The sequence below is a fragment of the Carassius auratus genome, chromosome 15 (assembly GCF_003368295.1).
Source record: "Carassius auratus strain Wakin chromosome 15, ASM336829v1, whole genome shotgun sequence".
In the NCBI taxonomy this organism is placed as follows: domain Eukaryota; kingdom Metazoa; phylum Chordata; class Actinopteri; order Cypriniformes; family Cyprinidae; genus Carassius; species Carassius auratus.
The window spans coordinates 8615256-8883141 of record NC_039257.1 but is presented as its reverse complement, the minus strand read 5'-3'; the positions used below and the strand labels follow the sequence as shown (position 1 = coordinate 8883141).

The following is a 267886-nucleotide window of genomic DNA, read 5'->3' as shown; positions in this document are numbered from 1 at the left end:
CCTTAAACATGCTTGTTTTTAACCAGGAATCGCTAATAATATAAATATTTAGTGCGAATAATCACATCCAAAATAAAGTTTGTTTACATAATATATATGTGTGTGTACTGTATACATTAATTATGTACCGTATTTTTTGGACTATAAGTCGCACCTGAGTATAAGTCGCACCAGTCCAAAAATACGCCATGACGAGGAAAAAAACATATATAAGTCGCACTGGACTATAAGTCGCATTTATTTAGAACCAAGAGAAAACATTTGCAAAAACAAAGAAAACAAAGCTACAGGAGCATAGAGCGCCCTCTCGCGGCTGTAGACGGTAATGTTTTCTCTTAGTTCATTTCTCTTGGTTCATTTCTCTCGGTTTATGTCAAATTAATTTTGATAAATAAGTCGCACCTGACTATAAGTCGCAGGACCAGCCAATCTATGAAACAAAATTATGTCTTATAGTCCGGGAAATTAGGTATACAAAAATACACACACACATGCATGTATATGTTTAAGAAAAAAAAAGGTTTTATATTAAATATACTTGATAAATGATATGGATATAAATATACACATGTTAAATTTTTTTTTTAAATATACATTGTGTGTGCACTTATCTATACATAAAATATACAAAGTACACACACATATATTATGTAAATAAAAACTTATTTTGGATGTGATTAATCATTAATCTTTTGACAGTACTATAAATATAAATATTTATTTATATATCAAATATATGTATTTATTTATATATAAATATCTAATATTTACATCATTATAGTTCTATATATAGTTCTATATATAGTTCTATATATAGTATATATACTATAGTATATCTCTCTCTCTCTCTCTCTCTCTCTCTCTATATATATATATATATATATATGTATATATATATATATGTATATATATATATATATATATATATATATATATATATATATATACCACTTTTTTAGTAAACTAAAAAGCTGTATATAGACACACTTTACATACATTTATATTTAAGTTCTACAACTAAAATTAAAAATCCATATAATTTGATTATCATTTAAATGATCTACACTCTCTCTCGCTAAACATATCTTTAAAAAGTAACAATAATTACATTTAATTAAATAAAAAAAACATTACAAATTCGTTATAGTAACATATTAAACAAACAAACAAAAAAAAATCTAAGGTAGCTTGTGTTAAAACCAAGATGCTGAATTACTTCAGATGTTCAAATACGTTCTCAAAACTAGACGTATGACTCATAAACAAAGATTGAGATGCACAATGTTTGTTTGTAGGCAAGTTATGGAGCAACATAGTCATTGGCGTCATTGCTGACCAAGACATTCAAACCAAAACAGCCTGTCAGTCAACTGAAGTTCATCATGCTCTGAGACCTGACATGCACACAGATATTATCACATCTGACGCCTATACACACATGTGCATGCAGATATCATCTTCTAGAATCATCCTCTGCCCAAATACACATGGGGGCCAGGAAATGGCTTTTGCCCCCTGACCCTGTAACCTTAGCTCTGAGGTCAGGCCACATTTGTAGTAATTGCACTCTATCATATTTCGGGCCTGGAAAAAAGCGGCCATGTAAACAAACCTCGGTGGACATGTGTCATCCATCCATCTGCTGGATAAGATCGCGGATCCGCAGAAGACAAACACTGGAGGATCGCAAATCAGAGCTCAGGACGCGCACGCAACCGTAAATTTAACCCAGGAGCCCTTTTTAGCCATCAAGCCTCTCTTTAAAACAGCATCAAAATCTACCAGTGAGAATGTCTTGAAATATGCACACACACACACACACACACACTGTCTCCTGGAGTAAATGCTTTCCACAGGCCAACAGCATCCTCCACCCACTGAGCACAGACCACTGACAGCAGACTAGAATAGAGCTGCTGACAGACATATGCATATACATACTGTAAATACTGTAAATATGGCTTAGTAAAAAGAAAGAAAGAAAGAAAGAAAGAAAGAAAGAAAGATAAAGCAGAGCGTGGCCATGGCCCTCTACTGGAGCACTTCCGTCCTCAAACAGTGTCTTTTAACTTACGCTACTGTTAAAATCACAATGAAATTAATGTTTTAATGTGACGAGCACATCATTTACTCCTTATTTTGTTGCATTGGTGTTTTTGTGCTTAAGTTTGAAGTAGTGTTCTGCAGTGTGAACCCTCCATGTACTAAATTTGAAAGTCATATATAAAAAACGAATTAATGAATGGAATGCATTTTATTTAATTTTTTTCTTCAACTTTGAATATTTTATAACTGTTAATAAATTAGATCTTAATGTATTTAATTAAACTGCAAAAGATTAAAACAAAAAACCATACAAAATGAATCTGAATGTTAACCAAAAATATTATTTTTGGGGGGGAAAAGTTCAAGGAAACATACCAACTACCCAAATTAGAAATTGCCCAAAGCACCTATTTTGTGGTCACCAACATCACAATTATAACTTCCTAACTCATAAACAGGATTTTCCTAGGATGATTTCCAACTCAAACATCTATCCATATACAGGTGTCTTACAGAGTAAAATGAGTCCAAACCAAATATCAAGCTCTGTCATAACTTAGATAAAGAGGTTAATATTTGTCTCCCTGTAAAGTCAAACTCAGGCCTATACTCTTAAAAATATAAGTCCCAAAGAACAATTTTGGGTTCCCCAAAGAATCTTTACAATTCATAAAATAACAAACAATAGTTTAGTATATTTTCCCACTTTAAAGAACCTTTTGTGCATTGGAAAGGTTCCATGGATATTAAAGGTTCTTCATGGAACCATACTGTAGCTGACTATAAAGAACCTTTAGGTTGAAATGTGTATAAAAAAAATAAATAAAAAAAAACAAAGAGCTAAATGTATTATATTCTTATTGGAAGCTGCAAGCTTTACGTAAGCAAATGAGCCAAAGTACTTAATAAAACAGACACACAAGATGCAACAGATGTGTAAAACTTTGTGAAGGACAAGGATTCCAATTTTGTGGAACATTTTCTGCGGGAGCAGATTCCTGGTCAAATTGCATTGTGTCATAATAATAGTGTGTTATCAAATATGTCTGCATCATTGGTCAGACACAGGCCCGAGCGCCAGTCCAACAGAACAAACCACAAACACCAATCTCTGCTTCCCTTCACTGCTAACATTTCAGATCTTCTGTTTCCACCTTTGTCTTGCATCCTTGTCCTTCATTCTTTTTTTTAACTTTCACTTTTTTCCTCTCACTTTCACTTTGCATATCCGTCCGTGCCTTTTACCGCCCTTCCTCATTTCTCTCTCTCCGTCTCTTCAGTTCACTCTGTCCCTTCTGCATTGCTTGATTTTCCTTTTGTTTTCATATCTCTCTCCAGCTCTTTGTGAATTAGGCAGTAAATATTGACACAGACGTGTGGCGTCTGCTCGGTCAAATCAGTTGGAATTACCACATTAAACCAGGCGAGAGCGCGAGGCAGACGGAGAGAGAAATCACGCTATCCTCCTGGATTTGTCCAAATTCAGCTGATGCAAAACAAGGAATTAATTTGGACTCGGGAGCGGCCTAACGCGGGCCTGCCGGGACCGCGTCCACACTTGACAAAGATGAATGGCACCATTCCAACTGAATAGTAATTTCACTTTTTGTTTGCGTGTATGTGTGTGCGTTCACGTGAATGCGCGCGGCTCTATGGAACCGAAATGAACAGGCACAAAAGCAAAGTCAGCCAATCCCACAGAGGCTCCTACCTGTCTGTCACACACCCAGGCATTGTTTACTAATCATCTGTTCTTGATTGGTTTGAGAGCAGGGCTTGGGGGGCGGAGTCAGGACAGAGGGGAAGGTTAAGTCTTAACCTTGAGGAGATTTGCTATCTATTCACCAGTAGGATTCCTCTCTTCTAAAGCAATAGAGAGATAGGGGGAATGGAGAAAAACTTTTTTTTCCAAGCCGCTCGAGGAGTGTGTGGAGTGACAAAAAACGTCACATTCAGAGAGTGAATCCACTGGAAGAAATTCAGATGAACACCCAATAGCATAATCTTCGGCCCTGGCCGATAGAAATGGTAATTGCGGGCGAGGATGGTTTTTTGAAGGCTGAGCTGTGCACAGACAGAATGTTCATTTAGAGTAAAAGGACCCAACCAAACAGGCCCTTCTCCCCTCTATTGTTCCCCTCAACAGGCCTTCACATGTTTATGGAAAAAGAACCTTCATATCCACTAAGCGTCCACAACACAATGTGCCACCTAACCTTGGCTCACGGGTGAGAGGACAGAAGACTAGAAAAGAGAGGGAAGACTGGTGTTTCTGCTGGTTTATCTTAAACCAGTGGATTCTTAGGCCATAGATCTGACATTGGTAAAAAAAAAAAAAAAAAAAAAATTCCAAAAGAGTCAACTTGAAATGCATATGCTCAACAATTTACAAAGATATTCATTTAAACATGAAAACATTTTTATAAATGTTTCTATGTATACGCACACACACACACACACACACACACACACACACACACACACACACACACACACACACACACACACACACATATATATATATATATATATATATATATATATATATATACATATATACATATTTACATACACACACACATACACACATATATATATATATATATATATATATATATATATATATATATATATATATATATATGCGCGATGATTCAATTTTTTTTTATTGTCCTTAAAGGGATAGTTAACTGTGAAATGTAATTTATCGCCATTAATCGCACTGTTATGAACAAATTCAATAATAAATTCAAAAGTAGTGTATTGTACACTTTTTTCCATTTAAAAGTACTGCTTAATAAATAAGAGTGCAATAAAATTTGGTTTGTGAAAGCTTTAAATAAATAAGGTCCTTTTTTTACAGCAGTATTAATTTTACATAGTAGCAATTTTACATAGTTAAAATATGTTTTGGAAATCTCAACTTATAACATGGGGGACAACACTTGATGGGCGAGTGCGATTGGGTAGACACTCATGTGTGCGGGTTGTGGGAGAATAAGGGTGTACTCACACTAAGCAAGGGATACTAAGGGATACTCCACCCCAAAACGAGAATTTTGTCATTAATCACTTAGCCCCATGTCGTTCCAAACCCTGTAAAAGCGTCGTTCGTCTTCGGAACACAAATTAAAATTATTTGGATGAAAACCGGGAGGCTTGTGACTGTCACAAGGATGCGCTGTTTTCTTTCAAATCAAAGCATAAATACACGTGGGCTATTCTGACAATGCATTTTATACTTTTCTGGACCTTGACAGTGAAACTTACTTGGCAGTCTATGGGACAGTCACAAGCCTCACAGTTTTCATCCAAAATATCTTAAATTGTGTTCTGAAGACGAGCAAAGCTTATACGGGTTTGGAACGACATGTGGGTAAGTGATTAATGACAAAATTCTCATTTTGGGGTGGAGTATCCCTTTAACCGTGCCCGAGCACGTTTGACTCTCAAAGCCCGGTTCGATTGACTAGTGCGAAGCAATGCACACCACTGTGTAGTGTGAGTCTTTTTCTCTTCATGTGCTATCGGAAACTTCCTATTTCCCACTTATGAAGTCGTAAGCATTTCATGTGAGCGCTGCTGCAGTCTTAGGCCCATCCCGAATGCTCTCATTGGTTGAGACGTCAGTACTGATCAACATCCCGCCCCTCCTGTGACCCATGGTTTGTCTGGATGTGTATTCAGAACCAGTGAGCAATGGACTTTCAAAATAATAAAAACTGCGTTAAAATAATTGTCGACGTTAATCAATGAATGCCGAAACACAATAATAAGGCGTTAACTTGCCCAGCCCTAATATATATATATATATATATATATATATATATATATATATATATATATATATATATATATATATATATATATATATATATATGTATGTGTGTGTGTGTGTGTGTGTGTGTGTGTTTGTGTGTGTGTGTGTACATCTATCCATCTAGCTACATGTATACAAAAAAATGAGACACTACATACAACAACAGTATGGAGATATAAAATGTATGCAGATAACATAAAATGGAAAATAGGTCTTTAAAATTTGATTATAAATTTGAGTATATATAGCATTTTGATCAAATAACATTGACATTGTTGAAGAGAAAAATGTGAAATTTTTTCTACATTTTTTCTCTATTTGCTGTCAAAGAGAAAAAAACGAGGTATTAAAGATATCTAATTTGACAAATGGATTTCTTACAGGCTTGTTCTTTTCCCTCCTAAAGACTTTTCCTGTCATCCCTAAAGACACACGACCTATTTCAAACACACACACATATCAATGGACAGTCCAAATGGACCAATGAGTTTTCCAGCACAGCATGATTACATCACTTAAACTGAATCCCTAACACACACACTTACTCTGAACCACTCGACACTCTGACACGGGCCCAAAAGAGACAGGCCATGTACTGACCCATGGGGGTTAAAGGTTAAAGTTGACAGCCACTGAGAAGATGGGTGTCTCAATAATAGTTGGTGACTCAATATATGGTAAAAAATAAATAAATAGACAAACATGTACCATATGTACAAATGTGCTACATGCAAACACACTTTAAAGCTCCTGAGCAATGGTAGATGCACACACACACACTCAGATGGGTCCTGCTGCTTAACCCTGGCGATCTGTTCGTCAGCTCACTCTGAGAACGTGCAGCACTTAAACTTTCCCCTTTTCAATCAGACCGAGACAAAAAGCGCGAGACACCAGCAGGCAGCCCAGGAGCACACAGACGGCTGAACAGGAACAAGAGGCACATCCACAAAAAAGAACCCCCCCACCCCCCCAACACACACACACACAAATGCATGTCCATACACAATGTGCCCCCTCTAGGAAAGTCTATTCCTGCACCCTGCTGATTGACTGTGCACAGATCACTCAGAAAGACCTGATACATGAGACTGCAATCTGACCATTAAAAAAAAAAACCAGTGAACAAGAAAGAAAATGTCTAAGTTAAAATAAAAATTGAATGATACACATATGGAAAGAAACACAGAATGATCGAATGTTGGAATAGAATGAAGGATAGATAGAACTAGATAGTAAAGTTTGTTTTCAAACTTTAAGTTGGCTTGAAAAAGCCTGGCCAGAAAGTTAGAAAAATGTAGAAAGTTTGAAAAGCTTAAAAAGTTTTAAAAATGTAAAAGTTTGAAAAGTTAAGAAGTTTAAAAAAGAAAGTGATTAACATATTACTAGCATTATAAGCAAGTGACTACCATGTCGTTAGCATGATTAGCAAAGTTGTTAACATGTTTCTAGCATGTTGAGAGCATGATTTTTGCATGATTAGCATTTTGCTAGCATGTTTCTAGCATGTGACTAGCATGTTTCTAGCATGATTAGCATGTTGCTAGCATGTCGCTAACATTTTGCTAGCATGATTAGCATGTTGCTAGCATGTTTGTAGCATGATTAGCATGTTGCTAACATGTTTCTGGCATGATTAGCATGTGGCTAGCATGTTGTTAGCATGTTTCGAGCATGATTAGCATGTTGCTAGTATGTCGCTAACATTTTGCTAGCATGATTAGCATGTTGCTAGCATGTTTGTAGCATGATTAGCATGTTGTTAACATTTTAGTAGCATGATTAGCATGTGGCTAACATGTTTCTAGCATGATTTTCATGTTGCTAGCATTTTATTAACATGATTAGCAAGTGACTAGCATGTCGTTAGCATGTTTGTTAGCATGATTAGCATGTTGCTAATATGTTTGTAGCATGATTAGCATGTTGCTAGCATGTCGCTAGCATGTTTGTAGCATTATTAGCATTTTGCTAACATTTTTCTAGTATGATTAGCATGTTGCTAGCATGTTGCTAGCATTTTTGTAGCATGATTAGCATGTTGTTAGCATGTAACTAACATTTTGCTAGCATGATTAGCATGTTGCTAGCATGTTTCTAGCATGATTAGCATGTTGCTAGCATGTTTCTAGCATGATTAGCATGTGGCTAGCATGTTGTTAGCATGTTTCTAGCATGATTAGCATGTTGCTAGCATGTCGCTAACATTTTGCTAGCATGATTAGCATGTTGCTAGCATGTTTGTAGCATGATTAGCATGTTGCTAGCATGTCGCTAACATTTTGCTAGCATGAATAGCATGTTGCTAGCATGTTTGTAGCATGATTAGCATGTTGTTAACATTTTAGTAGCATGATAAGCATGTGGCTAGCATGTCTCTAGCATGATTTTCATGTTGCTAGCATTTTATTAACATGATTAGCAAGTGACTAGCATGTCGTTAGCATGTTTGTAGCATGATTAGCATGTTGCTAGTATGTCTCTAGCATGTTTTTAGAATGATTAGTATACAACTAGCATGTTGCTAGCATGATTAAAATGTGACTAGCATGTGGCTAGCATGGCTAGCAAGTGACTAACATGTTTATATGCTAATTCAGGTAAAACCAGTTGATTCAGTTAGAAACCAGCTAAGACCAGCGTGACAGTGGCCAAAACTACTTTAAAACCATGTTAAAAGCATGTTTTTGACATGATTATCAAGTTACTAACATGTTGTTAACATGTTTCTATGATAATCGAGCTAAAACCAGTTGATTCAGTTAGAAACCAGCTAAGACCAGCTTGACAGTGGCCAAAACCACTTTAAACCATGTTAGAAGTATGTTTCTAGTCTGATTAGCAAGTTACTAGCATGTTATTAACATGTTTCTATGATAATCTAGTTAAAACCAGTTGATTCAGTAAAGAAAACCACCAAAAACCAGCTAAGACCAGCTAAAGCCAGCTTGACAGTGGCCAAAACCACTTTAAACCATGTTAGAAGTATGTTTCTAGTCTGATTATCAAGTTACTAACATGTTGTTAACATGTTTCTATGATAATCTAGCTAAAACCAGTTGATTCAGTAAAGAAAACCACCTAAAACCAGCTAAGACCAGCTAAAGCCAGCTTGACAGTGGCCAAAACCACTTTAAACCATGTTAGAAGTATGTTTCTAGACTGATTAGCAAATTACTAACATGTTGTTAATATGTTTTTATGATAATCTAGCTAAAACCAGTTGATTCATTAAAGAAAACCACCTTAAACCAGCTAAGACCAGCTAAAGCCAGCTTGACAGTGGCCAAAACCACTTTAAACCATGTTAGAAGTATGTTTCTAGTCTGATTAGCAAGTTACTAACATGGTATTAACATGTTTCTATGATAATCTAGCTAAAACCAGTTGATTCAGTAAAGAAAACCACCTAAAACCAGCTAAGACCAGCTAAGGCCAGCGTGACAGTGGCCAAAACCACTTTAAAACTTGTTAGAAGTATGTTTCTAGTCTGATTAGTGAGTAACTAGCATGTTGTTAGCATGTTTCTATGCGAATCTGGCAAAAACCAGCTAAAAACAGTGGATTCAGTAAAAACCAGCTAAAACCCAGCTAAGACCAGCGTGAGAGTGGTCAAAACCACTTAAAAACCAGTTTGGGAGACTAGCCAAAACAACTGATCAGCTTAGGCTGGTTTTAGCTGTATTCTCAGTAGAGAGTTTTTAAGGTTTGCCCTGGTAGTAGACAGCTTAAATATATTATAAGCCTTATTTTTCAAAAGTTTGTACCCCCGCAATGAAAGTCTATGGGATTTAAGGTGGTTTTGGTAGTCTGGTTTACGAAAACCATAAGCAGAATCAGTTAGAAAAGATATAGCAACCCGAGTCAGACCAGTCTGAAGGTCTGACCCGAGTTTGGTGGTTCTAGCTTGAAAGCTCTAGGAGGAGATAGTGTTTAAAATTTGGCTCAGAAGAATAATAATAATAATAATAATAATAAGATTAAATAGTAGATCAGTAAGTTGGCTTTTTCAAGCCAACTTAATAAAAGACAACAATAAAGACAATGAAAGAGAGTAATGGATAGATGAGAGTTATTGATGAATCGAATGAAAGATAGAATGAAGGACAGTTTGAATGATGGATAGAATGAAAAATAGAATCGTGCGTAGACAACAGAAGATAGAATGATGATAGAATGATAGATCAAAAGAACAATTAAAGAATTAAAGAACTAAAGAGAGAATAATAGGTAAACTGAAAGATACAATAAAGAACGCAAGTTAGAACGGTGCGATGGTGAGATAGAACGAAAGATCGAACGATAGATGAATAGAACAAAGAAAGAACAATGGACAGATAGAACAGAACAATAGACAGAACAACAGATAGATAGAATGATGGATGATGATAGAACTGAACAATGAATAGGCCGATGGATAGATAGAATGCAAGAGCATCTGATAGATAGAACGGCGAACTGATAGAACGCAAGATAGAAGGATGGCTAGACAGAATGACTGATAGGTAGAACACAAGAGTGATTGGTAGAATGATGTATATATTGAAAGCAAGATAGAGAAACTGATAGAATGATAGATAAAACGCAAAATAGAAGGACTGAGAACGATGGACTGAACCTAAGATAGTACGATTGATAGAACGATGGATAGACAGAATTCAAGACAGAACGATGGATAGATCAATAGAACACAAGATAGAATGCTGGGCAGACAGGATGAAAGACAGAATTAAAGACAGACAGACAGATAAAAACTTTTTCCAGAACTTTGACAGAGGGGGCAAATGACGGATTGACAGTGGGAGATTAAGAGGAAATAAAGAATGAGTAAAAGAAAGACAGATAGACGGACGAGAGAAAAGCAAGGGGTGTGGGAGGGTGTGCTGCAGCTGTCCTCTGTCCTCCCAGCCCCAGGTTTCTGTCGTTTGCTGAAAAACACGGTTCATTACATTCCCTCTCTCCATTCCCTCTTTCCTTTCAGTGGAGATAAGCTTCTTAGAGAAGAGGCAGAGGGCGGAGCCGGCCTTTGAGTGACAGCAGGAAGAGACCGGCATTCAGCGCACAATAGTGCTTTAGCAGGGGCTAATCTAAGAGGCGTAGAATGACCTCCACTCACTCTCTCATCTACTATCCTTTCCCACAGAGAGAGAGAGAAAGAGAAAGAGAAAGAGAGAGAGAGAGATGGCAGGACAGTGAGGGGCCCCGATGAGTGCAAAGATTGAGAGAGTGACAAAAAGTGTAAAAAGCAGGAGTGTTGGAAAAAAGAGGATTGTCAGACAGTGATGGATGGATGGAGAGATGGTGCAAGTGAGAGAAAATGGCAAGAAGGAAAAGGAGAATGGTAATAAAATAATAGACTGAAGATAATAAATATATGCATGTATATATATTTTTCTATATTTTTATATATCAAATATTATATATATATATATATATATATATATATATATATATATATATATATTATTTTTATATATCAAATATTATATATATATATATATATATATATATATATATATATATAATATTTTTATATATCAAATATTATATATATATATATATATATATATATATATATATATATGTGTGTAATTTTTTTATTTTTTATTTTTACTGAACGAACTATAATATATATATATATATACACACACACACATATATTTATATATATAAAATATATACACATATACATTACATTTAGTCATCATTTTATATAGAATTTAATTATCAATATATTAAATCAATATTACATAATTTTTTTTTATTTCTGTGCAAGAACAAAATGTATTTCTTTTTTATTGTATATATATATATATATATATATATATATATATATATATATATATATATATGATATAAATATGTTATGCACTTTTATCTAATGCTCTGTTTCCATACAAATTGTGTGTGATGGTTGAGTAGTTCTGGGTTGATGGAGGAGCAGGTGGATGTTCTGTTTACATGCTCTTCATCACTCTGTATCACTTCACTGCCACAGCCAATCACATCGCCCATAAAACAGCCAATCAGCCAATCAGCATGTAGTAGCAAGCCCATTTAGAAGTCATTATAATCATAGATCATAATCTCTTTAGAGCTCAAAACTGTCATGTACCCATAACGAGGGAGATAAAGGCGTGTCATCTTTTCTCTGAATTATTCTGGGTAACAAACACAAACTTATGGTGATAGTAAGGCTGGAAACATATTTCAGGTTTTCATTTCATCTCCATTTCAGAATATAATTCACTCATTCATTATTAACACAAACAATGGTAACTCTATCGCCATCTTGAGTTCTGAAGTTTATTATCGCCACAAAACTCAAGAATGCACGTTTGGTCTGTACAATGGGGCCGTGCACTTGAAATATTTTGGCCAAAGTCTGGCCATATCTTTGAAATATGCAGTGTCTTGCTGTGATTATTATTTTCAACAATAATCAGCACTGAAATACTTTTGCCAGTAGCTTAAGGTTTTGGATTATTTGAGAAATGGTTCACACTCCTGTTGAGTTTGTTTAATATGGTTGGAGTGTGTTAAATACGCATACACTACACACATATACTCAAACGAGCACACACAGATTCACACCTGCTTGTGTAATGTAAGTGGACGCAGTATGTAGTTTTAACATGAGTGGTGAAGTAGCTGTCTTTGACTTTCACTGGCTGACTGAAAGAGGGAAAGTTGGATGAGGCTTGAAATCTGAAACTGAAGATGTGGTTCACCTGTATTTCTTTCTTCTAGAAAACACAAAATGACATTTAGTATTTTAATGAATACTGGGGTCCCACAACCATTGTCTGTCATTTTATAGGTGCAAAAACACAAGACATATTTCAAAATATCTTATTTCGTGTTAGATGCAGAAGTAAGAAATTCAGGTTTGGAACGGCATGAGGGTGAGTAAATGATTACAAAATTTTCAGTTTCTCATTTCCATACATAATACATAAATCACAAACAATAGATTTAAAGCAAATCATGATGTGTCTAATTTGAACACTTGCATCTACACTGCTACATAAATTGAGGTGGATTTTGAAATGCCATATAAGCTTATTGAATAGTATACAGTACTGCAGTACAATATATACTGTATGCTGCATATTTTGTTTTAAAAAATGTACAGAAAACAGTCATGATATATCTTTTCAAATGCTACATGATATTACTACATTATATGTTTAATTTAGCAAGTGTCTTCCAGTTGACATCTTTTTTTTTTTCAAAATAACTTTGATTCAATAATGAGTTCTTAAAATAAATAGATAATTAAAATCTAAAAAACTAAACAAAATCTAATAATAATCATATTATTAATTGATCCTATAAATAAAAATAAATAGGAAAGAGTTGTTATATATATATATATATATATATATATATATATATATATATATATATATATATATATATATAAAATCAAATACATTTTAATAATAGATCTAATAAATAATAATAATAATAATAATAATAATATAGCTGTTAAAAAATCTAACTATCATTATTATTATTATTATTATAAATAAATAAATGTTAAAAACAGATGTTAAAAATCTACAAATTATAATAATAGATAGATTAAATAATAAAGATGTTGAATATATATATAAAAAATACATTTAAATAATTCAATAAACACTAATAATAATAATAATAATAAGATAAGAGCTGTTCAAAAAATAAAATTATGATTATTATAATTACAAATGAAGTTAATAAAAAAATAAAGATGTTAAAACTCAGAGTTCATTGCTTCTGGTTCATCTGTCACACTAGAAATGGACGATCAGGCTCGTTGCATTGTGGGGTACAGTATTTTGTGCAGTATGCTCAAAAGCTTAAAACATTATGCACAGCGTAAATACAAAAAATCATGAAACCATTGAGCAGCATGCACATACACACCCACACACACACAGGTAAAGTGGCCTTCTTTGAGCACAGGTCGTGTGTTTATATCCACTGTCAGTTTGGTCTTTCTGTGCCCCTCTAAAGGTTTCCAACATACACACAAATACACAAGCCAGGTCCCGACCACCAAGGTGGCCTTGGAACAGGTACACTTGTTTAATGTCACATGTCAGCCATGTTGTGGCCTACCAAAACGCCTCCTCAAAAGTTAATGTGCCTATGTATGTGTGTGTGTTTAAAGTTACAAATGCATTTGACAGATCAGTTTGTACTTATTTTCAAAAAGTCACACCATTACACACCATTTATAAATGCACATGTATGCCATGAATAAGAGACCTAAAATGCGTTTTGTGTTTTATATGTGGCTGCTGGTGTGTAAAGGTGTGTGTGGACAAGTACATGCTTGAGCATGTGTGTGTGTGTGTGTGTGTGTGTGTGTGTGTGTGTGTGTGTGTGTGTGTGTGTGTTAATCACACCAGTGTGAATGAATAGAGCCCCTGTTCTCTAATGGCTTTATGCAGAGATGTTTAATGTCAGGAAACACCCGTCATGTACACGCCAAACATGCACACACACACACACACATACAACTCAATTCAAACATAACAGAACTCTGACAGATTCTCATCTAAAAGCCACATTCAAATAGAGTTTTAAGGAATTCAGAAAAGATAACTAAACATCTCCCAGAAATGATTTGATGCAGAAGAAGATTGTATCGTTTACAGAGTAAGTGTATAGCATGCAGTTTACAGAGTGTGTGTATGAGTGTGTTCTGTAAAGGGTTTTAAGTGGTATGGGGCCCTGTGTGATTTATACCTGCAAATATGAAGAGACGGAGCATGATGTGTGTGTGTGTGTGTGTAGACAGAGGGGCTTATATCACAGCCCCATATTAAATGCAGGTTTGAAAGTTTTCACTAGAGCTGGGTAATGAGCTTGACCTCTGACACACAGCTGATGACTTCCATACCTGTGTGAGTGTGTGTGTTTGAGCAAACGCTGCTACATCCATGAGTGTTGTGCCCACGACCACATGTGCCGATGTTGGTCGACATGTGTACTCAATGAGGTTTGTGTGTGTGTTGGTGTCTGACATGGACATGAGTAATGAAGTCTAGCGATAGAAATAATTGGACTGAAATTACAAAAAAGACGAGCGAGAGGGAGAACAATATGAAAAAGTAAAAAGTGTAACATAAAACATGGCATGATGAAATATTGCGGGAAAAACAAGAGTTAGTGCAGAACGGAATGAGACGAGGGCAAATTAAAAAGAGAAATGCGAACCAACGCTGGGGTCGGTCCTCTTGAAACGCTTAGAATGAGGAATTCAACCAGCGGTTTGTAAATATATTACAATATTTTAGCACATAAATACACTCTGTTGCTTTAGTATATGCAGGGCTGTCATGTGCTTTACACATATTTTGAGGAGCACTAGTTAAGGCTTAAAAAAAAAGAAAAATATTTAATCATTAATGGCACTGGGGGAATTACAAGACAAAAATCAAACCAATTCACGCTTATTTTTACATTAAAAAAAAACTATGAGAGTGAAAATGCACTCAGCTCTCATAAAAATAATGTGAAAATGCAAAAAATTGACTTTGTGTTTAAAAAATGTTGTGAGATTCTTTGTAAAATTAACCCATTGTAAATTCTGTTTCTTTCTCTCTCTTTCCCATAAACACACTCTCACGTGTGTTCAAGCCAGTACTGAGTCTTCACGTTTTTAAGCGCTAGACATATAAAGAAAAAAAACGCTTTTAGCAATACGGAGTCAAATTGCAAATCTTTGCCAGTGTGTATTCACTGCCAATCCTGAAAAATCAGTGTAATAATTACACTCATGTCGTTCCAAACCTGTAAGACCTTTGTTCATCTTCAGAACACAAATTGAGATATTTTTGATTAAATCTGAGATCATTCTGACCCTGCATACACAGCAACGCAACTACCATGTTTAATGCCCAGAAAGCTGGTAAGGACATTGCTAAAATAGTCCCTTTGACATCAGTGGTTCAATTGTTAAGAAGTTTGTTTTATTTTCTTTGCGCACAAAAAGTATTTTCGTAACTTCATAGAATTAAGGTTGAACCACTGTGGTCACTTGGAATATTTGATATCCTCACTAGCTTTCTGGGCCTTAAATGTGTCAGTTGCGTTTCTCTCAGATTAATAAAAAATCTCATAATTTGAGTGCTGGAGATGAACAAAGTTTTACGGGTTTGGAGCAACATGTTTTAATTAATGACAGAATTTTCTTTTTTGGGTGAACCATTCCTAAATTTCAGTCATTTTTCATTTCATTTTTTTTCACACAAACCTATTGTCTGACATAGGGCTGCACGATTGATCAAATGAGATTGTCATGCACATCTTGTCAGTAAAGCTGGTTCTGTGGTTAGTAGTAAATCTCCATCACCTGCTTTCAGATGGAGCGGCATTTACTACACTGAGCCGGAATTCCGGAATTCCGACAAGCTACGAAAAAAAAAAATATATATATATATATATATATAATTTGCATATTATTATAAAATCGAAGATAACATTTGCGATAATGACAGCTGTTTGCTTGAACTACAGCTCTGTGTAGTAAATGCTGCTCCATCTGAAAACACATGAAAATACCACATTTAATATGTTTTAATCCAAACTCACTTCATAACATCGGTCTGAATGTTTGAGAGTGTTTGAAATAAATCCTTCTGTGGGATGATGTGGCTTCATACACATAATAAGGCACACAACATATTTCAAAGTATACTAAGTAGTGATAAAGGCTATGACGTTTAGCATTGCATTGTAGATATACTTTATTATAATGAAAATCATAAGAAGAAGAAAACAATATATTGCCATAATGAAAGCATTTATATCTTCTGTTTATTCGGCAACCGCTATAGGGATTTCCTGGGTTTCTTCTGCGGGGTCGTATTTGGATTTTCAGCACGAGACGAGAGCTCCCTCTTGGTTCCTTGCCACTGTCGCCTTTGGCTTGCTTAGTTGGGGACGCTGGACTGATTAATCAGACCCTTTTTTTATGAAGAGAGCTGAACTGGATGATGACACCACTGAATCATTTACAAACTGATTTTTATGCTGGAAAAAATGCCTCTTTGTTATCGTCCTCTTACATTACTGAAACTATTTTCCTGTTGACACAGTACAGCTGCTTTGACACAATCGATATTGTATAAAGCACTATATAAATAAAGGTGACTTGACTTGCAGTGTTTAAGTCATATGGACCACTTTTATGTGAATCTCATCCAAGTTTAGAACATGAAGGTGAGTAAATTGACAGAATTTTCATTTTTAGTTGATCTGTCACTTTAAGAACAGTGAAAACCAATCAAGTCATCCATTCTGGGCCGAGGTTAAAACCAGCAGTAGCCATCAACCCCAAAGGTCACAGATCCTTGGCCCCTTTGACCTTTTGAATCCTGCCAGAGTCTGTCAGACACTAAGAAAGAGTGACAGACATCTCTTTCTCTCTCTTCCTTCTCCTTCTGCCTTTTTCTTCACAAATCCGGACGATTAAATATATTAATCCTTTTTCTCACCCACAGCTGACCTCCTCCCACACACACAGACAGACACATCAATGAATGTGCTGCTGAGTCCAGACGAATCAATACGTCCCAGAGTTCTGTGTAGTTTAAGTTGTACACATACATAAATCAAACTATTACAACGACGAAACACACAAACACGCACACACTATTGACCGGAGCTATAATCATGTCATGTCGTGGTTTTGACATTCTGACTCCACGATCAAACAGGATGTACACTTGTATGCATGACACACACACAAACACACATCACTTCTCACCTCGCTGCATGGCGGCCAATCAGCGCAGGTGCTGAAATGAGAATTGCATTAACATCCACAATGCTTTGCGTGCTTCGCCGTGAGCACGGGGAATACCTGTAATAGAATTTCCCCTCCTTTCCCTTCCTCGCCCACTCCCTCTTTAAACATTTACACCCGTCTGCCCGCTCCCTCGCTCCTGATCAAATCAGGGAGACGAGAAATTACATTTCTCCATAGCGCCGCTCTGATCCAAACACTCTCGTTTGCTGGATTAACACTTCGGTCTGGGCGGAATTCTGCTCTGGAGAAATCCGATTAAACACCGACATCAAATGAAATCGCGAGACGTGAGCGAAATATCATTCGATATTGTCTTTTCCTCTTCCTTCTGTCTGACAAGTCCGATAACGCTCAGTTTCGTGCAACTAGTTCGACGAGAAAACATAACTATAATATTTGGAATCGAGTTACGCACCTCTGAGCCAAAATGGTCGTGCTCAATTTGGTTCGACAAAAGAGTCGAAAACTTTAACTTTGGTGAGGAATGTTTTTTTAATGCTCGTAGTTCATCAGTCAACATTGTTCCTAAAAATTAGATTGAGTTATGGTTCAAAAAACTGATTTATGAATGTGGGACCAGCAGAGACGAGGGAGTGCAAGATGAAGAGATAAAAAAAAATGTGGGGAGGGTTTGAAAGAAAGACAGACTGAGGCAGTGGGAACCCTGATGTTCATGGTCAGTTCATCAAACTGAAAAGCTTAAAGGTCAGCGACAAGAAGGCACTGGAGACCGAAAATGTAGTCTTTATCAAGGACAGTGTAGTCATCTTTTTACTAGGTTCTACCAGTCTACCACATCATATATTGCCATTCCAAAATGTGTTTTATGGTTTTTGAATGAAGTCTCTTATGCTCACAAAGGCTGCATTTAACTGAACAAAAGATATAATAAAACAATAATATTGTGAAATATTTGTACAATTTGAAACAACTGTTATGTTTTCATATTTTTTTCAAATGTAACGTCTTTGTGATGCATCGCTGAATTTTCAGCATCATTACTCCTGTCACATGATCCTTCAGAAATCATTCTAATATGGTGATTTGCTGCTCAAGAAACATTTATTTTTATTTTGAAATGTTGAAAACATATATTAAAATACAAATATTTTGTAACGTTATTAGTCTTCTTTACTGTCACTTTTGATCAATGTAGTGCATCCTTACCAAATAAAAATATACATTCCTTAAAAGATTATGTATAAATATATTGCATTACATTAATCAGAAAAAAATATTTCTTGCAATATGACATGTTCCTGACAGTCTTTTACCCAGTACTCTCCATTTATCTCACAGTCTGTGCTTGTCTTTTTCTTTTCTATCTCTCTTCCTCCCTCTCTTTTCTCTGTCTGTGACACAGGATGGAATGCTTGAGCAGAACAGCGGCCAAAACTGTTGTCAGGCCCATCAACGGGCCTGGTTATATTCAGCTAATGTTGAGAGAACGCTGGCAGAGTGACATTCATTGGCATATGAAACATGATAACGCTCATAAAGTGTGAGGAATGTCTTCAGTTAACGGGATTCTGTCTGTCTTTAGGGAGTCATGTAAACATGGGAAGGTCCTGACTACCATGGGTCATTTCCAAAACAGCCTGGACATTCAGGTGGGGGAGGGACCAATTCGTGCCAGGAAGTACATTTTGATGGATACCAATTTTATGACATTTAAAATTATAGCATATATATATCTATATATACACACACAGACGTTAAATCACACAGGCACACAATGAGAGTCTTGTATGGGGAATTTATATTCAAACGTCTATATTAAATTCTCCCAGAGCATTCTCAATCAAATCTGAGTGATAGATTTTATGAGTGTGTGTGTGCAGATGTGTGTGCCTTGTTTTACTGTCTTAAGAAAGTTTGTGCATGCGAGTGTGTGTGCAGGTGCTCAGCTCCTATCTTTGCGCACATGACAGCCTGTTTGTCAACTGGCCAAAGCTGACCTTCACATCCATAACTACGAACATATCCCTGGCAAGCTAAACCTTTTCAGTGCTGCCCTCGCTGGTCTCTCTCTCGCTCTTTGTCATTGATCGCTGATGCGATTGGCTGATCTCGATGCTCAGTAATCACCTACTGAATGCTCAGATTAAACTGTCAGCTGTCAGCGATTGATGGGCAAACTATGGTACCCACACATACAAAAAGACATACACACACACACACACCTGCAGCTGATGTATGAGACCAGACAGGTGTGACGAAAGTGTGTGTGTGTGACGCTACAGACATCTAGTATACTGCTGGCCCCAAACCTGAGGAACCAAACTGAATGAGAAAATTTTTGGTCAAATCTTTCGGCAAGTGTATTTTTGAATTGTCATTCAGAAGCCAATCGCTGCATGCTGATCGTGATTTTGAGTATGGAAACATCTGCCCTTTTTCGGGGAACACAAGAATGCACAGTAATCTTAATTTAACAGACAACTTAATCCAGATATTTTAATCAAATCCACAAATTCGTCTGAATGACCAAATTAGCCAGACATCAGTTATCACGATTAGAAGATCTGGCATCTGTCAAATGATCTAAGCGAGGTATGAAGAACTGGCCCCTGTTATGAGAACGAAACAAACTCATCTATATTTTGGTTGGCCTGAGGTTGAGTACATTTTCAGGAAACTGTAATTTTTGTATGAACTATTCCTTTAAGTCGAAGCACTAAGAACACCCCAAATGTACTCTTGAAATGAGAAGCGGTTGATGAATTCATGTCTTCTTCTGCATGACAACATATTAATACAAGAATAATTTGTATAAATTCCATTAGCCTGAATTAAGTCTGCCAGCTTGTCTTATGGCTACAACCCCAAACCCAACTGTGTGTGTGTGTGTGTGTGTCTGGGTGCAGTTGTGCTTGGCTGACACTTCACTATATGTCAGCGCAGTATCTCTTTTCACTGACGAATGAGATGAGACGTCTCCCTCGTTTTCCCAAACTCTCAGCCGTTTGCTCGGATCTGCACTCCTCCTCTTCAGTCTTCACTCCCCTCATCCGTGTTTCCCAGGAGGCCGGGGCCAGACAGGGAGCTAAATTTAAACGGCAGCCCAGTCCGGGCACCAGCAGAGCTGGGGAGAACTGACAGAAGTGTGAATCTATCGAGAAGTTTGTGTGTGTGTGTGTGTGTGTGTGTGTGTGTGAGAGACGGACAGCGAGATAAAATTCATTAGCTTCTCTGATGACCCGCTAAACACAAAGGTCCAAAGACGCACATGCTCTCTCTCACACACACATTCAAACAGAGATTTACACAGCTTTGCTAGTGACCCAGCAAGCACTAAGGTCCACTGACTTGATGTCTGCCTGACAGAGAGAAACTGGGTTGAGGCCCTAAGGAGTCAAACATCTGCTCTATGGGGCCTAGGCTATAGGGAGCAGTGAACTACAGTAAAACAGTGACTATGTGTCACACACACACACACACACACACATTACAGTGCTCAATGTCTCCATCTCCCTGCTGAAAATACCAGCATGGCTGGTCATCCTTGTGGTAGTCCAAACAGCTGGTAGTTGGTCTTGCATGGTTTTTAGCTAGTTCAAGCTGTTCCACACTGCTCTTGATGGTTTACCAATTTAAGAATCTGGTTTTAATCTGATAAATTTAGTAAGGGTGATTGAATATTAAATTAAGTTCTGTTTGTACAATTTAGTTAATGCATTTATGATGAACAAACAATGAGCAATATAAACAAAAAAACATTAATTTCTACATACAGTATATTAAAACATTTGAACATTTTGAAATTTTTTGTTAAAAGATTTAAATTACATTAGTTGCACTAGCATTAATTGAACCATTTACTTTTTATACATTACATTTACTTACGGTTCAAATATTTTTACACACATGCACACACACACACACACACCTTTCTTGGTTATTGCATCTGTTAAATTTATTTAATGGACCTAACATTCACTGAAAATGAAAACAGTTGCATTATTTTATGCATTATGTGCAAACATTTAATAACAATGAACAATAGTTCATTTATATTTCAAAACGAACATTAACCCAGACAAATTGTCAAGAATTATTCTTTGTTCGTTCATTATGGCCTAATGCAAAACTAATTAACAAATCAACAAATTAAACCGTTAACCAACCTGAAAATTCATGCACATCTAAACTGGTCTTTTCAGTAGGGTCTTTGTGTTCTGCAAAGATAATCACAACATTAGCACGTTCCTCCTTGCTAACCACACAGCTCCTATCCAGTTACGTGCAATTCACAAATTAACAGAAAGAGAATCTGGGCACTCTGAAGGGAAGCGTGTGTTAGAAGACGAGCAGCGTGAAGACAGAGCTCCTGAAACTGTTAGAATAATATTTCTTCAAGGGGAGCGGAGATGCTAACGCTAATCAAAACAGGACATCCTGTGGTCCAGTCTCAGTCTCTCTCTCTCACTCTTTCTCTCCCACCCTGTCCTTCTGTCCTTCTCCATCTCTCACTCAGGTTGTTTTCAGTTTGTTTGTAGATGAGTCACAATCTCAGGAAGCGTCGGGAACAGGGCTCATCAAAGCGCAGAGCGAGGGCCAGATTCCTGGGCTGGGACCAGATTCCGGCCACTGGGAATCTTTGGAATGCCGCTGGGAGAGGAAGGGAATCTCTACTGTCTCTATTGTTCGGCCTCTTCCTCAGTCTGTGTGAGTTTGGACGTGTCCCATCTCCGGGTCGAAATGGAAAAGATCCGACTGCGGTGGATCGTCGCAGGTCCAAATTCCCCTTCATAGGTAACACAACTCTCGCTAATCAGTTACCTTCCTTTACACACACACAAACACAATCTCAATATGGCCCTGTACGACCTGCTATACAGTGGAAGATGACGTCATTCAGAAAAAGCACACAATGTTCTTCCAATCCAAGCCAGTCTGACCTGAGAGGTCAAAGGTCACAGTGTATTAAAACAGGTTCAGGCCATATCAGACCGGTGAGTTGATGGTGAAAACAATGATTGATCACGGTCAAAAATTGTTCATTGATAACTGATGAATTAACAAACTGAACCTAAATCAGCTTACAAAAACATTTAAACCACCTTATGATGTATCTAATAATTAGGATTTTAACAAATATAACTGTATGTGTATATATATATATATATATATATATATATATATATATATATATATATATATATATATTATACCCCAAATCATTAGGATATTAAGTAAAGATCATGCTCTATATAACTAAAAACTTGCAAATTAAAAAATATGCATTACAAAGAACTTCATCTGGAAAACTTTAAAGGCGATTTTCTCGATACAGATTCCAGATAGTTGTATCTCAGCCAAATTCAGCTTTAAGATGACGTATAAATCAAAGCTTCCTTGTTCAATCAGACAAGCTAGGGTGATGATGATGAGCAAAGGAAAGAAGACAGACCATCATTTTTCCACCTCAAAGAGTCACAAGTGCTTAGTTGATGTTTTAGTTAACAATCAAAAAATGGACATTCACTTTAGTGGATTGATGAATCATTACAGGTTGATGGGAGAACTTCCTCACCATTGTTAATGTGCACAGCATCTGCTTATATACAGTATATTAAGGGTTATGATAAATTGGCTTATAGCAAATATTTTCTCTGCAAACTAAAATTCAAAAGTCATTTGTAAAAAAAAAAGTCATTTGTAAAAAATTATTAAACGAGTTTATCTACAGGTCATATTTGCTTTTAGGTCTTAAAAGCAAACAGAAAGGTCATGTATGAAGAGAAAGAAAAGTAGGCTTATAGAGACAAAGAGTTAAGCACTTTTCAAATGGGATTAGTTTTCTAAACAATTTTCAGAAGAGTTATTAATAAAGGATGTCATTTCATGGATTGTGATTGAATTAACCGAAGAAAAAAAACCTGTAGGTTCTATTTGAAAAAAGAATCAAATAAAACAATTTGTGAAACAACTTTACGTGTAAGTGTTTATGTGTAAGTGTGTGTGCGTGTGTATTTGACAGAGATGAAAGGTGTGTTGAAATGTCCTCTTGTCTTTCCTGTTCCTTGACCTTCTTGAACAATATGTGCTTAAACTTCTCACTTGAGTTCATCACAAACACAAAAGAGAGAGAGAGAGAGAGAGAGAGAGAGAGAGAGATACACACACTTTGGTTATCACACCGCGCTGGAACATAAAGATGGGGACTTTCTGAAAAAGAGTGTGTAACAGGCTGTTATCAGGCTGCTTCACAAGGCAATTGTTGATTAATTCCTGTTAATGGCTGGAATCCAAACAGAGGAGACCCTTGCCAATAATTACTAACATTTCTAAGTAAAAGCACAGGCATACACATTTCATAATAGGAATCAATCGTTATGGCTGAATAGTCGACTTCTCACATATACAACTGAAAAGTTTGGGGTTTGTAAGACTTTTTATGTTTATGTTTTTTATTTTAATGTTTTTGAAAGAAGTCTCTTATGCTCAACAATCCTGCATTTACTATATGATTAAAATACAAAAGTTGTGAAATATTTATATTTAAAATAACCATGTTCTAATGTTTTTTTTTTATTATTATCATATATTCATTTATAATATGTTTTCAGCATAATTTCCCCAGTCATCAGTGTTAAACGATCCTTAAGAAATTTTTCTAATGCTGATTTTTGTGCCCAAGAAACATTTCTTATTATTAATCAACACTGAAAGCAGTTGTCCTGCTAAATGTTTCTGAGGAAACAGTAATAGATTTATTTTATGTTTACATTTTTGTAACATTATATTATAAATGTTTTTACGAACACATTTGATCGATTTAATGTGTGCTTGCGGAATGCTCAAAGCATTAACTTCTTACATTTTAAATAAAAAGATTTTATTGACCCCAGACTTTTAAACAACAGTATTTGGGCAGGGAAATAACTAACTCACTGAATGACTGACTGAATGAATGCTGGGACGGTCTCAGAGAATCTAAATTAATTCTTTCTAAAGTAACCATCCCAACCATCATAGCAACGCTTTTTTAACAAACCACTTTTAACAATAAATAAATAAATACCGTGGAACATTTACTATGCATAATCTGTTTTACACATTCTTAATTCAAGCACACGCTTGCATGTAAACCACATGCCAGCAGATTCTTAAATCACCACTATTATCCGACCGACTGTACGACCACACAAAGATCATACTCCTTTCATACTTTAAGCCAGAAAAAATAATAGTATGCCATTCCAAATTCAGCTATTGTTTTGTGGATATTTTTAGTCTATATTAACTTTTGACAACAACAGATTTGTACACTATATTGTTTAATCTTTCTTGCAAATTAGATCTGAATTGTGATACCTCTGTTTATGCCTTTAAACTGTAAAGATGCTCATATTTTCATTCTTGTGCACAGAAAAAGATGTGAATCATATCACCACCACAACTCCTGTAAAGCAACATTTCATTTGTGCTAGCGCAAAGCCCTTACCTAAAACTAACTATTCTATTTCTGCCTCGCAAGAACTTGGGACTTCCTTCAGGAAATGCAAATGCGGTTAGTACCTGCTGGCTGACAAATGCACACTTTGTATCATTAGCTAACGTACATTACTGCTTAATGCCAAACAGTGCTATCCTAATGCTACCTAATTCCTATAAAAAGTGTGTGGTAGAAACACACACACACAAAAAACTACGGTGCGAATCCAAAGAGATCAATAAAAGTGAGCTACGAACTCACGTCCACACCACTAGAAACAAACAAGCTCAAATACACGCAGATATAGAAACACAATGCAGGTAACTCTTAGGAATACTGATTTCATCTAAATACACACAGACAATGGCACAAGGGAGGTGCCCGTCTGACCAACAAGCCGACAAATGAAGTCAACAATATGCACGCCCGTTATTAAAGTGTGATTTACACACATATTCGGAGTACAAAAATATGTTTCGTTTCTTTTGGGACCGTCTGTAGATAATGACCTCAACCTTGGCACACACCCTGGGCAGACTGTCGGCAGCGCACTGGTGAGCCTTTGTGTGTGTGTCCGTGTATGGATATGTGTGTGTGCACGCTCATATCTTTATCAGAGACAGTTTGACCTTTGGACTGAGGGCAGGGAGAGCTTTGCTCATTGTTCTGCGCTGGTACTGGTTTCCCTGTGGTAAACACAACTGAAAGGTTCCCAGGCCTCCCAAACCCGCACACACAAACACACGCCATTCTCACAATGTCCGTACGGCACCCAGGCTGCACATCAGACACATTCGGACTCTTTCACACACCTACATGCACAAACACAAATTAATTCTGTGCAAACATTTAACTCAGGGAACACACCCCTGAGGACCGCCTGGCACCACTGACTGAATCTCCTAATGACCGACCTGCTTCTTCCTGCATAAACCACATTATAGGAACTTGTTCATGCTGGTTGAGACAGATCTCCGCTTAATCTATAGAGCTTTATGGACATAAACTTCACAGTGACCTTCCGCTGGTTCTGTGGGGTGACCTGCAGCTTAAAAGAGAAGGGAGGAGATGAACATTGTGCTCTATACCACTATGCCAAGTTAAAATGTAATTGTCAATCTCTAAAGCCTTTTCTAATTGTAACACTTGCTATACGGCCCATTCTTAGGTTGTGGTACGGACATCAGATTTGGGCTTTTCACACTGCATTTATCCTAGGTTCACTTGTCTTTTGAAACTCTGCATTTCACCCCAAATAATGTTTCACATTTGTCAGTTTGCATTTAAACATTTGAACTTTCGACCCTGGTTACGAAAACCTGCTCTGCAGGTCTAGAACTGCTGTTCCCGGGTTTATACAGTAACAAACAGCCAATCATATTCTAAGTGGTGCTTGTCTCATTACATATTCATGAGCATTGTATGGTCAAAACTTTCATGTGTTTTATTCTTGTCAATGTTTGAGGGAAATCAAAAAGACAATCAGAATGAGTTGCTTGGAGTGAAAAAGGAAAAAGGCTATAGAAGACTGGTAAATAATAAAAAACGAACAAGCTCAACTGATGCAAAAGGTTGGTTTGGTGTTTGTCTAATCAATGACACTTTAACCGTAAATATGCAAAAAAGGATGTTAACTCAGGGTTTACAAATATACAGTGTGAAACATAGAAACCTGAAAATACAATATTAATTCTGGACCATGGTGAAAAGCAACGTTAAAGACAAGCAAGGGTTCTGTTAACATATTTATTCAGAAAAGCAGGACACTTTTTTGCCCTAATGATAAAATAAAAAGCATTGCACTTTAGCTACATAAAATGTTTTACATGTGTATCCACTAGGCATTGACTTGCAGCCACAGAGAATGATGGGAGATGTAGTTTTCTCACACATCCTCGTCTCCTCAAAAACCTTGCATGCTTTAACTTGAACCGCTGTTCTCAAAAAAGTACACAACATGCATAGAAATTAGGTTGTACAGTCAACATTCTCAAACTTGATTAATGACCAATACCTTAATTTTTCTTCCGCCATGAACAAAGGGGCTCAAAGAAAATAAGTTTACTTGCCGGTTATTGACATTGTGGTGACATTCATGTGCACTTGTCTCATAAATATGATCATTCTGATGCGAAGCAGCAATGTTGGTTCTTTGGACTGAGGTTAGAACATATAGAAATCTAATGTTAAAATACTTGGAGAGAAAACGTTTTATACACAAACAAAGCTGATAAACTTGAATTGAAATCTACAGGTTGACTTACAACTCATGCTACATTTTCACTAAAATTTACATTTAGTTTTCAAATTTCAATGAGAATAATTTTTAGTCATAAGTGTAAATCTTATATAAACTAGTGAATGGAGCATTAAGACTTGAATAATGCTTCCTCTCAAAGTAAAGATGAGTCAAGACCAGTCAAACAGTGACATCTGATGGTTTCGGGGGTGTTGGCTTGACATTGACTTATTACTCGACTGGTCTGATGCCTGCGCTCAGTTCACGGTTCCTGCTGACTTCAGTCAAAGCAGAGCTTTTCTTAGACTGATTCAGGACTTGTCGCACAGGGATAAAAAGTGACTGGATATACTGAACAACAACCCCCATAATTCCCTGTGGAAACACAAACGACAGCCATCAGTCACACCAATCAAACCTCCAAATAAACATCCATATGACCTGACCCCTGACCAATCAGAGCACAAGATAAATAAACCGCTGACCCGGCCATTTCAATTCACTCTCGGCAGACGCAGATACTCGTTGAATCATTAGAGAGGGAAAGAGCCAGGAAGAAAGAAAGAGAGAGATGGAGAGAAAGTAGTTTTATTATAAGGGTGTTGATGGATGAGGGTAACTATGTTATTGTCACCTACATCCACTCCTTCCTCTCCTAACATATACAAGGAAATCACTTCTTTCTTTGGCATCTATGGGACACTCTGATGCACGATTCAAAGGATCATATATATATATCATAAACATATCTCCTCCTCCATCTCATCTCCTCTTGTTTTTTTTTTACTTAGATGAAATCTCAGCACAAACAGACAAGAGGATAATTTCCCAGGACATAAGCAGACCTTTTGGCTAAACTCAGCAGCTTCTGGCTAATCAATCAATCCTTTGAGAACATGTGATCAATCATGATCAAAACCCACAGTGGCCTGAAACTCTCTCCATCTTTCGCAGATGCACATGCTCAATGCCTGAGAACACCAGCCTTGTTTCGAACTGACCCCATCACGGCCCACTGTTTTACTCTTAATTAACTCTTCGGTAACTTTGACTTTGTCTCTGAAACAGAAGTCTTCAGTTTTAAATTCACTGATCTTTTCATAGTGGACATGCATGCATGGAAGCTGAAAAGAGGCACAGGAATTCTCCAAGGGAAAGCATTACAATCCCAGGAACTCAACTAGAAACTTTGTAGTATATCATGCCAGGGAAGAGAGAGAGAAGAAAAGTAAATATTTACTCAAGAGGTAAAAAATTGAGACGTTAACATTGTAGATTTCCACTTTTATTTTTTCAAAGTCTGAGAAGTGAAGACAATATAAACATTTTTCTTGCTTTCTTCCATCCCCAGTGAGTCTGAAAAATGTTTTGGCCAGAAACGGTTCACTGTCCATGAAACATGGATATTTTTTTTCCACCCAGCTCTCAGATTCAGCATCAGGCAAACCAACGAGTGTTTAATACGGTTCGCGCTCAGCTTTTTAAATGGCCCGATCCGTTCACCCAGTTCTGAATGGGCTCTGTAATGAGCCAGGGGGCGGCGGACGCGGGACGCGGGACGCAGCAGCACGGCCCATTGCACAATGCAGAATCTAACGCGCGCCCGTGTCCGAGAAGAAGCGGAGAGAATGCTCGCGCGCGGGGCTTATTCTCACGCGCTTCACTCACGCGGAATGTCACATTGTTAAATTTGGAGCCCCGTCTCTTTTTTCCCTTTCTCAGCGTCGAGTTGATTTTCCGTTGTTTGGACACTTTCACGGTGAAGTGAGTCACATCAAAGTCAAAACAAAAGTCGTGGCGTGAAACTGATAGAGCTGTCGAAGACGACAAATGGGACAAAGGGACAATCAAAAGTCTTGCTGAACATGTGCAGCTTATCAAATGCAGTTATCATCAAAAGAGATATCAGATGGTTAAGCATCAGTGAGCGTGGGGGAAATGCTTCTAAATTTATCTTATAGTCTGTAATTTCACAGACACCTATATGATGATAAATAACGGCTGCACTTAGAAAACTAAATCAGACTGAAGATATCACTAAAAGGTTTTAATCTTCAAGGTTTAACGGTTTTATTCTTTAGCAATACAATATTAATAGCCACTTTTGAATGTATTATTGCTGTACACCCTATAATATAGGCTACATACATATTGTTACTTTAATAAATACATATTTTAAATAAATTAATGCACACCTAATATTGTTTGAAAGTACATATGCACGTTATCTTGCACCTAACTGACATTTCTACCTCATTTAATTTGTTTATTTGCACTTCTGTACTCTGCACGATGACAATAAAGTTCTAATCTTATTCATGAAAATGTATATACCTACAATAAGCAATGAACCCATTTTCATCAAGACATTCAGACAAGGTAAATTTGGCAGACTTTAAAGCATATGAAGCTAGGTAATAAAAAGTGGAATTAAACCTGTCAAGATCCGTCACTATGTCAATGGCAGGTTTTCACCTGACAGCAGTCTGATTTCTGGAAGTTCAAGGTTATTATTCCCGTTCATGAGGTGTAATTTTACCCCATTCATAGTAAACCAGCAACATCATGCTGAGGGATATAGGACACTTGGCACGGCGTGTTAAAACATTATAGACAATTTAAGACTGTTGGACCTGCAGGTGAAATGTCCGGCACCGCTGGCCAAATCCACAAAACATGTCGTGCACACACACCAGCTAAACGACCGATTTTTATTACCTTTCCAGCACTCACACACATCAGTGCGAGCGCGTGCAGGCAGAGTGATGTGCGGTGAGCGCGCGCTGCAGAGGCCACACGGAGAGGAGATTACTTTTTCCTTTTTTTTCCCCGTCAAGGAAACTGAGTCCGCAGCTACTCAGACTAACGCGCTTTTACCGGCAGACGGGCCCCGTTATGAGGAGTCTGGGAATTTAAATATTCAATGTTGACATAGTGCAGGGCTGGCGCGAGGCCAGAGAGGCCAGTGTCTCGCGGGACCCGCGCGGTCCAGAACATTCTCTCCCTTTCACTTAATAGGTAGAAATCTTCTTCTTACATCTTGGGTAAATAATATTTTTTAAATACACCCCTCGACAATTATCCCTACTCTCAGATAGTAGCCTAAATAATGACGCCGGAGCTCGGAGAGGGTGGGAAGGTTTGTAACTATCTTGGTGAATATCTTTCGACTTGATTTGTTGACTAACAGTTATTCACAGCAAAAAAGGGTGTAACATCATTCTATTCCCTTTCCATGTTAATAAAAAGGAGTTTATTAGTGTTCATATAGGCTAATTACATTTGTGAAGCTACTAGCCTACTCAGCTTGGCTTTCAGATGTCATTAATAAAAATCTGAAGGCTAAAAACTAGTTTAAAAGAGGAGAAAAGACTTGTTCTAGAGCAAAATGATAATACAGTTATCTATTAAACGACGTTAATATTAAAAGACAGCCTATATAAATGGAAAAACATTGAGATCTCTCTCGAATAATGCAATTTCTTACACTTGTAGCAATCGTACAAAAAGTGATGACAACAGAACACGCAAAAGTGAAATTGCGTTGGTAGTCGCATAGACATGTGTGGAGGAGAGAGCTCGTGTGCACGTGAGCTTGTTTGACAACTTGCTGCTGTGCGCAGAAAAATCCCTCTCACTGTACAATGGCAGGGCATAGGGCTCGAGAGGTAGTTTATTGAACGGATAAGACCCGCACGACCCCTGTCTCTGTCCAGACGGAGCGCGCGCAGTGTCTAGCCCATCACGGTGCTGTCGACAGGAAAGGAAACAATAATTCAAGAGCAAAATGATCCTTTACTTTGTTTTCACTGCCTCTTTTGTTACCTTCACACATAGTCAACAATACTTTTTTGACCAGCTGTCACGGCCTATTATTACAAATAAATAAACACACCATTTCAAGTTTTTATTTTTATTTTAAATTTCTCAAGTTCATTATTGAAAGTAAAGTGGACTTTGAAAAAACTTTTAGCTCTGGCCCGAGAGAATAAAACACTCTTAAACACTCTAAAAAAAATCTGCATGGATTTTCATGGCGAGGACCACAATGAGAGTTTATTGGAAAACAGCAAAAAAGAAAATTGCTCAAATCAGAGAGGCAGCAGCCTACTGCGCACGAGGGGGTCCGAATTATTCACAGACCTGAGCGAAATGCATTCGTTCCGAATAAATCCAGTGAGGAGGGGAACAACTTCCCACTAACTACTTGATGTTGAGTTTCGGCGTTTGAGCTTGTGTTGTGGCGTGGCATTGAACACATGCATTGAACGTCAACTCAAACAAGCGCCTAAGGCAACCCGTAATCAAAAGCTAAGATTACAGTCGGCCGTTTAGAGGGCCATAACAAACAAAAACATTTCTCCAGGCTGTTCATACCGGAACAAAAATTCATAACGGGATTTGATAACTTGTTGCACAAGCAGAATCGACAATTAGCCCACATAGAAAAAAGGGTAAGATATTAATGTCCACGTATTACTTCAAAGCACTTTTTAACCGCAGTCCTATTAATCTAACATATATGCCTTTCATTGGACTGCCTTCCGTAAGATCAGCTGTAAACTACCTGTTTGCATTTAAAAGCGTGCCTCCGCAGCTGCTTTCTGTTGCCGACTATAGGCGAAGCTGTCTTTTCAAAGTCGCGGCTGCAAATTGATGTGACCGGAGCCGTAGAAACATCCACGAACGGGTATGGTTTTATCGAGAGCCGGGGCGCTCGGGGCTTGAATAGAGAACGCGACTACAGCGTGCGAGAGTTAAAAAGTTTGTGAGGCACGCTCAACTTTTATGCCAGTTTCGATGCTAGGTTTGCGATGTCCGACCGCGCGCCGCGGTTCGCGTTTAGCTCGTCTTCAACTCTTACAAGCGACTGAAACCGCTGGGCTCTGCTGACTATAACTGTTTAGTGACTAAAATGTTTCTATGAATCATACACATGGACAAGATGGCAGTTAAAAAGGGCTAAAAAGGAGATGTTGCACCTACCAGTGGTCAGTTTCCTTGCCCTGCCTTTGGACCTCATGATGCCCGTCTCTCGGCGTGGGTTTGTAGGATTTTTTCTCGAATCTTTTCCTCCTTTTTCTATTTTCCTCTGTCCTTTTTCTCTGTGATTCTCAATCCCAGACGCACTATCTCTCCAGCATTGTCAGTTTGGACACCTTCGCACATGCGCACACCCCCGAGCTGCCAGCATCGTCAAAAAAGTTTGGAACGATTCATCACCCAAGTATTACAGATCTTGTCAGATTGCAATAGCCAGCGAGATCCCTCTCGTGTCAGATCTTCAGAGATCAGTGGGCGCGGGACGGAGCTATTCGCGACCTCTGGGTGCACGAGGAACAAGAGACATTAATTATAATGAAGCAGTCTCTAGCGTCCAAGGCGCCCGGTCTTTTGTGTTTTAAATGAAGACGCATTAATCACTGTTAGGGTAAATGCCTATTGTAAAACGGATTCATTAAACGTTTTATGTTGCCTAATTGAGATTTGACAATCGTTATGAATTTATGAAAATTATAAACTTTTACTTCTCTCCCCCTCCCTCAGCCAGACGAGTGGGCAGTCGGTGCGCGGGCAGCCCGCTGAATATTTTTTCCTTGCATGCGGCATTGACAATTATTAATCTGCGGAGTCTTGTTCTCAATTCATGTAGCCCAACTACATTCATATGACTTTTTTTTTTAAGTAGCATATTTATAAAATAATAATAATAATAATAATAATAATAATAATAATAATAATAATTATTATTATTATTATTATTATTAATAATAATAATAATAATAATGTAAAGTGATCTCTGACGCCTTTCAGACACATTTTTTTGGAGATGCCCAGCAATGCTCAAATCAAATATTGGGGAAAACTTTGTTATTATAATGCAAAAATTTGGGGAACTCTTGGGTCATTAAGTTAATTGTCCATTAATTAGAAGCGCGTGACATCATGTTGACCTTGCCCATGAACCTTTAAAAGGGGTCGCTTTCCTCTCACTGGCGGTATTGATTGCTAAGTATTTCTAAAACGGATCCAATTAATCTGACATCACTCTGCATAAAAATGAATGGTGCAGAACAAACCTCAGCTGCCGTCCACGCCTCTCTGAGCTATGAGCTGACCAGCACTTACAAATACAACACTTAGACTAGCCAACAGAAAATAAAGAGGTTCTTAAAATAACAAAAACAGAAACGTCAATATCCAATATTTTGCCAAATTACAACTCGCAATTATCACAAATGTCAGTGCTCATATTTATTTAGGCTATGTTTCATTATTTGTTTAAATGGGCACAGTCTATAATTTAAACTCAGCTAAAATGTCCAAGAATGGATTGATCTTTAACAATTCAAAATACGTTTTATTTACATTTCATGAATTGATTCTTCATTGCATTCTTTCAGTGTATTGTGAGGGAAATTTTTTAATAAAAAGAAGAAACAATCAATACAGTCAGCACAGCGATGCAATGCAACTTCTCTCCATGGCATGGAACAAACAGAAGACAAACAGAGAGAAAGAGTGGAGTGCAGTTGTAGTCCTCCTTTGTTTTGCCCTGCGCTGGCATTAGTTTACATCAACACAGTCCTTATTTTTCACAGTGTATTTTATGATGCTCCTCTGACCCCGCCGGCCAGAGATGGCTATAGCCGGCGCACTGGTGTGAGCATCAGTCAAGACCCCGTGGGCTGTAATTATTGAAAATTAATTGAGGCCAGAACCCTTTTGGAAACGAGATTAATTATTAGCTTGTCGTCGGGTTTAAATTCAACCCCATCAAAAAAGAGATGATACAGTTTACCTTCTGTGATTAATACCCCAAACTAATTAAAGGTTTGCCCTCTTCTGTCGTTTGATGTACAGCACACAGAGGTCGTTGGCGAGCTTCGGCGATGTTAAAGAGGCAAAGGAAGGGTTAAAATAAAAACATAATTTGTAAAGTCGGGGGCTCTCGAGCCAGACTGAAAGCGAAATGGGAGCCGCGGGCACAAGGAAATTACCGCGCGCCCGCGTGACCTTTGCGCGAGGTAATCAATCAAGTGATCAACAGGGATATTTATCAATGCTACATCCTGTCGGCTGCTCCTCAAACTCGAAATCAAAACAGTGCAGATACTAGAGCGTGTGAAATAGGCTGAATTATTTAGGCTAATGTTTGTGATTGTTATAGAGTGGTCAATAGCAGTATCCTTTGATAACTAAAATGCTACTTTAAAACGTTAAAAGTAGTTTCAAACACCACTACCAAAGAAAAACAATAGTAGAATTAATAACATAAAAAAATAAAAAAACCGTGAGCAAAAACTTGCTGGATGTTTAATAGGCCTATTTTCATTACTCAAAAGAGGGAAAAAGAATGATGTTGAGAAATATATGCTGAGGTAAGAATGATATTAATCCAGTTTTTACGACCATAAAACCCGATTAACCCCGGTCATTTAATTAATATAATTACATTGGCATCAGTTAACGGCATTATTTAACTCGGCAAAGTCATAATGCTTGTTGGTTTGTCAGACAATATTACGCGGGGGAAAATAGCAGGCAGGCAGCACAAGGAAGAAAAAGCAGCGGTGCCCCAGCGAGCACTGCCCCTCCGAGGAGACGCGCGTAACGGGAGCCCGAGCGAACACGGGCGCATTCTTCACATCCGCGGAGACTCTGCCAACGACTCCCTCTGCCCAGCCTCTCCGCTTCAAACGAGCGGAAACATCCCGTAACCACAGGCTTCACGGAAGAGAGAGTGGGTAGAACAGGCGGCAGCAAACATCGCTTGTTTTATTTATTTATGTTTTACCTTAGTTTGCACACCGTGCATTGATTGTTTATGATGCATTCTCGATTACGTGTAGCTATTTGACAAGTAGGCCAGCATTTTAAACACTTCGGGTAGACTACCACAAAAGTTAGATCACAAGTTAGTAATCACGAAATCGTACAGCAACACTTGTTCGAATCATCAGTGGACTCGTATATCACATATTAACAAATATATCACAAAATATAAGTGTTTATTTAAAACGTTTGAGTGCCAAAAGGCAATCAGGGTTGCTCGGGACCATAACAGATTGCTACGAAAATCTCCTATTGAAATTCCTTTACAAATGTTGATCCCCTGCAAGTTCCTGCATAATTCGCATACTGTAGAAAATATATAGGTTGAGGCTTTGCTTGGCGAGCAGTGGGCTATTCACACATCCGCGGTGGGGCTCCACGTCCAACAGCAACAACACTGATTACTGTGAAATCAATGGCGATTGAAAATGGCTTTAATAAAACAACGTTAATAATATCGCGTCAGGCTTAAATGGGTTTAAAAGTAGTAGTAAGAGTTAACAATTTTATTCATGAAGATGGCACATAACGGGGGAAACCGATCCAATAGAATGGCATTAGCAAATATCTAACAATGTCAAACAAACGTATTTTAATTTCCTTGAGTACTTTGATCACATCTCTAAAACAGCAACTGGAATATTGGTTTATTAAATATATCCTTTTATTTATTTATTTATTTTGCAGGTAATAGTTGCAAGTGATAGTTAAGACAATTGTCTACAAAGTAGAAAAGTAAAACGCTGCCTAAAACACGCTGGATATGTCGTGCTAGAGGACGTTAAACAAGCACTGAAAAAAAATCTGAGAGTAAAACGAGACCCAAGCCACAAAACTCTCTCATTATACTGCACTGTGGGGAAAGACATTGTGCTGATCTAGCACGCCTGTTCGTCACTCATAAAAATCCATCGCTATCCCATAATAAATCTGATTCATTCATATGTTGTGTATCGCTTCTTTTGAGTGAAAGGGTATTTAGTAATTGAAGTGCTTGTTGCACAGCCAAGACTGGATTTTATGCCTTCGCTACACTAGACCTTGCGCGTGCTCGCGGCAAATCGAAGGCCGAGAGAGCACATGCAGTCAGAAAACTTGAAATCCTTTATGTCTTTTGCAGCCACCAAACAAAAACATGCAATTTTAATGATAATCTATATTATTGCAACCAATAAATATCTAATTATTTAGATGGTAATCTGATTATTTAAATTGTCATTTTAATGTGCATTTTAAAATATGTATGTAGTGTTGTAATTGACCTTACATTAAGCAGGCTGTCAATCTGATGCAACGTTTCAAATTCAAATATTAAAAAAATCACATTTAGGCTATACCGAATTAATGTATAGAGTAGGAGAAAATATCAGAAACGTTCTATAAACAGATAAATCAATACATATTGTTTTAATAATTAACAAATGCAACGACATCAGAATTATAATGCTTAATCATAACGCACAATGACTAGTATAGTTTTCTAAAAAGTTTTAAGACGGCGTGTGATACTATCTAATAAAGTATTTTAATAGAAGCAAGGGTTCAAATGCATCAAGCGTTTGCAGAGAAGTAGACTACATTACATTTTTTTTCCACCAGAAACAATTAAGGAGTGCTTGGGACTAAACGTTTACCACAGAATGAATGAGGTGCATTGTCCCGTTATGCAACGAGCGAGTTTAAACCACACAAACTTTTAGATATGCATGGTGATACATGAATTATTATTGGAGTTTTACCGCCATCTAGTGACAAAAGTAAGCATGGTATAAAACTTCATTTTAGATTAATATGAAACGTTTTTGTTCTTTTTCATTCTTTCATGACTTTTTTAAATCTTCATATTAGGTTATAAGAATGGTACTTCTTTATCAGCGTTGAAAGAGAAATAACTGGAGCAATGTCAGCTTTGGCATCCCAGCAAGCCCGAGCGGCCTTTGTTTGATTGACATCTATTGGAGGAGAATCGTCTGCTTGCAGCTACTCTTCCCGGCAACTGACTATCAACAAAGATTACGATGCGCTCTCGAGACAATCTGTGGATGTATTTATGGCCCTTTATAGGCAGTCGTTTATCCTAAAGCACATAAACACCATGCTCATCCATTCCCACGGGCTCCAGCGTGAAGAGTCTTGACCAGTAATCAATCGGGACAGTCAAACAGAATTATTTATCCCCAATTCCAGTAAAAATGGACAGCTGCGATGCACGGCAATTCCCGGTTGTGTCGTTGTTTCTACAGGAGCAAATAAAGTTAAGACAAATGTAGGAACTTAATTCAAGTCAAAATCGATCAACACTTTCTCAGAGTAGTTACACACTGTGAGCTAATACCCAGCTAACCAAGTGAAAATTGCTGTTCAAAACTTCCAGTTTTTTATTGGTTATACAAATGTGAAAGTTTATGTTAATGGTCCATTTTATTCTGCAAACAAAATGGAAACAAATTTTAAATGTTCTTTTAAAATTGTTTAAATGTTAGATGAACTTCCAACTTAGCATTATAGGAAAATGTATTAATGCATAATGGTTTTTGTGCTTATATTTTGAGCTTGTTTTTCATTTGCTCATAACTTTGAGAAAACCTTACCAGAATGTTAGCCTGAAGTACTTGTCTGAAAAGAAAATGTCTGTTTTTCACTCTGTTTTACATCTAGAAATATCTTGGATGCAATCATTCAGATCAATTGATATTACAATCTTTAAATTCAAAACACAACTCTACTCAAATTTTCCAGCATCAAAATCAAGAATACTATTGAAAACATACATTATGAATAAGGAACATGCCCAAATGCACGTCACAAGTTCATTTTCTGCAATTGTTACACATCGGACATTGTATTTCATGTTTTTCAGTAATTAATCATCCTATTATTTATGGTGTTCTATTTTAATGTCTTTAGTGAATCATACTGAACTGAAATAAAGTCCTGGGGACATTTGCCAAAACACAGCAACTATGTAAAGAATTTCTTAAACACCAATTTCTTAGAATCAGATTAAACCATTCTTTCTTTTTGAAACTGTACTGTAAGTTTAAATTAACAGGTAAAGTTATGTGAATTAAAAAAAAAAAAAAGTTATGACCAGTCTTAAATAAAAAAACAAAAAAACAGTTTATGCAAACAGCCCATGACTTTCAGTTATTTCCTAGTTTCTATAATGACATGTGTTAAGGGCTTTTTCAGAAAGCGTACAACTCACAATGACATCTAAACAGCTTTTTAATTTACACTTTTGAATTCTTTAAAAACTATATAGGCCTACCACCATTAGATCACAATTTTTGCATTATAATAACATAAACACATTGGTGTAATCTTTCATTCACAATTAACAAGTATGCCACATATTCTGTCATGTGGTAAGTGAACGCAAATGTAATATATTCAAGCAAAATGGTCCAACAACCCAGTGCTGATAAGAAGGCAAAAATGACGTCACTTCCTGCCTGCGCAAAGCTCAGTTCCCGTAGTGTAGTGGTTATCACGTTCGCCTAACACGCGAAAGGTCCTCGGTTCGAAACCGGGCGGGAACAAGCACAATTATTTTTGTTTCATATCAAATCACTCTAACAGCATGATTTAAAGCTTCACACTACAACATATTTTTTATATGTACAACGCAGGCTGTAAAAGAAAGTGAGTGTACAACAAATCAACGTAGTGACAAACTAATCTGGTTGATTTCAAGGGTGAAATTTCAAATAGGGAAAACAAATTATGGCCTATTAAACAAACATAAGCTGCAACAAAGTGTTTGTCTTTTTTTTTCAATTTTAAAACTTCTAGTTGCAGTTACTGGCTTTGGCCACTGTGTGGCGACCAAACTTCACAAAACCCGCAGAGTTTATTCAGTTTTGGTGATGGTCTTGGGCTTAAAGAAAGATAACTCACCATATTTTGGAAAAAAAAAAAACTTGAACATCCTTATCCTCTGCATAAACTACACAGTTATGCATGATTAGCAACAGATGATATAATGGCACTGACCTGTAACGTTAGATGGTAACGTTAATACTGGGTCTTGATGAGCTCTGCTGCACAAACCATCTGTTTAAATAAAAATGAATACACCTTGAAACATCACTGTTATTTCAAAGCACATACAGTGACTAAAGCCAAAACATCAAACTAAAACAGAGTTAGCCAACCCTTTGCCTCACCTCAGGTTACGTCAGATGTTGCAACATCGTCAACATAAAGTTAAACTCCCGTTAAACTATTACATTTCATTCAAGCTTACTTTTTAGAACTGTGTATAAGTATAAAGGTTACATTACCTCAGTGAAAATTACTGCAATTGAAACAAGTTTCCGTCGATGAAAACCTCGCTAACCCAGGTCATGACCTATTCATTGCGCATGCGTATTATTCAAAAAGTCCGACTGGCGAATCGGTTCTTTCCAATACTTCGGCTCAGCGAATAAGGAAAACTGAATGAGTGAAGTTCCAACTGATTTTGTGAACCGCGAACCGATTCATTCAAAAGAGTCGACTCAAAATTTGACCTGACAAATTCCATTAATCGAAAACAATATTATTAAGTCATTTTCTTTCTCGTAATGACTGATTGGCTGACTCTATTCACCTCTGTTTTTCCAGCATTCAAGTGTCATCCCATTACCCTTTTTACTGATGGACAAGCTGGGAAATGAGGATTGAGAGAAGTTACGTTTCCACGGCAACCGCAGGTGGAATCAGGCTCTCGTTCCCAGAAGCTGGCGGTTTGCTCGCGGATTTGTAGTTAATCCGGTGACAACGGAAACCGCATCCTCTCATAACAGCATCATAACGGAGTGGCATTAACGTCATAGCGGTACCCTTCTGAGCCACAAAAAGCTGCTCTTAACGCAGTGCCTTTCTAGTCAGGACTCCCTTGCTCGAATTTACCATGATTTTACTCTAGTAGGCTAGCATACAACCAACTGTGTAACGTTGTAGCTGTCGTAGCCTATTTGAAAATGTAGGCTACTTTTATATCAAATAAGGAAAGTGAGGAAACAGAACCTAATTTTATAAACTACAGCTAGTTTTTAGTTTTAAAATGTCTTCAGGGGACAATAGCATAATTCATAAATAAATAGGCATACCATAGTTTGTTTTATACAATTAATTTAACATTAACATTGACCATAATGTGCAAATGATGGGTCATGTTCTTAGTTCAAATACTACTATTTAAATAAGGTTACCATGCCAGAGCATTTTTTTTTTGTCAATTAAACTACTGAATGATTCTCTTTCGATAATGTTTCCCTTTAAGATGCTAGTCAAACTTCAGCAAAAAGTAAGAGTAATGCAGTAATGCACACTACATATAAATTAATTATTTCGGTGGCCATATGGGTTTGAAAGATTTTCCATGCATATTATGCTAAAGTAATGCAAACATCCTTAGGGCCCAATTTCACCCACCATTTACATAATGAGAAAATATCATTCCCATAATAATGACATTTCAAAATATATAAGCTGACAGGGGGATGGGCGAAATAAAAGGGTTGGCTTTGACAGGAGAGGCATATGGAGGTCAAGGATGATTCATGACCTCTGTGTTATGGTACATATAACCAAGGCCAATTCTGTGCCATTAATTCCCTGGAGAAATGCTCTATGGTCTACTCTAACATACTGATATGATAAGAGCATGTGCAGTGTTGTTTGTATAGATAAATAGAGGCTTTTCAAATCATGTCCATCATGTGTGTGTGTCTGTGTGTGTGGGGGTGTCTGTTTAAACAAGATATAGCATAAGTAAAACATCTCCTAATGCTTGTGGAAGCAAACATTATAATGAGCCATTTTGCTCAGGCGTCTCTTGTGGTTTGATTCAGAAAACCAGAGCCCCAGGCCGTGTTAAACAAATGGACATACTGTAGTTTAATGCATCTGTCAGAGTGAAGACACCAGTATTGTACAAACAGAATCAGACTAGGAGACACTAAGCCTGATACTTACACTCCAGTCGTTAGTCTTTAAACTGATTACTTCCTGCTCTTCAGTCTTATCTTATTACCCACATCGACAATTATGCATATTTCTTCTCCTTAAAAGAATAGATTCTGTTACTCAAGAGGATGACTGACCCTTTGACGGACTGTCTGAACAAAGATTAAAAATGTGATACGGTTCGGTTGGAGATAATAAAAGGCTAAAAGGTCATCTGTGAGCAAGTGAAGTGTTTGAATGCATTAGAGTAATCTCTTTCTGTCTCTTTCTCTTCCTCTTTAAATAAAGACTGTCCGTTATTAAAAAGCGGTTGAGAATCCCCTTTGGGATGGTAGATGCATATACCATTAATAGAAAGATGATGCACACATGATTAATTTTTCAGGAAACTTCTCTTCAGCCTTCTCAAGTCCACAGCTGCTCTTCTCCGTGTCTCTTTGATTTAGCCGGTGCAATATTCCTACGTTTTCTAATATTCCCAATCGGCTATTATCTTCTGAGATTTAACAGCAGTGTGAGCAGTATCAGAGACCAGTTTTCACACTAATGAATTATCAAAGTGTTCCCTCCAGTGGTTTGCGGTCGAAATGAAGTTCAGATAAAGTTCTGGAATCGGTAATCACAAAGCTAAAAATATATGCCAAAAAGAAAAAGGAAACCTTTAAAAACAGTGACAGCTGTAGGCTTTTCACACTATGCATGCAATTTTTCTCTAATACTAACTATTCGATATTTTATTCGTTTACTGAAATAAAATAAAATAAGTTTACTTACACTTAGAAAACTCTTATGAAGATTAGAAATGTTGCCTTCGCAACTAACTAAAATAAGTTCAAGTAGTAGTTTGAAGTAACTGAAGCTAAACAGAAATATAAAAACTTCTAATAAAAATGAAAAAGCACATAAAATACATAATGAAAAATATTTCAATTAAAGCCAATTCAAAACATGAATAAATGTTAGAATTGTATGTACATAATGCTAAAAATAACATTGATTCATTATATAATTTTGGTTTTAAACATAAAACCTAAGTTCATAAAACCAAAACAGCAGGATAAGGTACAAATTTTCAGTAAATAACTAATTTTATTAGTATTAACAATTGCAATAAACGTAAATGTATACATTCTATTAATTTTTTTATTTTATTTTAAAGATTTATAAGAGAATGAGCTTTGATTGGATCCTTTCATACAGAGCAAGAACTGAATAAAACGATTGTACTATTCCTTTAAGACAACGGAAGCTCTAAACATTGCCTAAGATTTAAAAAACAAGCAAGGTTTCTATATACCGTCATTTGATAAGACTGTACACATAGGCACATACTGAATATGGGGACTGTTCAGTTAATTTCTATACTTTTATGGTTAAACAGTTAAAACAAGAACATAAAGAAGAGAGGATGTCTCTGGTGTCTTAGGAGGAAGGTAGCATTGATCAAAATGATCAATGCACAATCCAATCACAGTTTATTTCCCACAGTGCAATGGGTGAGTTAAGGTCACCGGCCCATGATTTTATCATCTTAATATGTGAGCTGTGTAATGCCATTATTGTACAGAATCAGTTCGAGGTGCTGTCCAGAAAAGAGGAGAGCTAAATCAATGGTGGAATTCTCTCTCTCTTTAGCACACGAGAGAGTGCGTGTGTGTTAGGATGAACCATGCTGCAGCAGTGAGAGTGCACTGACCATAAACAATTCATTATGAGTGCTGGACGGCTGAGGAACAGATATCTGCCCAGACCAAGACACAGTTCAAAAGTGAGCAAGACGAATGATGGATGACAAAGGATGAGATCATATGTGCAATAGACCCGTATGTGTATGTATCATCAATGTATAATAAACTTTGAAGTTAACCATCTATAATCAGACTGTGACCTTAAGAAGCTCTCCAATGTGAACCAATATTAGGCTACGTGTGCAGCAAATGCAATGAGCTTCTTGCGTGCTTATGTTGCATGCAGAGAAATGACCTTGTAAAGGCTAGCGTGCAGTTTCTGAATAAAAAACACTAATTCAGGTTTTTCAGAAAGATTTAAAGTATGTTGATAAGAGCTGAAAATAGCCTAATCCCTCTCCGTCCTGGAGCTTCACTCCTTCTCCTGCTGTACCAGCCAGAGGAAAAGGCAACACATCCTCCCTGCAGAAGGGATTAACACTCACTGGCTATTTCAAGAGCTAAATAATGTGCGACATACAATCCACATTCCTTCAGTAGTGTAAACATATGAGCTAAGTAACGTGCTGGTCATGCATCTGGAAGAAGAGGACTGATATTACATTTTTATAGTTTTAGTATCTTGGATTTCAGGTCCCTTGACTCATGCATCAAACTGTCTGTTTGTTCCAAGCATCTGTCTATCCGTCCATCTGTCAGTCCATGTGTAGGAAAGCATCTATAAAGTGTTTAAAGACAAACATTTTATTACAATTAAGTAATACCAAGGTGAAGGTGACCATATAATAGTCAAATATTCAGTACAACTGCATGAGATGTAACTGTATATATCTATACATTGCTGGTCAATGTTTTTGAAAGAAGTGTGTTATGTTCACCAAGACTGCATTTATTTAACCAAAAATACAGTAAAAACTGAGAAGAAGCATTTTCTATTGAAATGTATTTTTAAATGGACTGTAATTTATTCCACTTTACTCCAGCCTTCAACGTCCCATGATCCTTCAAAAATTATTGAAATATGCTGATTTGATGCTCAAGAAACATTTCTTCTTATTATTTATTAATGTGAAAAACACTATTTATTATTATTATTATTATTATATATATATTTTTGGGAAACTATACCAAAGTCTGGGGTAAATAATATTAGAAAAAAAGTAAAGTAAAAAATAAAGTAAAAAAGTAAAAAATTGATCAAAGTAACAATACGTACATGTGTAATACATTTTCTATTTCAAATAATAATGAAATGTTTCTTAAACAGCTAATTAAAATATAAAAATGATTTCTAAAGGATCATGTGACACTAAAGAACTGAGTAATGTTTTTGTACGATTGGTATTTGTTTTCTATGTTAAGGCTGAAGTCTTTGGATGAAGGTATGGAGGATGATTTGAAGAAGTGGCAATCCAGCACCAAATGGATGCGGCAGCTTCTTAAACCCCTGCGGGAGGCTCACTGTCTGAGCTTGGCATGACATCTGCTGAGGTATGTGACACAATGAATTATGCAGAATTGTGACCGTTGAGAGGGTATGTGTGTGTGTTCACTCTGCAAGTATTTGGACAATTTTGTTACCTTGGAACATTATGCACTTTTAAGTGGGAGAAAGAGATGTGTATGTATGCTGGAGAAAGAGAGATTTAATAATTCAGCGGAGTTATAATTGGCTTAGCCTCACCTCAGAAAATCAGCTCTGAATCCTGCTATCTGTACAGAATATCTCCTCTCAACACTTTACAGCAACTATATGAAATCTTAAATCCAGTCTTATTAAATATTGTATAAAATTGTGTGTGTGTGTGTGTGTGTGTGGGCATGTTTTTGTGACATATCAGGACACAACTTTGTATAATGACATGGGTATGACACAGGTATTACAAGGAGAGGGTGACTTATGTGGACATAACCCATGTCCCCATTTTTCAAAACACTTATAAATCATACAGAATGAGTTTTTTTGAGAAAGTAAAAATGCACAAAGTTTCCTGTGAGGGTTAGGGTTAGGGGTAGGGTTGGTGAAGGGCCATAGAATATAACGTTTCTACATTATAAAAATCATTACACCTATGGCATGTCCCCACTTTTCACAAAAACAAACATGTGTGTATATATATATATATATATATATATATATATATATATATATATATATATATATATGTATGTATGTATGTATGTATGTATGTATGTATGTATGTATATATATATATATATATATATATATATATATATATATATATATATGTATGTATGTATGTATGTATGTATGTATGTATGTATGTATGTATATATATATATATATATATATATATGATTTAAGATTCTCTCAATTAATGTACGTGTGTGTGTACAAGTTTGGAATGACATGTTAACTTAATAATGTCAGAAATTGTATTTCTTCGACTGTGTGGTGGAAAAAAAGGTAGCCCTCTGCACTCACAGCATTGGAATGTTTTGATTGGCTAACAAGCAGGTAGCAGTCAAGTTTTTTTTGCTGTTTACAGAGCCTGTGTGATTTCTCAGGGCTTTTATTATAGGGGTATCTGACAGCAAGGACATGTCCTGTGTGCTATTCCAAAAAAGTGCTTACAGCAGCTTTAAGATGCAACATTATTTTTATTTTCTGAATAAAAGTGCTGATCTGTGCAGAACTTGCCACCACAATGCTACAGTGTTAGGTTCTGCTTTATGGTTGCCAAGGTGTTCTGAGTGGTTCTGGCCTGTTGCTATGCAATTTCTTAGTGGTTGCTATGGTGTTGCAGAAGTCAAAAGAGCCCATCCTTAAGTCTTAGGCTTTTTGTGATATTTCCTTTACTAAATATGCCTCAGCTCCCTCTTTTTATGTAACTATAATAGAAGGATGTACCTGTAAAAACTGACCAGTGACTGGTCAGTTGTCACAGTTTAGAGAATGGCACAGTTTAGTAAATGGCCACTAGAGGCAGTGTGATCCATTTTATTCAGTTCTTTATATCCAGAGAACCATTCTCTCATATCAGTGATTCCCAGCCAGGAGACAAGTGCGTTTAAAATCAAATCAAATCAAATATACAAAATCAATTACTTAGTTGTTAAAAACAATGTATTTATATATATTAACATGCACGCACACACACACACACACACAGTTATTAGTATGCCTCTGAAAACCTTCTAATAAAATATATTTACAAGGTAGATGTAAGCAAAATCTTGTAAGCAAAATCAATCACTGTGTTTGGAAAGTGAAAAATGTAAAGGAGAGGAAAAAATTTATTAATTTTTTACACAAATTTTGTATGTATGCTAATTGTATAATATCCAATTATACAATTTGCATACATACATAATTTGTGTAAAAAATTAATAATTTTTTCCCCCAATATGTTTTCAGCTCTGAATATATATACTAAGATATTATTTATTATTATATTATTTATTCAATTAATTTAATATTTAACAGACAATTTATATTATTATTATTTTATTATTTTTATCTTATTTTCTGACCACATGCTGTGTCATTGGAGATGTACTTACTTACTAAGTACTAAAATTAAAGTTTCTTTGTTTCATGTAACTTCTATAAAAGTCTATGGTTTTATTTTCCATTTTTATCTCATACATTTCTGTATGTGCCTGTGGCTCTTCAGCGAGTCTCTACAAAGTATTCTTGTGACATGTACAGGAAGTGCATTAAAAAATTCAAAAGAGCTGACGTGAAGTTCAGAACTGTGGAATGTGCTTCTTTGAACAGTTCTCTTGAAGAATTCACAAGCAAGAAGTGTGTGCGTGAATAGTTAACGTGGGTGTCTTGCTCCTCCATTTATCCGTGTGGGGTCTTTGTCTCCTGCCTTTACTCCAGCAGCTAAAGAACGTGATCTGTTATCTCTATTGAGCTCTTAATGTCAGCGAGTTCTGAACACAAAAGATAATCGTATCTACAGGAAAACTGTGAATGTTTGTGTGTGTGTGTGTGTGTGTATGTGACTACAGGCATCAGCATATCTTGACCTCTGTTTATGTGTGTGTGTACAGTGGGCACTGTTCAAGTGAAGAAGGGTTACAAGTGATTGATAGACAAAATCTCCCAGATGGACATTCATCCCATACACAGAAACAAACACACATCCCTACACACGAGAGATAGAAAGTCTTGGAGACAAGAAAGGACAGGAAGATAGAACAGAGGAGACAGAAAACTGAAGGAACGTGAAGTGTAGAGGCCCTACGCAATCCTTACGCAACATATACAAACAACTCTCTAGCACAATGTCTATAAGAGCATGGTCCATAGAAGTCGGCAAGACAAAAAAATGGGTATATTATTAACTAAATGCACCCATTTTGCCCATTAAGCATCTTGCTAGAGAAGGAGTTTACATGTTTTTGTAGAAAGCCTATTTTAGAACTGTACAATTTTGGCTGGAAAATAGAAAGAGATGGAAAACAGTCTTGAATCATAACTGACATATGTATTTATTTAAAGCTACATACAATATTTTAGAAAAAAATATATAACTACACTACTGTTCAAAGTTTGGGTTGGGTAAATTGGTAAATACCTTTATTCAGTAGGAATGCATTAAATAATAACAATAAAAAAAAACAATAAAGAGACACAAAAAATACTTAAAAATATGTAGAATGGTTTCCATAAAAATAATAATAATGATATTATAGAGCACCAAATCAGGATATGAGAATGATTTTTGATGGACTATGTGTCACTAAAGTAAGTAAGTTAGCTTTGCCATCATATGAATAAAACATTAAAATGTAATTAAAAAAACAAAACAAATTGGAATAAAATTTCACAGTGTTACTGTTTTAATGTGTTTTTGATCAAATAAATGCAGCCTTGGTGAGCATAAGAGCTCCTCCTTATTTCAAAAACATTAAAAAAATTTAACCAACCCAAAATTTTTGAACGGTATATATAGTCTATGTATTCCAATTCCTTGGAAACCTGTTTGAAAACAGACATTATTTTTCATGCAGAAATAAAATTTCACTTTTAAATGCCAAAAACACATACACATATCCAACTGTCTCTTGAGTATTTTTGCATCAGCCATTGTAGTTGCCTGGTGATAACATTGTACGAGCAGAGGTCATGCCCTCAGGAGAGGATTGACACACACACAACCTTTCTCACTCACACACTGTCTCGCTCTTTCTTTCAGAACCATGGATAGCTCTAAGCAAACCACATGACTGGTTAAGAGACACGAGGGATGAAGAGAAAGAGAGAGAGAGAGAGAGAGAGAGAGAGAGAGAGAGAGAGAGAGAGAGAGAGAGAGAGAAGATCACCAGGGGACAGAGTGAGTAAGCAGTGAGGGCTGGAGGGAAGGAGATCAGAGAGAAAAAAAGAAGGAAAGAGGAGCTAAGGAAAAGACAGATGCTATAGCTGGTCTTTTTGCCTACTGACGCCTGAGCTGGGCTCATCTCTGCGTGTGTGTGACGTGCATGGGGGTATGTGTGTGTGCTTGTGACGGCAGCCGCGGCAGGAGCAGCAGCAGCAGGGGAGGACGGATCAAAGAGATTGTAGGACACGATGCATTTAGCTGCCTAACGTCTCTGCGCACACACCCCAGCTGGCTAAACGAGAACACATTCATACTACGCGCATCCTCACGCAGCCCACCCCACACACACACCACGCGTGTGTGGGGACAGTACAGATGAGGCAACCACCAAAGGGAGGTGTGGATCTTTCCAGAAGCGTTTGGTAGGGGGAGAAGACAGCCTCGGTGGCCGTAGCCCAGCAGGAGCGGTCGTAGGTGGGGAAGGGTCAAACCGCCGACCATTACCTTCAGTTTTCTTCAGAGCTCTAGAAACGCCAAAAGATGGACACGTCCTTCATCTTTCTCTTCCTCACGCCAGTGTGTGTTTCCTCCGTGCTGCGTTGCTGTCGCCGGGCTTGTCTCTCAGCCGCAGGGGGGTTCGATATCGTGCGGTGTTGAGAAACGCACACACAGAACACACCTGGAGATCAGCTGTTCCGGGAGAGAAGATTCACTGATACCGTAAGTGTAATCGTGTATATGTGTGTCCATCCAGATGTTTTGCTTTGTTTCATTTCCATCTCATCATTTTCCTTATCAGTTCTTCATCATCTGTATGACAGCAAGAGTGTCAGCGGATTGTATGGGATCCAATCAGCATATTACCCACAATTCCAAACCGCGTCTTAAGACTCATTCATGATTCATCTGTACAGAATGGCACACATCTTAACATAACATTTTAATGAAATGATTTTGAATATTCTCATTTCAAATGTAATCCGTTTCCTCGTATACATCAGTTTACATGAACAGTCAAACTGAGAATCAATTGTATCGCTCTGGATCCAAATCAGCATTTTACCCACAATTCCCATCAACATCTTCCGACTCATTCATGATTGAACCTCTTTTGACATTTGTACAGAATGGGATATTTATACAACGTTTCAATGAAATGACTTGGCATGTTCTGTTAAAGGAAAAGCTCATCCATGTCATGCCATTTCAAACCTTTATGACTTTCTTCTCTGGAACATAAATGAAAAATGACCATAGCTTTTGGTTCATACATTGAATTCAATATTTTAGAACCTCAGTGTTCTATGGAACAAATAAAATGAGCAAATGAAACAGAATTTTCATTTTTGGGTGAACTATCCCTTTAAATAAATGTGGGTGCTATGTTAGAATCTCTGCATCCAATTGGTTCTTGGTGTATTACAGTGATTCTCTTGTGTTTCAATGATTCTGGATCAACTCATATTGGGTGTGTTGTGCAGTACTGAAGGCTATTTCTATGCCTCAGTCATGAATTGGCACTATTAATGTAGTGTGGTGCGGAGGAAACCGTGAATTACAGAGTAATGGAACGAATAAGGAAGCTAAACTCCACTCACCGGGATCCTTTAAAGTGGTGCTGTGGTCTCGCTGACCTATTTTGTGTGTGCGAGCGCCAGCAATGGAAATGTGGCATCTTGCCACCTCATCACTCTGAGAAAGAGACTTAGTGTTAGATGTTTTATTAAAATACATACACAAATGGTGATAAAACATAATTGTGAAACATGACCCATATGTGGCAAACAGATATCTACAAAGGAGAAGAATATCTCGTTTCATGCTTTCGGCATTACATGAGACTCTCTCTCTCTCACACACACACATACACACACACATGAGGATATCATGCTTGCCAGTGTAAAGCGGAACTAATGCATCTTCAGCACAGAATTAGGTTCTCAGCTTCCTGCATTATGTCAGCGCACTAGGATACTGTTGCCTGGAAACCCACAGTTCCTTCTCCTCAAATTCCATTTATAGAATACAGCTGTGTGTCCCTGTGTATGTAAGAGTGTGAGGGCATCTATGGGCATGTGCAGGTGTGTGTGCGCATGCTCACACGGGTGTGTACAGAAGTGTGTGAGAGACGTTAAATGGAGGAGAAGCAGATGTGTAGGTGGGATTGTGACTAAGGAAAGAATTGAGAGAGAGAGAGACAATCTGAGATCAGAGTCTATATTAAGACATGCTGAATAATACAACAGAGAACCGCACACTGGATGACATCTACACAAAGTTGTAAAAATAAATTTGACATCCTCTCACACTCACGCAAAACTAGACTGAAGATCATTTCTCTTTATGTACAGTGTAAGCATGTAGAAACAAAGCAGTAGGGTGAAATAAGGCCTGTAAGTGGCACATAATGTTGGACCAGATGTTACCACTGCTTGCATGTAATGCTCAGAAACTGACTGATCTGACTAGTCTCAACTTGTTTATATACTTGTGTTCTTTGTGGACAATATTCTCAACATAAGTTAGATGGACAGATAGAGAAAAGGAAAGAACAACATAGATAGATAGATAGATAGATAGATAGATAGATAGATAGATAGATAGATAGATAGATAGATAGATAGATAGATAGATAGATAGATAGATAGATAGATAGATAGAATTTCAAAACAGAACAATAAAACGATGGATGGATGGATGGATGATGGACAGCTAGACAGGGAAGGATAGAATGTTGGATGGTTGGACAAATGGGCGGATTGATGTGGTCATTATAATAACCTCTATATGTATATTTTTGTGTTCTCATCATAATCTTAGTTAGCTATGTAAATATATTAAACATGCTAGCTCTTGCCCTTTCCCAGCAGTGAATCATGCTCTTCATTGTTAAAGGATAACATATTCCCCCGAGAACATGCCATTGTGTGTGTGTGTGTGTGTTTATACGTCCCACCTGTACCCCACAAGTTCTTTTTTTTTATTTTTTATAAAGAGCAAGCTCTCAAGAGGACGGAATGACAAGTGTATGAGGCACTCAAGTCTCTCTCTCTCTCTGTCTTCCTGGCAGTCTCTCTGCTGTGCTGAAGGATGGATTCAGGGGAGGACGAGTGCACACATTTCCTGCAGTACGTGGAGGACAGCGGTCTGAGGGCGTATGACGAGCTGGTTATCCAGAACGCCTCTGACATCGCCCGAGAGAGCGACCGCGTCCGTAACCACGCACAGTGGACATACCTACAGGAGAAAAACCAGAAGAAGAGACGGCAGGAGGAAGCTATCAAGAGGTACACACACAGACATACTGTACACAACTAGGGATAGACTTATGGGAATACTGCACATAATAATGCTATTGGCTATTAGTATTGTTCATAATTTGGGATTTGAACAAATCCCGGTATCCTTATTTAAAATTCAGCACGCAGCACATCCTGCTCTGTTTTAGACTTGCAAAAAATAAAACAGGCAAAATTATCCCACATATGAACATCTACACTGTTAGAGTACAAAAACTGTCTCTAGGAATCTTTTCAAAAGGTATAACCTTACTGACTTAAAAGCCGCTCATTGTTCAACACAATAATCAGTCCCCACTTTCATATATTCTAAGATTTCTGTTGTAAATATATTAAAGCTGTTTGTTTTCAACTTCTTTGAATTTATATATTTAATGAAGGAACATGGTTCATTTATTTTATTTATTTAAGTTAATTAACCACTATTCATTTTGTGATTCCAAAAGTGATGTTCTGTGTTCCAGAACTGTATGTTCTTAAATACAAACAATAGTTATTGAAGGAATATAAAAAGAATATATGATTGCAGTTCACATCTTGATATTATGTGTAAAATTTCACATTTTTATTTAGATTTCAGTTTGTTTGTTGTAATATATTAAGAACAATTTATTAGTTTAAATACTTCTGAGTAATCCCAGGTCCCCCTATTTGGACAAGCATTTAAAAATGACGATATTACTGCCAAGTAATATATGTATATACAAATTAAAAGTTAACATTACTACCATATTGAAAGTGTGAGTGACATTTATGTTATGGTCTTTAACAATTGTGATTTTATTTGCCTGTGTGTGCAAAGAGAGTGAGAGAAAGTCAGGGAAATAAAGGTCACTGGTCCTGAGCTGTAAAAGTCAATGAGGAAATAGCTGGATATTAGAGAGACAAACACAGAGTCAATGAAAACCTTCAGCCATTATGCTGTCTGTCTGTGTGAGCAGCAAAGAGTCATACACAGACAGTTCTGCCAGTCTAATAAAAGACAGACACAAAAGGATGCTTTGATTAATCTAACAGCAACCCGAGGTGTGCGAGTTTGTGTGCATAATTATATTCCATTGCTTTTGTATTGCCTTTATTGTTATTTTGACTCCCGTTGTAGCTAAATTTGGAACAAAATGCTGTATGCAATGCATTTCATTTCAGTAATGATGTACTTTTGAGGGATGTTATTTATATAATTTCTTATTTTCAAATGCTTTTCAGGGTAGAGTATAATCCAGACATTTCATTGTGAGATCCACCGACCTATTTTAACAGCCCAAGTATTTCTAAGCATATTAAATGTTATTAAAAGTAAATAGGTTCCATTTGAATAAATCTTGGATGGGTGATTGTTCATATAGTCAAAAAAATTAAAACTGCATTATCGCACGTCTCTCTGTATAAAGATGGATATATATCCAATTGTATCCGAATACATACAATATTATCGCAAACATATTGCAAATCTCAAATGCTAATATTTTTTAATTTTGTTTCAGAACATAACATGTTGTCACTCAGCTCTTTATATAAAGTTGGATTTATAAGTACAGTAAACCTGCATTACTTTATAGCAAATCTCGCTTGCTTGCTTATGTCACAAAATGTAAACTATATTATCACTAAATCTAACTAAGGCATGTAAATATTAACATAAAAACTTCAACATAAAAATTTTCTATAAAGCTGCTCTGAAACCATGTGTATTGTGAAGAGACTTATTTTAATAGACTTGCATATAATTTTGTATTTAAAGACATGTCTTGAAAATCTGACTTGTTCCATGTTTAAGTGCTGTAAACATGTCCCTGGTGCATCTACCAACTCAGAAAACATGAAAAAGAGCAACCCAGAAAATTTTTTCTTGCTAAACCTTTCTCTGCAAGCTTGTGAAAAAATGAGCTGCTCAGATTTTGCTCCCCCCATGACGTATCTATGGATCTTATAATAATATTACTGCCCCTTAATCTGCAAGCTTCCAACCAACAATGCCGCCATTCTGTTTTGCAAGCAACAACTGTGTCCTCAAATGTCATGTGACAGCCGCTTTCTGTGCACTTGCATGCAGAAGTGTGCGCTCAGGAAACTGTACGTTGTAAATTTAAACGGATATGGCTTTAAAACACATGATTTCAGTGCGATAGATAGATGTGATAATCATAAACAAACAGATGTTTTTTTCTCTGAGTATCTTAGGTGAGAGCTGTAAAGGCACAGTCCTATTCTGAAAAAGGGGGCGGGGAAAAGCAGCTCATTTGCATTTAAAGGGACATGCACGAAAAACAGCCGGTTTCTGCTTCCACTCAAAATAAGGAGGAATTTTGTGAAATAGTCATATTTTCAAAATGATATAATACATGATCTGTGGGGTATTTTGAGCTGAAACTTCACAGACACATTTTGGGGACACCTGAGACTGCATCTTCTAAAAGGTGCATAATAGCATACATTCTTTTATCCTCTCATGGTTTATTTTCATTCCTCTTTTACCCTTCCTTTTTATCACTTCTCTTTATCAACAACTTGTCCTCTCAACCCCCTCATTTTCTCTTCCGCTGCCCCTTTAACCCTACATTTCCTCCTGTTTGTACCCTGTAATCGAACCTCTGGTTCTTTCCTCCTCTTTAGCATCTCTCTGAGAGGTCTGAGTGGTGGCCCTCTATTCATACAGCTTGAGACACTCTGCCTAAAGTAATGGGGCGTAAGTGGGGTGTTCTTTACACGGAGAGGAGGTCAATGACATACACAGAGTGATCGAGTTCATCTGTGGGTTGTCTCTTTCCCTTGGAGGTGTTTTAGTCAGATTAAACAATCAGGATTACAGAATGCAGATGAAATTTCATTAACATAACACACACGCACATATAAACAGGGCCTAAAGTCACACCTCCTCATCCTGGAGATGGAAAAACAGGGTCTGTCACCATGGAGACAGAGGGGTGAGTTTCTATGGCAACAGTGGGCTTGGTCCTCGTCTCCCTCTCGTCTCTAAATTTAGACTGCTAGCCCCTGAGGACACATGCACACGGTCCCTTAAAACACATACAACAGAAGGCAGGTTTGTATGTGTCATTCAATTGCTGTCACACACATAGATATGCACACTGAGAGAAACCTGCCCAAGGACACACACAATGGAAAATCTGGATCCGATGACCTTACAGGACCTGCATAATACCAGAAATCCTGTTACAACTCCACTCACTCTCATATATGAGTATGTGTGCATGATGAAGAGGCTTAAAATGAATTTGAATATGATTGGATTGGGACATGAATGAGAAATTATAGGCACACACCTACATTTGTTTCTCTGTATGTAGATATATAATGCATAGGGATATAACTGGGTTTTATGAGATGTTTTATAGCATACTTCAGTTAAGACAAACCAACTTTCTTTGTTGTGCTGGTGAAACAGGCTGGCGAAGTTACATTTCACCCTAAAAAAATCGTTTGAAAATAAAAGATTTGTTTTAATATATATATATATATAGCTCCTCTCTCTCTCTCTCTCTCTCTCTCTCTCTCTCTCTCTCTCTCTCTATATATATATATATATATATATATATATATATATTTATATATATATAATTCCAGAAATGATTATTTTCATAACATTGACATTTAGGTCAATACTGTAAAACAGAAATAAAAACAATAAAACATTTATAAAATGTAAAAATATATATATATCAAAATAATAGCAAATACTATTAAAATATAAAAATAATGATAAACATTAAACATTAAAAATTATACTACAATTTACAATTTAACTATTATGTCATTATTTTTTCACATTCAAGTAATGAGAATTGTCTTTGTTACACATAACCTTAGGCTAATGAGAATTCGGGGGAGGGGATGATATGCTTAATTGTCATGACCATTATGTCATAATGAAAACAATCTTGAAATATACAGATTATATTTCACCATGAAAATCACAAGATTATTATTATTATTAAAAAATTTTTGCATAAAGAAAATAAAGTTAATTTTATGATCATTAAGCTTTTTCAGTGCAATTTTTTAGAACATTATAATAATAATTATTATTATTTAATAATAATAATAAATATATATTTATTAATATTTATCTAATAATAAATATTATAAAATGCAAAAATAAAAAAATAAAAAAGTACTCTACAAATGTCATTTTGTTCAATTTACAGTTTAACTGTTATATCATCATTTTTGCAATTTGCACATTAATATTTTGCATTAACCTAATAAGACATTTTTCACATAAACAATAGGCTAATGAGAATAGTGGAAAGGAAGGGAGTCTTGCTTGATTGTCATGAAAATAATAATAACACAAACAGCCTTGCTGGTTAGAATTTATTGTATTTTATTTTATGATAAAAAAATAAAAATTCTTGTCAGTGTTAGAGTGTCTGCGTTTTGTGTACATGTTTGCATGGCAACTATATAGGAGAGAGAGGAGGTGAACTGTCTAACACAGCTTTTCAGATATTAATGATAATTCATGTTCAATAAATTGCCAGGAAATAGTTTTGACGTGGTTGCTATGGCAGCAGCCAGTAGCCCTGAAAGCAATTTGGTTGTCTAACGCAAACCGCAGTCAATGATATCGTCTACGCTGACTTAAACAGTGTCACTATGACCTGATGTAAACACCAACAACAAAAACCAAAGGGAAATGCTACAGAAAGGCAGTGTTTTGAAGAAACAATCTACAGACATGCTCAGATCAATAACATGGACATTGACATATGAGTGAAGGTCAGGGAAAGGTCAATTTGAGGGGTGCATCACTTTGGTAGACGGAGTGCATGAGTTAGACTGATAAAGAGAGAGGAAAACAGTCACTTTAACAAAGAGGCAAGAAAAAAAGACAGAGTAAAAAAGGTGAAAGCGATGGAAAAGGCAGACAGAGACCAATGGAAATATGATTTAAATCATGCATGGAAAAAAAATATTAAAGGATAAAGATTGGAGAAAAGGATGAAAGGATGAGAGGTTGATGTATTAGAGGAGGGCTAAAGGATGTTAACTGCTGGACAAGCAAAGACAGAAGTTTATTTACTGAGCTCTCGATCAATACAGAAAAAAGCATAAGTACAGCACACACACACACACACACACACACACACGTATAGACAACATACAGACCAGCTTCAGGCAAACCTGTATCTCTGCCTCCATTGAGATTAGTTTGTGTTTATAAAACGGATAGATCCGGTCCTTGATTCTGATTGGTTGAGCTGCTTCGCGTCGTGCCTAACAGCGGCCCTTAGCTGTTATAAATTCACTGTAAACCAGCTTCTTGGTGCTTATTGCTTCATTGAAACAGAAAGATTTAGTACAAAACCATCAATACTGCATATGGATGCATTTTGTGTGCGCAGTATTTCACGTTCACAGTAGCGAGCTAAATAATGCATCCTCTGTGTCTAGGCATATATGCAAACAATGCTTACTTAATGCTAGCCACTTTTCTTTCCATTAAAGCAATAGTTCACCCAAACATGAATATTCCCTAAAAATGTTCTCATCCAAGATGTAGATGAGTTTGTCTATCTATCTTATCATCATTAACATGACTTACTCACCAAAGGATACTCTGCAGTGAATGGGTGCCATCAGAGTCCAAACAACTGATAAAAACATCACAACATCACACAAATCTTATCTTGTGAAGCAAAAATTTGTTTGTAAAAAACAAATCTATCACTAAGATGGATGCAAACCATTGCTTCCGGCTAAAATATTGCTTTTTAATATTGCTTTTTCTAGTGAAAAAGTAATCTCGTCTGAATCAGGAGAGAAATGTGCATGGATCAAACACCATTTACAAGCAAAATTTCATTTTCGAATCATTAAATATGCTACTAACCACTATTCCATGACCTTTAACCCTTCATGCAAACATTTGTCAGGGAAGAGACTTTCCATTTAAATCCATCTATTGATTTACACTGAGCTAATGACATTTTATATTCACTTACCCTATTATTAAACCCTCACACAAACCTTTCAGCATTTTAATTAAGACATTATTTATTATGTTTATTAATCTATTGTCCTTGTGAGGACCATTAGCTGCTCTGCACAATGTAAATGGTTTCAAGTTTTACTACCTTTTGGGGACATTTGCTCCATACAACTCAGGCGAAAGTTGCCGCACACACACACACACACAGGCACCACACTAGGCAGCATAAACTAGGCTATGCTGGTCTTGTTAGAGCACTACACTGCTATGCTAATGTAGTCCATCAATGAGGTGATCGAATCACAATAATGATCTAGACTCTTACTGAAATGATGATACATTATTTCCTGAAAATAAAGGAGGGATGTGGAGGCTTTTAAGACAGGGAGTTATTTAATTTTTTTCTTCAGTCTTTCTGAAATACAAAAGAGCGACAAGTGTAGACTACTGTTTAAAATTTTGGGGTCATCAAGATTTTTTTACATTTGTTATAGAAGTCTCTTATGCTCATCAAAACTTATTTGATCAAAAATACAGTTTGGCAAAACCAAATTTCCAGCATTATTACATAGTCTTTAGTACACATGAAAAATGTCTTACAATTATTAAGCCTGATAGATCTTTAATGAGTACTCTTTGATAAATAGAAAGTTCAAAAGAAACTAGAAATCTTTAATGTCACCTTTGATCACTTTAATGAATCCTTAATTGGATAAAAGTTACAATTTCTTAAACAGTATTTTAGAAATCATGGACAAAGTAAAAATGAAAAGACAAAGGTTAAATGACATCAGACTATTTTATTTTTATTTTTTTGTTACATTTTTTGGTGATTTAGTCTTTCAATTGGAGCCTGTAGTTAATACAATAGTTAATACAATAGTTATATTATAGTTTTAATTGTTCGATTAGATTAAACAACATATGAAAAAGTAAAATGAGTGACTGATTGGCCATTTGGTAATATTATTTTCCTCTAAAAATGTCAGATTGAAAAGAGAAAGGAAAGAAAAAAACAATGCCTGGTCACTCAAGACAGTGTGAAGTGTGACCACTGAGAGGGAGGGAAAAATTGCAGACGATACAAGAAAGACAAGACAGATGACAACACACATGGATGAAAGGATGCAAGGAGAGAAGCAGAGAGATGAGGGACGCTGGTGCAGTGAGGCTGGCAGACAGACTCTCAATCACTCTTTATGAAGCACCACAGCACCACACCCTCCCCTCTGATTACACACTCACAATATGTGTGTGTGTGTGTGTGTGTCTGTGTGAGTGAATGGTTACTTAAAGCCAATGCGAGTAAATCCTGTCTGCCCTTTAGTATGATTAGTTTTCGTCCAACAGACAGAGAGAGAGAATTTGAGAGACAGCAATTGAACTGAATGCCCCCTTCTCCCTCCCTCTCTCTCTCTCCTTCCCTCTCTCTCTCTCTCTCTCTCGCACTTTCTCATGAACAGACAGATGAAAGTAACTCGATTTTTATAGGATATTCGGTGCAGAAATCATCTTAAAATCCAGCCAAATTGCTCTGAATTGGATTATGCAGAAATGACTTTTAGGCAAGATAGATTCATGAAGTTATGAGGGAACGGATAGACGGATGGAGGGAATTCGCCTTTTTTCTGTAACATTCTCACATTACAGAGAATATTTTGTCACATTTATATTGCTTAAAGCTGCATACAAAATAAAATATGAAACATGTTCGAAACCACTAATAATGAAATAATATAGAAAACAGAGAACAAAGACGTTAAAAAGATATCTGGTACAAAATTATCATAATCCTGTATTGACAGTTTATTATAAAGTCTAATATAGTATTTTATAAAAGTAGGTACAGGTATACTGTATATGGAATAGATAAAGCATAGGTAATATATATATATATATATATATATATATATATATATATATATATATATATATATATATCTTATGTTCACCAAGTCTGCTTTCATTTGGTTAAAAATACAGTAAAAACTAATATTGTGAAATATTACAAATTAAAATTGTAAAATTATATAATTTTTATGATAGCAATTTCCAAATTGCATTATTTTATTTCCAATTTATTATGAAAATGCTGCTTTGCTGCTTAGTTTTCAAAGCTGAAAATAGTTTTTAGTGTGTGTGTTTTTAAGGTTCTTTAATGAATGGAAAGCTACACATAGCCTTCTTTCTCAATTATATTTGCATGAGGATTTTTCCTCCCCGATCTCTGATCTGTTTGAGCTGAGCTCCCTCTGACCTGTGCTATGTTTGTGTGTTTGCATATTCTTTGTGAATTCAAATGAATGAATGAATGTTGGACTAGAACAGAATATTAATCTGTAATATTGGTCTTAATCTGTGCTGCTCTTCTGTCATGTGCTTGATTTTGCTCTGTTCTGGAACAGGGTCTGATGCTGAAATCCATCTAGCTTTCAGGAAGCATATGGGGTTCATAGATGGGTGCACGTTCAATACTTTGTGAAATGCTTTAATAAACTGCCTTTCTTTCTCTCTTCAGGATTGGCGAGGATGTGGCCCGTGTGACGGAGGGAGGGGGATACGCAGGCAAACACTTTCGTATGGGCTTCATGACGATGCCAGCTCCTCAGGACCGCGGCCCTCCCCCCTGTGGGCCAGGCTTCACCGTCCGCTCACAGTCTCTGCACTCAGTGGGAGGGGGAGAAGAGGAGGGGAGTCCCACCTCGAGAAAACAGCCCCCGCCCAAACCCAGACGAGATCCCAACACCAAACTCAGCACCTCCTCTGAGACCGTCAACACTGGGCTCAGCACGGGGAAGAGCGGGAAGGAAACAGACAAATGTGACGGTAAATATGTGTGTGTGCATGCAATAACACGAATGCTTCTAGCTACTGCATTAAAGCTGGATTTTGTGTTGAAAATATGCCTGAACTTGGAACAGCATTCATAATGCTGAGTTTTTCTATTGTGAAATATCAATTCAAACGACATGCATTCCTTCTAAACACACACACACACACACACACACACACACATGCATCACAAGCCTCTGGAAAAAAAAATGGCATCTCTTATTCTTTCCCACCACTTCACTGTTGTATGCAAATCTCCTCTCTTCTTCCATCTCTTTCGTGCATACCTCTCATGGATCATTACACATGCAGCGCTTCCTCTGAGCTTCACACACACACACACACACACCAAACATACCTTCCTCACTGCAGCCCACAACAGAACCATTACTATATAAACATGCAAGCATCCAAAACAAAGAAATGCACTGTACAGGATGAAACAAAGAAATCCTTCAACTTGGTGACTGAGGGAAAAATAGACTCGCTTTTTGCTTTATGTTAAGGGTTCTTTCAAAATACTATTCGAAATAAAAAAAAAATCTCTAAATATTTTAGAAAATATTTAACTGAATATACCTTAACTCAACTAAGAAAACTGCATTTACCTACGGCCAATTTATTCATAAAATAAGCAGTTAAAAATTTCTCTTAAAACTCCATATTTATTAAGCACTAATCTGAATATATGTTGTTTTAACTCTGAATAAGTGCTCCCTATGTCTTATGACAGTTTGATAGTGACAGTTTGTTATGGCTCTGCCTGAGGCGAGAAATAGCATTACCAAGGTGGCCATCGAGTGGACTGACCTGCTTTGAGAAGAACACTTAACAGCAGCACTGCACACTTGCACACTCTAATGAGTCAGGGTCAGACAGTGCTGTCATTTTTAATAACTGAAAATGTGCACAGATGAAAGGTCACCAGACATATATTGGCTTCCACAGACACCTGTAAATATACTCAAGAATCTTTCTAGGAACAGGTGACATCGACTCTCTGTCCTCCTCTGACTGGTCACCCTGAGCCAGCAAAAGCACTCTGATTGGTCGCCTGCTGGCTGCAGTGTCATTATGAATGGGGCAACTGTTGCCATGGGCAACATTCTCGGCCTAAGTGTTTTACCGGTGGTGACAGCTTCAGACAGAATTAACCGAAACACAGATGATGCCTCTTATGAACAAGTTCAGAGCTACAAGGTCGACGAGCAGGAGACTTGAGTCATGATTCACATTCACAACATGCATAGAAAGATGCAAACACAGTTTGAGTTAAAGCTGAAACAAATACTTTCACACAAAAAAAAAATCACTGGGGAGGAACTCTTGCAAAAGGTATTAATATGTACATTTTATAGGTAAATTAGATGCACCTTTTAGCTTTTCAACCCTCTACATTGCGAGTAAATCACTTGCATATGCGACTAAATCTTTACGTTGTTTTTGTACCTTCAATGGAGGTTTATACCTTGTTTTGTTCTATTGCAAGCCTAAACAGACAAATGTGCTGCTCTAGGCTGTTTTATATTATACAGTGAACAAATGCCTCAGAGACCTTCACTATTCCACACACACACACTCTTTTCCACACACATTAGCCTTCCTTTAACCCTTAACTTGATCTTTACTGATCCCACTCAGAGAGCTGAGCTCATTCAAAGTGCTTTTTTTTTTTTTTCAAATCCAAAGCAGAAGCACACATTACAATATACCTAACCCCACTCCAACACTTGACCTCATTTTTCAATGTTCGCATCCTCATTTAGTGTACATTAACCCTAAAAACATCAACCAGCTCTTTGCAGTGAAATTTGAAACGCAGCCAACTTCTCTGTACTATATACAGCACATCAGACCTTTTAGTATATTCAATCTCAAACACATGCAACCTCATTTACTACCCATTTTCTACTCGAGTCAAAAAAATTCTAATAATTCTAATTGAATTTATATTTTAAAATATCATTTATTCCTGTAATAGCAATGCTGCATTTTCAGCATAATTACTCCATTCTTTAGTGTCACATGATCCTTCAGAAATCATTCTAATATGCTGATATGCTGCTCAAGAAACTTTCTTATAATTATCAATCTTTAAAGCAGTGCTGCTGCTAAATACAGTATTTTTGTGGAAACCATACATTTTCAGGAATATATAATGAATATAAAGTATATATAAAACATAAAACATAATAAATGTTTTTTTTTCTTCCTTTTTAAAAAAATCTATTTAATGCACGCAATTGCCGAATAAGAGTATACATTAAGTAATTTAACTTGGTGCTCAAATAATACCCTACCCCTTCAAACATATATAAACCACTTTCAGATTATAACCAGAGCGTATTCTTTAAATCATGTAGGATCTTGATGTCCGAGTAATGATCTATACTGTTTGACTCACTTAGCCTGAGGCTCTGTGGCATTTTCACCACACCAAGGACCACAGATGATTCCTCCAGAGGAGCCTCAAAGAGCTCAACATCTCTCCTCCTTCTCTTCTGTCTCATTCTCCCTCAGGCTCCGTGCTACATACACTTCCCCCAATCTCTCATCCCTCCTTTACTCTCGTGCCTTCATTTCCCACCCCAGTTTGGCACCCTTTCTTGTTCTCCTCATTACAATCCTGTCTTTTATCTCACTTGTTTATGCACTCCCTTTCTCACAGACTTGCCCACTTTTTCTTCTAGCCTTCTTTATTTTTCAATTCTATAGAAACAATTCTCTTTCTACTCTTACTCTTCGTGGTACAAAAATAGTATCAGATGGTTAAAGGGGTGGTTGATTGCGATTTCACTTTATTAACGTTAGTTAGTTTGTAATGTTGTTGTTTAGAGCATAAATAATATCTGCAAAGTTGCAGCGCTGAAAGTTCAATGCCAACGGAGAAATCATCTTTTAAAATTCTGGCAGTTTAATGCCTACAAAAATGGCTGGTAAGGGACTACAATAAGCTTCTTCCCGGGCCCAGATAAACCCCACCCCCAGGAACACGCAACAAAGTGGGCGAGGCCATGCTGCGCTGCTTCAGAGAAAAGGAAGGGAAAACTAGGGGTGAATGAAAAAATCTGTGCATATATGAATCACGATTCTGTCTTTCATATGGATTCACAAGTTTCAAAACCAATGTTCTAAAGCAGCAGTTCTCAATCCTGTTCCTCGCGTTGCCCTGCTCTGCATCTCTCTCTCTCTCTCTCTCTCTCCCTCTCTGTCTCATTCAGATCGTCAGATCGTCTCCAACAAACTGCTCCACTTATTCTACAAAAAAAGCAATGAGAAGCGTTACACATGGACGCGCGTATGGTTGCTGTGCTGTATTAAAGCTTTTATCAGAATAAAACCTAAGCAGTAGCATTCACAAACTACAGCGTATCTAAAAGTATAAGACAACAAACAACAAACAAACATACTATTAAAAGCCGTGCTTGCACAGGTTCTGCACGATCCTCTCCATTAATATTCTCTGCGTCTCAATCGGGCTCGAATTGATAAGCAATATAGAGGAAGTCACGGTTTACAGTACAACCAGAGCACATTCTGAGCTTGAGAGGGGCGGGATGTTCAGATGCGCTCAAGGAGGTTTAGCGAATCACAACACACTGAGCCAGCTGACCAATCGCAGCCCATCGCGTATTTCTGAGGGAGGAGCTTCGTAATAACAGGAATTAAATCGAGGCATTTGTCAGAGGGATAGATCGGTGTGGAATAAAGGTAATTTATGTGAAAAATTATGCGTTTTTTTTTTTAAAACGAAGCATGAACACATATTAGACTGCACTCCATGAACACAATCAAGCCTAGAAAAAACCCAGTAAACCACCTCTTTACAACATTGTACTGATTGACTGCAATGCTTAGTTACCTTGATATTTACAAGGTACTTCAAAGTATTCTGTGCAGTTAATGTCCAAAACCATGGTAACATCACATTACTCTATGTACTTTTGATTTTCTAATCCATATGAGTCCTCTTACAAAAAAAACTATGGTAGTACCATGACACAGTGATAGTATTATATGATAAAACCATACTTGATATAATACTTTATATATGATACTTTAATAAATGCCATAGTACTTAATGATTTTCATATTCATAAACATGCTATTTTAGCATAAAAGGTTCTTCAATTCAGTAAAAACCATGGCATTACAACAACACGTGCAGAAATCACATTATATAAAATTTCTTCTCCAACGTTTCTTATTCTGCTTTTATTGTGGTGGTACCATGGTACTTTGATATTTACCATACTGCTGATTGACTACCTTGCTCATATACAATGATACGTGGGTACTTCAAAGTATACAATGGAGTTACTATGGTAAATGTGCAAATAATATGTAATAATAACCATGGTACAAAAATATGGTATTACTATGGTACTCTACATACATTTCCTCCATGATTCCTCTTGCCAAAAAGTAAAGGATACTATCAGATGGTAAAACTATAGTATTTTAATCTATCATCGTATTAATTGATTACCATATTTACATGGTACTTCAAAACTATAAATTCCATGGAATTACTATGGCACATGTCCAAAAAAATCTGGAAATGCTCTAGTACTATATTTAGATAACATAGCAACCCTCTTTCTTCCTTCATCCGGTCCTTCTGATCTTTTTAAGCATATGTGACAGCTTGCTTGTGTATGTTAGTGTGCATTATCTTCTGTGCTGACCTGCTGTCAAGAGAACATGTATGTCCTATATATAGAGAGAGAGCTACTGACATACATGCAAACCTCAATAAATCATGAGCAGCGTTCTTTAAACAGCATCATATTAAACTTAATGACATGTGGCGTATATCTGTACTGTATATCTCTTTGGCGGAGACTATTTCACCTCTAATTTAGAGGGAAATCAATATAAATGCATTATCGTACTCATACAAGCACAGATAAACATCTGTATTAAATCAGCAGTGTAATACTAGATAACAGATACAGCATTCGCTACATCGTCTGATGGGAAACAACAATATAAGACTGCTTCTGCTTTAGAGAGAGAGAGAGAGAGAGAGAGAGAGATGGATGTGTTGTGAGAGGAAGGTACATCATGCTAGGGGTGGGCGATATCTCGATATTTAAAATATATCGAGATATTTTTTAAACACGATATGGATTTTGACATATCGTATATATCGATATATTGTTTATATTCTGATTCCGCCACTTTGCTTGTTTGCCTTCCCTGTGCTGTGCTCGCCCCCGCTCGCTCGCCCCCCGCCTCCTTGCTTTTGTCCCCTCTCACCTCGCGTGTAGAGAACTAGTCAAAAAAAAAAAAAAAGACAACTGGCTCCATTATATGGAGATACTTCAGTTTTAAGGCGTAGGGCGAACGGCAGGCAGATGTCTACTGTAGGGCCCAATGAAACGCGGACGGAATCGCGGAATCCAGTCATAAAAATGGAATCTACAGTTTAACGCGGAATGTCACGGAATTGGTCAAATTTTAAATGAATTAATCAAAAGTCGGTCATGCACTTACATCAAATCGCGAAATGGACTAATATCTGCAAATATTAACCCGGAAAAGTCTATTTAAATATGAATCCTGCATGTTCTGCGTGTCTGTGTCAACGAATGGAGCAGAAGCGCGTCTTCATTCATTAAACACGGAAGCTCGCATAACTCTCTCGCTGATTACATTGTCTTTCCTCTCTCTAAATAAAGACGTGAACACATGAGGAACATCTCCAGAACTGCACTGAGAGTCACTTCATGAGCATCTGACCGTTTGATTTGAGTAAGACTAGCTCATATCACATCATAGACTGTGGTATCACATACACAGAACTGTAAAGGTAAACCCGTCAAAATAAAAGTATTTGACAGAAATCTATTACTATTGTACAGCAGAATGTAGATAGCCCACTACTACTACTATTAAAATGAAACGAACATAATTTTATAAGGAATAATCACACAACATTTCTCCCATGTTTTATTTTTAATAGTAAATCCCCTTTGTTTACCAAAAAAATAAAGTTTGCTTAATTTTAAATAATTAAAAGATAAATTAAATGAATGTTTTATGCCTTCATTTGATAATCAGTAAAATGTAAATACACAGAATTTCTGAAGGGAAAAAAAACATTTCACATAAGGCTATTTTAAGAATTTTTTTTAACTAATTAAGTTGTTTTTATGCATTTATGCACACAGAATTAGGTAACAATAAAACATATGGTGAAGAAAAAAATAAAATGTTTCATAGGCCCCTTAACATGTAATATTTGCCATATTTGTTTTTGCAGTAGTTTTTTGGGGGTTATTTTTCCTGTAAAGATATCGAGATATATATCGTATATCGAGATATAGCAAAATATATCGAGATATATTTTTTGCTCCATATCGCCCAGCCCTACATCATGCACCTGCTGTCTTCTAGAACACAGTGCCCTATATTTTCCTGTGTCACAGTCATCAAATTCACTTACAACACACTCACTCACACACACAAACACACACACACACACACACACACTGGCACCAACCATGAAGAGACCTAACTATATGCTAAACAATATGGATTCATATTTCTGTGTTTGGGTTCATATTATATTATATTATATTATATTATATTATATTATATTATATTATATTATATTATATTATATTATATTATATTATATTATATTATATTATATTATATTATATTATATTCGTGGTCATTTAATATTATTTTAGTAAATCATGGTCACCATTCACTTAAAATGAGGGAACAAATGAATAAAGCATGGTAATAAATTTTAGCCTCGGACTAAAAAAATAAAAATAATGCAACTTTATATTTCACAGTATAACTTCATATCTTACAACTGCATATTCATTTCTTTCTTTATTTTTCTTAGCTTACATGCCAAAGTATTTTTCATTTACACACATTTCACAGGTTTTTTTGCCAGACTTTTATTTCATTTTATTTGCTAGTCTTTATATTTTATTATTTAGTGTGAATGCACATTTAGAGTTAGGGTGCAGAAATTATGTTCAACTAAATGTATTAATAACAGAAGTACATAGGTGGTTCTTAGAAGGTGTACAATTTGTGTGTGTGTGTGCGCGCGTGTGTGTGTGTGTGTGTGTAAATTTGCTGAGAAAATCCAAGTCACTGTCCTCGTTCTGTCATTTGTGATCTCTCTGAGTCTTTTTCTGAATGATAAGTGAAATCATTTTGTCATTCTTGCTGACTTTCCATCTGTGTATCACAGAGTTCCAGCACAAAGCTGATATAAACCCCTGTCATGTCCTTTACATAACATGAACACACACACACACATCTATAGTCTCTAGAGAATAACGTAATTATAGCTTCAGCCAGCATTACAGGAGATTAAAAATTAGCATACATCCCATGCTACCCCATTAACTATTACTTGCACTTGTTGTTGGCAAGAGACACACTACAAGACACAAATACAAACACACACACACACTGCTCTGCCGTTGGTCAGGGTCAGTCAAGCTGCCCTTCACTGAGCCAGCTGAGAAATGACGGAAAGATGGAGAATGAGCGAGTGAGTAAACAAGAGGGGGGTGGGGGGAAACTGAAACAGTTGCTTTCCGCTGAGATGATTAGTCAGGATGAAATTCATTCATGAAGTTAAAATGACCTAGTTTTCTCTACTCTAGCTCTTTCTCTCCGCCCTCCAGTGTGTGTAGGAAACTGCCTGTTTGATTATTCCATGAACTCTTCCCACAAAGCTTAGCTCTCTAGCTGACATCACCAGTTACTGGCAGGAGTGCACTCAGGGTGCGTTCCAATTGTCGATAATGCAAAGTGAACTTCACAGGGTATACAGCATAAGAAATAAGTGTATCGGTATGTATCATTGCACAGGAAGTGGAAAGGCAATTTATCAACACCATGTAAATACTACACATATATATCATAAATAAACCACATTTATTTCCATATTAACCTGCAACAGGCATTTACCCATCTAATTTATGTCTATATAGCCTTTATATAGCTTATCAGTGGTAACTCAGTTTATGTAAATATGGCAGAAATGTATGGAAAAATCTATTAAAGATATAATCAAACAGATAACGAACACTATTAACAGCAATTATTATGATGCAATCAAACTCATAGCAAAATGTGGTAGTTCTGTATGTTGTTTCATTATACATGCATTAAGAGGTGGTGGTGGTGTAAACTTTTGAACAGCATGTGTAAATTCTTCTCATTTTGTTTAACCATCAAATTTTTTTATTTAGTACTGGACTTCAGAAGCTAGATAAATACGTACATGTTTCCCAGAAGACAAAATAAGTACAAATTTACCCTGATTATCCAGTTTAAAAAGTTGACACCCACCATCTCTTAACACATTATGTGGCCTTCTTGAGCATCAGTACATGTTTTCACCTTTTGTAAAAGTTATGCATGAGTCACTCAATTGTCCTCAGTGTTAAAAGATGGATTTCGAAATCATACAGTCAATACTGGAAAGGGTTCAGATATATAGAAGATGCTGGAAAACCAAAGAATGTGCTCAGGACCAACAAGGGACTCATGAACAACTATCACAAAATATAAAAACAGTCGTGGATCATCCAGGAAACAACACATATTGTTAAGATTCAAGGGTATGTAAACTTTTGAATGGGGTCATTTTTATAAATTCAGTTATTACCTTGTGGACTGTATGTAAACAACTGTTCTGTGATATAGCCTATTCAGGACAGTACTAAATAATAAATAAAAATTTTGTTTCAATTATTAAAAAATTGCACATTCTGCAATGTAAACTTATGAGTGTGTGTACAACTGTGTGTGTGTGTGTGTGTGTGTGTGTGTGTTTGTTGACATTTCCTTCCAAAATGAGCATTTTTATCAGGCTTCTATATTTATGTTCCATTATGTCACTTTAATTGCATAGAAAAGAACCAACTGTATACATTGCCATTAGAGTACAATTACTGAACCTAAACATAGGAGCCTGATAAAAAAAAGCTCATTTTATATGACAATTTCAGACGATACTAAGAGGCTTTTGCATCTGTGTTATATCCAAAACATACACATATATATCCTATTATACCCCAAAAAGACAACTTCTACAGATATGCCCTACTCAGTGCGTAGAGACCCTGTAAATGAGAACACAGCTGCACACACACACACCGAGCGTGGCCTGCTTTCCTCCTTCCTCAGCACTGGTAGCTCAACTGTGTATAATTAATCCTGTCTCAAGCAGAGTGTTAAACTCCATTCTCTCTAAAAAGTCCTTGGAGAAGCCTATTAACTTACTTCATAACCGCACACATTCAGGATTAGTGACTGTACTGAGAGGGCAATGGTGGGATGTGATGCGAGCAGAACGAATAAAATGTGAGGCATCAAAGACGATCACATGCACAATAGACTAGTAATGGCCCTGTGCAGCCCCATACATTTAGCAATGACATAAAAAATAATAGAAGCTGTTGGAAGACCCTTCTGCCAAGGCTTAGCAGTGCTAATATTTCCTGCTAACGTATGTCATGACACTCTGATAACACCTTGCAATACTGTAATACTTTACTGCTATGCTGTACAACTTGTGGGGGGCAATATAACGGTAGGCCCAATTAACCAGATGAAATTTGTTAACCAGTTGAGATATTCAGCTGTCGTCTCTATCGCAGTAACAAGGTTAGGGAAGTTGCTGTGCTACATGGTCACTAAATTGTATCATTTGCACACGTTTTTAAGCATCGCAGTTTTATAAACACAAACAAATGATTTTATACCGCAATCAGCAGTGAAAGAGAACTAATTTCGCTATATGTTGCATGGTGTCAGAGAGACGTATGAAGACAGTGCTCATAGACTATGGGAGTATTGAACTAAAGTTTTTTAATGCTTTATAGGCCTTGAACGATTTAAACCACACTTGTATGTGTCAAAATGCTCTTAAAGTGACAGCAGTCTTCCTGCTGTCTGTCATTCACATTATACAAACAAAAAAGTAGAGAAAATCTCTCACTGCTCTTGACTTAATCACTTTTTTAATTTAAATAAGAGATTTATTTAATCTTACACAGTGAAGACTATGCAGTGTTTTTATACATTTGATTATTTTATACAAGCTATGTAGAATTTCTCATTTATTTGATCTACTGTATGTTCTGTCCTATTGCTTAGTTAATTCGTTTTTTATTCTTATTGAATCGCTGGCTGTTTACTTGTCTTCAGAGAGATTTTTTTCATTTAGGCTAGTATTAGTTTTTAGATATTGACACTGGTGACAAGAATTATCACATTTCTATGGAATCAAAAATGTTGATGTCATTAAGGCCTTATTTAAAGCAAAAAAAAAAAAAAAAAAACTGAAATATTGTTATTGTAAAAAAAAGTACTCATATCGTAATATAAGATTTTGGTCATATCGCCCACCCCTACTATTTAATTTAAATGAGATGCACTGTTGAATTCCATACAGTGCTGAAAGAAATCCTAAACATTTCTATTCTCTTGCCCACAGCATCTAAATCCCGCCCCTGCAGTGAGGAGTACCGTCGCATGCCTCCACCCAAACCCAAACGTAACCCCAACACCCAACTCAGCACATCCTTTGACGAGTCTTACATCCAAAACCATGGCAGCAAGGCTAAGTCCGCCTCTCTGCCGCGGCAACACAAAAAGAAGTCTGCATCACAAAATCAAAGCCCCGCCCCTGACACCGACGATGAGACGGAGCCTGTTTATATAGAGATGGTGGGGAACATCTTACGAGACTTCAGTCGAATTGCCGGCGCTAATGGCGATGAAGAGGACGACCAAGGTGAAAGTGTGTACGAGGAGATGAAATACCCTGCCTTCGATGATTTACCTTCATCTTTAGACCATGCTCAGTCACGATGGGAGCAGTGTCCCACTTCTATGGTGCCAGAAGTCGAACTTACACGACCCACCACTCCACGTGGTTCGCTGTGTGACATTCCCTCCCCATTCCCGAATCTGCTTTCCCATCGGCCTCCTCTACTAGTATTCCCACCTGCACCAGCCCAATGTTCCCCCAACTCTGACGAATCCCCTCTTACTCCATTGGATGTCACCAAACTTCCCATGTTGGACAAGGTCGGGTATGGGAAACCTGGTGCATCCCCAACTAGCGCCGACCCTGGACCACAGCTGGAGCCGCAGCAGGTGTCTGGTAAACACCACCACCACCATCATCATCATCATCATCATAAGAAGAAATCAGCAGAGACTAAGGAGCAGCAAACAATCACAGCATCAGGACGGTCCTCTGCTCCACCCCTGCCATCTGCGCTGTATAAAAGCGGCGGGTCATCTGCCGCGCATGGCTACCCAAGGAGCCACTCCGCCTGCCCGTCCCCTGTCAGTATGGGTCGTGCATTAACGCCACTCACCCTGAAGCGCCCCCCGCCGTATGACGCTCTCATGACCGGGACGATTCCTCGCAGTGCATCTGGAGTTCAGCATGGATCACGTGAGAGCGGGCGGCTCTCGAATTCCTCCAGTGTGCACGGAGGGTCCATGCAAAACGTCTCCACTGCGTCAGGCTCAAGCTCAGGGTCGGGAGGTCGAGGCAGTCGTACGCCAACCAGTCCTTTGGATGAGCTCAGCAACTTGTTCTCTTCCGGACGGAACATGCTGAAGAAAGGTTCTGGAAGCCGCAAGAGTAAGGAGTCAGCGGATGGTAAGTAAAAATGTTATAGCTGAACTAAACATGTAAACAAATACAAAGTTTGTCAATAAGTCTTGTATGCTCATCAAAGCTACATTTATTTAATCAAAAATACAGTAATAGTAGTATTGATAAATATTACTGCCATTTAAAATAACTGTTATTATTTAAATATATTTTTAAAATGCAATTTATTCCTGTGATGACAGATGCCTTTTTAGCATCTAGACTTCAGAGTCACATGATCCTTCAGAAATCATTTGATTTCAAGGCTGATTTGCTTCTCAAGAAAATTTCTCACTATTATTAATGTTGAAATAAGTTATAGAAGATTGAACATTTTTATATAATATTTTATTAGATAAGATTTAAATTTAGATTAAAATTAAAATATTTTCCTTAAAAAAAAATCTGAACCCAATCTGTTGACAGGTTTTATAAATAATTAAATTACAATTAAATTGTCTCAATTTTTTTAAGTTATATGCATTGGTCACTAAATGGTACATGGTTTAGAAGGATATTTGATTGTGCATTTCTCAAATTTTGAAATTACTTTTCCCATAAGGAGGATTGAAAATCCGTCATTAAAAAAAAACAACAAAAAAAAAACATACAGTATTGTTCAAAATAATAGCAGTACAATGTGACTAACCAGAATAATCAAGGTTTTTCGTATATTTTTTTATTGCTACGTGGCAAACAAGTTACCAGTAGGTTCAGTAGATTCTCAGAAAACAAATGAGACCCAGCATTCATGATATGCACGCTCTTAAGGCTGTGCAATTGGGCAATTAGTTGAATTAGTTGAAAGGGGTGTGTTCAAAAAAATAGCAGTGTGGCATTCAATCACTGAGGTCATCAATTTTGTGAAGAAACAGGTGTGAATCAGGTGGCCCCTATTTAAGGATGAAGCCAACACTTGTTGAACATGCATTTGAAAGCTGAGGAAAATGGGTCGTTCAAGACATTGTTCAGAAGAACAGCGTACTTTGATTAAAAAGTTGATTAGAGAGGGGAAAACCTATAAAGAGGTGCAAAAAATGATAGGCTGTTCAGCTAAAATGATCTCCAATGCCTTAAAATGGAGAGCAAAACCAGAGAGACGTGGAAGAAAACGGAAGACAACCATCAAAATGGATAGAAGAATAACCAGAATGGCAAAGGCTCAGCCAATGATCACCTCCAGGATGATCAAAGACAGTCTGGAGTTACCTGTAAGTACTGTGACAGTTAGAAGACGTCTGTGTGAAGCTAATCTATTTTCAAGAATCCCCCGCAAAGTCCCTCTGTTAAAAAAAAGGCATGTGCAGAAGAGGTTACAATTTGCCAAAGAACACATCAACTGGCCTAAAGAGAAATGGAGGAACATTTTGTGGACTGATGAGAGTAAAATTGTTCTTTTTGGGTCCAAGGGCCACAGGCAGTTTGTGAGACGACCCCCAAACTCTGAATTCAAGCCACAGTACACAGTGAAGACAGTGAAGCATGGAGGTGCAAGCATCATGATATGGGCATGTTTCTCCTACTATGGTGTTGGGCCTATTTATCGCATACCAGGGATCATGGATCAGTTTGCATATGTTAAAATACTTGAAGAGGTCATGTTGCCCTATGCTGAAGAGGACATGCCCTTGAAATGGTTGTTTCAACAAGACAATGACCCAAAACACACTAGTAAACGGGCAAAGTCTTGGTTCCAAACCAACAAAATTAATGTTATGGAGTGGCCAGCCCAATCTCCAGACCTTAATCCAATTGAGAACTTGTGGGGTGATATCAAAAATGCTGTTTCTGAAGCAAAACCAAGAAATGTGAATGAATTGTGGAATGTTGTTAAAGAATCATGGAGTGGAATAACAGCTGAGAGGTGCCACAAGTTGGTTGACTCCATGCCACACAGATGTCAAGCAGTTTTAAAAAACTGTGGTCATACAACTAAATATTAGTTTAGTGATTCACAGGATTGCTAAATCCCAGAAAAAAAAACTGTTTGTACAAAATAGTTTTGAGTTTGTACAGTCAAAGGTAGACACTGCTATTTTTTTGAACACACCCCTTTCAACTAATTGCCCAATTGCACAGCCTTAAGAGCGTGCATATCATGAATGCTGGGTCTTGTTTGTTTTCTGACAATCTACTGAACCTACTGGTAACTTGTTTGCCACGTAGCAATAAAAAATATACTAAAAACCTTGATTATTCTGGTTAGTCACATTGTACTGCTATTATTTTGAACAATACTGTATAGCCTACATAAAAAAAAGGAAATAAAAAACATTATCTGGGCTACAGTGAGACATTTACAGTGGAAGTGAACAAAACCAAGCTGTTAATGTTAAAATACTCAGTTTCAAATGTATATTCACATAATGTTAACAATATGGATGTTCACATGATTTTTCTGACGAAAAAAAAAAAAACACTTACTAACCTTTCTGTATAAAATGATGTCATCACAATGATGTAGTAAAACTGGACAACACACCATGAACCCTAAAATAATTGTACAAATTACGATAAAACCATTACAGCTCAAATAACACACACATTTAACAGAAGAATAATATAATAATATAATAGTTCATTTTAAGCTTTGTGCCTCAGTAACTTTGATTTAATTGAAATTATTTGTATTCAATTGTGATTTTGTTTTTAAGACACAAATACTGTCTGGAATATGTCCATGTCCATGAAACTGTTATATGTGAAATATACAAGAAAATAACAGCCTATTAATATAAGTGCAAGTACAAAATAAGCAATCTAGAAAAGAGTTTAAACTAATTAGATCCAAAAATGTTAAACCCAGCAAATACTGTAATTGAAGGGTTAACTGTGAGATATCTGGGGGCGATTGGTAGCCGTCTCAGTTACAGCTTCAAAGTGAAGGATGTTGTCTCATACAGCAAAGCCTGATTGGGTTTAAAGAGCGTGTGTAATCATCTTGAGAGCTGCAGCTAAGGACTTTTTTCCAGACTATTATTTTTTCTCATGTGTGGAGGAGAGATGGCTTTCATGTCCTATTTCCACGGTCCACTTCCATCACCCCAGGTGTGTCTGTGCGCAAGTGTGTGTTTGAGCCCGTTCACAAATTAAAAATTGAGCGATCAACCTACGCACAGACCGTTCAACATGCTTACAGTGTGTGAGGCCCAGATTCTCCCACCCAAACAGAGCCTCTTCACATCAAATGTGAAGGTTGCCAGATTGTTGCATTGCGAGGGTAGTTGAGTGCCTTCCTCATGAGCCTTTCAAATCTTTATTCAAATTGTGATGGATTCATTCTGAAACACTTCAGATTAGTGAGTCAAGGCTTTAATGATGAACCCCAAATACACACACACACACACACACACACACACACAAACACACACTATTGTTATTTTTTAAGAAACCAGAAGCCTTTATAAGAAGCCAAACCTCAACCCACCTTAATATAATAAAGCACATACACCACACAGATACACACACACACAGAGAAGCAGGTCAGTCTGGCCATCACAGTCAATTTTATGGTACCCAGTTCAGCAGAGACACAAACACACACTGACTCCTCCTGTCAGTATGTCTTCCACGGATCTGTGACTTGGGCTTCGTGGCTGACAGAGTGTGGAGGTGTGTGAGATTAACAGGCTGCTGGCATTAGTATGTGTGTGTGTGTTTGCCTGACACACCAAGAGAAAAGCCAGAGATAGTGAAGAATCTGTCACAGCGATCCAAAACACACCAGTATCTCATTCTTATTTACAGCTCAACATCAGTCTGCTAAGAAACACGGCTTTGGACACATGTGAGATTATGATCAGAACTCGCTCATCCATTTCTGATATTCAGATTTAGTCTTGTGAGTTAAAAAACCTTGCAAATGCTATATTATTACAGAATGTTTTTAATATATTGTAATATATTTTAATAAATTCAAGAATCATTTATTCCTGTGATGGCAAAGCTGAATTTTCAAAAATATTTTTTTTGTAATATTATAAATGTATTTGCTGTCACTTTTAATCAATTTAATGTGTCCTTGCTGAATAAAAGTATTAATTCTTTATATGCATTATGTCTGTATGTATATATATATATATATATATATATATATATATATATATATATATATATATATATATGATGTCCTATTTTACATTATTCAAAAAGCCCTTTGTTTCTATGCCAAAAAAATAAATAAATAAATCGCAACAAGATAAATAATGAAAGTAAAATCTTAATTTTTTTAAAGATTATAAAGATTTAGGATCTTTTGATCATTGTAGATCAATATCAGCTGTTCTATCAGCCATAATATAAAAACAATTACTGATAATATCAGCCTAAATGTCTATGGCAGTGCCTGTTCACTATTAAAATAATCTGATTATTTGATATTACAGATGTTGTATGGCGCGTCATGGATTGAATAAACCACCTTCTCTACACATCCCATATTGAAGGTCACTCTTACTCAAACTTCACGCTTGGGCTTTAAATGGGTATTTTCAGATCCACCCATTTAGGGATAAAACAATCAATGACTGAGCTCTTCAGGCAGTTATCCCTGTCCAAATCCTGTTAGGGAATTCTACTACAACTCAGCATGACACCATTCGGCGCCAGAAAGTCATACAGAGTCTGAATACATGCCAGTGTCAAGTGGCACGCAAAAGTGTTTGTGCATTAATCTGTCTTAAAGATCAGTCTAATTTAAATGTGATATGAGTTTGTTTTTATCATGCCCTACAGTGCCCATAAATAGCTTAATGCCACAGCCACGGTGAATGAAACGCACAAAGAAGACGATGAACAATGCAAATAGTCTTTAATAATCCACAATAGGGCAAACACAGGACGGACAGGCAAGATCACACATAGAGACATAATATACCTGATGAAAAACAGAGAACAGAACACAACTAATATAGTGGAGCAATAGAAAATAATTAACCAGACACACCTGAACCAAGTGACATAATCAAACTGAGACAGAATCTAGGTCAAACAGAGCACGTGAGGGAAGAAAACACAACAAAACAGGTCCATGAGGTGTCACACTTAACAGACAGCAGTCTCCTGCCTTAATGTATGCAGCTGTATTAAATGTAATAGTGCTTTGTCTGAAGCATTGAAAAGCTTAATAGTTTCTAAAATTAAGTGTCTGAGTAACTTCACATATTTTAAGGTTACATTAGCATATACTAATAATGATCCTATGCATTTAATATATTTCCTCATCATTATGGCTCTGAGGAGGGCATATATTAGCATAATTTAGAGGCACAGAAGTGCTTACATTGTGCCCTGCTGTGACACAGAGAGCTGATCTGAGTAACATGACCATAATGGCAGATCAGGTTAGCTGTCAGGCTGAGAACAGAAAATATGATTGAGAAAAAATTCTGATCAGGACCTTCCAAGAATATGCCATTAAACAGAGACAGACTGACTCCAGTGCAACAAAATACTTACATATAGTGTTATAGTTTCCATTATGACAATTTCATTTTGGCAGTTTCAAAGCGCCTCTCTGTTTTCTATTCCATCTAATCTCTAATCTTTATGGCAGCATAGATTTCCATAACTTTTTCTTTGACATCACTATATATATATATATATATATATATATATATATATATATAAAATATATATTTTATCTAGATTAATCTCACTGTAATCTTGGAAATTAATCTAGATTAATCTAGATTAAAATGGCTCATTTGAATTCTGCCAAAGGCATTCAGAATATGTGTGCTACCCAAATAAAATAATGACTAAAATTAACGTTAAGTCTTTGAGAATGGGTTTCTCAAAACAGGTGGTGCATGGGCTCATTTCCTGTTTCCAAAATGCATCACAAAGTGCTTGAGAAAGCTGTAAACGAATTCCACATGGCACAAGGTGCAAACAACCTTATGCCTGTTTCACACATAATCCGTCTGCAGTGCGTATTTTTCCTTTAACCCATGTTAACGGATTCCAGTTGCGTTCCAGTAGCGGTGCGTCTGCAGCAGTGCAGCGATCGTTCATGTACCGAGTACAGACTGCAAATGCGTCCTGTGAGAAAACACAATAATGAGTATTAGTCCGTGCTGCTTCAGCACCACATACGAAACACACACGGACTGCATACGCACTTCAGAAGGAGTATGTGTGAAACAGGCGTGCGTCCTGTCGAGCATCTTGGCTGCATCCATGTTAGCGCGTCACGTTTGATGTGGTAATTTCACAGTAGGCATACACACAGGTTTAAAGACTTGTTCTCGCCCCCTACATTTTCGGCTAGGTATACATCTGCGCTAAAATATCAAGGTGAAAGTCATCATAGCTGGCGTAGTATAGACCCAGATAACGGCCCACCACTGATATATATATATATATATATATATATATATATATATATATATATATATATATATATATATATATATATATACTGTATATATATATATATATATATATATATATATACTGTATATACTGTATATATATATATATATATATATATATATATATATATATATACATAAAAATTTACAAATATATCAATAGAATTATATTAAAATTATTTATAAAAACATTCAAATATAATATATCCATATAAAATGAATCCAACCATTCCAATTTATGTTGATGAACTTCAGATTGCTTCACAAGATCTGTGCCACTGCATGCTGATATACATATTTGAAGAAGTTCTGTGAACGCTTAATTATGCATGCTCTTTGCATAATTATGCATAATTGTGCATGTGCTTTTGCAGATTTTCTGTTTCTTTTAATTCCATATCTCCATCACTTTTTATCACTTGCTACTTGTTCTAACAGCAGTTTAAGTCTCATCTATGGAAGAATTTTTCCACTTCACTATAAAAATTAACTAATACATAAAAAACAAGGGTTATTGTAATTTATTTTTTTAAATAATTGCAAAATAATTCTTGCCAGTAGTAACTTTATGTTTCAAATGCTACTTTGTTTTCTCATAACTGCGCGTTTGTATCTAACAACATGACTTTATATCTTGCAATTGGGCTTTAAAGTTCATTAATGCAACTGTATATCCCACATTGAGACTTTATGCCTTATTTTAACTTTATCACACAATTAGCTTGGATTTTATTTTATTTTTTTTACCCTGTGTTTGAATCTGAATCTGTTTCTCCCCACCTCTGTTCCTGATTGCAACAAATCCCTTAAGCTAAGAAAACTCTTAGTTGCAATTACAAACAAATGATCGCTAAAAGAGGTTGATCTCTAGATCCCTAAACGAGAGCTGACCCTGGAGATAAACTACAACATGTCTCTTGTTTGGCTCCTGCTGTGTCTTTTATTCTTGTTTCAGTGGTGTCGTCTGTGTCCATTACCTCTGAGTGCCAAAGGATATTTGGCATGGCATTTCACTCTAACTGGATGAGGAGCACATGTTTCTACGTTGGCTGCTGTTTGCTGAAAAGCCTAGTAGAACACCCCTACAAGACCCTGACCCTGTGAACACTGACAAGAACACATTCCTGACAACATGCAGCTAAAATTCCCTTTGCTAATGGAATCACATTCACACACACACACAGAGACTATATCCAGGCATTGACTGTGTGCATGTTAATAAGTAAATATGATAAATTTGTCGCAGTCTTAGCATTAGCGGCCAACGCTAATGACAGTGGACACTAATTAAATGTAGACTAATGGAGCAGGACACCACAGACTAATGGGATTTCAACAGACGTGGCCAGACAGTGTGTGTGTGTGTGTGTGTGTGTGTGTGTGTGCTACGAGAGAGATAAAGTATGGTAAATAAGGTTTTCGTGTAGCTAATGTGAAACCAGAATGCAAAATAAGCTAACATTGCCAACGTCAGCAGAGGACTATAAGATATAAGAGACACACTATTTTTATTTCCTTTTTTTAAATAAGAATATTGGTAATTTTTGACAGCAAATATAGCCTATATATATATATATATATATATATATATATAATATTTTATAATATTTTAATATAGACAAAATACATAATATATAATATTTTTACATTTGCATTGTCATAAGAAAAAACTAACTAACAAGGAGTTGTAAGCTGTGTTTAATTTACTAAAAAGTACTGGGTCATAATTTGAATTCATTCAGCAGTCAGACGACACTGGTTGTGCCATGCTGTATGTTTATGATTCATGAAAAAAACTGACTCATAAGAGTAATTAATTCAGGAATCGGACCACACTGGTATACAACATGTATATGGTTCACTTGTGGTTTATGTATTGGTTCACTAAAAAGAACTGATTCATAAGAGTCATTCTTTTGGAAATTGGATAACACTGGTTGTGCCATACTGATTCACTAAAGAATCGGCTCATACAAATGATTCATTCAGGTTTCAGATTACACTGATTGTGCCAATACGGTATGTCTTTGACTTTCTAAAAAGAGCTGGCTCATAAGAATCAGCGTCAGTCGGTTTTCTAGTTTCTTTTTTTTTAACAGATCCAATTCACAGATTTAAAAAGAGGTCCTGTGTGTATGTGGAAAAGATACCTATTCCTGGAGTGAATTAGATGCTAAAATGAATTTAAGATGCAGCCGCTATGGAACAGCATGGCACGATTCTGTTTCGCAACCCTTGCAACTTCATTGCAATGCTGCATGAACTGAAATGAACTGAAGTAGCTCATGCTTTTTATTAGCATAAGGCTTCAGTCGAGACACATACACATACACAATGATGACATATGCTGATGTCACCTTCAATTCCTATGCCCATAAGTGTCAGCTAAGCACACGTCTATATGGAAGATATGGACACGCATTCAGATACTCTTGCCAGTTGAAATAATTGAAAAGCTTTCATCTGTTAGTAAAGCAATTTCCCTAATGTCTTCAGAGCCAGTGAAAGACGTGATGAATGTGAATGCTAATGGATCCCCTGTGAGGGGAGAGAGATTAAGAGAGAGATGGAATGAAAAAATACAAAGATAAAGGGATTGACTGTATGAAAGAGGAAATAATGTAGGGGAAAATCACAGAAATGTCAAGTTTGAGCACAAGTAAACATCTGTTTTTTTATACATATTTATTCAATACTAAGTTTATTACACAAGCAATAAGTTAAACCTTGCATGTTTAATTATATATATATATATATATATATATATATATATATATATATATATATATGTATAGAATGTGAACTAATCTAAATAGTAGCATGCTACAGTACATTGTAGGCATTTATTTCATGTTTAATATAGCAAATGGTGTCCTTTTATTTTATAAACTGAAACTTTTAACTTTTTTTATATATTTAATATATACATTTTTATAAATATTATAGAGTATAAAATGTTTTAGCAGTCTGATCAAATAAATCTAACATAAAACAATAATTACTGTTGATATTATGTCAGGTTTTTCAATTTGAAAATTGAACTGTTGTTGTGCACTGCATATTTTTGAAAAATGTTATTCAGTTATTTCATGCATGCAGACATTCTAAACACACTTTGCACAAAATACATACTGTATACTGCAGAAATAGCAATAAGAGAGGGTCGTATTCTAAGTTATTTTGTCCCCTTTGTGACACCTAGGGATGATATATATGTACTGCAGCACTATTACAAATCAAAGCACTCATACATGAAACTGCAAAATCATTCTCATAATAACATAGAGTTAGAGACTTATACAGCATACTGAAATCTCTACCTCTACCTCTCTTCTAGGTGAAAGTAAAGGGAGAAGTGACAGTAGGGACAGAGCCCTTCGTAGCTCTTCTCCAAAATCACAGGATTGGGAAACGCCCACAGGACAATCAGCCACGCCCACAGCCACGCCCAGTCGGCTTGGCCGCTCCTCCATCAGCCCGACCACCATGCTCGGAGGTGCGTCCTATTTATAAACACAAATTTTTTTATAGTTAATTTTAGATACTTATTCAACATATTCTATTTCATTTTAGAAACAAAAGCGGGGTGTAAACTCGGACGCTCTGCATCCACATCAGGAGTCCCGTCCCCTGTGGGAACGCCCCAAAGACACGCCTCCGACACCTCCGCCCATCCATGCGGGACCCCGTTCCAGGTACAACCCCCTTATTCCTCAGAATGAGCGAGAGATGGCATGCGTGTGGAATTCGGTTCCTATCTTGGTGTCTGTCAGCAATAATATCATGTCTTTGACCTTTGAACCCACGGCTGCGTGTAAATCTTATTCTGTCTGCTGCTCTGCTGCTTTATGTGCTCACAGTGTTCATCGTCTGTCTATGTAGATGCGTATGTGTGTGTTGTTTGTGTTTGGTCCAGATCAAGGCTGCCTTCCCATCATGCTTCTGAAGAGGCTCTCACATTTAATTTGTCCTCAGTCGGTTTATGCCAAGAGATCCACAATCAGGGTTTTATACATCAGACAGTTTAAGCACTTGAGAGAAGGTTCAACTGATCTGAATCTGAACGAGAACCTCTTCAGAGCAACGGCGGACAGCTTTACTCTCGACCCGCAGCATCCTCAATCTGTTCGGTCTCTATCACAATGTTTCAGACGTTGTGGTGGGGTTTCTCAGATGTACAGACATCAAACACAGCTGTTAATGCCATGAAACTGGAAAAAAAAACTGATTCTTAAAAGAGTCTCAATCCAAAGCATACATTATATGATTGAAATTGATTGAAATATTGACATAATGATTGGCAGTTTCCTCAAAATAGCCTCAGGAGCTTAGGAACTGCTTGAAAATTATTATTATTTTCAGTGATGGCAAAGCTGAATTTTCAGCAGTCTTCAGTGTCCCATCATGTTTCAGAAATCCTTTTAATATGCTGAATTTAGGATTCTTTGATAAATAGACAGTTCAAAAGAAATATCAATCTTATCTTTGCGGACATTAAAGTATAAATTAATTAACTTCAAAACAAAAATCGTACTGACCTCAAACGTTTGAGCACTTGTTTACTTTAAAAGAAAAAGATGTAAGTAAAGTGCCACTTTAAATCAAAAGTTCCACATTTTCTATTCAAAACTAAAACTAAAACTAAAAAAACAGCTGTTTGATGTGTGTATATATATATATATATATATATATATATGTATCCAGACATGTCATTTATATCAGTGTCACATGTCAAATGCTCTCTCCTGTTTGTCTGTGTGGCCTTTTTTGAGCAGGTTTTTAGAGCTATTGTATTATGAACAAAAATCCTGTAATAATGATTATGTTTTCCACGTCAAAGTCACTTTCACAGAGACTGGGGAGTCAGTTACACAACTCACTACACAACCTCACCAAAACACACTCTTTATATCACAACTGACGAAAGCTGAGGAGAAAACACCCACTCTTTTATAGGAACACTGTAATATGCCATACAAAACAGACATGACGTACACAATTACCCACTCAGAATATAATAACATAATAAGACATAAAACACATTTAGTATGCTGTCTGATCTACTCTCACTCCCCAGTTGTGTGTTTGATTGTTAGCGCCTGTGATTGAACTAACCCAAATAAACCTAAAAATCAAGGGATAAAACTAACCCCAACAAAACAAAAAATAAAACCTTGTCAAAATCATTTCTTTGTCCTTCTCAGCGTCCACTATACTTTCTGTGTCTGTCTGCTGCTTCCTTTCTGAAAAGCACAAACATGTGTGTACTGTATGTGTATATGTGCGTATGTGTGTGTGTGCATGTCTGCAGTATGTGCTCTGTTACAAAACCTAGTTGGCAAAACCTCATTTTATTAAGGCAACTTTACTATGCTGCCTCCTAAAACCGTGTTTTAGCCACAGTTTAAGGCTGCATTATATGTGTCCTTATAAGTAATTTCAAATCTGTGTTAAAGTATTTTAGTATTATGTATACAAAAATATAGTATTTATTAATTTAGCTATTCTTTTTTTACATTTTTTAAGTTTTAATTATTTTAGTAATTCATTTTTTAAATTTTAATTTTTTATATTAAAAAAACATCATTTTTTTTTTATTTCAGTTTGAATCATTTTATTACTTCAACTGATTTCAGTAAATTGCCAAGCCAAGTTTATCATGTAATAATTTTTTACTCTGTTAAACTAAATGCATATGAGAAAAGTTGAAATAAAATCTGTAAATTGTTTCATTAGACAACATTTATTTTAAGTAATACAATTGTTTTTATAGTTTTAGTAACTATAATAATAATACATATAAATGCTTCACAGAAGTGATATTTGAATGACACAGACTTGCTGCCCATATAGAGAGTTCCCAAATCACTCACTTATTGGTTACATGACATTTAGAATGCTGTCTTAGTAGGCAGCTGCCTATGTAGGCAGCTCACTAGGTATTGAAACAGAGCTATAGTGAATTTGTGTTGCCTATTTGTTTTAATTTGTATTTGTACAGGTGCATGGGCAATTTAATATGTGTGTACATGATTAAGATGATTAAGTGTGTGTGTGTGTGTGTGTGAGAGAGAGAGAGAGAGAGAGAGAGAGAGAGAAAGAGAGAGAGAGAGAGCATTAAACTGAATGGCAATGCATTCAGACTGCTCTGACTCTATTAGAGGACATGAATTATTAAACAAATCGTTTATTATTAAAAGAACACTGTGAATGCCTTCACCCTTAAAAAAATATATAAGGGCTACAAAATTAAAAGCAGCTCTGCATGCACCAACATTGTCTCGCCCTTGCCACCCATTAGATGCCCCCAATGCCCTGGGCATGTGGGGACAGCACCATGATGGAGATGATCGAGAAGAAACGTCACCTGTGCAAGGAGATAAAAGCCAGACAGAGACCTTCAGACAAAGCCCTGTGCAAACAGGACAGCATGCCCATCCTGCCCAGCTGGAAGAAGACCAATGGGGGCAAGAAATACGGGCCCCCTCCGTACTCCACCCAAACCACTGTCTTCTGGGACACTGCTATATAAAGAGTGACCAGTGAACTACAGCCATGGAGACTGAGGGGGGCGTGTCCAAATACTGATTGACAGCTAACAGGAAGCGGGACTGAGTGAAAGGAACAGTGATGGATTCTCGAAACTCCCTGGTTTCCTATCGCTGTTAATATTTGATATTTTTATATTGGAGATAATGGTCTTAATATAAAATATGATTTGCGGTTTTATAAAGAGGAACTCTCGAAATGAGATCTTTCAGTGAAAACAGTACACAGTACACTCGAAATGGTATTTCTATTTATTTTCTATCTTTTTTGGGGGTGTTTCTATATGTGGCACTCATCTGTGTGTCTGGGGAAATAATCTATAATGTGTGGTGAAATATGTGCAGTAATTCCATTGAGAAAACACGTTGTTTTTGATGCCTATGCATATGGTTTTATGGCATGGACGGCGCTTTTGTTCATTGTCTGTTTTTCCTATGGAGAGTTTATTTGAAAATGCTATATTTTTTGGTGGTTGTATTTTTAAATGTTGGATCGTGAGGTGTCAGGTTGTCGTTCCTTTGACTTCTGGGTTGGACTTGAAGGCGATCGGCTGGATTTTGAGACATCAGGTCAGATTGGATTATGAGATAACTGGGTTATTAAAGTAAATCTCGGGCAGTTGGTCAGATATTGAGTGTACGGTCAGATAAACCGCAAGGGCACTTTCTGTTTTGCGAGGTCAGCTGGTGCATTCAATTTGTGAGCAACTCACAAACACACACTAATATCAGCTGCTTGATCGCCTAACATTTGGTGCTTTTCAACTCCTTTATTGAATGTTCAACCTTAATAGCTACATGACAGTCATACGCATAATACAACTGGTACAAAATTATCATGGGCGGTTCAGAAGGATTGCACATGGTCAGGGATTGGATGATGAAAATTCATAAATCTTGTCCTCTGCCATGTCAGATAGTATCTTGAATACTGACACCGTCCTTTTATGAAGCACTATGCAGACATACTGTCAGTTTACATGCTCATATATCACTACGATATCAGTCAAGGGCAGGCAATATCATACTGAAAAGGCTCAGAAAAAAAGACCAGGCCATCATTTACTCTGATCAGATGCTGTTCATCAAGGCTTCATCCATAGCTTTACCATGCACTCAAAGAGCCATGCTGGTGCATTCAAGCACATCTGAATATATGTGAACTAGTTATCATAAGAGTTTGCGCACTAGCAAGTCAAGCACCGTTTTAACATGGCAGGAGATTAAATGCCTTTCTCTGTGTATGTCTGGAATCAGATCAAACAATTTGGGGCAAGAAACATACTAAATGCAAGTACACAAACAAATGCGTTGCTAACACTGGAAGTGATTGGTTTCTTAAAGGGGAAGCTCACCCAAAAATGAAAATTCTGTCATCATTTAGTAACTCTTAAGTTGTTCCGAACCTATATGAGTTTCTTTCATCTGCTGAGCACAAAAAAATTATATTTAGAAGAATGTTGGTAACCAAACAGTTGAAGGTAACCACTGACTTCCACAGTATGGAAAAAAATAGTCAATGGCTATCATCAACTGTTTGGAGGCTGAGTAAATCATGTCAGAATTGTTGGGTGAACTATCCCTTTGAGTGTGGAATTAAGAAATCTCAGTATTTAAGAAGGCAACAAACTCTTGTGAAAAATAAATATAAAATGTGTTTGAAATAAAATAACTAAACCTAACTTTTTTACTAGGGGAGAGCTGCAGGAACTGGCCCTAAACATAAGATTTTTGAATTTCAAATTTTTTTTTAATGGGTTTTTGGTTAAATGCCTGAAATACCGTCTGTGATTAACACAAGCTCAAGAGTTTTGTACTAAGACATTAAATACAGTAATTCCCCACTAGTGATTATTTTTTAAAGATTTTACGTGTCTTGAATAAGGTGATTGCTAACAACTAGCAGGAAAACTCACCTACTCACTTGTCCGTTTCTACAGCCTTGTTGTGTTTTAAACTCTTGCAAACTTTTCCAACCAAAACCTAAACTTAAAAGAGACCTGACCACAGAATAAGACTGCTGAGAACAATGTCTTCTTTCATTATTAATTGTGATGAATTTCACTTCTCAATAATGTGAGAAATCAACCATTGTGTTCATGTACTTGCATTGAGTATGTCTTGGGAACAAAAGAGATTCACACAAAATAGAGAATTGCTGTATGTCATCATTTACTGAAAACTCATGTCATTCCAAACCTGTATGACTTCTTTCTTTTGTCTAAACAATGAAAAACTCAATTAGATTGAATGTTGTTTTGGACTTCCCGGACTTTGACTGCACAGTTGAAGCAATTAATTAAAAAATATTTTTTCTGCATCACCATAGATGGAAGAAAGTCACACACATTTGGAACGAAAAAAAAAAAATGAGAATGTCAGAATTGACATTTTTAGCTCAACTATCCCTTTAACATACCGGAGGGTCTAGAAAACAGAATGTGGATGGTTTGAGAGACGGACTGGATTCACAGTGCCCTTTTAAATTCATTTGATGTGGAAAAGCCAATGAGCAATGATGATGTTGTCATTTAGCAATTGGCTGGCTTTGCCGTCAGTAATTGAAGGACCAATACAGATGTTTATCTGCCAATTAAAAATGGCAATTTTTGCCATGGAGACACTGTGCTCTGTAGTTCTTTGCACTGCTGTGGGCGGGGCTGTGATGTCATGCAGAAGTTCTGATTGATGTCTGTTCAGGTGTGATCAAGCCACACCCCTAAAGATGGGGCCGGTTGTCTGAAGCCCCTCCCCTCACTGCCATCCCCATCACACAATCCAAATCTTCTTATTTAAAACACATGAAACCGACACAGAGACACTCGTCAATGTAAATCATGTACACATGCACATAAAATACAGGCACTTTTCAAAAATTGTATCTGCACATGCTCACATACACATGTACAAAGCTGGCATCCAAGTAAAAAGCATTGCCTTGGAGACCTGGGTTCACTGTGACTTAAAAAAAGACTTTAGGGAGGGGCTTAAAGGTCAGTAGAATGATGTCATATAGGTTTGCAATGAAATGAAGGTAGAACAAATCCTACTAACATAACTAGACATTGCAATGAAAACACACAAAAATGTAGTAGTTAGTGGGGAAAGGTTAAAGACCAAAATCAGAGGGGTGCCTCAGTTCTGCAGACCCCCGGAGATGCAGTACCATAATTTACCAGTAGATGGCAGTAACAGTATAGTGTTCTTCATATGCAGTGCATTCCAGTTTACTGTGTGCTTCAAATAAGTACTTTTGAATTTATTACATTAACACACTGTGTATTACATTAACATTATAGGAACAGTTGACCCAGAAAATGAAAATGTACTCACCCTCAAGTGTATAAGGTGTAGATGTGCTTGTTTCTTCATCAGAACAGATGGACTGATGGACTTTTTCACTGAAAAAACAAAAACAAATCAGGGATTATGGACGAATATTTTGGCTTGAAGTGTCAGTTTCATGTAAAAATGACTATAGATTTGTTTCTTACAAACGCCCAGCTTTTCACCTAACAAGAATTTAATTGATGGGCTGGATTTGTGTGATGCTTTTATCAGCTGTTTGGACTCTCTTTCTGACGGCACCCATTCACAACAGAGGGACCATCGGTGAGCAGGTGACATAATGCTGTATTTATCCAAATCTGTTCTGATGAAGAAACAAACTCTTGGATGGCCTGAGGATCACTAAATCATTTTTTTTTTGGTGAACTTTTAACGTTTAGCTAAATTCATAAAACCTTAAAGCTGACTTGCAAGGGATTGTGGTCGTATTAGAAAAAAAGCATGCATGGATGTGTATTTTGATGTATCACCCGATAACGCTTTCTAGAATACAATGTATAGAACAAATTGAGATGCAGACATAAAATCCAAAATTCCATCATGTTGTTACAGTTAATCTAGCCATGTGTCTTTATAGTTTCTAAAAGCTATAAAGATGAAAAGCCAAAATGGGAATTTTCAGGTTTCTGGGGAAATCTGAAACCATTCAGATCTTTGTATTGCGAGTTTAGAAGAGTTCGATCTCTCAGTACCAGATGTATTTCACTCAACACAATGATTTCCCAGAGTTACATTCATGGAACCTGAAACGCAAATGTTCTTTGATTCATTCTGATTCTAATGTGAAATGTCGTGTAACATCAAATTTTCTAGAATACGGGTTTTTGTGGCATACTTTGAGAATGCTTCGGGGGTTTGTTCTTTTACCACCTACCACAAAAAGAGCCAATTTATCCAGAGTCGTCTGCAGTAATTTTCCAGTGCACATATATTTTACCCATACAAAGGGATCTTCTGATATACGAAATGTTTAGTTTCCTAAAAGTTTGAGAAAAAAGAAATAGTGAAAAAAATGGGTCAGTATGTATACATCATAATTAAATGATGATATGTAAGATAATATTAAAATAAAAAAAGTTTAAATAGTGGTTGACACACAAACACTCTCATTCACACACAATCTTTTTGCAGTTTGGGGTTTTTGCAGTGTGTAAATATTCTCTAGTTTAATCAGTGGACGCATTTGTTGCACTATGGAAGTGTAACATAAGCACAGTGGTGTCCAAGTGTGTGTGTGTGTGTGTGTGTGTGTGTGTCTCTTTTGCACTCAAGAGTGTTGCAGTCTTTACCTTTTCTAGTATTTTTATTTTAGAATGTCAAAAAAAGAGTACAAATGAAAAGAGTATGCTTATTGTATCACTTTTTTTTATTTATTATTATTTACAGAGTATGACAAAAATAAATACATATGTTTTTGCATATCGCTGTTGTATGTCTGGTCATTCAGGTCTTAGACTCTCTAACTAATATTCTTCCCAAAGCTGAATTTAATTGACACAGTAAAACAGTAATATTGTGAAGTATTACGATTCGAAATAACTTTTCTATTTTAATATATTTTGTTTAAATTATCTGTGTGAGCTGAATTTTCACCAGCCATTACTCCGGTCTTCAGTGTCACTGGACCTTCAGAAATCATTTTAATAAGCTGTTTTTAAGATTTGCTATGCAAGAAACATTTCTTGCTATTATTAATATTTAGAACAGCTGTGCTTCTTAATATTTTTTTCATATTTTGAAACTGTGACTCAAAAATTGAGCACCCCCAGTGCTAACAATAGCAGTGAAAACAGGCCTACACACTGTTTGAAAGGATATCCCCAAAACTTAACATTTATACATGTTAGCAACATAAATATGTGAGGATCTAATAACCTTGTCTGGGCAAGAAATATTACATTTTTAATCAGTCATGACCATAACTAGGTGTTGTGTCAAATATATTGAGTTCCTCACTGGTTGACTCAAATTATTTTGGGTAACGTCACTTTATTTAGTGAATAGAAAGTCCACAATATAACTTTCTGTGCTTTCTTAACTAATAAAATGTCAGTGTTTTAGAACAATTCAAACAAGCTACCTAATTTGCCAGTTAGCTTAGCATATACTGTTATGATAGCCTGCTAGTTCAACAAAGAATTCTCCTGATTAACATCACATTAAATTAACTGCCTGATTGCTTAGCTTATTGCCAATGATAACGATAATATCAGCTTTATGTCAGTCAGTAAAAAAATGATATAATGATATAACTACTTTAGGTGATTTATAGCCTTTATAATATAATTTTATCCGCAGAGAAACTGACAATGCTCAATGCACATTTTAAAAGCATAATTAATGTAATGTGTTTTGCTTGTAAATGATCAAAACACGTAACACTTACGTATTTAATCATGCGTTATCTTCATGAATTCAAGGTTAAATGTTTTGGGGCATCAACAACACTGCCAAGGTGGAACACAAGATGGCGGTGTACTTTATCCATCCGCATTATTCTTAAACATTAGACGATATCACCGTAGTAAATGCATGTGAAGTTAAGTGCGCCAGTGAGCGTTCGAGCATGCAGTCTGTGCTGATATGAGCACCAGGTGTAGGTTACACGGAAAATATCCTGTCAGCAATCACATAACCAGCATGCACGTTAACAGCACACACTTATTTCCTGCAGAGACCGAGTGTCCCATCAAATGTGCATAGGTGTGTGTGTGTGTGACCTCAGGGCAAAAGCCTGTTATTCACTTTATAAGGGCATTCCTTCACTTACACCTCCACCAGGAGAACCTATTCATCCATTCTTCCATACATTACCTCTCTTTCTCATTCTCTCTTCCTTTCTTTCTGCTTCTGACCTCTCTTTATCTATTCACAGCATGTCTGTCTCCATCCCTTTCTTCTATTATTTAGCTCTCTTTCATTCATCACTCTCTCCATTTTTTATCCAGCATTCATACCCCCTCCCAAGTCCCCAACAGCAACCCAAAAACCCCATGTGAGTGGAAAAAAAGTGAGAGAGTTTGGGGCAACGTGAGGTAAAGGGACCGTTTCCCCCCGCCTCAAACTTCAGTTCTACCCCTGAACCCACTGACCCCCTCATACCCGCCCCACACACACCCGGCGGACTAATCCAGGCATTTATCAGCCCAAATAGAGGCGCAGATAATCATTCCACCCCCATGAGATCACCTCGCTACCACCCCTGTGAGTGTGTGCGGATGCATTTGTGTGTTTGTCTTCCCCTTGAAACTCAGGGCGCCACACAAAGGACACAGGAAGAGACATGACATCTCCCTAAAACAGAGCGAAGTGCCTCCAAATGAGCCTTAGACTCCTGTATGAGTCTGTAGAGAGAGACTAAAGAACAAAGATGTGGCTTATTCACTGGGAGTTGCAGAATTCTTCTTGGGTGTCTTACTGCACCGAGACAATATGAAGACTCTATTTCGTACTGGGAACAAAATAATCATACTTTTTTTCCTTAATAAAACATATTTATAACAAGCTAAATTGAACTTAAATGCAAAGTTGAAACGTGAGTAAATGCAGAGTAATATGTCTAGTTGAGACTCTGTCTCTATGTATTTAATGTCTTAAATAGAAATAATTTTGTTATTAAGAACAGAGATGAGTGCCGATCATGCTGGAAAATTTCTGTAAAATTATTTATATTTAAATAATTAATATGATGTTTTTAATTACATTTATTTAAAATAAAATGCAAATTTTTATGCGTTTTTGCAATTTATGATTTATTTTATTTGTATTATTTGAAATATTATTACATTATTATTTAATAAATAATCTGAAATATGTATTATGTAGATTGTTCATATTTATTATTTACTTTTATATTTATTAGAATTAATAATGCATCATAAACAGGCTACATTTGTTACACAATAAATCTGGACTTTTAACACTAAAACTGACTTTTGGATTTGAGAAGATGCATGGTTAGCAAAAAAAAAAATCCTTAAATGTTTCAATTTACTATTATTGCTGTCAAAGAGGAAGAATTTAGATATTAAAAAAGTTAGATATGAGACATTTTATAATTTATATATATATATATATATATATATATATATATATATATATATATATATATAAAAATTTTGTTTTGCACTCATGTCATTTCATCAGTTCTTTCTTATTTTCATTCAGTCATAAGATTTGTTGAAAGCATAAACCTTACAGTGTTGCACTGTAACCTCCTTAAATGCATGATTTTGCTTTTTTATATCATGTTATACACATAACAAATTATTATTTATATATTTTGTTATTTATATATTTTGTTGCACTTTTCCCTGTGACATGGGTGCCATTTGTGCCTAAAAAATACTTAATTTTAATTAATTATTATCCATATGATGTCACATATATCTACATATCTTTTTTATTTTAAATATCCATTTGTTTCCATTATTATTTAATATGTATTATTAAATTATAATTATTTTCATTGTTATAACATAATATAAAAATTATCATTTATTTACTTACTTATTTTTTTATTCTACATTTATTTTAATGGTCATCTTTAATCCTAACCATAAAATGCAGTTATTTCAACCTCACTAAAGTAAAATTTACCTTGGGACCACTTGGTTTGCAACAAAATTAAATTTGAAGTGTCTTAAGTGTCTCAGTGCTTTTTAACCCACTGTAGCCACTGGTGTGAACTGCTAGCTGAGGAAGGCCTATAAAACACATTGGACAAAAGTCAGTGAGACAGTGAGCATGTGTGCATGAGTAAAACGATTGAGGGAAACACTAAAGGTTTTACTTCCACACAAACAAGTCTCTCTGTCGCTCATAAACACAGACACTTAAAAACAAAAACACTCAGTGTTGCCAGCCAGAGGACTCAGTCTTTTGTAAGTCCTCTCTGTCATCTGCTGGCGAGCTCCCTGCCTCGACATCACATTTTATTAGACAAAGCTAACCCCCCTCACACACACACACACTCTGTTGAATGGTCTGCCTGCGCTTTGATCTGTTAGGCTGTCAGTGCCACTTGTCCAGGGTTATGGGTGGAAGTAATGACCACAGAGAGTTCACTCCAGGAAGGGCACCCCTCTGCCCCGTCCACACACACTCACATCAGCGGGGTCATACAGGACAATGGGGTCAGCCCTACCACATCCACACACACACACACACACACACACACACACATACACACCGACTTCCAAAACATGGAACTGACTCCCTGTAAAAGAGGCTGCGGGCCTTGATGAGGAAACTCGTCAAACACTTCCAGATCCCACACTGAGACTCTTTCTTTATCTCATTATGACCAATAACTGAGACAATGGATGCTTTTATACAGTCTCAATGTTTCTGGCCTCATAAAAAGCTGCAGTCTAGAATTATCCACACTTTTAGTGAAATAAGGAAAGAAAACAGATTTAGAAAATGCGGATGACTGTTAGTAAATGAAACAAAGTAATGCAATTATATAATAATAATAATAAAAACAGTAATATTGACTAATACAATAATTTAAAGCAATATGCTTTTATGATACAATGATAAAACAAAACTAATGGTGTTCAACTAAAAGACCTCTAATATTAGTAGTATTAACAATAATAATGACAAAAAAAACAATACAATAATAGTGATGAAAAATATTGATATTCATCAATACGATGATTATAAAACACTAATGCTTTAAAAACAATTATTTTGACTGATTTAGTAGCCTGTTTAAAAATATTAATACTGATCAAAGGCAAAAACACTCATTTGGTCCAATGCCAATTATTTTAAAAAGCACTAAAACTGACAGATACTGAATTTTGATAAAAACACATATATTGACTAATATGACATTTAATATACCAGTCATTTTAAAAAGCAATAAAAAAATTATTATAAAAAAATAAAACACTCAAATATTGACCAATACCAAATATTAAAAGAACTAAAAGGGACTGAAAATTAATAATTAAAACATAAATACTGACCAAAATGTTATTTTAAAACTCTAATACTGACAAGTACCAATAATTGTAAAAAGCAGTACTATTTATAAAATACATTCATTAAAAAAAATACTGATATAACTATATTATCATTAAAATATAAAATGCACAAATAATAATTAAAAACAAAATGACAAAGACCATTAATTATTAAGAATATTATTAGATATTAAAAAAGAAATTACACAAAATGACTAATATGATAATTATGATAAATATGATACTTAAAAAAATAATTCTGACAAAATACATCGCTAAAACAAAAATACATTACAAAACTAATCCTAATTCTGAGGAATACATTAAATCTAATATTAAACAATAGAAAAATATGACTCTGAAAAGCATTAATATTGAATACTGATCAATAACTTTTAAAACAAACAAATATTGACCAATAATACCAAAATGAGCGAATGAACGAATGAGTGAATGAATGAATGAAACACTCTTCTCTTTGACTTCTGATAGCAGTGCAGTTTGTCTAGATAAGACACTCTCTCTCAGGAGAAAGATCTAAGCAGGAGACTTCAGCAGCTGCTGTCACAGAGAAACAACTGAGATATCAACCATTTCTTTCCTCTGGGACACTGAGACTTTCTCAACACTCACTCTGACCTTCTTCTGTTGAACAAGGAGTATCTACTATCACAACTAGCGTCCTTTCTTCAGTCCTCTGCTTTTCCCATAGTCAGAACCTTCTTACATCTGTCCTCAAAAGCTCTGTGATTCACCTGCTGAATTACAGATGTTAAAAAACACAGACACACCTTCACAAACCCACACACACATAAATGATGTGTTCCTGGACTTTCTTTTTCGGTCACACATACCCACACCCACCAGTCGGATCCTCTAAAGTGGTGTGCGTTATGTAAGAGCATGAGTGTGTGTGTGTGTGTATGCGTGTGCAGGTCAGTTGTAGCCCGTCTCCACATGGCGTCAGACTGTGTAATGCGTCCTGCCATTCTGTCTGTACTGGCATTACATCATCCCAAGCTAAGCGGCCACACACAAACAGACTTGCTCATGTCTGCTGCCCGATCATACGTCCAGTAAACAGGACACCACTTGTTGTTTTACCTTTACTTTCGGGCCTCGATTTGGCGATTACACCGTGATGCACATTGACACGCAGTCGTACCGCATGGGTTCATGTGTATTTATTAGTATGAATCCATAAATGAAGGTTGTGTTGTGTGTTTGCATGTGCATGTGTATGTGTGTGTGGCTGCTTTGAAGCAAAACACATGAAAATGAATGTCAGAATTAGGGTCAGGGTTCAGAGGTCATAGGTGATGGGGCACGGCAGGTCTTTGATTGGTGTTTCTATTTGAAGCACCATGTGAAAATGCAGAGGAAACACACACACACACACACACACACACACACATTCTTTTCCCATGATTTCATTGTGGAAGAAAATCACTTAATAGACAGTTTCATATAATTGGCAACAAACTCTCTTTTATTTAATTTGCTTGCTTGTTTGTTCATGAAATATTTTCAACGATTTTAAGGTGCTTTATAAATTCTCTAGAGGCGCCAATAGACAAACAATTAATTCAATAAAAAATATGACAGTGCAGTTTGTGGCAAAAGAGGTCCGACACACATCGTGTCTGGTTTTGACCTTTCTAAAAACGTTAATTATAATGTTTTGATAGCAATTTTTGCTGCGTATTCCCTTGCTTGATAATTTTTCAGCACACATAAATTCACAAATTTTGCATAACAAAACATAACAAATACACAATTTACAAGTCAATTAATTTGCTATCTATATCGCACATCTGCTTTCTCAGACTCACATGCTTCAAACAGTATAGATATCAGTATATTAAAGTAAATAATGAAAATTGCTGCAAAAAATATACTCACCCTCAGGTCATGCAAGATATACCGTAGAGGACTTTGTTTCTCCATCAGAACAGATTTGGAGAAATTTAGCATTACATCTGTTGCTTAATGGATCCTCTGCAGTGAATGGGTGCCGTCAGAATGAGAGTCCAAACAACTGATAAAAACATCACAATAATCCACACCACTCCAGTCCATCAGTTAAAGTCTCATGAAGTGACATTATACATATTGCTTTCTCGAGTGAAAAGGTCGTCTCGTCTGAATCAGGAGAGAAAAATGCACTGATCAAGCACCGCTTATCAGCTGAAATATTCTAAAACAGTTTTATACAAACATGTCAGTGGATTTTGACACGGGAGGACAACAGAGGATGGACTTTTTCACTGGAAGAAACTTTATTATGCATTATAGGCTCAAAACGTGTTGATGGATTTGTTTGTTACAAACATGAACCTTTCACTTCAAATTTTCAACTATTTCTTCAAACATTTAAGGGACTTCATAAAATGTATCAATGTTTTAAAATGTACTTTTAAAGAAGAAGGTGAAAAAAAAAGCACACAAGCACTTGTGTGGGCCGACTAATAAGTCATGACAAAAACAGCAGTATTTATTAACAGTACTTAACGTGCCTGAGTAAAGACACATAGTGAAATCATTGTGTTTCTAGTCATTAGCTGACCGTGTCCCTCCATGGGTCACCATGCATGTATTAGCCCATTTATTGAATTCTAACTGTGAGTTTGTTTTTGAGTGGACACGTGAGCGTGTGTGTGTACGTGCTGGAGGAAGTGTCTCCACCAGGAACGTGTTAAAGGGTTAAAGAGCCGGACTGTGTTGTTGGCATGGAGGTTGTCATGGTAACAGGAGTGGAATGTTGAGACCCGCTGTCCCTGTTGGGGCCACACTCAGAGCAGCCGTGTGTGTGTGTGTGTGTGTGTGTGTGTGTGTGTGTGTGTGTGTGTACGTTACTGAAGTGCACAGGCCAGGGGTAACACATGCCTGGCGGTCGTCCTGGAAATCATCCCACCATCCCGAAGGACTCCCGAAGGACTTACACATGCACATTGATTTTGCATTCACAGAACATATACACTTACAGTTTAAGTATTTCCTTTTCAGTATACCTTTCTTGAAAGGATTAAACAGGATTACTTACAAAGTTAAAACATATGCAGAATTCTTGGTAAAGTTCTGCAGATTTATGCCTGAATTTAAAGCACACTACTAAGAATTTTTGCTATGTAATATTTTAGGATCATTCAAATACTGTTATAGTTCTGCTTTTTCAGCTTATTTTTGTTAATTTCTTTATTTTTTGTCATTAAATTTTAATTTTAAATAATATCCATATATATTTTAATTTTAGTATATTTAATTGTAATCATTTTAGTTCTTTAATGTATATATATATATATATATATATATATATATATATATATATATATAATAACGATAATAACCCTAACCACTTATACATTTGCATATGTAATATTTCCGATAATTTAGGTTTAATTATTTTCTCTATAATTCCACATATTTCCCTAGCAAAGAAAATATATGTAAAAAATATTAAACAGTCCACGGTTGCGATTAAAAAAAGAGTTGAAAGCACTTTGCAAAATAAAATTACACAGCACAGTCCCAAAACAGATCCCAAAAAAAAAAAAGATTTACATATTGTGTTTTATGCACAATTATGCACTTTGCTTAATGTGCATTTGTGTTTGTTTCAGAGTGTAGAAATGCACAGATGTTGATCAAATATGAAAACAAACCCAAATTTCATTGCATTGTCTTGACTTAACCCAGAGAATATCATGAAATATAATATTAAATAAATTATTTTACACTAAGTGAAGAGAAATGTTTGCATACTTTATATGACTGATGATTTTCTTTAGATTTTTATATTTAAAATATTATATTTCTATTCACATCTTTAACATATGTTGAACATTATTTTGGAGTTTCCCTCATATCATAAAATGGCAGATATACACAAAGCAAGTATTATGAGTTGTAAAAATGACATCTATTACTATGAAAATGGCATTCAGAAACATGGATAAATGAAAAACAAAAACATCAAAGATACCCTCATACCGAAACAAAAGAATAACTTTGATATATTTACACACAACTATAAAACATTCACCATGTTCAAGTCAACCGCATTACTCTGGCAACATTGTTTGTGCTAACTCCTCCTTTCCCCTAGGGCACCATTAAATGTTTCCCTGTTCCTTCTTGTTCTCATGACACCTTCTTACCTGTCATGAGCGGAAGAGATTAAACTGAGAACTGCTTTAGACACACTGCATGGAGGGGAATGCAGAATACGTTTGATTACAGGGTCTCAAAATAAATCTAAACCTAAACCCAGTGAAATCAAAAATGACCTTGTTTTCGGCGACTTTTAGACCTAGCCGGTTAGCTTAGAGGTCATCTATATGCTAGTCTAGTCTTAAAAAGTTGTCAAAATAAAGGCTTAGCGCATACGTACGCATGTAAAATTGACATACTTTGCTTTCCAAGAAAAATGGACCAAAATATTGATGATTCTTTTTCCCAGAAGTGTACAAATATTTTCCAGTGGAATGTTCTCTAGAACAATAGCATTAGCAAGAATATGCTTGTTTGATTTATCCCACCCCAAAACTTAAACTTAAAATAAATAATATAAATATTACACAATTATGCCGTGGTGAGTTCGTGCTCAGCAAGGCTGCATATATTTGATCAAAATACAGTAAATATAAATAAAGTTTAAAACACGTTTTCTATTTGAGTACATTTAAAAATCGGTTTTAATTTTATTTTATTTCATAATACGTTTTTCATGATTATTTGATGAATAGGAAGTTCAAAACAACATGATTTTGAAATATTCATATTTTTAACAATGCAGCAGTCGCCGTTGTAAGTTTTGATCAGTTTAAAGCATCCTTGCTAAATAAAATGTTTAGAATAGTAGTGCATAAAATGTATTATAAAACTGATCTAAATATTTTCCCTCTAACATTTTACTTACTATTTATATACTGATATATCTCATGAAACTAAACCTAACCAGTGTACGAAACCAAATCTTGCTGAAGTGTTTTTGCGAGAGTGTGATATATAAAAGCATGGCTTATACCCATCAGTGACTCAAATTACCCTCATGCTGTTTGACCACAGCCGTCAATCAAATACACCCACACGCTTATTCTAAAATTCCCATCTCTTTCTCTCTCACATACACACACACACACATACTGAGGTGTGGAATGTAGCTTGTGATCAGATCAAAGACTTTAGACTCGCTCAGCAACACACACTTCAGTGCTGTATGTGTTTGCTCTGTATACTCTCTAACATCATGACCCAGAGAACGCAAAGGTCAGTAGATCACACCACCCCTCAGATCCGTTATACAACACACGGTTACCAGAGAGCGTGTGTATATTAGTTCATCAAATGTCAAAGGCAGTGCAACATGTCCCAAATGTCACTGTGTGTGTATGTTTATCTGTGAAGGCTGAGGCTCAGTGTTAAAGTAATATTTAGCTAATGATATACGGCAACCATAGTGCCAAGAATAACAGTATGCTACATGCGCTCATATACGTATGTTGTGATTTCACTCTCATGCCTTGCTAAATTAAAGCATCTTAATGACCTCTCTAGGGCAGAGGTCAATGACTTACGATGCAGATTTTGTTTTTAGTTCTATTACAGACATTTGGTTTCTCTCGCCCCTCGCTTTCTGTAAACTATTGTGATTAATCGTGTCTTGAGAATTCTTAAGGAGTTACAGTAGCTGCTGTTTGTAACAGTTACCCCTCTTTCTGTCTCTGACCATTCCTCTTTGTTCAGTCTCAGTACAAAAATATTAATTACGCTTATTCAAGTAAATGAAAACAGAGGCATAAAGACATGCATTTCTCAAACAATGGTAAAGTTAGTAAAAATTGTGCTTGCACTTTGCTACATTGTATAGGCAACCTGATTCACCTTCATTCAACTTTAGAACATAAATTAAGATATTTTTGAATAAAGCTAAGACCCTGACCCTGCATGGACAGCAACTCAACTGACACGTTCAAGGCCCAGAAATGTACTAAAGACATTTTTAAAATAGTCCATGTGATGTCAATGGTTCAATCATAATTTTATAAAGCTACAAGCAAAATGCAATAAATATTCCTCAGAAAATGCAAAAATAAATAAATACTGTAAGCTGTTTGGTTTGAAACTGACATCTTCATAGACTGATGATAACAGACAATGGTCCTTCTTGCCCATGAATTCTCACTAATATGATCAGACATTTTTACAGCAAAAGTAGTCGACGTGCATGGATATGTTAGAAATAGAATGGGGCATTGGTTTACTGTAAACAGTATCACTGATTATAAAAAAGATACAAAAGATCTCGTGCCTAAAATTATTAGACACACTGTATATATTCACATCTTAGTCTTTACAGGCTAGCGTTCAGTAATGGAGCCGTGACCGTCGAAGACTTCACTGGCATTTCTACTGCAGCACAAACACATTCACACAGAAGATTTATTGTGCGCATGGCCTACTGACTCGGCACCCTGTGTGCCCGGTAAATCTCAAAAGCTCACAACCGCTGAGGAATCCTTTGGCATTACAGAGCTCAGAGAGGAAGTCCAGGACAGAAGGTCTCGGTATTTCAATGACCCTTAACTAACTAAGAGATAGACGCATAACATACTGCGACCTAGTGTTCTTTTACACATTTCGTATCAAAGGACTGATTTAAAAAAAATAATTGTTCACAGAATAACACAATGACGTCACATAGCATGGTACTACTCTGTTTTTCATTGCACTATGGTACCACCAGTGCTAGTCTTAATCAGCTTACATTTTTGCATGAACCATCAGCAACCATAAAGTAACTAGTTCATCAGTAGCTCACTATAAAAAACAGTTCAAAAGAATGATTCATTTGTGAACTGAACTTCTGTACTGTGTGTTTCTGCATGCATTTGTGCATTCATGCAAATTTGTAGTCAAACCAATGAATAAGCTTAATTATATTTCTTGATCCACATATTAGTATTAATATTAATATTTTATATAGGCTATATTGTGCTGTGATTATGAATGGGAAATGCAGGCCTTTTATGAGTCCAGAGTATAGATTAATTATTATTCCTATACCATATTAGCTGTATTAAACAAATATATAGGCTAGTAAAAAAACAAATAAATAAACACGTTCTATTGCATTCTGTTTTAAAAATAATGAGTTTATACTGTGCAGTACAACATATAATTTTTTCAAAACTTGAAACTTGAATGACTCTTTATGCAAATGCCTTTTCATCCCTCATAACGAAAGAAATTGGCTAATATGTCATACAGCAGGGGTTTGAGGTCAGATGAGTCTTCAGCTACACACAGGATATCTTGGATTAAGCTGGACGGTTTTGTTTCTCTGACCCTGAAAGGTAAAAGAACATCCCGTCTCTAGCAAATAAGCGTCTTCTGTCCTCAGCGCGATACATATCACCAATTCAGACTACGCACTAATCCAGTGTTTACGATTTGAGCTGAATGCTCGCATTCTACAGCGTATCCCTTAGCCTACCTAATCTGAGTCACACACGCTGAAACTGAATTACCCCCCAAATGTCCCGCGTCCTGCTTCAGATGAGGGCCGCGTGACCGCTGCTGTATTTTTGGACTGTTTGTACCCAAAACGCGCCTGATTAGAATCCGAGTTCACCAAGCTATATTTAGAGACAAGCACACAGAAAAGGGAGTTTGAGTCAAAGATCACATACGGGTTGAGGGAAAACAACACTGAGCGAAAGGAACTTCGCGACCCACTCCTCCTCTACCAAAACCACATCTAACGTCCATTCAGAGAAAAGCGGCAGCGAAATTACTGGCGTGTGCATGTGCAGCTGTTTCAACTGTATGTATCAAAATGATTTAAAACGCCTGACAGCGCAAATTGTTTTTGTTCCCGCCATTGAAGTGTGCTTTAAAACTAGCGGAGGCCTGCCTCTAAATACGTCCGATTGTTCTGAAGATTCATGTGGCTGCAAACAGATTCGCTCCAAACATTTGGACTTTTAAAGCTAGCTAGGAAGCTAGCTGTCAGTGCACAGATCGGGCTGCTAACTCAAAGCTTAATGACTGTTTATCAGTGGTTTCGGCCTCACTGTTAATGAAAGGGAGGCCTACCACCTCAAGAGCCTTGTCATCTCTTCTTGGCCACTGATAAAAGCACCCGACTCACTCGGCTTTGATAATTTTACCCTAAAAAGCTAAAATGTAGGACTTGGCAGTCAAAGAAGCAGCACAACAGACTTTGTCAGACCACTTGTTGTGCCTTCAGGCTTGAACGGCATTTTAAGAGGCCAGATACTTGGCTGAATTAATGGTGCGTTTGGTGTCGAGCCTCTGAGGTGACCCGCCGACTTACTGGAACTGGCTTTGCCCCCTTTCACGTTTAATTAGCAATTAGCAGATTGGGAATTCTTTGGAATTTGGATCCGATGTGCAATTATGTGAAGCCCGACCATGAAACGGTCAGTTGGTCGTAGACAGACGCAAGCATGCAAGCCTACGGTATGAACGCTCTCTCCTCCATCTGAGTTCAGTGCTACCCTTCTCAGAGTCAGATAAGGACACATCTGCTGAGTATTATCCCCCAGACTGCCGTGGGGCCCCTTTATTCATCAACCCCTCACAGTCTGCACACACACATACTTGTTCATGCACACACCCCTAGTGGTTTTCTTCCACACTTCCCGTCTTTGTTTTCTCAATTTCTTTGTTGCCTCCAATACATCGTTCATATAAACCTATCTTCTGATCATCAGGTCTTTTGCTAGTTAGCTATGTGTTCTCTGCCTACTTTCCTCATATCTCCTGCCTCCAGGCCTGGAGGCCCAGGATAGTCCTGGCCCACCCAAACTTGAGTTCGACCCACCCTGACAACCAGCTCCTTCTCTTACAGGAGGTACTGGTGATATCATAACAAATCATAACAGAATGGAATAGTATTTGTCTGAAAGAAGAAAGTAATATACATCTAGGATGGCTTGAGGGTGAATAATACACAAGGTCATTTTAATTTTGGGTGAACTATCCTTTTAAGCTGACTAAAATTACTCAAACTAAATCATTTTAATTAAATATAAATTAGGGCTAAATAGAAATAATAATAATAATAATAATAAAAACGAATAAAAATGAACAAAAATGAAAACTGCTGCTTGAAAATATTCTTAAATACTACATGGCATTTAAATAACACATAAATAACACTGATGCACACTAACAGGAAAACACAGACTCTGACTCTTTCAGTTTTTTGAGAGTGTAAACTTACACAGCTGATATCTGATACGAGTTATTTGTGTTTATCTGCTGGATAATATAAAGCTAAACAGAAAGATGATTTTGACCCCATTTAGTTTAACAGCTGGGACACTCTGCTCTCCGAGTGCTTTAAAACCGTCTATATCTGTGGATTCTGCAGAGTAAGTGTGTGTAAGTAAGTGTGTATGCCTGTGATGAAGATGAAACTTTACCACAGCAAAGCAGAGAGATATGATTATAACACCCTACAAAGACACTGAGAACGTGCTTTAAAAAAGCCATTGTGTGTCTGCATGTTCTGGTATTGGACCTCTGTCATTCTCTCTGCCTAATGAGAGACCTCAACGACATGTCTGGCATTCCTGTCAGTCAGCTACCTGGTTACCTATAAACACTTTATACACCAGGTGTGTGTGTGTCTGTGAGGAGGAGGGGGCTTTAAAGACTTTAAAAGCTTGCTTTGTTACTGCATGTCGGCTTGATTGTTTCAATATTGCTCATTGCCCTTTGTCAGATGCTTTTGCCAGAAATGTCTTTGAGCACCAAAGCAGCATATTAGATCCTAGCAACATGACAGTGAGTTTTGTACAAGCGAATACCAAACTTGCATTGAAATACTGAATAAGGTTACGAATGGAAGTAGACTAATAGCTTTTATTTGATTATACTACCAAAATATACATAGACCAAGCAATTGAGAAACAGTTATCAGTTTCGCTTCTATTCACAGTTGCTTTAATATGTCTGAACCTGTCCATCACTAATCTGTAACGGTGAATGGCAGTTTACTGAGGCTAATTGAGTTACAGGGGGGTGTCTGAGGACACCGTCCTTAGTGAGAGCACTCACAATCTGGGCGGATGAAAGTAAGGATACAGCCTTCTCATGAGGGACTTTTTGCCAGGCTGCATGTTCCAATCTCATTAAATACTAAATGCAATCAGGGTAAAATCCCAGCAGCTAGCAGGTTAAGGTCTCGAATGTATATCTACCTAAGTTTCTCCAACATAAATAGATCCTCTACACACACACACAGACGCGCCGTGTAAGGATATCCTTTTGTCTGCTGCTGGCCCGTCACTGAGCTCCTGCTGAAGGAATGTCTGTGAAGAACTCCATTGATGAGGTACAACCTCATGTCATTCTTTCCTTCTCCACATTCTGAAAGACTTTCCATATGTTGCAGGCCTCTAGAGTCCAGTCTATGTGCAGCAAATCCAGACTCTCCCGTTGAGCACCTGACTATGGAAACAAAAAGCCAAGACTAACTATGACAGATGTACAGTATTGTTCAAAATAATAGCAGTACAATGTGACTAACCAGAATAATCAAGGTTTTTCGTATATTTTTTTATTGCTACGTGGCAAACAAGTTACCAGTAGATTCTCAGAAAACAAATGAGACCCAGCATTCATGATATGCACGCTCTTAAAGCTGTGCAATTGGGCAATTAGTTGAATTAGTTGAAAGGGGTGTGTTCAAAAAAAATAGCAGTGTGGCATTCAATCACTGAGGTCATCAATTTTGTGAAGAAACAGGTGTGAATCAGGTGGCCCCTATTTAAGGATGAAGCCAACACTTGTTGAACATGCATTTGAAAGCTGAGGAAAATGGGTCGTTCAAGACATTGTTCAGAAGAACAGCGTACTTTGATTAAAAAGTTGATTAGAGAGGGGAAATCCTATAAAAAGGTGCAAAAAATGATAGGCTGTTCAGCTAAAATGATCTCCAATGCCTTAAAATGGAGAGCAAAACCAGAGAGACGTGGAAGAAAACGGAAGACAACCATCAAAATGGATAGAAGAATAACCAGAATGGCAAAGGCTCAGCCAATGATCACCTCCAGGATGATCAAAGACAGTCTGGAGTTACCTGTAAGTACTGTGACAGTTAGAAGACGTCTGTGTGAAGCTAATCTATTTTCAAGAATCCCCCGCAAAGTCCCTCTGTTAAAAAAAAGGCATGTGCAGAAGAGGTTACAATTTGCCAAAGAACACATCAACATGAACAAGACAATGACCCAAAACACACTAGTAAACGGGCAAAGTCTTGGTTCCAAACCAACAAAATTAATGTTATGGAGTGGCCAGCCCAATCTCCAGACCTTAATCCAATTGAGAACTTGTGGGGTGATATCAAAAATGCTGTTTCTGAAGCAAAACCAAGAAATGTGAATGAATTGTGGAATGTTGTTAAAGAATCATGGAGTGGAATAACAGCTGAGAGGTGCCACAAGTTGGTTGACTCCATGCCACACAGATGTCAAGCAGTTTTAAAAAACTGTGGTCATACAACTAAATATTAGTTTAGTGATTCACAGGATTGCTAAATCCCAGAAAAAAAAAATGTTTGTACAAAATAGTTTTGAGTTTGTACAGTCAAAGGTAGACACTGCTATTTTTTTGAACACACCCCTTTCAACTAATTGCCCAATTGCACAGCTTTAAGAGCGTGCATATCATGAATGCTGGGTCTTGTTTGTTTTCTGACAATCTACTGAACCTACTGGTAACTTGTTTGCCACGTAGCAATAAAAAATATACTAAAAACCTTGATTATTCTGGTTAGTCACATTGTACTGCTATTATTTTGAACAATACTGTATAGGTAAAAACCCACTGTTATGCCACCGCCATTGAAAAGTTTGAGGTCTGTAAGATTGTTTTTGAAAATGCTTATCAAGGCTGCCTTTCTTAGATCAAAAATCCAGAACTGTAATATTGTCAAATTGTTTTACTTTAAAATAACATTTGATATTTTTATAGCAAAATTAAATGTTCAGCATCATTACTATAGCCTTAAGTGTCATATGATTCTTCAGAAATCACTACATTATGTTGATTTGCTGCTCAAGAAACATGCTAAAAATGTTGTGCATGGTAAGAATCACTGATCGGTGCACCGGCATAAAAGTTAACGATGGGATACATCGATTTTGAAAAAACTGTGCTAGGAATTCATCGTTTCTAACATATTTGCATCAGTAAATACAATTTATTTATACATAAATATTAGTAGATGCACTATGCTTTTATTATTTAAAAAGTGAACAACAATTTATATGTAGATTGATTTCTCCTCTCTGTTTCGTGCACATTTTCTCATCATCACTCCTGCTACATGAATATTACGTAACACTATGGAGACGGAAGAAGTCAGAAGTCACTTACAGTAATTTATGATTTGCTGTCTGTCTTAAGCAAATGAATAAAAACAAATTATCTGTACCATACGTATAAATTGCAAAAATAGCATAATACGTTTTTCCATTGCATTTGAATTAAATTGGTAGAGCATTGCGCTATCAAGCACAAGGTTGTGGGTTAGGTAAAAATGTTAGGTAAAAATTGATAGCCTGAATGAACTGTAAGTCGCTTTGGATAAAAGCATCTGCTTAATGCATTAACTTAATTTAATTTAAATAGGGTTGAGCTGTATGGAATCACATCAATAGCAACTTCATATGTATTTTTAATCTATCATTGTTGGCTATGCATCGAGATGTGTATTGTCTCTCTATACACACACACACACACTTACATTAGAAAGAAATTATTTTAAATATAAGGCACTCTGAGCCATGCTATATTGTGAATATGATCATGATGGAATGGGTTACTGCTCTTTAACAACATACCCTGTTTACAATATAGCCTCTCATGTTGCATGCCATAAAGAGCACAGGAAACAAGAAGTTCAGAAAAGATAAGCGCTTCTACTTTATTACACGTCAAGGTTCCAGAAGACACCATTCTTCTAAATAGGGGGTGGGGGTTTACACAGCCCTCTTTACTGCTGGCCATTTCATTCATTGAAAACAAACATATTTGTTTACATGTCCATTCATTTGTACATACACTCATATTGTTTACATGTTTGAATTCATTCATTCATTCAAGAGGACCAATCATTTGCTTGCTTTGAGCATCTATAAAACCAAACATCCCTGGTCAGTCCAGTATCCACCAATCATCGGTTTTCATTTATACAATACATTATTTACAAAGGAGAACAAGTTTGGTTGAGATGTTGAAGGTTGAATGGTGGGAAGAGTGATGCCCCACACCCTGTATCATAACACAACCGCAGGGTGCTAAATCGACAACTGTAACCTATCGAATGACGGGCAACCTTTAGAACAGCCTATCAGGTTTCAGGGACACCACTGTCACAGCCAATCAGAGCTCAGGGAACCACAAGTGTAACAGGTTTCCAAAAGCAATTCCATCCGGAGTTGGTGGGAAAAGTGAAAAAGTCCCTGATGTGCATGTTACATTAATAAGCATCTTTTACAAAATTATGGAAACTCTATAGAACCGTACCATTCTCTCAAAAAGGTTGGATTACACATTTTACTATAAAAGCAAAAAATCCCCACAAAAAAAGATTGAACTTAAGAACAGTGGACACATTTTAAAAACGTGTCGAAATTCTGAAGGCAAAAAAACTATAATGAAACACCAACCATGAAATGTTAAATACTTTAACTCTTAAAAGAGAACCAAGAACATTTCTATATATTCAATAATTTACAGATTGTTCATTGTTTGTTTCATTTCAGCAGCAAACATGAGACATTGAGTTTTTTTTTTAAACCTGTTGCTGTGAGCTTACCATTGCCCCAGCAAGAGTTATTATAAGAAAAAATAAACCATATGAAATAAAGATATAACTGTAATGAATTAAAACAGCCTAAAAAAAGTTGCGAGCAACTTTGACTGGCTTCCAAGGTTTAACAGCAGGATGCTTGAAGTGAAAAAAAAAACAACAAAAAAACATAACTTGTAAAATCAACTTGCACTACAAACAAGGTTTAGACGTATCATACTAAACGGTTATGGCACATTCTTGTGCAAGATTTTTTGTTCAGTTTGACCAACTACTGGTGATACAATCTGATCAAAAACGTTAGTTCAGTCATGGGATTTACACACCCATGAATGTGATTGCTTGAATAAGCTCTTTATTGAGCCCAACCAGGACTGTAAGGCCTCAATTTGTGTCGTTAATAATAATAATAATACAAAATGTACACCCTGCATTATTCACAAAATCCCAACTGTATTGTTCTTCAGGTAATAATGTAAAATTTGATTCACGCTAAGCACACTCGCGCAAATAGCTTTGAAAAAAAAAAAACAATTATTCAAAATAAAAAAAGGTTTAAAAAATGTGATTAAAAAAAAGGAAATAATAAAAAAAAGAAATAAAAATAGTATAGTACCAAAGTATTTCATAGTTCTGTTTGGAAGCCATATATACTCTATATGAGATATATGCAAATTATACATAAAAAAAAAAATAATTGGGGGTGTAGTTCTGTTTGGAGGCCAATATAAACTCCGTGAGATCCATGCTTATTATTACAATTGCACGGGCTGTAATGTGACCAAGTATGAAATGAAACACGGGTTTGACAGACATCACAGTGTGTGTTTGGCAGCATGAGGTCAGTCATGGCTCACAGTGCTGAAACACAGTGTGTGTGTAAACTCTTTCAAAAACCCTGAGGTGAGGTCGGGGTGTTTGAGGTTGTTCGTACTGGTGTATAAAAAAGTCTAATTGAGATCTGTATAAAAACGTGTAACCCCATATGTAATGGAAATATCTGGCAGTTCTGAAGGAAATGGGAACAATCAACACTGTTGGGGACTGTCGTACAAACCCAAAACAATATGGCTGCTTCGTAAAGCATCCCCGTACCAAAATTGTTGTACATTGGGTACTAGTTAGGTACCATCATTTACATAAATATTATTAATGTAACATTGCTTGAAAAACTACAACTACTACTGCAGTACCATTGCCCTTTAGCTCGAAAGGTGCTGTTTTACCACATGTGATGGTAGAAATCGATTTGTACCGAGTTGGACAGTAATGTCTGAAGAGGTGCGCACAGTGAAAGTCCGGTTGTGACAGATTTATGGTTAGTGGAATCCAGCATTTGTGAGGTCCGGATATGTGATGTTATGAGGTCTGTTTTGTCCATATGGTTTTGGTAGCGTCCGGGTGATAATGTGGTTCTGGAAAATGAGGTTAGTGAGTTTATTGAGGTCCAGTTTTCTGAGGTCCGGCTTGTGGTGAACGGGGAGAGATTTTGAGTCTTGATGCTGAAGAAACGGCGGCTTTCTACTCTTCATTCTGGTGGAAAAAAGGAGAAACGAACGTTAGTCAGATGAACAAACACAAAATAAAGCCTAAAAGCACTATTTAGAGTAGAAACACGCTGTAAATCTGCCTTTTTAGGAACGCGCTGGTCTGTAGCGCCCTCTCATACACTAAAACAAACAAATCCTCCCTTTCTTTGTTTATTTGAAAACACAACTCTTTCTAAGTTCTCTCCTTCGGCCTGAGGAGTAACTGACCTTGCCAACGGTTGATAAACAAGCATCACTGTTTCCCTGGAAACGTTCAACACAGATTTGAACAGCCTGAGAGGAGCCAAAAGCTTTTATGACATCATCGCTCGGCACAAATACAGAGAGTGAGCGAGTGAGCGAGCAAGACCTGATGGAGACAATCTGCTCTCTTTCTGTTTGCCTCCCTTTATCCATTCACAAGCGTATGTGAGCCTCATCCGAAAGTGGCGCTCCAGACTCCTGCCCTGTTCAATCGCACGTCTAATCCACTCAGACGCACACAAACAACTACGAGCTGTTTTCATTATATAACACTCTCACTGACTGTGATTAAAAGATCAGAATGTAGACAGTCAGCATTAGTGCTCACACACACCTGTTCACCATCAGTTCTGAAAAAAACAAAGAGGTGACGGCATTAAGACGTCACTCATATGTGCAGTGATTCTGGGCTTGTGATTGGTCATGACTTCAGACACAGGGTTTAAAGTCAACATGAAAAGCCATGTGCATTTCTAATATGTGATGTGAAACTGGATATTTGAATTAAAAAAAAAAAAAAAAACATTTACTCATTCTTGTGTTGTTTTAAACCTGTAGTACATAAGAGATTTCACTCGTTTAAATTGGTATCGCAAGTCTGTCACGTTGACCAACAGATTGATTCATTTGCCATGTAATTAAAAAAAAATAGGGACTGGGAATTTCAGGGTTCAAGACAGACATAAAAACACCTTATAAGCAGTGTTGGGGAAAGTTACTTTTAAAAGTAATGCATTACAATAATGCATACTCCCTAAAAAACACAGTGATTACATTACTTTTGAGTTACTTTTTAAATATGGGCTGGGATTGCTCGTTTGTTTTTATTAAAAAAGTTCTTCTTTTACAAATTTAAAAGCCCTTTCACAACAAAAGTTAAATTAATACACCTCAGGCTGAAGGAAATGTTAATCTGTAGAGGCACAGCTCAAACAAATTGCATGAAGAATATGATGCAGGAGAAGAACATTCAATACTATTTAGTAATATTAAAAATAAAACATTTCATTTTTGCTAAGTATGGCTGAATTGGATCATCGAAGTTCAGCAGCAAAGGCACTGGTTAATAAAATGGGATTAAATAAAATTGTTATTTTCTTATTTAACACTGGTTTTATTTATTTTGAGGAATAGAGACGAGTAAATGCATGTTGACATTTAGTCTAGACCTACAGTATCATGTTCACACAGCGCACACAACACTTCTGCACATGATTTTTCTCATGAGAGCTGTCAGTCAAGACGTGGGAAACAAGGTGACAGGCGTTAATTAATTGAAAAAGAACGCAGATATTTCCGTCTAAATTAAAATGTAATGTTACCAATCAGTTTTCAAAAACCAGTTTAATTTGTTAACAGAATCATTCGGTTTGTGTGAACTGAATCAAAAGATGCATTCAAGGTCCAACTGAAAAGCCGCACAAGCTGAAAAGACTATACTTTGATGGTACATTTGCACCTTGAATGCTCAACTCCCTCATCTATTTATTTATCACAGAAGTCCAGAAAGTAAATTAGGTCAACTGTGACGTCACAGTGTTTGTATCTGTGTGCGTATTCCTGTACAAAGCGCTGCCCTCTTTCCATCCAGCTGACATTATTCTGACACCAGCTCTGCCCTGGAATACACAACCTCGCCTGTATCACAGTGAGCTTATTTGTTTAGACTGGTTTGATGTTGTTCCCAAACCTTTTACCTGAAGCTGTCATTGCTTTGGACTCAGTTTTCATGATGTCATACATGAAAGAGAACTAGCCATAACAACACGGAACGACTGACCTGATTTGTTATTTACTTTCAAAACAAATACAGCTTCAATTCCTCACTTAACCTCTGAAACCAAACCTGTGATACTTTTCCATTACTTACTTTAATTGCACACAGAAAGCATGACAGTAGGCCCTGTGACTGAGCTGAGGACAAGTAGGCCCCAGCACGGAGCTCCACAGTTCCGATCAGGCCCCAGTTTAAATCTACGGGAAGGACCAGGCCTGAGCTCAGAGCTGAAGAAGCAGTGGCTTGAGACAAACCTCAGCTATAAATACAGCTGTGTGCAGCAGTGGAGCAGAGAGCCGCAGGTCTAATAGCGCAGCACTGAGAACATGAAAGCCCCTTCTCATCTCCGCAGCAACCCCGACGTCAAGCGCTTTTATAGTGCGGCCATTTTTAGGGCATCTTTCCTCTTTACTTAGAAAACCAGAGAGATGGAGAAAATTGCAGAGGGTGAAATTATAAGCTGCCGGACTGTGCAAACACGTAGCGTGGGAAAAAAAATAAAAAAAAAGAAGAAGAGAGGGAGCTCAAAAATGCCGCTCACGGAAGTCGCAGCATCCCGGAATGAAGGGGAGGAGCTACTGGTAATATTCAGCATTTCCAGAATTCAGAAACTAAAATTCTGTTCCTGGAATTAGTGCACTACAGTGGGCATGATATGTCAAACTCACAACCATCTTGATGTCAAAAAAGACAAGACTAAAGAACATAAAGGATTCCAGTGTATGTTGCATGACAAATACTGATTCATTTTGACAAATTGCACAAAGACCCCAGTTCAGTTGAAGTCCTATGTTCAATGATTTGTCCAGGCAAATCATTTACTCTCCATCAGTTTTTTTTGTTTTATTTTATAGAAACTGCTATGGACAATTTCCACTTGAGTTGCCAGACATTTCACACATACAGAAATCACAGAATAAACTGTAATGCAAAAGTAATACCATGACTAATATGTTTGATCAAAAATGATGGATTCAATTATAAATTTACTGAAAACAAATTAAAAATTTATATTTACATATAATATAAAATATAATACCAGAGCTGGGTAGATTAATTTCAAAATGTAGTCCATTACTGATTACAGATTACATGATGAAAACTAGTTGGTAATATAATCTAGGTTACACATTTGAGGTAATGTATTCTTCTCACTACTCACTTTTTAGATTACTTTTTATATTATTTGTCTTAAATTTACCATTAAACACTTTATTTATATATAAAAAAAGCAAAAAGAAAGATTTGTTTAAATATATATATATATATATATATATATATATATATATATATATATATATAAAAAAAAAAATCAACATCATAAAATGTATTAAATGCTAAATTAAACCAGGGTTTCCCAAACTGGACTTAAATGTATTATTAATACATTATAATACATGTAATCATAATAAGAATACAATTTAAGTAATAATATTTCACAACATTAGTTTTTACTGTTTTTTTAGGCTTGGAAAACACCTTTTCGATGAGGTAAAACCATGAGTGTCACAAAATTGAATTACAAAAATTACGATTGTTTCCAACCAGGTAGTCCCACACCAAAGCACCATTGGTGTAGCTCATGTTATATGAACTCCATGGGGGCTACTAAAACATACTACAAACTCCATTTGGTGTTGGTATTGACGCAGATATCTCACACCTTTAACAACCCCTTACACTTCAAGGTTTTCCATGATCAGGACTGTGGGAACCCTGTGGGACTGTGGGAATATTCAGGTCTCTTTACAGCGCTGATAATAATATCAACAGCTTGACTTTCTCAAAGCTGGGACGAGTGCCTTTTCCATGCCTCAAACATATTACATGCATCACATGCATGTGTTAAAATAAGCAAATGTAATAGAAGCCAGCATTACAGGGGACTGTAACGTCACACACACTCCCACACTACAGTAAGTTATCTGCACACTCATACAGCGTCTGCAGAGGTGGGATTTGGAGCTTTACTCTGCAGAGAACCTTATAAGGCCGCGAGTGAGGGGTGGTGCTCATCTACCATCAGCTCAATGAACTAACGTCATTCAGCCTGTGAAAACACACACACACAGGCAGACTGTGCCAGGACCCGGGAGAGCAGGGCCATTTTTAGCCCGCTGAAACTTCCACACACATCCATCCCAACTCACTGCGAGGGATATGGTTACAGATGTGTGCCGCAGTGAGTGCTGTGATTAGGCATGACTGACGTCAGTACACAGGTCGTATTCGCTGAGAGAGAACATTTAGCGCTGATGCCAACACACACACACACCAGGCTCTTGATGAATTCAATGCCAGACTTCTTAAGTGAGAATTGCTTACTTAAAGGTATAGTTCTCCCAGAAATGCTAATTGTCAATGATAAAACTCACCATTATGTCATTACAAACTCATAAGACTTTAGTTAATTTTCTAAATTAAGGTATTTTTAATGAAACCTGGGGAAAGTCTGGTTAACCAAAATATTAAAGATCCAAAAAGGACATAAATAGGAATGAACTGATATATCAGCCAATAATCGGTACTAAGTATCATTCGATAAAAGCAATTAACTGTAGGGCTGTCACTTAGTTCGAAAATCGATTGCACAATCGATCGGACCAACCAAAAAAAGTTTCGAAAATGAAAATAGGGAATCGATTTTAACCAAATATGTACACTATTCATTTTAAAATAATTAAACAATTAAAATATATAGATGTAACAAAACTCACAACCGAGCAGAAAAAGAAAATAAAGAATTCCGAAAGTGCAGTGTGCGTTGCGAAAGCTAGACAGAAAATACCAGCAATTTTAAGCGCCTATAAGACCCAGTGACGTCGAAAACGTCCTCTTATGCTGCGTTCACACCAAACGTGAATAGAGCGTCTGGCGCAAATAATTTAAATGATAAGTCAATGTAAAGGCGCGTTTATGCGCGTATTGAGGTCTCGCGGCGCGGTAGACGTGAATTCGCCTCTTTCGCGCATCTAGTTACAGGAGTCCTGAAAAGGATCATTGCTAGCTGAGAGCGACCGGCTTTTGTGGTGGAAAATTGGCAGTAATACCCCCACCTTGCACAGCTGTACCTGAGTGTCCCTGGGACATCAGTGCGGTCTGAGTGCGTCTTCTCAACAGCTGGACATATAATGAATAAACAACGCTTTGCTCTGGACCCTGAAAATGTTGATCGACTTGTTTTCCTGTCCAATTAATTTGTAATGGCCCTAGCCTTTTTGCGTGTTTCATGCCTGCCTAGTGCCGCCTAGCATTAGTGTCGGTTAAGTTCAATTTAAAAAAAAAATAAATAACACCTGTTCTAAAGTCCATTTAAAGTTTTATTTTTTGAACAGTTGTTTGAAATGGATTGAATCATTATTTAAAATAATCTTGGAGATTTTTGAAATGCCTAAATCATAAATTCAGCCGGGTTGAAATCTGCAGTGATGTTTTTCTTTTGTTATGGCAGCCGTCCCCACTGCATATATTTTTTTTTTTGAGAATGATGCACTCCTGTTGCTTTTTGTTATTCTGCCAGAAACTTCATGCCAATAAATAAGAAATATTGCTGACTTGTGCGTTTCCAGCACTCTCTTTACGTTCGTCCATTATTTGACGTTGAAAAAGGAAACGTCTTTTTTTAGACATGGAAAATCGATTTTACAATCGATTCAAATAACACTTATGTCTTAAAAATTTAAAATGATTTTTTCACAAAAGTGACAGCCCTAATTAACTGTGAAATAAAGTAATTTCAATGAAACCAAATAAAGTCCAGGTAACACAAAGTTAAATATCCGAAAAGGTTATAAACAACGATTCACTGATATACTGTATGAGTCAATAATCAGTATTGGTCAATAAAAGCTCAGTTCTAAAATTATGTTCACTATTGGTCATCGGCTAAGTGTTTTAAAAAAGCTGGTGATCAGTGCCAATTATATCCTGTCAATCTAAAGGGGGCAGAAAAATTTGCCTGAATGCAACTTATGTGTGAAGAAAATGTCCCTTGTGTAAACTTATAGATGCTTTTAAGTTAATGCAATAAAGTTACCAAAAATAGCTCAGTTAATGCAGGTTCTTTTTGACCTTATGAATCACCCAGAATCAACTATAGATCACAATCGAAAGTTATTAAAAGCACTCAATGATGTGATAAACATTATTAATTAATGTACATTAGACGTGCCGGTATACATCATGGTAATGAATATGCACGATATTGTTAACGTGGGCACTTTTAAATACCGTGAATAATAATATATTACAAATTATTCCGAATTTGGAATGCATTGAGAATAATTTCCCATTAACTGGTCAAAATGCATAACACCGCTGTATGCTCCTTGAAAGACCCGCGTGTGTGTGTGTGTTCTGATGTAAACAACCACTCATTAGAAGCACATGGGGGGAACACGTGATAGACGTGCTGAATGAAAGCACATCCACTCTCTGACAGCAGATGGCGCTAAACTGCAGAAAATGCAGCCATTACCCTGGAAACCCCATAAATAAAGCAGCTGCTCAACTTTCTAAAAAGTATTTAAATAGATTTGAATAGCCATTCAAATTTGTGGATTTGCTGTGTTGTTCATCACAGCGCCATATACTTAAATATTTAGACTTAATAGGCTATTTATTTTCAAAAAAATTTTCCATTTTAATCTGAACTACATGCCCAAGATATTGTTTGAAAGTGTTTTGATTTTTCACTGTTCGTTCACACGTTACATTATTGCTCCATTACTTAACATTAGTTAATTTATTAGTTAATATATTAGTTAAACTGTCAATTAATAATTCTTCTGAACATTCATTAAAATCGAACGTTGCAACGGTGTTATTTAATGAGCTAATATGAACCAAGACTTGTATGAAGATTTGAATTAGCAAAAGGCAATCAATCGTTTCGTGCTCATCGTGCTCATGCTCCATTCAAAGAGTATGCGATTTTGGATGCAGCCCATGTGTCAATCATTGTGTAAATGTAAATAAAAGCCTCAGTGTAATATTGAATCATATAATGAAATCATATCTCTTTACCAGATTTGGATTAAAGCGCTCAAAACATATGGATTCATTTTACGACGCATTTAAAACTTTTTTTAAGTTTTGGTTACCTGGACTTTCAGTGGAGGAACAGAAACCTCTCAGGTTTCATTAAAATATCTTAATTTGTGTTTTGAAGTTTAACCAAAGTTGTATGGGTTTAGACCAACGTGGGGCTGAGTAAATCACAGAATTTTCATTTTTGGCTGAACTATGTCTTTAACACAATCAAACCACACTGACAAACCTCCACTCATACAGTCATAAGACGATGACTAGGAACTTCCCGACTACCTCATGATCGGAGAACTTCACGTTCTCTCAGCATTGGGGGAGAAACCACATGCAAGACCACATCAGAGGTTTCCAAAACACACCCTGAAGTAACACACCTATGCGGAATTCAGATGCAGTTGTCTACTGGAGCAAAAACTGACATAACAAGGAATAAATCAAAGGTTGAAAAGATCCCAAAACAAAATGGGGATTAAATGTTGGTGTTTGTGACAAGCGAACACAATGGTGCAGCCGTTTTGGGGGCCAGAGAAAAACAAATCGGCTGTATCAGCTCTGTGTGTGTGTGATGTGGAAGAGACAGTGTGTGCCAAATACCATTCCCTTTAGCAAAGGAAAAACTTCCATCTCCCACACACACACACACCAGATGTTTTGCCTACTTCAGCAAGTTGAGACACACACTCGGTTTCTCCTCCCCTCGCTGCCGCACTCATCCTAGGAGCAGTAAACTACAAGACTCAAAGCAGATTTTCCCTCTGCCCAAGATGGCCTCAACCGCTGGCCTTGCTTGATACAGATGTAAGGTGAAAGTGGCTGTTGCTGTTCACTGTCTCTGACTCCCCACATTATCCCAGACGTGAGAAATGGCGGATCTTCAAAGAACTTATCAGAGGAGGCTTATGGAGACCCACTTCACACGGCTCACAAAGGCTCTCTTGTGTTTGGTCACACTTTGAACATGTTTACATGTCTTGATAGAAGTCTTTTAGAGGGGGAGGAAAGATATGACTTACGACCTTCACAAAAATACTATGGTAAAATAAAGTTTTTTGGACATGGTATTCAGAATACCGCTGTATTACCATGATATCATGTCCAAAAACCATAGTGTTTGCACATTAAGTACCATATAAATACCATGGTACTTGAATCCAGCAAATGTATAGTTAAATTAGTTTAGTTATATTTCAATGTAAAATTCAATTTCCATCACTTGACTATGGTATCTGCTGCCACTGCAACCATTTTTTTGGACATGTTTACACAATGATTTTAGACTTTACCACGAGAAAAAAACAAAATTAAAATTGAAAAATGAAATTTTTCACAATATTACAGTTTTGTTATGTATTACTGATTATCAAAATGTGGCTCTAGAGGCATTCTTTTAGATTTTTTTATTATTTTTTTAATATAAATTATTGACTGTAATATAACAATTGTGTTAATTACCACAAAAAAAAAAAAAAAAAAAAAAAAAAGTATCATGGTTTTTGGGCATAATGCCATGGATATAATCACTACTAGTGTGGGACAAGAAATACCATGGTATCTTTAAGGATGTTTTTTGGAAGTACCATGGTACATGATAACATGAAACAAACAATATCTAAGAACTACAGCATAGCCAAATGATAAGGAAAGGGGAAAAATGTGTTTTTGGTGAACACAGATGTGGTGAGAGAGAGAAAGGATCGAAAAGGACAAGATGAGAGAACGTCACCTGACAGGAATCAACTCTCAATCCATGACCTTTCATTAGAAACTCAGTGTCCCTGTTGACTCACTCACACACTTAAACGTGATGTGCCCTTAAACAAAAGGCGACTGACAACAAAGAGCTGGAACACACAACTCTAAAACTGTGTTACACAGAAAAAAAAGGCAAAAAAAAAGAGAGAAGAAGAAAATAAAAGGCAGCCCATTTGAGGCGCAGGCATGCCTGAGCGGACTCACTTGAGAAACTTTCCACTGCGCTCTGACCTCAGCGACAAGGGCGCTCACACACACACACACACACACAAAAAGACTTCACAACAAATCCAAAACTGACAGAAGCGACCTATAAGCACTCACGCAGTACGTAAGCCTCTCTGTGAAACACATCCCAGAACGTCTTCCGGCTTCGCGCCAAGGTCATATTTACCGCCAGAAATGCAAACACAAACAAAAACAAATGTCAGTCAGTGAGTTTGCCACAGCTTCATTTGGATGGCGTCTACTATGTTGTTGTGGGGAGAACTGAAAGGAGAAATGATTTACCGCGCTCCTCTAAAAGCAAATATAACGTCGTAAAGAAGAATTCGGAGTCGTAAATATCACACATCACCTAAAACAAGCGCTCTCGCTCGCACACACACTGACGTCTTTCCTGTCATATCTTTATGAACTCTCTGTTCTTGCATTGGCCTTGCCCCAACCCTGACCAGAGAGAGAGAGAGAGAGAAATAAAAAGAGGAGAGCGAGTGTGTGTGGTTGGGGTGAAGTGAGGACATGAAGCTGACGGATCCAACTGGGCCATGAGGAACTCGTCCAGACCAACGGAGCTGGGCGGAGTGGAAGAACAGTACTGTTTCTCTCTCTCAAACACACACATGGGCTAAAAGACAGTTCCAACGTACATAGACTCAGCACTTTTGCTCAACAGAACTAAACATAAATATAGGACACATGGAAACACATACTATGGATGTCATGATGATACTATAATGTCAGCAGTCAATGCAACTGCAAAAACTATTATGCTATAAACAACCATTTACAAGTATGAATAAATAATAATAATTTTAGTATTAAAGCATTGAAACATTTGACATCCTAACATGTCTTGGTGGCATCGTTGGAGCAAGCACATCTAGTGCTGTCAAAGAACAAAGCCTGCTCTATTAAAGCTATTGATAGAGGAGGTTCCACTTTCGCCTCGTCAGTCCAGACATTGTGATCTCCTAAAAACAGACACCCATGTACGTGCCGTCCAAGAGACCATACCATTCCAGCTTGCGGCCGGCACCTACCAGTGCCTGAAAATGCAAAACACTCTGCTTTCATTCACCCATCCGTCTGGCCGCACAGTCGGTTCAAATGCTTGTCAAGCATTGGTGGAATAGTGGCACGGATCATTCCCTTCTAAAAACCCATGGCTCACGTCCACCCGTTTGATGCCAAGTCCCATGGTGGGAGCATGAACACTCTGATACCTGGCCAAGCTCACCACATCCTTCCGTTCCGACCCTCACCCTAAATAGTCAGCAGCACATTAGCAGTGTGAGTACTCTGTGTGAAATTTCTGACAAACTTAGAACGACTTTGAAGAACAAAACGGGACGAAGGAGTTCATGTGGTTCTATATTTGGCGGATAAAGCTAAATGCAAAGCTCTGATGTGGAAATGATACAATAACCACATAATATTCAACATTAATGAGATAAGCGAGATGAGTAATAACATGGATATTTGACTTCACAACACCAGATAGAAACTGAGAAATTTTGTTACTTTTATCAGTCCTTTGGAAAAAGCCAAAAACTTTTTGTTCTCCACTTACGTCAATTGGAATGAATAATTCACTTAAAATCAAAATCCTGTCATTTCTTTCTCTGCCAAACCTTCTGCTAAGCTCTTTTCAAAGTTAATGGGAGTTTGAAAACGGATGCTGTTAAGCTCCAAGAAGGGCAGAAATACACAATACAAGAACCATAAAACATGTAGTGCATATCGAACCTTATGAAACCAAACAATATCTCCTTGTGAAGAAAACTTAAGCCATTTAAAGTAGTTCATTCAATCATATCTAGTTCTCAAAACTGACATTCATATATATAGAATGCTGCAGCCATGATGTCAAAAACCAGAAGTCTAATTGTCCATGGGTTCCCTTGAGATTTTCCTATGGGTTTTTCATTTCATGAGTGAAATGAAGTCTGCGGTAAACATAATTTAATCATATTTGGATCTTTTCTTGTGCAACAATCTGCACACACTCGCACTCCAAATGTTTCTATTAGGGCTGCACGTTTTCAAGTTTTTCATTAACCGTTAACCGAGGCCCTTAGCGGTTAATAATCGGTTAACCATAGTGTGCGCCAGGGTTTCCGTTGTCCGGTAATTTCCAGACATTGGCCAAAAAAAAAAAAAAAGAAAGAAATGTCCGACAAAATTTAATCTCTCCGGTCAAATTGTCCTATTAAAACTACCTAATAATCCCGCCCACTAACACAATCTGTATTTGAGAATAAGCCTAAAATGTATAAAGCAAATATACACCGACCTTTGGCTATGTTATAAAGGAACAGGCTCTAGTAATGGTTATGTAACTTTCCGTGTTTAGGCGAAGGTAACAAGCAGGCTCCGCGGCCGCCTCGCTAAGGCTATGACTATGATATGTTTGACAGGTACAATATTTGAAAATCGATAATAATTTTTTTTAATTACATTTATATCTGAATTTATGTCAACCTATAGACTTTCAAATATCAAAATGTCATGAATTAATATGTATTTGTGTACAAAATGACATATAAACATATTTTCCTATTATATTTTGCCTGGAAACGCTTCCAACAAGGCGTCAGTTCTATTTCTAGCATGCACGCGTCGAGCCGCGCCTGAGCCGCGCGTCTCACGCAGGCAGTCGGCAAGCTCTAACATGTTAACATGGGAGCCGAATTAAAAACAGACACGCCACGCAGCTGAGATGCTTTCGCTCATCGCCACTCATCCAGTGAGTCCTGACCGGCCTAATGATGCCCGGGTGTTGGCTGTTGAGATTACAACAACGAGGTTGTACTTTAAGTATATCTAAGCACTGTATTGCAATACTTGCATTTTGCCCCGTCACTCTCAATTTTAAAGTGCTCCAACGCTGTACTTTTTTTTTGCCCGCTTCATATTAGAAAAATGACTTCTTCTTGTGGACATTACAAATGTCTGGGAGCGCTCTGGCGGTCTCTGGTGGTGCAAAAATGTATTACAACTAAATTCAATGCACGCCATTGACGTCACTTAACCGAGCAAAATGTTTCACTCGGTTACGCAATTTTTAACGGTTAATCGGTTAACCGGTTAACCATGGACACCCCTAGTTTCTATGCAGTCATTTATCAGAATATATATGTCATATGTTTGGAACATCATAAATGTTTAAACATTTTTTAAAAATCGAATTTAGATAACTAACTTTTTCCATTTAAAGGCAGTCAATACTAATTCTTAAGGATTAGTTACATGCAATATCAAATATGGTTGGGCCGATAGACGATGCCATCATCCATTGTCTAGGTCACGCCGACATAGTGATGCCCCGCCCCTTTTTGAATGCACAATCACTTTTTCATTTCACTGTCACTTCGCGATTGCACATACTCTCTTACTTACCACACATTTTACAAGATTATATGTTTGTCAGTGGTACTGAGGATCTGGAAATCATTCGCCATCATCCTCAGTCATATCTCCTTACAAAGTGTCTACATCGGACTCTAAAGTTGTCGTGTGTAGCTCAGGGACTGTATAAAGATTAGTTAAAGACTGTCTGCACTGGACGCGACAAAGCAACCATTGAAAACCATCTGAAATTGTGTCAGAACGTCATAACAGAACGCAGCAGCAGTTTACTGTCAGGTATTTGTAGTGTCATGCAGTACCGCATCCAGAGTAGACAGCATCACTCATTATAATGAGTTCTAATGGCTGATCTATATACAGTATAATGAATCTCTATTATAGATCAGTGGTTCTATATAGTATTTTGTTGCGCCGTGCCGCTTGCATCAGGTGTAGACACGGTGTTAGGAATCATTAGTTGATAACCCTTATGCGGATCTATGCTTCGGGTAAACCTCCCCTAATTCCCCTGCCGCTGCCATTACAAACTCCACCCCCCCAGCTTGCCCCCGTCGATGTCATCTTCCATCGCGATGTTTTACACTAGCCATTGTCCGCAAATTTGAAGACATCGCACAACCCAAATTATCAAATACAGAACTATTAAATCTAAAGACAAAAACAGTATGAAACTAAACAGAGCTAGACAGACTAAACTAGACAGAATTAGAATAGAACACTTTAAATATTACAGATAAGAACAGAGGAATCCATGCATTTCACATCACTTAAATATTTGTCATTTCTGTTGGCATGTGTGCTCTGAGCATCTGCTAATATTTGACCTTGGGTACTAATAGCCCAATTTGTATGAACACACATGAGAGCATTTACTCTATGTTCTAAATGCTGAAAGGGATAGGTTATGCCTATTAAGCAAACATTTTACTTGCTGCCTTAAAAGCAAAAACAAATCCTATGTGCTATATGGATTTAAATGCCAGGGTCGTTCTACATTAAACACTGATTGGAGAATTTCTGGTTCCCCTTATACACAGCCTTGATCAGTTAATCTCTTAAACCCTCCTTATTTCGCTCTCCTTCTCCTGCTGTGTGCCCCTTCCTACCTCTCTCTTTACTTCCTCTCCATCCCTCCATATCTCTGCCTGTGTCTACTTTAACAAGCGGCTCTGTAAAACAGGCACAAATGCTGCTGTTACATTCCAACCCTGGAGCTACACACACACACACACACACACCTCTCATTTCCCTGTTCACACACATTCCAAGGATCTCATCAAAGAACAGAGCACCAGACCTGCCAACCTCATGCCACTACTGATGACCTCGACAGTGTGATCTCTAATATAGCCGTTTTTTATGAACCTGCTTCCTGCCTGATCCATCTTCGCTCAAGCATCAACTAGAGATTTTGATGAATTTCCATATTAAGTTGTTATTTTAATTGATGATCTATCAAGTTAGCATTAATACAGAAAATTATTTGCTAATATTGCTTATACTGCAGCATTTGGAAAGATTTAAAAGTGATGCATAACTGCATAATTTGTACTACAAACATGAATAACAAATGCTCAGATGTAAAGACATTGTAAAGACATTTTACAATATTACTGGTTTTACTGTATTTTTCCTACTGATCAATTAAATGCAACCTTGTTGAGCTTAAGAAACCTACATATCTTACAGAACCTAAACATTTGAATGGTACTAATTTTATCAACTTAAAAACATTAACATTAAATTACCATTAATATGGAATAGATTACTGATTTTGAGGTACAAGTGAACAAATCAACCATTCCTTAGCTTCAAATTAATCAATGATAATTAAACAATAGCCTGAATTCAACTGAATACCCATGATTCCTCTGATCTGATCCCAGAGCTCCGCCCCTAACCGATCACAATGCTGCACAATACTTGGCACTTCAAACCTCCTAAAGGATGCAAGAAAAGGGAGGGAAAGACAACAAAGAGGAAAACGTGGTTGAAATGGAGCTAGAGGGAGAAGGGGACAAGAAGCCAGTCTGCAGGGTGACCCCATCATGGTGGCCTGAGGTGGGCAGGGCTTCTAATCGTCTCACTCTGACCAAACCCACCGAAGAACTCGGTCACCCCGCCCCGCCCCACCACTGCCCAATGGTAATGCGGCTTTCTGAAGCCCCCGGCGTCTCAGTCTGTGGCCCCTTAATCCACTGTGACATGGGGAAAAAAGCGCTGCGGCAACAGCGTAACCATAGAGATGGGTGGCATAGGCGCGGAGCCACACAGGAGCATGCCATGGGCAGAACATGTGCCAGAGGCGGCAAATTAAATTAGGTACTGGAGCTTTTAGATAGACATCCTGGCAAAAATGCAAAAACAACACATGCAATAAATGCACCAAAATTAACCCTCACACCAAGAAGTACGTCACAAAATGCAAAAGTACAGGTGAAAGTAAGCACATTAAGAGTAAGAGGAGGTTTCTGTTTCCTGCAGATGATGTCCACATCATCACAGCTCTTGTCTCCAAAGGAACACAGGGGGTTTTACTAAGGAGCACACACTCACACACAAACAGACACACACACACACAGGGCTTCCCAGAGTTAAAAAACATTGGTTACGCAACACTGAAGACCCTGTGTTCGCTCTAAGCCTCCTAAATATGCCAAGCCAAACTCGAGACACACACACACACACACACACACACACACACACACACACACACAGCAACCAAGTCAAGAAAGCATATGAGTGCAGGTTTTCACCCCATCAAAACAACTGCTTCCTTAGAACACACTGGGGCGAACTCACTAAACAGTTGCGCAAAAACAATCTGAAAGAAATGGTAATTCTGTCATCACTTACTTATCCTCATGTTGTTCCAAACCTGTATGAATTTCTATCTTCCGCACAACACAAAGACGACATTCTTAAAGATTCTCAGTGTTATTAGACCCCATTGAAAGAGTATGAACAAAAACTGTTTAAACATTCTTCAAAATACCTTTTGTCTTCTACAGGAGAAGAAAAAAAAAAAATCATACAGGTTCGGATATTACACAATTTTCTTTTTTGAGAGAACATCCATCCCTAACAATATCCTCAATTCTTTTTGTGGAAAACATAAAACCATTAAAGGCTAAAACAAAAAAATCATTAAACAATTGTCTATAAATAAATTTGCACTTTAGTGTCGGCTCTGCTAAGACTTCATATGCAATCTTTATGATACACACAAAAAAACATTTCACATAGGGGAAAAATAAAGGAAGGCCAAGAGGGTGGAAAACCCTTCACTCGCTGAAGGGCAAGTAAATAAACTAAAACAACGATGATACAGAGTCAGCGAGGCATGACACACAAACCCTTGGGCGAAGTGGAGAATGCACAGTAGTGGCAGCTTTGTAGACTTCTCACAGCGCTTGATTAATATCAAAGACAACTCTGAAGAGTTGACTCACACACTAAGTAAACTTCCATTCAGGAAAAAGACATCCTATAAGCTGCTTAGTGACTCACAAATGCATATATGTGCTGTTTTTTCCTTTTGTCGCATCGGGAACAAGTGTAGACATGCTAACCCTTTCTGCCTCCATTCACAAATATGTCCATTTATCAGCCTGAAGAGGCCCAGTCATCAGTGGGAGGGATTCTAAACCCCCTTAGCTCTCTCCTAAGATTTCAGAACGGGATTTTCCAGCAAAGACTCAAACTACACAGATAAATGGGGGCTGATTTTATAAATAACATGATATGCACATTACCTATTAAATATTCTAGACAGGCATGATAACGACACTAGACACTAGACACTAAGACATTTCTAGACACTAAGAAATGTATAGCTCAAACATGCCAGTTATCAAGAACACAGCATTCTAAGGTGCTCTTTTTGATAACCATTCTTAAACAAACACTTGTTCTTACCTTCTCTGCTTGTGAGATTCCCTCTGGTCTCATCTGATTTGGGGAAGTTTATACTGGCGTAGGCACTGAGCTCTTCTATGCCTTCGACAGCTCCCAGCTCCACTGGCCGAGATTGGAACGCATTCCAGTCTGGAACATGCTGCTCTCCATTCTGCACCAGATCCAGATCGATGTAATTCAGGCCGTTCTGGTCATGGTTTGTTAGTGTGGGAATTGGGCCTGAAGTGTTTTCCCTTCGTCCATTGGTTACTGTAGATGCAGGTGGACCGGCAGAAGCAGCAGAGGCCTCACCGGGTCTTAACCACACATTCTCGAAAGAGGCAGAGCTGTGGCGCTTCACATCCCCTGATTGACAGGTGGCCGAAGTGTCAACTGTCCCTCTGGTTGCAGTTGAAGCAAAAGTTTCTGAACTGTGTCGCCGTCGACCCTGTGGGTCAGCCCGGATTACTTTAGCCCCTTGGTTCCGCCCAGAAGTGGAGTTTACTCGTGTGAATGCACTTAGACCTGACAAGGGTCCGATCAGAACTGGTCTTCCTGGAACACCACTTAATGTTGTCACATCATGATTGGGTGATACAGAACAAGGAGGGGCATCATCTGCATCCGGCAAGGCCTCGGTCATCAGCATCATTCGAGGATCTGGAAAGCTAGTGCAGGATGCTAACTGCATACTGATGTAGTCACGGCTACATATGCTCTCACAGGGCAGTGGAGGGGAGGATACAGAGTTTGATGGAGTGATTATGGCATAGTCCGAACAGGAAGTGGAAATCTGCATTTCTGGGCACAAACGCCCAGCTTGCCTCGACCCCAACTGCATGTTCATGTACTCCGATGATGAAAGATCTGATTGGGCCTCAGCATCCACTTCCAGTGACGCCAAGCTCGCCGAAAACGCCTTGCTGTTGAATTCAATGTTGACATACTCGCCAGGACTTTTGGGCTCTGTGGGGAAGGGACTCTCACGTGTTCGTGGAAGAGTACTTGCTTTGCTAGCGTCCAGTGACAGCCGTGTCGGACGTGTCAGCCTCCCGTTGCTCTCTGTCCTTTTGGGTTTGACAGCAGACTGCTGCGAGTTGCCTTGACCACCCAAGCTGTCGCTGCTCGCTGAAGACGAGGAAGAGTCGGCATACGCCAATCGACTTGAGCCCAGTGATATCCGAAGAGGGCTCTGATCCTGCTTTCTGTTGGCATGTTTGAAGGAGCGGGGCAAAGAGAAGTAAGCGTACATTGGCTTGGGATGATCTTCTACAGGGTTGAAAAAACAGTCTGGAGGTGTGCTGGTCGTTGAACAACTAGCCGGGGACATGTTTATGTAATCTCCACAAGACGACACTTTACCTTCCATGCTCTCTACGGAGAGCTTAGAGTTGACGCCATTAGTCCAGATCTTGCCATAGTTTGTTGTGCCATCTGGAGAGCAGCTGCCACTTGGTGACATCATCATGTAACCATTAGAGTCAACATGCGAGTGTTGCCGGGGGTTGATAATTTGCTGTGGTGCAGACACACTTTTTGGACTCATGGGCATGTAGTCACCGCTCTTCGTGGTTGGGGTCGCAGGCGCAACTCCTGGCAGCATGGGCATGTAGCCGTCATCTTTGTGATCTGGTCTACTGTGGTCTTTAGCTTGTGAAGTGTCTATACTTTCCTCTGGGTATGAATGTGTTGGCATGAAGGAGTGCCTGTATGATGACGATGATGACGATGCAGAGCGGCTTCTTGGGTATGTGGGCATCATTACAGTATATTCCTCCAGCGAAGTAGCAGACGATTGTGAGGGAGTTTTTTGATGGCACGGCGTTGGCGGTGACGCACCAGAAGAATGTGTTCTCTTCCGGAAACATTTCTCCAGCTCAGGCTCATCCAGTCTTGATGGCGTTCCCCTAGATTGGCTACGCGATTGGCTCCCGGCACCAGGAAGTGAACCAGGCTTGGCCATGCAGATGTAATTGTTTATCTCCTCCTCTCTTGCAGGTGGCGTGTGACCAAGCGAGTCTGGAGTCACACTACGGAAGGAGCTTCGAAAGTCACATGGGCTGGATCCATATTCATCCGAGGAGATGAATCCGCCATCACTGGGCGATCCAGATATGGAGGCGCTAGAGCGCCGTGGAAAGAGGCAGTCAGATGTGGATCCATGTCCGCTGGTGCTGCTGGAAGACAAGCTGACAGGGCTGATGGCTGAGGGGGAGCAACGTGAGGTGGGCGTGGGGATTGATCTGCTGTGATTGAGTGGAGGGTGAAGTCTGGAGGATCCACCCCTGTGTCGCTGTGATTGAGGTCGGGCTGTGCTCGGACTGCTTGGACTCCCATCCACTGAAGCCGGCCTGGACATGGTGCCCTCCCCATCACTGGACGCTCTCACTCTGAACGAATGGCTGTGTTTGCCAGGTCTAACTGGAGAAGTGGTTGTCACACTCTCTGCCCGAGAGCGCCTGCCCAAGCCAACTTGACTTGGGGGAGGATTGTTGTTATGATGCCTCCTGACAGGCACTGAGATGGGGTTTGAGCAATTGGAAGATGACTGACTTTTGCTGCGGGGTCTGAACTCCTCACTCATGGCTTTCATGGCTTCTAGTAGAGTTTCATGCATGTTCTGAGCCACAACGGAGTCATCCACTTGCATCCAAAACTCCCCAGGCCCCGTCACAGCAGATCTCCCGACTTCAATGAAAAAGAAATTTTCAGAGTGACCACATCTTCTAATGTTCATTAACTGCAGGACCACAGCAGCCGCATCAGAATTGAGTTTCACAAAACTGATAGTCTTATTGGTGAGGCATAATCTGTAAACACCAATCAAGTTCTTTGTGTGACCCAGACCCTTTGGTTTCAAAATAACCTGCCAAACCTCTTTGAAGGCAGGTCCCGGCGTGGCTTCGCCGTAATTATCCTCGCCAACTCCGCGGGCCGCGGCAGTTTCGTGGACCTTACCTCTGTTATGAAGATCAACCAAGGTTTGATACCACGACTCCTGCTCTACCTCGCTGTCAGCAGCGATGGCGAAGTACTCATCCTTGGTATAAAGCGCGACGAGATGTTTGTTTTTAGAATCCGCTCTTTTGTTTATGTTAAAGCAGCTCTCCAGCGGAATGGACCTTTTCGGTGCTCCAGATTTATGTCTCCACTTCTTCTCGTTTTCATAGTACTCCAGTCGGGACGGTCCGGAGGCGCTCGCCGCCCTCAGTACAAAAAACCTTTTGTGCATGCTTTTGGGTTTCCTTAAATAACCCACCTTCTTCACGTCTGAAAAACATCCTTGCTCCGTGGTGGGGCTTGCCATGGTATAAAAAATTAATTATAGAAAAACTGCAGGATCTAAAGTCAAAGCCGTATGCATGTAATCTTCGCCAAATGTGAGCGCGGAGATAAAAATAGTTCCATTTAGAAAAATAGCACTTTAAACAGGTCACAATTGTGCACTCCGAGAAGAGCTTCAATTATAACAGTTCATCGATACCGTAGTACACTAGGTATTTTTTTCAGCAGCATTACATTGTTAAAACTAAGTTTAAATAATCCATCGGACATCCTCAAAAATATTGCAAGTACCGGGGAGCACCAAGTTTAAAAACAAAACAGCAAAAATTACAAAACAGTGTCCTTTTCAGTCCGGAGATCCGAATGCATTATCAAAACAAGCGCAGTCAGCAGCGCACGACCCCATTTACCCGAGAGATCAAAGCGTTGTCTGCAAAAACCCCAAAAGTGCAATTACACAAAGCACCGACGCAAAGTGTGCATCTGACCGTTATTTACAACGGAAACGTACCAAGTCCGTTTGAACCGCTGCATGAGTTCCTCCAAAACTCGCTGAGTTTTCTTTTTTTGCGATTCCGTAACAGACCAAAACAAGGAACCGCTCGTGTATATTTGTATGGAGGAGTTGAGACTGGGGGTTGCAGCCTAGCTTGTTGCGATACAACTAAGAATCCCGCCCCTTTTGGAACTGTCCTCGTTTGATTGGAGGGATCTAATGTCAATCATCATAGGGGGCTGTGAGAGACGTGTGATTCAAACATAATGGTGGGATATTTGATTCTCCCCAGTGACTCGATTCTTTTGAATTAGTTCACTGAAAGGATTCATTTTCACTGACTGTTTCAGCGAACTTTTCTGCAGGATGCGTCGTGAAGCCAGAGTGATTCGTTTATTTAAAAGATTCATACAAATGATTCGTCCACGAGCTACACCACTATAAAGTTTAATTTAGAGGCGGTGATGAAAAGACACGATGTAACTATGCGCTGCAGTTATTTATAAACACACAATTGTAAAATATAAAGTTGGTCATACTTTGCAGTGTTCATGTTACTGACTATTTACATTGAAAAATATAGCGACTAGTGGACAATATGTACTGCAGGTGTAATTGCATTGCGGAGGTGCTTTGAAGTACACATTATTATTGTTATTATTACTATGGGGATTAATTATAGTTACATAATGGGTGTAACATGCAGTGTAATGAAAAGAACGAATCACAGAATTGTCCACCATGAAAAATGGAACTGGAACTCATTAACATCAATAATCGTTTGGAATGAATTCTACACTGCAAAATGTGGTAACTTGCAATTGTTACATTAGATATTTATTTCTACTTTGAATAATTAAAAAGAAGAATCTAATTAATAAAATGAATTTCAAATGAATGAATGAATAAATAAATGTACATAGGAAATTCATATATAGGGTAACTGCACAGGCATTTCCTACATAGCATGATTCTTCAATGATCCTATTAAGGACCTTCACAAATTTTTCCAACTTTAGTAGAATCCAAAATCCAATAATAGTACTGTACACACTCCTTATGTTTTATTCCCTATGTCTCCTAAAATAACATTACAAAATCTTGATTTGAAAATTTATTTTGTAAAATGAGCATGGGTTAAAGAAAAATTGCAGTGAGGATTTGTAATTCAGTTCATACTGAACAGAATATAGCCAAATGTTTTCTTACAAAGTAATTGAATTGAAGCGCAGTCACTTTTATTAAGAAACCATAAAATCACATTATTTGCACTGTAAAGACATTTTCATATCTATCTGAAAGTATTCTCTTAAGCAATACCAGAGACAATTTATAGGACTTGGACAATACTGCCATCTGCAGGCAAAATACGTTTCATCACATGTAAACACACACACACACACACACTCATGTTTGTTTTTGTGAAAAGTGGGGACATCCCATAGGCATAATGGTTTTTATACTGTAGAAACTGTATATTCTATCGCCATTCACTAACCCTACCCCTAAACCTAACCCTCACAGGAAACTTTGTGCATTTTTACTTTCTCAAAAAAACTCATTCTGTATGATTTATAAGCGATTTGAAAAATGGGGACGTGGGTTATGTCCTCATAAGTCACCCTCTCCTTGTAATACCTGTGTCATACCCATGTCATTATACAGAGTTGTGTCCTGATATGTGACAAAAACATGCCCACACACACACACACACACACACACACACACACACACACACACACACACACAAACATATATATATATATATATATATATATATATATATATATATATATATATATATATATATATGTATGTATATGTATATGTATGTATATATATGTATATATATGTGTGTGTATATATATATATATATATATATATATATATATATATATATATATATATATATATTTATATATATTTATTTATTTGTAATTTACTTTCTTATATAAATTGCTGTATTAATTAGCTTCCTGCTCGAGTGCAGTTGTAATAAATTATTACAGTTGTAATAAACGTAACAGTCCATTTCTGTGAATACAGCACAAAATAGTGTTTATTGGTTTATATATATAGTCTAAGAGAAAACATTATCTTGATAATTTTCCTTGCCAAACATAGCTTTGGAATTAGCCGTTGATGTGTAAAAACATCTGTACGCAACATTCCAGGTTAATTTTAAGCTAAATCATAGTTTATCAAACAAATCTAATAGGTTTAACAACAAAACATAAATTTGATTGGTCTCTTATGCATTAGTCAAAGTTCGCGAACGTTTATCGTTTTCGTGGAATGAAGCAGTAAACCTTCTGCAAAGTTCAAACAGTTCACATCTAGAAAAAACTACAAACGTCAGGAGCGATGAGGTCACGCGACCAGAAGCCACCGTTGCATCACATCCGTTTTTACCACCTGACTGACGAAACATGGTGAAATGAAAGTAAAATCTGACGTGTCCTACTGTTGATAGCTAATATTAGGACTCGAGATCGCTTCTTTTACTCACAACACAGCATCCAAACCAAGCGAAGGAACCTCACGCCTCCAAACTGGAGCTGTCATCCAGATATCATGGTAAGCAATTTGATCCTACAGAGTTATTGTTTATGCAGTCTAGTAACTTTACGTTTACATTTCAAAGTCATAATATAGCTTTTATGGCATATATAGTGCATTCATGACAGTTTAGTAGGGATAATAGATTAGTTATTTATAGAAAGCGATAGATTCTAGAAGGTTTTTGTGTGTGTAACGTTACCACCATCCATGCATGATAACGTTACTAGTTTTATTACCAAATTAAACAAAACAATTCTTGTTATGATATTATGCCTGATTTATGAATTTACATAAAATACGCAACTAACGTTAAATTTAATTAACGTAATCGTATGAAATAAGAACGAGAGGTTTAGTCTTTGTGCGTTAGCTTTATGCTAACGGTATTCCACAGTATTTGTCTACAGATTGTAAATACACTACAGCCTAGACTTTTACAATTCAGTTGAAAGTAGACGAAAAATTAGTCCAATCGGATGCTCTCAAGAATGGAAATGTCCCTCTTCTGTACTACCTGCAATATGTTTGTCAGTTTAAGCAGCAGTCTGTCAAGAAATATAAATATAAACCATACGGATAAAACACTGGTTCTCTTTGTTTAAGGATGTGGTTGTGTATTTTAGTTGCTAATAATCCGCTATATGTGTTTCAGATGCGTAACAGACATAGGGGATCCAATCTCGGCCTGCTCCTGCTGGCCTCTCAGGTTTTCCAGCTGGGAATCGACAACATCCCACCTGTCACTCTTGCAACTTTGGGCCTGAACGTCTATTTGTTTCTGTTTCCTTTCAAACCCCTCCTACAGGTACATGTTATTATGACCCAAACACTAAAAATGGGTCACATCGGCCAGTAGTGGGTCAGTGAAGAAAATTTGCCAGCCTTTAAATTAGAATTAAGGGAAGTTGTAGACAGTACTTAATGTTTTTTGGTATCGCAGACGTGTTTGAGTGTTCGAGAGGCGTACTGGCACAGAGACTGGAGTCGTCTGCTGCTGTCGCCGTTTCATCATGCGGATGACATGCACTTGTACTTCAACATGGCCTCGCTCCTTTGGAAGGGCATCAAACTGGAAAGGAAACTGGGAGGCGCCTGGTTTGCATACCTGCTCTCGGTCTTCTCTGCGCTCACCGGATTGGTCTACCTGCTCCTGGAGATGGGTCTGACACACATGACAGAAGACTCATCATATAGTTTGCAGTGTGCAGTGGGCTTCTCAGGTATGTTGGATGGATTGCACATGCTTTGAATTAATTATTTTGTATTTTATAACGTTTATAGAATGTCATGTTTTCCTGCGATGCAAAGCTGAATTTTCACGAGCCATTACTCCAGTTTTCAGTGTCACATGATTACTTTGACATTATAAAAATGTCGATTATTTGATTAAAGAACAGCATTTATTTGAAATAGAGATTTTTGTTACATTATACATGTTTTTACTGCCACTTTTGACCATTTAATATATCCTTCCCCAATTATTATTATTTTTTAAAACTTACTTTTAGATGGTAATGTACATGTAGCTTTTACGAAAACATTATTACTGTACAGTAAATGTAGTTGGTGGAAAGAATAAAAAGGAGTAGGCAAGAGAAATCAATTGATTCGTATATGTTATTGTTATATTTTTCTACTAAGAAATAATGTGTTTGTGATTGGTTTCAGGTGTTCTGTTTGGGCTGAAGGTGGTGAATAATCATTATCATCCAGGAGGGACCACATACATCATGGGGCTGCCTGTTGCCAGTCGCTACACCTGCTGGGTAGAGTTGGTCCTCATCCATATCATGAACCCTGGGTAGGCATTAAAGATGCTAAACTAAAGTTTTTTTTTTTTTTTAATAAACATTTTGATTAGTCACAGCTTGTATTAGCACACATTCACATACATGTCTTTGCAGGACATCATTTGTCGGACACCTGGCTGGGATCCTGGTCGGTCTGCTCTACACAACTGGACCACTAAAGAGCCTCATGAAAACCTGTGCAGGTATCAACATTTTCAGTGTTTTTTTTTTTTAAAGTGTGTTTGACATTTTCTCTGTTAATATGTTTATACACTACCATTCAATAGTTTCAGTTCTGCATATTTTCTTAAGGAAATTAATGATTTCATTCAGCATGGATGCATTCAATTGATCAAAAGCAACAGTAAGCATATTTTATGTTACAGAATATTAATAAATGTTCTTTAGAACTTTCAGAGTCACAGTTTCCACAAAAACATTAACTGCTTTCAACATTGATAGTAAGAAATGTTTCTTAAGCAGTAAATCTCAACATATTAAAATAATTTCTCAAGGTTCATGTGATACTGAAGATGAGTAATTATGCTGAAAATTCAGCTTTTCAGCTTTGCATCACAGGAATTAATTCCTTTTTAAAATTAAAATAGGAGCATAAGAAATTTTCAAAAACATTGACATTTTTACCAAACACCAACTTTTAATTCAACAATTAATGCATCCAGCCAGATTAACAGCCATGACTGTGTCATTTCAGGTTTTGTGTCATCTAATGGGCAATATGGATGGCCACGAACATACTACAATTCATCAGGTAAAAGCTCTAGCAAAATATTCATTTAGTTATAAAGACTGCAATCTGTTTTGAATCACTTCCATCCTTGAAATGGCTCCGATATTTAGAACCAATAAAGATGAAATGATTTAGGGATTGATTAAGTAGACATTTGTAGCAATGCTTTGTTGACGTCCTCGGGATCCTTTATTTGTATGTCTGTGTCTGTACAGGATACAGTGGATATGGAAGGGGGTATCCACCAAACTCCCAGTATGGACAGCAGTCGTTTAATCCCGGGCACTATGGTGCCCCCTACAGTCAGCCCTCTGCACCGCCCCAGCATCCATATACAGCAGGTCTGTCAGAAGATGAGCAGTACGAGGCAGCTGTCACGGCCAGCCTGTATGACCGAGGTCAGGTGGTCAAAATGACCAGTTGATACTTTTAAAAATGCTTTGTCATAAGCAATTATGTAAAGAAAAGTATAATATATATATATATATATATATATATATATATATAGATAGATAGATAGATAGATAGATAGATAGATAGATAGATAGATGGATACTGGGAAGTCGTGGCCTAATGGTTAGAGCGTCTGACTCCCAATCGAAGGGTTGTGAGTTCTAGTCTCGGGCCGGACGGAATTGTGGGTGGGGGGAGTGCATGAACAGCTCTCTCTCCACCTTCAATACCACGACTTAGGTGCCCTTGAGCAAAGCATCGAACCCCCAACTGCTCCCCGGGCGCCGCAGCATAAATGGCTGCCCACTGCCCCAGATGTGTGCTCACAGTGTGTGTGTGTTCACTGCTCTGTGTGTGTGCATTTCGGATGGGTTAAATGCAGAGCACAAATTCTGAGTATGGGTCACCATACTTGGCTGAATGTCACTTCACTTCACTGTCACTTCACTTCATATTTTTTATTTATTTTGTTACAAAAAAATTATATTGTGAAAAAGTTTATTTAAAAAAGTGAGACTTTCATAATTCTAGATTCATTACATGTAAAGTAAAACTTTTTTTTTTAAATCACATTTTAATAATTAGAGTCAAAAATCCAGTATCTCAAAATATTAGAATATTTCCTAAAATCAGTAAAAAAAAATATATATATAAATAAATTAACAGGAAAAGGGAACTTTTTCACGATTGCTGAGATGCGGCAACAAAATCATCTCGTGAGACAGAGATTATTGGAAATAATCACAACACAACTAATTTATTCCCATGTGTTTTTGCTAACACTAAAGCTGCAGAAGCAGACTGATTAAAGGAATACTTCACCCAAAACTGTATTCATCCTCAGGCTATCAAAGATGTAGATGAGTTTGTTTCTTCATGGGAACAGATTTGGAGAAAGCATTATCATATTAGCATTACATCACCTACAGTTTGAATGTACAGGTGCCGTCAGAATGAGAGTTCAAACAGCTGATAAAACATCATGATAATTCACAAGTAATCCACATGATTTTCATACAAACACACAGCTTTTCACTTCACAAGATGTTAATTGATGAACTGGAGTCGTGTGGATTATTGTGATGTTTTTATTAGCCATTTGCACTCATTCTGATGGCACACATTCACTAAATAAAATCCCCTGGTGAGCAAGTGATTTAATGCTAAATTTCTCAAAATCTGTTCCGATAAAGAAAGAAACTGATCTACATCTTGGCTGGCCTGAGGTTGGGTAAATCTTAGGTGAACTATCCTTTAATTCTTTAAAATACTAGAAGGTACAATTTGTAACATTTGTTATTTGATTTATAGGTGGTTTTACGCAGACTAGTTCATCACATGGCACTTATGTCCACTCAAACCCAACTCTTGAAGAGATCCGCCTGCGACGGCTTCAGAGGTTTAACAGATGAACAATTGGAGAACGTGACGTAATGATAATACGAACAGATTTTTCTTTACATTTAAAAGACAATACTAACAACCGCTCAGAGCTAGCGGAGAAGATTCCTCCACTGCTGACTGGGTGCGTCATTGAATAGCTTTTATGATGTCATCAGGGGGAGGTTTCAAAGGCCGTTCCCTGTATTTTTTATAGCAAAAAGTTTGTATGCACATTTGTTTTGGCTTTAAATGCTGATCTCTTTATATGAACGTTAAAAGTTGAACATTAATGATGTGAACATTCATGACATGGTTGTGGATGAGAGTGCCTTTTGCAATATGTTGAATGTACAGTAATTTGATTTTGTCAGTGTTTGCCATAAAGTCTTACTAAATGTATGTGAAATCTCTCAACCTTACAGCAACTGGTTTTTTCCAACATTTCTTCCTAAGTAACTTGTACTTTGTTTCTTAATAAAGTATATTTTTGTAAATGAACAATAAATCATTCTTATTCTGGTCTGTTGTAGCTGGTTTTACATTGGTTCCAGGACTCGCTCTGTTCATTTGGTAAATTATAAAATATGTAGTAAAAGTTACATTTGTACTAATTAAGATTAATAATTACAAATGTATCAGTAAACATGTATTATTCAAAACACAGTGTAAGAGAGACTTCCTGTAATTAGATGCATAACATATACAATACACTTCTTTACAATTTTTGAAGAAATTAATACTTTTATTTAGCAAGAATGCATTAAATTGAGCAAATTTACAGCACATATACTTACAATGCTACAAAATATTTCTTTATCAAATTTTCTGGTGTTTTTAACTTTTTATTCATCCAAGAATCCTAAAAAATGATCAGTTCCACAAAATGAGAAAAAGTATTGCAAAAAAAATCTTACACCAAACTTTTTAACAGTACTGTATTTATAATATTTTTTGTATAAAGTCCAAAAAATGTGTTTTTGTGTATATATATATATATTTCGGGATGCTGATGCGCTCTTGTCAAAAGGTGTTAGTTTTAATTATATGGAGTTACGTAAAAAAAAATAAAAGAAAGAATATACAGTGGGTTTTATTAATGGGAAGAACGCACCAATAGTGAATGTGCTTAGTACAGAGTGTCTCCTAAAAATCAACAATAGTGTATAAAAGAAGTGTATAAACAATGTAGTGATGTGAAACGTCATTAGATGTCTCGGTTCAGTAGGTTTACATATTCTTTTTACCAAGGTATTTTTTGCATGTTTTACAAATATCACAATTTATTAGACGTTTAATACACTGTGAGAGTTAAACCTGATTGTTAAATGTAAAAATGCATGTGAATAAGATCAAACTTCTTCGGAAAGCATTTTAACAATTTGTGTTGTCCTTAGGTGTGTCCATGCTCAGTTGTAACAGTACAGTCCTCAAGACATCAAAACGTCCCTAAAGAGTAACAGCGAATTGCATTCTAACCACAAAATCAGACAAAAAGACTATAGTCACCTCTTTTAAAAGGGAAAACATTTTTCATTCACTGTTAAGTTTTTAATTTCCATCCAAAATAGCACCAAAATATCTCTAGCTAAATAAATACTCTTGACATTTAGTAAAAATATAAAGCAAAGCTGTTTTGTCAACAGTGCAATCATATGTAAAATAAATCATGTTCAAAACAAAAATGCGTAGGAGCCCTTATGTTGACTAAAATACTGAAGGTGTTCATTTCATTTAATGGCTTGTGTTAGTGGGAAAATATATCTAAAAAAAACTAAGCAGGAAAGACTTTCAAGTCTTTTAATAATGATAAATATGATCAATGATGATAAATGGGAAGTTGAATGGGAACAGTCTTCTCACAAACACCAGAAGACATGGAAATGGCTATTTTATATATATATATATATATAAAACTGGAGTAGGGATTCAATCTTCAACTGGCTGACAGTGTGACCTGCCAGTGGCTGGCTGGCAGTGACAATCAGCTGCCAGTTGGGATCACGGCCATTTGGACAATTTATTTGTAATAAGCCTCTATAAAACGTCGACAACTTAAAAGACTAGATCCATGAGAATATTCAGGTGCATCTCAATTAATTAGAATGTTGTAGAAAAATTCACTCTCTCAACAAATTAGAATATGGTGACATGCCAATCAGCTAATCAACTCAAAACACCTGCAAAGGTTTCCTGAGCCTTAAGAATGGTCTCTCAGTTTGGTTCACTAGGCTACACAATCATGGAGAAGACTGCTGATCTGACAATTGTCCAGAAGACAATCATTGACACCCTTCACAAGGAGGGTAAGCCACAGAAATTCATTGCCAAAGAAGCTGGCTGTTGTTCACAGAGTGCTGTATCCAAGCATGTTAACAAAAAGTTGAGCGGAAGGAAAATGTCTGGAAGAAAAAGATGCACAACCAACTGAGAGAACCGCAGGCTTATGAGGATTGTCAAGCAAAATCGATTCAAGAATTTGAGTGAACTTCACAAGGAATGGACTGAGGCTGGGGTCAAGGCATACAGACGTGTCAAGTAATTTGGCTACAGTTGTCGTATTCCTCTTGTTAAGCCACTCCTGAATCACAGACAAACTCAGAGGTTTCTTACCTGGACTAAGGAGAAGAAGAACTGGACTGTTGCCCAGTGGTCCAAAGTCCTCTTTTCAGAGCAAGTTTTGTATTTCATTTGCAAATCAAGGTCCTAGAGTCTGGAGGAAGGGTGGAGAAGCTCATAGCCAAAGTTGCTTTAAGTCCAGTGTTAAGTTTCCACGGTCTGTGATGATTTGGTGTGCAATGTCATCTGCTGGTGTTGGTCCATTGTGTTTTTTGGAAACCAAAGTCACTGCACCAGTTTACAAAGAAATTTGGAGTACTTCATGCTTCTTTCTGCTGACCAGCTTTTTGAAGATGCTGATTTCATTTTCCAGCAGGATTTGGCACCTGCCCACACTGCCAAAAGCACCAAAAGGTTTTTCTTTTCATTCTTTTCATTTGTTATTTTTCATTAAAATTAAGTTGTCTATATTTAGTAGATTGTGTTTAACACACAAAACTGATGATCAGGTGAACACACAACAGAAATAGAAATTTCACATTGATTTAAAAAAAAAAGAAAAAAAAAAACGGAGTTGGAATTGGTTCTGAAAAAATAGTGTTGTTGACCTACCACTGGCAGCTGCCAGTGACCTGACTGGCAGATGCCACCAGCCACTTGCTCCTGCCAGCCAGTTGTGGATTGTACCCCTACTGGAAAACAATGAAATAAGGTGGTGTTTTAACATCTAACTACTGAGTGAAGTCTTATATCCTCCTACATTTTCCTCCATATTGACCTGCTAATGATAATGATAATGCTTTTATCACATGGACATACATATCCTATAACCCAAGACAACACTAAAATGTTTGTTGGTTCAAGCTGTAGAATCTGCAGACAAATTAATTTTTAGTTCCCGCAGCTTGTTGACTGAAAACATCTATCGACCTAGTGGTTGTAGTTCATCCAGCAGAGCATAGCATTAGCAAGGCTAATATTTCCCTTAAGTAAATTAACTGTGACTTTTTTCCCCAGATTTATTTCCATTTATATAACCACGTTTAATTTGTTGTTAGCTACCTGATCTAACATATTTTTTTAGATCATTATTTGTATTTAAACCACAGTTAATTTTCATAAGGGGCATACTGCTAACATGAGTTGAATGCCGCTTAAGCTGTCTCTCTCTAATGACTAAATATTCCCAATCATTTTACAAATCAACAGCTATAAAATAATGTACTGGATTCTTGAACTCAGTTAAAGAGCAATAAACAGTAAAGATATTGTCACATTAGCAAAATCTCGGTAATATTTGGCAGGGGAAAAAAAGTCTATTGCTAACAGTGCAGTGAACCAGTTGTGAAATCTGCGTTGTAAATCTCACCTTTAAGTGAAATCGATTTCTATTGAAAGGACTGAATTCCAAATGTGACTGGATCTTAATTCAGCACAATGCTTGGTTTAAAATCAAAGCATAGAAAACTTTGGAAAGAAAAACAGTAATTTGTTGATTTCTATACAGAAAAAAACCCATACCTACCGGTCACAGCAATAGCAATTTAGCTATCTGCCTCTACCAGACATTCCTATTTGATTTCACTGGATCATGGGAGTTTTGTTCTCAAGGTTCAGTATTAATGATACGTTCTGCTTAAATACTAATGATTGTAATATCAATGCAATATTGCGTTAATATTTTGATGTGCGCAAATGAAATGCTTGCTGATACTAAGGAGAAAAGGAACATTGGTATATAGGTATTTGTGCAAATGGTCTTTTTGCTAGCACCAAAATGTAATACAAACAAGTAGACGAAGAAAGTCATGTTAGACTGAGCTATGTGGGAACGAATCCACTGAAGTAAAAAGACCACAGCCTGTAGTTCAACAAAAATAAATCACAAATTATGTCCTTTTTCTCTTCTCCAAAAAAAGTGACCAAAAGCATCTCAATCACTTCCATTGCGTTGACCTATTGGTGTGCATTCTCAGTGCAGTGTTTTTTTTATAACGGCGTCGTCTTCATGCAGACGCTGCATGAGCTGATGCTGTTGCGCTGGTTCTGTCCGTTGATCACAGTACCTTGGGGAACCTTGTGGTGCATGTTCTCTCTAGTCAGCCAGTAACTGAAGAAGGTGGGGGAATACTGGCATGTGCCATACGAACCTTGGCACTCCACGAACGGCTGGCTGCGGAAGTTCGACAAACAGCTTCCTGTTGATGACAGAGACTGTCCACCTCCCTCGTCCCCTGATCCTGTATGCTGGAACAAAAAATAAAGATGCATCATGTGATTTGTTCAAAATGTAAAGTGAAGTCCCTTTCGCTCACCAAGGCTGCATTTATTTGATCAATAATACAGTAAAAACTGCAATATTGTGAAATATTTTTACAATTTTAAATAACTGTTTTCTATTTTAATATATTAACAGATTTATATAATTTATTTCTGTGATGCAAAGCTGAATTTAGTATTCAGACTTTAGGATTATCATTCGATTAAAAAGTTCAAAAGAACATTAGAAGTTACATTTCTGTAAAATGTAAAATTATGAATCAATTAAATGTATTTTAAAGTATTAATTTCTTGTACAACATTTTGAAATCAAATGAGAAATACATTTAATATCAAAATATTTTTAAAAAGTCTCAATTTATCTCAAAAAAGCCATTTCATTACTAAAAATAAAAATGAACTAAAATTAAATTAAATATAAAATGTCCACTAGTTGATTTCACTGGTTAAAAGCTAGCCAAATAAACATTTCACATTTTTTATTTAATTTAACAATGCACTGAAATAATTTAAAAACTGAAATAAATTAATAAAAACTATACAGGCATTTTTAATATATATAAAATAATAAATGAAAATTTTATATATAGTCAATTCTGATTTCATGTGTACTTTAAGGCCTTTGCAGTAGGAAACATCTAAATCTAAAACATCTCAAAAACAATTCTTATAGGCAGCTTACTAGGGCTTGGAACACAGTCATACTTGGTTTCCCTTACCATGAGGAATGAATATCCAGACCATAGTGTGCTCCAATCAGAAGGACAGATTGGTTTAGTTTCGTTTTGACTGTGTAATGTAATGGTTGGCGATGACGCCTCACACACCACACATCTGCTGATGTGTTCTTTAATTTCCATTCCCCTCAGAATGGAATTCATTGGAATTGAGGCAGTTGTAGAGAGCCAATAGGATTTGTCATTGCGACTGGCATAATCACACTTGTTCATATTACAGCAGGAGAATGGCATGGTGCTGAACATACGCAGACATGAACCTGCCTGGCCTGTGAAAACACAAAAATAAGTTTAAATGTTGTTATCGCTGTTATTAGAATTAACTAAAACTAAAAAAAAAAAAACTAAAACTTTCCACTGAAACCCTTAACGTTAACTGAAAGACATATAAATAATTTTAATTTCAGCTATTTGAAAAAGTAGAATTAAAATTAAAAGAAACACCAATGAATAAAAACTATATAGACATCTTAATAAAACTCATAAAAACTACACAGAGAATAAATACAATTAAAATTACAATATAAAATATTTTTTTTTTTATGAATTTAAAATATTAGAAGTAAATAATAGTATCTCAAAAACATGGTTGTTATTTAAAATACAATACAGATTAATTTAAAAATAAAATGAAATCTAAAACTTCTGCTAGCTGCTAAAATATCATTTCACATTTTCATTTAGTTTAACTATGCACTAAAATTAAAACTGAAAAACATAATAAAATAAATACAAATATATTATAAAATATAATAGAAAATATAATAAAAATACATTAAAATATTTTAAATACAAAAATGTAAATTAAATAGAGAAAAACACACAACAAAATTACTAAAACTTTAACCCCCCCCCCCCCAAAAAAAAAGAATAATAATAAAAATTTTTTTTAAAGGATTAAAAAAAACTATAGTATTTCAATGATACTAAAATGGTTGTTATATAATCTGTTCAAAAACCAAGTTAGCAGCATTTTACAGAATCCTAAGTACTTTAGAGTCTGAACATACCCAGGTCTTGTGTGTGTGCTCTCTCTTGACCCTCCAGATATAGCAGGCTGTAGCCATTCCATAACGCTCTTAAGCCCTCAGGACAAGTGGGCACTTCCTCAGACTGGCTGTGCTTCACCAAAAGAAAGCCGGCAGATGATGTGCCAGGGGGACCCTGATCACCATCTGGCCCTGGGGATCCTGGGAAAGAAAATTAAATGTATGGACAAATGGTTGGGTTAATGTGAGTCACTCTGGATGAAATATCAGCTAAATGAATGAATGCAAATGTACTGGATGAATGATGGCAGGAGCAAAAGGCTCAGTTGGTTAAATATTGCAAGTTGTTAAGGATACACACAAACATACCCCGACTGCCCCTTTCTCCTTTGTCGCCAGACACTCCAGGGCTTCCAAGTTCTCCAACTGGTCCTTCTGTCCCAGTAGGTCCAGGGAATCCAATATCTCCTTTTTGTCCCTTTATACCTGAGCAAAAAAGGCAGTGTTCATTCCAAACACAAACATTTACCCTCATCTGCACTTCTGCATGTTCACACCTCAAGATTTTGACAACCAGCAAGTAACATAAGTTGAAAGAATGAAATCATATTTTTTCATAAGAAGTGCTTCAATAATCTTTGTTCATCATTTTGACAGTGTTTTTTAGTATATTTCTGTTTTATATAAGGTTTTAATCTAATATATATATTTTTATGATCAAAAATATATTTAGAATTTAGTTAACTCTGGTAAGAATTGGAGATGTTTCATGATCTTATAAAAGCAAACACCTGCTGTTAAACTGATTTGTACCTTTCAGACCCCCAGAGCCATTAGGTCCATGATCACCAACATCCCCAACCGGGCCAGGTGCACCAAGAGCACCCTTAGGTCCAGGAGAAGGGGGACGAGAAGAAGGAAGTTTGACAGCCCCAGGCTCTCCTTTTGGCCCTACAAATACAAAGGGAGAAAGAAATTGAAAGTGAGGGTATAAATCATAACTTTACTGATTGATAAGACGGTGAGTTTGATGATCTGAAGCCTCTAATGACCTGGGACCCCTTTGTCTCCTTTTGCGCCCCAAAGACCAGGGGGTCCACAATCTCCTATGGGGCCAGAGGGTCCCGGAAGGCCCAAAAGTCCACTTTGTCCACTTTCACCTGTGGAAAGATAATAATAAAACAAACTGAATGACAAATGGCGAACGTAAAGTGGACACAAAATATTTTGGATTCATATGCTAATCTTTTAATGAAGACTATTTCTTTTACCTTTTGGACCTTCTAGGCCGTCAGACCCTGGGAGGCCACTGGGCCCATGGATTCCTTTTTCTCCTTTATACCCTGGCGAACCAGGAAAACCTGGTTCACCAAAATCACCACACACTGTGAACACACTGCCTGCCTCTCCTGTCTCTCCCTTGAGCCCTGGAACATAATACATAATTCAATGCATAGACACATAGCTTACATATGAACATTACAGCTTGTCTTCCTGAGTTGTAGCAGTGCTATCCATTCTATTTGTGTGCATCATTAGTGCTTCCAAATGACCACACACACCTGGAGGTCCATCTGTCCCAGCGTATCCCCGTTCTCCACTGGGTCCAGGTTTAGGAATCTTACATTCTTCACCACGAAAGCCTACAGGACCCATTTGACCAGGGTCTCCTATATATAAATATAAAAAGAGAAAACGATGACATTGTGGATTAAAGTAGATCATGAAAAGTGTGATTATGCTTCCTGATATATTTTTTTTTACAATTCTGCTTAGTTAAAATATTGAAATTAGCCAACAGTAATCTATAAACAAAAGTGCATTAAAAAACCTTTGGTTGGAACACATTTTTGAATGTTATGTTTAACAAGGCTACATTTATTTGATTAAAATACAGCAATAACATTAATATTATTATACTATTTGAAAATAGCTAGACATTTAGCAATTTAATGCATCTTTGCTGAATAAAGGAAACTTCTTAAAAAATAACATACTTTTGAACTGCATTTTTATGAATCTTTAAGGGAATTCTCCTGTACAATTATAAACAAACTGTCTCTATCAGTTATGAGTTATGAGTTATGTACCTTGGCTTCCACACTGTCCTTTTGGACCTCGGACACCTGTTTGTGATGGACCTTGTAAACCTGGGTCTCCTGGAGTGCCCTTGTCTCCAGATGGTCCTATATTGCCCCTATACCCACTTAAATCCTCTCCTGAAGGACAACAAAAGAGAGAGGGAATGAAAGGGATGTTTTTCATCTGGTAATTTCAAAACTTCTGACAGCACAAACAACCCCGATATCCCACCTCGATATCCCATTTCACCCTTGTCCCCCTTCAGGCCGTCAAGTCCATGGAGCCCTGGGGGCCCCGGAGGTCCTGAAAGAGGAAAACAAATATTAGTTTAAAACATTGTCCTAGTTTTAAAATGAGTGGCAGTTTGTTTGTACAGAGCATAAGCAGTCTAACCTCCAAGGCCAGTGGATCCTGGGTTTCCTTTAGGGCCCAGTTTACCTGGAGGCCCCGGAGGACCTTCTGGACCATGTCTTCCACATGGACCTGGGGGCCCAACCACTCCTGAATAGCAGAAGGCGCATTAATATGGATTTAAGAAGATGTGCATTCACAGATGTGTGTATCTGCTAATTCAAAGCCTGGTCTATTTTACCTGGACGTCCAGCCAGGCCATTGTTCCCAGGTGGTCCAGGTGGACCACAGTTTCCCCTAGGCCCGGGTGGGCCAGGGTCACCCCAGTCTCCCTTTTCACCAGGGGGAGCTATTGGGGAGAATGACATTGTTTTTACAGCTCTATCATTTTTTCCAATGCATTTCTGTACTATAGAAATACATATTACAGTACAAGAACGAAACAGGACAGTAGGGTGAACATTACCTGACACTCCTCTTTCTCCACATGGCCCTATCTCACCTGCTGGTCCTTGCCAAAAAATAGATTCACCTTTGTCACCTATACAAGAAAGAACAAGAAGGTTTTGAAATTAATATAACTTGATTGTGTAGTCGTTGAATATGTACACGTACACCTTACAAGGGTTTGGAGTCAGAATGACTTTTTTTGTTTTGTTTGTTTTTTTAAAGAAACTGGTACTTTTATTTAACAAGGATGCATCAAATTGATCAAAAGTGACAAGTACCACTTATTGCTTGTAAGTTAAGATTTCAAATTAATTTGATTATATTAAACTTTCTATTCATCAAAGAATCCTGGAAGTTTTGCACAGTTTACACAAAAAAATAAAGCAGAACTCTTTTCAACATTAATAATAAAAAAGTTTCCTGAGCATATTCGATTGATTTCTGAAGGATTTGTATATATAATATTTAACAATATTATCTTTTTTCTTGTATTTTTGATCAAACAAATGCAGCCATGGTGAGCTTACATTTTTTTTTTTCAAAAACAATAATATAAACTTAACTAATTCCAAAATTTTGAAGGGTTATGTTGGTTTGAGTATGCATTTTACCTTTAGGACCATCAAACCCAGGGAAACCAGGGGTTCCTGCCAGACCAGTCATTCCAGGATCACCCTACAAAGAAACAAGCATTAATGCCTATGATTTACATATAGCCACAGTTCATTTTTCATTAGTCCTGTTTATGTAAAATATCTATCTGTCAGGACAATCAAACCAATAACACAATTTAAATAATTTGTCAAGAATTAAATAAGATTCATATTCAAACAAGAACGTCCACTCACCGGATCACCATTATACCCAGGAGCTCCTGCAATTCCCCTTGGCCCACGTTGCCCTTGGACACCAGGCTGGCCAGACAACCCCGGAAAGCCTGGTGGTCCACGCTGGCCACTCTCATACCCTGAATGTCCATTACGTCCGGGATACCCTGGTTGTCCAGGCGGCCCTGGCTCACCCTTATTACCTGGAAGAAAATCACAGCATGCGATGAGAATTTTTTTTTTTTTAAAAGGTTAAAAACCAATCCAGGATTTGAGTATTTGTTACAGATTTACCCCTTTCTCCAATGACCCCACTCTCCCCATTAGGTCCAGGTGACCCTAGTTTGCCCTTCACTGGCACTGAAATCATCTCTCCCAGAGATCCTGGAGGCCCACTGCATCCTGTAAAACATGAAGGAACATGTAAGAACGTGTATTTGATACATTTAGCTGCCATCATTACATTAGACCTGACGAATAAATAAAAATCATGACAGTATGGTATATCACAGTGTTTTAAAGTACCTTTCTGGCCCTTGGTTCCGTTGAACCCTGGGAAACCTGGATATCCATTGAGACCCCTAAAGCCTTTCGGTCCAGGAGCCCCCAAAGGGCCGGTCTTCCCTTTGTTGCCAGGATAGCCATCTTGGCCAGGAAATCCAGGCAAACCTGAGTTGCAATACCACATGACATCTAAAAATCTGACAGCCTTTTTGTATTAATCTCTAAATATCTATATAGCATATATTTAAATGTAAATTTGATATAACACACTTAAAAAAAAATACATTCCAGTGTTGAAGGTAAGCTTTTTTTTTAACTATTAATATTAACACCATGATAATGGCATTTAATGTATTTTTTTTTAACAAATCCCCTCTCCCAGCCCCATATTCAGCAGCAGTTTTCAACTTTTTCAACTGATAATACTACAAAATATTTCTTGACCTAAAAATCTGTATATTAGAATGATTTCTGAAAGATCATGTGGCACTGAAGACTGTAGTCATGGCTGCTAAAAATCTAGCATTGCTTTACAGGAATTTATTAAGTTTTTTTTTTTTTACAGTATTACTCTATTTTGTAATATATAAAAGTGAGCAATGAGCATGACAGACTTCTTTCAAAATGGTAGTGTATACACTGTTAAGTTCCATCCTAACTGTAAAAATATGTACTAGTTAATCAAAATATTGCAGACCACAGTTAGTGATTTGTTTAAATGTCACATGTCACACTCTTTACCCTTTGCTCCAGGGCCTCCAGGGTTTCCACTGTCCCCTTTGAGTCCTGAAGGTCCCTGAAGGCCTGCGCGTCCCTGACAGCCTGGGATACCAGGCTTGCCACATTCTCCTTTGACTCCAATGCCTTGAAATCCCACCACCCCAGGGGGTCCTTTCTCACCAGGGCAGCCTGACACAGAAAAATGACATTATTATGAGAACAATCTCAACAAGCTTCTGTTCATACAGTGGTCTCTACTCACCTCTCAGTCCAGTGAAGCCTGGTGGTCCTGGTTTGCCAGGTGGACCAGCTTGTCCTTTGTCACACCGCTCTGGTCCCACACCTGGGTAACCAGGTGCTCCTGGTGTACCATCCTTTCCTTTTTCCCCTTTTCTACCAGGAAGTCCATGAACTCCAGATGCACCTGCAGAAAAAGTCAGTTAATATTGATGGACTTTGTAGGATATTTTCAGATCCAAAACCTTTATTTAATAACCAGTAAAAGCTATTTTCTTTTTTTTGCAAGATATTATTCAAGCCTTGATGTCTCAATATAGTACCTTGCAATCCATTTGGTCCAGGAGGTCCAGGGACACCTTTAGGACCCTGATATCCCTGAATCCCACTTGGCCCCTTCGGTCCTGGGGCCCCTATAATAGAGTTTCCTAAAGACCCTTTCAGACCTTGGGGTCCACGATTACCAGGTGTGCCAGGTGAGCCACTAGAACTGATTCCATCTGGGCCAGTCTCACCTGGATCTCCTAATAATCCAACCGGACCTGCGGACGAGATTGCAGGGATATTAGATTTTTGCAATACTTTTCCAACTTGACAAGCTCTAGTCGAGTTGATATATCATGTTGATATAGAATAATTGATAAATGCATGTTGAATAGAATCAATGAGGGTTTATCCAAAGATTAAACATTCATTAAGTTGAACAGAAATGTTTTTAAATACACCAAAACCTTAAATTACTACCTTGAAGTCCTGCCAACCCACTATTGCCAGGGTCTCCAATCTCTCCCTTGGGACCATCTGGTCCAATTTGTCCTATGCATCCTGGATTTCCAAGCTTACCTATCTCACCTGAAAGAAAACATGAAGGTTTTGGTCATATACTGTATCTGATAACAGTCATCAGTGCTACGATACTTCTACTTTAAGAATTGGGTCCCTTTCAAATCATATTTTAAGAGTCCAAAACAGGCTTCATTAGCTCAATACATATTTTCCAACAAAACTAGGTCTGACTAATTATTATTCCATGTTTTTTCTTGATAAGTAGAACACATTTGAAATTAGAGAAATTAAAAGAAAATTAATTGCAGGTTTACAGTTATTTCTCTTTTTTGTCTAAACTACGTTATAATCTGTCAAAGGAATCATCATTCAAGTACTGGTTACGTATTGTACCGGCACGGTTGGATCATTTTTAACCCAAAAAAGTTACGGACTGCAGCTTTAACATTAAAACACTTTTACAATACTCAGTTCCTCTTATTGCTCTATAATACTCTTATTCCTTCAGTTGTATCATTACATTTTTGCAAAAAACTGAGAGAACTCTCATTCTTTCATTTAGAAATTATTTCAATATATATTTACCTTTACAACCTGGCATTCCTTTAGAACCTGGGGGTCCAGGTATGGCAGGTGCAGAGGGCAGGGTATCACCTATCCAAAAAAAAGCCCCCAGAAATTCACACTGACCTCAAACATTTGATATCATTAACAGATTTTAACATCCTCCATTTGCCATGTTTTCAACAAATTGTAATTATAGTATAAAAAAAATAAAAAAAACCTTAATCAGCTTGCTGATAGCCTTACCTTGAACACCTTTAGAACCAGGGGGTCCCATCTGGCCTTGAGGTCCTGCTTCCCCTGGTTCCCCCCGTTGCCCAACTGACCCCATCATATTCGGGCCAGGAGGACCAGTTGGACCCATGTGGCCTTTTACACCAGCAGTTCCTGGACACCCTCGGTCACCCAGCGGACCAATAACACTATCTCCCTGGAAAATAAAAAAATTAATTAATTGATGGTAAATTACTATACAAATAAATCATTCTATATATATATATATATATATATATATATATATATATATATATATATATATATATATATATATATATATATATACACATATATATATATATATATATATATATATATATATATATACACACACACAGGGATTAAGTGGAGGCTAAACGCACGTAAACGGCGTTTACGCACCTCCCAAAATTCAGAAATCGCGTTTACCCACCTCCAAAGTGCGTTTATCCACCTCTAAATTGAGTTTATCCACCTCTAAATATCCTACAGTTCCTATGACATTTTAAATTAAGCTTATGTCATTTTATGTTCATTATTAGTTTCATAGGTTGTTTGTTGTTAAAGATGAATTCTTTCATATTGCGCTGTAACTTGTCAGTGTTGACCAATGCTTGCGGTGTTGCCAGTAGAAGTGGGAAGTTCGGATCATTTTACTGACTCGGATCTTTGAGTCTCGTTCAGCAAAATGAACTAATCTTTTCTCTTCCCGTCTCTATGAGACTGACAGGAAGAATAAAAGTCTCGGACCTCACCTGTCGATTCAGAACCCATATGTTGTGTAATGCGCATGTGCATTCCATAGACAGTAAAAGAAAAAGCTAAACCTGTATCAAGGACTTTAAAATGTGTCATTGATCAATTATATGAAAGACAAAAGTAAAGAAAATATTTGATTCCAGCTTGTTAAATGTGAATATGTTCTAGTGTCTTCTCTCCTCTGAGACAGTCAACTGAATATTTTTGAGTTGTGGACAAAACGAGACATTTGAGGACCATTCCTGGGCACTTGGGGAAACACTGATCCACATTTTTCTGACATATTATAGACCAAACAACTAACCGATTATTTGAGAAAATATTCAACAGATTAATTGACTATGAAAATAATCCCAAACCCCTAATCATTACGAACAAGTGCATTGCATTGGAACCCCTGGATATAAGCCTCCCTCTCTATTCCTCTTTAAAAAATTGTTCTCTCTGTTTTTTCATTTAGTAAACTTTATAGATTTCAACTTTATTATTCCTTCTTGAGTCTCTTTAACAAGAACTTAGATTAATGTATGAATTGAATAGTGATTGTGTGACCTATATGAGGGAAAACCAGTGATACCCTTGGTAGTAATATCAAATGATAGCCTATAGGGATGTCATCAGGATACACATACACCGGTAGGCAGTGGCCCACCTTACCGTGACCACATGCACGTGTTCTTTTTATTGATTACAGGGGGTTAAATTAGATATGTACAATATATAAATACAGGAGCACCTCAAGGATGCGTTTTGTCTCCCATATTTTCTGTATATACAATGAGATGCAAATGCAGAGTACAGATTATAAACTGTATAAATATGCAGAAGATTGCATGATATGCATTGGCTGCACTGTTATGGGAGAATTGTGTTGATTATGAATATGAAGGGCATGTTTTGAAATGAGAGAAATGGGGTAAAGCAAGTCTTCTACTGATAAAACCCCTACAGAAATGATGTTAGGTGATCAACCAGTGGAAATTGTGAAGGTTTTTATGTTTTGGGAACTATGATTGATTGTAAACTAAAATTGTATCTACAGGAAAGCAAATCAGATGTTATATTTGCTATGGAAATTGAGAAATATTTTTTACAAAGAGTTCATATTAGTTTAATTGAAAGTGTTTTAGGGTATAATATAACGGCTTTTGTTTGTGCGAATCAAATCTATAAATAAAGTCAAATTGATTTATGATTGATCAGCTGTATGATATGGTAGTTAGGAGGAATGTTTTCGCTATTAGTGGAGATACAACACATGCTCAAAACGATTCCTTCGAATTGTTACCATCTGGACGCCATTATAGGACACTGTAGGCAACTAAAGCAATATATAAACAAACCGTTGTGTCATAAACGCAAATTTTCTACTTTAATATATTTTAAAATTTTATCCCTGTGATGTTAATGCTGAATCTTCAGTAGCCATTACTCCAGTCTTCAGTTTTACATGCTAATCAGAAATCATTGAATGCACGGTAGTATGTACAGTACCACTGCACAACTATATATGACTTTTTTAAAATTGTAATTAATTTTATAATTGTTCACGTCTTACCAGAGATCCAGGATCTCCAGGGGCACCCATCTTCCCATCAGCACCTTTCCTCCCATTAAACCCTGGTTTTCCAAATGGTCCAACAGATCCCGTGTCACCTTTGTCCCCTTTAACAATTCAAAAAGTTCTGATAACTGCATGTCAGTTGTATGTAAAATAAAGATGATAGATTTGATCATTAAAAAAAAATCAGAAGTAACAAAACTTAAAATCAGAATTCTGACAATGTTTACGAAAAAAAAAAGTTTTATTATAATTTCATTATCAGGCATTTGACATTATATCTGTTCATGCTGCATTATAATATAGAACCTATTCTTAGATATTAGACCATTTTGGATGAGTCTTAAAATGAACAAAAAATTAATTAATTAAATAAATTAACTGCGAATATACTTCACCCTTTATGCTGATCATCCTAAATTCTCCTTTCTCTCCTTTAAGCCCTCTGACACCTGTGAAGCCTCTGGGACCCTGAGAAACAACAAGAGACATGCACACACACACAAAAAGATGTGTAATTACACATACAAGCTGAATACAAAAATATTGAATTTCAACCAGGTTTACGTACAGTTGCACCTCTCCCACCCATCTCTCCGATGGGTCCGATATCACCAGGAGGACCCCGGAACCCTTTTTGCCCTGGATCACCAGTGATACCCTGAGGACCTGGGGGGCCAGGATCGCCAGGTAGATCACCAAGGGGGTCACATGCACATCCCCCATCAGGACCTGAAAGGAAACACAAAGAATATAAGCACATGCGCTTACACTTGGTTTGAAAAGAAGCACCCTTTTGCCGCCTCCTAATGGACACTGATACACACTACACATAACTTCACAGCTGGGACAAAAAAATCAGCACCACGGACAGCACCAGAAAGAGATCCACAAAAAAGAATTTGAACAATTAATCACATCAAAAAATGTATGATTAATATTTTATAACAAAATACAAATACAAATTTTAAGCAAAACATTAACAAGTAACAAGTAATATACACTTTCTGGTTAAACTGACTTAAAGGTTTTGGCTAAGAATTCTTTAATGGTTTTGAAATACGTCTCTTACGATGCATTTATTTCAGTATTGTGTTATATTTATTAGTCTTTTTTAAATAACAATTTAAAATAGTTTTTATTTTTATTTTATTTTGATACATTTTAAAATGTAATTTATTTTTGTGATGCCAGATCTGATTTCTCAGCAGCCATTACTCTAGTCTTCAGGGTCACATGATCCTTCAGAAATCTAATATGCTGATTTGATGCTCAATAAATAATTATCACTATTATCAAATGTTTTAATTATATTTAATTAAATTAAATTATTATTTTAACAGTTGCTCATTTTTGTGGAAACGGTAATGGATTTCTTTCAGAATATATTGCTGAAAAAAAACAAAAAACTGCCTTTATTAAAAACAGAAAATATACTGTCACTTCCGATCAATGTATTGCAGTATTAATTTCTTAAAAAAAAAAATCTTACTGACCCAAATCCCAAACCTTTGAACGAATAACAAATAATCAAAGTTTTAGAAAAAATTAAAAGTTCTAAGGTTAGTTCCTGTTTGTTGCTACATCATGTAGAGACATTCTCTCTGTTTAAATCTAGATTAAAGACACATCTCTTTGGCCAAGCATCCAAATAATGCATCTCATAATCCTGTACTGCATTTATATCTGTTCAGATGCACCTTATTATTCCTTAGCTTGGATTGAACAAATATTTTTGCTTTGTTGGAACAGCAGCTACACTAAATATGGTCTTTACTCTTTTCTCTGTTACTGCCATGGGATACTAGGAATTACACAATCTTCAGTCTGGATCCATCCCTTACAAAGACCTGAGATGACCGAACACCTGAGATGAGATGATCCACTAAATATGTACATCAATTTGACAGTTACCACTGACAAGCAACTGCTAAATATATTATTAAAATCTGAATTGTCTGTAAAGCTGCTTTGCTACGATCTGTATCTTGCAAAGTGCTATACTAAAAACTTGAATTGAAAGATTTAATTGAAAAAAATACTGCATCGTTTGCAGAGACCACTCATATTTTGAATCTTATAGAATGACATTCACACATGTATATTAATCTTTATATAAATATAAGATTATATGTCAATGTATGAAAACTCACCTTTTCTCCCCCAAACACCTTTTATTCCAGGAGGCCCTCTTTTCCCAACCTGCCCGGGATCTCCACGCTCTCCAGGCAGGCAATAGTAACCTGTATCACAGGCAGTTATTCTCATCACAGTGTATTAGCTGTATTTCTTTAGAATGATAGCTCTTAAAATTAAATGCCTTATGTATCTAAGTATTATGTTACATGTATAAAGATGTTGGATAAATTCATGTAGCATGTGACTGTCAAAACATAATGCTCACCACAAACTGTTCACTCGACACACATGACGAGACAAATGTTGACACCGTAACAGGATGGACATGCACACAAAGACAACATGCAAGCAGGCAAACAACAAGATGACATGCTTGAAGACCATAAAATAACTTCAGTGATGATGCACACCCATCGACATTATCAATAATGTCAACAGAATGAGACATAGGTTAGTGTGTCTACACTAAACACGCAAAATGTTTTATTAATATTAATAACAAATTAAACAAAAAGATAAAAAATTACAAAAGACATCTTAATGAAAAAAGGCAATTATGAAAAGTAAACAAAAGCATTATTGGAACTAAGTAAACACATGCTCTAAAATATGTCTAATTATAAAGACTTATGGTTTTCATTTCTTGCCTCTAACATGCATTTATACAAGTATGTACAGATACTTTGATGTGACTCAATCACATCAATTCGTCAGAGCTGGTTAAAACAGACAATAGAAAATGTAACAATTTGAGGGGGGAAATCCACATCCACTTACCAGGATTACCAGGAATTCCTGTCTGTCCTTTGGATCCAGGAGGGCCAGGTTTTCCAGGTTCCCCTAAAGGAAGATAGATTATATTACAAAACCAAGATCTATTCGCTCTCGTTTTTGACATTTAAATTGTGAAAAAAAAAAAACAAACAAAAAAAAAAACGGTACACTACAGTACGCACCTTTTCAGAAAGGTTTTTAATTGTGTTTAATTATTTAATTTTTGTTTAAAGAAAGGACATATGAAGTTGATTAAAGGCCTAAGAAAAGACATTCCTAATGTTAAGAACTTGTATTTTTAAATAAATGCTGCTCTTTGAACTTTGAATCCTAAAACAAATCTATAAAAAACTGATTTCTTGAGTAGCAAATCAGTATAAAAGACCAATTATATATATATATATATTAGTGCTGTCTATCCAATCCAAAATAAAAGTTTTTCTTCATATAATGTGTGTGTGTGTGTACAGTGTATATTTCTTATGTATATACAAATACTCACACATACAACACAATATATACATTTACATACACACATACATGCATACATATCCCCACTTCAGATATTAAAGATTTAATATTATTTTCCATTCAACAGCAGATTTCTGAATAAGATTATGAATAAATACACCACTTACAGCTTTTGAGTTCCTCAGATCCCACTAATGACTATGACATTTACATAATTATATATATATATATATATATATATATATATATATATATATATATGCTTAAAGCCAAAAACAGTGATGTAAATGTACCTTAAGTTCAAAATGAGAAAAAATTCCAGCTTTTTACGATTGCCACTAACAATTCAGTCACACAAATAATACAATGACTCAAATCATTATAACGTCTAGGAAAATTTATATTGAAAATATTTTGGTAAGCAAAAATAAAAAAAATCTAAAACATTACCATAGTTTAAGTATGACCCATATAATTTTCCTGGGTCACCTTTTTCTCCTTTGAAACCATTAAGACCATGCAAACCAGATTCCCCCACTGAACCTAAAAGCACAGCAGTGTAAGAAAAATAATCAAGAAAAGAAAGGAAAATATACACCAAGACATCAAAGAATGTCAAAAAAAAAATAAAAAAATTCAAAGGTTTACTTCACCCAAAAATGAAAATTAGCCGGTGTTTTACTCACCCTCGAGGCATCCTCGGTGTATATGACTTTCTTTTTTTAGACGAATTCAGTCGGAGTTCTATAAAAGATTGTCATGGCTATTCAAAGCTCTGTCATTGCAGTCAGCAGGTGTTACAGTTGATCAGTCCACAAGCGGTCAAATAAAGTGTGCACATCCATAATAAAACATGCCTCACACGTTTATAGAAACAAAGGACTTGTTTCTTTACAAATTGTGCTTCTAATTCATTGTTTTGTTCTCTCTCTGCATTCGTCACTAATCACGCAACGCTGACATACTATATAAATATATTTATATATATATTTTTTTACATTACTTTATACATTTTGCTGACGCTTTTATCCAAAGTGACTTACAATTGTTATATATGTCAGAGGTTGCACGCCTCTGGAGCAACTAGGGGTTAAGTGTCTTGCTCAGGGACACATTGGTGTTTCACAGTGGATTTGAACCCGGGTCTCTCACACCAAAGGCATTTGTCTTATCCACTGCGCACTTAATAACTTACAAAAACACAGGCACGCAACTGCAACACCCGATGACTGCAACGATAGAACTTGGAACAGCCAGGACAATTTTTTATAGAAATCCGATTGAATTCGTCTAAAAGAGGAAAGTCATATACACATAGGATGCCTCGAGGGTGAGTAAAACACAGGCTAATTTTCATTTTTGGGTGAACTAACCCTTTAAGATATTTCAGACCTATTATAGATGCTCCAGGATCACCAGGGGGTCCAGGTATACCCATTGACCCTCTATTCCCAGGAGGTCCAGCTAAACCAGGAATTCCACGATCTCCAGGTAGTCCTGGAAAAAAAAAAAATCACAAGCTTTTATAAAACACAAATTTAAAAAACGTTTTAAATTAAATATCATATTTATATACGTATATTATATTATAGATTTGACATATAGAAATACAATGATATATAAAACCTCTCAAAACCAAAATCCGAAACATTGAATATAAAGAATTCATTCGAAACAATCTTCATGGTAAATACTGTACCTAACCACAGACAGTACAGTACATTTCACATGTCTCTGGGTTTGATAATGTTAACTCCATTACCAATCATATTGTTGTAATAGGTTTTTGGGTTTCCTTTAGGTCCGGGGTCTCCTGGGTAGCCCTGTTACACATTCACAGCAGCAGTGTCAGCAAGCAAATGACAATATACTGCAAGTAGATTACTCTTACTAAATAATTTTTTTTTCATACAATGTCTAGTGAGTGTGTGCCTGACCTGTGACCCTGGGTTGCCATATAGACCAGGGAGACCATTTTCCCCTAGTGCCCCCTGTATATGTAAAGAAACATAACATCAGAAGTGACAAACAGTATAATTCAACAAACCTATCATATCAAGAGAAACAAATCATTATTAATGGTCAATTATGAATGATTAAAAAGTGTACCTTAAGTCCTGGAAAGCCAATTATTCCTGGATATCCAGGTGGGCCCTAATAAAAAAAAAAAAAAAATACAACAACATGTATAACTGGAAAAGTAAAAGGATGGAGTAAAGTATTTTGGTTATTAAATTTGTTTTCTTACTTTTTAAAAATTAACTCATACTTGCATAATCTGAATATGTGAAATGCAAGGAATTCAATACTTAATACAGATAATTTAATTGGTTATTTTGGAATGTTTTGAATGGTTGGTTTGGAATTCTATGATTGTTTGTTTTGACAATCGAGTGTTATAACAGTTGGTTTAAGGTGTTATGTTCGTTTGGGTTGTGGTGTCGGTTTGTAGTGGATCAACTGATATGAAAACTAGTGAGTAATCTTACTCTGTTACCAGGTAAACCAATTATGCCTTTCTCTCCTTTTTCAGCTGGAAACCCTTCAAAACCCTGAGAAACACAAAAATGAATGTAAAACCACATTAATGGGCTTCAGCTAACACAGGTCACATATCAGGGCTTGCTATGTTAGTTTAGAAGTTATTAGGACTAATACATTTAAATAAATATGCAGAAATATTCACCTTTGGGCCAGGTGGTCCACAAATTCCTTTCTGACCTTTCCTCCCCTACAAAAAAATTATAAAATTCCACCATCATTTTCTCCTTGGAAGCTGCATGGTGTCCTAAAAAGCTGAAAACTTATTGGGATGTTTTACCTTTTCGCCTTTTACATAGTCTTCTGGGTTGGGCTCCACATATTCAAAAGGACCTGGTTCACCCTGTTCCCCCTGTTCCCCCTAAAAGAGAATCAAGATGATGTTGTTAAACACAAATTCAAGTATGAAATAAAGCCAGTACTGCCACGTGTGTTATTTACCTCAACTCCTTTTGGTCCAGGCAGTGATCTTCCTGGGTCTCCCTATGGACAAATGAACAAAATATCATTTAAAATAATAGAAAACGGCTTCATATTATGCACAGGCAACAGAAGAACAAGCTGAAGTGCATGTTAAATGAAAGACGCTAGAAGTCAAGGGCTGCTGCACTCAAAGATTTTCCGATTTTCAAATCTGAGCTAATAAACTGTAAACTTCAGATGGAGAAACTTCATAGTTTCATGGGCATGCACTTGCAAAACTCACTGGTAGGCCTCTTTGACCTGGTATTCCTTGTAAGCCCTATAATTAGAAAAAACAAAAACAAAAAAACATTAAATTTAATACAAATATTATTTAAAAGTATATTTTTGCTGAGCATAATATATTATTTTCAAAAACATTTTACTGATACTTTGAATTTTGAAAATAAAAAAACCTGAATACATACATCATTTTATTATTATACATATAATAATAATATGGATGAATAAAAAATGGTGCTGAGTATTTAAAGAGTAAAAGTTTTTCTCACCATATACCCATCAGACCCCATTCGTCCTGGTGGACCTTGTGGGCCAGTGACCCCTTTTAGCCCCTTTATGCACATTAAAACACAGACACACACAAACAAAACAAACCTAACTAATAAATAAAACTGCACTTAAGTAATACATTATAGCTTACATAAGGACTTTTGCATAAGGTGTTTTTTCACTTAGTACATACTTCTGGTCCATGTATTCCACGTAGTCCATCGGCACCCTATGTGTGAGGAAAACAGAATCGTTGAGTATAAAAAGATGATTATAAAGTATCTCTAAATAAGACAATAAAACTACAAAAGTATTTCACTGTTTAAGAAATCAGCTTTTATATTTGCTTTTATATGACACAACGCTGCTCAACCTCCGGACTGCATGCAGAATATAGTCAGTAGTAATAAAATATAAACCCATAAACTCATTTTTTGGAATTATACATACAGGTGTCCCAGGAAGGAACTGTATCCTTGTAAACGGGTCTCCTTTGGCTCCTTTTAACCCAGGTAGTCCCTGAAACAAGCGCAAAAAAAAAAAAAAAGAAGGAGTCATGGACTTCATTTACTGCAGGATTGAAACCACTGAAAGAGCCCAGTCAACAAAAAAGATTAATTACAAATTGCTTATAACATGTCTCATACCATTGGTCCCGGGAAGCCAGGCTGTCCTGTCTCACCATTCAACCCACGCTGCCCCCTGGTTCCATTACAGCCATCCTTCCCTGGAAGCCCTGGAAGACCACCAGGCCCTGGATGACCCTGGATAATTATTGGAAATATTTCAGGAAATGAAATAAAATATATAATAATTAGGGCTGTCAATATATAAAAATATTTGAACATGATTTATCGAATGATTTTCATGAGTTAATTCATGATTAATCGCACTTAATAACTTAATTTGTATAGGTTCAAAAATGTATTTTAAATTAATGCTTTTAAATTTTTCAATAGGTTATAGATGCTTTCCATCTATAACCTATTATAGATGGAAAACACTTACAGGCACTCCATCTAATCCAGCATAGCCTTGATCTCCTTGAAAGCCCTAACACAAAAGAATGCAACAGAATGAAAGTCCTTGTATTGAGCTTTCGAAGAATTGTTTGTGGGTGAGTGTGTATTTCTATGTACTTGGTCTCCTTTTGGGCCAGAGAGTCCAGGCATGCCTATGAGTCCACGTTGACCCTTTTCGCCATTAAGTCCTTGGGGGCCAGGCAAACCTGGAAGCCCCTGCATGCCCTGCGGACCTAACACACCAGGATTCCCCTAGAAAAAAAATAGCAACAGAATAATATAATAATATTAAAGTAATAGGTACAGTTTTTCTGAGTATTTCGATTGGCAGGGATTATTACTAAAATATAATCATATTAATAAATATGAACATAATATTTTAAGCAATATTCATAATCACAATATAACTTTTATATTATCTTTGTAATGAAAACTAAGAACAGATGCAAAAAAAAAAACAAAAAAAAAAACAGCAGAACAGAGAAAGAAACAAACAGGCCTAAATGCTTTCTAAATGTTTTCTATTTCATATATTTTTCACTTTTTTTTGTCTGTAGCTAAAAAAAATCCCGTGCAGATTCTGATTCATTTGGCCAGCATGGGTCATGCACACGCACACAGACACACAGACACAGACACACACACATGCATGTATTTATATGTTTGAAAGTTCTTTTGAACTTTCTATTCACAGAATCTTTTGAAAATGTGTCACAGTATCCACAAAAATATTAAGCAGCACAATGAAATATAACAATGAAAAACATAAGAAATCAGCATATTAGAATGAAAAATTTCTGAAAGATCACGTGACACTAAAGACTGGCACAAAGGAAGCTGAAAATGCAACTTTGCATCACAGGAATAAATTACATTTATTTTAAACTAAGTAATATTTGACAATTTTACAGTCATGCAGCATTGAGGAGCATGAGAGTCTTTCAAAACCACTGTAAAATCTTACCGACCCCAAACTTTTCAACAGTACTGTATTTTTACAAAATCACCACAAGGGTGTGACAAAACGTCAAGAACATTTTACATTCACAGTACTGTTGTGTGTCACCAGATGCTGCTCTAGGCTTGAGTGTGATTGGTTACTGATGTTAGCTCTCAAATTGTTTGAGTGATTCTTCAGTGAGGTTAAGTGCTTGCTTTCTTTTCTTTCTGGTAAGTAGCTGTGTTGTATAAAGACTTTTTATATGTAACAGTATATAATTGCATGTACTATATAAAAACAACTGATTGCATCACATCTAAATACTGCTATAAATATAAATATATATATACATATATATATATATAAAAAGGATGAGGCAAAGAAAAAAAAAACTACATACACTTGCATGAGAAAGAATTAGTGAATGAGTGACTGGAATGGCCTAAAAGAGCTTTGACTGAAACAACACACTGACGGGAACTAAGAGAAACACACACACACACACACACACACACATACACGGGAACAGCAGTGGAACACTGGTTTTAGCAGTGTTTACATGCACAGCAAAAATCCTTTTAAAAACTACAGTGGCAAACATAAAATTTTGGACTGAATGCAGTCCATGCGGGGAGACATCCTCTCTTCAAGTTCACTCTGCTAAACAGCCTCCCTAAATGGGAGGAAAGAATCATGTTAATTGCAGGTTTTTCCCACAGCTGGTTTGTGACAGTTTCAGTTTTAGAGCACTTTTAATTAAAATACCAGGAACGATTCTCTCTTCTTCTCTTACTCTGGTCACTGTCTTTAGCTGACAAAGCAAAAAGGATTTAATCCTTTATTTACGCAAACACACAGGAATGTGTTTTTTAATGACCTGTAAGACATTGGATTTGACTTTGATCAGACACAATAGCAAAGCACTGACAGGGCAAGTCAATGAGTAAAAAACTACAGAATAAATTGTAAATGTGTTTGCTCAAAACTTTGCAGAAATGCACACTATTGCACAAAGTTAAATTCAGAGAAATTAAAAAAAAAACCAAAAAACTTTTATTAAAAGTATTATTATTTAAAAGTGACCATAAAGTCTTTTATAATGTTACAAAACGTGTAGTTCAAATAAATGCTGTTATTTTGAACTTTATAAAGCTACAACATTCATCTTCATATAACTTTTAAGTTTACTTACTAAACAAAAAAGACCTACATCATATTCTACTTGACTTTGTGATGTGAAACAAGTATGATAGTATGAGTGTGTGTTAAGCAGCATGCATTTAGTGGTTGTGACAGAGGTAGATCATTGTGTGTTAAGGGTGTTCACAGTCTTTCAGGGAAAGCAGTGACTGTGATAATTAGTAAAGACCCACTAGATTCCCTCAGCAACACACACACACACATCCATACACCTCTGGTTTACAATTAGGGCTTGCACAGCAAAACACAGCTGTCCAAACCATCACACACAACTCCTGAACCATATAGACATGTATTCACATGTAATACTCATCAATAGAGCTATTCAGGTTGTTGTACTAAAATAAAAAAAATAAATTAAAAAAAATTGCATTTTCATCACAACGTCACAAAATATTTGCAAATAAAGGACCGTTTCCATTCATTGAGTCAAAGAGAACAAATTTGTCACTTCCTGATAAACTGGCACTAAATTTCACTAAAGACACGTATGGGACAAGCCACTAAATATAAAAATTTTTCATATATGATAAATTACTTGTTCCTCACAGGGAGCAGACAAAATAATAAATGCTGTCACTGCTTTCAAAGGTGGATGTCTGCTGTTTTTAATGTAGTCATGTAAGACAATTATTCAGACTTACAGACTTTGCTCAGGCATTCCCGAATGACCCAAAAACATTTCAGATGCTGTGGAATGAGATAGTTCTGCTGGTTAGTCAAGTTATCCTATCCTATGTTTGTATCATGTTTTTTCTCATGGTATAAAAAGTCTATCCTACTAAATTGTGCGCATAAGCTTTTATGCACATTTTAGAATTTAATCTTTGTGTTTTATCCTGCATGTATAATATTCTAAAATGCGCATAAAAAATAGGTGTATGAAAACATAGCTAATGATGTCATTATGTCAGACTGAGTTCGACTTATTGGACTACGCCATCTAGAGTTTCATCACAGAACTTTGGATTGGCTGCATTCCGTAACTTGTTTTGGTAAAAAATTATCCAAAATCAATATTTGAGCAAGTACATAACCCGCCAGTGATCAAAACTATCACTTTACTTTAGCCCGATTCACAACGGTTAGTTTATAATAATGTTTTCTAATTTGAGTGGTATGGGTAGGCATTTTTGCAGAAAATTCGAGCATGCTGCAGCATCATTACATCACGTCGGTAAACCAGGAAGATGTCCCAGGTACTTGGCTTCCGCATGTGAGGATCCTGCAGGTGGCGTATCGTTTATAGCTTTTTCTCACAGCAGCTAGAATTATTAAATGTAGCAGATTGTAATCCAAAAAGGATTTCACGTTTATAAAACACGTGAATGAAATAAAATTTAATTCCAGTTTTACAGATAGCATGGGATTACACAATATTTGTATTTTAAAGACAAGCAGTTGGAAGGAAGCATAATTAGTAGGGCCGGGAATTTAACGCGTTAATTGAGATGAATTAATTACACAAAAAATAACGCGTTAACTAAGATGAATTAATTACAAAAAAAAATTCCCGCATTTTTAATAACTTATTTTTGCACCGCGGAACGTTTCTCACGGGATGAGTTTCAGCGGACTGATTAAACTGAAGCACCAACTAGTGTTCGCATATCACTGCAGCACATCGAGCCTCAAGTATCACATCAAGCAAAACATATAGCAGCTAGCGTGGACTTTACACTTTATGTTGAACTATGTATTATTTTGTTGGTGCAACAGTTTATGTTGAACTCTTTATTGTTTTGGCCAAGGTTATTGAGAGTTGGACTTAGTATGTAATGGCCTCTGAAGCAACAGAGAGATGTTTTCTAATAGTCAGTGTTTCCAATGTTCTGAATGTAATTGACAGTATTGTGTTTTACTTAAAAAACACTTTACAGAAGGTTCCAGCACCTATAAGCTTCCTGAATTTCTGAAATGTACTATTTCTAAATTATTTCTAAATATGTTATTGCTACACTTAATGGCAAAAATTGCACTGGTCTGCTAGACTTGGTTGAACAAAAATAAACAATATTTTGTTGCTTAAGCTTATGTATTCAGTCCTTATTCAATGGTATACTATAAATCAATGTTAAAAAAAATTTACTTCTCACTGTTATCAGGTCAAATATTTATATGCGATTAAAATGCGATTAATTTTGATTAATTAATTACAAAGCCTCTAATTAATTAGATTATTTTTTTTAATCGAGTCCCGGCCCTAATAATTAGCTGTTTTGGTAAAAATTATTTTGGGTGCACTCTATTTTACAGTATGTGTACTTACATGCACTCACAGTGTACCTACCTAAGAAAGTTCTGGTAATATAAGGTAACTACATGGGGTAGGGATAGTGTAATGTGGGAGGTATGACAACAGAGTTGAGGATCCAAATGCATATTTTATTTAACAAGAGCATGGTCAAAACAGGCAGGGTCAAACAACAGAAAACATTTACAATCCAGGGCGAGACAAAAGAGTAATCCGATAAACAGTCCAAGGTCAAAAAAACAAGAAGGCAAGGCAAGGTAAGGCAAGGAAACACAGAGACTCGGAACATGGTAAAGGCTAAACAATAATCAGCAATGTGTGTGTGGATGAGTGCAACCTTTATAGTGTCACTGATAGGAAATGGGTGTAGTGCAATAATGAGTTCCTAGGCAAGCGAACAGGACTGTGAAATAAAGTGCTACCAGAATTCCTTATTATGAAATTCGAATGATATGACAATTAGAGATTAGATTGTACAGAAACTGAAATCTACACAATAATACACACTTTAGGTAATGCTGATGTTGTTAACATTAATAATTTGAGAAAAGTATAACTATAATATAAAGTATAATATGAGCTAACCAATTGTAAGATTAAGGCCTAATCCCAATTCTACCCCTTAGCCCTTCCCCTTTCCCGCGTTCACGTGAAGGGGTTGGGGTGTCTCGATTCTCTTTTGGTTGGAGGGGTAGGGGAAGGGGAAGGGCCAGATAGCCCTTCAAATGAAGATTTTTCGGGACCACACTTCAAATGAAGGGGTAGGAATCATCTTGGCAACATGGCAGCTACAGCGAACAAAAAGACACGTAAATGTAAGATTTTTTGGCATAAATAAAGATTTTAACGAAAAGTAATCATTTGTTTTATGTTAAACTCAACTGTGAGTTCATATTAATGGTCATGTTAATCAAAGAAATGTTTGCAAAAAAAAAAATCGCTAATATTTGCTAACGTCATATTATTACAGACTGCATGATAGTGCCACAGCATATGTCTGATCAGGGCGATAACTGCTGTAGACTAATCCCCCCAATAATTAGAAATCGCTAAACCATTTTCTCAAATATTGCCTATTCGAGAGAGAGAGTGAGAGAGAGAGAGAAATGGAAGTTGCGTGTATTCGCATCTGTGAGTTTATCTTTTTAGAGTGAGTTTACTTAAAAACAGCGGTTGTATCCTCTCATCGCTGGAAAATATAATGTAGTGATTCAGTATTTAAATACAGTATGTAATAAAAGTCGTGGGGCAGCATTGACAAGTTTATTTTCTCCTGGATGTGTGAGCTGCGCGATTTCTGATATGTGTGTGTGTCAGTAAGCAGCTCATTAATACAGAACGATAATTAAAGGCTCTAATGCACACCAGTATATGTGTGTATTGTATGAGCTAGACAACGAATGATGGAGTGTGACGTCATAGTAGTGGTGTCCCAATCCTTAGGGGAATATTGTCTCTCTGTTTCAAGGGGTAGGGGAGGCTAGGCCAGAATCTGTGATTGCGATGTAGAGTTAATATCCAAACTGGTATGGTGACTGACTGCCACACATACTCATCAAAACATTAGATTCATCCACGCTAGAGCCGTGCCAGAGCACAACCCACAAAAGGAAGATAATTCTGCAAACAGCTGCAATTGCAGGTTAGGGTTAGGTTGCCAGAGATGCCAGAGAAGTGGAAAAAACTTTTCTTATATAAAGTTTCTTATATATATATATATATATATATATATATATATATATATATATATATATATATATATATATATATATATATATATATAGTGTTGGGCATAGATTCATTTTTTTATCTAGATTAATCTCACTGTGATTTTGAAATTAATCTAGATTAAAATGGCTCATTTGAATTGCTGTAGCGGGGTCAGCGGGGCCACGGTGAAGGTGGTTACAAGTGGGCCCTGTTTGAAATGGTTTAATTTGTATGTTCGTTTATTTTTATTTATTTGTGCTATTTACACAATGTTTTTTTTTTTTTTTTTTCAAGTTTGTAGGTGTCAACGTACAGAAACCAAATAATTAAACCTAAAATAGCATTGGATAGTCTTCAATGTAAAAATGAAATATACAATCAAACCTACATTTATTCAGACACCTTCAACATTTCTCACATTATTACAGTTTTGCTATATATATAAAAAATTATATATGGTGTCTGAGTAATTTTTGGTTTGACTTAAAACTACAAAGAAATTCAGTCAAGAGCAGTGAGTGATTTTCATTTTCATTTTCTTGGATTAACATTACAGCAGCCAGTATCTAAATTAGGCGCGGTCACTTTAAGAGACGATGAATGCATCCAATATAATACACATCCCATTTTTTCCCTCAACTGTTTACTTTCAATTAAGAAATAACTGACAGTTTTTTCGAGCATAATTTCCAAGGTGTATATTTTGACACATTTTGTATGTATTTGTGGGCACTACAGCAAAAATAAACAAATTCGATGTTCAAGTGTTTTGAGACGCCTTTCTCTGCGTGAGCCCTGAACACCAGAACACCGCGAGTACTGAATTGGGATCTTTCACATCTTTTTGTTTGTTCAAACTGCGATTTGTATTTGTTCGTTCAGTTGCAGGAGGGACTTTGAGGAGAACTTCGCAGAAGAGAGCTCGGTTCAGTGTCGCTGTCCGTGATACGCGACTCTCTCTCTCTCTATCGTGCGCACTGAACACAGTGTGCGAGTAACCAGCTACTTTCTTCAGCTTTTCCACGTCTTGTGTTTGGATGCTTTAATGTTTAAATTGACAAGCGGTGAGGCTTAAAAACATGTGAAAAAGATAATATTTCGTGACGATGCGCAGCAGTGGCCTGTCAACTGTCCTGAACATCTTTTTAGGCTGGCCTCAGCCAGTCGGTTATATAAAATATCAAGGTGAAAGGTGAAATGTGGCTAATACTTGCGTTTGCAAGACCCCGTAATCCTACTCATGCAAACATTCCACAGTTCTAATGACAGCCATGCAAATGTCCTCAAAACCCTCCCATAATCTCCATCTTAAGATTTCCGCTAGACCAACATGTGATACACAGCGGCGGCAGGTGTTGTTCAATGTCGGTACATGCACAGTCAGACAAACGACGTGCAGTTATCAAAGGCCAGAGTGTGCTTACAGTGGTGGAAAACTGCAGTTAAAGACTATGCAGCGCAGCGAGTCTGTGGAGTGCGCGTCATTGAAACAATCTGCTCAGTAATTAAAGAGGCAGGGTAGCGTTTCTGTTCCGTTCACTATTGGTCAAACTACTTTTTAATCATTACCTTCAACAATTCTGAAGACAAAAGACATTTAGGCACTTTAGAAATCCTGGGCAGGACTCATAAAGATCACATATGGTCACCCTAACTTGCTGTGTCCCAGCAGTGAACTCTGGAAGAAAAGAAAGGCTTTATGATGGATAGTATTATTATATACACTAAAAACACACTGAAAACCTACAGGCACACGCAAGCACACATACAGCCTCTCACCTTGCATTAGAGAAAGTGCTAGTTGTTAGCAGCCCAAAGCCTACAGACTCAGTGATTACAAGAGCCAGAGAAAGTGTTTTACTCACACCCGCACAGACGCTGAGTTGTGCCTTAATAGTTCAGAGGTCATAGACTAGACTAGAAGACATGTGGCCTGAGGCATGAGGACTTCTGGCCTCATTTTGTAACCAAAAACAAATAAGGTCCTCAAAATGACTGAAAATAATTAAACTGAAAAAAAAGAAAAAGATGGAACACAGTACTAGTAATAAAAAAAGCAAAAGAATACAATAGAACAAAAAAAAATATTTTTTTTTATGCAAGTCTAAAGAATTCAGTGTGGGATTTACTAATTTAAGAATCTGTTTAGATCTGCTGACTCTACATCCTGACATAACATCATATGACAAACTAAGGTGATCTACATTGTACTGGGCATTCAAGGGGAACATGATGGCATCTGTTTACTGATTAAATTCAATATAGTTTCCAGTGAGGGAGTTCTGCAAGTCTCTAATCTTCATACTGAGAGTTAACTACATGTAAATGGTTGTACATCTTTAGTTCTTGTGGCAAGGTGCAGCTCAAACCATTTGGGTACTGTTATCTTTAGGTTTGATGAAGCTCACAGTTGGGGGTTTATTTCCTGTATTGCCTTGAGACATTTTCTTTAAGTGGACACTTCTGGGAATATATGTTAGGTCAACACATTTAAAAACTGCCCACTGAATGCCTATAAAATAGAATAAAGATTCCTGCTGAAGATAACCAAAGCCCCTTTCACACTGCACGTCGGACCCGCAATATTTCCGGAACATTGCCGGTTCGCCTTCTGTGTGAAAGCAACTATGTCCCGGGATTGATTACCGAATTGAACCCGGGTCGGGGACCTAGTAACATTGCGGGGTTTGACCCGGGATTAGTGCTGTGTGAACAAAAGCCAGATCTAATTCTGTGTCGAAGTGATGACGCGCATTATCGCGCGACTCTTTTAACGGCTGTTTTGAAGGAAGATCAACGTTCGGGACGAAAACATATGTGCAAACTGTAATGAAGCAGAGATCAGTTTGTTCCTCACTTTCCGCGCTGACGCCGAGATCGTTTAATTGCTTCAGTGAAAGTATAACGTGCCTAGCGTTGTCGACTCGTACATTACACGTCACACGCTGATGTCACGTGTCGTTACGGGATCTTCAAGGGTTGTGTGTGAAAGCACGCACATATCCCGGGTCATCACTGGCAGTGTGAAAGTGCAAAATCTAGCGACCAGGGAACAATTGCAGGAACACTTTACCCATGTTTGCCGGAATGGCAGCGTGAAAGGGGCTCAAGAGTCTCCTGGTCTTGGCTTCTGAGTTTCCAACAGTTTTTTGAAAAAACAAAAAACGAAAATAATAATAATAATAAAAGTTTATAAAACTTTCAATTTAAATTAAAAGTATAAAAATAAAATATTTAAAATATTAAAACACAATCTAATAGTATAACCAATGTTACTAAATTAACTCCGCTAGCTATATGGACTAGAGCAGTGTTTCCCAATCCCAGAGATGTGGCTAATACTTGCGTTTGCAAGACCCCATAATCCTACTCATGCAAACATTCCACAGTTCTAATGACAGCCATGCAAATGTCCTCAAAACCCTCCCATAATCTCCATCTTAAGATTTCCGCTAGACCAACGCGTGACACACAGCACATGACATACTTAGCTGGAGTGATGTCCTGGCCAGGATTTCTATATTGCCTAAAATATCCAGGTGTTGGCTTTGTTTTCCTATTGACAAGCTCCCTGCAGTCCTCATACATTATTTGTATACTTATTTGCATTGCTTTGACCATTTTTTGTAGATTCTACCTTCTTGCATGCTCCAATTGGTTGGTTATGTACAATGTCTGCACGCTACTGGTCAAACTACTTTTTAAATCATTACCTTTAACAATTCTGAAGACAAAAAAACATTTAAGCATTTTATAAATCCTGGCCAGGACTTATAAAGATCACATATGGTCATCCTAACTTGCTGTGTCCCAGCAGTGAACGCTGAAAAAAGGGTTTATGACAGTATTATTATTTATACTAAAAACCTACAGGCACACGCAAGCACACACACAGCCTCACAGCTTGCATTAGAGAAAGTGCTAGTTGTTAGCAGCCCAAAGCCTACAGACTCTGTGATTACAAGAGCCAGAGAAAGTGTTTTACTCACACACGCACAGACGCTGAGTTGTGCCTTAATAGTTCAGAGGTCATAGACTAGACTAGAAGACATGTGGCCTGAGGCATGAGGACTTCTGGCCTCATTTTGTAACCACAGAACCAAGACATGACAGACAACATAATACAACACAGGACACACACAGAGGCATTCTAGGGCCCCTTGTTATAGGTTATCATTCTAGGCAGTGGGCAGCTAATGTGAACACCACACCCACGGCACGGGGAGCAATTGGGGGATCGGTGCCTTGCTCAACGGTCTTACCTCAGTCGTGGTATTGAGGGTGGGAGAGGGCAATGATCATCCACTCCCCCACCTACAATCACTGCAGGTCCCAAGATTCGAACCTGCTTCCTTTGGGTTACAAGTCAGACTTTCTAACCATTAGGCCGCGTGACTGCCCCCCCCCCCCCTTTTTTTTTAATCACCAAAAGTAACTTTTTCTGTTAGAATTACACTTCCATGAAAACATACATCACATGAAAGCTGAATATATAAGCTTTCCACTGATGTATGGTTTATTAGATTTGACAATATTTGGCCGAGATACAACTATTTGAATATCTGGAATCTCAATCTGTGAAAAAAAAAAAAAAAAACCTTGAACATGATCTTTATATCCTAATGATTTTTGGCATAAAAGAAAAATCGATAATCATGACCCATTTTTTTTTTTTGTCTATTGCTAAAAATGTTCCCCAGCAACTTAAGACTGGTTTTCAGGTCTAGAGTCACATATATCAAATATATATTTTTGGTAAATAAGGTTGCTATGAACACAGTGCCAGTAATAAAAGAAAAAGCAAAATAATATAACAGAATAAAAAATATAAACACATACAAACTGTGCTTTGTTTTGTTTATGTGAGTCTAAAGAATTCAGTGTGGGATTTACTAATTTAAGAATCTGTTTAGATCTGCTGATTCTACATCCTGACATAACATCATATGACAAACTAAGGTGATCTACATTGTACTGGGCATTCAAGGGGAACATGATGGCATCCGTTTACTGATTAAATTCAATATAGTTTCCAGTGAGGGAGTTCTGCAAGTCTCTAATCTTCATACTGAGAGTTAACTACATGTGAATGGTTATACATCTTTAGTTCTTGTGGCAAGGTGCAGCTCAAACCATTTGGGTACTGTTATCTTTAGGTTTGATGAAGCTCCCAGTTGGGGGTTTATTTCCTGTATTGCCTTGAGACGTTTTCTTTAAGTGGACACTTCTGGGGATATATGTTAGGTCAACACATTTAAAAACTGCCCACTGAATGCCTATAAAATACAAAGACTTTTGATGACTGCAGTGCCACGCAGCAAGTTCTCAAAAAAGATTCCTGCTGAAGATAACCAGGAGTCTCCTGGTCTTAGCTTCTGCGTTTCCAACAGTTTTGGTGCCATGAACCAGATAGAGCTTCTCACCTCACATCGTTCCAGACTGAATTCCAGATCCTTTTTTCAGCTCAACAACGATTTTACAGAATCAGAATTCTGAATGGTTTTGAAAGTGCTTTAAATAATTCAAAGTTTCAACATGTCAGCTAAGATGATCTGAAAGAGGGAGTTTTGAGAGTGTTAAAGAACATTGTTGGACCAAACATGAAAGTGAAAGAGCTTCATGAAGACAAAGTCATCTGAGTGAAACTGCACAAGAAATGGATTTCTAAGGAAACAGACTACACCAAAGACCCCATGACTGTTCTGGCTTTGTGGGAATTTAGTACTCTTAGGCTAAATGATTTTCTGTGTCATCATGTAGTTTATATGACATGTTACCACCCTTGTTGTTTATGTAGTTTTGAAAATAACTATTACACCTATCTAAATCTAGGACACAACACTGACGTTATATGTACATGTAATTATTTAAATTTACATTAATGGAAGATGGAGCTATGGATGTTTCAATCTGTATTACGTGAGTTATTAGAACTCTCAAATAGGGGACTGTGGGATTGGTTTCTTTAAGTGGTCTCTTCTAAGGCTATGTGTTAGGTCAACATCTTTACCAATTGCCCATTGAATGCCTATAAAATACAATGTATGCCTGCCTTAGTCAGACTGGACTGCAGCGCCACACAATGCATTCTCACTTAAGAAGCCTGCTGAAGATACCAAAGGGTCTCCTGGTTTTTGCTTCTAAGTTTCCAACAACGGCCTACTAGAGAAATTGAATAACCTAATGTAAAATAAAACAGCAATGTCTTCACTGTAAGAGCAGTGAGTAATTTTGAATGTGTCTTTTGTTGTTTGATTAATATTAAGCACAGAGTCGGCAGCAGGAATATAACCTGCTGTCACTTAAAAAACTACACCGATCCAATTTACTGTTACACAAGTGTTTTAATCCTCAACACTTTACATTCATTACATAACTGATAAGGGTTTACGTGAATAATTAAGAAGCACCGCATTTTGACATTTTTGTGTGTATTCGACCGTTTGGACGCTAAAAGATTACTTTAGATGTCCGTGTTGTGTTCCGCTGATGAGATGCCCTCGACGATTACATGTGATTAATTGCACAGTCCTAGTGACTACACTTTGATAACAACAACTGAAGTGTTCATTATCAACGAATGTGTGTGTTTGTATACAAGTTTGTATAAACGCAGACTATTCAAATTCCTTTCAACAGAGTCTGATCCGTTAAAAAAAAATGACAGTTATGACAAATATTTCGAACATGGACGATTCAGAGAATTTATCTGTTAGTGTGTATGCTGTAAGCAGCTGTGCACACTCTTGTAACTGTGCTCTTAACTGTAATTGGGCCGCTGGGCTTTACGAGGCTGCCATAAATTTGTCGCTCTCGTGCTAAAGACTATTATTATTTTGACTTAAGAACCTTCTGCAAGGACGCATTCACTCTCTCTCTGCCACACAGACACACAAATCCACACAACCTTACATACTTTTCTAATTGTTTTCCTTCAGGTGCTATCTTAAAAATGAATTACATTCACTTTGGCTTTTTCTATGCTTTACATACTTCTGTCCAACTTTGCAAGATAAAAAGGAGTGTTTCCCAAAACCGATATAATAGAAGTTTTGATTCATTAAGATTTTTATTTTTATTTTATTTTTTAAAATAAATGAATACCTTTTATTTACCAAGGACACATTAAATTAAATTAAAAGTTAAAGTAAAGATTTTTATAATGTTACAAAATTATATTAATTTAAGAAACCTGAAAAAACTGTACCATGTTTCAAGCAGGACTGTTTTCAGCACAGATAATAATACGATTTTTTTTTCTTTAGCTGCAAATCAATATACTAGAATGATTTCTTAAGGATCACGTGATACTGAAGACCGGAGTAAATGATACTGAAAATATTCAGGTTTTTTATTCTGGTTGTCAAGGCAGCCAATCGGAATTTAGCAGTCTCGTCTCTGATTGGGCATCAGATAAGCAAGCTAGTGAAACATTGCATGCGCAAAAGAGAAGGTCTGCACAAAATCCCAAAACTTATTTTAAATGCAAAATTGATTTTTGTGCACTCAAACATTTTCTCTACAATACTCAAAACGCAAAATATGATCTTTGGCGCACTGAATTGTGGCAGAGATGTAATCCCACAGTCAGCAGTCTTCCCCATTATTGTGGTTTCAAAGAAAAAGATACCCATAATTTATACTAAATATACTAACATGTAATGAATCTAGAATATATGAAAGTTTAACTTTTTGAAATAAGTTACGTAAAAAAAGTGTGTGTTTAAGTGTGTGTGTGTGTGTTTTACATATATGTGTGTACACACACACACACACACACACACACACACACACATATACCGTGGGTAGGGTTGGGTATCGATTGGGTTTTATACGATACCGGCGCTATTTCGATACTTTTAAAATGGTACCGTGCCTAAACGGTGCCTGAACCAATACTTCTATAAAAATAAATAAATAAAAAAAGCCTGAAATGAATAACATTAAAGAGCATTACAAATATTTAAAATAAATCCATAGCATGCACACACCTTGGATGCTATCATTTCCAAAGCTTTCCAAAGCAACAGAATGCCTAAGACTGAGACTTTTGCACAGTAGTATATGTATAAAGTACGTATCATTAAATTAAGTATACTTAAGTATAACTAATATATGCGTTCATATGTGTTAAGGGCTAGATTTCTCTGGAGGAAACAGCTGTGGGGTGATGAGCAGTGAACAGAGCGAAAACTTTAAAGTACGTAGATGAGAAAACCGATTGCTCCCTCGTGACCTTTGGTAAACTGTATTTATGACAAAGAACTGCACAGATGCAGATACAGATATTACAGATATACAGATATTCCACATACAGATATTCTAACAATCTATAGATAAAAACACACCTTGTGTCCTCTGTCTCTGTTTGAGTCCGCTCGCGGTCTGCAGATTGAAGAGCGCACTGAAAGACGGAGAGGAGACCGGTCTGCCACCGTTTTCATATGAAATTTAAGGGGACTGGCTCTGAGGCAATCGCAAATTTGTGTACAGTTTATGAAGCTAAATGCTATAGCCCTGCTAAAAAAGCCTAGCAACGCCCATGCGTCATGCGTCCTTGCGAAGAAACAAGACAAATATTTCAATCAATCGCTCAGGCATTTAAGAGGCACCGAAATTAGCTTTTTATTCGGTGCATACTGCATGCCGGTTCCATAGGCTTTGATTAGCTGAGAACGGCCCTGTATAAACTCACTCACTCACTCACTCACTCACTCACTCACTCACTCACTCTATATATATTAGTCAGAGCCAAAACAATAAGATGCCATGAATACTACTAATAATATAAATACTATTAATAATATACATAAAACAAATAAATAGAAAATACCTCCAATAGCCAATCAGAAGCTGTTGTTTCTAGTCAATTCTTTGTATTTTTGTACAAAGGGGGAGGGTGGGGGGGGTGACAACATCCAAAACTGACAGCATAATAACACTGCTGAAAGTGCACACCTGATGCACACGAGGTACACACCCTGTTACATTCCATTGTAAAACTGTGCTTAATCGAAGTGAAGCATTCGTGCCTCTGAAATACTCATTAACACATTGAATCTTTTTTTTTTTTTTTCTCGCTCTTCTGAAAACACGCAAAGAACTGTATTATGCCAACACCTGGATGGAGCTGCTCAGGTACAGACATGAACAGGCATGTATCACTGGCATGAAACTGGGTCAGTGTGCCAGTGTGAGCGTGAACATGATTGTGAGAAAACAGAATTAGATATACTCCGTTAATGAAAATTAAGAGCTCCAGTATCAGAGGAAGACTTCTCGTTTCGCCACACAAACAAATACACCGTGCGTCTCTAAACACAGCCTTCTGGGGACAGCTAGACAAGTGTGAAGTGCAGTCAGTCAGCACCTGAATTTTTTTTCAGGTGTTGAATGATGCCAAAATGAACATGATATTCTGTAGTGACTATGATGCCATAATGTCCACAAAGTCAAAATGATGTAATGGACTTACCCTCTCTCCTTTGGGGGGGAAACACTGGCAGACACTGCAGTCTCGCCCATCACACCTTTCTGTCTTGTCTCCCTAAAACACAGATATATAGCTTCAGAAACGGAGTTAAACAAACTCATACACATGTAGGCTCATAAACACTAAGCATTCAGGATGGAAACTCACTAATTATCTGTATCAATATATTTACATTTTTTTAAGAAGTCAACAGGTATATATGACCCTGGACCACAAAAACAGTCATAAGAGTAATTTTTTTTAAAATAAGTAAATAACAGTTATAAAATAATAAGTAAATAAAATGAATAAATAAGCTTTCCATTGATGCATGGCTTGTTAGGATATGACAAGATTTGGCTGAGATACAACAATTTCAAAATATAATCCAATTTAAGCTCTTAGCAATGCATATTACTAATCAAATATTTAGTTCTGATATATTTATGGTAGGAAATTTACAAAATATCTTCATGGAACATGATAATATCCTAATGGTTTTTGGGATCAACGAAAAATCAATCATTTTGACCCATAATTTGACCCGTGTTTATTGTTGGCTATTGCTACATATATATCTGTTCTACTTATAGCTGGTTTCGTGGCCCAGGGTTACATAAAATGTATACATTTTAAACATTTTTCAACACTAAATACATAAAAAAGAAGAAAAAAACTCAATATAGAAATTAATTACTTTCACGATTATTTCGTTTAATATTTGGAATTTTAACTATTCAATTTACTAAATGATTTAATTTATATTCATTTATTGTTTACCATTCCTTTATGAAAAAAAAAAAAAAAAATCAACATAAAATAAAACATCTCTATAATTTTTCTTACTTTGCTAAAAAACAACAACAAAAAAACTATTATTTTATTCAACCAGAGGTGGTATCATGAATAACCAAGTTTCATACAATGCAAAATAGAAATTTTATACCAACTTTTTCACATTGTGTATCGTACATGACAAATTGCCATGTTTTTGATAAGTATCAGTACATGCTATGCTTGTCTCGTCTACTCCAGGGTTTTTAAAAATATATTTCCATTGTTTGTACAGCAAACTAGACCAGACGATGAGAGATCCACAGACATACACGTGACCTAACAAGCACAATGGCAGGAATGTAAACACAAAGATAATGAAAGAGACACAAAGACAAAAAAGGAGATAGGAGGCACAGACTGAAATATGTGAGCACATTAAGTACAAGTGAAAGAGGAAGTTTAGGTCAGATGTGTTATGTCTGTTTGGAGGTAGTCAACCACGTAAAGAGAGGAAGCGAGAGAAAGAGTGATAAACTGTACTAGCAATCAGACGCCATTCTTTCATAAAAGCACACTTATCACGCACACATGCGCAGTGTCTAAACTGACTAATGAACATGTGATCCACAGAAAGGCACAAAATCACTTTATCAAACTTTCACACTTACTGTTCCCCTATGGTTTAATTAGCTTTCCAACGTACAGCATTGGACAGCTCAGTCCTTTGCTATATGCAAAAACGCATCTCTTCCTTGAGCTCTTTCTTGTAGCAGTTAATTATTTTAGTTTTCTTTGCACCAAAATGTATTCTTGTAGCCTCATAAAACTATGAATGAACTACTGTTGTCAAACTGACTAATTTTACTATGTCCTTATGTCCCTGAACATGTCAGTAGCTTTGCTGTCTATGTAGGGTCAGAAAGCTCCCAGATTTTATCAAAACTATCTTCATTTGTGATCCAAAGATGAACGAAAGTCTTATGAATTTGGAATGACATAAAGGTAAGTATCTAAACCATTTATTCCCAAATTTTTCTCAGACATGAAAATATCAAATAATGTGTCATTAGTAACCCCTTGAATGTATATGTGTGTGTGTGTGTGTATTTATATAAAACACTGAATAGGTATACAAAAAAAGAGTTCTTATTCCACCGTTCACTATTGTTGCCATCAACGTGCTTACTCATTCGATGGCCACTCCACACTCAACAAAACTGAATAATTGTGAATTCATATTTTAATACTAAACACCGTTAAGATAATGTACACCAAAAATCTTTGTCATATCTATATGTTAACATTTATTATTAGCCATTTGTTTTGGAGCTTTGATGCAGCCATCATCATCTCATGATGCAAACAGGAAGTAAACTACTTTGATCATGTGACAATTTGCACTAAACGTGAAACTGCACATATTTAATTGAGACCCTTTATTTTTTCCATATTTGCAGAACATGCACTAAATCACCAGTCAGTAATATTTTTAGAGCTTTATAAATGAAAACTTTTTTTACAGTCACTATTGTGTGCAGTGGGATTAAATGGATTAATGACAGATTGTTAATTTTTGGGGTGAACTATCCTTTTAATCTGTCACTTCTGGCCCAAAAGTGACATCATGTTGACATCCATAATAACTGTCTGGATATTCTGATGACACCCATTCATTGATGGGATGCGGAGTAAAAAGGAGAGAAGAGATTGCATTGAATCTTATTCCACAAAAAAGGAGGGCCAGTTAGTAGTGATTCTAAAAATCACACAATGTACTGAAATACTGATAAATTAGAATGATTTTTGAAGGATCATGTGACACTGAAGACTGGAATAATACTTCACAATATTAATGTTTTTTCAGTTTTACCGAGTCCAACATTTTGAACGGTAGCATGTATACTAGGGATGCACCGAAATTTCGGCCACCGAAAATTTTCGGCCGAAAATGGCCTTTTCGGTTTTCGGCCGATAGACTTTTATCACCGAAACAACACGGCCGAAATGTTGTAATGACGCAAACAGAAACCGCGACCTGCACGTGCACCTGCATAGCAAAGACCACGAGCTCCACGCGACATTCACTTATCATCAGTGAGAACATTCTCTCTCTTCGTATTCCTTTATTCGCAGCACTAAAGCGTCTCCTAACAAAGAGATTAACCCGAAGTGAAAACAAAGTGAAAACAAAGAAAAGTACAGTCTTATAGAGTCTGTTAGCACACGTCTCACTGAGATCTTGTCGGATCCTCTGCACTTCATCGCGAATGTGCTTGATCCGCGTTATAATGACCATTACTTGGATGCGGAAATAAGGCAGCGCGCACGAGAAATGATCCAGGCCGCGCTGGATGCGGAGAACCCGCGTGGAGACGGAGAAGCGCCAAGTGCAGGAGACAGATCAGAGCGCAGAAAAAAAGACTGATCTCTGCACCAGATGAGTGGCATGCACCCTCGTTGTCTGATATGTTCAGTGGAATTCTGCAAGAAAGTGCCTCAAATAATAATAATACGTTGGCTATTTTGTTCTTGCACACACAAACATATATACATACATAATATCAGATTGTAGCCATATTTATGCTAGATTTTCTGCTAGATTTCTGCTTTAATTTGATAAAAAATGTTTATTTATGCCCTGGCCCTATTTAAATACACTCTCTCAAATATTTCTCAAATGTCAGGCAGATGACAAGCTCAACTGCTCAACAGCTAGATGGTTGTCTGTCTAAAGTCCCCATCCCCAGAAGTGATAACAGTCTTGCCTACTGGAGAAGTAATGCACTTTCTAGTCCTACATAGAAAAATTTCAAATACACTTCACCTAAATGCACTTTGTTTTTATGAGAGAACTGTTCATTTTAAAACCTTTCTGCAGGCCAGTAGGCCTGTACATTATTATTAAATATACACATGAGTGGGATACATTTTTAGTTTGAATTTTATTTTATACTGTGCATTGTTGCAATGTGCTTAATAAATATTTACATCATTTGTAATTATGTATTTTTATGTTTTTTTTTTTTTTTTTTATTAAGTTATGTAATTGTAATTATCTTTGAAACTTTAATATTAATTTATGCAATTGCAATGTCTTAATTTTAGTAAAGTTAGTACACGGTCATAGCAATAAATGCAATGGTACTAATAATTGGCATAATTTATTTCGGTGTTTCGGTTTTCGGCCTTGGTTTTCTCTTTTTCGGTTTTCGGTTTCGGCCAAGAATTTTCATTTCGGTGCATCCCTAATGTATACCATATATACATATGCAACACATATTTAATAGCAGCTGTTATAGAAGGGCTGTGACCTGTGGGGTTTTAAGTGCTGGTGATGACATCAGTTCAGGGACTGATATCATGCGTTCTGACTGGCTGTTGTGCATAACTGCACGCTTCACTCCAAGTCAATCAGATGTACAAGACAGAGTTGGTACGATGGTTGCTGCATGACTGAAAGTCACGCTTCCCCTATTCCCTCACTTCTTCTGTATTGCTCCCTCCTTTTTCCATTCCTTTTTTCCCTCATCTTAGCTGTACTGTGCATTATCCCATCACCATCACAAACTTAAGGTATATGAGATTGAGTTACACCTGATCCTGGCTTATTTACACTTGATGATGTTAAATTGGAGTTTGGTTTTGTCTTAAAGCATCAAGTTATGATCTGAGTCTTGGTCTTCAACATCAAAGTATGTAACAATGTAACAATACCATTTAAAAAAATCAGCATAACAATATCTTTGGAAGTATGCAAGTAGTCTTAGGATTTAAGCCATAAAGGCACTTTCAAAAACTGCACTTATCAGCAAATTCTTTAAATATGGCCATTTTGAGAGAATAAAAATTGCGTGTGTGAATTATCTGTTCGTCTCTGTTAAGTTACTTCAAGAAACACCTCGTTGCAGCGGAGTTATTTCTCAAAGCTTTTCTATTATAATAAAAGGCTAGGGATAGTGTTGACAACATTTGTGCTCGCACTTCTTGAAATGGTCGCAGTTTTCATAATTTTTGTGACACATGCAAGTCTGCTCACCGACAGCCAGTTTAGTTTACCTTTTTTAGTTTTCAAAAAGCTTGTTATCTTTGCTGTTTATCTCACGTTACGCCATGGAGGCTTTCTTTCTTTATTTTCTTTTATTTATTTGATTCCTCAATGTTCGCTAAACATTCTATAATTTATTATTCGGTGTATATAATAGCATGTGGAGCCATGCCTTATCTTACTCGTTTTTGTTAATAAAAATTATCTAGTTTGTCATTATAGCCCACTGTTTTATTGTTGTTGTGCTTTTTTATTAAGGCTAAACCAATGAATCTATCTTTGTTTTAGTGTTAAAAAGTGTATATAAGCAAAACAGACAATTATCTTGAATCCGAAGTGAAAGCATCCAAAGTCTGGCTTATAACACAGCAAAGGAGGAATCCCCGGGAGAAGCATCACTTAATTTGGCCAAAGAAAACTTGTTAAAATCAAAATTTTTCTATATTAATTTGTGCATTTTTCAAATGTTCTAATTTCAATTTTGGTTTTCAGAGTAGCTTTTAAAAATACAATAACTGTTCATTTTTCTTTTTTTTTTCGTCATGGTTAAAAAAGGATGGATGCAAAAATACACGGACCCTTAATATTTCTTGTTTTTTGAATTGTTGTTTTAAATCAATATCACATTGGAAACTCCCTTGATAAATCAATAAAAGCAGCCACTCTCTATAGTTTATCGCAATCTCACAAAGTTTCATTGTAATCAATACACATGAAAAAAGACTCTCTCCTGAAATTTTTTTTATAAATATATGCACATATCCTCCAAAAAGTTTAAGAAATGGTTACAGCTTTGGTAAAATCTTTCTGTATCTTCCCCACCCATCTGCCTCCCCTACCTGTAAGCCCGCCCGCTTTACTTTGCACCTCCGACAGGATGTTGACCAGACATAACTCTCTGGGCTAAATTAGTAATGTTGGCCTATGCATTGGGCAGGACAAACTAATTATGTCATATGCATTGCAACCCACATAACTACCAGTTGAACATTTGGACACAGCTGCTTGTTTTTTACATTTAACAATAACAGCAAAAATCAATCCAAAGTAGGAAATTGGAACATAAGGAAACAGAGGTTAAATATAGGTGGAACATAAGGTCTAGAGGTCGGCAAATGTTTAACAAAACAAACCCAGCTTATTTAAACCATTTTTATTTGTCTGCTCTAATTCTTAGCTTGTTAAGCCTTTAGATTAAAAGCTTTGAAAGTTCAAGTGAAACAAACTCAAATGTGTCAAACTTTTGACTGGTACTGTAAATTGTCAGGTTAAAAAGTTACTCCATGCAACGAGTCAGAAAATGTACGCATGTCAGTCATCTAAATGAGGGACAGGATGTGTGAATGTGTATGTGCGGGTATGTGTTTCTGATAACTTTAACTGTGTGTGTTCGTGTGTGTGTGAGGAAGCACCTGCTTTGTGACACCTGGTCATTTTTGTTCAGGTTTACAACTTGCCCCTGACCCCCTTTACACAGAATCAGACAGAACGCCTAAGGGCAAAATCATCTGTGCAGGAACCTGCATCTGTGCCTTCAGTACACGCTCACTTTTATGCTATTTCATAACTTCTTAAAAATTCTGTCATTACTTACCCAACCTCATGTTGTTTCAAACCTGTATGGCTTTCTATCTTGTAGAAATCTAAATCTAAATGTAGAAGCTTGATTCAAGAACCAATAGTTATTTGCACTCAATGACCTGGTCTAAGCAGCACAACAGAAGAAAAGATTAGTTAACAGTGATTATTCAGGTAAATCCCCCCCAGAAAAGCCACTGTGTGAATTTCTATGGTGCTTTCACATACTGTTTAAAGCTTAAAAACATTAGTATTATTTGCATAAATACATGCAGCACAAAAGCAAATAAATGTAATTTAGTTGTTTACATTAGAAATATGTCTGCATTCCTCTTCTCTTACGTAAAAGCAAGGACAGGCATTGATGCAGACGATGTTTTCTTATCTTCTCAGTGATTATACCTCACTATCTATCTTTTTGGCTCTCATTCCCTCCTCATTTTCCTCTGTTCAATGCTAGTGAAGGCATGATGGCAATCTCCATCCACCTGCCCTCATAAGTAATGTTCTGTATCCATCTGTGCCTTGGCATTCTATCAGCTCAGAGACGATGCCTGAAAGAGGCCTTATGGACAGACAAGACAAGCTAAAGTACACAAACATCAAACACCAGGCAGGAAAGCACATACAAACAATAACTCCACGTGAAACATCTAAATATCAGAAATCCTGCCACTGTTCATCAGCAACCCCCATTTTTTAAAGGGTGGCTGGGGATGAAAGATCTTTAACCTTTTACATAGATATCTGGATCCCTTATGCCATCATAGCCCCGTTGGATCATATGACACTTGACTTCAAAGGCCGTTCAAGGCCGGTGAAATCAAAAGATGAGTGCATATAAAACATTGCTTCACTTGTTAAGATTTTTTGTTTTGCATCAACATTGCTCAGTAAATTTTGCAACTGAAATCTTCCATTCATTTACAGAACCCCAAAAGGAACATAGTGATTGTAAAAAAATAAGCTGGGAGGAAAGTTATTTCAATGCTTTTGTGTTGTCTTGCAAAAGTACTCTGTTTCCCCAAGAACTTTTGCACTCATTCATAATAATACTACATTCCTCTGAGAAACTGGCTAGCAAAACTTTTGCGTTTTCCCTCCCAGGCTTTGCATTTACTCCCAAAACTTTTGTGACGGATATAATGAGAGAAAAAAAAATGTCAGTGTTCTTGTAAGCGAATTTTGGAGACAATGCAAAGATTCTCAGGAAGATGCAACAATTCTGTGAGAGAACTCAATTGGGTAACACTTTAGAATACTGTTTCTTACTTACTACATAACTTTTACAGAACCCCAAAAGGAACATAGTGATTGTAAAAAAATAAGATGGGAGGAAAGTTATTTCAATGCTTTTGTGTTGTCTTGCAAAAGTACTCTGTTTCCCCAAGAACTTTTGCACTCATTCATAATAATACTACATTCCTCTGAGAAACTGGCTAGCAAAACTTTTGCGTTTTCCCTCCCAGGCTTTGCATTTACTCCCAAAACTTTTGTGACGGATATAATGAGAGAAAAAAAAATGTCAGTGTTCTTGTAAGCGAATTTTGGAGACAATGCAAAGATTCTCAGGAAGATGCAACAATTCTGTGAGAGAACTCAATTGGGTAACACTTTAGAATACTGTTTCTTACTTACTACATAACTAATAAGGAATTATTGAAGAACTAACAGGTGATTATTCATTAACACTTAACTCACTACTGCTAACTACTAAGGAAGATGTGTTAATTAATCAGTATGTAATATAATTTTATGATTATGTTAAGTAACAGTTAGCTAATCAATAACTAATGTATTCTGTCATATCTCCTGATGAACTACTATTAATTATCTACTAGTTAGGGTTCAAGAAACATAACTATGAAGTAACTACTAATGAACAGTTTTCCACAATTACATTGAATTGTGACCCTTTCATATAAATGTTATTAGCAATAGTAGTAGTAGTAGTATGAAAATGCAATATTAATAAATGCAATATATTTTATAGAGGTTTTGCCTATGTAGTAAATTGTTTTGTGAGTGTGTTTTGTAAGAAATCAGCTTCCAATAGGAACCCCACCATGACTCCAGTGCCTTGCGATAACTTACCTTAGTTTTTATATTTTATATACAGTACTGTATGTGTGCCTCCTCAGGATATACCACATTATCATTAATTATATTTCTGTATGTAAGGCAAAGCCTCAGGAAAAGTGAAAATACAGGTATCCAATTTGTAATTAATGAAGAATTATAAAATAATTATGCAGGACTTATTTTGAACCTGAAACATTAGGCCTATTCTAAAGTGAAAATATTGGGAACCCATTAGTAATTAATAAAGAATTATCAGATAATTCCTTAAGAATTACCTAGAATCTGAAAGAGTATTCTAAAGTGAAAACATAGGGAACCCATTAGTAATTAATAATTAATTATCAAATAATTATGCAGGACTTATTTTGAACCTGAAACATTAGGCCTATTCTAAAGTGAAAATATTGGGAACCCATTAGTAATTAATAATTTTTTTTTAGATAATTCCTCAATAATTACTTAGAATTTGAAACAGTATTCTAAAGTGAAAACATAGTGAACCCATTAGTAATTAATAATTAATTATCACATAATTCTGCAGGACTTATTTTGAACCTGAAACATTAAGCCTATTCTACAGTGGAAATGTTGGGAACCCATTAGTAATTAATAAAAAATTATTAGCTAATTCCTCAATAATTACTTAGAATTTGAAACAGTATTCTAAAGTGAAAACATAGTGAACCCATTGGTAATTAATAATTAATTATCAAATAATTATGCAGGACTCATTTTGAACCTGAAACATTAGGCCTATTCTAAAGTGAAAATGTTGGGAACCCATTAGTAATTAACAAAGAATTATCAGATAATTCCTGAATAATTACTTAGAATCTGAAACAGTATTCTAAAGTGAAAATATAGGGAACCCATTAGTAATTAATAATTAATGATCAAATAATTCTGAAGGACTTATTTTGAACCTGAAACATTAGGCCTATTCTAAAGTGAAAATGTTGAGAACCCGTTAGTAATTAATAAAGAATTATTCAGCTGTGCAACGTGATTTCATGAGAATACGTGTGTATTTTTACATTAAATGTGGTTCTACAACACGTACATTTACTTACATTTTCATGCACATAAAAACGTACAACCTTGACGTATTTATAGCAGTAAAACTTACAAATACTTACGTGTTAGCAGCTAAAAAAAACGTAAATAATCTAACGTAAAGTGTGAATGTATATGAATTCCAATGTATTAATATTAAAATCGTTGCTTTAATGATTTAAATCTGTTGTATTTGTCATATACATGTTTTTAGTGAATTTATTGAAAGCAGTTTACTCATCTACTTAATAGGAAGTAACATTTCTGTGCATGCTGCAAACTCGTTTCGGGGATTACATAATGTTAAACAAGACTACACTTTGAAACCTTAAAATGAATACAATTTATGTAATTGTTTAACCATTTTGTAATATTTTGCTGTGCGGTTTTCTCCTATCCAATGACTGGCATTACAACCATAGATACACAAAAGCACAGCATAAAATTACAAATCACATCCATTTTATTTGTTTGCTGTACTCCATATCTTTAGAATCCAGATGTTTGCAAGGAACATATCCAAATTCAGCCCTTTATCAATCGATCTTCATCTTCATTCTCAGCAACAGCGACCGTCACAGTCAAATCCCGCGCTCGTTATGATTCGAATTTGAAAATAGCGCCAGTGAGCCATCCATAGACAGTAAAAGAAAGGCGCCACCCTCGAGAAACGTTACGACATGGTTTACGGCACTGATATCGAACGCTCATTGGTTCTCACCTAATTCGTCAAAGATTGCGACATGCCGTGTTTCAGTTGATAGACATTTTAAATCAGTACTGCGCCAGTGTGCCTTCAGAGAAGACAGATTCATAATTTCACAGATTAATAAATTAAATTCTGCTCTGTACCCTATAAAAACGATTACCTCCAGAGAGGACTGCGACTGGAACTCATTATCATTTGAACTACTTTTGGTACCACTTTTGATATTTTCGCAAAAAATAAATGATTAATCTTACGTTTGTTTGTCTGTTATTTGTTTATTTATAACAGTAGCATTGTTAGTTTTAAGAAATGCTTATGGGTAGGTGTAGGATTAACGTTAGTGGCTCAAAATAACGTTTTAATGTTATATTTTTACTAAAATTGTGTTTTATTATGTTTTATTCTTTTAACATGCTGTATAAAATGGGTAGCTTTAGGTTTGGGTGGGGTTTAGGGATCTTACATTTATCAAAAAAAATTATAAAAAGGGAAAATATACATAAATATATATTTTTTTAAATCTGATACGCATTGAAAAGCAGCTTCATGAGCAAATTTCTATGGATAACTGACTGGTCAGAGAAGGCGTTCTATCTGTACGTATTTGAGGTTGTTTTTACGTAAATTTAGTTACGTTTCGAACCTGTAATTAAGTCCAGATAATTTAGCAGGACTTCTAAATTGAACCTATCAGTAAATAATAATAAACTACATAATTTTGACTAAAAACAAGCTATAAAAGTAATCATAATTTTTGTAAAATACTCTCATCTGTTTATTTCAGATGAGAACATTTCTTAATAGAGCATATTTTATTCAATTTTAACATGTATACTGCCCACATTTTAACTAATTTAACAAACATTTCATAATCAAAAGTTAAACATTTAGAAGCAAACAAAATCCATATTTCATTTCTATTATAGGCTAATAAGTGGGCTGTAACAAAGTTGCTACTATATCTGTACATCTGTTTTTTTGCTTATAACTGTTCAGTAGTAGTTATTTCATAGTTATTTTTCTTGAACCTTAACTAGTAGATAATTAATAGTAGTTCTTCAGGAGGTATCACAGAATATATTAGTTACTGATTAGCTAGCTGTTACTTAACATAATCATAAAATTATACTACATACTGATTAGTTAACACATCTTTCTTAGTAGTTAACAGTAGTGAGTTAAGTGTTAATTAATAATCACCTGTTAGTTCTTCAATAATTCCTTATTAGTTATGTAGTAAGTAAGAAACAGTATTCTAAAGTGTTACCCTCAATTGTTTTGCAAAAGAACACAACATTTCTGGAGGAATACACTATTTATGCACTCTGTATTCCAATAAGGATCCAAATGTTTGGGAGTTTCCAGTGACAGTGAAAAGTTCCCTATGCAGATTTTGGTTATGCAAATTCACTGTGTTGGCCAACAAAAAGCTGCTTAGTTTCAGACAACTTCCGTTTGAGCAGCGTTTTACTGCACAATTGTCAAAGGACTTATGGGGCCCTATTTTAATGATCTAAGCGCATGGTCTAAAGAGCACAGCGCAGGTGCACTCAGGGTGTGTCCGGATCCACTTTTGATAGTTTAACAGTCAGCACATCCGGGCACATGAGCTTAATGGGTGACCCCTATTCTCTTAATAAGTAATGGGTGTCTTTTGGGCGTAACGTGCAATAAACCAATCAGAGTCTCATCTCACATCTCCTTTAAAAGCCAGTTGTGCTCGTGCCATGGCAGGTTCGTTATTTAAATGGCGGAATGTAATTTTTCACTTTTAAAATTTTTGCATTCTCCTTTGTGTGTAATAAGAAAAGTGTACTTGAAATTTTGTGCCGGTCCCAATCAATTGACTCGACTTATAATCGTAACTACCTTTCTCACCCCTAGTGACAGGACTGTTAAAGATATTTACTCATTATTTACTGACCCTCATGTAAATCAAAACTTTTCTGATTTTATTTCTTCTCCAAAACAATGTTGGCATCCACACAGTTTTAGTGTCCACTGACTTTCAATGCGAAAAAAACAAACAACACAAACATTTCTCAGCCTATCTCTTTTTTGTGTTCCGCAAAAAAAGACAGACATGAAGATGGGTAAATGATGACAGTTTTAATCTCTTCATCATGTTGCTAAGCTAATGATGCAATACTCTAATAAACATATGCATATGCAAATACATCTTTTACCACATCTATCTGAATTATTTAGGGGGAAAAGACATTTACAGGTTCAACCAGCAGTCTCATCTTAACATTCTGAAACCATTAAGACAACTTTATGAACATAATAGAAGATAATACTCACCCCCAAAGCTGTGTGTATCGTCATAAGTGCCAATAAAAGCCTCCTGCTGGAAAATAAATGAATGAGACATTCTGAGTAAGACATTAGTAATCATTATGGCCCTGTCCCAAATGGCAACTTAAAGCCTTGCGGTCTTCCTCCGAGTCCACACTTTTCATGATATAATGCCACTTTGAATGAGAGATAGAAGTCTGCTGTGAAGCAGAAGTGCGGATCGAGGGCGCATGGCAGCCGCAAAAGGGGCGCTCGTGAGCATCCTTCTGGATGTAAACATGATGAATGGGACACTCTAACGTCTCGTGGACTTAACGGACACGTGCACGCAGTGACCGCAAGTGCACATGAAGTTTTTCATTTGGGACAGGGCCTATGAATAAGTTAGGTAACTCTTTCAGGAACATATAAAGTAACATTAAAATGTGTGGGGTTCTTTAGAGGTGCCATAGAATGCAAAAATCTGTTTTATAAGGTGTTTGAACAAAGTTGCATGGCCGCAGTGTGTGAAAACAACCAGGCTGTAATGGTAAAAATCCACCTACTCATTGTATTATAATTTCAATAAATCATAAACAGTCTATCCACACTAGCAGTTCCAAATTTCTCACTGCTATGACAGTGGTTTAGCCGATTTTCTAGGTATATGGGAAACATACGTTCAGCCCAAAATAAGAAATTTAGGTGTAATTTTTGACTCTGCTCCTATGTTTGACCATGAGGTAAAAAATGTGGTAAAAATTTTTTTTATCAGTTAAGGACTATTGCGAAAATGAAATCTTTTTTGTCTGTTCCTGATCTGGAAACAGTGATTCACGCATTCATCTCTACACGCTTGGATTACTGTAATGCTCTATATGTAGGAATTAAATTAGTCAATCTCTTATCTCAAGATTGCAGCTGGTTCAAAACGCTGCAGCAAGGCTCCTGACTGGTATTAAGAAAAGGGAGCATATTACACCTGTTTTGAAAAGGCTTCATTGGCTCCCTGTGAAATATCGGATACAGTATAAGGTTTTGTTATATGCTTATAAAGCTGTTCACGAGTTGGCCCCGGAATATATCAAGGATTTGGTGCTCATGAACTCTGGTAGATCTCAAAGGTCCTTTAATTGTTTACTGCTCTTTGTTCCAAGAACTCGTCTTAAAACTAAAGGGGATCGAGCTTTCTCAGTCGTTGGACCTAGACTGTTGAATGCTCTTCCCCATGATATAAGATCTGCACCGTCAGCTGATGTTTTTAAAACTCGTGTGAAAACGTATTTGTATACTGTTTCTTTTAATTCTTGACTTTGTCATTCCATTTTTTTTTTTTATGTTTCCTTGCTTTTAGATGTACAGTCCTTTGGTCTACAATGTAGAAGAAAGGGCTAAAGACTTTTGGGAGTTATGAAGGATGCAGTACTACTCTATAGGTACTCAAGATTTACAGGATATTGAGTGAAAACGAGCATTTCACCCCCCCTTTAAATTCAAGTTCACATAAACTCTTCTCTCTGCTGCGGCTGTCTGTCATCCTCTATATAGTGTTCAAACTGTGTGTCGCGTTCGGTTACAGTCAAAACAATGAGACTCTCTTCAAGAGCACAGAGTAACTGAGGTTTAAAACCGTTCAAAGAAAAGGCTCATTAAACTAACGCACAAATTTAATAGACTACGTATCTCTTCCCTATGTACAAGTGATGTCTGGTTTGCGAACGAATCGTTTGATTTGACCGGTTCTTCATAGTGAATGAGTTGAAGTAGTTCACCAAATAGGACGGAATCGTTTGAACCGCTTCGCGTCTCCAGTAATCATTAATAAACAAATTATTAGCTTTTTTTAACGTGTCCAACATACAGCCGAGCAGCTTTCTCTGTGGACTCGGAGGACTGCGCAGCCTGCTCACTGTGACTCAGTGTTGTTTCAAGTTCATCATTCTGCGCACAGGATGCGCTCTGTGGTAGAGCTGCAACTAACTTTTATTTTTATTGTCGACTAATCTAACGATTATTTTTTTTTTCGATTAGTCGACTAATCTAATTATTATTTTTATTACAATAAATAATCGAATGTTCTTTTTTTTAATTAGCTAATGAATCCTTTGAATAGCTTTACAAAAAAAAAAAAATAAGTACAACTTCTAATATAATATTTCAACCTTTATTCATTTTCAACCAATGTGGTTGTAGTTTTTACAGTATAAAATAATAAAGAGGCAAAGAAAATTATTTTACTATGGTAAATGAGTTTATGATAGCGTTTATAATTAAACCACAGTAGCCATAAATGTACAGTTGTCTGAGACGTCATGAAATGTTCTTTAGCATCACAAACCATAAAATGTAGTCAGGGTTCTGCTATGGTTTAGCATGGTTTCCAGCGATCTGGAGCTGATTCGGGGAAGCTCAGTGGTTTGTGACTGTTGTCTCGTGGCGCGCTGTCTTTTAAGGGGCCGTTCACATATCACGTCTTTTGCGCACTCAAGTTCGTTATTTCCAATGTAGCCGCGCGATAAGCGCATTCATAATGGAAGCGACGCGGTTGCGACGCGCACGCGGTGCGATGCACTCGTTTTTTCCAGGTGCGTCCGCACCGCATCGAGTTAAAAACCTCAACTTTTCAGAATGCCACAAGCGCAAGAATATCAGACCTGAACCAGGAAGTTGGTCACCAGATCACACGGTAACCAGTTAAACCGCAACACCGGAGAGCGCCAAGATGTTTTCCTCTGAGGTGCTCGCGCATCGCAGTTGTGCTGCCGTGGTACACCATATCGGTTTTGCAAAGGGAACAAAGGGCCATTTTATTTGTCCTCTGTTTAAAGTATTCCCATACTTTTGATAACAGTGGTCTCCGTTTTTGTGACAGAATGGCAATTTTCTCCATTCCCAGTATGCCATTAAGCGAGATGTAAACAAACATTGTGACGCGTCGACGCATTTCAAGCACGTCGACGTATTTTTGAAGTCGACGTAATCGATTATGTCGACGTGTCATTACAGCACTACTCTGTGGCACTCTATATTTGTGCATTAAGAATTATAATATTTTCTGCTAAATCAAAGATTATTAATAGTCTTCCTTTTTGTGTCCTATGATACATTGCTGTCTTTGTTACTGTTCTATAGATTTAAAAGAAACGTCTTTTAGATTTCTATATAAATGTATATACTTGTTTTTTTCAATAATGTATTTTACAACAATACAAAGAGCAATGTTTAAAATTTTACGAGATTTTAGACTTATTCACATTTATCTGTAAATAAAATATTTCAATAGATTTTATACAATTATTGTGCTCCTGTGATTTTTCTAGAATCTAAAGTATCTTTTGCTGCTGAATTATCTACCAACCTAGTTTATAATAACATTTTTGTAATAGTTTATGTTTATATATTTTTCATTAAAATTAATTTATTTATGTGTAGTAGATTGTGATTTAACACAAAAGAATGATGATCAGGTCAACACAGAAGTATAGAAATTCTATATTGAATAATAAATAAAAAAACTGTGCTGGTTCAGTTCAGATTCGATCGGTATCGGCGGGTTCTCAGAATTTTCGGTATCGGATCGGTTCTGAAAAAATGGCATCGTTGCATCCCTACTGTGTAAGAAACAGAACAGCATTTATATTATTTATTTATTTTTTTACCTCTGATTCACTTAATGTCCAAACTCTTAGAACTCCCCGAGCGCGTCCTCCTGTGCACGTTCTTAGCAGCAGGCGCAAGGATTCTTCTACTTGCTTTATGGTGAATCGCAGACTTATAAGTACATTACTGCCACCTATCCCTCAAATGGACCAGACACGATCTACAATCTCAATTAGGAGTGTCAATAGTCCACTTGAGATATAGGTGGCGGTAATGCACTTGTAAACTTGCACTAGCAGACTTGCATTCTCAGACTTGCACTTCTGCGAGTGACATCACTTGCAGTATTTTTTATTTTGTTCTATTTATTCATTGTTTTGAGTGCATCAAAACGGAGTGATACACGGTAAACTTTCCCTCACATCCAAAAACGCACTTATTTGGAGGAATTCTCGAACAAATCCTATGCCAACGATTTTGAAGTGTGTTGATGTATGCGATCTCGCTCTCCTCTGGTCAATGTGTGTACGCGGGTGTGCTTTTCCGGGAGAAATGCTCATATAAGGACTTCCGTTCTCGTCTACGTCATGAGATTCACGATCGAAAAAAAAAAAAAAAACAGCCGGAACTTGTAACAACCCGGAAGTAAGATTTTCGGCACTGAAATTCTCAGCCATTCTTCTAAATTATTTTTTTTTACTTTGGCCATGTTTAGCATGAAAATCCATCTCTTTAAAACTGTGAACAACTCTGAATACACGAAACACCACTGTACCCCCCCCCCCCCACTTTAAGCTACATTACGTTTTATTTTATTTGTTTTATTTATCATTAATTTCTATGTGAGGAAAATGTTTAACGTTAACGCATTGTGTTCTGAGCTGAGCAGTTGATCCTTTTTAAATCACTTAATGCACTTTCATACTCATATAGAAAAACGCTTATGAGAGACTTCATATTGTGCTGTTCTGTGGCCACAGATTTGCGGGTCTTGTCTTTTTCTTGCAGGACCCTGTATGTTATAGTAGTAAATAAGTTTTAATTGTTTAATCACCACCACAACATCTTGTCTCCATTGGCAACATGCATGATTTGTATCGATTACAAGTGATGTTGCAGGTAGCGGAGAGAGAGCAAGTGGCGATTGCAAGTGACTTATTAATTTAGTTTCTTTTAGCTTGTCTTCACCACCTGGTTACTGTTGTAAAATGTTGAGAGATTCAAACAAAAAGTAACCAATAAATAGAACAATAAAAAAAGACTGCAAGGGATGTCACTAGCGGAAGCGCAAGTGTCTGAGACTGCAAGTGTGAGAGTGCAAGTGCAAGTCTGCAGCCAGACCCTGAGGATGCTCTCAAGAAGATGCCTCACATGCCTGCTGCTGAGAACGCACACACGAGGATGTGCTCAGGAGAGTTCTAACATTTCGTACATTTTGTGAATCAGAGGTAAAAAAAAAAACAAAAAAAACACTATAAATACTGTTCAGTTTCTTACACAGACCGATCGTTTTCTATCTTTACACATCAATGTACATCACAAGCCGTAGAGTTAAAATTTTTTGTTGTTGTCATTGTTTTATTGTATGTTGTAGCCGTAATTCCAATCCACTTACATTATAATACTGATATACTGCAACGGTTTGAGCTAAAAATCTAGGTTTGTTTTCTACTGAATAAACAAAGTCACCTACATCTTGGATGCCCTGGGGGTAAGCAGATAAACATCAAATTTACATTTTTTGGTGAACTATACCTTTAAGTTCTCTTAAGTTCTGTTATTGCAACACTTACACAAAACGTTGTCAAAATGCCCGTCTTGGGAGACTATTCGTGTAAATACAGTCGGTTTTGTCTTAAGAGAACTTGAACAGTTGGGAGAAATATGGATGTGTCAAAATATTTGATCTACGCGTCAGATCTTAAAGCAACAGCATAAACCTACAGCTGCTGACTGCGTCATAAATGTTAATCAAACAAAAGGAGAAAATCACTCACTGCTCACTGTGTCACTTATGAACTAAGAATCATCTATATTTAATGTATACAGTGAAGATTATTTGTAATTTTATTAATTCATGAAATGTCAGTTTCTGTATAAATCTTTACTACTAAAAAACTTGAAAAAAAAAAGTAGGAAAAAAAACCATTTAATTTGTATTTTTCAAGTAATATTTATTTAGCATTTAGCATGTAAGTAAATACTTGGAGTGTTTTTATTTGCCTTCAGTAAGCTTGAGAATTGTTTTATTACATTAGTTTATTATTTATTTAGTTTTTGTATTAGTGGCAGTTTCTAACTTCAAAGAAAAATAATTTTACAAATATATATCCGGCAATTGTTTTTATGGGTCCAAAATCACCTTGGGTGTGCATTATTTTCTAATAATTCAATGTCCCGTCATCAATTATTCTTTACATAATGTAATTTATTGTAACTAATGTAACTGTAAATGCATTCAAAAATAAAACAGGTGTGAGTTGCCTGTGACTTATGGAAAGTTTATAAAGGGCTTTTATACACAGTGTGTGCCATTGTACAGACTTTCACAGCCTCATTTTCATCAAAATAAAAATAAAAAATGGCCTGTCTAATGGGTCTATGTACTTAGGAGTCCATTTATTAATTAATTAATTTATTTTTTTACCTAGAAATTAAAATGCCGTTTATTCTTTAATGGTTCAAACACTGATGACTAGGAATAAGCAGACACAAATATTATTCCATAAAAGAATGGTAAAAATGACATAAAGCTTGTTTTTTTTTTATTGCGATAAAAGGTGCATTTTCTGCTCTTAAGATCCCATTCACCAAGATCCCTACTCCCTTTTCCCTACCCTTGAATTTATATATTTACTTTTATAAACTGACTTTATTTACGATTAATAAAGTCAAGTCCCGTCCTTTAATTTTTCACATTGTAAAACCAGTTTCACTCTGTAAGATTTCACAATACAAAATTAAGGATAAGTTAGAATATACATATTTTATAGCATTGAAAATGTATTTACTGTTATTTTTGATCAATTTAATGCATCCTTCCTGAGTAAAAGTTTTCACTTCTTACTGACAAAACCTTTTGAATGGTATATGCAATTTTCTACGTAACCTCCTTATAAAAGCGACACTCCACCTATGCCAGGTGACCGCAAACATAAATCCTGAGGACAGTGTTTAAGATAAGATGTTTTTGATGAATACATAATTGTGTTACTGATGTAGGTATCTACTCCACTGATTAGGATTTGTTTGATATAATTGAATTATGATAAATCCCAAAAGATGATTGGAATGTTAAGACAGTGGTTCTCAATTCAATTTATTTACAGATGTATTTGAAGACGTTGCGCAACGCAAATGCGTGAATGAATGTTCTGAAGTGAGGTAAACTTCAACAGATTTCCCCTGCTCAGGGAGTAGGGAGCAATGAACACTGTGTAGGGAGGGACCATGTCAATCAGAACACAGTTCATGCACAGAGCTCGGTTTAAACAAGCTGATTATCTGAATCAGTTGTGTTAACAGAGAGAAATGCTAAATGTGCAGAGCTGGGGGCGCGAGGACTGGAATTGAGAACTGTTGTATTAAGACAAAAGGGATTCTTACAGGAGAAGGAGGCTGGTTGAAGTGATCCGGCGGGGGCGTGTCATCTCAGCTATCACTCATGTGCTACCTGTTGATAAGTATATCCACTGACACAGAATGGTGTGGTCAGTGATGTAGCTATGGTTCCTGACGTCCCCACAGACAGCTCATCCACCTGAGAGAAAAACCAAGAGATGGATGGATGGGAAAATCACTGTACAAATATATGGATAAATAATGGTATAACTGACAGTTAAAGGTAAAGGCAGACAGGTACAGTGCCCTCCACTATTAATGGCACCCTTATTAAATAGGAGTAAAGGCGGATGTGAAAATAAATCTGCATTGTTTATCCTTTTGACCTTTCATTACAAAAAAAAAAAAAAAATCACAAAATTATAAACTTTCATTGATGTAAAACAACTAAGACTGGGGGGAAACTGCAGAGATTAGTTGAGCCTTGGGGTCAGAAAGCCTTTAAAAAAAAATCACTACATGTTGTTCAGGAGGATATCAAGAAAAATTCTCTTCACTCAACCTGAAACAAATTCCAGCATATTCAGTTGTCAGACACGACTGGAAGTTCAAATGGCACTAGCTTCTAAGGTCAGAAGAAACGAAAATAAAAGAGATTTTGAGCAGCAAACCCACCAGATGGGTTAAGTACAAACAGGGAAAAAAGTACCTCATGCCCAGGTTTAAATATACTGCTGGATCTTTAATGTTGTAGCACTGTTTTTCTGCTGGAGGTCAAATAAAACACACAAAAAATCTCAACTGGACTGTCTCTGTTAGAAATCTTATAATGGACCATGTTTGGATCTTCCTTCAGGACAATAATCCAAAACAAACATCAAACTTATTACAAAAATCGATCACTGAGCACAAAATGAAGCTTCTTCCATGGCTGCCCCAGTCCTCTGGCCTGAACTAAATGTGGTGAACTGAAGAGAAAAAGCACCAACATGGAGCAGTGAATTTGAAGGATCTGGAGAGATTCTGGATAAAGGAATGGTCTCTGATCTTTTATCACATGTTCTCCAAACTCTTCAGGCATTATAGGAGAAAACACAGAGCTGTTATCTTGGGAAAAAGACATTGCAATAATTGGGTGCCAATAATTGAACTACAGAAATAATTTATTACACAATGAGATTTTTCACCCACTTTTAATTGTTTTACTTCAATGATAGTTTAGAATTTTGTGAATTTTTTAAATGAAAGATCAAAAGGATAAACAATGCATATTTATTTTCACAAGCGCCTTTGCTCGTATTTACCAAGGGTGCCAATATATTAGTGGAGGGCACTGTATACATGTTATAGATAGTATTTCCTGTAACTGACAATATGGTGGAGGTGGTGATGTGAGAAGAAGGGGTGAGAAAGAAAGAGATCGGTTAGATCAATACAATAGATGGAGCTAGGACAAAGTTGATCTTTCCGGATGGCTTCTTTTTCATGGCACACAAGCCAAGAATGACAAAGATTTTTAAGCGAACTCACTGACATGGACAATGGCCACGCAAACTAGACAGCATGACAGACAGGTGCATATCCAGGACATATCTTGACATTAAGTTGCACATCCAAGCCATAACATTTCTCATACTACTTTCTGACCTGATTTGATGATAAATGTTATTATTAATAACAAACGGTTATTGTTATAGGTTTGTATAATTTTTCCATATTTATCAGCTACAAATTAAATTTGTTTTGAAAACTACAGCTGATCTCTAAACTGTAAATAAAGTCAAGTACAAGAAGTGCAGCAGTAACTTCCCATCCCACTATCTATGGAAACTTACTGATGGATTTAAACATTTTGTGTCTGAAATTAATGTGGTAATCAAATTTACTCATTCAAAATAATTACTAGGCCATCCGGCGTTACTCAATTACATTTAGTTTTTTAGCATTTAATTTCAAAATTGTAAACAAACGAAAAACTTAATGCATCTTAAAGCATAATAGTAAATAAACTAAGAAAAATAAATACAAGCGAATAACATAAACATACAATGTTTGTGCCAATTGTGGCCTATGTGCTGTCACATTTTGTGCAATCTTCATGGGACTAGTTGAAGGAGGCTAGATAGTGGTGTTACAAATTTCTGCTCAGCCATGATACTTTCATTCAAACAAGTAGCTGACAAGCTTCTGTGGATGTTATATATCAAATAAAACCTTAGAATCGTCAGTCATTTAAAATCCATTATCAACATCACAAATCAAACTGTTGCAGACATCAATTTCTGCTTTATTACCCCCAAACTGTTCTATTTTCACCCGCACAAATTCTGTCACCTCAGAAAGGTTGTGGTCAGGTAGCGTACAGCTACATACAGTGATTTCACCCTGTATTTAATTTCTAACTGCAGCTGCAATCCATGATATTACATTTGGCCAAACGCTATTGACAATAAGCTCTTTGACTGATCGACTTAAATGAAGACGCGCATTTTTAAAACACGACAAACATTTCGACGACATAGCAGGACCTTTAAATCAAACACCCAAATACAACAACAAACAAAAACGAAATCAAACTCCTCACCTGCTCCCGTGGTTTCCTCTGCCACCGCGGCTTTACATTAACACATAAATTACAATACCATATAGAGAAGGTGCACGCCGAAAACTTTAACAGAAACGCTCAGGAGAGTGATAGCGGCTGGGGCTCTGTGTTTCATGACGTAATGGGCTGTCCAACCACAACGCAGGTACGGCCGAGTCTGACAAACACACTTCCTCGAACCCCCGCCGATTTGATATTCTTGAGGATTCATTGACAGCCCAAAAAGTTTGAATCAGTTTCTTAAGCGCAAGTTAAAGTTTTATTTCAGAGATGGTCGCAGTGCTGCAGGTGATACCAGAGATAGACTGGAAATCTTAACTCCAGGAAGCCTGAATAACGTTCGACTTGTGGCGACTGGACTGGTGTGATTGTGCGCGCGTCCGGTGCAGATAAGAAGATGGATTCTTGCCTAATATTGCGAGCGACACTTTTCGGAATAATGTTGCTGGGACTTGTTACTCCGGCTCAAACTAAATCGGTGAGTTTCACAAACGAATTTGGCTACTAAAAAAGGCATTCGTTTAAGTTCGAATCATTTTAACGAAGAAAATAAAAAGTAGTGCAAGAATGTGGAGTGTGATTAATTATGAAACATACAATATCTTAAACATATATTTTTTTATTATTATTATGTGGGAGATTATGTATTAAAATGAAGCATATAGGCTTTCAAACAACATCCAGTAGGCTAACCGCCTGATGTTAGTCAGGCATAAGTAAATAAATTTGCGCTTAGAGAAGTTTGGATTACGTGAGATGGTTACCATAACAACAGAAAGCTGCTCTAGTGCTTTCAGTTGCGATGCATATCGGACGGGCGACACGTCAAAACTCCAACGTCAGATATAAACTTGAGTGATATCAGTTTCACTTGGCAGGTTGTATCTCAGAAAAGTAGAATATAATGGAAAAGTGATTTATGTTTTGTAATTTAATTCAAAAAAGCAAACGTTCTCATATTCTAGATTCATTGCACACAAACTGAAATATTTCAAGAGGTTTTTTTATTATTATTATGATGATGGTTATGACAGTTTAGGATTATTCAAAATTCTGAATCTCAAAAAATTAGAATATTTTCTGAAAGATTTACAAAACAGAAATGTTCAAGATCTCCAAAGCAGGTTTAATTATGCTCTAAATACCTGGTTGATGCTCCTTTTGCATGAATTACTGCTTCAGTGCTGAGTGGCATTGAGTCGATCAGCCTGTGACACTGCTCAGGTGTTATTAAAGCCCAGGTTCCTTTGATAGTGGTCTTCAGCTCCTCTGTATTGTTTGTCAGATGTTACTTATCTTCCTCTTTACAATACCTCATAGATTCTCTGTGAGGTTCAGGTCAGGTGAGTTGGCTGGCCAATCAAGCTCAGTAATATCATGGTCAGCAAACCACTTGGAAGTGGTTTTGGCACTCTGGGCAGGTGCTAAAGTCCTGCTGCAAAATTCAGGATCTCCATAAAGCTTGTCAGCAGATGGAAGCATGGAGTGCTCCAAAATCTAATGGTAGAAGGCTGCATTGACTTTGGACTTGATAAAACACAATGGACCAACACCAGCAGATATCACGGCACCCCAAATCATCACTGACTTCAGAAACTTCACACTGGACTTTGGATTCTGTTCCTCTCCAGTCTTCCTCCAGACTTTGATGCCCAAATGAAATGTTAAATTTACTTTCATCTGAAAAGAGAACTGTGGACCACTGAGCAACAGTCCAGTTCTTTTTCTCCTTATCCCAGGTGAAATGCTTCTGATGTTTTTTCTGGTTCAGGAGTGGCTAGGTTCTAGGAATTTATTACAGCTGTAGCCATTTTCCTGAAGACATCTGAGTGTGGTGACTCTTGATGATCTGACTCCAGCTTTAGTCCACTCCTTGTGAAGCTCTCCCAAGTTATTGAATCGTCTTTTCCTGACAATCTTCCCAAGGCCGTTGTCATCCCTGTTGCTTGTGCACCTTTTCCTACTACACTTTTTCCCTTCCAGTCAACTTTCTATGAATATATTTTGATACAGCACTCCGTGAACAGCCAGCCCTTTCATCACTGACCTTCTGTGGCTTACCCTCCTTGTGTTGTGAGGGTGTTGGTGATTGTCGTCTGAACAACTGTGAAGTTTGTTTCGCTCAAAGCCAATTTCGACCAAGTTGCCATCTGATACCATATGGTATATGGTATATGGTATATATGGTATATATGGTATATATGGTATATATATATATATATATATATATATATATATATATATATATATATAATCAGTGCCTTGAAAAGGTTTTTGCTCTTTCCTGTTTTTATTTTTATTTTTTGCATATTTTGTCAAACTTAAAAGATTCACATCAACAAACAAATTTTTATATTACACAAAGGTAACCCAAGTAAGAACAGTTTTGAAATAATAAATTACATTTTTAAGGGAAAAAAGCTTTTCAAAGTCCAAACCTGCTTAGGCTCTATGTGAAAAAGTAATTGCCTCCTAAATCTAATAACTGGTTGTGCCCCCCTCACAGCAGCATATGCAATCAGGTGTTTGGGTTGACTGGCATTTAGTCTTTCACATGCTGAAGTGAAATAGCTGGGCAATTTGATGGCCGAATAATAATAGCCCGCCTAAAAAAATACACAATGACCTGCAGTATAGGTCTGTTCATTTAAAGAAAGGTATTTCTATGAATTAATTAGAGAAGATTAAATTTTTTATAGCAGTATGTTTCAGAGAGAACTTAGTAGGAGGAAGGTTCTCTTCACATACTCTCAGGTCATAAAAGTTATCTGGTCTGGCTGAGATGTTGTGGTTGCCATGGTAACCAGGGGTCTGGAGCCGTTCCCATACATCCTGGCACCTAGTATGTTTAATGTGGTCTGTGATCATTTGTTGATCTAATGAATAATTTATTTGTTAAATCAAATGGAAAATTGTGTGTCTGATTGGTCCAAATGCTACATCAGTCCACATAATAATTTGCCCAAAAGTCTTGGGAATAATCAAGATAATATCTGGCAAATATGAGACAAGCCTTTGACCCAATCCCAGTTCTATTTTAATCCCCTTCCCCTTCCCCTAACCCTCCGCCTACCCCTTCCCCTTGTCCCTTGAAACAGAGTGTCAAGTGGTAAGGGAGAAAATATTCCCCTAAGTATTGGGACACCACTACTATGATGTCACACATCATCATTCGTCGTCTAGCTCATACAATACACACATATACTGGTGTGCATTAGAGCCTTTAATTATCGTTCTGTATTAATGAGCTGCTTACTGACACACACACATATAGGAAATCGCGCAGCTCACACATCCAGGAGAAAATAAACTAGTCAACGCTGCCCCTTTTTGACTTTTATTAAATACTGTTTAAATACTGAATCACTACATTATATTTTCCAGCGACGAGGGGATACAATCGCTGTTTTTAAGTAAACTCACTCTAAAAAGATAAACGCACAGACTCGAATACACGCAACTTCCATTTCTCTTTCTCTCTCTCTTTCTCTCTCGAATAGGCAATATTTAAGAAAACGATTTAGTGATTTCTAATTATAGGGAGGATAAGCCCCCATCAATGTCTACGGCAGTTATCGCCCTGATCAGACATAGGCTGTTGCACTATCATGCAGTCTGTAATAATATGACGTTGGCAAATATTAGCGATTTTTTTGCAAACATTTCTTTGAGTAACATGACCGTTAATATGAACTCACAATTGAATGTAACATAAAACAAATGATTACTTTTCGTTAAAATCTTTATTTATGTCAAAAAAGCTTACATTTATGTGTCTTTTTGTTTGCTGTAGCAGCCATGTTGCTGAGTTAATTCATACCCCTTCGTTAAAAGTGTGGTCCTGAAAAATCTTTGTTTGAAGGGCTATCTGGCCTTTTAACCTTATCCCTACCCCTCCAACCAAAAGAGAATCGATACACCCGTGAAACGGAGGGGTAGGGGAAAAAGGAAGGGCTAAGGGGTAGAATTTGGATTGGGCCTTTGTGTTCTTTTTGGTCAGCAATGGCTTTTGCCTTGGAACTCTCCCATGGATGCCATTTTTGCCCAGTGTCTTTCTTATTGTTGAAACATGAACACTGACCTTAATTGAGGCAAGAGGTCTGCTGTGTTCTTTAGATGTTTTTCTGGGTTCTTTATTGACCTCCTGGATGACTCGACGTTGAGCTATTGGAGTAATTTTGGTAGGCCAGCCACTCCTGGGAAGGTTCACCAATGTTCCAAGTTTTCTCCTTTGTGAATAATGGCATGGTTCGCTGAAATCCAATAGCCTTAGAAATGGCTTTATAACCCTTTCCAGACTGATACATGTCAACTATTTTGTTTTTCATCTGTTCTTGAATTTCTTTAGATCGTGCCATGATGTGTTGTTCTTTAATCATGATTCACTTTGTCAGACAGGTTCAGTGTTTCTTACTTCATACTATGGATTTTTGGTTATTGCTACAAACATACTCCAGTGACTTAAGACTGGTTTTGTGGTCCAGGGTCACATATTTAATTTTGCTAACTTTTTTTTTGTCCCCTTGCATTTCCCAGTTTCCCTCTGCTTTTCTGTCCATTCTGCCCGTTCTGGTATTAATGTTAAACTAGTTTGACAGACTTTGACCACTAATGTTTTAATCTTTCTTTCTTTGTCTGTATGTTTCAGTATTATTCAGTATTATTCTGTGAACCATCTCTCTGTCGTTGTTGGAAGCAGGACATGTTTAAGCAGGCTCTGTCTTGTCTTTGCTGTCCCTTGTCCAGACCCAGCTCTATTATACACCTCTTTTTCTCTCTCTCACGCCCTCTGCCTGTCTCCTCCATCTCCATCTCACCACAGATGCGGGACATTTAAAGAGTAAGCTTTGTATTTGATTATATTCATGTAGTGAAGGTAAGCCTTTTTAGTTAAATCTGTTATTTGTACTGTGTTTTGCTTAAGATTTAGGCCACATGATTTGGGATTTCCATGTTGTGTGTCAATTATGTTGTCTCGCAGGAGAGAGTTTGTCAAAACATGACTCCAGCTAGCAGAATGTTTATGTTCAAAGTAAGACAAAGAAAGTCCAAGAGGTTTTTTTGTGGTGGGATGGAAATGCAGGGAATAAACCGGGAAATGCCAGGAATGTTATGAAGTCAATAACCTCTGCATCAGCCCTGAGGGTGAAGATATCATGGAGGAGTGAAAGAAGTGCAGCAGGGAACACAAGAATCTCGTCTCTTCTCCACTGCGAAAAATTTATCCTATATCCAGACTATGAACTGTGTGCTTTTAGTCCCTGGATTCATCTCATTGTCCAGCCTGCCTGTTGATTTAGAGTCTTTATTCATATAAAGCCAGTAGGATCCATCGTCACCCACTGGGGGATTTACAGATGCAGTATGGACCCTGCCATGTTTATTTTTCTGCGTGTTTGACCAATCAGGAGGCCTGACTGAGCTCAGCCATTCCAAGCTGCAGGAAGTCAGAGTGGCAGTAATGAATGTGCTTGATGGATGTTGGGAAGATGCTGTCGATCAGACAGTTTTCCAAACAATTTTGCATGGAGCAGAATAAAGCAGGTGACATCTTGCAGTATATAATTGAGGGAGTAAGCTGTGCTGAGCCCAAAGAAACTTGGAAAGTGGTGTCTTTTGACATTAGCCTATAAGAAAACACCAACTGTAGCAATCATAAGTCTCTATATTCATACTATATTTCAACCAGATACCTTACAAAAGTTTGGGGTCAGATTTTCATGTTTTTAAAAGAAGTCTCTTATTCTCACCAAGACTGCATTTATTTGATAAAAATGCAGTACAAACAGTTATATTGTAAAAATATTATTAGAGTTTAAAATAACTGTTTTTAGTTTAATAAATTTTCAATTGTAATTTATTCCTATGATGCAAAGCAGAGTTTTCAGCAGCCATTAATTCAGTTTCACATGGTCCTTTAGAAGTCATTCTAAAAGTGCAGCCACATTAGTAAATTTCAACTGTCTGTTTGTCTGAAAAATTAATTGATGTGAACAAGAGCGACAAGTTCCCCCTAAATTGAAACTCTCAATGGATTCCTATTGGAAGGACCTGGGAAATTTCACCAAGCAGAAGTGACTCTGACTTCAACTTAAAGGGATAGTTCACCCAAAAATCACAATTATGTCATTATAATAACTCACCCTCATGTTGTTCCAAACCAGTAAGACCTCCATTTGTCTTCGGAACACAGTTTAAGATATTTTAGATTTAGTCTGAGAGCTCTCAGTACCTCCATTGAAACTGTGTGTACGGTATACTGTCCATGTCCAGAAAGGTAAGAAAAACATCATCAAAGTGATGTGACATCAGAGGGTCAGTTAGAATTTTTTTAAGCATTGGAAATACATTTTGGTCCAAAAATAGCAAAAACTATGACTTTATTCAGCATTGTCTTCTCTTCCGTGTCTGTTGTGAGAGAGTTCAAAACAAAGCAGTTTGTGATATCCGGTTCGCGAATGAATCATTCGATGTAACCGGATCTTTTTGAACCAGTTTACCAAATCGAACTGAATCATTTTAAACGGTTCGCGCCTCCAATAAGCATTAATCCACAAATGACTTAAGCTGTTAACTTTTTTAATGTGGCTGACACTCCCTCTGAGTTAAAACAAACCAATATCCCGGAGTAATTCATTTACTCAAACAGTACACTGACTGAACTGATGTGAAGAGAGAACTGAAGATGAACACTGAGCTGAGTGTTCATTACAACTGGGGTTCCCCAAGATTCAGTTTTGGGTCCACTCTTATTTATTCTTTCTTCTACCTCTTGGTAATATTTCTGAGAAATTTGGTATTTAGTTTTATCATAGTCTTCCAAACCCACCTCTATTTTTCCTCCATCTGTCCTCTCAGATTGTGTAACTAAGATTAAAGACTGAGTCACATCAAATCTGAAAGAGTTAGATGTGAAATCTAAGATTGAAATTCTTCTTGTTGGCTTAAAAAACAATCTGGCCAAGTCTAAATATTGGGTGTTATCTTTGATAGTACTTTGTTATACCAAGTAAGTCATTCACTCTTCATATTTCCACATACATAATATGAATTTACCTTGTCCGGCTCTCTTGGTAAAGAGCACAGCAATTCCTCTTCATGCTTTAGTCACTTCCTGTATTGATTATTGTAATGCTCTGATATGGATTGCCCTCGAAGCTTCTCTATAAGCTTCAGTTAGGGCAGAATTCAGCTGCACAAATTATTTGCAGAACTTTTATAACATTACTCCCATATTAGAACACTTGCATTGGCTCCTGGTTAAATATACATTGAATTTAAAATACTACTGTTTACTTACAAGGCATTCAATAATCTTGCTCCTTCATACTTATCTGACCTTCTTCATCTAACTCCTACTTGTACTCTAAGATCATCTTCTGTACTCACTCTTGTTCTCCCTCGAATTCACACAACTTTTATGAGGTTTCGAGCCTTTAGCAATGTAGCTCCTTATTTATGAAACTCGTTGCCACAGGATGTGCGAAACAGTGGAAGTCTTATTGTATATAAGACCAATATTTTGTAGGCAGGTTTTTATGTGATTGCTTGTATTAGGTCTGTTTAAGCTGTAATTTTCTGCTCAAGTAACATTTCTTATTATTATCAATATTAATTTTTTTATTGCTTAATATTTTTGTGGAAATATATATATTTCTCAAGGTTCTTTGATGATTAGTGAATTCAGAAGAACAGCATTTTTGTGAAACATAAATAAAGTACTTTGTGAGATTTTAAATTTTGAATGCCTTTGCTGTCACTTTTGATTAATTTAGACAATAAAGAATAAAGGTATTCATTTTTTAAATCAAAAGTCTTAATAACCCCAGGCTTTTGAAAGCGATCCCGTTCATATTATATCTGGAAAGTCCAGTAGAATGGATGTCTACTAAGAGACATTCAATGACTTGTGTCTCTCTTTACATTTGGTATGCATCCTGACAGCATTTCCTGATGGGTTCCCATTGTGTTGCGTTCAGTGTAAAAAAAATGGTATTACTGTCTGTCAATTTTCAAGGGCATGTAAATACACAGTAGTGTTACTGACAGTCAGCCAATGAGTTTAACTAATCTTCTGTTGATACGACAAGACATCTGGATGATGATGACTACAGGCCCTTCACGACCAGACGAACATTAACTTGATTATTTCAGACAGGTATCAGATAGATGCCAGGTCATTTGCATAAACAGACAACACTCACAGTGTCTGTGTTAGCCTGAGCCTGTTTGTGTGTTCTGAGAGACTTAAGAGGGTGTTTATGAATATTTCCTATTCATCGCTACACTGCTCTTAGTCTGGGCTTCGTTCAACTATTTTAAAACTAATACAAACAGTTGGCTGTGCTCACATTTCACACCTTTTTTTGTAGTCTTATTTTCATTCCATTTTTTCATTTTTTTCTCTTCTCTTCTCTTCAGTTTTCCTCTCATCTGTTCACAACTCTGCTCCTCTCCTCTTTTCTCATCTTGTCACTTTTCTTATCTTTTTTTCCAATTCCAAGTCTCAAGTCGCACCTTGTTATTTATGTATATAAAATCATATTGGCGGGACTTTAGACTTTACTTTTTGATGATTTTACAAATGATTGACTAATGACTTTTTAATGTGAGACATGCTTTGTACAAATATTTTGAGTATGTTGGTGTGTGTGCTCTGTGTTTACCTGTCAGAACGTGACCGGACCTGAGCACACCTGCATCTGCGAACACAAATAAACTCATTCTGCAGGGCCCTTTGAAGCTCCATGAAGCCCCCAGCACATGTGCATCAGGACTTCTCAATCATCTTTAGATCTCTCAATAGGCCACATATTTCATTACTCGTGCCTCTGTCTGTATTAAAGTCTGTGTCATGTTATATCTTATCTGCAGTGTCAGCATGGTACCACCAGAACCTTTTGTGTATATATTGATGAAATGGTACACCAGCATGTGGGTAGAAATGTGCAACGGTAGTAAGACAAAAACAGTTTATTTGTAATATAGAATCACAGTTGAATCCCTGTGATCAATGCTGATTCAGACAAGGAGTATCATTGATTTTTGCAAAGATCTCTAAGGATGCAGGGTTTGACTGTGAGGTCAAAGAAAAAAGTGTTTGAAAACTGAATTCACCCAAGAGTTCACCCAAAAAGAGTTCACCCAAAAATGAAAATTCTGTCATCATTCTGACACCCAAACTGTTACTGGAACCCACTGACTTGCATAGTATGGGAAAAAAAATACTGTGGAAGCAAATGGGGATGAGTAACTGATTTGTTACCCATATTCTTCAAAATATCTTATTTTGTGTCCAACAGAAGACAGAAACTCAAACGGGTTTGGAACAACCTGAGGGTGATTAATTGATGATGGAATTTACATTTTTAGGTGAACTATCCTTTTAAACATAAAGATAATTTCAACAGAGCTTTCAAGCAATGTTACAGTAACCACAAAAGTAAAATGCTAGAGCATCTATTTTTACCTCGAGTTGAATAAATACACTGAAACATCTCAAGATCAAGATCATTTAGGGTTAGGTAGTTTGACCTTTATTCTGAAACTGCAAATCTCTCTAATGATGAATTAACTACCACAGGGAAGAAAAAAATCATAAACATAAACAGTCATTCAGGTCCGTTTGACTGACGATATTTTAGTGGTAATATGACCAGACATATTTAAAACCCATCCAATTTAAGACATTTTAAGACTTTTTAAGGCTTTATATTAGGGAAACATTATTTAAGACATTTAAATACTTTTTAAGGACACATGGAAACCTTGAGTTTATGATGTTAGTAATTGATAGATTTGGCTACTTTTAGCCTTATCTTGTAGTTGGTTTTACCCTCCGCTTACATTTATGCTAATAATAATAATAATAAAAAGACTTACTAGTGTAAATGATGTCCTCTGCTGGATCATCTTCTTCTGAGGAAAATATAAAGCTTATTCCTCTCATTGCGTCTTCTTCTGAGGTAAATTCTGTCTTATTCCTCTCAGCTCGTCTTCTTTCAGAAACAGCATTAGTTGTCCAGTCCTTCCCATCTAACTACATTAACTCTAATTTGTCTTAATTAGTGTGGACATTGCGTTGCTTTCATATGGATGACTTTATCAGAGAATATTTGTTTTCAGTAAGACTTAATTTAAAAGACATGTCAAGCTTTCTATAGATATAACTCTCTGTCGAATATTCGATAAGTTTCAGTTCATTTAGTGGCGTGTTTCAAAGAGATATGCGTCAAGACTGAGACGCCTGAAGGTGCACCCTTTATATTTTCTTTATTTTACAAAAGCACAATGTTTTCTTTGATATTGTGAGTGGACACAAATGAATGTATACCCTTTATATATTTAAATTATGTATTAATCTTATATGAATGATCAAAAATGACAGAGCATTTTAAGTTATTTTCGCTGTTATCATTAAAATTGCAACTGGCATCACCGGCACCACCATCAATACCGGGAGGTTAAACATATAATTAGACAAATTAATAGTACTTAATTTAAAAATAAATGAAATATTGAAAAACAACATAAAACTATTTTTGTTTGTGAAATTTGAATTGTGAAAGTCGAAAGACTGTATTAGTATTTTCTTGTAAAATATACTGAAACTTTTCTTTTCTTTTTATTCATACGAAGACATGCCTGATAAAAGCAGTGGAAAGTTATCGCTGTATCTCCGAAATTACCACTGACTGCATCTCACATTGCACAGATTGCTTTAGAAATGTCATTGCATCATTTGTATATTGTTAGTAATGTCACTTTTCCTAAGAGCAGTATAACAGAAATGGATGAAAAGCCTTTCTGTTCTCCCACTTTGTCTCCTGTTCACCTTCATCTCCATCTCTCTCTCTTCCTCAGGATAATGCAGGTCTGTATCTGATTCTGGTCTGTTGTGATGATATCTGTACAATGTCATTTGGTTCAGAAGTTTTTACAGAACAGCGACTACAGATCTGTCATGACTGATAACACATACACACGCACACACTCTCCCATGAGTTCATACGGGCCTATGGATGCACCCATACACACAAAACATATATAAATCACATATAACTGCACATCACATTTACAACTGAACTGAAATTAATTCCAAATTGTTAAACATTCCTGAAGTGATCCATTAAAATCCCACATCCCTTTATACATCGTTGCCCCCCTCCAGACATGTTAATTTCTGCGTGTTGTAGCGTGGGTGTTTGTCTCTCTTCTGTTAGTGTTACATGCACGGTAAAACCCAAACAACATGAACCCAAACAGATTGTCTATCATAGCCCATCTGATCGTGTTTTTTTTTTTTGTGTACAGACTCTCTCATCAGAACTGCACATAGATGATATGCAGAATGCTAGACAGATAGATTCGGTTACAGCAAACAAGGGTTGCCCCAATGACAATGGTCTCACCAATCTGAGATCATCAGTAGACGTGTTTTGTCTTACCCTGTCTGACCTTTGTTGATATCAAATCGACAGTCTGGTCTGAAAAACAGTTTCTTCACACACTCTCACCACATTTGTCTACTAAAATGAATGGATTACAGCACAATTCTGTCATTGAAAAAATGAAACTCTTGGCATTTTTTATGATGGATTTTTAAAATGTATGATTGAAAGTCTGGGATAATGTATAAAGGCATTACCGTTCAAGACTATAAAATTATTGTGATTTTTAAATGTATTTGAAAGAAGTCCTTTATGCTCACCAAGGCTGCATTACCAGTAAAAACAGTGATAATGTGACATTTTATTACAATTTGAAATAACTATTTTTTTTCTATTGTTTTCTGACAAAGAAATATTTCATAAGGATCAAGTGACTCTGAGGACTAAAATTCTGTTTTGCAGTCACATTAATAAATTACATTAAAAAAAATATTAGAATATAATTTTTTTTTTTTTTATAATAATAAAAATGTTACTGTTTATTGTATTTTTGATTAAATAAATGCAGCCTTTGTAAGCATAAGATACTTTCAAAAACATCAAAAACTCTTGAATAGTATTGTATAAAAGACATTGGTAATTTTTTTTAAATAAATGTAAAACATTTACAAGACAATTTAGATATGACCACCATACAAAAACCCTCAGTCTGTTATTTTTATTAAAAAGCAATTCATGAGACATAATAGTGTTTGTTTATCAACTTCTGCTGTTGTCAAGGAAGCATAACTTTGCTATTCCAAAGACATAACTCTATGCATCTTTGATTTTAAATAGTGAGACGTGAGGCCATGAAACTATGCTTGTCCCTGTCATATCTTTTAATTTTGGAGTTCATCCATAACAATGCATGTTCATGCGGAGAGCTGGTGAAACTCCTAGCATTCCTTTAAGCCATGGATTTTATGCATTTCTTGATTAAATGATTTCATTAAATTATGGGTGCCTGCTTGGGCAAATCTTGTGCCCACAGTCAATTAACTCAGAAATCCTAATGATAAGATGCTGCAAAACAAAACCACAGAGGACTAGAAATTTTTATCAATATTTGTCGCATTTTGGTGACTTTGTTTGTCTTATTGATTAAGCATGAGAATGCCTTATGGTGCTACCATATCTGTAAATGCATTCATGCAGTCATGGTGTTATTTAACTTGTGTTTTCTTTACAGGGGTGTGTCTGCAGTGGGAAATCAGGATGCAGCTGTGAAGGAATCAAAGGACAAAAGGTAATGGAACATGCAAACATACATAAACATACATACAATCATATTCACACACAAATAACAATGTCATGTCACAAATATATTGCTTAAATTGTGACTGCCATTACCCTTACAGTGTGTTCAAAAGTGTGAAAATATCTAAACAACCTAAAGTTAGACATGCAGGGAAATTCAGTTTTAAATCAAATGAAATTGCTGCCCCCTTCTGGTGATCTTTACTGGTGCAGAAGCTTTCATATTTGTCACGTTGTTTTAAAGCAGCTAGAAAATCATGATGTTCATGTTCATAATATCTTAATATCTTCACGCCTTTTATACTTACATTTAGTAGATAAGAGCTGGGCGAAATATATAGTTAGAATTTTATGGAATAGCTAAATTAATAAATTAATTCATTTATAATAATAAATTAATCTGCTGAAAATTTACTCAACTTCAGGCCATCCATAATGTAGATGAGTTTGTTTCTTCATCGGAACAGATTTGGAGAAATTTTGTATTACATCACTTGCTCACCAATGGATTCTCTGTAGTGAATGGGTGCCGTCAGTCCAAACATCTCATAAAAACATCACAATAATTCACAAGTAATCCACACTTCAGTCCATCAATTAAAGTCTTATGAAGCTAAAAAAAAAAGTTGCATGTTTGTAATGAACTAATTTTGTTATAAACATCAAAGCGTTTTAACCATAAACCATGGCCCCATAAAATAAAAGTGCATTATCCATAACACTTCCTCCAGTGAAAAATGTCATCCTATGTTGTCCTCTCACATCAAAACTTATTTGTTTTGGGCTGTCTTCACTTATAAATGTTGCTTAATCTGCAAATATTTCTCTCCTGATGCAGACTAGATGACATTTTCACTGGAGAAAGAAATCTTTTGAATAGAGGATTTGTATTTTAGCCGAAAGTGTGAAGTAAAAAACGTCTTAATGGATTTGTTTCTAACAAACATGCAACTTTTCACTTCACAAAATCTTAACTGATGGACTGGAGTCATGTGGATTACTTTTGGATTATTGTGATGTTTTTTTTTATGAGCTGGTGTTTAGACTCTCATTCTGACGGCACCCATTCACTGCAGAGGATCCATGAGTGAGCAAGTGATGTAATCCTACAATTCTCCAGATCTATTGGATAAAGAAACAAACTCATCCACATCTTTGATGGCCTGAGGATGAGTACATTTTCAAAACCACCATCATTTAAAAATGACAACTTCTTTGTTTTTGTATATTGTCTTGTTACACAACACGAAATATCAGTATTGGTTGTGTGGTTGACTTTACATCAGGAATTCAGAAGCTTGGGTCACCAGGTACAAAATTGAGAGATAAAAAGGCATATATTGTGGTAGTGGGTGGGTGGCCTCATGACTTTTTCTAGGTGATGTGATAGATGTTTTGGCCACCCAGGTGTCCGTATCACACTATCACTGTATCCCTATAGGTAAACTATTGATGCCCAAAACTACAGAACACTTATCAGCAACATAAGTCATGCATCTGCTCCTCTGTATGTGTCCACCTGTGTGTAAAAGTCTGTGTTCTGCTTCTTTCTATACACATGTGTTTGGCATACCTGTCGTGGTATGTTCGTTGCAATAAAAGCCAGGGTTATACAGGGGATAAGATAAAGTCTATTGAGCTATTTTGCGGACCTGCCTCTGTAAGAGTTTTCCGGTGTCTGTGTTGATGAAGATATTTGCAAATAATCTTGAAAAATATTCCACCTGTGTTTTTTAGACCAGGGCCATCATGCACATTTTAAATGCAGATCCTACTGTATCATAATTCATACACCTCTAAATTAAAGACCTCTTAATTATCAACATGATACTTTTTTTTATGAAAAATCAGTTGCATAAAATTCTCTACATGCCTTCTGTCATGTGATACTTATATTTGATACTTATATCAAAGAAAATGCCTTTTAGTAGGTTTTTAAAAATGTCCTCCTTTAGTGGTACAGAACCTGTGTCTTATCGTTACTGATTTTTAGAAAGTAAACTTAAGAATAATTATTATATTGGTAGTAATATTTCAAGATGATCGTTTACCGGACTGAAGCAAGGTTTACTTGATTACCCATTCCTAATTTTTTGAAAAAGCACAAAAAACACTACTTGTAAAATTAAGCATTTAAGGGTTAGTTCACCCAAAAATCTAAATTATGTCATTAATAACTCACCCTCATGTCGTTCCAAACCCGTGAGACCTCCGTTCATCTTCAGAACACAGTTTAAGATATTTTAGATTTAGTCTGAGATCTCTCAGTCCCTCCATTGAAACTGTGTGTACGGTATACTGTCCATGTCCAGAAAGGTAAGAAAAATATCATCGTAGTCCATGTGACATCAGAGGGTCAGTTAGAATTTTTGAAGAATCGAAAATACATTTTGGTCCAAAAATAGCACAAACTACGACTTTATTCATCATTGTCTTCTCTTCCGTGTCTTCTGTGAGCAAGTTCAAAACACAACAGTGTAGTGATATCCGGTTCGCTAACGAATCATTCGATGTAACCGGATCTTCTTGAACCAGTTCACCAAATTGAACTGATGTCACATGGACTACTTTGATGATGTTTTTCTTACCTTTCTGGACATGGACAGTAGACCATACATACAGTTTCAATGGAGGGACTGAGAGCTCTCGGACTAAATCTAAAATATCTTAAACTCTGTTCTAAAGATAAACCGGGGTTTACGGGTTTGTAACGACATGAGGGTGATTTATTAATTACATAATTTTGATTATTGGGTGAACTAACCCTTTAAGGGTGCAGTGTGTAAATTTTAGTGGCATCTAGCGGTGAAGTTGCGAATTGCAACCAACGTCTCGTTCCCCGCTCACCCCTCGCTTTAGAGAAGCTACGGTGGCCGATACTGGCAAAGATGTCGTCTGTAAAGACAGCAGAGAGAAATTATATTTATTTTCAAAGGTAAATTAAGGAATTATATTTACTTGCTCTGAAAAAAACAGATATGTATATATTGCATTTCTGTAAATAGATCTTTGTAAATATTACACATTGCACCCTTAAAATATAATCTTCTTAAGACATTATTAGGAGATGACAAGTGACAGCTGATGAACTGAACTGAGAATGATGTATTTAACTGTATTTAACTGTTGTATTTAATTTTATACAAGTTTCTTTCAAATGAAACATGCAAATAAAAGCAATATGTGCTCTAAATCATTTCATAATATCAAACATATTTGATATATTTATGTCCTTATTTGACTGGCATTGACTTTCAGGAACTAGCATCAACTAGTCTAGACTGTATTAATCCAGGGCAAAAACCACAGCATTTTACTGTTTTACACAACCATTTACCCACAATATTCTTGCAACTTAATCATTAAAGTTACTAATATTGCTGATAATCCAATTTAGCCAATAAAACAACATACACTCATAAAATTTCTTAACTATTTTGTCTTTATCTGTCTTTCTCTCAGGGTGAGATGGGGATGCCTGGTTTGCCTGGTGCAAAAGGCTTTCAGGGGCATCGAGGGAAAGAAGGTCATCCTGGACCGCCCGGTGAAAATGTATGTTACACATGGCTGCTTTACAAGCTCACGATTTTTGAAAAAATATCAGAATAAAAAAATTCGATATATTCTAAATTTTAAACATGCTCTTGTAAAAACGCTATAGGGCGAGTTTCCCCGTATTTCCTCTCCAGTATTTACACTTTCTTTTCCACAGTTGCCTTCACTTGAAATTCCAAGAGAGGAATTTGGGACATTATTATTTCAGTATTTTTGTTGTATAGACTCTTTATTAGAGTATTGATTAAGGTTGGTAACATTTTTTTTTTTTATTACACAGGGAAATATTGGATTTCCAGGCAGGCCTGGACCTAAAGGTTCTAGGGTACGGAGTGTGTGAGTGTGTTAATATATTTCCTGTGACAGCTGCAGTATAACTAAACACTAGTCTCTCAATCTCATTCTCTCAATAAGGGAGTTTTTGGGACACCAGGATTCTCTGGCCCACCAGGACTACCGGTAAGCTTTGACATATTTTACAGAATATTTTTTTTAAATATTTGAGTTATTTTGCTTTTAATAACTTGCATTGGAGTATATCAGGTTTATTATTAAAACTAAAACTTAAAACCATTTTCGCAAAAAAAAAAAAAAAAAAAAAAAACATTTCTCATTTTCATTTAGTTTAAATTGAATTATTAAATTAACTAAAACTAAAAACACAACATGTTATAAAAACTATATAGACACACTTAAGAAAAATAAACATGACAAAAACATAAAAATATTAAATACAAATATATTTTACTATAATTGTATATCATTGATACTAAAATAACCCTAGAGTGTATATGTCTATGTTCTTTTTCTGGACACAAATCAGAGTCAAAATGGTTAAAATAGGAATTCAGATGCTACTTACTGTAAATGTCATACATTTGTTCTCATTACTTTTAAATACTTGGCATGGTGTTGTCTCATTTTTGTGACACCAACATTATCTGCTTTGACCAACATAGACCCATTTAGAGATGCTCTTGAGAACATTATGTTTTCCTCTTTCAGGGGTTCCCTGGAAAAGAGGGGCCGAGGGGGCCTCATGGTCTCCCAGGATGCAATGGAACTAAGGTAATGAACAAGTATTTTTTTTTTTGTATAAATTGTAATTAATTGTTTAACCATATGAAAGGTCACTGTCATCACTGACTTTCTTCTTTCAGGGTGAGCCTGGTCCCCCAGGCTTAACAGGACCGATGGGAGCTCCTGGGTGTCCGGTGAGTTAAGTTAACATATATAGTGAATTATATATATATGCAATATGCAATAAACAGATTGCTGTCAATATGAAAACTTCACATCTAAACTAAACATCACACATCACATATTTTGAAACCCCAACGTAAATGGTAAACAAAGACCGTGGTAGTATGAACCTCTCATAAAATGCCAGGGAATGATCACTAGCATGCCATAGTCATTCTATATTCATATTTTCTTTAAGGTAAGTTTAAAAATGTGGGTGTAGTGGGAAATGAAAAACACTTTTTGTGTGTGTCTGGATTTGAGCCTCGCTCTGATTTAAGCTGTCAATTTAAACGTTTTGTTGCTGTTTTCAGGGGACGCCAGGAATCCAAGGACCTAAGGTGTTTTTTATTTGATCAGCTTGAATCCTTTATGTTAATAAGCTTAATTACATATTTTTAAAAATGCACTCACATCAATGATAATGTTATGACGATAAAGAATTGTTATTTTTAGGGAGATAGCTTTTACCAGCCACCCTCTCCACAAGTGAAAGGACATTGTGGTTTACCAGGCAGAGATGGAGATAAAGTAAGAGAATTCATTATGACAATAAAGTAAAAAATGCAGATTTGAAATGAACATTTGGACAAGCACTTTAAAGCTTATATTAAATATTTTGTTGTATTCTGTGCCCGTTTTTTGACTGAGCTTTCTAATCGGTTGTGGATCTGCAGGGGTACCCGGGATTGCCAGGGATGCCAGGACCACCTGGACCAGAGGGGCCTAGAGGTTTTCCAGTAAGTCAGTGTTTTTATGTTTTATTAATGATTAACATTTCAATTATGTTGTTGCCATTTAGATTTAACTGTTTAATGCTTTTAGGGAATAGACGGATTTCCTGGACCACAAGGAGAGAAGGTTTGTTCTGTTTAGCTAAGGGTAACATGTCAGATCAGTGTAATGTGTAAATCTAAAAAACTGTTTGTAACTTATAGGGTCTAGAGGGTCGAAGCATGGTAATACCTGGACCCCAAGGTCAAAAGGTCAGTATTATCAACATTTGATCTTTTGCTTTTTCTAAAAAAACTGTATGTGACCTACAAAAAATGTATGTGCAAGGTAATCTATTTGATTTTAGTTTTTAATAATGGTCTCTTTAATCTGATTTTATGAACTCTTAAATGTATTACTGGGCTCTGCTGTAGGGGGAGAGGGGACCACCTGGTGTACCAGGACAAAAAGGCGTAAAATTATTTGCATCAGGACCAAAAGAGCCTAAGGTAACATGCCCCTCACTTAAAAGTCATCCATTTTTCATATGACATTTTTACGTGTTTTGCCCAATATTTACTGTTGTATACTTAATCCAAATGAATGAATTGGAGTTTTCTGAAAAGTCACCTTATTTTTGGTTTCAGGGTGACACTGGGGATCCTGGAGACATTGGATGTCCTGGCCCAGCTGTGAGTAGACAAACACAGTTTTTTTGTTTCAATTGTTAAATTGGGATTACTTTAAATGATGTTCAATCACTCACCAAGTCCAACTGCTGTATCCTGCAGGGTCCTTGTGGTCGTTCTGGTCCTAAGGGGAAGAAAGGGGAAATTGGGCAACCAGGGGGTCCGGTAAATATCTAAATTAAGAGAGAGAGAGAGCGAGAGAGAGAGAGAGCAACTCAAGTTCTCCCAATTTGAACTTGACTCTATTCACAAGTTCAAATGTTTGGCATAAAAAAACATTTACCTGGCAACTATTTTCATTGGTTTCAGTTAAATGTTTTTGGATGCCATTCATTCATTCATTCATTTTTAATCTTGAATCTTTATTGGAAGGATTGCCTACAAATATTTTATATAAAAGTAATTTTAATATAATTATAAATAAATATAATGTATGTGATGAATATATAATGTGTGTGTGTGTGTTTGTGAATTTTTATTATGTTAAATTATTATATATTATTATAATATCATTATTATCTTATTTTTTTTAATGCATGACTGATTTTAAGGGGAAACCCGGAAAGGATGGGCTGACAGGAGAGACAGGCCCTAAGGTGAGCACAAAACCCACTAGAAAAAAGCCTACAGGTCACCACACTGGGCAGTTTTTGGTTGTTAAACCATCATTTTCTTTAAGTGCGATAATGAAGGTAAAGGTTATTTAGATGGATTGCAGGTGTTATGACAATGCGGTCTGTGTTTTGTCCTCTCAGGGAATCCCTGGAGACAGAGGATATCCAGGAGTTACAGGAATAGCAGGGGGAAAGGTAATCATCTGTCTGTTTGCTGTTCAGTCATGTGCTACATACTGTGTACAGTCAGAGCTGACCTTAGCTGACACGGGACCCGTTGCGGGGTCCCCCCTCGGTCCATTCGCAGCAGGGCCCCCTCAAGCATGGGCTGCACCCCACTAAGGATGGCCCCTCTGTATAGTACTGTCTCACTTTGCCTCAAAGTGCCAAACTTACATAAAAAAGATAATTGGCTATTTTAAGTGCATATGAATAGCACCCTCTTGTGGATGCTTTTTTCAAACTTATTCTAAATATTGCTTTCAATACATCATTCTTTAATTCATTCATCTGTTTCTTTGTGCTGTGTTCAGGGTCTAAAGGGTGACCCCGGTGCCCCTGGTGCCCCCGGAGAGGTAATGATACATTCAGTTATGGAAGTTGAAGTTAAATGTTTAATCTCACATCAATCACATCATGTTGCCAAAGGCTACACTTTTTTCTTTCTTTTTCATTAGCCGTTGAAGTAATGATAAAATATGGTTATATATGCTTTAGTTGGGAATTTTTTTTTAAAATTAAATTATTAATGAAGTGTTGTTAAATGTTTATTTTAGTTCATTGTAATAGATAATGCGATCAAAGGTCAGAAAGGGTTTCCTGGACCTCCAGGACTTCCTGGTCTACCAGGCAGTGAAGGTTAGTAAACAAATTAATGAACTATTTTCATGCACAAAGAACAACCAACAAAAACAGCTAAAATGAATTTCTTTGTTTTGTTAATGGCCACAAAACTCTTTGCTGTAAACACAGTATTCATACACAAACCATGCCTTTGTTGACATAGTTGTTGTACACTAGCATTTAGCAAGAATGCATTGATGTGATCAATAGGGAGAGGAAAGACATGTATGTTACAAAAAGAATGTTACAAAAGATTACTGTTGCAAGTAAATGCTTTTCTTTTGAACTTTCTATTCATTGAAGTATCCTGAACAAATGTATGTTTCTACAAAAATGTAAAGCAGCACAACTGTTTTACAACACTGATAATAATAAGAAATGTTTCCATTGCAAATGTGCATATTAGAATGATTTCTGAAGGATCATGTGACACTGAAGCCTGGATTAATGGCTGCTGAAAATTCAGCTTTGCTATCACAGGAATAAATTATATTTTATAAATATATTACAGTAGAAAACTGGTACTTTAAATTGTAATAATCTTTTCAGAATATTACTGTTTTACTGTATTTTTTATCAAATAAATGCAGCCTTGTTAAGCACTTCTTTCAGACCAATTTTAAAATCTTACTGATTTTCTATTCTTTTGAACGGTAGTGTGTGTAATAAGTTATTATTTTTGTTTTATTGAGCCAAAGTAAATGACCAAAAATAACTCTTTTCTAAAGGTTTCATTGGAATTCCTGGATATACAGGTCCTCCAGGTAAATTATGTATCTGTGTTTATTCCTCTTTTTTGCACACGCACACAAATACATACAGAGAAAAACAAATACTCCCTCTTCACTCTAATATGTTAGGACAAGGCATACCAGGACCTAAAGGAAAACCAGGTCCCCCAGGATTCAGAGGTGTGAAAGGGGAAAGAGGAGATCCTGCTCCTAACAGCATAGGACCCAAAGGACAAGATGGCATACCAGGGAAACAAGGACCCCCTGGTGACCCAGGACCTCCAGGAATTCCAAGTAACTCTCCTTTGTTAAAGTCTACCATCTTTCATTTATTTTATTAACCAAGCTTGTTGCAGTGGATTTTGGGAATACCTTATCTGCAAAGGATGCACATGATGCGAGGCAGCTCGCTAGATATTAGAAAAAAAAGCAACTTTTTTGCATATTTCAGTAAACAAGTAGGATAAGCATAAGAAAATGCACATAAAATCACCTTACTATAGCAGCTATGTGGATGATATGACTGTTTGTGCTCCTCTCCTGCATCTCCAGAAGTTAACACCCTCCTGGGAGAAAAAGGGTTCAAGGGTCACGGAGGCATAACAGGCCCTCCGGGTCTGCGTGGAGTTGCTGGGACCCCAGGTAAGTTTCACCTATGTCATGGCATATGCTATGGCCAAGGTTAAATTGTTAAATTAAGCTCAAATTAAGCTTTATTTATTACCATAAAAATATTTTGATTCATCTTTTATAATGTCCTTTCCTATAGAAATTATTTTCTAATATAATCGGCAGCATGCCGCAAATGTTTCCATATAGCTGAATCCAGATCATCCTCCTAAATAAAGCCAAAATGACCTAGATGCAGACAACCAAAAAACATGCTATACACACACATAATGCTGTTGTCCGACATTTTAATATAGGTGACCAAGGAGAGGTTTGCAGTCTTTGTGCTGCTTCTATTGCTGATCCTGGACCTCCAGGACAACATGGAGATTCAGGCGACCCCGGAAAGCAAGGTGAAGTCATCATTAGGTTGGCCAGGACACCTGGCAACTGAACAGATTTTCAAACACTAGGCATCATACACTTGCTGACTTTGTAAATAGTCACAGAGGATCACACACTACCAGACTTAAAAGTTGTTCAACAACAATCAACAAACTAACACAGAAGCATGTGCCTCATTGCTAGGAGATGTGACGAATGAAAACAATGTGTTCTAATATCAGTTTGATATTGATATTATTTTCAGAACCAACATACAATTTGCTTTCAGATTTTCCAGTGTAGTTACATTTAAAACTCATTGGAAGATTATAGATCTATTATGACACATCCAGTGAATATTACAATTAGGAACTATTTTTTGTATCAGTTGATATTGCATATTATACTGTATATTTAATTATAACACATTCTAGATCTAGATTTTCAATAACAGACATCAACAAATTCAAATTCATTGTGCAGGAGTTGGAGGAAATCCAGGCAATAAAGGATTCCAAGGATTCAAAGGTCCAGATGGTCCACCTGGTCCTCCGGTCAGTTTACCAGAATACTGCCACTTTACCAATTCGTCTTCCTCATTACTCAGCAAAAACTATAATTTCTCCACACCAATAATGCAGTTGGTATATAAAAAAAAATGCATTTATATTTTTAAGAACAGTTGAATATGATGAGAATTCAAATGTTTGCACAGGGTTACTTAGGTCCTCCAGGGCCTCCAGGGGCTCCAGGGCCCAAAGGAGACCTAGATATAAGAAATGTGCTTGGGGATAAAGGCCAGAAAGGAAACTGTGGTGCAGAAGGACAACTGGGGATAAATGGGCAAGATGGCAGGCCGGGCACCCCTGGCTTCAAAGGACCACCAGGAGCAAAAGGATATCCAGTTCGTACCTAGAACTTGTAACCATTACCTTTGAGAAAACTTCAAAAACCTTACATTTGTGTAAACTATTTTAAAGACACAAGTTTAGATGCTGACATACTTGAAACTAACTTATTTTCCAGAGTCCTGCAGGCCCTAAGGGCAACCAAGGAGATCCAGGGATTTGTGGGGAACCTGGATGCCCAGGTCCAATGGGCAGCCAAGGGTTAATGGGTATTGGGCGACCAGGGGCACCTGGACAGAAAGGATGTATGGGACCAGTTGGCCTGCAAGGAAATCCTGGAGAACCAGGTATGAATGAAAAATATGAGATTTTACATCATAGTTTAACCCCAGGAACTAAGTATAGAGTGTTGAGTCTAAAGCTGGTAGCAAGCTTAATCTAAATTGAAGAAGAAATTACAGGCTCAGATAAAACAGTTGCATCCCACAGGTGAGAAAGGTTCTCCAGGTCCTGTACACATGACACCAGGAAACCGGGGTGAGCCTGGACTGCCTGGTCCACCTGGTCAACAAGGACTTCCAGGTAAGCAGAGGGGATAAAAGTCTTGGCAGATTATAAGTGGATTGAGAACAGAATGTAAAATAGATAATAATTGATTTAACGTGTTTTAGGAAATGATGGTTGTCCAGGAACTCAAGGATTACCAGGATTAAGTGGGTTAAAAGGAGAGAAAGGACCATCAATGCCAGGAGCTCCTGGATTTACTGGTCCCAAAGGTATGTAATGTAAACCAATGCAATAAGCCTTCATAAAAAAAGGTTATTTCTGATAAATCCAGAATACACATTTATTGGTTTCAAATTACATGTTAAATCATGATTGTGCATCCATTTTTTGTCTTGGTTATTTTAATGTTGTTGATTGGTGACTTCACATGATACTACTCCTATGATTTCAAATTATTTTACTGTTGCAGGTGATAAGGGTGTGAAAGGGAAACAAGGTCCATCTTGTATTGGAAGTGTAGGCCGTCCTGGACCCCCAGGACCACCAGGAAATCCAGGTCCAAAGGTCAGGATCGTGATATTCAAGTCAAGTCATTATTATTTATATAGCTGTTATGGCCCATTTTAATAGGGTGTGAGGCAAACGAGTGGTGCTGATGGGATTCCGACCTCAGCCAACAGATCGCCAAAGGCAAATATCAGTTTTAAAATATTTACTGTAAGAAAAGTGAAATGAATGTAAAGAGCCCTAGCTTTGGAGAGGTCCAATGACAAGATAAAGGAAAGATATAAATGACATAATTATAAAGAAAAGGAAAGTACAAATGAACTTCCCCCAGACGAAGCCAGCAGTTTAATTTTAGGTTGCAACATAGTCAGATTGAGCAGAGCACTCATCTGATTGCCATGGCCTTGTCCTGATGGCTAGATGATGAGGTCTTTTGGGGAGGATTTGTCTCTGGGGCTCATCTAGTTGTCCTGATCTCTACTGATCTACTACTCTTACCTATCAAGGTCATCTCTAGGTGCTAATCCACCATCTGGTCTGGATATGGAATGGAGCTGGTTGACTGCATTGACCAGCTGATCTGGATACAGACTGTATCTGGTGGCTACTGTGACCTCGGAATAAGAAAGAAACAAACTAATATTAGCATAGATGTTATTATTTTTAAACCTAATTAATGCAGCCTGTTATCAATCCTTTAATGGATTTGAAAAATAGAAATGTGTTAGTGAGTTATGTGTAAACCAGGTTAAAGAGATTTGTTCAAATACTGAGGTGCTAAACCATTCAGGGGTTTATAGGTAATTAGCAAGATTTTTAAATCTATACAAGGTTTAATAGGGAGCCAGGGAGCCAGTGCAGTGTTGACAGAACCGGGCTAAGATGGTCATACTTCTTGGTTCTAGTAAGAACTTTAGCTGCTGCATTTTAAACCAACTAGAGTTTGTTTATCAAGTGTGCAGAGCAATCGTCCAATGAAGCATTACAATAATCTAAACTTGAGGTCATGAACACATTAATTAATGTTTTTGCATTTGACATTGAGAGCATAAGATGTAATTTAGATATATTCTTGAGATGGAAAAATGTGGTTTTACTAATGCTAGAAACGTGGCTTTCGAAGGTATTTTGCTATTCAATAGCACACCTAGGCAGGGGTGGATCTAGAGCATTTTAAATGCTCTTTTTAGGAAAAAAAGTATTAGAAGCTTAGCAACAAAGTATTATTAATCATGGTTTCAGAAGTGAAATTAGCATAAATTAATAATATTACAGCCGCATGAGTACAGTTATGCTTTCATTAAATTAAAATTCCACCTGCAGGGTGAAATATCATTTGGCTCCCCAGGGCCCAAGGGTCGACGGGGCTTTCCAGGAGATGAAGGGTGCCTTGGGCAACCAGGAATTTCTGGTCCCCCTGGATTACCAGGATGTTCGGGTCAAAGAGGAAGGGATGGACCACCAGGAGAAAATGGTTGGTGAATTCCATGCCAATGCAATTAATTTCTTAAGCACAATTCTTTCCTATAGAATATGCAATATATACAACAAAAGTATACATACGATAGGTTTCTTTTTTATTCCTTTCTCTCTCTGTGCATCTATTTATTAGTCCATCTTTCAACTGAGAAATGTACACACAGGTGTGCGGGGTCCTGATGGTTTGCCTGGAGTGTCTGGCATTTCTGGATGCTGTACGCCAGGAGCCAAAGGCGATGAAGGGCCCTTAGGCATTAAAGGGCTAGATGGACCCAGTGGTAAGTAAATTCCACATATAATGGCAAAAGCTACCAAAAATATAACATGGTGCTGGTATGTGGTTGCTAAGGTGTTTTGAGTGGTTGTCAGCTCATAGCAGGATGAGTTATATGATAAATTAATTACTTAGGGCTAAGAATTAATAGCCTGACTACGTCAGACTTCCTACTTCCGCTCAATTTCATTTAGCTTCTGTACTCAGTCTGATACAGCATCAGAGCTTTCTGTTTGCCACCGGTCTGAAAACAGCCAGGCCAATCAAGGAACAGAGGGCCGGCTGAGAGCCGTGACGTAGATGCTAAGCACCGAGTTTTAAATTGTAGGTTAGAGAAATCGAAAACCGAAACGACCGCGGAAATGGGAAACGAGACACGGGATGCAATTCGCTCTGTTATGGAGAACATTCAACTCTTTTTCAAACTGAAGCCAGAACAAGAAGAGTGTTTAACAACAGGTTTACAGTGGAAATTCAATCATAGATTTGAGTTCGATGCATGATGTCTGTGCTTCGATGCGGCTGTACAGGTGCATAACATACATCACAACTAAACGTATCTGATTGGCTTACGGGTAACCAATGATTTTAAACTTCAGACAAGCGCCCCCTAGCGAGAGAGAAAACGCTTCTCTATTATGCCATTCCAGACTCTGTCTACGAAGCAAAGTGAAGTAGCAGAGTCTGGTATTACCAGGCTAAAGAATTCATTCAGATACCCATAATGATGTTCACTGTGACATATTTTGGCTTTAGGGCTGCCAGGGCCGAAGGGTCCACAAGGTGAACCTGGACCACCTGGACAGGGTGTACCTGGTATAAGAGGTGAGACTGGAATACCTGGACTAATCGGAGATGCTGGTTTGGTTGGTATCCGGGGATCAAAAGGTTTCCAAGGTCGGGATGGCTCACCAGGCTTTCCAGGTACATGAATTGAGATACTATTTTGTAGAACACAGAAACCAATTTAAGCTGGTTTCCTCCAAAAAGGCTTATTGTTCCCTTTGTTTTCCTTCAGGTATGCGGGGAGATGAGGGAATTCCTGGATTGACTGGTCTACCTGGAGAAGATGGAAATCCTGGACCACGGGGATTCCAGGGACCCAAAGGTTCAAACATACACAAATACAACTACAGCAATGATTTTTGTTTAAGGTGCTTTTTTATATTGGTGTAATAGGTCATATTATGATGATGATGGTGATCTCTCATCAGGTTTAATGGGTAGGAATGGAGTGGAAGGTAACGTAGGAACACCCGGGAATCCAGGAGACCGTGGAGATTGTGGTCCCAAGGGACTTGAATCAAGAGTTATGTGTCCAGGGGATCCTGGTGACTGTGGCCTACCAGGTGACCCTTTCAACATCTGGTTTCCACCTGAATATTCAACATGAATATGCCAGCTGTTATGTCCATATAATTAGTTTGCCTGTTCCTCAATACCTTTTCTGTAATCTGAAACCAGTTGATGGAATTGCAAAACTTTGCAGACATTATATGCAACATCTTTTATGTGTTGTAGGTCTTCTTGGTCTAACTGGCGCTAAAGGGGAATTAGGACTCCCAGGCAATTATGGACAATGTGGGAAGAATGGAGTTCCAGGCAGACCTGGTCCACCAGGTACAGATTCTGAACTCCAAAGCTTTGCTGTCAACATTAGAACATATTACAACCATCCTCTTTTTCAGGCCCTCCTGGTGAAGCTGGCCAGAATGGACTTCCTGGAAATCGAGGTCAAGATGGATGCTTTGGGGATCCAGGAGTTATGGGGTTTCCAGGCAAGTTCATACACACCCATAAACCTATCCTTGTTTCAACACCATGATCCTTCAGATGTCAGTCATTTCACATGTGCAGATGTCTTCCTTTTGCAGGAGTGAAAGGCCTCAAAGGTTTACCTGGTGTTCGTGGGGAGACTGGGACTCCTGGTGTCCAAGGACCAATTGGACCAAAGGGGATCAAAGGTGAACCCAGCCCACCTGTGATAGGGCCTCCAGGACAACCTGGTCAAAAGGTATAATTTCCATAATTCAGTTCTTATTGGTGAAAAGAAATGACACTATCACTCCGTCTCAAACCTAGTGTGTTGCTCTCCTTAAGCCACTCTTCCACTCTCTTGCATGTTTTCTCTTATTCAAACAGGGTGAGCCAGGCTGTCCAGGGCATAGAGGGGAAAGGGGGGAAAGGGGTATATGTGGGACGAGTGGGCCCCCAGGTTTATCAGGGGCTTCTGGTGAAAGAGGTGAACCCGGAGTACCAGGAGTTCCAGGTATTTCATTTAGAAATTAATTCAGTACTCAAAAAACTATCTTCATCCCATCACTTTCTCACAGGTACATGAAAGCATGATTCTTTTATCCAATGTCACATTGTCAGGACTCCCTGGAGCTCCAGGTGATGAAGGTTTAAATGGGCTTTCGGGTCCACCTGGATGTGAAGGGCCCTGTGGTCCTCCAGGTACAATCCCATTCTTGAATTATAAATGTAATGGAACAATCCCATTCTGGAGTTGTAAATGTAATGTAAGAATTCACTCCAGTATTGCATTGTTTTTCCAGTGATGTTCTCTGTTGGTTCTTAAGGTGTTCCTGGTTCAGCTGGAGATCCTGGGCCACCAGGACTTCGTGGAGACCAAGGCAAGGATGGCTTTCCAGGACCAGCGGGGGATAAAGGAGACAGAGGGTGTAAGATGTCACACACAGCACACATATGCTCACATGAAGGAATGTTCTTATTCTTTATAAACAATCTTGATTTTGTTTTTTAGGCCCAGCAGTTGGAGCTCCTGGCCCTCCTGGCCTCAAGGGTTCGAAAGGTATGTCCGAGAAAGGCCATCGTTCTAATACACAAATCCTAATTTCTTAGCTGTTGTTACAGTATATGTGTATGTTTAATTTCAGGTTCTAAAGGCTGTTCTGGGCCCCCAGGGCCATGTGGACCGCCAGGACCCTGTGGTCCAGCCGGAGATATTGGTCTTCCAGGCCAACTTGGGAAAATGGGGCCACCAGGGTTTCCAGGTCCCCCAGGTGCCTGTATCAGTGGCCCAAAAGGGGAGCAAGGACCTAATGGATTACCTGGCCTACAAGGTGATTAGCTCTCTTTTATTGTTAGTGGTGCTTGCTGATTACTATTGCTCATACTTTTTGTTAGCGTTTAAAAATAAAAAAACTCACCCTTTTATACATGTTACAGACATGAATGATACCTCAAATTCTGAAGCTTGTTGAGGAGGGGTGTTCCATTACTTTTCTAAGTTGACGGAAAAAAAACATACAGACTTGTTCTTTTGATTAGGGACCTAGCAACCAGCTATTAATTGCTGATCACATGTCTTCTGATCTGTTTCTATGTGTATTTTTGAGCACAGGACTCAGAGGACCACGTGGGCCTGCTGGCGACCCAGGTCCAGGCGTAAAGGGAGATAAAGGCAACATCGGGCCCCAGGGGCTTGTGGGATCACCTGGTTGTGTTGGTGACCGGGGAGTTCCAGGGTTGCGTGTAAGTGGACACAAAAGGAGATACATGCACACTCAACTTGGAGATTGTACTGTAAACTTTTACAAAGTTTTATGTTTTTAGATAAGTTTGCAGAACCAAGAAGAAATATTCTGTAACAATGATTGCCGAGGAACCACCATAACCACCACCACCAAACTAAAAAGCATTTATAGTTATTATAAAATATAAGATTTTAAAATTAGAAAAAGTCTTATTATTTAATATATTTTATTTGTTTTTTGTTTCATTTCAATTTTAATTTAATTCTTAGTAGTTATTTGCTTTTGCAATTTTCTTATATTTAGACAATTTAGTATTTTGTAGTCATTTGAATTTGTAGCTTTATGTGTTAATTTTTAGTTTTATTAATTTTAGTACTTCTACTTTTAAAAAAAATGTTCAAAAGTCTTTCATATAATATTTACATTTTATTTTAAATTACTAGAAATTTTTTTAAGTAATTTAAAATAGTTAAAATAGTTCAAGTTAAGAATAATTCACACAAATTTTTTATTTTTTATTATTTAATAAAATGTGGAGTTTGCTTGGTAGATCCAGTCACGAGAACTGTATTGTTTCCAGGGTAAGAATGGAGATCCTGGTTTCAAGGGTCCAAAAGGAGACATGGGGCCATTGGGTAATGCTGGGCCAGTTGGTAAGATACCTAAATTAAATTAAAGGGGTCATATGATACGATTTAATTTTTTTCTTTCTCTTCGGAGTGTTACAATCTCTTGGTGCATAAAGAAGATCTGTAAAGTTGCAAAGACTAAAGTCTCAAATCCAAAGAGATATTTTTTATAAAAGTTAACAGTCAACCACATCTACCTAAAATGGCTCGTTCTAACACCCCCCCCCCCCCCACACACACACACGTCTACCTCACTATGTGGGAAGATTTGCATAAAGCAGGCCAAATGTTCACAGAAATAACTTTTATTCTCGCTGTTGCCACTGCTGCCATGTCGTGGAGTTGTTGTGTGTTTCCTTGTAAAAGACTTCCAAAAGAGGACACTGTTCCAGAGAAATCCAACCCAAATATTCAGGTGTGTGCTGTGGAGGAAGAGGACTCTTTCCTGAAACAGTAGCCTGCAGTGCGTCTGTGGCACAAAGGCTGTTTCTATAAAGTTGGGCAGTTCAAACGTTGCAAGGACAGTCTGGCGCTTCTGACTCATAGCTCACACTAACATTATTTATATTTAAATAATTTGCCAGTTATGATTCAAACGCAAGTTTTGTGTGGAGTTTCAGTGTGGAGTAGACTTGTTTGTTGTTTCTCAGATCACAAATGCAGACATGGTTTTATGTTTACGCAGCTTGATACTCAACACAACGCATAAAAAAGACAGTATAAATCATTATAATCAGTAATTATTTCCCCACCGGATTCAACAAATGCCTCGTTTGCAATCGGTTTTATTGGTTTTGTCTCGTCTGATGTCCAGATCATAAACAAATCTTTCTATTTAACCAGATCTTTTTAGTGAACCGGTCAAACCGTTTCAGAAGGTGGGACATGGAGGAGAAACAATAATGTGCATTATATGGGAATAATGTGTTTTTTGAAACTTATACCGCATAAACACATTGCGTTACACCAGATAATGTTCTTTTTAGCAGCATCATACCCCTTTAAATTTTAATTTGATACAAATAAAGAAATCTTCAGTTAATGAAACAGATCGACTATTGATAAATACAAATTTTATTTTTTATTTGTTTTACTATATTTGTATTATAGGCCAAAAAGGAAAATGTGGTCCAATTGGTCCTCCTGGACTAAAAGGTTGTAAAGGAATGTACGGAACTAAAGGTGAGCTTTTATATACACTGGCTAAATAACATTTTTATCATTATTTTAATAACAAATAAAAATGTTACAGTCATATCTTGTATATTATTTTATGAGGAAATCACAAAACCTTACAGGCCTGAAATGTCCAAAAAGTGTAGGTGTGTAAGCAACAGTAATACAGTAATATTGTGAAAAAACCCCAGAACTTTCTAAGAAATGACAAACATTGTAGTCACAACATGGCCTCCTCCAGTGTCTAATCGTATTGGTTTATGTGCAAATGTGAACGTTTTCCTACTCTTTGTTAATATTTAGGGCCTAAAGGGTGTGATGTTGTGGCTCAGGTCATGACTCTCCAAGGAGACCCTGGCTTCCCTGGACAAGTCGGGGGAAAAGGAGAACCAGGAGAACGAGGACCTAAAGGGCTACAAGGTCCAAAAGGTACAATGCCACTAAAACACAATGCTCTAATTTTCTCTGAAGTTTTATGATTTCATCTTAAATTTGCATCATTACCCACCTTTTAGGAAAAAAAGGTCAAATCGGAAGCAGAGGTGCAGATGGAGTTGTTGGACAAAATGGGACACGTGGACCAAAAGGAGACACTGGCCCAAAAGGAATAAAAGGTACACGTACAGTAGAAGGTTTTCTATGTGAAATATAGCTCATAATACACTACCATAACATTACAAATTAAAAGGTTTTGGATATGTAAAGAAGTCTCTCATGCTCTTGTGCTGTTATTTGCTGTACTGATGCTCAAAAAACATTTGTTATTATTAGCACAGTTGAAAACAGCTGTGCTGCTTACCATTTCTCTGAAACCTTGATGCATTTGTTTAATGACTCCGAGGTATTATATATCCGTTCAAATTTGCTCCATTAATGATCTTTTAAGAGTTTAATTTTTTGTGAAAAACAAACCTTGTTTGTCTCCTAAGGTTTTCCTGGTTTGTCAGGCGAAGTGGGTCCCAAGGGTTCACAAGGTCCACCTGGGATGAAAGACGGTTTCCATTTTACCAAGCATAGTCAGAAAACATCTATGCCAGACTGTCCTCCTGGGTTAACGCTTTTGTACTCTGGATATTCGCTTCTCTTCATCAATGGAAATAAACGCGCACATGGACAAGACCTAGGTATGAAACACAGACAGAACATTCAAATGACAACCCATGTCCATACCGATGCACATAATGTAAATAGACCTAGATGAGCAAAGGTTTTCACAGTCTGTATATTTGTGTGTTTGTAGGAACCATGGGAAGCTGTTTGCAAGTATTCTCCACCATGCCTTTCCTTGTGTGCAATCCCAACAACACATGTCAATATGCCTTTCGAAATGATTACTCCTATTGGCTGTCTACAGACACACCGAAGTCTCCCGACATGGATTTGATATCTGGTGGTTTGTTGGCTGATTATATCAGCAGGTAAATGTGGAGCGTGTGTCTCCTCAGTAGTGTTTATATAATTTTGTTAAGGAGGTGGTGCAAGTCAGTTTGTATTAAACTGTAAGACATCTGTGGATAGATAACAAAAGTTCAACATTCTTTTCTCAATTCCTCAAAGGTGTTCAGTGTGTGAGGCACCAACTAATGTAATAGCAGTTCACAGCCAGACCACAGAGATCCCAGAGTGCCCTAGAGGATGGCTTTCCCTATGGAAAGGTTATTCCTTTGTAATGGTAAGAGGCAGCTATTATTTTCAAACTATGTCAATATAGACATCTTGATAGCTTGAAAGTAGTGCTGTCAAAATTAGCGCGTTAACGCATTCGATTAATTTGAAATATTTAACGCGTTAAAAAAAAATAACGCAATTAACGCGGTTGCAGTTTTTTTTATTTCCAGTTGTGGCCTTGTGTGTTCAACGTGCAAAGAAATATGGATAAGACCAAGGAAGGACATTTAGACGGAAAGTTTCAGTATAAAACTCTGCCGGATTACTCTTCAGTCTGCCGCAAGAAACATTACTCTTCATTTAGTCTGCCACAAGAAACAGCAACATTAAAATCATGAACTCAAATGTCATTGTTTAAAAAAAACGTTAATAAGCTTAAACGAAAATAACAAAATAATTGTGTAGCGGAGTATTTTTTGTACACAGAACCGCGAACTGTCAATCACTCCTGTACGCGTGCATCACTGTCCTCCTCGCAGCTGCAGCAACTTGCGCTCTCTCTCTTCATCAAGCTTTAAAACAAAAAGGGGACAAAAAGATCATATTGTCTTTGTGCATAGGCTATAGATTAATTAGATAAATGAATATCTAAATTTGTGCCTTGCCGTCTACGGTATTTGTTTAGAACTTAGAAAAAAGATGCTGCAGCCAATGAGCAGCCAGCGGGGGCTGCAGGACGACTCAACCTCCGCAGACATTTTTTAATGTTTATCAGACAATAAATACTCAAGATTTTGCTTTAGTATAACTCACAACGAGTTTCACACACCTTCTCCGGCCACGTTGAGTTGTTGACACTTAACAGTGGGAAAAGCGACACATGCGCTATTCACTTGTATAACTTAAGGGTGAATGGGTAATGTAGTTTCTGCTCTGGGTGGGATGAATTAGGAAGCTTGCATTGTGAAGGGCGCTCTGAAAATCGGCAGTGCAGGTAAAAGATTAAAACCTCTATTAAAACAGATGTCCAAATGAGCGTACCGGTACGCTACAAGCACGTTCTGGGCGCACGGAGAGGTGGTGGTACGCTCAAGAGCTATATTTGGAAGTGGCGGTACTGAGTACAGGTGCGTACCGGCCCACTTAAAGCACTGGCAATGACTATACTTTGGAATTTTTTTGCAGTCCACTTAGAATTCAACATGGAAATCATTTTTGTTTTTTATTGGCATTGATTGTTTTGAAATTCAAATGGTACTTACATGCCTGTGTTTTTATTTCTGTAATAAATATGGCTTTCAAGCCAACAGTTAATTTGGAGGATATTGATGGTTTATTGCAGGTATGTTGTTTACATGAGAAAATCTGTGTTACAAGTTAAACAAAAATTCCAATAAACAATCATATTTTGAATTTAAATAGTTTCTTTGTCTTGAGTTTACATTAATTATTTACATTTTACATTTACATATCCAAAAAGTTTCAGTCTTTTAATTGCGATTAATCGCGATTAATCGCGATTAATCGCGATTAATTTTAAAAAATTGTGCGATTAATTAGTTAATTTTTTTTAATCGATTGACAGCACTACTTGAAAGGTATCTATAGATTAGTGTATTGTTGAAAGTACATGTTTTTATTTATTTTTAATGTAGCACTATGAGTTCTTATGATTTATGCAGAATAGCTGTTGGGTGAAGTTCAGTAATAAAATGAAAATGAAAGCTTACTCTTAAAAAAGTTTTAGGATTTACTATTATAAATAATAACAAACATTTTTATCACATTTTATTTGTAATATTGCGCCAGAAATGGTTTGTGGTCTGTTTTTATTTTGTTTGTTTTTTATTTAGCAAGGTCACAATAAAAATAATTAGTTTCCACAAAAAAAAAAAAAAAAAAAAAAAAAAAAAAAAAAAAAAAAAACTATTAAGCAGCACAGCTGTTTTCAGCTTGGATTATAATAAGAAATGTTTCTTGAACAGCAAATTAACATATCAGTATAATTTCTGAAGCATCATGTAACACTGAAGTCTGGAGAAATTACTTCTTAAAATTCGATTTTACCATCACATGATTCAATTATATCTAAAAATACAATAAATAGAAAACAGTTAATATTATCTCACAATATTGCTGTTTTTACTGTATTTTTGACCAAATAAATGCAGCCTTGCTGAGCATGTAAATGGTAACATATGTATAAATTCGCAGAATGTATTCACATTCATAGTGACATGATATGCAGCAAAGTATGGTGACCCATACTCCGAATTCATGCTCTGCATTATAACCCATTAAATGTGCACCCACACACACACCATGAACACACACCCGGAGCAGTGGGCAGCCATTTATGCTGCAGCGCCCGGGGAGCAGTTGGGGGTTCGGTGCCTTGCTCAAAGGCACCTAAGTCGTGGTATTGCCGGCCCGAGACTCGAACCCACAACCTAAGATTAAGGAATCAAACTCCCTAGCCATTAGGCCACGACTTCCCCACAACAGCATGAACAGCATGGCTGGACTTACCACAGTATATAATTGTGCTTTTTCTGATTTTTTTCTTTAGCAAACAGGTGCTGGTGCAGAGGGTTCCGGACAGCCGCTGATTTCTCCTGGATCCTGTCTGGAAGAATTCCGGGAGATTCCATTCATAGAGTGTCATGGCCGTGGCACATGTAACTTCTATCCTGATTCCTTCAGCTTCTGGCTTGCAGCACTTGATGGTAGCAGAATGTTCAGGTACAAGAATTTTGAAGATTGAAAATGTATTTTAATCCAATTTGCCAACTTAGTTTAGATAAAATAGAAGTAGCCTAAAACGTTTTCCAAAAAATCTGATTTTACTCTCTTCCAGTCATTCTTCAAGATAATCATAAACTATAATTGAATTTAAAATAAATTTTATATTAAATAAACAACATTAGGAACCTTTATCTTTTTTTTTTATTCTCATTCCTCAGTACTCCAACCCCCCAGCCAGTAAAACAGGAAGACATCAGCCGCTGCCGGGTCTGTATGAAGCAGTAGTTTTTAATTCAGTGGTGACCTTGGTAAAAGACTATGAACTTCCATTCGTCATTTTTTCATGACTTATGTAATATCAGTGGGATCTGTGAAGTCAGCCCTCAAGTGCTTCACCCGAAACAACTGGATGTATAGTTCTCCCCCATGAGGGATTGTCATTATGTTTGCTGTGGTCCAGTCCAGGAACAGTTCACTCACAAATGAAAATCTGCTAAAAATGTACTCACCCTCAAGCATGGCTGGACTTACCATTGGACTTGACTGGGTTGTAGCCCATGGGCCCAGCCTGTTTTATTTGTTCAGTATATGCATGTCTGAAGTCTAGTGGACGCAAGCGCTAAATGAGCCAGCCGTGGATAACCGTTTCCAACTATGACCTTCGAGGCCATAAACAAACAGCATGAACTGGTATTTATGATTATTTCACATAAAAGAAGAACACGTATTGAGCTTCACTGCATTTTGGGTTGCACTTTATTTTACAGTACGTGTACTAACATGTACTTATAGTGTACTTACAGTGTATTTATCTAAGAAAGTTCTGGTAATAAAAGGTAACTGCATGGGGTAGGTTTAGGTTTAGGGGTAGGTTCAGGGTTAGTACCTAGTTATTACATAGTGATAGTAATTACTATAATAAGTACATAGTATGTACATGAGGAACAGGACTGAAAAATAAAGTGCTACCTTTTGTTTGTCAGTGTTACATGGATCATACATGATCCATTAGGCTATAAGTGTCACATTCCAGTTCAGAAGATGATGAAGAAAAAGGTTCAAATTGGTATTCAAAAAGAAAAGGGTCTTTAATAAAACAAACTCAGGTAATCCACATGCAAGAAGACAATGAGTCTTCTTAAGATAAATCTTAATTAGAAATTATTTGGAGTAATTAATCACTACATCACTAGCTCACCAATGGATCCTCTGAGGTGAATGGGTGCCGTCAGAATAAGAGTCTAAACAGCTGATAAAAACATCACAATAATCCACATGACTCCAGTCCATTAAGTAATGTCTTGTGAAATGATAAGCTGCATGTTTGTGAGATATAAAATAAAAGCATCTTAATGATTTATGTTTAGAATAAACACGCATCTTTTAGATACACAAAATGTTAATTGATGGACTGGAGTTGTGTGGATTACTTGTAGTTTGTGATGTTTTTATCAGCAGTTTGGACTCTCATTCTCACGACACCCATTCACTGCAGATAAAAAAGAAAAGTCATCTACATCCTGAAAGTTGAAGGTGAGTACTTTTTTTTTTTTTAAGTTTTCATTTTGTGATGAACTATTCCTTTAAAGAGTGCAATGATACAGTTATGGGTGAAGCAGTTTTTTTTTTTTTTTTTTTTTTTTTTTTTTTTTTTAAAAAACACTTTCCAGGCATTTAAGACTTTTGGACAAATATAGTTTAGCAAACAAAATAATACAATAGATTCCATTTAACAGAAGTTCTTTATTTTGGATTTGCTAAATCCAAGGCACCAGTCCAGTGTTTTACACTTCAAATGATTCTTCAGAATTCTTTTCTTTTCCAGCACTTATAAATGTGTTTTTCTCTCAAAATTACTCGTAACAGAATTTGGGGTGACTTCATTTGAGCTATTTCTCATCACTAAACTATTTTTCATTTGTAGTTAATAATGAATGACTTTTGTGTGTGGGAATAGCAGTAGTAGGCCATTAGAAAATCCTGGCTAGATTCAAGTGAGCATCGAGAAACAGGCTTGGTGAATAATACACTGAACAAAATTATAAACTCAGCACTTTTGTTTTTGCCCCCATTTTTCATGAGCTGAACTTTTATTGTTGCCAGCCTAAGGCACACCTGTGCAATAATCCTGCTGTCTAATCAGCATCTTGATATGCCACACCTGTGAGGTGGATGGATTATCTTGGCAAAGTAGAAGTGCTCACCAACACAGATTTAGACAGATTTGTGAACAATATTTGAGAGAAATAGGCCTTTTGTGTACATAGAACAGCTCATGAAAAATGGGGGCAAAAACAAAAGTCTTGTGTTTATGATTTTGTTCAGTGTAATTCGATCTTAGATTGCTCATATCAAACATAAACTGTATATTATTAATTTGGTATTTAAAACAGAAACAAAATAGTTAATCTGCACTCTAGTAATGCTACTGAAAAACAGTTTAGTAATTAAAGTTTAAATATTTTGTTTATTTTTGTCATTATTAATTGTTAACTAACACACTTGACATTAATGTCTTCCTTAGTAATACTCTATAAACAGATATGCTAATGTTGCTAATTTAATAATCAAATAGTGATAAAAAGCATAGTCTCTTCAGAGTTCACCGAATTTATTTGAATACAAATCCTTTAAGTAATTCCCTAAATATCATAAATTAAAATTCAGTAATTCCCTGATTATGTATTTTGGATGTGTGTGCAATTGTCAGTGTAAGCAAGGTGTGCTTATCATTTAGACTATGATTTTCCACTTTAGTATGCAAATACTTTACTATAGATCTACTTGCTATTAGGACTTTATTCAAGAAAGAATCAAAGTTTTGTTTCTTAGTGTACCAAACTGCTTGTACAAAGCTGTTTTTCGGTGCTGAGGTTTTGCTAAACATATTTAAGCTTGTTCATATTTAACTCTGAATGACTCAGAGTTAATGGTGCTATTTGTTAGATTATGAAAAAGGAAAAGAAACTTGAGAAATGTTGAGAGAGAGACAACGTGTGTTTATGTTTAGTCATTATGTGAATAATGTGAGTTTACCAGACACTTATTATAGACTTGCATTAAGGAGCTTTCACGTGTAAACAGGAATTTTTATGAATTATTACATATAAAAATGTGTCAATGCTAAATTAACTGAGAAATCAGGAGTGCAGTCTTGAAAACAATTCTTCTACAGAAAATATGAAAACTGTCATCATTGTATAAACTGCTTTATCACAGCTCTATTGCACTCAGTCAGGTGTATATTTCTTGTATTTTTCTGAAATAAATCACAGAAAGCTGATTTGGCTAAAAATGTAATTCATGTGTCCAAATGACTCACAAATAATGTGTTTCATAATTGCAACTAAAATCAGGGTTGCACATGTTTAGTGTAGAAGTAAATGCTCTCTTTTTTGACTACAATGTTTAATCGCTCAAGAACTGTATATTAGAAAATCCTTTAATTGTTTTTGCCAGAATAATAATAATGATAATAAATATGAATAACAATGTGTATATTCTTAATATTATTATTATTTTTTAGAAAATGTCTATGTATACTGTAAGATCCCAATAACGTCTCTTCTATAACCGAAGAGAACTTATACTTAAATACTCCATCAGGCCATAAATAAAGAATATTGTCTTTGGATTTGTAGTAACATTGTACTAATTGAATAAATAATATTTTGGATGAAATGAATATATACCCGTGTTTATTTATATATATGTGCACTGTATATATTTTTATATATAAATATTAATGATGTAATCTGGTGTTAAATCATTTGTTTGCCTTTTCTAAGTCATGACTGCTTAAGGCTGACCACAAGATGTCAGGACAGGGTCTCCTTTGAATACCTAATGCAAAAATGTTTGTCATGTGATTTTAAGTTTGGCTTTGAAAATTCTCAATAAACAACATTAGTTTATAATTTATCATTATTATTATTATTATTATTATTATGACGTGGTGACCTAAAGCTTAAATTGAATGTGACATTAAAGGAAAGTGACCGCACATTTAAAAGCCCAAGTTCTACTTGTTCTAACTAAATGCTACAACCAGACTCTTAAAATAGTCAGAAAAATAAATAAATTAACAATTTTGGAAGGCTGTCTGTAAAAATTAAGGCTATTTTATTAGCATCTCTGATTCTATAAAGAACATCCATAAAACCGTTCCATTGCACAAAAGGTCGTTAACAGTGGAAAAAAGATCCCTTTGATTATAAAATGTTCTTCATACTAAATCTGTTATTAAAAAGTTATTTTAAGAACTGTTTACTGAAAGGATATTTCACTCTTAGAAATAAAGGTGCTTAAAAGGTTCTTCACAGCAATGCCATTTTTCATTCCATTACCATTCAGTCAAAGGTTCTTAAAAGAACCATCTCTCTCTTACTTTTTTTATAATCTGAATAACCTTCTTTCACCACAAAGAACCTTTTGTGAAACAAAAAGGTTCTGCAGATGTTAAAGGTTCTTTATGGAACCATTTAGACCAAAAAGATTCTTCTGTGGCATCGTGAAGCGCCTTTACTTTTAAGAATGCTGGGAAACCAAAAATGGTTATTTTTTTAGGATGGTTGGCAGGGCAATGTCATACTGTTGCTAGGGTATTCTGGTTGGTTGCTAAGTGGTTACTTACTAGCCAAAGTCCAAAAGGCCTACCACCATCATATTCTTCAATTATTCTAATAGTTCTTCTATGGCATTGCTATGAAAACCTTTTGTAATCTTTAGATTCAAGGCTGCATATGGTTGCTTGCTAGCATGTATTAAAAGAGCCCAATTCCATTAAATTATAAATCTGGTCTCAAAATATGGTTTGAGGGGTTTAAGGGTCCATATGAGCAGTGATACTTGTCCTAGTATAATAATGTCTTCTACTGTAAATATTTATTATGTTTGGGCTTTGTTTTCTAATCCATATCACAGCTGCCACTGTATCTTTCATCGGTGCTTTTAAAGTTAATTCAGAGTTCACTTATAATTAAATTCATTCATTTATCTCTTACAGTGCGAATGGAAGATGTTCCCAACAGCACAAACGCTTGTACTTCTTGAGTTAACACTTCAAGAAACACACATTAAACTCTTCATTCAGAATCAATTAAGTTTATAAAGGCTTTTATTCTTCGCTTCTGCCACGGCATGTGTGCTTCAGAGCGACCGAGACGCACACCCAGGCATTTCTCTGTTGTATTTGTTTTAGATTAGCTGAACAAACCCGAATCCATTCAGGCTAATGCTTTTATTGTAGCCCCCATTGTCAAGTCGCAATTCGTTCATTTGCGTTATCTAAATGAGAGTGTTTCCCATTAGTGTGGGACCAGAAGTATCTAAATGCTTTATGACATCACAATCCGCTATCACCCAGCAACCTGGGCAGCTGTCAGTCAACCGTATGAGTGGAAGGAGAGTTTAAAAAGAGCGCTTGGGATTTCCGAGGGACCAGAACCAGAAACACAGCTACGACCAGACACTCGGTGAACGGAAAAGACAGAGGTTTGAGATGAGACTGTGTGAGCTGCAGTGTTATTTGGCCCTGTTGGGTCTGTCCCTTATGCTATGTGGCCGCAGTGCAAATTCTCAGCTAGAGCCGGACCTGGACTTCCGCCATCGCAGACTAATGCAGAGAGCAAGAGCGATTGGAGAGGCTACACAGGTGAGTCTCAAACTAACATTAACATGAAATCTGGGGCCTGTATTTATCAGCTAGCATCTGGTTTTCCATTGTCTGCATTTTTAAGGCTGTCATGCATTGCAAACTCCCATTCATCTATAATGAATAATAAATAGTTTGTTATTTACTCACCCTCATATCACTCCAAACAGGTACTGACTGACTTTTTTTCTGCAGAACACAAAATAAGTATTTCTACTGTTTTTGTCCGTAAATTCAAAGTCAATGGAATTCAAAACATTGGACCTCATTGATTTCATTGTATGGACAAAAATATATTTTTTCTTTTCTAAAGATGTAGTTATGTCAATAGGATTTAATAGGATGATATAAAGGTGAGTAAATAATGAGAATTTCACTACATTTTTGGATGGACTTTCCTTTAAACAAAGCAATCGGACCCATATATTTCAGTTTCAAGTTGCAGAAATCCTCAGTTTGTTTAATGCTCTAGTTCATTTTGCATTTAATAGATATTTAGTGGGAAATTACTACAATCCCCATCTAATTCTATAGGAACACATCATTACTTCCAGTCTATCTCTCTCTCTCTCTCTCTCTCTCTCTCACTCGCGTAGCCTACACACAATTCTAAATGACCCTCTGTTTTTCTCATTTATGTCTTGGCAAGTAAATGCATTATCTTTTACTATACAGGAACTCTGAATTAACTGAATGCATTTAGTTCTAATCAAAACACACAATATCCTATAAATACAAAATGGTTTTTCTCCCTTAGCCTCGGTTACCTCATGTATACCTTGATCTAAAAGAATGTGCACCATTATTCTCCAATTGAAAGGGGGGAAATTAACTGAAATATTGATCCCATTTTTCATGTCTTAACATTTCTCTCAGGACTGGACTAAGAAAGATGTAGAGGAGTTCCTTTCCCTGCTTTCCATGCCTGAAATGGAGATGCGCGAGGCTGACGTTTCAACGGCAGGTGAAAACGAGGACCTGCGCGTGGAGCTAGAACGGTCGGTGGAAAGCTCAAACCACCTGCCCGCTCGGGAACGCAAAGCAGGATGCAAAAACTTCTACTGGAAAGGCTTCACTTCCTGCTAAGGCCCTCACTTGAAAATGCCAATTAACACCTTCTTGAATCTCTTGCTAAGCTAACTGCTGTGATCAAACCACAAGTTAATTGGTTATGTTAGTCGATCGATTGATTGTAAGTTAATAAAATTCTAAATAAAGAATAAAAATAAAAGAAATTTTTGTTGTGAATGATATTATGGTATACTATAGCCAACATTTAGAATGCTATCTGTTCTTTGCACTATATTTGTGAGAGAACATTAGCATTATTGATATGCGTGTGTTTGTTTATGTGATGTCACAATGGTGATTAGTGGCAATTAACAAGCATTAGGGATCATTCCGTTCTATTAAACTTTGTGAGAGGCACGACATACCAATATGATTTAGAATGACAAAGGAGAGAGAGCAACGAAAAAAGATTCTGTTCTGAATGTTTGTAGATGCCCCGTCCACCTTTCCGCCATTAAAAGCCACGTGTCCTCATCTTCAGAAGAGCACGCATGACTGACGGAACATCTATGAAGAGAACAAACAACCCACACGCATCATTTGCTCTCTCGCTCTCTCTCGCGCACACACTCCAGTCTGATGTGTTCTTCGTTAGCGTGTTATTAGCTGTGAAAACAGACATTGCTCCATGACTCCAGCTCCATCCCTTGAGGCTCGCGCACGACCGCGCAGACAGGGTGGAAAAGGCTGTTAGTCAGTTGTAATTGTCATTTAATTATGATCCTGAAAGCACAGCAAATATTTCAGCACATCTGGACTGTTTGATTAGCGAGACTTCGTCAGGCATTATGAATGGTTCTCTGCTGCTTTGTTTACCAAGGCTACACACATTTTCACTGTGTATGTGTGTGTGTGTAGAGGTTTAGGCTACACATCATTCTTACACTCTTATTACCTGACAAGCTTGCATTAGAATAACCATTTGGTATGAGGGTAGTGTGTGTGTGTGTGTGTGTGTGTGACATTTTCTAAAGCTTATTGTTTGAGCCATTGTAAACCATGAGTGCAGAAGGATTTTTTATTTTATTTTAAGATTTTTACAATCAAAATAAAATATTTAATTTCTCCTAATAAAAATTTGTTGAAATGGAGAGCAAAAGTAAATGACCCCAGAAATCTTAACAAGGTGTCAGACTGTATATATATATATATATATATATATAATGTAATAAATATTAGTATATACTTTCTAATTATATATTTTTTAAAAGAGCTATAAGAGCCATTAAAGGGTAATTATATTTTCGGTCTAGATAGGAAGGAGAGATTAGGAATAATAGCCCTATCTCTCTCATGCACACAGACCCGCACAAAGATTTTCCATGTTATTCCCCCATAATTCCCATCATCCAGCTAAAACAAAACACAAATATCCCACAATCCCTCTGTTATGTGGACGACAATAGGCCCAAAGCATGAATTGAGTGTATCTTCTCTGTCCACACAGCTCTAGCAAAGCCAGTGACGTGTCACGCTCTCTGAACAAAAGACTCATTACTGTCTTTCACGATCCCCTCAGCATGCAAAAATAAGTGAAGGAAAACTGGCACAGAGCCAAAGATATTTCAATTCATTGCAGTGCAGCTTATATATGGTATTTTGTTACTTAACTATTTTTATTTGAGTCTGGTCAGATGGAGATATACTGGCCACTGTATCTGCAGCTGTCAATCAAACCAATTAGTCATGCCACATTGAATGTAATGAGTCATCATGTCAGCTGGTCCATATCTCTTTATTGGCTCTCACTGCCTGCCCACAACCAACTGTTGTTTCTTATGGAGACATATTTAATTTTGTTAATGTTTAGTACAAATATTTGCAAATGTTGCAATGTTATGCTGCCAAACTGCTGTTAAGCTGATGCAAAAGCCAAAAGCAATTTAAATAATACCGGCTTTTCAGAGACAGTTAAAAAAATTCTTTAAACTACAACATGTTTTTATTTTATTTGATGTTATTTTTTAAATTAGATTAAATTTTACAGAACCTCCTCTGGGGGCTTAATTCATTTTTAGCATTTATTATGCTAAAGTACAATATAAATAATATATTTATAAAAAATATATATATTATAAGTTCATTAACCTAACTATAATCTGTTTGCAGTTGCCAAACAGCATAATTTAATTATAAAATGCAGGTATTTTTATTGCCATTTTTTAAATTTAGGGTTTGTCTGTAGTCATTATTTTGTCTTTTAATTATTAATAATAATACTAATTAGTTGATTATTATTATTATTATTATTAAGAGTACAAATTTTAACTATTAATAATAATACTAATTACACATTTATTATCATTAGTAGTAGTAATAGAATTATTATTAATCATTATTATTATGAATCACTATATTTTATGATTAGAATATTATTTTTCAATATGATTAATATGATTAAGTCAATAGGTAAGATGGATGGATGGATAGATAAATAGATAGATAGTTGTAATAATAACTATTCATAATAATAATAAATGTTATAAATGTATAAGTTTGTTACGTTCTTATTTAGATAAATATTTTGATAAATGTGTGTGAGTAAGTGTGATTACATACATGTGAGTGGTCTTAACAGAATCATTAGTCTGCAATCATCAAATAATTATTCAAACAACACAAATCACAATCACTCATCCATTTGAGAGAGAGAGAGAGAGACACACAGCACGGCTTCTGTGCGTTGAGTGTTTATGTGTGCTTTGAGAAGACCAGCATGCTGTCTGCACACACTGAGCTGGTCCATTAGCCTTTGAGGCCTTAAACACTCCCTACCATTCATCCCATTAAACTTCATTTAACATTCTTCCCACTGCTAGGCCACCTATCACGATCTCTCTAGCATGTGTGTGTTGTGTATGGTTTCATGTGCTCTGATGCTGATGGACGCTGACTGAACTGATGACAAACAGTGGCTTGGTCAGAGGTCTATTACATCACACCCTGGCAACTAATACTGAGAATACATGACTGAACTCATGTATCTGATTCTCTGATTCTCTCAGGCCAAAACATTTGAAGGGATAGTTCAAAAGACCAACAATTGTATCAATAGTTAAATTAATCAATTTGAATAAATAAAGTAGCATAATATCTATGGAGATAGCTCCATAGATATATGGAGGCTATATTGAAATATGTCTTGATTCAGAATCATGCATTTAGCAGACACTTTTATCCAAAGTCCATTCAGCCTATACATATTGTTTTTTTTTTTTTTTTTTTTTTTTTTTTACCAGTTTTACATGTAATAATAATTTTAAAAGTCTTAAAAGTTTGTTTGTGAATAAGTTTACACTGGTCGCACTGTATGGTTTTCTTTTACTAAAAAGAAGCTAAAGTCTCATAAGAGTCATTTCGTAAATAGGACTACACAAGTTGCGTTGTATGTTTTTGATTCACTAAAAAGAACCGGCTCATTAGAGTCATATGCTTGAGAATCAAACAACTCTAGTCATGTTGTGTTTACTGTATATGTGTAGCATTGCAGTCCACGGGACATCTTGCTCGATACGTGGTCTTTTATGACATAACATTCAACTTAGACTGCGAACTCTCAGATTCTCAACTCAGATAAAATGTGGTTTATTGGCATGACACTGAAGATTCATCAAAGGGCAGGGCCAGGGTACAGTTACGCTAGGAAATACTGGTACGTGGCTTTTATCATAGCTAATTGTTTTATCGGTATTACCGGAAAGAACTTCAATTATGCATGTTATTTGAAAGTTTCCTACCGCAGCAAAGTTCTAATGAGGTCCTGTATCTAGTAAGAAAGTGTTCCGCGCGAGGCAGTTAAAAAGCGTCGCCTCCTAATCATTTTACACCGACATTAAATTAACTTCATTACCAGCACACTGCACCATCAGCAGGGAAAAAAACATTAGAGAAATGAGCCAGCACAAATATGTCCACTTCTGCCTCCAAATCCCCATTTAAACTCGCTTAAAGTTCTACCTCCTCAGTGACTCATAGGGTAAACCGAAGCCGGACTGTACTCAACTGCTTCATCTGAACGGCTATATGTTTTCCTCCATCATTAAAACACTTTGGAGGACTCCTTTATTGTGTTGGGGTGTTTCTGTATATAAAAAATGGCTAATTTGAGGGTCAGTGAGATATTTTTTGACAAAGAAAGAAAGAAAGAAATTAACCAGATGTGATGTGTTGTAGTTTTTAGTGTACTTGCTAAAGTTTTTGTCATACGTCTTTCTCAGATACTTTGCTGCTCTCCTGTATAGCCAAGTGATGAGCTCATTTTTAAGTGATGACAACTGTTGTTTTCTCGCACACTGATCTTGATACTTTTCTGAAGGTTTTTTTATTTGAAATATTATCATGCTAATGGGCACATTTATAAAGATGAGGCTAACATTATGAATGAATGCTTTGTTTTTGAGTCACCAGTACCTTATTAATGATGTGTCATAATGGAAATAGAATAACATATTTTTGATACATAAAACTGAACTATTTTACATGCAGATATCTATATTTTCAGGAATATAAAATGAAATAAAATGAACATTTGAAAAAATGTACTCACCCTGAGGCCATATGGAATGATGAGTTTGTTTCTTCACTGTTATGGATTATTGGACTCGTAATTTGGCCAGAAAAAAAATTAAAACACCTTAATGATGGATTTGTTTCTTGCAAATATGCAGCTTTTCCACTTTTTCTACTAACAATATGTTAGTAAATGGATTGGAATCATGTTGATCTCTTATGAATTATTGTGATGTTTTTATTAGCTGTTCGGACTTTCATTCTGACTGTACCCATTTACTGAAAACAATTTATTGATAAGCAAGTGATGTGATGGTAAATTTCTCCAAATCTATTCTGATGAACAAACAAATTAATTTATGTCTTGGGTGGCCTGAGGGTGAGTAAATATCCAGCAATTGTCTGTGTGTGTGTTTGTGTGAGCTATGCATTTAATACTGCTTTGTGTAATCTTTTCAATTTTAAGTATCTCAGTAAAGGCTATTGTGGCGAGTGGGGCGGGGCCGAGAGGCGTGGGAACGAGGAGTGAGGCCAGGTGTAGTGATTGGAGATGAGCTACACCTGAGCCCCACCGCTAGTATCGAGTCCCACGTAGGAGATGGAAGGATATAAAACTGGAGCGACGACCGTGAAGGACGAGAGAGGACCAGGCCTGGGACATTACTTTATGTTTTGGTTTTTATTTAGGCGCACCAGTCGTCCGTGAGGGGCTGGTGCGCCGTTTTGTATTTATTTCTGATTATTAAAATGAGTTTTGATTGTGCGCCGGTTCCCGCCTCCTTCTTCCCGATGAATATGGAGATTTGTTTGTTACAGTGGTGCCGAAGCCCGGGAGAAGGAGGGACGCGCTGCTGAAGATCCCTCGCCGCTGTGGTGAATCCGCGGTGCCCTCGAGCTGGCGAGGTTTGTGCCGCCATGGACGCTCGAGGCGGTGGGCTGGAGCGAGTTGCCGGGGACGGGCGAGCTCGCTGCCGACCGCCCACGACAAGGAGGGGCGGCTGCCGTCCGTGAGGGAGCGGAGGAGTCGGCGCCGTTCGCCAGGGGGCCGGAGCCTGCCGCCTCCGTGACTGAATCCGGAGGGGCAGGGAACGGGGGACTCCTGCCGCTGCCCAAAATCGGAGGAGCCGTCGCCGTCCACCGGGCGGCGGAGGAGTGTCGTGCCGTCCGCCGAGGGCCGTCCAGTGCCACCGCCGGGCACCGCGGAGGAGATCACCCAGCCGGTGGAGGGCCGAGCAGCAGTGCGTCTGGGAACCGGATTTTTTTTTTTTTTCCTCTCTCCCCTCTCTCGTCCCTGTCGCTCCTCCTTCCATCTCCTTTTCTCTCGCCTCGTCTGTCCTACCCCCAGGTTCCCGCAGGTCCCCGTGAGCGGTCTCCCCCGGAGGGAAGGGGGGGGGGGGGGGAGTAGAGCGCAGTCTCGGGAGTACCCCCCGGCCTGCGAGGGGCGATGGGGGTATGTGGCGAGTGGGGCGGGGCCGAGAGGCGTGGGAACGAGGAGTGAGGCCAGGTGTAGTGATTGGAGATGAGCTACACCTGAGCCCCACCGCTAGTATCGAGTCCCACGTAGGAGATGGAAGGATATAAAACTGGAGCGACGACCGTGAAGGACGAGAGAGGACCAGGCCTGGGACATTACTTTATGTTTTGGTTTTTATTTAGGCGCACCAGTCGTCCGTGAGGGGCTGGTGCGCCGTTTTGTATTTATTTCTGATTATTAAAATGAGTTTTGATTGTGCGCCGGTTCCCGCCTCCTTCTTCCCGATGAATATGGAGATTTGTTTGTTACAGCTATATTATTTGTCATATGTAGTGTGATTTTATGTTGGTGCTCTGAGGCTGTGGGATAATGTGTCTGGGATCTTTGTCATCATCTTCACACCGACAAATTAAACACATTAAATCACAGATGCTTGAAGCAGACTTTATGATCACTGCTAAAATATTCTGTTGTTAAATCATCATGCTGTCCTATGGAAAAGCTAGTTTGGCTGTTTTAGAAAGGGAGATATAGGAAGAGTGAGTAAGGAAGGCAGACCACCCGACCTTCATCATCCAGCAGATAATGTATTTTCTGTGTTCTGCCTGCAAACCATTGCAAATACAGTCTGAATAAGGTGTGTTTCACATCTCTTATTTCCTTAAAGGTCAGACGTGTGTATACTACAGGCAGACAGATGCATTAACACAGACTGATAGGACAGCGGGTGGCTGTACTGAGAGCCAAAGAAAGGCTAAGATGTCAATGTATTGAGAAATAGAATTGATTCCCTGTATCTGTGGTGGTCGTGCTGTTTTGAAAAGTGTTTGGGAATGGGACCCCTGGATATAAGTAAACTTCTTTGGCGTGCCTGTTAAATACCCACAGTGGTGTAAAATGAGTTTTTAATGTTGTTTACATGTCTGTCTGGTGTTTTTGATATGCTTAAAGGCAAACCATGTGGAAATTCATCAGTCAACACCGTTGTTGAGCATTTGCTCTGCAGTATACAAACAAATGTTTGAACCAGTTCCTGTTTCCTACTGTCACAAACCTGTAAATAATCCTGTGGCTGAGGCTTTATCATTAGCAAAGCATTTCTGTGTTGATTTTGAGAAGGTAGCCGTCTAAGATGGTGAACATGAGCATGGTTTGTGTAAGCAACACACTATTATAGCTGCTTCATAACACACCAAAGGCTAATTATGTTAATTATGCGTGCAACGTTGTAGAGAGTGGTACATAAAATGCATTATCATTCTGATACATTGACTTGTAAACAACACTGTGTAATTCGCTCTTCTTTTAATGTCTTCACTTGAAGTCACTTAATGCTTCAAACATGCATATATGGCTTAATTAATCCAATATTGTAATTTGCCATTGGATAGCATTTACACACACACACACTGTGAGCACACACCTGGAGCAGTGGGCAGCCATTTATGCTGCGGCGCCCGGGGAGCAGTTGGGGGTTCAGTGCCTTGCTCAAGGGCACCTAAGTCGTGGTATTGAAGGTGGAGAGAGAACTGTACATGCACTCCCCCCACCCACAATTCCGTCCGGCCCTGGACTCCAACTCACAACCTTTCGATTGGGAGTCTGACTCTCTAACCATTAGGCCACGACTTCCCCATTGATCAGGGTTGTCTAAACCTGTTCCTAGAAGGCCACTTTCCTGCAAAGCTCAGTTTTAATCCTAAATAAACACACTTGAACAAACTCATCAAGTTTTTCAGACTCACTAGAAACTTACAGGCAAGTGTGTTGCAGCTACAGTCTGCAGGACATTGGCCCTCCAGGAGCAGGATTGGGCCCTACTGCTGTAGATTAACCGCAAAAGATGAAGTTCTAAAGATGGCTGCGCTCTTGTTTTTTCTGACGCACAAAGTCTAGACTAAGGTTGTAGATTTAAAATTCAACCCATTGTAAGGCATGAAGAAATTATTTTCATAAGAAAAAAATTATATGTCATTTCGAATATCAACAATAAGTTTTAAGGGATACAATTAGTGGCTGCAAGAGGAAAATAGAATGGAATGAAGAATGATGTCACAGTGAGATTTCATGCCTTTGCAGCGCATTGTTCTAGAACCCTTAGAATGGAATATGTAAGCAAGTATGAATCACATTCAAATAAATATGTAAATCACAGAGGTGACCGTAGGAAGTGACATCATGGCAAACTGTGTCTGACTGTAGCGACAGCTTCAAAAGGAACTAAATAAATTAAGCAATTAAGAAGTGCATGTGACGAAAAACGGATAATTGCGCAATTCGTTAAACAAGCAAAGTAGTTTGGAGATGTCTGCTGATTAGCATGAATTCTGCATATGCATGAAAAGCGCCAGAAACTGGTTACATTTTCGTATTCCTGACACAGGAGAAAGAGATTTGGTGTTATTTAAGCTGCATAAAAGAAGAAGATGCACAGAAACGGAGATTAAAAGTTTGAAAGCAATTTATTTTGAGATGTTCAGGAGATCATTTTGACCTGCTCAAAGACATTGACACACACACACACACACACACACACAGTATGTTCTCTCCGTCTGAGTTGAAGAGCTGATTAGCAGTGTGAGAGTGGGTAGACGGGGTTCGGCGAGGATGTGTTTAAATATCAATGCTGAATGATTCCGCTGCCAGGTGCTCTTTTCTCTCGTCTCTGCCCGACTGCTCCATCACTAAATACCATTGATTCTGCTATTACACACTCACACAGGGTGTAACACTTCACAGCAGTACCATTTGTTTGCGACTGTGTGAGTGTTTTCTTGAGCCTGATAAGAAATACAGTGAGTAATGTTGTATCATAGGGAAATGTTTGAAGCTCACAATTCACACAACTGCCAAAATGTTGAATCATGTTCTCTACATACTGGATGCAGAACATTTAACAGAAAGCATTAACTTTATCAATGAAAGACAGAATGCAATGTCTGCATAGCATTTCATGCAAAGTAAGTATTCTTCAAAGTTTGTGCGTATACACACACACACACATATCTATGCACATATTATATATATATATTTCTTGATTTAAAAAAAATATACAGTATATACATTTATATACATTTACTATTGCTAGAAAATTATTTAAATCTGTGTATGAACACGTCAACACTCTTAAATAGTCATTAAAAACAAGCTATCCTTTATTTTTAAAGCATTTTTATTTAACATCATTTCTGTGAGAGGCAAAAATTCCCCTAGTTGAAAAATCACCCACATAAAGTGTGGGTTTATAGCACATACATTTTTTATGCATAGACACTGGAATGTACAATTTATGTTTCCAAAATGAAAACCATTTTACTTGCATTATGTAGACTTTAATGTTTTTACAAATAGCATTCAAAGGTGGATTTTAATGGATATTTTATAAATGACATTAGTTAAACGTTTAATGCCACTATGTTTAACAAGCATTTACCTAATTTTGCATCCTGTTCTGATTCTACGTGTCATAGATTTTCTCATATTTCATACTTAATGAGCATTGATTTGAGTTAACTCAATCTAAACAGAGTGCAATTGATTTTACTTGTGTTAGGCTCTCTGTATTTCATTTATTAATAAAACTGCCATTAAAAAGCTCATTCTCAGATAAAGATTTTCTATCATTTACTAATAAATGAATGTTTTGCTCTGGGGTGTCTGAGCACTGAACCAACTCACCTGTGAAGTTATCCTCACAAAGTTTCCAGTTTTTAAAGGATTTCAACAGATTTGTAAGTATTCATGATTTTTTATGTATAGTTGTAAAGGAGGATGCCATTATGTTGATGCTGCTATTGGGCATTTCAGTCTATTCAAGCATAAATGTGAGAAAAACGAGGGAGATAAAAGCCTAAAATTGCAAGTTGACCTTTAACATAATTAAAAGACTTATGGGATTGTTTCCAGTATGAAAAATGTATCAACAACTCACATGTCTCATGCTTGATTCATTTAAACTTTGCTCATCTTTGTGTAATTTCTTAAAATTAGCTGGCAGTTTATTAAAAATCTTTAGATGGGACAGAGATGATAAGAATGGATTGTAAGAAATCAAAAAGAACAATTATGATTTCATCCACCAATAGCAAGCGCAAACAGAACACACCAACGCAGTGGAACAGACTGGCCTTAATTTCATTTCAGTAAACACCAGAAGCTTATTTTAATCAGAAGCTTAGTTTGCTGTTCTGTATACATTACTTTTATTACAGCTTTTGGATTTGCTTCTATCATAAACATACATATAGACAATCAGTTTTCACCTCTTGTGTGATTAAACAGAGAATACACTGCACGGTGAGTGGGTGGGTGAACCAAGTCATAAAGACCAAGTGTTAGAAATTTGAGCAATGGATTTATTTGGCATAGGCCTAAATACTGCATAGCAACACTGTAAAATCACAACAGTTTTGCACAGGAAATCATCATTCACAATTTCTTTGAAATAATAAAATTAATAAACCCTGGTAGTCTAATTGCAGGGATGAATGGATTGCATTTATGTGTGTTTGTGGTAAATTTCCATGTGTTTGTTGTGAGAATGACAGGTTCTGTGTTCACTTATTCTGCTGTGAGCTTATGTGTGTGTGTGTATGCATGTGGCTGCAAGTCATTTCACACTTTCATACACAAATTTCCACGCTTTATATGTGTGTGTGTGGAAGTGAGGAAAGAGAAAATGCCGGCGGAGGAGGAAAAGCCTGCGAGGTGGACAAAGGGCATGGTGAGTAATTCCTCCAAGTCTCTGATGAGCCCGAAACCTGACGGATAAATTTAAGAGCATGCAATTCAAAACAAAGCATTTATTCATCTGATCTGCATCTGTGTTGGCATATCCTTCTCTCTTTATCTCCTTCCCTTCTCTGTATCTAAAATCTTTATCTAAATCCTAATGTAATTTGTTTATGTAATATATATATATGTGTGTGTGTATGTGTGAGTAATCAAACATATTGCAATTATTTTCAATATATATAATTAAAATAAATATATTTAATCAATGATTTCATATATATATATATATACATACATTTAACATTTTGTTTTATATTTCATAGTTTACTCTTTAAGCTATGAAGATACATAAAATCATTAATGAGATTTCTTTAAACATTTATATAATAAATACATTTATTTCATTATGTGTGATCTCTTTCTAAGTCTGTCTTTTACTTCAGTTTCTAGTTATGATAACAAATTAGTCTACAAATAAATTTATATGATGAATGATACGCTGGAGTAAATTTATTTATGGAAGGAAGGAAGAAGGTGGAGAAGCAGTTAAGGGAGGTGACAGGATGGCATTGAAGAAGAAAAAGGTTAAGGGAGGGAGGTAAAATGAGTGGAAAGTAGATGTGATTAAACTTGAAATTAATGGAGCATGCAATCCGCCATCCCCCAAACCCCACACATCCACCTTGACACATCCCATTTCCTCCTCTTCACACACACACACACACACACACACACACACACACACATCATCCTAAGCCAGGTGGCCATGAAAGACTTCATCATCACCTCCAGCATGTGAGAATGTGTATATTGAACAGTGGGTTTGTGGTATATGTACAGGTGACATGACTTTGTTTTAAAATGTTATTTTTCTAACCACTGCTGGACAAATGAATGTTAAGGTGATTGTGGACTGGCCACACTGCTTCTTCCAGATGATGGACAGATGTGTCCAGATTGCTATGGCCACTTGGAGTGACACTAAGCACCTGACTTCATTTTGTATTTGTGTGTGTGTGTGTGTGTGTGTGTGTTTGACAGAGGTTAATGACTTTGCCAGTAAAACAGATGAGCCTTATTAGCACCTCATCAGTCAAACTTCTCTCTTTCAAAAATTCAAAGTTTCCTGGAAAGTCGCACTCCATAAATTCCAATTAAAATTACAATCGATTTAATTGAACACCATTATGCTTGGGTTGCTATGCATTGGCTATGTTGTTTTAAGTAGTCTTTAAAATATGTCGCTTTTTTATCGTTCCATTGTAATCAGACATGTGGCATTTACTGGAGATTTTTTTTTATTTGTTTATTTCTGGAGCACGCATTAGCAAAGATGTTTGGCTAGATCTGCTAGCCAAGCGACTGCAATTGAGATGACTGGGAATGTGAATACACAGCTTAAACATTATATTAAAAGTCACTGGTTGCTCAATATAGCTCAAGTGAAAAGAAATGACCCCTAACTCTCAAAGGTATTTTGGCCAGTAGATATGGCTCAGATACTACTTTTACACCTGTTGTATCATTGTTAAATACTTGCTTAACCACTGGGCTCCACAACAACATTTGCAATAGTTGTTTTGTTGCACATTTTTCTTCAGCTCATTTTCTCTCTCATTAAACCTGCTTGAAAGGAAATGTTCACACAAAAAATACAATTTGATTAAACATTTCCCACCCTCAGGCCACCCAGGGTGTAGATGAGTTAATTGCTTCATTAGAAAAATTTTTGGAGAGATTTATTATTATTTCACTTGTTCACCAAGGGATCCACTGCAGTGAATGGGTGTCGTCAGAATGAGAGTCCAAACAGCTGATAAAAACAAAAATAATCCACAAGTCATTCACATGACACAAGACAACTTCAACAGAGAAACAATATTATGGATAGATGACTTGTATCAGCTGAAAACAATAGTTTGAAGTTAAAAACATCTTAATGCTGGATTTGTTTCTTACAAACATGCAGATTTTTGCTTCACAGGATGTTAATTGATGGACTGGAGAAGTGTGGATTACTTGTGGATTATTGTGATGTTTTTTCATCTGTTTAGATTCTCATTTTGACGGCACCCATTCACTGCAGAGGACTTTTTGGTGAGGAAGTGATAGCCAAATCTGTTCTGACAAAGAAACAAACTCATCTATATCATGATTGACCGGAGGGTGAATACATTTTAAGTGAATTTTCATTTTTGGGTGAACTATTCCTAGAATGACCATAGTGCAGGTTGCAATAGCATACAGGTAAAAGTCGCAAGGTTTATTACATAGAGAAAGTAATGCTTTTAATTTGGGTTCTCATTCATGTCTCTGGACAAATTATACTCCAAAGTTTAATAATTGATGTTAGGGGTTAGAAACATGCATTAAGTGTTCCAACTGTTGTCTAAGTATGAGCAATCACCCTTAGCAAGCACCTTTAATTAACATTCCCAAACCTGAAGTAAGACTCATAATCAAACAGAAAAGTGACTGGGGAACCAGTTGGCTGCTGTTTGAAGCCCAATTCTGATTAGCGATTAGTTTTATTAAATTACAAATTAAAAGTTCTTTGGTTTGTGTGGTTAATCAGAAAGGCCTTTTCTTGCAGCAGTGTAGGATTTCAGCCGCTCAATTTTAACTTCAATCAGCACATTCTTTATAATGAGAAAAGGCCAACATCCATTTCACAGAGAAAAGAGAAAATGAGATTGTAAACTGCCTTCAATAAAGCGAAGCTTTAATTAAAACACTGCAGGTTTGTTAAACCAATGGAGAACACTTGGTAAGAGTGTCTGTATTTGCGAGTGTTACTTGAACTTATTTGAATGCTTAAAATGCACATGAATTAATGTTTTTTTTAATCAAATTAGTAACAAAATATAAAACCAAGTGGCATCTGCTAAAAAAAATAACGCTTTTCTCAGAAGTGACTTTTCCGCTGTTTTGCATTATATTTTATAATCTGCAACAGCTACTTTTTTCTCACTTTTGGCCAATATCTGTTGTTTTATCATTTAAAAGCTAACCTTGTGAAATAATTTCTTTATTTAAAATAAATGCCAGTTGGTTTGATCAATAATAATAAAAAAACTTTCATACAACTTTCAAATACTTTCATGACCTTTGTGTTTAACTATGTGTGTCTCTGTGAATTTTTGCATGTATTGTCAAGAATGTGGTGAATCTAAACTTATTCATGAGTTTAGAAGGCCTATATGCAGTTCGGTGGCCTCTGCCAAACTCTATAGCACTAATAGAAATCATTGCCATCAGCCATGTGTCTAAATATGTTTGTAGTCTCAACCGCCAAAGGCTACTGCGTGTGCTCGGAGCACATGACTGCAATTAGCATTGAAAAATACAGGCTGTGAAAAATACTGTCGGTAAGGGTTAGTCTGAAATTCATTTGCACTTAACATCGTGCGCAGCTTGCTGGTGTGCGAAAAATAGTAACTGCGTAAATAATGCTGATCGGACGAGTCTCAAGTCACCGGGTTCGCAGGCCATGAGCGGGTGCGACCGTCACACCGTCCCCATGGGTTCAATGGAATTAGCACGAGTTCTCCTTTAAGACATCACGGATCAGAAGGCGCGCACGGCGTGGATCATGACTGGCCATTACCATCACCTAATCGGCGCTTGTGTCTTGATTAGAAGAACGGAGGTGACCGAGAACCCCCACGGAGGGAAGAGGCAAACAGATCCACTATCCGCCCGGCCCGGGGAAAGTAGTAGGACACGAGGCTCTTCTCAGAAAACCTTGACGTCAATGCGCACACGCATGAAGCGGTGTAAACCAAACCACCATCAATTAATGTCTTTAACCTGGGCGAATTACCAGAGAAACCACTTGGAACCAGCACTGGAATCTGCCCTAGGAATATGATTTCTATATAGTTTTAAACCAGTTTCTACTTGACTTATTTTTATTTATTTTATTTTTTTTGTTAACTTTTATGATTATAGGCCTATAGTCTAAACAGATTTTGATGAGGCAATATAACAAGAGTGTGTTATGACACTAAAATGAACAAAATTTAATATTTGCAAATTAAATTTTTGAATGTATTTACAGTTAACTAGCCTAAGTTCTAAACACAGGTTTTATCAATATAGTGACATAGCATTCCTAAACGATTCAGTGTGTTTGAACAAATCAGTTGCCTAAATGATTCAATTAAACACTTTTTTAATATAATGTGTAATTAGATAATATCGCTATTTTAATTCCTGAATGAATCGGGAGTTTGAGTGAATCGGTTGAATGAGTGTTTTCGTTTCTAAATTAATCAACATTTGCCGACGAATCGGTTGAAAAGTGATTCAATGACTCGCTGTTTGAGATTCACTAAAAATCACGAGTCGCCAGCTTCTGGCGCAATTATGTAACGTGTACAAAGAGTCACTGAAAAATCCCCACACAGACTTGCTGTTCGATTCAGTTATCTGTATATTCTGACGGCTTTTTTTCATAACCTGCAGAATATTGTGAAATTATATTCTCTATCTTTCATTCATACTCTGAGCCACAAACATATTAGTGAGGACTAGATGCAGTGTTTTAAGAGATGACTGTGTGCTAAATTCTTAACTTTGTTTATAGTATATTTCCCTTCCACTTAAACTGTTCAAAAATATTAAGTTTTGTTAGTGATTTAAGATTTTACTATCCTTGTTGCGGGTATAGACTTGGTCAGTGTCTACAAACTCTGAAAAAGAGGAAAAAATACAGTATGTGTGTGCAGGGTTGGAGTGACGATTGCAGGTTAAATCGATCATTAATCCCTTTCACCTCCAGTCGGATTCACGCCCCTAATCGGTGTCATCTTTGTCACTCAGCATCACTCGAGCGCACGCGGAGGAAACCCCCCTCGCCTCCTGACGTCAGGCGGATCGTTTAAAAGGCAACTTTGGAGGAATGAGCTGCAACAGAAGGCGCAAATAGATAGAAGAGGCAACTTACAACTTGCGCAGCGCTACCCGACACATCTCTCTTCTTTTAATTTCCTACCAAATCAATACTTTCAAGGATGCTCTCCACGCGTATCCAGTGCGCACTGGCGCTCCTGTCCTTGGCGCTTGCCGTCTGCAGCGTCTCAGCAGCACCGACAGACGCCAAACTTCGCCAACTCCTGCAGAGATCTCTCCTTAACCCGGCTGGAAAACAGGTAAACGAATGCATACATAAAATACTAGTTTTTGTAATTTTATATATGTTACAAATGACTTTATATCGAGTTCTCAACCCAGAAGCAAATAAACTAAAATCACTGTCCATGGTGCTGAAATCGACGAAAGCGTCAAAGTCTTGAGACTTAACTCATTGAGAGATTGGAAACGTCGTTTAAACTTGCATAATGTTGATTATTAATATAATCTCACACAAACATAAATTGATGACAATGGAACCAGAAAAGGAAAAAGAACGTCCCATGGCAGAAAAAAGTAGAAATTATATCTAAAATATATCACATAATCGTTAAACATTAAAGAATATAAATTTGTGTCTACATATAAAACGTAAATAAAGTCATATGACGAATGTCGGTTGTCAGTCCGACTGAAGTTAAAATATTTCTATGGAGCAAAAATATACAAGTTGCAAACTTATGCTCTATTTAAAACAATGTTTAAAAAAAATGTAAAACTAAATCAGTTCCTATATTTTTAGACGGTTAATTGCTTCGTGCATTTAGATTTTTCTTTCTTCTCTTGAAAAATAGCATTCACTGGGGTGGTACGCTTTCAAAAGGCCATAATATGTACATTTGAGGTGTTAATATGTAACATTTAGGAGCAAATAAGGTACACAGATGTAATTTTTAGCTTTCGGGTACCAGTCCAGTGACAGCGTTGTACCGTTTTTTTTGAGAGAGAGTTCACAATATCAAGTGCACCTTTGGCAACAAGTATGCAAACATACTAAAGTCTCTCTCTCTCTCTCTCTCTCTCTCTCTCTCTCTTGATTTCTTCAGGAACTCGCCAGATACACACTTGCAGACTTGCTCTCAGAGCTCGTGCAAGCAGAAAACGAGGCGCTGGAGCCCGAGGATCTGTCTCGCGCTGTGGAGAAAGATGAAGTGCGTCTGGAACTCGAGCGCGCCGCCGGTCCTATGCTGGCACCTCGCGAGCGCAAAGCCGGATGCAAGAACTTCTTCTGGAAAACTTTCACGTCGTGTTAATTTCTCACCGCGCACCGTTTCCTTTTGACTTATTCTTTTTTTTACTCTTCCATGTTTCCTTTTCCCGTCTTTCACGTATTCTTCACCCTATCTAAAATGTATAAAAGAAAATAAAAGCAATTATATTTGTCGTTTAACAACGATGATAGCTCTCATTGACTATGTTTTTCGAGGCTATTGATGTGTCATCGGAAAGAATGTTTTGCGGATGTGTGCGAATCTGCTTTTAATTGTACTTTAGCAGATGTCACTATTTTTAATTGCTTGTTTGAATAAAATCTATGTTTCAGAGCCAATGCATAATGCAACTTTGTCCCACCAACTTAAACATACACAGACCACTTTATAAAACACAGATTTTTCTAGTGTGTAAAAGCCAAAGTCTTGGAAACACGTCCAAAGATAACAGAGGAAGACCTCTTTCCAGGAGAAGGAATATGTTTCTATATAGATATAATCAATAAATATTTGCAATTATTTCACTAATCAGTTGAATGCAATGCTAAATATAAAAAATGATGGCAGGTGTGATCTTGGCAGCTTATCAGTAAGGTGTAATTTAATGCTGACCTGCACTGTGTGGAAATCTTTCAGAGCCATTTAAGAGCCAAAGTGAACGTGAAAGCAGAGAGAGAGAGACTCTATTTGGCTCGTGAATCACAGAGGCTCTTAATAACCTTTAGTCTTCAGCATAAAGAGATTCAGTTAAGAAAGCTCTCAAACAATTATGGGGTTGTGTGTGTCTTCCTGCCAGCTGACAGGTCCTTTGCCCACTGTGTGTGTGTGTTATCTCCCTCTGCAGCCTGGTTGAGGTTGAACACATATTGTGAGATTGACAGGGAGAACTGCCAGCAGAACTGGGGACGACCATTCTATATTATGAACGTGTCATGTTCAGTGTTTTTTCTTTTGACACATATATGACCTCTGCTCTTATTGCCCTCATTCTAGGTATGTGCAGTTACATTTAAAACACATCATTATCTCTGACATTTACAGAAAATAGGACATAGGAAGACAACAGGTGCAGTTCACTCGAAGGTTGTTTTACTCTCTCTTTTTCTCCTGGTCCTTCATCTCTTTTGAATACATCTACAGTACAAAGAAAACCATTAAACTATAAACCTATAGTTTTACTTGTGTTTTGTAGTTGTGTAGTTAGTTTTACTTGTATATTAGTTTCCATGGTATAGTTGGGCAATAATTGTACTTTGGGAATAATGTTATTGTGCAACTCAATACAATTTTTGCAATGCTTTATTCAGCTATGGCGCATAGTAAACACAGCATGTGCATATATAACATACATTATATAGTATATAGCCCCCTTCCTCAAATCTTACCCTGGAGGTCCAATGCACTGCAGAGTTTAGCTCCAACCCTGGTTAAAGTCACCTGTCTGCCATTTTCGAATGATCCCAAAGACATTGATTGACACTGATTAGCATGCTCACGTGTGTTTGATTAGGGTTAGCGCTAAACCTCGAGGTCCAGATTTGAGGATCCCTGGTATATAGTCTTAAAATATTGATATACTGTAAAAAAATTATATTTTCCATAAACGTGTAAGAAAAGTTAAAATTCAATTTTCTTAGCTTTACTTTCTTAACTGTGCACCTTTTTACACTATATATTATATAGGGGCTATATTATTTATAAATATAAATATAATATATATTTTGTTTGTATATACATAGATTGTGAATATGGAGCACGGCTTTCATCAAGCACGGCATGGCAGAAATCTAGAAAGGTAATTATACATAAAAGAAAAGAAAACATAAATATATATATATATATATATATATATATATATATATATATATTTTTTTTTTTTTTTTTTTTTTTTTCATAAATGTTTCAAGTATAAATATCTTTATAATAGTAATAATAATGCTCACTCCCTATGCTTACATTTACTGTCCCACTGAATATGTGTGCATATGTGTGTGGCATCAGCCTTCCTATTATTTCATGGGGGTCCATATCCACCCACCCACGCATAATCTCTCTATTTCAAAAGACGTCAATACCTATACCACTCATACAAATACACAGAGACAAAAAATCCTTTTAAACGGTTCACATTTTCATGCCATGCGTCACACCAATCTTGACATCTGCCTCAGAGCTTTTAAAGTGATTAGCAAGCCTTCAATGCACTTCAATACAACACTCCGCAGCATCTCCATTTATTACAGCTAATTAAAGACTTTAAAAGAAGTCTTAAGAGATTGTCGCATTTAATTAAATCTACTAGTGCCAATATTGCACCCTAAAGTGGCTAATTCATTTTTGGGGGTAGTATGAAAAGGTAGGCACATTTCTGGGTGGCGATGGGTTGTGTCGGGTTGTTCTTTCTGCGTGTTTGATATTTCCTGTGGTGGAATTAATAGCAAAAGAGTTATAACATCTCTCTGCTTAATGACACCACACTTTGATTCTCTGGAAGGAGTGAGAAGGGTATATGTTGGTGTGAGTTAACGTGTGTTATTCCTGTATCTTTTATTAGTGTGTATAGATGTGTATGATTTACTTTATCTTAGAATTAAGGAAAACGAGAAATGGAAAGATAGCAGGAACCATGAAGAAGTGAGGAAGATCTCCACAGAGAGAAACACACAACCATCTTCTTATCACATTGTTTAGCACATCGTAAAAAATTGCAGTAGTCACAAGACTGCAAAAAGACATAAATTCTGAAAATTTTCACACTGCTGGAGCTTCGTATAATCACACAAGAGCAAAGTCAATATTCATAATATGGCCCCAGGTCCATTAGCCCCCAGCGGTTGAAGCAGTTCTCCCAGAGCTTTAGATTAACTGGTGTGTAAAAAATGTGTTTTGATTATGCAGTTTGTTTTGTTGTAATTGTCCATATTTTGATTTTAAATCGCACCGTGTAATGTCTGTAATATATGTGTGTTTTGATTTCATACTTGAGCGATGATGTCTATGATTATTTTGAGTAAACAAAGACATTAGCATGTTCATTCATCCAATTTACTGTTTTCCCTGACTCTCTCTCACTAAACCAGTTCCTTTCTTTTGCTTACTTAACTTTGATTAAGTTGCCATAAAAACAAGATCTCTGCAAAGTGGAAATTATAATTTCCAACCTGATATGTACTTTTTTTGAAGAAAATGTGAGTTGTGATTGCTGCCGAAAAACTAAGACACTATTGGATCAGGTGCAGAAATATTTTTTTTTCACATTGGATTAAAGTTGAATTTTTACAAGTAAAAGCCTGAAATAGTATTTATTTCCATAATATTTAATCAACAACTTAATAAAAAAAATGACAGTGTATAAAAATATGAAACATTTTACATTTTACACTCATTGGCTTTCAAAATATCTTTTTATTTTTGCAGAATGATCACCCAAGTCAAACTTCACCAAACTCAAGTCAAACCATTTTTTTTTTTTTTACACATGCATGCTAACACATATACACTTGTATTCTGAAACTATTTAATACTGCATCTTCATGAGAGGGAATGTTTCCTTAAAACGTGAGGAGGTTAATTCCATTCCACCTCAAACTCAAAAGCATTCTCCAGATCTGCTCACGTTCACGCATCCATGAGCAGTTCCATGTCTCTTTTGGGGATTCAGAACTGATTCAAATTTGAGTTGGATCCCTCTCTTGAGAGCCAAAACTGCCAGTATCTGAGAAATTGGATGCAGGTGTGAAATGCAACATCTTTTTGGGGGAGCAACCAACGTAAGAGAGACCCCAAGAGAAAAAATGTCCAAACTTCAAAGTCAGAAACAAACTCAGAATATGAGACACTGCTGTGTGAATGACAAGTTCTCGTGGAGAAACACGGAAGTGTCAAGAGTATTAAACTGGATTTCTCCATGCTTTAATAATGCAAACAGATAAGCATTCTCTCTCTAACACGCCACATGCAAAAACACAAAGTGCAATCATGAGAATCTAAATCTATGATGGGTTAGTAATGATGTCTACAGAGAGCTGAAAACTCAATCAGAGCCTCAGCATGTGCGTGTGTGTGCATATTTGCAAGTGTAGTCTTTGCAAATGCGCCCAGGTCTGTCTGCCTGTGTTTTTCTCCATCATTAGCAGCTCTCAGGGGGGCAGTGGCCCGCGGGGTGTGTGTGCTGATGACATAGCACCCCTTGCACTTACTCCTAATGGCATACTTTCCTCATAACTCATTAAATCTCTTTCTCTCTGTGAAGAGAGTGTGAATATATTTCTGTAAACTAGCCTTTAAAATCTCTATAATATTTCATTCATTTTCAACCGTACTTCTAAATGATCTTTGTGACATTTCACCCACTTCACTCATAATCTTTAATGATTAGGGTAGCACCTTATTTTTGACAAATATGAAAATGAGTCTATGAGGGATTTACTTTTGGATCTACTTTTGTTTAACAACATATCGATTGTTCAACTGAGACGTATTTTTGAAGAAAACAACTCCAGATTTTTACAAACAAAAAGTCATAAACCCAGTGTGGTGTAAAAATTGCATCGTATTGTAAATAACCTACTACAGTCTATCCCTGATGCATCATCGTTTTCATCCACGTTAAATTCAATATGGCATCTCTGAGTAAGTTCTAATGTTAATTGCAGGCCTAAATAAGAAAGATGACAAAAGTTCATAAAACAAGCTTTATGTTTTGGATTCACTAAGAAGAAGTATAAACTCACATAAGAATCATTCATTTGAAAAATCAGGCTAAACTGGTCCGGGGAAAAGGAAGCAGTGGTTGCTCTGTGTGTTTTGGTTTTACTAAAAGATTCAGCTTAGGAGAGTCATTTGTCCGGACTGCATTACTGGCACTGTATACTTTTGATTCACTAAACAGAACAAACTTACAAGAGTCATTCGTTTGAAATAAAAGGAAAAAAAGGGCTAAACTGGTTGCGCTGTGTGCGATTCATTAAAGGAATCAATCCATAAGTTATTCATTTGTTATTAGTTACAAATTCATAAGTTATATGTATGGGAATCTGACTGCATTAGTGGCGCTGTATGATTATGATTCACTAAAATAACTCAAGAATCTTTTGTTTGGAATTCAGGGTCACGCTGTGTTATATGGTTCACCTAAAGAACTGGGGTACACTTGCCATATGCATATTTATTATGATATCAATTCACTAAGTAGAACTGGCTAAAAATAATTTGTTCGGGAATCAGCCTACACTGGTTGTGAAGTATGCTTTTGATTCATTGAAAAGAACCACCTCATAAAAGTAACTGGTTCATGAATTGCATTGTGTTGCATAGCCTAGCCTTTATTAATTTCCATGCAGCCCGAGAGGACAACTTAGATGCTTATCTTTTCATTACATACAAAACATCCTGCAAATTCGAATTCACAACTCAGGTAAAATATGATTAGTTTGGCAGAGGCACCAAAGATTCCCAGCTACTGAAACTCTGTGACGTGGAGTTCCATCATTACTCAATAAGATCTGCTAAAAGCAATGTGATTGATGCTATAATAACTAATCTACTTTTCTTTCTACAGTATCTCTGTCCTGTCAATCTATGGTATTCCCCCAGCACATCAAGACTCGGTAAGTCTTGTCAAATGAAACATGTCCATTAGCTGTATTTACATATCATTTGCATAACCATTATCACAACTGACTTGAAAAGCATTGTGGGTAGTAGACAGCAGTAGCGCCAGGCTGGAGATCCTCATTTCCACACAGTATGTGTTTAACTGATAAAGAGAGAGGAGGAATGCCTTTGGTGTGTGCTAACCGATAAAAATTGAGATGATTTTTGCAGGGTTTCACTGAAATAATGACTTCTCTATTTGCAGTAATCTGTTCTCTCGGAATCAATTACTGACGCAGCCAGTGAAGCCCTTTTCTGACACAATGTACATTAGCACACACACAACTTAAGATGCAAATCTTGAATACACAATTTTCCACTAATAAAAACCTATTATTTTAGCATTCTGTATCACATTTGTGGAATACCGGAACTGAATATAACATCAAATGCACATTGTTCAGCACACACACTTACTTGATCTCAATATATAAAGCCAATCAAAAACCAACAAGAGGCTTATCCTGGATCTGTCTGAAGATGATTGTCTCTGATCGCTACAGTGATGAGTGGGTCGGGGTTGCTGGTGACAAGCATTGTGGGAGCAGATAGAGATCAGGCAGGACATGCCTCATGACTTTATCTGAAGGAGCACAAGGATAAGATCATCAGATATTCTTTCTTCTAATACTTATCATCATTATTTTCCTAAGCCTTTTTTTCCCCAAAGCTTCGGACAGTGACGTGAGGTGCTTCTGTGGTTGACCTTGACAGGATTATGGGATCCAGCAAAGAGGCTGAAGAGGGTAATAGAGGTGAACATTTCCACTTTTATAAGCCAACCGCCGCAAACAACAAAGAGGGAAGACAGAACCTGTTGACTTCCAACTTTTGTTGGATGAATGGGTTTCATTTTTCCCAATATGCCTATTTTGAAAATGTATATGTATCTAATATATATATAAAATGCATGTTCATGATCCTCAATATGAAAATCTCTCTCTCTCTCTGTTTTACATTTTTTTTTTCATAGCATAATTTTTGGTAAACTATATTGAATCCAATTAGGATAACATAATATTGTACCCAGAATTTAAATGTAAATCAAGTAAATAAAGGACAAACAGAAAGAGAGCGACATTTACACAAACAAGTGTAGGATGATGTCACGTTTTCCTGAAGGGTGAAGAAGTGGCAGACAAGGATAGGTGTGGAAGATAAATGATGGAAGAGGAAAACGGTGGGAGGGGATGGAGGGTGAGGGATGAGGTTCCTCTGTTCAGTCTCCATTGTTGTGCTGTCTGTTTGAAGGAGGCCATTACCCTCACAAAGGAGACAAAGTCCTTTAATTCAAGCATTCAAGTAGACAATACAGCCACTGCTGCAGGTGTCTGCTGATAGAACGCCTCTTTAACCCTGAAGCCTCCCACACACACACACACACACACACATACACAAACATGCATGCATATATATATATATATATATATATATATATATATATATATATATATATATATGTGTGTGTGTGTGTGTGTGTGTGTGTGTGTGTGTGTGTATGTATGTATGTATGTATGTATGTATATACAGTATATATATATATATATATTAGGGGTGTAACGATACGCGTATTCGTATTGAACCGTTCGGTACGACGCTTTCGGTTCGGTACGCGGTACGCATTATGTATACCGAACGGTTCGTTGGAGTAATTAATTATATTTGAAAAAAAAAAAAAGAGAGAGAAAGAAATATAATGATATGCGTTCAACAAGGTAGCCCAATAACCCAAACAACGTAACAGGCAATGCCCCTGACACTCCCGAAGAAGAAAAAAACACCATCTTATATGTTTATGTTAGGCTACTCAGCAGGCGCTCGCTCACTCAGTACACGCTGAAGGCTCGTTGCAAAATAGCCAATGCGTTTAACAGACTAGAAATGAGAAGATCCTCCAATAACCAACAGGTCTGGTGTTTGGGTGCACTTTGGATTCCCTTTAAGCTATAATGGTGATGGCAAGAGAGTGGTGGATAAAAAAACAACGGTATGTCGCATCTGCAACATGACAGGGTACACCAGCGGGATTACAAAAAAAAAAAAAAAAAAAAAAAACCAGCGGGAATATCTGGGATATATGCGTCAGTACTATCTGGGAAAAGACGAAAAAAAGGAGAAACATGCACGCAGCAAACTATCCCTGCAGCATTTAGACACTATAGCTTACAGGGAATCCAACCCAAACACCAGACCTGTTGGTTATTTTAGGATCTTATATTTCTGGTCTGTTAAATGCATTAGACATTTTGCAACGAGCCTTCAGCGCGTGCTGAGTGAGCGAGCGCCTTAGGGGCCGTTCACATATCGCGCCTAAAAACGCGTGGAAAACGCTAAGCACGTCTTTCTCCTCCTTTCCAAAGCGCTCGGGCAGAAGCGCTCATGAGGCGTCTGTCTTTGCTAAGCAACAATGACGTGCTCTCTCCATGAGACGCGGAAATTTCAGCGAAGGATAAATGGATTTGCAGCTCTAAAAATCGCTTGCAGTAGCTCTGCTACTGAATTTATTTCAAAATTGCAATCCATATACAACTATGATCAGCTGTTCCTTCATCTTGGCTGAGCTCTCAACGTTGTTACGGGAAAGGATGAAGCTGATTGGTTGGTTCTTGTCACATGACCCGCGGTGCGCTTGCGGCATTCTGAAAAGTTGAGATGTTTTTACATTTTGCTGTATCTAAAACGTATCGAACCGAACCGAACCGTGACATCAGTGTATCGTATCGAACCGAACCGTGAATTTTGTGAACCGTTACACCCCTAATATATATATATATATATATATATATATATATATATATATACATACAAACTCTGACAAGCATATGCACACATGCACTTACAAACTAATTACATCACCAACTCATATCATATTTATATATCATCATGTCTCATACATTATCATTATTTGATTTCAGAATTTGTGCATTTGTGTGAGTAGGCTACCATATGCTAATCATCCATTTCGTCATCTTTATTCTCTGAAGCTTCGGTAATGAATGTCTAAAACCAGATATTGAAAAACCCAGCATTTTCATCATGGCCATGAACAAAACAAAAAGGTTCCTGTGACTGTTGATGAGAAACACTTTACCTGTACTTTCATGGCCACTGACACAAACATATACACAGATTGTGCTGAAAGATCTTCTGGCTGATAGTGTTTGACAGACTTAAATATGTGATTAATGTTTGATTCATTTCATAAAGTCAGCCATGACTCAAAATGAGAAGAATATTGAGCAGAACTGTTTACGTGTGTGTGTTTGCCTGCTGTGGAGTCATTCATCTTGGATATTTATTGATTAAAGTATTAAGCTTCTGAGGGAAACAAGGTCAGTTTAATATGTGGTAAGACAGATTAAAGATGTAGACCTGCACACACACAGCTCATTAATTGCAATTAAACTTTAGCACTGTAATAAGCGTAATTCGTTTTCAGTGGAGTTTGGAAATAAGTTTTCTAATAATGCCCCAGGTGGGACATGAAAGAGATAAAGTAATACAAAGACATATTATAAACTAAATGAAAGAGAGGTGTGCATGTTTGCAGAGTTGGAAATTTAAAATAAATTAATTAATCAGAAAAAAAACTCCCTTAATTGCTCATTAAGAGTGTATATTTTCAATATCGGAGGCTATTATATCAAATACGCAATCCCCGTGCTTGGATGTGCATATACCATATTTTTCAGACTATAAATCACACCTGTCCTGAGGATAAGTCGCATCAGTCCAAAAATACGTCACATACAAGTCGCCCTGGACTATAAATCGCATTTATTTGAAGCAAGAACCAAGAGAAAACATTACCGTCTACAGCCGCGAGAGGGCGCTCTATGTCTTCAGTGTAGACTACAGGAGCACTGAGCAGCATAGAGCGCCCTCTCACGGCTGGAGACGGTAATGTTTTCTCTTATTTCATTTCTCTTGGTTCATTTCTCTCGGTTCATGTCAAATTAATTTTGATAAATAAGTCGCACCTGACTATAATTCGCAGGACCAGCCAAACTGTGAAAAAAAGTGTAACTTATAGTCCGGAAAATACGGTAGGCTACCTCCCCCCTATACTAAACAGCAGTATGTGTAGGCTAAATAAAATTATTCATGAAACAGTACATGAACAATACCCAGAATGCCTAGCAGTATGAGAATTCGTCCACAGCTTCAACCTGTTGCAAATGTTACTCTGCCCTCACAAAACATTAGCCTACCATGCAATTGTTACCACATAGTTGCTACTAATTCATAAGATTTTTATAAATTCAAAAGAGCACTAGAGAATGTTCTCATACAGCAACGATTACAGTATTGTTGCATTAATAATAAACGCTTTAACTTTGTAATGTGTAAAATTAAGTAGAAAAAACATGCCCAAGGACGCTGGATCACTCTGCCAGCGTCATTCCACATTCTTGTAAAACTGTCTAAACTGAAGTATACATGCAACACAGTTTTAAACAGAAGAAAAGTAATTTAGAGAACAATTTTTATTTTTGAACATGAAAAATGTATCTCATAGCTGGCTATGGCCATGGTCCTTAGCCTTACCTTGTGATGAAAATTAGCATTATAACTTTAAACTCTGAGACTTTTTCTCTCTGCCTACCTTGTATCCATGTTTCCTCTTTCCCTTTTTTTAAACAAAATTTCTTATAAACATTCATGAAAAGTAATCTTAGTGTGACTAGGAGTATATATGAATATATATCCAGCAATGCTGACGTTACTTGATAACATTCCTGAAGCGTCCAGTCACGTCAACGTATTAAAATTCATGAGTCAAGCAGTCAGCATAGGAGCGGAAAGAGTTTATCATCTGGCAAAAAGCGATCATGAGCTTGCAGAGGTGGTCAACACTTCCCTCTAGAGGTCAAAAGGCTAATAGCACTCCATTCAATTGCATTGACTCTGTCACCTATCCACTGCAATTACCCAAGGCAATCTTACAGTGGCAGCTGCCATTTAGAAGACATTCTTTATCCAGAGTGATAGTGCACAGATTCTGTCCTCCTGAAGCACCTGGGGTTAAGTGCCTTGCTTAAGGGCACAGTGGTAGTAATGCTGGATTTTGATCTTAGTTACTCAGTTACCATGACCTATGACTGGACCTTCACCCATTAATGGCAACCCACAACTCAGTCATCTGCTTTTACAAAGTTCATATTTGCAAAGATCATTATGCTTTTTTCCCCCTTTGCTCTTTTGTGTTTTCGGTGTCTTTCACATACTCTGATTGCTTTTCTAAAACAGCTAATTTCCCACCTGTCGACTACAACAGTGTTGTTATAATAGTCCAATTACCTTTCTCTCGCTGTATCTCATACTGAGA

At 36.8% G+C, this 267886-nt stretch overlaps 8 protein-coding genes, 1 long non-coding RNA gene and 1 other non-coding gene across 25 annotated transcripts in view; 6 read left to right on the top strand and 4 right to left on the bottom strand.

Moving 5' to 3' along the window:
- The window catches only part of mecom (MDS1 and EVI1 complex locus), a 149384-nt gene extending 116546 nt beyond the window's left edge, over positions 1-32838 (bottom strand). For 6 of the 13 annotated variants that reach the window (XM_026282102.1, XM_026282103.1, XM_026282113.1 and 3 more), the window contains exon 1: positions 32342-32837. In XM_026282102.1, the coding sequence (XP_026137887.1) occupies positions 32342-32378 (37 nt within the window). In that variant the 5' untranslated portion in view covers positions 32379-32837. Of the gene's footprint in view, positions 1-32341 lie in introns of all 13 variants that reach the window. The other 7 variants (XM_026282110.1, XM_026282112.1, XM_026282104.1 and 4 more) reach the window with 3 other exon arrangements.
- A 3179-nt stretch (positions 32839-36017) lies between these two features.
- LOC113114963 (uncharacterized) lies at positions 36018-39563 on the bottom strand. The gene is made up of 3 exons (XR_003293814.1): positions 39478-39563; positions 39188-39247; positions 36018-37428 (listed from the first exon to the last, which is right to left on the bottom strand). It is a non-coding gene; the product is annotated as an uncharacterized LOC113114963 (long non-coding RNA).
- Positions 38661-38733, top strand: trnav-aac (transfer RNA valine (anticodon AAC)). Its single transcript has one exon. It is a non-coding gene; the product is annotated as a tRNA-Val (tRNA).
- Positions 39564-48117: 8554 nt separating the features above from the next.
- On the top strand, positions 48118-88150 carry nyap2a (neuronal tyrosine-phosphorylated phosphoinositide-3-kinase adaptor 2a). The gene is made up of 7 exons (XM_026282101.1): positions 48118-48848; positions 51199-51415; positions 59899-60206; positions 70702-71883; positions 81589-81747; positions 81825-81946; positions 84553-88150. The coding sequence occupies exons 2-7, from the start codon at positions 51219-51221 to the stop codon at positions 84781-84783; spliced, it is 2199 nt and encodes a 732-aa protein (XP_026137886.1). The 5' UTR covers positions 48118-48848; positions 51199-51218; the 3' UTR covers positions 84784-88150.
- Positions 88151-107058: 18908 nt separating this feature from the next.
- On the bottom strand, positions 107059-130393 carry irs1 (insulin receptor substrate 1). Its single transcript, XM_026282100.1, has 2 exons — positions 125852-130393; positions 107059-109504 (listed from the first exon to the last, which is right to left on the bottom strand). Exons 1-2 carry the CDS (start codon positions 129135-129137, stop codon positions 109500-109502), a joined length of 3291 nt encoding a protein of 1096 aa, XP_026137885.1. The 5' UTR covers positions 129138-130393; the 3' UTR covers positions 107059-109499.
- A 1522-nt stretch (positions 130394-131915) lies between these two features.
- rhbdd1 (rhomboid domain containing 1) lies at positions 131916-137069 on the top strand. Of its 2 annotated transcripts, none has more exons than XM_026282099.1 (8): positions 131916-132188; positions 132826-132978; positions 133114-133393; positions 133842-133974; positions 134078-134166; positions 134679-134735; positions 134930-135055; positions 136479-137069. In XM_026282099.1, the coding sequence occupies exons 1-8, from the start codon at positions 132186-132188 to the stop codon at positions 136577-136579; spliced, it is 942 nt and encodes a 313-aa protein (XP_026137884.1). In that variant the 5' UTR covers positions 131916-132185; the 3' UTR covers positions 136580-137069. The 2 variants fall into 2 exon arrangements, with proteins under 2 accessions (XP_026137884.1, XP_026137882.1); XM_026282097.1 differs by having other exon boundaries at positions 134930-135112.
- A 2212-nt stretch (positions 137070-139281) lies between these two features.
- On the bottom strand, positions 139282-198115 carry col4a4 (collagen, type IV, alpha 4). Of its 3 annotated transcripts, none has more exons than XM_026282094.1 (49): positions 197973-198115; positions 195434-195587; positions 188255-188297; positions 175710-175781; positions 160248-160382; positions 160117-160161; positions 159756-159872; positions 159559-159627; positions 159302-159337; positions 159108-159170; positions 158840-158875; positions 158575-158616; positions 158414-158494; positions 158279-158323; positions 158082-158144; positions 157702-157746; positions 157530-157583; positions 157355-157415; positions 156985-157089; positions 156043-156135; positions 155125-155187; positions 154613-154618; positions 154362-154451; positions 152780-152940; positions 152607-152679; positions 152206-152312; positions 149880-150063; positions 149655-149723; positions 149028-149135; positions 148607-148825; positions 148309-148470; positions 148068-148235; positions 147348-147491; positions 147117-147224; positions 146844-147025; positions 146607-146670; positions 146012-146086; positions 145787-145894; positions 145588-145695; positions 145426-145497; positions 145203-145331; positions 144675-144782; positions 144384-144539; positions 144165-144272; positions 143926-144063; positions 143482-143598; positions 143134-143313; positions 142106-142392; positions 139282-141353 (listed from the first exon to the last, which is right to left on the bottom strand). In XM_026282094.1, exons 2-49 carry the CDS (start codon positions 195475-195477, stop codon positions 141096-141098), a joined length of 5001 nt encoding a protein of 1666 aa, XP_026137879.1. In that variant the 5' UTR covers positions 195478-195587; positions 197973-198115; the 3' UTR covers positions 139282-141095. The 3 variants fall into 3 exon arrangements, with proteins under 3 accessions (XP_026137879.1, XP_026137880.1, XP_026137878.1); XM_026282093.1 differs by having other exon boundaries at positions 139283-141353; positions 188255-188300; XM_026282095.1 differs by lacking the exon at positions 154613-154618 and having other exon boundaries at positions 188255-188300.
- Positions 198116-198160: 45 nt separating this feature from the next.
- Positions 198161-234179, top strand: col4a3 (collagen, type IV, alpha 3). The gene is made up of 52 exons (XM_026282096.1): positions 198161-198471; positions 210615-210671; positions 214145-214234; positions 214518-214562; positions 214652-214696; positions 215243-215305; positions 215398-215451; positions 215794-215820; positions 215936-216010; positions 216157-216219; positions 216305-216340; positions 216418-216465; positions 216628-216702; positions 216841-216885; positions 216985-217047; positions 217434-217478; positions 217638-217691; positions 218030-218071; positions 218273-218354; positions 219068-219103; positions 219200-219364; positions 219623-219712; positions 219997-220092; positions 220547-220617; positions 220779-220967; positions 221090-221258; positions 221401-221493; positions 221583-221687; positions 221888-221982; positions 223249-223399; positions 223569-223682; positions 224435-224602; positions 224697-224786; positions 224893-225027; positions 225200-225298; positions 225367-225456; positions 225553-225692; positions 225821-225947; positions 226055-226135; positions 226261-226362; positions 226446-226493; positions 226579-226764; positions 227046-227176; positions 227759-227831; positions 228918-228989; positions 229287-229412; positions 229499-229597; positions 229913-230107; positions 230224-230401; positions 230541-230655; positions 233161-233333; positions 233555-234179. Exons 1-52 carry the CDS (start codon positions 198391-198393, stop codon positions 233619-233621), a joined length of 4959 nt encoding a protein of 1652 aa, XP_026137881.1. The 5' UTR covers positions 198161-198390; the 3' UTR covers positions 233622-234179.
- Positions 234180-238661: 4482 nt separating this feature from the next.
- Positions 238662-240202, top strand: LOC113115527 (somatostatin-2-like). Its single transcript, XM_026283114.1, has 2 exons — positions 238662-238989; positions 239866-240202. Exons 1-2 carry the CDS (start codon positions 238837-238839, stop codon positions 240073-240075), a joined length of 363 nt encoding a protein of 120 aa, XP_026138899.1. The 5' UTR covers positions 238662-238836; the 3' UTR covers positions 240076-240202.
- Positions 240203-255666: 15464 nt separating this feature from the next.
- Positions 255667-257238, top strand: LOC113115526 (somatostatin-1A-like). Its single transcript, XM_026283112.1, has 2 exons — positions 255667-255930; positions 256738-257238. The coding sequence occupies exons 1-2, from the start codon at positions 255793-255795 to the stop codon at positions 256942-256944; spliced, it is 345 nt and encodes a 114-aa protein (XP_026138897.1). The 5' UTR covers positions 255667-255792; the 3' UTR covers positions 256945-257238.
- The last annotated feature ends 10648 nt before the right edge of the window (positions 257239-267886 follow it).

Coding starts and splice junctions, on each gene's coding strand:
- col4a4 (XM_026282093.1), bottom strand. CDS start 195,477: ATGACACGCCCCCGCCGGATCACTTCAACCAGCCTCCTTCTCCT. Junction 152,941..154,361: donor AGGTGTTTGGGGGAGAAAAG/GTGAGTTTTCAT, acceptor GTTTCCTTTCAG/GTCCTGATGGGGGATGTGCA. Junction 148,236..148,308: donor AGGCTTCACTGGACTGAGAG/GTGAGTAGAGAC, acceptor TTTCTGTGTCAG/GCTGCCCTGGTGAGAAAGGA.
- LOC113115526 (XM_026283112.1), top strand. CDS start 255,793: ATGCTCTCCACGCGTATCCAGTGCGCACTGGCGCTCCTGTCCTTGGCG. Junction 255,931..256,737: donor TTAACCCGGCTGGAAAACAG/GTAAACGAATGC, acceptor TGATTTCTTCAG/GAACTCGCCAGATACACACT.
- col4a3 (XM_026282096.1), top strand. CDS start 198,391: ATGGATTCTTGCCTAATATTGCGAGCGACACTTTTCGGAATAATGTTG. Junction 221,983..223,248: donor CAGGAAATCCAGGTCCAAAG/GTCAGGATCGTG, acceptor TTCCACCTGCAG/GGTGAAATATCATTTGGCTC. Junction 226,494..226,578: donor TGGCCTCAAGGGTTCGAAAG/GTATGTCCGAGA, acceptor GTTTAATTTCAG/GTTCTAAAGGCTGTTCTGGG.
- irs1 (XM_026282100.1), bottom strand. CDS start 129,137: ATGGCAAGCCCCACCACGGAGCAAGGATGTTTTTCAGACGTGAAGAAG.
- LOC113115527 (XM_026283114.1), top strand. CDS start 238,837: ATGAGACTGTGTGAGCTGCAGTGTTATTTGGCCCTGTTGGGTCTGTCC. Junction 238,990..239,865: donor CGATTGGAGAGGCTACACAG/GTGAGTCTCAAA, acceptor CATTTCTCTCAG/GACTGGACTAAGAAAGATGT.
- nyap2a (XM_026282101.1), top strand. CDS start 51,219: ATGGATTCAGGGGAGGACGAGTGCACACATTTCCTGCAGTACGTGGAG. Junction 71,884..81,588: donor GAGTAAGGAGTCAGCGGATG/GTAAGTAAAAAT, acceptor CCTCTCTTCTAG/GTGAAAGTAAAGGGAGAAGT. Junction 81,748..81,824: donor CCCGACCACCATGCTCGGAG/GTGCGTCCTATT, acceptor ATTTCATTTTAG/AAACAAAAGCGGGGTGTAAA.
- rhbdd1 (XM_026282097.1), top strand. Junction 133,975..134,077: donor ATCCATATCATGAACCCTGG/GTAGGCATTAAA, acceptor ATGTCTTTGCAG/GACATCATTTGTCGGACACC. Junction 135,113..136,478: donor GGCCAGCCTGTATGACCGAG/GTCAGGTGGTCA, acceptor TTTGATTTATAG/GTGGTTTTACGCAGACTAGT.